Source organism: Crotalus tigris, unplaced genomic scaffold (genome assembly GCF_016545835.1).
Source record: "Crotalus tigris isolate CLP2741 ecotype Arizona unplaced genomic scaffold, ASM1654583v1 scf7180000018101.4720394464:4744507, whole genome shotgun sequence".
Lineage (NCBI taxonomy): Eukaryota > Metazoa > Chordata > Lepidosauria > Squamata > Viperidae > Crotalus > Crotalus tigris.
Genome location: NW_024096823.1, coordinates 3,939,190 through 4,181,773, shown reverse-complemented (window position 1 = coordinate 4,181,773; position 242,584 = coordinate 3,939,190). Strand labels below are relative to the sequence as shown.

At 39.8% G+C, this 242,584-nt stretch overlaps 1 protein-coding gene across 24 annotated transcripts; it reads right to left on the bottom strand.

The window, feature by feature from the left end:
• Positions 1-8,611: 8,611 nt before the first annotated feature.
• Positions 8,612-202,315, bottom strand: ELAVL2 (ELAV like RNA binding protein 2). Of its 24 annotated transcripts, none has more exons than XM_039347841.1 (10): positions 202,294-202,315; positions 148,305-148,420; positions 88,364-88,454; positions 85,417-85,660; positions 52,816-52,890; positions 41,923-42,026; positions 28,267-28,420; positions 21,278-21,503; positions 13,349-13,387; positions 8,612-11,383 (listed from the first exon to the last, which is right to left on the bottom strand). In XM_039347841.1, exons 3-10 carry the CDS (start codon positions 88,433-88,435, stop codon positions 11,053-11,055), a joined length of 1,245 nt encoding a protein of 414 aa, XP_039203775.1. In that variant the 5' UTR covers positions 88,436-88,454; positions 148,305-148,420; positions 202,294-202,315; the 3' UTR covers positions 8,612-11,052. The 24 variants fall into 24 exon arrangements, with proteins under 24 accessions (XP_039203775.1, XP_039203783.1, XP_039203771.1 ...); XM_039347849.1 differs by lacking the exon at positions 202,294-202,315 and adding an exon at positions 164,427-165,025 and having other exon boundaries at positions 85,417-85,657; XM_039347837.1 differs by lacking the exon at positions 202,294-202,315 and adding an exon at positions 164,427-165,023.
• Positions 202,316-242,584: the final 40,269 nt, after the last annotated feature.

Genomic DNA, 242,584 nt, shown 5'->3' with positions numbered 1-242,584 from the left:
AATAGTTCAGTATAAATAAGAATTGGAAATTTTGATTATGGTTTCCAAGATTTTAACCTGCTGGTACAGTACAGTATTCTTAATCCTGTTCAACTTAATGGGGTTAGATAGCTGACTCTTGAGAAGCTATTTGCCATCTGTGTTGAAAACTTTTTTTGTCTGACATACAAAGGTTGCAAGACGTGTGTTACTAAAAATCAACAGGATGTTGCCAAACATTGGTTGTGCAGTTTTCCCTCTGTTTTAGGTGGAAAAATCAGAATAAGGTGGGTTAACTTTTCATAGACTTATCACACTTCAAACTCCTCTCTTGCCAATATTAAATCATTTCCACCTGCTAAAAGTACTAAAATACCCAGAACAGTTGTATGCAACTAAACACTGGGGGGCAGTTTACACATATTTGCTTTTTTCCAAATTCATTTTAACCAGTCTTAAAATGAATTTAGAACATTATTAATAATGAGCCCAAACCAAAAGGAATAGTTTGCATATATATAGTATAGTGTATGGAGGACTGCAAATAATACACAGCTAAGGGGTCTTTTGAAGACCACTGCAAAATTTCTTATTTCACTTAGTTTTGAAAGCAAACCATTTAATTGTTTTACTATGGAGAAAATGAGAGCCAATTTAGTCTTGTGGTTAAGGCACCAAGCTAGAAACCAGGAGACGGTGAGTTCAAGTTCTGTCATAGCTATAAAAGATGGCTTGGTGACTTTGGGCCAGTCACTGTCTCTCAGCCCAATTATGGTTGTGGTAGTGGTGAAAATAGGAGAAAGAAGGTGTGCTGGATAAGTTTGCTGCCTTGAAATATTTGTAAATGTAATAAAGGTGGGGTATAAATAAATAAATGGCTAAACAAACACCAGCGTCATCTATTGACTTTTTTATCATATTGTAAGCTACCCAGAGTGTCTGTATTGGGAGATGGATGGCATGGGTGGAGAGACAGAAGATGAAGGGCATACAAATTTAATAAATACATAAATGGCTGCTCTTTTTTATTATTATTTCTTTTTTACTTACCTTACATTTATGTTCTAGTCTATCCTCTACTTGTAATCTGAGAAGGAGCAAGCTAGAGATTTAAAAATATAAGACGGGATATTCTTCTGGTAGAGAAAAATGACAACTGATTTTCATGCCTAATGAAAATAAGTTCCAGGTAGATGCCAGCTCAGTGATGGAATATCTATGCCAGTGATGGCGAACCTTTTAGAGACCAAGTGCCCAAACTGCCACCCAAAACCCACTTATGCATCATCGGGTGCTGGGTGGGTGTGGCCCATTGGATGGGCGTGGCTGCAGTGATAACAGCAGACTGGGTGGGACTAAAAAGTTCAATCAATCAATTCCAACTTTGCAAGATCTTTTTTTTTCCCCGCGAGGTTGAAATTGACTGATTGATTGAACCTTTTTTTTTTGTACATGGCGGCGGAGGCCTAAAGTGAAAAGGTTTTATAAAATCCAGTTGAAAGCCTAGGACTGAGGTGATGGCGCATGTGCCCATAGAGAGGGCTCTGAGTGTCGCCTCTGGCACCTGTGCCATAGGTTTGCCACCACTGCTCTATCGTGTATGTAGAAAGCCAGCAATCGCTGAATCTGCTATTCCCCATTCCACTGATTTTAGGAAGCTGCTGCCAAAAGAAAAAATCTGACAAGATAGGAACACAATATGATTCTATCCAAAACTCTCTCATATGTCACCTATCAAAAACAAACAAACAAACAAGAACCATAATTTCTATCAGCTGAGAGAATCCTTCAGTGGTACAATCCAAGAAGTGCTCTCCTCTTCTGGTACAGAAAAAGATTGCCAAATTCTTGTGTAGAAAAACTGTTTCCATGGCCTTCATTTAAACTTGGTTCTTTTAGGTAAGGTAAACTCTCACCAGTGAACCCAAAGGTGCTTTTTCACACGGTAACTGGGCTTCCTTGATTTTTTTTTTTTGAAGACGTTTTGCTTCTCAGCCCAGAGCTGAAGAAGCTTCTTGGCCGCGAAGAGAATCGTCTTCAAAGAGAAAAACAAGAAAGTCCATTTGCCTTGTGAAAAAGCACCTTTGAGATAACTGTGACCTGGATGACTGAGAATCTCCGTAGACTCTCACCATCTTTAGAAAAAGATGAGAAACTCTGTTCTAAGAGGATTAATAAAATACAGAAAAGGAGGGATGATAGCTCAAACATTAGATAAAGTTGATTATGGTCATAGACTAGCACAGTGGTGGCGAACCTATGGCATGAGTGCCAGAGGCGGCACTCGGAGCCCTCTCTGTGGGCACACGTGCCACTGCCCCAGCCTTGCCGCCCCCTGCGACACCCACTTCTCAAGCAGCCCCCCTGAAGGAGACTCGCCCTCGAGTGTGGCCCACATGGAGCAGCGCAGCCAAGGACATAGCAGCCAGGCAGCGTAGACAAGACTCTGCCCTCACACCCCATCATGCAGTTGATACTGCAGGACGTGGGCAGAGGGTGTGGCCGCCATAACACTGCTGGGCTGCCTGGGCGATCTGCGGCGAGCCCTGGAGGCAGTGAGTGGTCCTGTGAGCAGGTGGGGCGGGGGATGGGAGGGATGAACGGGGTGGGGCCACTTTTTGGGCACTCAGTCTCTAAAAGGTTCGCCATCACTGGACTAGCATCATTAGCTCAGTGGGAAAATCTTCTCTTTTGTACTCGGAAATTTCCTGTTACTAGGTAGAAGTCCCATTGCCAATTATAGGGGGCAGTGTTCATCTCCATTTCAAGGCCACTGAAATGTCCAAAGATATTTCCATGGTCATATGGCCATCATGACATCATGGAGTGTTATCTTCCCACCGAAGTGGTACCTATTTATCTACTTGCATTTAAAGCTTTTGAACTGCTAGGTTGGCAGGAGTTGGGGTGAGGATGGGAGTTCACCCTGTTGCATGGAGCTCGGGTCTTGAACCCGGGCTGCCAGCTTTGCAGCCGCCAAGCCCAGCGTCTTATCCACTGAGCCACTGTGCCATCCCAATAGATAGTGAAGGGAAGGGGAAAAAAAACCAATCTGAAACTCAGGAGAAATTGCATTTCTGTCAACTTTGTTAATAACCTAGATTTGGAATAAGGCACAATCGTATTTGACAGTTTATTTCCTTTTCTATTCAGTGTTTATGCCAAATGGATCCTTCTCCTGAAAGTTACAAAGAGTCAAGGTAAGAAACAGAAGTGCCACGAACACCTTCCATATTCTTGTACACTCCACTGGAGCTCATCTATCCGCCCTGACACAAAGCTTTGCATTGCAATCTGTACTGCGAATTAGGTCATTCCAGATCAAAGCTATAATGTGGGGTGAGGAAGAAAGAAGATGGCCTTTGTAACTCTCAAAGTTACAAGAAAGCAACATTAAGGCTTCTGGCATTGGCTGGAAGCCAAAAGTTGAAGTCCTCTACATCTAAGCCTTGTGGGGGGCTGCTTTTCATTTTGGCTGGCATGGAAATTGACAAGGAAAAAACGGAAAAGAAGAAAGAATGAAGGCAAGAAGATACACAACCTATTGTTTCCATGCTGTGTGTAATGAAGCCCTGCCATTTCTACATAGTTCTGTGTTGGGCAGGAATGGGGATTGGAAGGAGAGGGAATTGAAGAGACTGCAGGATATAGGCTATGTGTGTGTATGTTTATATACATACACACACACACACACACACACACACAGAGAGAGAGAGAGAGAGAGAGAGAGAGAGAGAGAGAGAGAGAGAGAGAGGGAGAGAGGGAGAGTGTGAGTGAGTAAACCAAACAAGCTACAGGCTCTGGGGACAATTGATTATGTAAATTACATCACTTGTTTGAATTGGTTGCTGATCTCTTCTAAATACTTCCCTACTTGATTCATGTTCAATGATCTTAGAACATTCCTATGTATGTTAAAATTATCTGTAATGTTTGCAAATTCTAATGTGATGGTCTCCTTTAGATCATCAGTTTGGCTTATAGGGTATGTCCTGTATACTGCTAATTTATTAAAAATCATCTTCTGTATAATTTCTTTTTACTTTCCTGTAGCTGCAGTAGAAAAACTGGCAATAGAAAAACACTTAATTTACAGGCTAATTAAAAGCCACCCCTACCCATTAATTAGGAAGATCTGAGATACTAACCTACTGATTAAATGTTAAAGTTCTTCTTATGCTTACGATAAATAAGCAATAGTGAGGAAGCTGTGTAGTTGCGTATGCATATGTGCACAGTTGATGCATATATAAATAAGGAGACAGAAAAACATTACAATTTAATCCGGTTTAGAAAGGAAATCCTTTTACAGTGTCAGAACCTAACACATTATTGTGAAATTCTTTCTTCATGAAAATGGAAAACCCACTGGCAGAACAAACTCGAGGCAGAGAGAGAGAGAGAGAAATTGCTAAATTCTCTTTTTTAAATTTCTAAGCCCATGAGCCAAGAAGAGTGCTAAATGTACCACCATCGCTTGAAGTGGCACATAAAACTTTGTTTTAATAAAGGACAAAAAGCTCAAATTGAAAGACGAGAGAGCTACATGAATAGTGTGAAGTTTGTTAAGTCTTAAGAAAGGAACAAACAAGCTGGCACTCAGTCAGCTGTTGATAGGATCTGCAGCTTGAACAATCCCAGCAGATTCCATATTTTACCTCACTTTGATAATCTTACATCAGAGCTGATATCCAGACCCCTATTCAGTTGAGGCTTCTAAAAGAAAATTCTAAAATCTGTTTAATATACAGTGTTCCCCTCATCAGAGGTAACATTTATTCAGCAGATTTAGAGCATTATACATAATGTGAATTGTCTATGCTTGTTAACAGTTAGAATTGTTAACCTACAATCAGAAATGGTTAACATTTCAAAAGTTATCATCAGCAATCGTACCAGGTTGTATTTAGTTGATTATGTCAGCAGCCACTGAGGAACTGACGATTCAGATGAAATATAATTTTCTCAATTAACGCTTAATGGACAACACCATGTACAATGACTGAAAACCTATATGGCTCATTGCAAATTCTCAAAATAGTGACATTTCCAAAATTCTAACTCGTAACAGTAACAATGATTTTCAATTCAATCAGATATCAAATGCTTTGCAAACCCTGCTTAAAAATTACCTGCTCAGCATAAACAACTGTGCACCTGAACTCCAATCTGAGGTAAAACCAAGGTGGGACACCTGAAACCTCCCTTGGCACCATATAAAGAGGATAATTCTGTATGTAAACTGTTTTTCTGGGGGGCACTGAGGAAATTTAAGGATAAAATTCAATAAAATCTTTAAGTTACTAGGCAGGATTTACTGAATTCCCATGCAAAACAGAAAGTATAACTGTGCCCCTAGGCTCTTTTATGACTCATGGACTTCAACTCCCAGAATTCCTGAGCCAGCCAAGTCCACAAGTCATAAAAGAGCCAAGGTTGCCTACCCCCGCCCTAGACTGAAAATAATGCCCAAACCTGGTTAAAGCTGATGAAGTCAACATGTAGAGTTTAAATTGGATGCTTACATCCATAGCTCATTTCCTTAAAAGTTGTGCGGTATTTTATCGCACGTCATTATAAAGTTACAGATTGCTTACTAAGTTTCTTATTGCAATTGGCAGCAGAAATTCAGTTGATTAGGTCCATGGGTTTGGTTCAGGGAATACCTGTGGTGGGAAAAACATTTGGGAAGTTACGTTAAGCAGCAAATTCATTACCAAGTAAGAATATAGCCAGATTTCCCTAGATTCATGCCAAGCCTTATGTTTCTGCCAATCCAGAATACAGTATAGAGAATGCAAGCCAAACTGTTAAGTCAGCCTTTGTCTAACAGTAGCTTGCAAACTGCTTTCATGGGATATATTCTGCCCAAATGTATTTTCCTCTGAAGGAAAGGAAACAAAAACTTTGATGCCAGGTTGTACATTTCCAGGAGCTCACAACTGTTGAGTGAGTTGTGCATATGGAGGTCTATGATGTAAGCATGAGTAGGATACTGAATCATTATGTAATAAATGAGATTCTACCATTAGAATTTACATCTCAGAGAGGAGAGAATGAAACCTGATCATCTGGAAGTAAATTTTCTCATTCACTCCATTGCTAAAATCTACCAGATGATTGATGTGAGTTGAGGTCTCTTAACCTTGTATTTCCTAAAAACAACTCTCTCAAATAAGAAATTTGGCTTGCTCTTCTGATCTTCAGAGAAAATCACTACGCATCCAAATTATATAGATGACATTAGATAAAAGTTGATCGTTTAAAGAAAAAACTTTCCCCAAACTTTTTGTCCTTTCATTGTTTTAAAAGCTTGCTTTTATACTTTTTGATCTTTACTCTGCAGACAATTGTTTTAGCTTTCATTCCATGGTTTTTAAGTTCCATTTGAGGAATTACCTCCCAACCTTTGGGGATTCAGCTACCTGTCAACCAAATATGTACAGAAATGCAAACTATGACATCAGTACTATTAATTTCATGGCATACGATGCTTCTCCTGTCCAATTCTAGGACAAGTGTGCGATAGAGGACACAGTGCTTATCTCCGTTTCTTGGCCGAGGGAGCCAGCAGTCCGAAGACAATTTCTGTGATCATGTGGCCAGCATGGCTATATGCCAAAGGCACATGGAAGCTGTTACCTTCCCATCGAAGTGCTATCTATTAATCTACTTGCATTTGCATTTGCTTTCAAAGTGCTAGGCGGCAGGAGCTGGAGCAAGTTAACAGGAGCTCATCCCATTGTGCGGAGCTCAAACCCAGGCTTGTCAGTTCTCCAGCTGACAAGCTCAGTGTCTTTAACCACTGAGCTATTGTGCTTCCGATTATCGTGATGCAATTTCATAGATGCTAGGTTATGTAACCTACCTGTAATTTATAGATTCCTGTACAAGACATCCTGGAATCTCATTGTAGTTTGTAACCTTTCTAGCTTTTTAAAATTCCACTATACACTGTCACTGCTAAAAGCAGTGGGGGAAAGTTTTTGGATTTTTGGGGGGATTCTTATGAGGTTAAGACACAATTTCACTTTTGGAATGAAAACACTGCTCCAAATCATGGAGAGGAGAATGCGCATGCAAAACCTATGTTAAGGCTTGCCTGTACCTGTTTTAAGTGAAAACCGACATCTTTAATTTTACAGATGTACTGAATGTACTACGTTGCACATTTCTGCAAAAACCCAGCTCGTGTCATGACTTCTATCACAATAGAAGAGATCACAATAGGAATTTACCTAGAACAAAATGGCTAGAAAGCAAGCTCCTTTACTCAAGTTCTTTTATCTCAATCCATCAAAGTTGAATTATGGTGCATTTTCACTTTGTATATACAAAATATCTGAGCATGAGGAATAGAAAATATTTCTGGGATAATTAATAATTATCCCTATCTCAAATGAATTTTGAACATAGCGAGTTCCGCTTTAAATTCAGTGCATATAAAGTTCTATTTCATATAACCCTTCATTAAGATAATTTATCCCTTAAAGTCTTTTCTCTCCATATGGAAAGATAATTTCTATGATTTTCATAATTAATTAAAAGTAAATACAGCTTGGAGTAAATCTAGGTTGCAGAAATAGGCAAATTCTGGATTCTAACATTTTCTCCATTGGCAGACTCTTTCCAGGTTGAGCTTTCTTATTCTTATCAGTGATATACAAACTTTTGTTTTTCTCACAAGGGTTAGAGTTACACAATCTATGTAAACCCATGCCATCTTCAAAAAAAGCTTAATTTCTTAGTGTCATCCATCAACACTGGATGCCAACCAATGAGCAGACAAGAATGCAGGTTGCGCCAATGTGCTCTTGGAATGAGGCGAATGTTGATCAGAAAATGAAAAATAAAAAGGATGTTTTACATTAGCTAAACAGTTGAGTTTAAGGTTGCTGTTTTTATTTTAACAGCTGCTAAAATGATACACTTCACAAACTTAATCAATTGACTTTTTCATTATAATTTCAAGAAGAGATCATAATATCTATTTTAAGTTAGTTCTTTTAGAATGGTATATATCGGGGTATCAAACTGACGGCCCGTGGGCTGGATGCGTCACGAGGAAACCGCACCCACCTCATTGCCGGCAATGGGGAAAAAGCTCCGATACGTCGCGTGACATCACGTGATGTCACAAGTTTGACATGTCTGGTATATATGTTTTAATGCAAATCTGGTGCAGGGCATCCAAAGCCATTTAGGAGTGGGTGACATATACATGGATAAAATGCGTATAAATTAGAGCTGTCTGCTGGATTCTATGACTTGATCTGATATCCCTTGAAATGTTACTCTTTCTTCATACAGCAGCCCCAAGTACTAATTCTTCACAAAATAATTCATCCTAGGAAAAAAAAGTGTTTTTTTAAAAAAATTTTCTTCTGCTATAGGATTACTGAATAGGAATACTGAGTAGAAAACTTACCCTGCATGTAGGTATTAAGATTTGATAGTGCATTAAGACACCAAGATGCTGTGGCATATCTAAGCCATTTAGATTTAGCTTTTGAGGGACGGCTCCTGCACTAGATAGTTTGAATTTAACTTAAAAACCTAGGGGGGAAAAATAAACCCAGGGAAGTACGTTCAAAAGAAACATGAACTATTAAAAGACCTCTGCACCACAGGATTCTTTCCCTTCAACTTTTGTTTATTGATGTACTGAACATGAAAAAGTACAAAGGATCCAAACACAAAAGAAAACATGTACAGCCTCTTTTAAATACTCAACAGAATATATTTTTCTACTCCAACAGATGTGAATTAAGTCATACTGTACAACTTCAAATAAATACCAGCCTTACATTTTATTAAGTGCTCTGTTAAACAGTGTAAAGTGAAACCTGATAGACATGCCTTCTCCCCAATGCCTTTTGTTCTTGCTACCCTAGAATATAGTAGCAGAGAGTATAGCTATGTTTTCCCCTCCCCACAATGGATCTCTTTATTGTTATTATTATTACTATTGTTCTTTTCCAAAGCAGAGTGTTTGTGTTAGTACAGAACAATTGCTCAACGCACCTCAAGTGAACGTCTTTCAGAAAGTCAATCAATTTGAACAGCATTGAATGGGGTCTAGCATGAACAGTCGCTTTCACTTTAGCACTCTTCTTCCAACAGTATTATGTATTGTACTATACTGAAAATTTATAACTACGATTTTTTTAAAAAAAGAAATAATCAAAAAAAGCAACTGCAAAGATCATGTACAAGTATGTTATGCATAGCACATTGCTTGTTCTAAGGGGAAGCATGTGAGCATCTCAGTTTATACAAAAAGCAGGACGTAACTATATAGTTGTCAGGGCATCCCGGTGAAGGCACAGCAGCCTTCAGCTTTTTAAAAATTTATTATAAGCTAGATGCTAATCAGAAAATATTTGTACTTTTTTGACCTTAAATTTCTTCCATACATGGTAAAGACTTTATTATTTCCCCAAATAAGTGATTTTAAGCATCATACAAAGTTAAATTTCAATAGCATACAGGTATTTATGATTCTGGTATGAAAAATGTAAGGAATTTGTTCAAAACCTATGGTTATACTCATTTTTTTACCACAAACATATTTATAAACAAAAAAGTAGCATCACCATAAACAGCTGAAGCTAGACTATCTACAGACAAAATTTGCAACGTATCTGATCCACTGTAAATTCAAGTCCTCAGGACAACAAAAATGAATAAGCAGACCTCAAGTAACAATCTTAATGCCATTTACAAAGAAAAAAAAATACAAAAACATTTGAACATCACTTGGCATGTTAAGTAAAGAAAATAAAAAACCAGAAGAAAACTCGAAGTATTTAGCTGAAAAGAGGTTCATCAACAAAAGATCTTATTTACATTACACAAAGCTCAGGTGTTAGCCTTGAACGTAACTTTCAAAATACCTTCAAATATATCCAATGCAAGACTGTTTCTTCCTGGTCTGCCACTATGCAAACCATGTGCAAACATCTTTTTTTTTTTTCTTTAAGACAAAACAATTCTTCAAACAATACTGCAAGTACATCACTAAACACCATGAGCTCTATCTGAAGGGAATTCTATAGGAAGAACAGATTTTTCCCCCATCTCAGTTAATTTAAATTTCTTGCCTGCTCTTATATACTTTTAAATTTTCTTCTGTTTCAAAATCACAAGTTTAATGTGAGCCATCTATCACATAGTAACCAGGATGTTCAGAGATTGCACCAACGATTATAAAACCAAAACCAGCAGTGCTTTCTCCCAGTGATTCCATTTCTTGAGTAACAAAGATCTCTTAAAGAATTTCTACATCATAAACCGCTCTAAAGTGTTTTCCCCCAACCACTGCAAATTTCCTGGTAAGTTTTAAAAGCTCACTAGGTGTCATATGAAGAGATTTCTCAAAGTATTCAAGTCAAAATATTTGTTCCAGGACCTGTAAAAAGTTTCTCCAAATTTTCTCTTTTTTATAAAAATAGATGCTTTGTTTTTTTTTTTTAAACCCACATCAAAGAGGCTCTTATCTCTTTGGCAAGGTACAGCTTTACGAAAAGTTCTCCATTAATCTTACAATAGGCTTTTATAATGCACCACCCCCCTTCCCCAACCCAAATCATAATTACAAAATAAATATTCTTAAACTTTATAAATAAAAATGTAAACTTCAAAACACTTCTTGAACAGACTAAACAGCAAGGCATTAAAGTGTAACTCAAACACAACATAAGGTTAACTAACTCAGGAATTTTAACACAAAGCCTCAATATCTACTCACAGGTTCAAGGCAGTCGTGTAAAAGAAAATTTCTTCCCTTAGCTCAAACATTTTTTAAAAGGTCCACCTTCTTCAAAGAAGGCAATAGAATGCATTGTGACAGGTAAAAACCCTGTACCTCTTGTCCATATTCAAACATAAGATATTTAAGAAGTTTAATTCAAATACTAGCAATAAAAAATCTCGCAATATTTCTTAGGATGCTAGTCTGTTATTCCCCCATCTCAACACTGACTTACAAAGACATTTACTAATGTATAAAGTTTCTTTTAACTTGCCTTTGTCGAATAGTTTTCAAATATAAATTGGGCTGAGGACACCTCATTAGGCTTTGTGCGTTTTGTTTGTTTTAAAGGAAACCTGCAAGACTCTGTCTCCAAGGCGGTATCCATTCAGGCTGGCTATTGCCATGGCGGCTTCGTCATAGTTTGTCATAGTCACAAATCCAAAACCTTTGCACTTGTTTGTGTTGAAGTCGCGGATAACCTTCACATTTGTCACGGCTCCGAAGGGTCCGAACATTTGCCACAGGATGCTCTCATCTGCATCAGGAGCTAAATTGTACACAAAAATGCACCATCCGGTTCCCGCATGTCCTGGGATATTTATCCCAGCCAAACTGGTCATTCCGTCAATGGTCATTGGAGAAAACCTGCTAATCAATGTAAAAGGGTAAAAAAAAAAAAAGACAAAATACTTTTTTTAGAAAAAAACTTTTTCAAGATTAGAACGAAACCTATTTTTATATATCAACATGCTTTAAGAAACTTAAACCAAGTGCCTTTCTGCCTACATTTTGTGGATCAATTGTTTCTTCCTTTAAGTATGCTTTTTTGTTACATTATTTACAGACATATACAAAGGCAGTCTGGCGTAATGGTTAAGATGCTGACCTAGAAACCAAGAGACTCCAAGTTCTAGTTCTGCCTTAGACATGAAAGCCAGGTGAGTGACTTTGAGCGAGTCTCCTTCAGCCCAACCCACCTCAGAGGACAGTTGTGTGGAAAACAGGAAGAAGAAGGATTATTAAGTCTGTTTGCTACCTTGAGTTATTTATGAAGAAATGAAGGCAGGATAAAAATATTTTTGTTTTTTAAAAAAGCACTTGATTAATGTTATAGTGCCATTTGAGCAAAGGTATGTGCTACTATGCAACTTGAAGAAAATACTAATTTACTGTGAATAATAAAATATAGTTCTCACGATGCCCTGTAGTAAGTCTTTCTCAAGTCAGATTATTCTGCTTTCTGCCTGGGCTAGGGGTAAGCTGACTAATTCAATTACTTTCAACGCTGACAGAAAAACAAATTATAGTCTGCTATTAGAAAGTCTAAGGAATATTTGTGATTGCCACGTTTGGAATGTGGTTGAATAAGGATCTTGAGAATTTGCTTTTTGTGCATTGAGAATAATGCAAACAAAAAGATTATATAAAAACCAAGCAATTTGATTTTAACAACTAGCTTTGTTCAAAACTCTAGATCTATTACCAGATGAGTGAATTTCTCCCCTCCCTCCCAGATGGTTCCAAATCCCAGTTCTCCAGAGCATGGGCTGCAGAGAGAGGCTCTGTTGAAAGAATCCATCTACTAAAAATTCATGTTGTGCTTTTAGACCAAACAGCGAGCCTGGCTGAGGAATTCTGCGAATTGAAGTCCACAAGTCATAAAAGGACCAAGTTTGAAGACTCCTATTTTAGACAGAACCAGACAGAAATCTCTATTGTTTTCACTAAGGATTGGCTAGTATTGTTTTCTTTTAAAAAGAGAAAGGAACAGTAAGATTTTTGCTTATACTGCTAGTATATTCAATTTCAGGAATCTTTTGTTTAGTTCCTTTAAAAAAAAAACTTAGTAAAATACTAACTCATCTTTGTGTAAAATATTTTTTTTCCAAAGGACAATTATATTAACAATGGTAAAAAAGTAAAAAGCACATTGTTGCCTTCAATTATTCACATTCAGTCTTTATTGTGTTGCTTCACCATGCTCAACATTGGATTTAGCAAATTATTTAACGCAACTGAACAGAAATTCAACAGGATTTGTTCAACAGGAAAAAAAAATAGCTTCAAGATTTATGATATTACATCTAGCTTTTGGTTTATGTTGTGTATCTCCCTGAGTCGTCTTTGGCAAATGGGTGGCTATATAAATTTGATAAGAGAAATAAATAAATCCTACATGAAACATACTTATAGAATTATTGTAACCCTTCTTAACCTTTTTAGGTAATTCAACATACTTGATATGGTATCTTTAATGTTGCTCCATATCTGTACCTGCTTGTTGTACAGAAAGGTGACAAAACAAAAAACAAAAACTGGTGGGGGCCTCTTAATTGTTAAAAGGTCCTTTAAGTATATAAGACCTCTGAATTCTTTCAAAGTGAAAGACAAATACAAAGAATTCCAAAATAAATCATTTAAATGGCAGGTACTGGATGCCCTAAACAAGGCTAGAAAGCTGATAAAGTGATAAATGGAAATGAATCATTGTTTAACCTCTGTACATGCAAAAATCACTCAAGATAAATCAAACACATGAAGTACAAATACTTTTAGTTCAAACAATAAGTTATTAGTAAAGTTAATTATGTATCTAACACAATTTGTCATTACCTCTTTACTCCGTAAGCCATATTGAGCAGATTGTCCAACCTGCAAAACACATTTAGCAAAGGTTTATTTAGCTTTTCAATATTTTACTTTGATTATGTTATGTTGCTAGATTTTCTGAACTATACTGCATGCAAAATTGTAGTTGTGCGATGATAATCCACTGGCATTGCTTGAATTTTGCTGAAGAGATACTGTCCACAAATTCTCATAAATACAGCTTCACTTCAGTTGACATTAGATAATTATGTAAAAAAAAGGCACTGAGGCTCAGCCTTTTAATTCTAGATGAGCAAGGCCATTAGGCATGTCTGAAGTGATACTATATACACATTAACATAGTTCAGATACTATATTTAATATAGTGATCCTTTTAGAAATATGAGCATCAAAGACTAAACAATTTTGTCAATATTTTCATGCCTTTCTTTGAAAACTCATTGGGATGAATGAATGAAAAGAATGTCTGTGTGTGCCAGAGACATTATTCTGCAGAAATTCTACTAGCAATTTTATTTCTCAAGATTTTAGATTATGATTGTATGATTACAAACTTATCTTGATGCTCTGTGCATTTTAAGCTGTTAAGATTTAGCCTTGGTTAAATGCTAACTGCCAGAAACTGCAGCTATGTTAGAAATCTATCATTTCAGCATAAAGGAACAAAGGAATCCCAATTTTCTTTTTCTTTTTTTTTTTTAGTCTTAACCTTTGATTCATCACAAAGTATGAGCTTCTTACAAACCAAATTGTTAGTTGTTTGCTCCAATGTAATGCAAATGATGCTTAAGGTAATGCTGGATTTAAATAATTGCTGAGAAATCAAAGCAAGTCAGGCTATAATATTAACTATATACTATGACATTAACTTTTATAATATTAACTATATTCCTCAGTTAATTAAGATGATTTTCTTTATGAGAAGAGAACATATGCGTATGCATTGCAAAACTGGCTCCCATACTGTCTTTTAAATTCACATCAAGAGACATTTTAGATGTGTCCTGGGTTCAGTATTTTTCCCACTTCCAGAAAAACTACAATGTGCAACTTACAAGAGAATGCAAATATATGCAGCCTTTCGGAACGAAAAGAGCATCTGGAGTTGCAGTGCTTGGTTAGACTAGACCAGCGGCTCCCAACCTTTGCTATACCACGGACCCCTAGAACGCTTCTGATATATTCTCGCACCCCTTACAAAAGTTCGAAATAACGGCAATGAATTATGCGCATACACTATAATTTTGAAAACCCAAGTTTTCGCACCCCCTGGAATACTATCTTGCACCTCCAGGGCGTTGGGAGCAGCCCCAGTTGGGAACCCTTGGAGTAGACTGTGGGCTGTTATATTTAAAGTTGCTGCTAATTTTTCTTTTGTCTAAACTTTGTATGCTTCAACTGTTATTGTCCTTTAAAACACCCTTATTGGGAGGGGTGTTACATCAGAAAGAAATATTGTAAGTTCAACGATCTGTCAGTATCCTGATTCTGAGAATCAGAAGCATAAGTAAGCAACCTAGTTTACGACAATCGAATGGGCAATGCCAAATTTTTATTATATAAACCGAAACCTTTCCGTCATGAACACTCACACGGATGCTGAGTCATTGCTTTCAAAACTAGAACAGCTTTAGCTATGACATAAAATGTGGTGACTTGAAATTCCTAGGATATTGGATATTAAAAAATATGGTATATACACTCAAACAATTCTCCTCATTTAGGAATCTTATCTTCATTTTTATTTCTGGCTACAGTCTTCCAAATGATAAAGAAATTGTATCAAGACTTCAAATATCCTGATACGGCATTATTCCACCCCAAGCTATGCTTTCTATGTGGTCATCACCATCTTCACCATTCCAGAAAAGAATTCACATATCTAAGAGATGTAAAATGATTTAAAATTTTGCTTCTGGCTTTGTTAACATGACTGGGGGGGGAGGGGGGAGGAAGAGATAATCTAATATTAAGATTGTTCCATATTACTTATCAACTGATATTCTTTAAACAAATTTCCTTTGTTTAAAGAATAATGGGGAGAAACAAATATGGAATATTTTAGCTTACTTTTCAGTCAACAATATATCACATGATTTTTGCAGTTAAACTTCCTAATAACAAATTCCAAATTTGGGTATAACTTCTGCAATCTTCAGATATTGATAATTAGGTATGATTTATTTTACTTAATTAGAGGCAAATATGCAGCCCAATAAAACACTGTCTTATTTTTATAACAGGCTATTTTGGTCGGTCATTAAAAGTCTTCCATTCCCTAAAACTAAAATATGTTGTTAACTATGAATTAACAATTGCATGAAAGGGAGAGAAGACCACTGATGATGGAGACGGTTTCTTTTCTTTTTTAAAGTTGACTGAAAAATATGTGAGAAGTACTGATATTTATAAATGGCCTGTGTGTTTTACAGATTTCCAAACCACGTTGTAAATTGATAGGGTTATTTAAAAATTCATGTTTCAGATAATACTTGCACATAAACCAGCTCAAAAAATATCCATAAGATGGACTCAAATTATTTATTGAATGCACCAGAAATATGTATTTTACCAGTTTAGGGTCAAAGATGCAAATTTTAACAATCAGGTAACTGGCAATATTTATGGTTTTAATGTAAATTCTAATAATTACCAATTTCACCTGGGATCGTTGGCATGTGAACTCAAGTCTTTCAACAAGTTGAATACAAAATATCACACATTTAGATTCCTCTAGAGTCTAGAGAATAAAGAATGGGAAGATGGAATACTGCTTTTGAATTACTATATTGTAATTCTTTTAAGACCAAGTCTTTACCTCTTACAATATTTTAGTGAGGATAGAGCATTATTTTGCTTTAACAATAGCACTGCTTCCATTTAATTACTTCCACTTTCATGAGCTTTATTGTAAAATATACAGCTTCTAACAAAACTGTCAATTTACATCCATTACCAAGTAGTTAAGAATTGTATAGAAGTTGCCATTAAAATAGTCTCCATCTATCTATCTTTGATTGTGAATAACAGTGGCCAATAATTTGAATCCAACCATCTCTATATCCTGGATGTTAAGCAAGTAGAAGTGATTGAACAGCAAACCAGCACAGATGAAATATGAATTAACATTAAAATAAAATATGTATAATATGTATAAAAGAGCCGAGGTGGCGCAGCAGTTAGAGTGCAGTACTGCAGGCCACTTTAGCTGACTGTGTTCAGCAGGTCAGCGGTTCAAATCTCACCGGCTCAAGGTTGACTCAGCCTTCCATCCTTCCGGGGTAGGTAAAATGAGGACCCAGATTGTTGGGGGCAATGTAAATATATATATACATTGCTTACTGGTGTACACCGCTTAGAGAGTGCTTGCACTTAAAGCGGTATATAAGTCTCATAAATAAATAAATAAATAAATAAGTAAGTAAGTAAATAAATAAAGGTAGTTCCATTAAAAAAATCACAGATTGACTTGCAGGTTTCAGTTGCTCCTGGATTTCCAAATCAGATCCAGGCACGAAAATGTACAGATTTAAAAAATAATAATAATTATGTTTGTACAAGTTTATATATTAATTTGTTTCCCAATGTGAAATAAGGAACATGAAAACAATAGCATTTTTCAATGTCATATGTTTAGAAGTGGAATCTAGTCAGACATTAAAATGCTGCTTTGGTTGTTGCACATAATTAGCCTGCTAAGATTAGCTGACATTTTGGCATCTTTATGCAGCTGCAGATAGATATGCAATGGCATGAGTTAAAACTTCTGATTTAATATTATTGGTTTCTGTAACTCAGAATGAGGTTTTCACAGGACTGGATTCAGGACTATCTATCTATCTATCTATCTATCTATCTATCTATCTATCTATCTATCTATCTATCTATCTATCTATCTATCTATCTATCTATCTATCTATCTATCTATCTATCTATTTAATTTTATTTATATGCCGCCCAATCCCAAAGGACTCAGGAGCTCTGCTCCTTCTCTTAAATTCCCTAGAAGGAACTTAACATTCTGACCAAAAAAAAAAAAGTGATGAAATTTCCTTGTCTTTTTGTCAGGAAGTAAAATAAATGTAATATAAAGCTCCAGTAATGAAATACTGGAAAATACCCCCAAAGCAGGGGCAATAACAAAAGAATAACAAATTTCAGCACTCTGCCCTCTGCTGACTGCCTTGCATTATTGCTCCCCTGTTCATTGTCATTCTCAATAGTAATTTCCCAAAAAACATCTCTGCCCACAAAAAAGGTTAGCTCTCCTGCCAAAGCTAACCTGAACCACAGCTTTATTAAACTATCAACACTCGCAATAGGAATCCTCTCCAAGGAATCATTTTCATTTACTAGAAGAGACCAACATATTCTATCAAGCATTTTAGTGATTGTTCTCACCATGCTGGTAGAAAACCTAGAAGGCCCAGAGTCTGAAATAGCAATAGCACTTAGATTTATATAGTGCTTTACAGCCCTCTCTAAGTGGTTTACAGAGTCAGCATATTGCCCTCAACAAACCGGGTCCTAATTTTACTGACCTCAGAAGGATGGAAGGCTCAGTCAACCCTGAGACAGTGAGAATCGAACTGCCAAACTGCTGGCAGCCAGCAGTCAGCCAAAGTAGCCTGCAGTACTGCATTCTAACCACTGCACCACCACGGCAATTTTGGGATGATATATGTATTTTAATAAGAAGGCTATCCATTAAAGCCTCTAGTACAGTGGTTCTCAACCTGTGAGTCGGGACCCCATTTGGGGTTGAATGACCATTTCACGGGGGTCGCCAAACAACGCAGTCCGCCATTTTTTTCCCCTTTTCCTTAGCTGTGCTACTCCCTTTTATTCTATTGGTTAGAATAGAATGGACTCCCTTGAATAGAGTCTAATTCTATTGGCTTTCAAAAGCCAACAGGAATTGTCCAGGCTGTCTCTGCCCTGCTGAGCCTGCCAAAAGTCCCATTCTGCAAACGGTGCTGCACCAGTTGAGTAGTCCTCGACTTACGACCGGTTGAGTAGTCCTCGACTTACGACCGGTTGGGGATCGCGGCATTAAAAAGGTTGAGAACCACTGCTCTAGTACAATTCACACACCTCTAATGAAAAGATGAAGCATACTTCCAAGCTTCAAACTCTGAGAAACTTTCTCTGCATTATCAAGCCCATACACTAAGATGACTATCCTTCAGGGAACAGAGACAGAAAAACTCATATTCTTCGACTCAGCTGTCTCACTTCAATACAAGACTTGAAAATTTCACCTTCTGTATGGCTTTATATTACTTGGGAAAGTGAAATTGAATTAAATCATAGAAAGTTTAATTGAAATAAGTATTCAAAGATATATTCACTCCTATGATTGGCTTTATGGTGCAATTCATCACTAAAGACTGTTTTCTGAAAAAAAATATCCAAATCAACACATTTATCTTGTGTGTACGGGTAGCCGTTGACTGACCAGTTTGTTTAGTGACTGTTTGAAGTTACAACAGCGCTGAAAAAAATGACTGTTTTTCACACTTATGATCTTTGCCGCATTCCCATGGTCACATGATCAAAATTCAGACAGTTGGCCACAGACTCATATTTATGAGAGTTGCAATGTCCCAGGGTCACCTTTTGTAAACTTCTTACAAGCAAAGTCAATTTGGAAGTTAGATTCATTTAACTGTGTTACTAAGTTAACAATTGCAGGATTCACTTAACAATTGTGGCAGGAAAGGTCGTTTAGCCATTGTCTCACCTAGCACCAGAAATTTTGTGCTCAATTGTGTTCGTAAGTCGAGGACTACCTGCAAAACCTTTGCGGTAACTTACGACTTGTGGAGATACTTTGGAGTGTTCTGAAGATCCAGACTTTACTTTTTAAAATGGCATTAAGAATACAATCTCCTAACAACAGTTGTGGACTCAAGCTAGAGTTGCTATTTTATGTGAGATTCTGCTTAAAGTTTGGTGCTTATCAGAGCCTGTGCTAAATAAAAAGAGATTTTCAAAGTATGCATATACTTTCCCAGCCTCTGAAGCTTACAAGTTTTCTTTAATTGCTTTTAAAACACTTTAACTAACAACAATAGTAGGAGTACAGCAATGGCAAGCATAATGTACTTGCATTACACCAGCACTGAATCTAAGTATCAGATACTCATCAAAGACAACTGCAAAGATAAGGTCTTTAAAACCTATTCAAACACATAAACACACACACTCGTCTACATTTTGTGTGTGCAACTGTGCCTTTCTAAATTTCACGGAGGAACCTGAACAATTCCTAAGTTGATATGAACTGAGCAAGCAACACCCTTCACGTTTGGAATACATGGCCCTTTTATTTGACAAAACACCACAGCAAAACAGATTAAAAACTCAAGCAATCCTTAATGCCCGATGTTAAAATTGCTCTGGACAACATGATTTAATGTGCTGTTTTAAGAAGAAAATGAAAAGAAATGCAGTTCAGTCTATTTTAATGGAATGGAAAGATATGGGCAAAAATGAATGGCAACCTTGGGATTCGTTCCTCCATTTCCAAACCTGTACGCACATTCCAGCATTCAGGGCCTAATCCCCCTTCAGAGTCATCTACCACCACTGCTGATATAATGAATATCCTTTAGAGATAAGCCGGCCCATGGCATTGTGAGAAAGATCTAGTCAGGTTTTTTTAAGGCCACTGGAGATTGCGTGCCCCAACCCTGGCACCAGCTATTTCTGCAAAAGTTCATTTACCTCTTTTTTTCATGTCAGTGCAGCAACAATTCCCCAGTGGCCTTACTTCAGGCACGAGGCAATCTGGAATTCTTCTTCTGACCATTTCTAACTCTGCCCTGGCACTCAGTTCTGGAGCAGGCAGTCTGCCTATGGAGAAAGGGCAAGTCTACTTTTATTCAATATTCAGCGGCTTCACAGAATATATATCCTTTGAACAACAAAAACAGAGCAGAAACTGAATACTCCAGAAATCCACTGAATACTGAATAAAAACATTTGAGGGGTTTTTTTTTTTCTCCCCTGCTCCAACAGAAGGGTTCGCTAGAATGGATGTTTTTCTGGGTGAACAAATTTAATAGCCCAACATGCAAAGAAGCTGTTTGGATTAAATTGTTTTGGTGAGATTGCCACTGGCCAGGTGTTTAAATAAGCACATTTTTTAAAAAAATTAAAGTCCCAAGGTTTCTTTAAAACAAAGTTTATCTGAGTTTTCTGCTACTTGATAAGCACAACTAATCTCTCTCTCTTACATTCCGGTAGGAAACTAGCATCAAGTTCAAAATAAGCCTGTTTATCCCCTCTCTTGATCTCCCCCTTTCTCACACACAAATCTTTCATAAAACAACATTAAAATAAAAGCCCCGAGCAGTTAGTGAATGTAGATTAATACAGTATTTGTTTCAATTCACGCCATCTGTCGTTTTTAGTACACTAAAATATCACAGAGAAAAACGTATGGCTGATAGCACTGTGTCTGTGTCATCAGAAGAGAGATCCATATAAAATAAGGGAAAACTACTGGGGGAAAAAAAAATCCATTTCTTCCCATTCCAAAAAGGATGCAGAGTAATTACAGAGACTCTAGCACAGAAAAAAAGACTTCTTTCAAAGAAGACTTGATACAGAAACAGGATTTAGACAGCTTTTCTACTTTGTAGAAATGTCTTAGTTTAACAGTTTAACAAATATCCCTAAAACCATCTTGCAAACTGAACAACAGATACTTTCCAGTTAAATATTACTACCTAGCTACATAAAACTCTCTTCTTTTTATACCTACCAACAGATGGCAGTACCTCAAAGTATTTTCTGCTGTATCTGTCAGATATTAAATTTAACAACCCAACAGTTTTCATGTGAGGAAAATATTTCTCCAGAGATACTGGTTGAAAAGAAAATCCAGACTGGTTGACATAAGAAACAACGTACAGTTCCACATACCTAAAACGTTGAGCCTGCTGAGCGAGGGGTCCTGGATACCTCCTATTTGGAGATTGGTACAGCTGGGAGAGGATGGCCTGATTTGTTTTTTGGCTTGGATTGTTGGCAAACTTTACGGTGATGGGTTCCGTGGCCCCGGGAGGTTTCTGCCCATTCAAACCCTTGATGGCTTCTTCAGCTTCAATCCGCTTGTCAAACCGGATAAACCCCACACCCCTTGAAACTCCTGAAAAAAAGCAGAAATGAATCCAGCAATTACTTCTAAGCATCAAAAGATCTCTAGGGGTTTTTCTTTCTTTTCAGGTATAAGTAAGCCAACAGAATCATAGAAAGCAAAGCACAAAAAATAAACCAGATTCGACAACCAAAGTGGATTTTTATAAGAAACAATATAAGATATAAAGCATTTGCGAATGAGGAGGAACACAAGAGATGGGAACCAACAGGTGGGTGAAACCACATCTATTTATAAGAGACACAGCAGAGTGAAACAAGGCATCAAAATACAGGCAAAAACGTTGTTATGCCCTCCCATGACCTCCAAGGTCCCTTCCAACTTTATTATTATTATTATGGATCATCGCATAGTCAGCCAGATATTCAGACTGGATTTGGCATTTTGTCTACCTATCGAGTCCTTACCCAGGACCTGGGATAGGCAGATGTGGATGTTTGATGGTATTACAGATATCGTCGCAGGATGGAAGCATTTCCTAGTAAGGCCGCCTTTTGCAATTGACTAATAGCGAATTTGTCAATGCCAATGGTGTTCAAGTGGTGCTCCAGTTGTTTTGGGATTGCACCCAAGGAGCCTATGACTATTGGTACTACCCTTGCTTGCTTTGCCACAGTCTTTCTATTTCTATTTGTAGGTCTTTGTATTTTGTTATCTTCTCCAGTTCTTTCTCGTCTATTCTGCTGTCTCCAGCCACTGCCACGTCCACTATCCAGACTTTTTTGTCTTTCTTATCGACAACTGTTAAGTCTGCAGGTGCTTGTCTGTTTGAATTCTGAAGTCCCAGAGCAGTTTAATTTTATCATTTTCTATGACTTCCTCTATTTTATGATCCCACCAGTTTTTGCTTCCAGGCAAATGATATTTTTTGCAGATCTTCCAATGCACCATTGTTGCTACTTTGTCATGCCGCTGCTTGTAGTCAGTTTGTGCAATCTTCTTGCAACAGCTTACCAGGTGGTCCACTGTTTCTTCAGCTTCTTTGCATAGGCGGCACTTACTGTCTGTTGCTGTCTTCTTAATTTTGACTTTATATGCATTTGTCCTTAAGGCTTGGTCTTGTGCAGCCAGAATTGGTCCCTCGTTCTCTTTCTTCAATTTTCCTGCTCTTGGCCATTGCCAGGTCTTGTTATTATCTGCTTTCCCAGCTATTTTTTTCATGTATTGGCCATGTAGTGCTTTGTCTTCCCATGCCTCTATTCTGTTCTTCATTTGGTCTTTCTTGTAGGCGAGTTTGGTCTCTCCAGTAATCAGTAAGCCTTCCTGATATACTAATTTCAGTGCATCTTCATCATTGTTCTTCAGATATTCTTCCAAAGCCATTTTTTTTTCTTCAACCATCTGATGTACTTGTAGCATTCCACGCCCACCTATTTGCCTTGGTAGATAAAGTCTGTCAATGTCACTGCGTGGATGAAGGGCATGATTCATTGTCATTATTTTTCTGGTCTTACTATCCATTGCTTTTAGTTCTGCTTGAGTGCAATCCACTATTCCGGCTGTGTACCTAATGACTGGAATTGCCCAGGTGTTGATTGCCTTTATGGTATTTCTTCCACTGAGTTTGGACTTTAAGATCTTCTTCATTCTCTTGATGTATTCACCTCTAATCTTTTTCTTGACTTCAGTGTGCTTGATGTTGTCAGCTTGAAGGATACCGAAGTATTTGTCGTAATCTTCCTCATCCAGACTCTTAATGTTATTTTCGTGGGGCTATTATTATTATTGATCATCGCACAGTCAGCCAGATGTTCAGACTGGATTTGGCATTTTGTCTACCTATCGAGTCCTTACCAGGACCTGGGATAGGCAGATGTGGATGTTTGATGGTATTACAGGTATCGTCGCAGGATGGAAGCAGTTCCTAATAAGGCCGCCTTTTGCAATTGACTAATAGCGAATTTGTCAATGCCAATTGTGTTCAAGTGGTGCTCCAGTTGTTTTGGGATATTATTATTATTATTATTATTATTATTATTATATTATTAAGCTTTTAAAAATAATGGCTTCTTACATGTGTGCATTTGATGATTATGACAACAATGGGTGATGCATCTGAGTCGGAATGAATCTGGCTGTTTGGTATTACATAATGCTAGATATTTTAATAATTACCATTAAGTTGAATTTATGCTGATAGTTCCTATTGTTCTTTACTATTTTTGACAAATTTTAATTATTTATTACAAGCTGCCTAGAATTGCCTGATTGAAACAGCAAAGAAACATCTATACTACCGCTGTAACAAATATAATATTTATTTGTTAATATTAAATCTGGTAATAAACATGGGTCAGGGTTTAGTGTAATATGACATATTCACATTAAGTTATTTATTTTAATTTAGAGTCCAAATAACTCTAGGAAGTTCACAAATAACTACATGAAAACCAACCAATGCAAACCAAAAACAAGATGGCATCCAGACACAAAATATAGACAAATAAAAATAACAAGGGGAGAACAACCAGGACTGCAAGGCTTTATGGAATGCGAACAGGCTTGGAGCCCAACATTTCAGGGGAATATCATTCCAAAGGATGGCTCCTACAACAGAGAAGGTGACTTCCTGAGTCTCAATAGCTGACATTGTTTAATTGAAGTGATCCAGTTCATGCCAACTCTGCCAGCATGTACCAGCCATACAGAAACCTTGAGAGTAGGCAGTCCCTTAAATAAACCTGGCCATATGCCATAAAGGGCTTTATAGGTAAATAACTGATACCTTTAATTGCAGCTAGAAGCAGACTGGTAACCAGTGCAGCTCATGGAATAGATATATCCTATAAGCATACTGAGGCATCACTTCACACATCACTGCATTCTGTGGTTGAAACTTCCAAGTGGTTTTCAAGGGTAGCCCATGCAGAGTGCACTGCAACTCAAGCCCTGAGGTGACTAGAGTTTGAGTGACCAAATGAAAAACCTCCTGAATTAGTGCACCATATGGAGATAAGCAAAGGCTCCCTTGGCTACAGATGCCACCTGCTCTTTGAGCAGGAGCTGCGAGTTCCACTAGGACCCTCAGACACCGTCCTTGATTGGAAAATGCTACTCCCATCCAAGAGTATGGATGAAAAGTCCTCCGACCCAGGAAGCTTTAACACAATCAGTAGAAGAGAATTCTTGTAGCAGATAGCAGGATGAGATATTTCTATTTTGCCATTCAATTTGCACAAGACATTTTACTACAGAAAAAAAAATCCATCAGGAAAATTAATGTTGTTGCAAACAACTATATGGAGACACACAGAACAGTGGGTTGAACTATATGTTCCTGTTGTATTTATTGTATATAACATGTTTAAATGTGTGTCATGTACGTGTACACTTTTGAGAGCAAACAACTAAATTTAATTTTAAATGACAATAAAGGTTATCTTATCTTATCTTATCTTATCTTATCTTATCTTATCTTACCTTACCCTCTCCTCTTACTTTGTGTAGCTATGCTTTAGAAGGAATTCTAATTTAATGAAAATTCCCTGAAATACTTCTTGAGTTCTCAGGAAAAAAAACCCTGGATACCATGTAATTAAAAAAAAAAAACCTATATACACGCACTTGTACCAAATATTGATCCAGATAAAAAGCCTATGGAAACGAAGATCAATGTATTGAAAACCAAGACATCTAGATATATTGTTGATTTGCATCTATGCTGTAAAATGGCAACTTCTCCCAAACCAGCAATAAACCTGAAGTGAGAGAACTGAAATGCAGTAAATAAATACACACATACATAATCAAAAGTGTAACTATAGGTGTATTTAAAATAATACAATTGTCAGTCCTGGAAAGCTTATGCTTTATAGTCATTGCTATTATTACCAGGGGAAAGACAGAGAAAATATTTAAACATCTAAGGGGGGGGGGGGAAGGAGAAAATATCTATTTTGATGACCACTTTAAAGTAGACTTTAAACAATTAACCTTATAACAACTACCTATAACAATCTGTCTTATGCTATCATCACATACTTGTGCCAGCCTGTCTCCTGCAGCAAAACACCTTTATTTCCAAGGTAAACAGATACTATCCTCAGAAGCCTGCAATCTCCAAACAACCAAATTTCTCTTTTTATTTCTCTGTCAAGGAATATGAAGGTTTGGATGTTTAATTTGGAATACAAGAAGGGAGCAAGGAAAAACAGATAGACCCACTTTTTTTTCCATACAAGGAGGATATGTGGCTTTTTCTATTCTTTTCTTGTTGCTTGTAAAGTGCTATTTGCTTTGTTCTGCTAACTTCTGATCTAATCTGGTGTTATTAGAGGAAACTATCCTTTATTAGATGGCATTTTGATCTAGTAACAGACCTTTTCATCTCTCCCTTGAAGTGATTATGATGAAGACAGCCTCCGAGAAACCCAGCACAGCAATCCTAGACTTCCTGATTTAGAAAATCAGTTCCTGCGTGAGATTTATTCCCACACATTACACACAAAATTTTATCCCCCCCAAAAAATAATACTTTGTGAAGTTACAATTCTATGTATATTTACCAGGGATCAATTCCACTGAATTCATTAGGATTTGGATAGAATTGTGCGATTAGATAGCTAAAAGGCATTATTCTGTTTATTTATGAATTATAACAAGTAGCAATTTTGTATTATGACAGAATTTATACTGCTCCGTTTAATTGAGAAATATTTACTACACTATGAAGTATTTTGCAAAAATTATTTTTTGTAAAAATGTCATTTCTTTCCCCAGAGCTTCAAAAGTTTGGAGATGTTTTTAAAGAGGCAGCTCATTTAAGTTCAGATAAATAGTTTTGAAATCTTGGCTGCAGCAACTTGTGATCCATTAATCACTTCTTTCTATCAACAGTGATGACTAAGAAAGAAATAATAAGATATAAGCAATATATATATGCAATATACTGTATATATATATATATATATATAAATGCATTATCATTCCCTAGGCTCTTGGTAAAATCTATTCCTTACAAGGGAAGCTCACAAATTCAACTTCTAATATATGAGGCAGGTTTAAGAAAATACTTATCTGAATCTATAGAAAAGAATATTTGTAGCTCAGGGTTGATGCATTTTGAGGTTGGTTGTTTTCTTGCAGACATTTCATTACCCAAACTAAGTAACATCATCAGTGCTCATCATCTGACAATGTTACCTAGTTTGACTAATGAAACATCTGCAAGAAAACAAGTTTAGAAAGCACCAAAAATTACTTATCTGAACCTGAACATCTGCCATTGGAACACAGGTATTTTTAGTGGGAGCAGAATTTGATTTGAAATTTAAAAATATAGTTGATAGGTATACTCTTTACAAATTTAATAATTGTCCATTTGCTTAAGCAAGTTTGCTTAAAAGCATGGTGGTACAATTCCAGTAAATACCACATTAACTCACATGTTCCAGAAATTCCAGATTGCAAATCTGAACTCTAAAATTATTGTATTTCAAATTTTAGCTTTTCATCTAAATTTCCTTTTTAAAAAAACTGTCTGTGTAGCTCAATTTTCTCAACTATTGTTTTTAGTTACTTACATACATTGTACATTATAAACAAACTGAATTTTATCTCTAGAAACTCTTGAAGCTCCTTTGGTTATAACTTTACATTTGAAGAACATTTGGCGATATATGCTCAGGTTTGCAACTAGGATAAATTTTGCTTAGGTTGGTTTTAAGGGAGAATTTAAGCAAGTGTCTTGATGCATAAGACTTTGCAAAATCCAATAAGCATACATGCAAGCAGCACATAGTACTTTGCTCACAATTCAAAAGCTGTTTAAAAAACCCCCAGTGGTTGATTTAACCCTATCAATTCAATGCCAAAAAGAAAAATAAATATTAAAATAAAAATCTAATTATACAATAATAGAAAACCTTGTTTTTTGAGAAGCAGATTTGTTTCATCATTCTTGTGGGAAACAAAATGTCACATGCTATTTTTGCACTAAATGGGACCCAAGTGTTATTGTAAAATCTCCTTATTTTATTAAAACAAGTCATACATGTACCCTTTTTTTGCTTGAAAGTTATTTCAAACTTTTGAAGGAACCCAATCAGATTGTTAAAATATAAGTTCGTACACAATCCTAATGAATATTTTCCTAATATTTTCTAATATCTATGAAAATAAAGCACTCAAATTCTTGTAGGGAGTATGTTCCATAGTATAATCTGCCCAGTGCATTGCATTGCTTCATTTATATCACATACAGAAAGATAACAAAACCAATGTATTCACTGAGCTGGCAATAACTGGAGAACAAAGATTGAATTTAATTAAAAAATGAACTCCTCAATATTTATGTATCAAATCAATCTTCCTTTTTTTAAATCCAGTGGTTTTTTTTTCTCATTATCCTAAGATGGAAAAATTAAATTGTAAGGTTTGTTTTGAAGCCTCAATAATTATGAGTTTGTATTTCACATTTTCTTCGTTTAAGGAAACTGCTAAGAAGTACAAGGCTTTACTTTTTTTTTCTTTTAAAATATACACTTTTTTTAACATTTTATAAGGAATATTTTCATTCAATGCTCGAAATTACAGCAACTATAAATTTATTACAAGGCATGAAACAGGCTTCAAATATGCAGCTTCAAGGTGGAAATGACTCAGCCTTGCCTGACTTCAAACCAGGAGTTATTTTTATCCATGCATATTTATGAACAATTCCAGCAGAAAATTGTATTTTCTGTCCCATATAAACTTTTTTATGTTCAATATTTTGAAGCCTGAGAAAGACAGAGCAGAGCAGCTTTCTACTTACCAGTGACTTGGTCAACAAGAATGCGGGAAGTAATAATACGTCCATATTGGGAAAACAGCTGTTCTAGTTCTTTCTGAGTCATAGTTTTGGGGAGACCGCTGACGTACAAGTTTGCATCTCTAATAGAAGCTGAGCTTGGCCGTGCATAAGAAACCTGCATAATAATAAAAAAAAACCTTGATCATGCAAATGACCGTATAATTGGACTAGAAGGTTGCTTACTTCTAAAAACACATGTGTAACTCTACTTTCAGATCATACATCCTTGGCCATTTGTATAGGAACCTAATGGGATTATATTAAACCACAAGGAGACCCAATTTGTTTGGGATCAGCACACTCTCTGTGGCTATTCTTCTTAGTTGCCCTCGAGCAGGGATGGGGAACTATGGCTCTTTTATGACTTGTGGACCTCAACTCCCAGAATTCCTGAGCCAGGACTTCTGGGAGTTGAAGTCCACAAGTCATAAAAGGACCGTGGTTCATCACCCTTGCTCTAGAGTTTCCTAGGGAAGTAAAAAAGGCAAAAGTGGACAAGGAATTTACCAAGCCACACATTAATGGTGGTACCAAATCCTACTGTGCCCCTGCAGGTTTTTTTTTTTTTTACCCTTTACCAAAAGTTAAAAACCAGGAAGTGAGAAGACAAATACAACCCTTGGACTTGGTAATGGCAGCAGAGAGGGCTAAAAAAAACTGATAACAAATATTCAGGATTATATCATCTAGAACAGGGATGTCAAACTCGCAATGTCACTTCACATGTCGCGATGTATTGCAACTTTTTTTCCATTGCCGGCAACGGGGTGAGCGGTTTCAGCATCTGGCCCATGGGCTGGCAGTTTGACACCCCTAATTTAGAATGTATTAATGCTCTTCAAATGTATATTGGCAATATGAACAACATCAAGGGACATTTATCATGCTTGATAAATAGATAAAAAGGTGAAAATTTTTGGATCCCAATATATACTTTGATATACAGAATTTTAAATATTAAATATTCAGTTGAAGGCAGAGCTTTATGATTAATGGACAAACAGTTAGAAAAAAAAGCTACGGAAGACTATTTCAATATATGATGCAGCCACTAAGGAGGAATAGTTGGTGAAGTTGACAGATTTTGCTGAAAAGGATAAATTAATTTATTTGATTAGAGAAAATCTACATTTTTATGTAGAGATTATCTACATTTATTGGTGAATGGAAGCCTCTTATGGACTTCTTGCATAAAAATGAAAAAAAAAACAAACTTGTGACTTAGGGTTTTGGCAATTAGAACAAGATAGATTGTAGAAAGAATAATATAAGGTAACTTTAAAAAGAGAGGTTAAAATATTTTGTATTTATAACTGCTGTGAAGAATACTGAAAGTTACCTCTTTATACCCTTTTCTTTCTTTTCTATTTTTTTTACCTTTTTTCTTTTCTCACATTTTTTGCTTTTACTTTTTCCCTGTTTACTACCTGTTACTTTGGATTTTATCTACCTGTTTAAAAGTCTTTTCTTTTTTAAAAAAAGGACAAAGAATGGAGAGACAGGGAAGCAGTGCAGCATACAGTAATATTTCAATTTGTTTTGTCATGTGCCACGCTGTCAGATCCCACCATAACTCCATTGCATAACCCCTTCCTTTACCTGCTGGTGTTCTGATGCTGCTACTGAGCAAGGCTAGGGTAATGATGTCATTGCATGCGCTCATATGCCATAAACGTCTTATTCCTTGCTTGCCAGGAAAAACAAAACAAAACCCCACCCCAGCCAGTTGGTTTTTTTCCTCATAATTGCCAATTACCAACAAATAGCAGATTATTTTTATTGGCAAGGAATAATTAAGGCATCTATTTTTGTTTCCTTCTACTTGGATTTTAAAAAAAAAGAATTCAGGAAATGAAGTTATGTCAATTGATTTCACTGGCTATACTGTGGATACCCTACTGATAAAACTACTATTAAGATATCATTAATTTCTGTCTTGTTATGAGTGAAGCTCAGGAAGCCAAAAATATTTTGTGTTTTAAGCTGAAAACTGAAGTATAAACATATTTCAGGAAAGCTGTAGTCCCCTGCCCCCTTATTTGCACTTTTCAATTATTATATTAGAGAACGTTGGCAGGAAAATTACATGTATATATGACAAATGCAAAAATATAAATAAGTGCTACCCCGTGTGTTAGCAATTGCATAAAATGTTCAATAGTTATTAATAAAAAGGGTGACTTTATTTAGAGAAGTTATTTCACACAGTTTAGAATACATTTTTTGAAAGTTAAAAAAGTGTAACCTAAACTTTGTGAAATTAGTGCCAGCTTGCAAAAAGGTGCTGTAACTAATAATCAATGTTACAGCACAATGGTTATGATAAACAGTAAACATAAGCAAATATATAAAACTGTTTTATCATACATTTTTCTTTGTAGGTCAGATTAACATTTTTAAACGTATTGCTTTTCAAATAAGGAGTTGCACTGACTTTTAGAAGTCCTTTGAGATTTTTATTGGTAAGATTTGATAAGATATCTTTTCAGTTATTTTAATCCAATTGAAATACATAATCCTTTTCACTGAAACCCTAATTTCAATTTAGAAGTACAGCCTGGAATTCCTTACGTTGTCTTAAAAGAGTCTTACTTCATCAAAATTTCATTTACAAAGTTATACAATACACTTAACATGCTTCGTTAAGACACACTAAATTGTCTAAAGAACATTATTTGCTTTGCAAAATTGCTTGGCACAATGCCAGCTAATTATTTTCCAAACAAATTGGTACTTTGGAGCCCTGGTGCACAAACACTTTTCACGAACTCAAAAAGATATTCTGGGGCTCTAAGTCAGAGCCCCAAATACAAAAGTATTTCAAAGAAGAACCACTGACCAAAATAGCATACTGTCTCTTGAGTATAAGGAGCCCTAAATAGGAAGCAGGTAGAAATTGTAGAAATTTCATTTTAGAAATTCATTCTGTGTGAATTCTGTAGCTATGTGGCCCAGTGGTTAGAATGCAGTATTACAGGCTAACTCTGCTGACTGTTAGCAGTTCAATCCTCACTGGCTCAAGGTTGTCTCAGCCTTCCATCCTTCTAAGGTCGATAAAACGAGGGGCCAGATTGTTGGGGGAAATATGCTGACTCTGCAAACCTCTTAGAGAGAGCTGTAAAGCACTATGAAGTGGAATATTAGTCTAAGTGTTATTGCAAGTGCTATTTTTATTTTACATTTTTAGACTTAATTACGAACTGAAATTTATTTACCAAAAATGTATACATTTTTGAAATTTCAATATTCAGAAATGGAAAAGATGAATTGGGGTTGGTCAGTACAGAAATCCGTATACCCATGAAAATAGTATTTGCAGAAACTGTGCCTAAAAAAAAAAATGCAAAATGTGCACCATAATGACCCAGTGTGAATTCAATTAATTCTTAAAAGATCAACCAATCTTATCTATCTCAAAACTGACTATGCTGAAACTGCTTAGGTCTGTTTACTCATAGCCTTGGGAGAGTCACAACACTATTCACAGGAAGTGATAAAAATCAATAATGAATCTGCCCTAAGTGCATCAGAAAAAGATATAAGTAAAAAATAACATATTTTTGAGAACATCTCTTCTATAAAAAAATGTTGCTTTTGAATGTTGGGGTAGGAGTCCCCTAAAAGAAAAAGGGAACAGCTGAGCTCTTGATAGCCAAATTAGTTTTATGGGTGTCCCTGCCTCAGTCCCGCATTTCAATATGTTGTCTTCCATTCTAACTAATCAATATCTGTTTGTGAAAGAAATATATTCCATTATATGCAGGTTACATAGCATCCAAGAAACAGAACAATTTATAATTTAATAATATTTAAAGTTCAACATCGTGTCATCATTTCAGAATTGCCAATTTAACGGCTTATTTTTAAAAATTGGTTTCATAATTTTGTTTGTTTGAAAACACATTTACACATAATCATAAATTGTTTCTATTTGAAAAATACACATCCTCCAATAAGATGTAATCGCCTTTGCACATTTCACTACACAAAATCTGAGTACATTTTGTGAAATAAGACTAATGCCACTGCATAAATAAATTTCAGTTATTAAAACAACATTCTGTTTGGCAGTTTCGATTTCTTTGTGGATTAACCAATATGCTATTGATCAGAAAATTTTCAATGAAAACTGAAAACCGTATGGATTCACACAAATACGTTTAATTGACTAGAAAATGTCCTGTTTGACATTTTTTTTGGAGGGGGGGAGAATCCACATTACTATTTATTTAAAAAAGAATCTATGTTAGAATAAGGATAGGATCCAGTCTGGATTGGTCACTGAGACCAGGTGTTTTGTCTTACAAGCTGGAGGATAATGTTGCAGGATCTAATCTGAGTTGGTCACCAGCGACTGTTGTAAGTCACTTTTTAAATGTTGACTGCGGTGTAAATACCACACATGGAACAATACACAGTCTGCTAGAGAGAAGTTCCCTGAAAATGGGTCCAGCACGAGTCCGAAAGCTCGGAAGACAAAATCTCTAGTCCTTGGGACCAACCCAGATTAAATCCTGCAACATTATCCTGGGATACATATATTTGCCTTCATTCATGAGAATAAGGATAATTGGATATAGATTTGAGTTTGTTTTAAACCAAATATATTATAAGTAAGTATGAAGACTTAAGTTTCATACTCACAACCAGCCATGTTTATGGAGATTCTCAGTCATGCAGGTCATGGTTATCAGAACTGAAGAAGCTTCTTTGATGAGAAGCAAAACATTTTCAAAAAAATGTTCAAAAAAACTAAGTCCAGTGCCTTTTGAAAAGCACCCTTGGGACACAATGTAATAGCCACGATGTAATTCCCAAGGTCAAAGTTGGGAAACTTTGCCTTTATGCATATTCTTACCTTTGAATTGGTTTGGTTGCTAAATTGGAAACATTTCCCCAAAATATAGAAATCATGGCACCTATTCATAATTAATAATATTAAGCCTAGAAATTAGCCAAAGCACCAATTGTCTGGCTTCATCTATGTAAAATTTCTGTTCACTTACTTGAGTTGTGAGCTTGGGTGAACGTGAACAAGAAGTTGGGATATAGGCTTTACCAATTTTAAATTTCCCCCAAAGATAAGCTGCCAGTGTAATATTCTCTATCTTAGTAAGTCTGCTAAGCTTTTGGGCATCAGGGACCGGTTCCATGGAAAGAGGTTTTTCCGCGACTGGTGGGTGCGTGATATTGTGTGCTGCCTGCATCCCCCGGATGGGGTTTTGCTTGTTTGTGTGGCCTGGTTGCTGGCATGCCATGGCCCAGTACTAGTCCACGGACTGGGGACTGGGACCCCTGTGCTAAGGCTATTCGGAATACAGGTTTACCAGTCTTTTGAAAGGCAACAGACCCGCGTCTAAAAGCAGACAAGCTGCTAGGTTGATGGGTGAAAGACAAGCATTCAACAGTCATATTTAAAGAATCTACGGCTCTACCTGAAGCATGAAATCAGCGAAAAAAAGCAACTAAATAAGATTTAAAATAACTGAAAAGCCAAATTCACAATTCCTAAACTTCTCCAACAAACGAGCTCACCAACTGGCTGCTTTAATTAAAAATCCTACAAAAAGCATGTGTTTTGTAAGATGGTGAGGACTTAAAGCCGCCCTTTGTATAATCTTTCAGTGCCTTGAACTCTAAGATAAGGCTGCTTAAAAATCTGCAATACTGTGCAAACCTAAGGGCAATTGAGGACTCTCTCATAGCTTCTCTAAGTTCCATACTGCCTCCTTACTTTTTTTTAATTTGGTGACTACGCATGACAACCATTCTAAGAAAGGACATCTCTCCCACACTCCATAATAGCTACACACCCACAAGTTCACGTAATTCAATATGTGCCTGCTGCCGAAACAATCTTGAAAAAAAAGGATTCACACATGGGCAATTGCACCACCACATCCTTCTATATATTCTTCTACAACTTAGTAGCAGGGTAGAGACTTGCAGTTTGGTGTAATTGGAACAATTAAAGACATTTTGTAAGCAGCAAGATCAATTTTTATGTGTTGCCAAAATCTAGCAAAAAGAAAAAGTCACTGCTTTGTGGGCATTACTAAGCTTAGTTCTACTCTGGTTATCTGGAGCAGAATGAGAGATCTCCAGGACTATGTCTATTAACCTAATTTTAATAGGTGTACAGTTAATATGGTATTTTTTTGTGCACCACACCACTTCAGTTCTTTTGAAATGGAAAAAAGTGTTATGTAAAAAACCAAGCATGTGCTGTACACTGAAGGAACCGAAGATATGGAAATATGGTACAGAAATTTTAATCAGCTTCTCAATGCAGGGAAAAAAATACAGATCCATTTTGAATCTCTTCTTCTCAGGACATAAAAGTAGTAAGCCTGTGATCACAATATCCTGAAATTTTACAAATTCCCCAGCAACTATACAGGTAGTCCAGTGGTTCTCAACCTTTTTAATGCCGCGATCCCAACCGGTCGTAAGTGGAGGATTACCCAACTGGTTGTAAGTCAAGGACTTTCCCTGCCTGGGAGTGCCGCGCATGCGTGGTGCCGCCCCCTGCGCCGGCCGAGGTGTAGCTGGCAAGGGGCAGCGACGGCGCAGGCCGACCACCGGCTGGGCCACCAGCTGGCCCAGCCCAAGGGAGGTAAGGCACCTGCCGGGCCCCCACGCGCGCCAGCAACCCTCCCTGTGCCCGCCGGCCTCCCACCTCCCACCTCTGGCCCTCTTTTACTTACATTTTAAGTAGTTGCTCAGCAGGGAGGGGTGGAAGCTTCCAGACAGCTCGCCTTCGCTGCAGACAACTTGCAGCACCGTTTGCAGAATGGGGCTTTTGGCAGGCTCAGCAGGGCAGAGAGAGCCTGGACAATTCCTACTGGCTTTTGAAAGCCAATAGAATTAGACTCTATTCAAGAGAGTCTATTCTATTGGCTTTCAAAAGCCAATAGAATAAAAGGGAGTAGCACAGCTAAGAAAAAGGGGACCCCCATGTTTGGCGACCCCCATGAAATGGTCGTTCGACCCCAAATGGGGTCACGACCCACAGGTTGAGAACCGCTGGAGTAGTCAATCTGACTGGAAAAATTATATCGAAGTATGCTTAATTTAGCTTTGTTCCCTCACAGTTCCTTGGTATCACACATGTAAGCTGCTACCAACAAAAGAATATCTTTATTTACTCTTTTCTAGATTAATTAAAGCTTTAGGGAAATGTGGCCATTTACATCTGGGAAATGACAGAGAAAAGGGATTATAAATCCCTTGCTCTTTTTACAACTGCATGCAAGTGCTCTGAAATTAAAAGACCTATAGGCACTTAGTTGCACAATATAAAGATTTTATCTAGTTATAGCACAAACCAAATTATTTTCTTGAAGTTTAACTGATATCTTTCCATAAAGATTTACTGGCAAAGCATGTTTCCTATCTATCAGCAATGGATTGATTAGATTAGACTACTTTTGTTAGCACTAACTATATAATCTATTTATTAGTGACAAAATCAAATTAATAATAAAATGTGTAGATGAAAATAGATTTGAACACGGTGCTAAGCAATGGCATTAAGAATATGGCTACCTTCCTTACCCCTATCTACTTGTTCTTTTTCCTTGCTGACATGAAGAGGAGACAGGAAGCCTTTCTTTCCATGTCAAATTACTTGCAATTTCCTTCCTGTTAGTACACATTATAGCAGGCATGTCCAATCTTTTGGCTCTCTGGGCTGCACTGAGTGAAGGGGCATTATCTTGGGCTGCATATAAAATATATGATATTTTAAATGTACAGTATACAAATGCACATAATATTGTTAAAAGTTTATGATCATATGGGGATGCTGTCCAGGGCCATATTTGGCCTGTTGGCCGAGGATGGGACACACCTTCATTACAGCACTAACATATAAAGCTTATTATGAAAGCATAAAGGAGGAATGTGTGCCTCTATTTTTTTCCTATAAACCTATATATTTATTCTTATACATTTCTGAGAAAAAGGTACTGTCAGCCATAATTCTGACAGAAGATCAGCAAACAAAACTCTGTAGTATTACTTCATCTATATTATTTTTAAAAAATACGAGAGCTTTCTTGTTTATACATACGAGGAACACAAATCTAAGCAAGCAACAATTTAAACCAAGCCTTGGATATATATTTCAAAACTGTCAAACCACTGTTTAGCATAAACAGCTTTAAAACTTGTAAGTATTTAACCAAGCAAATTTGTTCATGGTGCTACTTCTCTATGGCACCTACTTAAATCACTTGCTTTTCTGGACTGATTATATCCATACTACTTGTTGGAATCTCTTTTTGAACAAGACAAAGATCAACTAGAGCAGGGTCCCCAACCCCCGGTCTGTGGACTGGTACTGGGCCACGGCATGCCAGCAACCGGTCCGCACAAACAAGCAAAGCCCCATCCATGGGATGCAGGCTGCATGCAAAACTACACACTCTCTGGTCCACGGAAAAACCTCTCTCCATGTAACCGGTCCCTAATGCCCAAAAATTTGGGGACCTCTGAACTAGAGTACCTATTACTATTACTATCCCTGGAGGGAGTCTTTGCATTTAGTTTTTATTAGAGCATGCTCCTTGAAGTAAGCTGATGGGAGAAGGTGGTTGAATAAAATGATTCTTAAAAGGAAGACATGTTAGAAGTATATAAGAAATAGAAGAATCCATAAGAATCCTCTTTGTATCCTTGTTTTGCTCTGGACCATGGAAGCCTGTGTGTGTTTGTAGTAACTGTCTTTTTTTGTAATTGGAAAACATAAAAAAAATATTTTCTAACTTTTATTTTCAGGATCTATAGTAAGTGGAACTATACAAGAATTTAACATAAGTGATTAACGTTATTGTATAAGCACTTATGTTTGTGCCTTGCTAGGATGATACAAAATAGGCAAACACACAAAGTGTTTTCTGCTGGCAAATGATCACAATGGATGGTTATCAGTCCAGTCCACAGTACACGGAATTACTAAAAAAATTTCTGAAGAGGATCACAGGAGGATTTGGTCTTTTAGATAAATTAATTAAGCATCACCAATGGTTCAATGTATGCATTTGATGGTGTTTATTTCCTTATTTAAGTAAAATGATTATTGTTCTTCAGTTATACCATTGCTTTAATCATCCAATGTCTTGCTTAAAAAACACAATCAGCAAAGAAAGTATTCATCATTATTCACCCTGAAATAAGACTGAAAAAACAGTTACTTGGCAATGATATCCCAACAAACCTCATGCCAATGTCTCAATTGGTACCAATATCTCAGCCAACTTACACAGCCTTGCCAGGTTGGGATCAAAATAATAATTTGTAGCAATTCAAGCATACAAACAGATGACTCAGAACTTTTATAACAAAAAACAGAGAATGCTGAGTTACCTTCAACAACAACAAAGCTATTGTCCCGCCCCTGCCAGTCACACGGGGTTCAGCAAATATTTTTCGTTCTGACATTTCAAGTTGCTGGTTTGAACAATGAAAACTAAATATGAATTAAATGATTTATGGGGTGAATCATCATGCACTACCAGGTTTTGTGGTGCAAAGGTTTCTCAATTTTTGATGAGTGCCTAGTAGTTTTAGCATAAAAAAGAACGTTAAAATGTGCATTTAATTTGAAGAGATCACCATTCTTTGCAAGGGCATTTGAAGCAGGCATTCAATACATTTCCTACCTTAGCATTCCATAAATTCAATGCCACGCAGATGTGTTGGACAATGCACTGTTGACTATTTTAATTGCACAATGTAAGGAAGGTGGTTTTAGATCCTAATGAACTAGTAAGAATCACACTTCACAGAATAGATATCATAGTCTCCAGTTACCCACTCTTGTTTCTCTTGGGGAAAGACTATTGATCTCACATTCAAGATCTCCAGGCCAGAAGATGTAAATCATGCGACGTCACGTGATGTTGCGCAACGTATCAATGCTGGCATTGGGGTGGGCGCGGTTTCAGCGTGACGCATCCGGCCCATAGGCTGGCAGTTTGACATACCTGATGTAGACTTACTGTTCCTTAACAGATAGATCTGACTAAATCTGTGACTATAAAATCAGACAATGCTCCTTTCACAGTTAAGACAGCTTTTGAAGAGAATGTAAATCACATTGTGTGTCATGGCTACCTACATGAAGTCTTCAACTGACTTTAATGCATTACTAGACCTACACATTTCTATAGCCCTGTTAGGTAAAAGCTTCAGTGACTCAGAGGCATTCAAGATTCCAATTCCTGTTTTTCTGTTCATCAGATAATCTGCTGTTCTGTTCATCAGATTTTGTTTTTCTATGTCTGATTTATTTGCACTTGTCCCCTATTCAAGTCTGACTGGCCTATTCCAACAAATTCCGATATGCTAAATCTGACAACTCTAGCATTCTCTGTAAGCCTCATATAACGACAGAATATTCAACGATCAGGTTAACTAGGAAAATCAGAAGCAGACAATACTTAACCCTCCTACCTATTCCTGTAATGAATGTTCTTAAAAATTACGCAATTTTGGAGTTTGGACTGGTGAGGTTTAATATTGCTATGTTTTTCAAAAAGCTTGAGTTTAACATAGGGGTAGCTAACCCCCCCCATTTTAACTTACCCTGCATTCTGAAAGTCTTTTTATTTAAAAATTATTTTTATACTAGTATTTATGCAAACCCTTCAAAAATGCAAGCTGACAAAAATCAAGCAATTTGTATATAGAAAATAAATAACAAGCGGCCATTTTAAAAGTCTTCCTATACACTATTTAGGAAGGGGAAACACCTTCCTTTTGTCCCAATAAAAGAATCACATCTGCAAAAGGCTCTTCACTTTATCTTGAGAGTACAGTTCTGTGGTATTTAATTACCCTGTCAAGAGCACTAAATGATTTGGCACCAAGCCCTTTCACTCAATCTCTGCTGATTGATAGCATCAATAAAATTCACTCACTTTAATTAAACTTCCAAATAGGATCTCATTTTGCCACTTGCTAGGATCAATGTTCTATGATATGGAAAGAACAAAACACAAAAGATCTGAAGGTGCTTCTTCCTCACCTTCACACTTCATTTCCTTCAGATATTCTAAAGGGGTTTTTTATACAATACATACATATTTTACAGTTCTCTTGACACATTCGCTAATAAAAAAAATGCCATTAAAAGCTCTCATCTACCTAAGATTACGTGACACATATGAACACACACATGCATATATGCAAATATATACATATTAAGAGTATACTATTATTTTCTTGCAAAGCTGTCTTATTGTTCCTAGTCATAGTTCTATATTGAGCATTTTACTCACTGAAGAAGGGATGTGTACATTTAAAAATTTATAATAAACACAGAAGTCTATTCAACAGGATATGAAATGGGTATATTTATTCTGAAAGAACTGTTGTTGCAAGTGCTAGTAAAATAGACTGTATCATGTTGAAATTCATTAAGTCACAATATGCTTTTTAGGGTTTTTAGGCATGTATTGTGTTTGTCAATATATTTAACTGTCCTTAAAATAAAATCCACATTTTAAAGAATTAACTTCCAAAGAGGCAAATAACTGTTTAACTCTGATCATTGTGTACCTTTTTCCACAGAGAAAATAGTTGCAATGAAAACCCAACAAGAGAGAGTGGGATGAACTTTTCAAATTCCTCTTACTCACTCCTTCACAATAATGCATTTATAACTTTTAAATACCAGGAGATGGGAAGAAAACCTACTTAATTAATCTGATGAAAAATAACTATATTATTCTGACAGGTAATAATGTTACATAAACATTAATGGTGGTCATTTTTAAAATATTACATAAATAAAACTTGAAACAGAATTACCTGATCAGCCTTACCCCTATAGGAAATTAACATGCTTTATAGATTAAGGCAGGAATGTATAATTTATGGCCCTTAGACTAATTTTAAAAGTTGACTGCAAGAAATCAGTTCAAGATTTTGGCCAGAGCCATTTCTTTTTTTCTCTGGAACTTGGGAGATAGAGATGGAGGGAGCAAAAGCAAGAAAAAACTGTATCTGAAAAGAGAACATGTGTGTATATATATATGTGTGTGTTCAGAAAATTTTGGGGGCTGACAAAGAGTTAGTGGGAGACTAGTATAGCTATTTCAAGCTCTGAAATAGCTATACTAGTCTCCCACTAACTCTTTGTCAGCCACAAAAATTTTGAATTTACAGTGTTCACAATATGTGACATCTGCCTGCAAAACATGCTAGATTGGAGCGAAACGCAGAACAGACTGATTTATCCTATACTTGGTAGACCGGGTGCTCCAGCCAACACACATACACGTGTGTGTGTGTGTATCTATATCTATATGTACCCATTCCTTACATAAGTTCGACCCACCGCATGTACCCCTACAACCTGGCCCTGAGAAAATGCAGCACAGGTAGCCTTCAACTTACAACAGTTCATTTAGTGACCATTCAAAGTTACAACATCACTGAAAAAAGTTACTTATGATGGTTTTTCACACTTATGACCATTGCAGCATTCCCATGGTCATGTGATCAAAATTCAGACACTGACTCATGATGGTTGCAGTGTCCCAAGGCCCCCCTTTGCAACCTTCTGACAAGCAAAAAGCAACGGGAAGCCAGATTCACTTAACAACCGTGTTACTAACTTAACTGCAGTGAGCCACTTAAAAACTGTCGTAAAATAGGGCAAAATTCATTTAACAAGTGTTTCGCTTAGCAAGAGAAATGTTGGGCTCAATTGTTGTCGTAAGTCGAGGATTACTTGTAATTCCGGGGGTGGGGGGGAAGAGAAATGCCTTTTGATTATGGAATTTCACTGGTTGAGAAACATGTGTAAAATGTTATTTCAACAATTCTACATTACATGCTTTCTCTGTGACTTGATGGTGACTTGGCCCTCATGTTAGATTCCAATCTCCATTAGCCCCAGATAGGAAAGGTGATGAGTCAAAATATTGGCTTGCAAAAAGCAAGGACTCCAAACTCCAGATTTAAGGGAGGATATAGCCAGCTGTGATTTCAGATACCAATGAGAGGATGATCTAACTTTCCCCATACCTTTTTTCATTTAAAATCCACAGTATATCTCAAATGACAAGAAAATCAATGTATTGTTTTAGGAAAGAGGAGAACGATTGTGGCTCATAGGCTAGAAGTTTCCCCCAACCACCCCATTTGTCACCTCCAAACCTCTCTCACTGCAACAAGCAAATTTCAATGACTGCTCCAAAGACATAATCAGCCATGCCTCCTGCAGCCCTCAGGCAAGGCAAAAAAACTAATTTATTTGGAACTCTTCTGTCTATGAAAATCATGAGACAATGCACAAGGGAATTCAAAGAAGGAAAATTCAGCTGCTGGGAACATTTATCAGGAAAGTCTTAAATATAGTGCTTTATATTTTATATTATTATCGATATTAATACAGTATCGCATAACTGGATAGATACTGCAATTTTCTTTTGATATGATTACAAATAGATGCAAACTACCTGTGTAAGCTCCAGCGAACAAAGGCAATACCTTGTGAACAAATTATAATTAGTTCCCAAAATATATAGTTTCTGGAAATACATAGGACAGGTTACTCAAGCTATTTTATTCTAGCATTAATTTTACTCTCAAAGATTTACATACTTTTATAGTTTTGGTTTGAAGTCTCAATCCATTCAGAGTATTGATTGCCTTTTCAGCATCCTTAGGGTCAATGTAATTCACAAATCCATATCCCAAACTCTGTCCTGGAGATTAAGAAAAGATGAGAAAGGGGAAAAAAAGTTACATGAGTACGTGAAGAACTCACATTTGCACTTGGATTTTGTATTAATAAAAATCATTTAAAGGTACTATATGAGAAAAAAAAACAACTTCACAATTTGATAGCACACTCATTGAAACAGGAAAAATGATAACACATTTAAAAGATGGTAACGATGCTATAATCTTATATTTAACAATTAGTAAACAATTTTATGAACAAGTTAAGACATTGCTTATACTTCTATTCCTTATTCTTCCAATTCATCCCAAATCCACAATTTGCTGAAGCAGTAGCTATCAATAAACTATGAGGAGGACCAATCAAGACAAAAAGAGAACACCAGTTCACCTTCTGCCTATAATATGATTCTGAGGATTAGGAGCCCTTACAGCCATTAAAAAAAACAAATCAGGAATGTAGCTAGCATCTAAATTTTATGAGTAATGAATCACAATCCACCAGAAAAGGCAGATAAAATAATTTAATAGCAAGAGTCAGCAAACCTTTTCAGGCAGTGGGCAATATCACATTGTTTATTTTGTTTGCTGTAGGATCGAAGACCAAAAAATCAGGGTAAAATTAAAAAGCTTCTTGAAAGTAATTTGACAAAGAATAACAATCATAAAGCAATCACACTTCAAAGTCAGCATGTATGGCAAAAATTGCTTCTATATGGAGATCAAATCCATCATCTTCTGCAATTGCTGAAGTTGAACTGCAATCAACTGCAGTGGCGCAAAATCTCACTATTTTCACATGGATCACTTAGCAGGAAAGACATTCCAAAAATTACATAATTTCACATAATTTCATAGGGACAAAGAAACAACTTTAAAAATGATTTAATTTAAAATTTTAAAAATGCCCAGAATTTCATGGGATGGCAGGTGAAATCATGAACATCTTGATGAACTAGCTTCCTCATAAAGTTTTGGTCCTTTAAAAATAATGCAAACATGTAATTTATTGTTGGCTCTAATAAATTCTGCAATTTTGTGAACTTGCAAAGCATCCCATATGCCTTTTCCATCCCCCAAGAGAAAACATTAGTCATATCTGTCTCTCTGAAAAAGGACTGACTGACTGAAAAACTGCAGAAATTACTGAAAAAAGGCTATTTCATTTACGTATCATGAAGTTTGATAAAACATATGGTTTTTATATTTGCATTCTACATTTCCAACAAATGGTGGCAGACAAGAATAATACATTTAAATATAAATCAAAGGCAGAGTAAACTAAAACAAGCTAAGAAAAGATTCATGAAAGAAAAATCAGTCAACAAGCCCAGCTACAAACAAATTGCATTATATTTATGCATCATCTCAGGAAGTAAAGAGCTAGTCTGAGCATCACTGCATTGTATAGCTACTTAGGCCTTTCTTTCTTTTCTTTTTTTTTTTAATGAAGGATTCATCAACTCCTACTCAATGTTTTTAGAAGTTTAGTGAGGAATTTAAAAAAAAAAACCTCTTAAAGCTGTGTAGAACTTAATGGAGAAAATATAGCCAAAATCCACTGCTTGAATAAAATAGTATCTAATAAAGTTGTTGGGTGTTATATCCTTTTTAATAATCCCTGCTAATGGGGTGCAGTTTTCTAAATAACCTATATTCACACATAAGAGAATGCTAATACAGAATATGTTCTTCTTTTCAAAGTCTTTCTCATCTGGAAAGTTTTAGATGTGTGAACTCAACTTTCAATGTTCTCAATAATGGAAAATTATAGACCACCCAGGCACAAGAAAACTGTTAAATAATATTATCAGAAACCTGTAATTTCATTACATTTTGGTTCCATTTTGAACCATCTTCATCCACCTGCTTTTTAAAGGATAATACTTCAAGGATTTAACAAAACAGATTATAGTCAATGAAAGGCTTCCTCATAATAAATAAGCTAATCTTTAAAAGATCAGAGGAACTCTACTTTGGGGCAATGTACTACTATTCTCACTGCTGTGAAAGCTGTTTATAAGCAGACAGAATTAAGACATGTGATTCACATCTATAAATGAAAAAAAAAAATGGTACAATGGTAAGATGCAAGAATGATGTATAGAAAGCAGAAGCAAAAGATATACTCTAAAAAATAGCCAGCACATGCATTGTATAATAATAAATAATAGCAGAGATATAATATCTAAGAAAATAGTAGGTATTGTAAGCAGAATTCAATTGAGGAAACAACAAAGCAAGAATGCAATTCATAATACTAGAACCAGGAAGACATCAAAGCATCAACACAAGGAAGCTGTTGATACACCAAGATATCAGTGACACTTGAGGTTCTTGAAAGAATAAAATATTGGGCCCTTGGACTCCAGGATTTCATTATTCTCATGATTCAACCCTGGAAAATCAACAAGGGATAGATATTTTAGAAGCGAGTCAATTTTTGTGTGAACTGAACACATGCCATATTACTGAAACAGATCAAAATTAGCACTATGCTGACAGAAAACTGATATATTCTCCTCAGCAGCTTGCTTGCCAAGTTCCTAAAGAATCTATCCAAGTAGAAAAACCTTAAATAACCATTTCAACAGCTTGCTAAAAGCAAAGTAGAAACGGAAATGATTTAATAATTTACTGAACAGGATTTACATCCTGCACGAACTCATAGTGAAGGACCCCCTAATCCAACTTACGTATTCCAGCTAAACTAGTCCTCACCTTACCACTATAATTGAGTCCAACATTTCTGTTGTTAAGTGAGACAATCGTTAAGTGAATTTGCCCTGTTTTACAATTCTTCTTGCCACAGTTGTTAAGTGAATCACAAGTGGTAAGATGGTTGTTAAATGAATCTGGCTTCTCCATTGACTTTTCTTGTCAGAAGGTTGCAAAAAGGTGATCACATGACCCTGGGACACTGCAACTGTCATAAATGTGAGTCAGTTGTCAAGCATCTGAACTCTGATTATGTGACCATGGGGATGCTGCAACAGTTGTGTGAAAAATGGTCATACATTGTACACAGGGAGGCTTATTTCCCCCTACATTCATGCTGAAAAGAAAGATGTAGGACAAGTAGTACAGGTAGGATATACAGAGAGAGGAAGAAATAATTACAAAAGTAATGATAATTAAGTATGCCTCAGAAGAGATCCAAGAGACTGATGGAAAGAACTGATAACAAGCGGAACTAGGGAAATGCAGTGTGACTTTATTACAGGCAGGATGCCTGTATAGCTCTAGACTGCTTTGCTTTTCAGCAGGGAAATAGTTGAACATGTTAAAGAAAGCGTATGATAAAGTAAATAGGCTTGAGTTGTAAAATGCCTTGCATTATATGGAGTTTATGGATGCAAGAACAGCATTTGTGTTTAAGCAAATGGTTTGATTCTGAGCAGGGAATTAGATAAGAACGTAGGATAATTTCCTTGGTTCTTCAATGCATTTTTGATTACAAAGAACGAGGATCATATTGCAAACAAATGTACAAAGGAAGAGTGACTGGGTTGAAAGGAAAGGGGAGATGGAGACCATTGTAAGTGGATGGAAATAATAGATTTTCAAAAATACGCCTGTGAAATGAACAAAAAGCCAATATATGACGCAAGGTATGGATGTGGTAAAAATAATGGTGAGCTCCAAAAACATACAAAGATATCTTCTTGTATCTTTCTGATTTGGTAATCATGTAAGTCTAATAAACAGGCATTAAGAAATATACTAAAAGGTACTGATATAAATTAGATTTAGCTGCACTTTCTACTCTCCCACCTTCTGTCTCATGCTTTTAATTCTGTTTGCTTTCTATTTTTTACACTTTTCCTGTGCTTTGCATGATACTACTTATCCTGAAAGGGAGTGAAATGGCAGCTATGTAAGTAGGTCAAATCAATAGAAAATAAAAAAATACAGAGGTATACAGATTTATAAATCAGAAGAACATTAAAAATAATCCAACGTAGAAAGGAGAATACAAATACTTAATAGATTAATCTAATGTGAGATTAAAGAGTAGAACAGGTAAGACCTAGTATACTTTATTAAAAAGGCATTCACAGTTCTGTTAGCTTTCCTGAATTGGTCCTATTCTTTTTCCTGTAGAAGAAAAAGTCTTCATCAGGGTTCAGTCCAAGCCGGGAATAAACAACATGGTGACTGCTTTAGAAAGAAGGTTGTAGTTTACTGAAGAGGGGAGCCAGACAGAAAGATGGCTCTGGAAGAAAGAGAGCGAGCACATGTAGTGAGTGGGTTTTTATACTCTCTGGGGCTCTTGAGGTTGTTTCCTGTTCCTATTTGAAACTTTGTATTTCCTGTGTCATGTACTTTGATCTGAGTCTGAGTGTGCCCCTTTGGAATCTGTGGGTTAATCCTGTAATGTCCTGTCTTAGAGTTTGGGTGGAGTATGTAGATTTTAGGTGTCTTTGTCTTCCTAAATTTCTAGCTGGAGGGCTCCAAACTTCCTGAATGGATTATCAAATCTGCATTTCTATAGAGCTGGTTTCTGCTTGGGGGAGAGAGTCTTGGGGCTATTAACAAAAACTGGGCATGCTTTTCTGCCTCTTTAAGATCCTTTGAGGAAATATAATATTCTGTCCTTTTAATATTTCCTTCTCTGGGGGCGGCTGACTCCCCACATCCCCAAATAACATTGCCTCAAAACAGAGCAAAACAAGCCCTCAGTTGACCACGATAAAAGATGGACTTGTTCATGAAACACAAAACATAATGGGAAAACCACTTCTCCTGTCTGTCTATATGTCTCTGGAAAACTACTGCAGAGAGGAGCTGGTGCACTGCTTAGTCTGAGCAAATGAGGCGAAGTATAAGGCTATTAAATAAAACAGATTTACGGGAAGTATGGGAACCTGAAGGGAAATGATTTCTTCATCGTGTCAATAGACAAGATGGTCCGGCCCTTCCATAAAATGTTTTATTTAGAACAAAATCATCTTAATTGTAACATAGCTATTAGAAAACCAAGGTGGACCTGTGATGACCCTTTGGAAGTGCAGACAACTTTCTAAGAGTTGACACAAAATATTTGCAAGTCTTCAGAACACTGAAATATGCAATCTGAGCATGAAATGCCTCCCTTTAGATAAGGTTAAGATTTAAAAGTGCATCTAACAACCATTTTGTAATCTTGCATCAACTGAAACAAATAAAACAATAATGTGGCACAAATTCATCAACTGCTGACATCCTCAGTAAAATCTACCATCTCTCTAAAGCCATACAACAGCTTCCAAGACCACCCTTTTTACTTGCTCAAAAATATCCTAGTTGTATTTTTTATCAAATACATAATTTTCTTGATCCCAACCTAACTGCCTGTATTATATTTTTGGCCTGCAAGATGCAGTGTTTATTCTATTATCCAATCTCATGATTTAGATTCTAGATCTATCTTTCCTAATAAAACAATGTATTAAAATAGATTTGCCTATTTCACACTGACCAACAAATACTGTCGGTGAAGGGGATTAGCACTGTCCTTGATTAAGCTTTTCTAGATCCCATTGTTTAAATATGGCATCACTGATGAAAAATTTGAACTCCCCTGTTAAAACAGCAGTTTGAAACCATCTTACCCAATATGTTTACATTTTATTATTTCTATTACATTATTCCATTTCTATATTATCTATTAATAGGAGATTTCTTATTAGTCTTTCCTTTTTTCTGCAAGATGCATTTTATCAGAGTCTTGACTTTGCAATAACTCAGTTTGTATATCCTTTGCTTACATAAATTATTCAGCAAGGTGGTTCTCATATCAATTAAACAAAATATGATAGACAGTTAAATTATGGGTATTATACAAAATGGAATCTATTCCTATAGAGTTATACTAAAAGTTATAGTTGTGATCAAGTAATATGTAATAATGAAAGCTCAGAGGCTATTATGTCTACTATTTAAAATTGTGACATCACATAGCTACTAAATTTCAGAGGGTTTGGTAATTTTGAAGTCATAGACCAAAGATCAATGTATATTGCAACTGTAGTAAGTAATGCTGCTATAGATCAAAGCAATATCTTAATCATGTTATTTTAATAATAATAATAATAATAATAATAATAATAATAATAATAATAATAATAATAATAATAATAATAATAATAAAGTTGGAAGGGACCTTGGAGGTCATCTAGTCCAACCCCCTGCTCAGGCAGGAAACCCTATACCATTTCAGACAAATGGCTGTCCAGTCTCTTCTTAAAAACTTCCAGTGTTGGAGCATTCACCGCTTCTGGAGGCAGGTTGTTCCACTGGTTAATTGTTCTAACTTGTCAGGAAGTTTCTCCTTAGTTCTAGGTTGCTTCTCTCCTTGATTAGTTTCCATCCGTTGCTTCTTGTCCTGCCTTCAGGCACCTTGGAAAATAGCTTGACTCTCTCTTCTTTGTGGCAGCCCCTAAGATATTAGAGCACTGCTATCATGTCCCCTCTCGTCCTTCTCTTCATTAAACTAGACATACCCAATTCCAGCAGCCTTTCCTTATATGTTTTAGCCTCCAGTCCCCTAATCATCTTTGTTGCTCTTCTCTGTACTCTTTCTAGAGTCTCAACATCTTTTTTACATCGTGGTGACCAAAACTGGATGCAGTATTCCAAGTGTGGCCTTACCAAGGCATTGAAGAGTGGTATTAATACTTCACGTGATCTTGATTCTATCCCTCTGTTAATGCAGCCTAGCACTGTGTTGGCCTTTTTGGCAGCTGCAGCACACTGCTGGCTCACATTTAAGTGATTGTCCACTAGGACTCCGAGGTCCCTCTCACAGTTACTACTATTGAGCAAGGTACCCCCTATACTATACCTATACATTTGTTTTTTCTTGCCTAAATGTAGAACCTTACTTTTTTCATCACTGAATTTCACTGATTTCACATTGGAAATTCACCATTGAATTTCATTTCATTATATAGCTGCCCATCGTACAAAACAAATGAATTTGCGTTGTCTGCAATGAAGTTAAAGAAACAAAAGTTAGCAAATTATAGGAGACAAGAAGGCAGAGTTAGGGAAAGAGTTAAGTGCATCATCAATTTTAGAGTTGTTGATTCACACAAATGGCCTAAGTCCAACCCCTCTTGAATTCTGTTGACCCTTATTTGGCGCCAATTTAATCCTGAACTATAGTTGACTACATTGTGTTATAGGCTTTAGCAATAAATCTTCTGAACTGCAACTTAAATTATAGTCCTGATTCTTTGTGCCTGACACAAAATATCAACAATTATTATAATTATTAAAAACTATAAAACACAGCTAAATGATAACAATAGGCAAAGGGATGTTAATAATAATGGAATCATACTTTTGAGCAGCATCCTAATGTTTAGGAAATTTCACAGAACTGTTTACCGCTGTTCAACACAGTAAAAAATTGCCTAGATCGGAGGTCCCCAACCTTTTGGGCACCAGGGACTGCTTACATGGAGAGAGCTTTTCCTGTGGACTAGAGGGGGCGTGGTTGTATCTGCTGCCTGCATCCTGCGGATGGGGCTTGCTTGCTTGTTTGTTGCTGGCATGCTGTGACCCGATACCGGTCCTTGGACCAGGGGTTGGGGACCCTGGTTTAGATCAAGGGTCCTCAATCCCTGGGTCTGCAGCCTGGTGGGAACTGGTCCATGCAAGCAGTGGGTGAGAGTGTGAAGCTTCATTTACACATGCATGGAATAAGGTTGAGCATGGAAACCCTTCATCTCCCCCCTGCCACTGCTGGTCCGTGCAACCAAAAAGTTTGAGGACTGCTGGTCTAGATAAAATGGATACAAACATCCCTATGTTAAGAGAAGATTTGAATTAATGTCATTAACAGTTCCTTGTTCAGCATAGCAGCAGACATTACAGCTATTCCTACAAGCTAAACTCAAATTAAAAAATACATACGGTCATACTGAAGTTACTGTTATGATGTAGTTCAAATATTCCTGAAAGGGCTTTAGAAAATTGCTAAGGCCTGAAAATCAACCCTGGCAATGACAGGCAAATGCCATTAGTAAAAATCAATTTTATAATGTCAGATTAGTTTGCAAAAGAGTGCAACAAGCCAGGAAGGAAAAAAATAATGTATTCAGTTAATTTAAAAAATGCAGGATATGTAATCTACAAGGCACTAAGTAAATTACAAGACCGACCTCAAATCCAGCTTTCGCTATCCAAAACAAAAACAAAAACAAACAAACAACCACCAAAGAGAAAGAGAAAGCAACTGAGTAGAAGGTATTTCCACAAGGGATCAGATAATTCTATAGCAGTTTCACGCTGAGGACATTCAGTTTCTATTTTACAACACAAAAATGGAATAAGGATTTCCTGAAAAGACAAAAATCAGATGTCTCAAATTAGACCTGAATTACCTATGAAAATGCAGAAACCTTGTTTCTTCAGTTTCACATTTCAAGGACAGAAGGATAATTCAGCATCTCTGCTCACCAATACTAGAATTTCACTTCTTCTTTAAGAAAAAAAAAATGTACATGCACAAGTTATCTGAAATCATTCATTTGTGAATATGCACGCCACACAGTATACAACAACTTCGTGCCAATTATCTCAGAGTAATAATTATAAAAATATCAAACTTTGACAACTAAACGACAGGGGCATCATTCGGAATGTCAGCTGTCATGAATCAAACATGATTGCTGTACATCAGAATTTGAACGCAATATAAAAGTTCAGGCATGGCTAAAGTCACCATTGGCAAACTTTTTGAACTTCAATGCTGAATTGTCACCTACATAAAGGAGACAACAAAACTGAACTACTGAATCCAATGAAGTAACACACATCTTAGAACTACTCTTAGAATTGTGTTAAATGTCTAAGGCAGGTAAGGTGACCAACCATCCTCCTTTAGGGAGGACAGTCCTCCTTTTGTAAGTTCTGTCCTCCCTCAAAAAGTGTCCTCCTACATGTCCTCCTTTTTGATATTTGAAGACTAATCTGCAGGGCTTTTTTTCTCATAGAACGCTGAGAACGGCGTTCCGGCACCTTTTTTTGATGGGTTTTTTTCAACTTTTGCATGAGCTGTGCTACTCCCCCTATTGGCTTTCGAAAGCCAATAGGAATTGCTGCTGAGTGCGCCAAAACACCCGGCCGGCAAACTTTGCACATGCAAGTTGTCTGCAGCGAAGGCGAATTGGCAGGAACTTTGCTCCCCTCCCTGCTACCCAACTACACCATCTTCTAGTTAGTTCTGAAGATACCTGGAGGAGACTGGAGCGGTAAGTTTCTGTTGATCTTCAACTCTGCTAAGGCAATAATGGTTGTGGACACAAGAGGCAGGGGCAGCAGGGGTGCTGCAGGCGGGGGTGTGAAGGGCGGCAGCAGCTGGCTGCCCCCCGTTTGTGGGGACCTCTCTACACAGGGCTGCGCAGGGTGGGCAGTGGTGCTGGCAGGGCGGCTGCAGGTGGGGTGTGTCGACGGTGGGCTGCCCCCCAGAGCTGGCACGGCTGGTGCTTTGGGAGCCACGGGGACCCCTCTACACGGCAGGGTAGTGGTGCTGGCAGGGCGGCTTTGGGTGGGGGCATGGCGGGTGGTTGACCTTCCATGGGCCAGGCCAGCTTTTACGATATTTTTTTCTTCAATTTATTTGTGTCCTCCTTTTCATTGTAAAAAAGTTGGTCATCTTAAGACAGGGGTCCCCAACTGCCCAGTCCGTGGACCAGTACCAGGCCGCAACATGTCAGCAACCAGCCTGCACAAACAAGCAAAGCCCCATCCACGGGATACAGGCAGCACACAAAACCACGCACCCTCCGGTCCACGGAAAAACCTCTCTCCACGGAACCGGTCCCTGGTGCCCAAAAGGTTAGGGACCTCTGGTCTAAGGTAATGTATTTTTACACTAAGAATAAGCAGAGAACTATCTGGATTATGAGCTACAGATACACAAAATCAAGGCGTTAAAATCCTACAAGCAAGAAATAAGTTAGTAGGATGATCCAACTATCTTCCTGCTTCCATGCCAGACTTTTTCTATGAATAGATGACATTCCCAAAGGAAATGCAACTTAAGAAAATAACAGTGAAGGTAGTGAGGAAAAGAAAAAACTGATGTCACCACCAGTCATGTTTCTCAAATATCCAATGGTCAGTTCTGTCTTGAATCCTTTGTGTAAACTTCTTATGCTTCTTCTAAGCTTAGAAAGCAAAAGCTTTTCCTAGTAGAGACATAAAAGCCAAGCTAATCATACTCCTCTTTTCTATTTAAATTAAAAAGCATTCAAGTTTCTGACTTTAGTACATCCAACATGAAAAGTTATAGTCAGAAACCAAAATAACATTAAGAGTCTAACCAGTTTTTTTTTAAAAAAATGCTGAAAACAAATCTTCTTGTTCATTAATATCTTTAAGGATGAATGTTTAAAAATTAAAAACTTTGTTCTGTATTTCTTAGATATTTTTATATATTCTAGCCACAAAACTAACAATGCTAGTTAACATTAAGAACTTTTAGAAAAGGAGGAATTATACTATACCAAATCCACTCAGAAAATTATAATGCAAGACTATTATATGGTAAAAATCAATGAAGTCACTATTAATTTATTACCGAAGTTATTATATGGTGTTTGAACAAAGTAATGATCCTGTCTATCCAAATTCACTGAAATATTTTTTTTCATTGTACAATCACCATGCCTTGTTCATGAAATGTCAGGTATGATGAACCAGGATAACATGTTAAGTTTCAGTTAAGCCAATTTATTGCTCATGCCTATACAAAAAAATCTAGTCAACTTAGTTGGTGCTAGATAAGAGTTAATGGAATTCAAGAATGGTTGGATTTACTTCGCTTGTGGAAACATAACAGCTCCAGACTGATTCCTCTCTTGACTCCACCGCCAGGTTCTGCCTCTCCTTCTCCTACATGAAATTATATGGAAAGGGTAGGTTAAGTGGCTGCACTTTATTTTCTACTTCCAATGTTTTGCCACTGTTGATAAGCTTTGCATTACTATTTATAAGAAAAAATCAAGAAAAAAAATATGCACAGCTGGAACTATATTCTCATTAGTAACTTTATTAGCTATTTAAGCCTCCTTATATTTAAGAATAGCGTATGTACAGTATGTGTGTGTAAATTAAATCTGATATAATTTAAAAGTGAACCAAAGTGCATTGAATACAAATATAGTCTATATCAATGCTCCCCATGTATTTAATATTTTTCCTTTTTTGTACCATTAAAAATTACAACTCAGTAGCCAACTTTCTGAGGGTCTTTGGCTGCAGCCCTGAGAACTCCAATTGTGCATGATATGTATGACAATTTAGTCAATGATTGTTTCAAATGAGAAATACCACTTTCTAAAAATATTAGATGGAAGGCTGTTAAGAACTTTCTCAGTAGGCATTATATTAAGCCCAATATAAGTGTGTCTGGTTTGCAAGCTTGTTATATGATGCCTTAGCATTTCCCTCCTCTTTCTGGATTATTTTAACATTGTTTAGTGGATTGTTTTATGTTGCTGTTTGCAAATGGGTTCTTTGCAGTCTAGAATTAACTGTTTAAGATAGCTAGCGCATAAATGTTTGAAATAAATGAACTGATGTATGAATAGTCAAGAGCATCTTTCTCTCTCTTTCACTATAGATACGATATTTACTAAATTTGAAAGAATGTAGGGAAAAATGTACAGATTTTATAAAGTAACACCAATTGTTAAAAACTATTTTTACCACTATAAAGAGCATGAAACACTAATTTACAACTCAACAGTTGGTAGGGAAAAATAGGACTATGCCTTTAAATCTGTTACTATTCTGGTGACTGGGGATGAACATGAAGCTATTTAAGGAAAGCTGATATTTAAGTGTTCTCTGTTCTTGCTGGAACACTTATACCTGGGAATTGTTTGGGATGCTATTTTAAATATTTAAAAAGAAAAATATGTGTTTACTGAAGTTATCATCAAGTGACAAAAAGCTTAGTATTAAGACACGAAGGTTTTTAAGGGTCATCCAGCATTTCTGTTTTTAAATAGCTTATTCCCTGCTTTCCTATAATTAAAATCACTTAAACCACAGAAACTGTCATTCAATATTCATTTAAAAAAGAAGAAAAGTCAGCCGCCAAGTATATAAAAACTATTGGCAGCATTACAATATTTCCTTCCATCCTGTGCTACTGCAGTTTTTCCATTTTTTTTTTACCTTGGTTCAAATGTTTCCAGTTAGTAATGAAAAATTTAAGACACACCAACACTGTAGCAGACAATGAGAGCTTAGGTAATATAATATAGATATTATTCTGAAATTCAGCAGTTCTCAAACAGAGGTCTTCAAACTTGGTCCTTTTATGACTTGTAGACTTCAACTCCCAGGATTCCTCAGCCAGCATGCCTGGCTAAGGAATTCGGGGAGTTGAAATCCACAAGTCATAAAAGGGCCAAGTTTGAAGACCCCTGTCTTAAAATATGCTCTGGGGACCCTTGAGAATCCAAGACCATGTCAGGGCATCCATGAAATCAAATAATTTTTTTAAAATTTTTTTCTCAGATTTAATTATTGATAGGTACAATTTGATGTATTAATAGATACATATTGAGATCAAAATGTTTGAGAAGTATTGCTCTAGATCAGTGGTGGCGAACCTATGGCATAGGTGCCAGAGGCGGCACTCAGAGCCCTCTCTGTGGGCACGTATGCCGTCACCCCAGACCTAGGCCTTCAGCTGTGTTTTATAAAACCTTTTCGCTTTAGGCCTCCGCTGCTGTGTGCAAAAAAAAAAAAAAAAGATTCAATCAATCAGTCAATTTCAACTTCTCGTGGGGAAAAAAAAGATCTTGCAAAGTTGGAATTGATTGATTGAACTTTTTAGTCCCACCCAGTCTGCCGTTACCACCGCAGCCATGCCCACCCAATGGGCCACACCCATCCAATGGGCCACACCCACCCAGCACCCGACGATGCATAAGTGGGTTTTGGGTTGCAGTTTGGGCACTCGGTCTCTAAAAGGTTCGCCATCACTGCTCTAGATCAGTGTTTCCCAAACTTGACAATTTTAAGGCATGAGGACTTCAACTCCCAGAATTAAAATTGTCAAGTTTGGGAAACACTGCTCTAGATCAATGGTTCTCAAACTTTTCTTCACTACAGACTCCCTTTAAATACCTTTTGTGGCCACGGACCATGGCCACGGATCCCCAAGACTTAAGATTCAAATCATAACCCACTGCTTTAGGATGTTAACATGCAAACACATAAACTTATCTTGAACTAAATTAGTCTTCTCTATTAGATAAGGGATCATCCAAGGTTTCTCCAAGTTTCTCTTATCCCATCTCTTTTTTTAACTGAAATGACATATAGCAGACCTAGAATATATGCGACTGTGATTGTTCTGTCATTGTGTTATTTTCCCACCCCAAAAGCAGAAGGAACTAGATGTATTTTAAAAATCCAACTTCTTATGCTGACGGCATAAGGTACTTCATGAAAAATAGAAAGAACTACTCTGCCTTGTTTACTCCTAACTGCCGAACAAGGGTTAATGAGTCCAATGAGGGAAGCACAAAAATTAGTATGCATTAGAATAATGTAGGAGAATGGTCATGATTTTTAGTTCTTTGACTTTGCAATTTATGGCAAAAGATTTGCTTGGTAAATCTTTGGGGGAAGATCAATCACTCCCATCCTTCAATCAAGAAGATGTAGCATGGCCATTATTTTCAGATGATTAACCCCTAACCAGAACCCTTTGAAGAAAAGGGACAATTCTGCACATTACTTTATGCCATTGGTCTATCAATCTGCAGATGGACTACTGCTAATTAAGAGCTGATCTCCTAACTCTTTTAAACAGAGTTGGAAGGCTATAGTCAACTGAAGGGATTATCATACACCAAAATACTACATTCACACAACACGTGTAACTCATTAAACAGAACATCAATGATGATAATTTCTCTACAAAAAAAAAAAAAATCTAAAACAGGTACTTTCATAAAATGGAATGAAAACCAACAGGGGGAAAAGCAAAATAAGCTTTGGAGAGTTTAGCAACAACATCCTTCAACTATTCTAACCAAGGAAAAATTGAGCCATCAAGGCTGACTTGGATCTCTCAAAAGTACTGTTCTAGTAACCTCATGACTAAGAAGCCTGACCTTGCCAGTTGTTCTCTTCACTGAAATTCCTGATTTTTTCATACCATTCCTGATTTCTTCAACCAGCCTCATACAGATAACAAAATGACTGGACAGCAGTCTGTAGTTATAACTTATGAGATTAATGGAAGCAAAAGATTTTCCAGAAGAGAAAAATACTATAGAACAAGTAAAATAAGGCAAGATTGCAATATAAACTACTAAGAATTTGAAGAAGGAAGAGATGAAAGATGAACGCATATCCAAGTGAAGGGGGGAAAATTCTATTGGTATAAAGGGGCTTCAGTCCCAAAGACAGCAAGAAAAACAGGGATAGCTTATGGAATCATAGGCCTGATTTTAGAGGTCTTTTAGTCCACCTCCTGCTCATTTATTTAATAAATGTTTAATTTATTTATTTAATTTTAATTTATTTAATAAATGTTCATTGGACAAACACCTCTGCTCAAGCCAGGAGTTTCAAAATATCAGCACACCAGCAAGACTGCTCTTTTAAAATCGAGGTTGCTCTCTGTAGCTTTACCCTTCTAGAAATGTTTGAAAACAGAGTTATTCTGAGAGATCTCTGTGAATGACAAGACACCCGTATGTGCCTTTTATGTTTATGGATTTAGCCTCTATTGTACTTTAAAGGTGCATGGTTTAATTCTGAGTGCCTTGTCTGGTTGCTCTTGATTACCATAATCCACTGAGAACCCTCTTTGACTGCAGCAGGCATAAATGTGATAAACAAATAAGAGCAGTTACATTCTCCAAAAAAGAGGCAACCAATAGGTAGGAAAATAAGAATTTACTTCTCTGGGCTACGGGGAACGCTCAAGGTGAATCTATTTCCCTATTTAATGGAAGGTCATACAGACCTTTTCACTTGTACAATACTATCCTGACTGAATTAAGAAAAGATTCATTGTACAATACTATCCTGACTGAATTAAGAAAAGACTTGCCCTTAATAAATTCTAGATTTTCCAGGCCAGATTAAAACACAAGATACCTAATTTCTACCGAGACAGGATTGTACAACCACTGTTACGTTCACTCTTAGCCTTCTCTGTATTCCAGCTGAAAAAAAGCTAACATGTCAGTAAGCTGATGCTTCTCTTTTCCATCTTAATTCCAAATGTAATTCAATTTAAGACCTTCCAGAGAATCATGTAGGGAATCTCATGAAGCAAAGAAAGATCATGCTATTACATTTTGTTTTTAATTGGTCCTCCTTATCTCTGCAATTTGAAAACATTTTATGGACATATTAGATATTTTTGAGAGAAGCAGCAGCTAAGTGGAGTTAGGCCTATGCAATTAAGAGACCAAAGTCCAATCAGACCATTACTTTCACATGGAATCCCTAGCAATCCAAGGAGTTATAGTAATGTGTCCCTAATGAGCTAGTTACATTTCAAGATAGCTTATACCTTTGCCCATTAACCCATTGCTACAACGTCTTTAGTAAAAGCAAAATCAGGAAATGAATCTACCCGATATCTAGCACTATACATTAGCCTTTACCTGCTGAATCTCAGCCAATGGAACTCAGAAACTCCAACAACAAATAAGAAATATTAAGTGTTATTTGGATTTTCATCCATTTAAACCTATTATAATTATTCTATGGGATTTCGAGAGAGAAGAAATGGCACATTCCAGGGAGACATTCCTTAATTATACAGAAAGAACAAAAGTTGGTTTTGTAACAAAAACCTCCACTGAATAAACTTCTTCAATAAAGGAATAGATAAAAGGCATATAGGACATCACATAGCATCCTTGAGGCTCTGCTATTATATTGCCCAATGCTTATGAGTATTTTAGTAAGTGCCCAGTGTTTATATCAATATAGCATGGGCGTTTTGCAACAGAAAAAGCTGTAATATGCGTTTTTTGGTTTGTACTGGTTTTGTTTGGGGGATGTGTGTATATGCACGCAGACCTATATTCCCAGAACTCTTCCAATTTGGAATGTATAGCTAAGATCGGAATTATTTAGCAGATGTTAAGTTCTGAATAAACAGATGAATAACAAAAAAACTTGTTTGTTACCAGAACGAGCTTAATACTTTGTTCATCTTGTTGAAAGACTTGAAATGTATGACAGTCTTGATAACATTTTTATTTCAGATCATCAATAAAAATGGAAAAGAATGTGGAGTCATAACTGGAAGGTGCTTGAATTGCTTTCTTTAGAAAATACTCTAGTAAAATCTTATTTTTCTGAAATTGAAAAACTCAACACTTAAAAAAGTGAAGTTTATAATTTTGAGTTTTAACCTAACTCAAAGCCAATTTTATGTGCCACACAATTAAAACCAGAACAAAACCTGAAACATTTTTTAAAAATCAGAAAGAACATCATGTGGGAGGGAAAAACACATATTACAAACAAAGCTAACAGTGCACATCAAATGGGAATATCATCAATCCACACCATATCCCTTCTTGCTCCAAGTCTTCAGCTATAACGCAGTAAAAAGCAGGAAGGTTAAAAAAAAAAAAAGAGGTCAAGCCAAGCATCTGAAAAAGAAATGCTTCATAAAGTTCCTTTTCTGGAAGCACTAAAGCTTCACTTCTTATCTTGCAGCTTTAAAGCAACTGCATCCTCTGGAATGCTTACTGATTTGCTTCAAAGGCTGTCTGCAAGCACATACATTTGGTTACGCTTATTGTCCCAGCCCAATTTGCTGGGCATACCTGGTAGAAGAAGCTACTTTAATACTTAAAAGGGGGGGGCTGTTCCACTAGTACTAAAATGCTTGGTAAAGCACTTCTTTCAAATATTTTTCATGACCTCAGAAAAAAATAGTAGCTTGGATTCTTAAGAGATGCCACCTGATATAATCTCTCTGCTCATTCTGCTGCACAACCTTATTCTCCTATGAAACAAACAAACAATGCGACTGAACCTGCATATCTTCTAGAATAGAATCAGCCACGCCATATTCGCATGCATCATCCACAGAAAATTAATTATTATTGCCATCTATATCTAGTATGTGTAGACCAGAATGCTAAGTGGACAACTTTAACTATAAAGAAAATGAATGTGCTTTCAAATCATCTCTCAACAGACTACTTATTTTATCAAACTGAACTAGTAAAAATTAAACCACAAAGTTAAATGGGGTCTTAATTCTATCTGTTGGGGCAGAGCAGTCAAACCATTCTACTTAGTAACAGGGACTTCTGTATATGTCCCAAGGCCATTTCCAGTGCAAAATGGGATGGACTATCATGTTGCGACAGACTGCAGTTAATTTGTCCAGGTCCGCAAAACATGAACTACTTTGCTACATGATTGATGATATTTGTACAACTCCCAACAACTTATACTGAATTGTTGGGAATTGAGCAGCATAAAAAAAAAAAAAAAATCACATTCATGTTGATGCCAGAGATTCCTTTACAGCAGTGGTTCTCAACCTGTGGGTCGGGACCCCATTTGGGGTCGAATGACCATTTCATGGGGGTCGCCAAACAACACAGTCCGCCATTTTTTTCCCTTTTCCTTAGCTGTGCTACTCCCTTTTATTCTATTGGCTTTTGAAAGCCAATAGAATAGACTCTCTTGAATAGAGTCTAATTCTATTGGCTTTCAAAAGCCAATAGGAATTATCCAGGCTGTCTCTGCCCTGCTGAGCCCGCCAAAAGTCCCATTCTGCAAATGGTGCTGCAAGTTGTCTGCAGCGAAGGTGAGCTGTCTGGAAGCTTCCACCCCTCCCTGCTGAGCAACTACTAAAAATGTAAGTAAAAGAGGGCCAGGAGTGGGAGGTGGGAGGCCGGCGGGCACAGGGAGGGTTGCTGGCGCACGTGGGGCCTGGCGAGTGCCTTACCTCCCTTGGGCTGGGCCAGCTGGTGGCCCAGCCGGTGGTCAGCCTGCGCCGTCTCTGCCGCTTGCCAGCTACTCGACCGGCACAGGGGGCAGCACCACGCATGTGCGGCGCTCCCGGGCAGGGAAAGTCGACTTATGACTGGTTGGCTAGTCCTCGACTTACAACTGGTTGGGGGGGGGGGTCGCGGCATTAAAAAGGTTGAGAACCACTGCTTTACAGCCTAGTATAGTAAGATGCTAGTCGAATCCCTTGAGAATGCATCAGGCTTCAAAATCTGCTCTAGAAAACTCTTGAGAGAAGGCGCTGTATCAACCTTCTCAAGTCAGGTCTGAGCAAGAAGAAGAAACTAAATCTTTTCTGTAATTCAGGAAGGGTCACCATTACTGAATGCCATTGAATAGGTTGTAAGCAATCCTCTTTTCCCAGGCTGCCCCTAAGTAACAAAGCTTTGACTTCCCTTTTATTGTGCTCATTTACTGATGCATGGATACATTCTTTGCACTCCTGCTCTGAGAATGTTTTCTAATGGAATACTGTAATAAAGTCCATCTTGCAATTACATTGGATGGATCTCTGGCAATTTCCAGAATTTCATAGCCAACATGATAACAATAGCTGCGGCAGCAGACCCACTGCATGTTTCTGAATATATGAATGGTACACCACTGAAGAGTTTCTATATATGCAAATTAATTTGCTCAGTGCATAAAAGGCCAGGAGCCAGGATTCCACAAGCAACCAAGAAAGCATCAAGAAAAATCCCTAGAGTGACTGGTTTAGTAATAATACAGTAAATAATAAAAATGTACAGTACTTCCATTTTTCCACTCTTATAATAATAGCCAGCAGACAGTTAGGCTGAAGAAATGGGGGAGGTGGGAAACAGGGTGGTGTGCACGTGAGAAACAATCCCAAGCCTTCATGTTAGCTTTTAAATTTGTGGAAATTACTACATCACGTTTATAAGTCCAAACAACTGCTAGAAGACTGCCAGTCTTCGGTAGTGTACTCTTCACCATTACTAAATCAGCCTTGCAAAGACATATCCCATAGCTAATAATAACAGCGAACGGTGAAGAATTATCTAGTAGACCAGGGGTCCCCAACCCAGGGTCCATGGACCGGTACCGGGCTGCGGCATGCCAGCAACCGGTCCGCACAAACAAGCAAAGCCCCATCCTTGGGATGCAGGCAGCACACAAAATCACACCCCCTCCAGTCCATGGAAAAACCTCTCTCTATGGAACCAGACCCTGGTGCCCAAAAGGTTGGGGACCTCTGTAGTAGACAGTACGAAGCAAGTCTTACTATCATCAGTTTATCATCCAGAAGTCTGCTTTAGTTATGCTCTATGGCAGTGGTGGCGAACCTATGGCACGGGTGCCAGAGGCGGCACTCGGAGCCCTCTCTGTGGGCACACGTGCCGTTGCCCCAGCCTCGCCTCCCGCCGCAACCCCCTCCTCTCCAGCAGGCCCCCCTGAAGGAGAGTCGCCCCTGAGCGTGGCCCAAACGAAGCAGCACAACCAAGGACATGGCAGCCAGGCACAATAGATAAGACTCTGTCCTCTCACCCCATCGTACACAATTGATGCTGCAGGGCGCGGGCAGAAGGCGTGACCTCCATAGCGCTGTTGGGCTGCCTGGGTGATCAGCGGGCCCTGGAGGCGGTGAGTGGTCCTGCGGGCAGGTGGGGTGGGGGATGAGGAGGTGGAGCGGGGCAGGGCAGAGGGTGGAGCAGGGACGGGGCCAGTTTTTGGGCACTCAGTCTCTAAAAGGTTCGCCATCACTGCTCTATGGTTTGTTCAGAGTTATCTAACATGTCATATAAGAACTAAATCATATTCTCCACTAAGCTATGGTTTATTTCTAAGAAAAGGCATTGTTCAATGCTTAAAGGTCAATATACAAGTGTTTATAAGAACAGCATGGAGAAAGAAAAAAATTGATTATCCAATTTTTATCAATCCTCTGCATGACAAAAGCATGAGAAACAAAATTTTAGATGGCTATATACTTCATATTAGCAAAACAAAGTATTAGCAAAGTATTGATATCCTCTGTAGGGGGAAAAAAGATTTCACCCAAAATATATGGTACCAGAATTTGAAATCAAGAGAAAGAGTTGAGTTTCCCCTTGTCTTATTATTTACTTAAGTGTTGGTTGTGCCAATTTATTAACACTGCCATCAAATCAATCAATCAACAAATCCAAAACACAGTGAAAGTTTAATTCTTTTCCAGCAGATAACTATACTGGGTAGTAAATTAGTGCCCTCTAGTGGTTTATGTAAGTAACCCATTCAAAACAGAGATTGACACATTACTCTCTACAAAGAGATGGAAATTTCTTGTTACATAAAATTTAGACTCGTATTTTAGGGAAAATGTAAAAACATGTTTTACAAAGAGAAGTATGTTTTGAAACAATTTATAACACTTAGCTTATTTATAGCGCTCCATTCCCTTTATATCTTTTATAAATACAAAGATGTACTTATTTTACAAATCAGTGGTTTCTGACTATTCTAAGTCAGTGCTTCCTAAACTTTTTCCTTCATTATCCAAAGCCATTTTCTGGGTTCAGAAAACAGTCGTGTTCTTTATAAAGGTAAGACTGGAAAACCCTACTTCCACATGTAGATGTCTGCAAATAGCCCCCCCTCCCAGTTCCCACAGGATTTTCCTTGTGAATTGTTAATCAGAAATATTCCACATGGTTCTTCTTTTCTTCAAATAACCTTTTGCATTGATTCCTTATCCTAAGCTTGATCATTAACCTAAGCTTTGTAAAACCATTCATGGTTCGGGTGTTGTTACCTAAAGAAAAATCACTTTTACCCAATTCTGGGTCATTTATTTAGGTTTGGGAAGCACTGATCTAAAAAGTTTATAATATTTTTTAAAACTAGAAGAAAATAGAAGGAAGAGATCAGATTTAGAAAGTTAAGAATGTCTCAGGGACTGGACAGTATCTAAATGTATATAAACAAAATATCAACATGGACGTAAAGCTGTTTACATGGAACCAGAGATGTTTATCCATCATTTGAGTAAACATTTGAAAAAGACAAAGGCTGCCAAAATAAAGGCATGAAAGATAAGAAAAAGAGCTAAATCTGGTTTATGTGAGCAATATCTACAATAAAATTAAACCCTTTTATCTCTACCAACCATTCTTTTTTCCACCACATTTATATGCCACTTCATACAATGCCACCTTCCTTCCTTTTTTTCATTTTAAGAATCTCATCTAGGCACAATTTTTCCTCTTCCACATGACCCATTCATTCTTTCACATATTTGTTCACATATTTGTTTTGTGATTTGTGACATTCATTCTCTCTGTATGACTAAACCAGTTCAACTTTGCATTCAATCATATTCATTCAGCTTCCATTTGTGGCCCAATCAACACACTGCAATGCCACTACAAGCATTCCTTGTACACCGATGGGTAAATATGATGCATAATCTAGTAGACATCATTTATTTTTGTCTTATTGTTTGGTCAATGTTTAACTATTCCTTAAGCATTCTGCTTTTTCCCTTCTTGCATGTTTTACTTTCTTCATATCCTATCTTTCTCACATTTTTTCAAGTGCAATTTTCATAGAAAACACGTTACAGTACAAGTAGATTCACTGTTATCATATGCTTCCTCTACATCATTAAATGCACAATAAACTTGATTTCTCACATTCATACATTTCTCAATGACCTGCAGAAGAATAACATCTGGTCTCCACTTTTCTTCATTACTTTGCATCACTTTGCTATTCCATCTGGATAGCTCTCTTCACAAACTTTGAAAACAATAAATCATTCTGCATTTTCTTTCTGTCTTTTAATCTTCACAATTCCTTGATCTCTTTGATTACATTCTTTACTATTATCTTCTACAATACCACTCTAGAATGCAATCTTATCTTCCTTGTTAGATCATTGCCCATGCATCCCGTGCCACAGTTCCCATTAGCATAGCTTCCCACACCACGATTTTGCTTGATATTTCTTTCCACTGTGCGATTTTTTTCCACATCTTTTTTTTCTTATATCCACTTTCCATTCATTGTCCTCGGACACTGATGTATCTTTTAATATTTCTTCTATACAAAATTCACAAATTCTATTCCTTTAGTATTAGTCTTTTCATCTAGACTGTATATTCTTATTTTTACTTTTCTTCCATGCCCACTTTCCCAAGCTCCACTTTTGATACTAACAAAAAATGTTCTCTCTTACACTCACCTCATGTGTCCTTCACTACTTCCCTCCATTTTTATCATAAACAGTGAAATCAATATGCATTCAATTTTATATTCATTTCTTTACCTTTTATATGCATGAATAGCCTAATCCTTAAAATATACATTCAAAAACAAAGATACCTTTTTCTGTACATTCTCATTCATACTTGGATTTCTAAATGATTCAATAACTTTTTATGAACTATCTTACTTTATGTCATTTAACAGAATCCCTTTCCCCTCCCTAATCACATTATGTTGCATATTTTTCTCAAAAATGCATCTCTCATTCTTCCTTTAACAGCATTAAGTGGAATAGATCATGCATTTACTAACAATAATCAGATTTCTATTTTAAAATGCTCTCACAGTAATCTACATGATACCAAATTCATGTCTTCTAACAGACTTTTAACTCACTGATTCATAATTAAACTTAGCCCTTCAGTTCTATGCATATATTAACTCCACTCCATCTTCATTCAGAACTATTAAATCTTTCCCATTTCGGCTAATTTCAGAAATACAGCATAACTGGTTTTTTTCCTTAATTTATTTCCTACTCTTTATCATTTATTTCTCTTATATTTCACATCATAATCTTCTATATGATTATCATGAAATGTGCCTAGAATATTGACCTCCACCGCTAATACTTTCACTTTTTAGTAGGGGTAGAGTAGTTTACTAGCTGTAGTTGTACCTACGTTATGTCACATTTCTTGCTAAGAGAAAGGGTCAGTTATGGCACATTCTTACCACGATGCCACAAGTACAGCCAAAGCACAGTATTATTACAAGCGTGTTCATCCTATTCTTTGTAAGCAGTATCTCTAATCCTGTAATAGCATGTGTGAATGACTTTGGGAGATAGATTGAGACCCAACCAATGAAATAAAAGGCAACTTAGCTTGCAGGAGAAATATGGACAGGGCAAGAGACTCAGAAGAAAGTCTCCCTAGTTTCTTGGGCTATAAAGGGGACAGAGAAACTTTCAGACTTGCAAGATTATGTTAATATAACTTTATAATAAAGTAGAACTAGCTCATCTGGTCAAGTTTCCTGTCTGGCCTACATAGCAATAGCACTTAGACTTATATACCACTTCATTGTGCTTTACAGCACTCTCTAAGCCAGGGATCTTCAAACTTGGCCCTTTTATGACTTGTGGACTTCAACTCCCAGAATTCCACAGCCAGCGTGCTTGGCTGAGGAATTCTGGGAGTTGAAGTCCACAAGTCATAAAAGGGCCAAGTTTGAAGACCCCTGTTCTAAGCTGTTTTCAGCATTTTCCTCCAACAATCTGAGTCCTCATTTTGCCGACCTCAGAAGGATGACTCAACCTTGTGCCGGTGAAGATCAAATTCCTGGCTTTGGGCAGAGTCAGCTTGCAACACTGCATTCTAACCACTGCGCCACCATAAGGCTAACAAATCTAGATATTATTTTTCTAACCAGGACAGTGTGTCTTGCATCCCACTCACTTGGATATATACATAGTGGATTGATATAGTGAGAAAGCAGAGTTTTTCCTTTTATTAAATATTTCATCCAGAATTAAGTCTGACAATTCTATAAATACATGGCCCAAAATGTGACATTCATGAATAAGTTACTACTCATTGTAGCCTATTTGGCTATCTGAAGAATAAAAGATCAAACTCAGTATTTTAATAATCATACCAGAAAACATGATGCCACACTAAAAAGACTGAAGCCTAAGTTATGGTTATTAAATATTCTTCTGTTATGGACCCAGGATTATGAAACAGCCTGCCTGTAGATACGAGAGTTGCATACACTTTGACAGCCTTTCAGAAGCATTGAAAATCAAATTATTCCAGAGGGCCTTTGGTGTGTGAACGTTGTCTTGCTGGTGATTGCTATTGTAAGATTGATATAATTATGACTTATAATATATCCATTATATATATATAATGGATTCTATTTCTGTTATACTGAAAACATTTTTAACTGTTGCCCATAAGCCAATATGAATCTAAAAAAGCAGTGACATTTTTAAGAAGTTGGCATAGTATCCCTTCAGTCCCTCTGTGTAAATATACAAGAGACTAGCAGAAAATTAAATTACATTGTTACCCGTTTATCCCCTATTCAGAACACATTGTATTTACTTACATATTACTCCATTGCCCTGGTTATTAGTATGCAGCCCTTATGTAGTTATTTCTTACTAGCCGTGCTGGGTGGCCCAAAATCAAAACCGCTCACTTCCTACATTCAGACCTGAAATTTTCCAGAAATGTTGCCAAGATCTGCTCAATCCCCAGTGCTTTTTTTGTAAAAAAAAAATAAGGTGCCGGAACTCACACGTCATGCAGCCCGCCTTGCCTACCCTACAAGGTTCCATCCCAAAAAGGTGCCGGAACTCCGTTCTGGGTGTTCTATGACAAAAAAAGCCCTGTCAATCCCTATTAGCATTATTATTTACTTTAAGGAGTTTTACAGATAATCTCAACTACGCTGGCTCATTTTTCTTCAACTTTTCTTCATTAAATTGCTTCGCTATGCATTACATTTTATTTTGTTTCTTCCTTCTTAAAGGAAGCAGAAGTACACTATAAAATGAATCCTCCTTGCTAGAGACTAGTATCCATTATTCTGCCCCAATACAGGTAGTCCTTGACTTAAAACAATTAGTTTAATGACTATTCAAAGTTTCAATGGCACTGAAAAGAAGTGACTTATGGCTGTTCTTCACTTATGACCACTGAGGTATCCCCCTGGCCACATAATCAAAATTCAGACATTTGGCAACTGACTCATATTTATGACAACTGCCGTGACTCAGGGTCATGTGATCACCTTTTGCGACTTTCTGACAAGCAAAAACAACGGGGAATCCAGATTCATTTAACAACCTTGTTATTAAATTAACAACCGAAGTGCTTCACTTAACAAATAGGCAAGGAAGGTTGTAAAATGGGGCAAAACTCACTTAACAACAGACATTTTTGGTTCAATAGTGGTCATAAGTCGAGGATTACTTATACAACAAAGCCAATAAAGAGACCACACAGAAATTGGCAAACTAAAACTTATTTGTGTCTCAAATTCATTTTATAGCTCCCCAGAGGGTTTCTGGGGTGAGTACCCCCAGCTTGTTATTCAGAGATTGAGGAGCTATGGGGAAAAAAATTGATGCCCAAGAATACCCTCAACAATAGTCATTTTTCTCATTAAGAGGCTTTAAGAACAAGATGGAAGACTTGAGATTATACAAAAGAAATAGAATAAGGCTATGCAGATAACAACTCAATTATCCATAACAAGATCCCTATCTCAGGCCTTATTCTTCCTACTGATTTTCCTAGTTGCTAGGACTACAATATTCAGAAAACTGGTTGGAATTTCTGGAAGACAGAACCCAAAATATACAGAGGGTACCAGGTTAATGAAGGATATTTTAAAGCTCAGAGCAATTTCTAGGATTTGGATCCTGAAGTAAGATCTTTCAAGACAGGTGCTCTTCTACGATATTATGAAATACCCTTTTTCTGGAATTAAAAAATACTCATAATAAAGCAAATATGCTTAAGAACATTTCAGAGAGTCATAAAACAATTAATTATGCTGATCTTAATTACAAAAAACAAAAAGGTACCAAGCCAATTACATTAATTTTATTCCTATTCCTCTAGCTAATAAAAGTTTTTTTAACTAGACCAATTATTCCTTGAAGAGCTGTCAAACATTTTCTTGATTGAAAGTAGATATTTTGATCTCTGATTAATATTAATGTAACATATCATCCATTGTGTATTTTTTTTTAGGTTGAGAAGATTTTAAAATGAAGTATCGAGATAAAGTATCAAGCCTGGTTGACTTAGTAGAGTAAGATAATCACTCCGATTCTCAATCTTCCCATGCTATCAACTTCAATTTAGCTGCTAAAACAATTCTCTCCTACCAAAAAAAGGAGGGGGGAGTTTGTTTTGATTTTTAAGAAAAAAATCAGTTTGGGGATTAAACTTTGATGTCAGGCTAGAGGTAGACCAGATAGGAAACACGACCAGTGTTTTCAGCTTCTTGCTTCTAGATACTTCCAATTTGAAGCGGGAGAAAACCCAAATAACCAAAGACCTACAAATATAAGTGTGTGTGTATGTATGTATATATATGTATGTATGTATGTGTATGTATGTATGTGTATGTATGTATGTATATGTATATGTGTATGTGTATATGTGTGTGTGTATATATATATATATATATATATATATATATATATATATATATATATATATATATATATTCAAAAACAGATAAACGTGAATACCAGGGAAATTCTAAACTACAAAAGTTTAATACAAATGCCAAGCTTTCGTCGGGCCTGATTGAATAGGCTGTGTTCCGGTTGCAGTTCTTATATTAGCGGTTGTTCTTTTCCTGCATCTCGTCTGTGTGTGTGTGACATCGAACATTCTCCCTTTGCTGAGTTCAGAATCAGGCGGGATATTTCCCCCCCTTTTTTGTTTGGCTGTGTCTCTTATATCATTCAATTGCGTGTTTCTGTCATCTCCTCCCTTGCCTCTCTCAGATTGTTTAGGTGTAGTACACCCCCTCTTTTTTCTTTTTCCTCACAAATCCCACCCACACAGTCATGATCTCCGTGAGTATTATCCTGATCGGTTTTCACCATTTCCCCCCTTGTCCTTGGTGTCCTTTGCTCGTACGTTGTTATCTCGAAAGCTGTTTCATGTTTTCTGTTGGTATGGTCGAACCGGCACTGCAAGGTGGGGTGGGTGGGCCATTGCTGCCGGATGGGTCGGTGAGGACGTCCTCCCTTCTCCTGAGCGTGATCGGGTAACTATCGTTCTAAATCGTCCCCTCTCATCGTCTCTGATCCCCCCATGCCCCTGTATCCCAGTTTCAATCAGGTCACCTTGAATGTTCTCCGTGCGGCAGCCAGAAATCCCAATCCTCACTGCCCCCCCCTTCCATTTTTGGCACTCCCCGCTCGTGCGTCGTCATCTCGGGAGTCGTTCTGAATTTCCCGCTGATGCAACCGAACAAGCACTACAAAGTGGGGTGATCGAGTTACCACCAGGTGGACCGGCGAGGTCGTCCTCTCCTCTCTCGAGCATGACCGGGTGACTACCACTCCAAATCGTCCCCTCTTGTCATCTCCTATCTCCCTGTGTCTCCGCAACTCAGTCTCAATCAGGCCATCTTGAATATCCTCTATATGATGGTTAGAAATTTTGGCCAAGGGTATTCGCCGGTCCAGTCCAGGTGGCATCCCCCATTGGGGGATGTAACCCTTTCCGGATGTCTTGGGGGATATACAGAGGTCTCTGATGTACAGATTGCCAATCCTATGGCTCCCATCGATCTCCCAATCCTCTGAGAGTGCGTGTATGCTCCGGGGGCAGAAAAGTCCCTCGAATGCTGCTCGCACCTCTTACGGATGTCCACAAGTTGTTGAGGGGAGGATGATTCCTCCGTAGTCCTCTCTGCTGATGCATTCGATGCATTGTTGGACTGCTTCCAATGGGGTGGAGGATTGTCCATGCTCCATGCTCTTAGCATTAGATGTGCCGGACAAAGATCGATGTGCCGGGGATCAGGGGGGGAAATACCCCGCCTGATTCTGAACTCAGCAAAGGGAGAATGTACGATGTCACACACACAGACAAGAGATGCAGGAAAAGAACAACCGCTAATATAAGAACTGCGACCGGAACACAGCCTATTCAATTAGGCCCGATGACAAGGTCCAAGAGTCAGGTGCAGACCTTGATCAATCTATAAAAGGACTCTCCCACTGACCAGCATTTTAAGCACTGATGATGTCAGCAGTTGCCAACGAAAGCTTGGCATTTGTATTAAACTTTTGTAGTTTAGAATTTCCCTGGTGTTCACGTTTATCTGTTTTTGAATATGAATACACCCAGGATCGTATTTTTAATGTTATTATTAGTATGTATGTATGTACGTATTAGTATGTAGTATGTATGTATGTATGTATGTATGTATGAATTCCTCAGCCAGGCATGCTGGCTGAGGAATTCTGTGAGTTGAAGTCCACAAGTCATAAAAGGGCCAAGTTTGAAGACCTTTGCCCTACCCTATCCACATTCCTCCTGCAGGCTAAACTGCCTTTTATCTAAATGTTTTCATGATTGCCTTTCGTTGCCCTGATTCCGCAGGTAATTGCCAAGCACCATTACACATTTGGAACATCCTCTCTCCCCCCCCCCCAGGACTCCATTCTTTTAGCCTTCAAGACCTGCCTTTCTAAATCAGGCTCTGAGGTAAAGTGGTGGAACTTATGGACGGTTGTGTATGCATCCTAGGGAAATGACTTTGCCCTGGATTTTTGTTTCTCTGTTGTTGTTGTTGTTGTGAGACACCCAGAGTTGTACTGTAAGAAATGTGAACATGGAAATCTTTTAAATAAATGAATAAATATTATCATATATATTGGGAGGTAAGCTAAGGATTTTAAGGACAAAAATACACCACAAATATTGGATTTGGCTTATCCATAAATATACATACCTTAGATTTTTCTTCCCTCAGCTTTTAAAAATACTCGTATACCTCATATATATACTCAAGGATAAGCAACCCCCTAATAAGCCAACCCCCCAAATGTTCATATTTTAATTTTCACAAGTTTCCATATTTTAGTTAACATTTTGAACATTTTGCTTATCCGTGGTTGGGCTTATATACAAGTGTGTATGGTACCTTAAACTCCTGTAGGAAAAGCGGGATATAAATCTGACAAACAAGTAACTAAGACAATAGGAGAGTGGCTAATAAATTGCATATGAATAAGCTAAGAGGCAAAACATCAAGTACTTTGTGTCTCAATGTTACCCTGCAGTTGAGCAATAGAATAACAATAGCAATAGCAATAAAGGTAGCAACAAAAACTATATCCAAGGAACAAGGGAAAAAACAATCACTGAATTTAATGGGCAGCTCTGTAGGACTATGTTAAGAATGAAAGAGTCCTAGCGGGACAAGAGTAAAAAATTATTTGTCCAGCATTTTATTCCTACAATTCCCAACCAATGGAACCAATATGGAGAACCTTCCGACTTGTTCTAACAGGAGAGCAAACTACAATAAAAAAGATAATACATTTCAAATATTCTTTCCGATTCTTCTTTCCTTTAGAACCGAGCTTCAGAAAACTTTACAACCAGGGTGAATTAAAAAAAAAAACACAATTGAAATCAATTTTAATTTAATCAAGAAAATTAAAATTAATTAAAATAATAGGTATAATGAAATCCCTCCATAAATATTTAACACTAATAGTCATATAAAAACAAAATTAATGGCTGTATCACACATGCATATACTAAATTACCTATCAAATCCCTAAATACATCAGTTTTTCCATCTCATGAAAATGTGTTTTTTTTAATCTTGGTTGCCTGCTGTTGCTTCAACCAGACGTTCTGAGCTTTCCAAGCCTGCTAATCTGAGTATAGTTTACATGTGCAAAGATGGATTTTTTTTAAAAAAAAATAAAATTCTGTGTTTATGTGGGAGAGCAGCATGTAAAGCAAAGCAAGAGGGAAGAATCTTATGGCGCTGCATCTAGTGACAAATGGCTACTGGTATTCCTTCAATTTAAAAAATTATGCTTGAGTCCCACTTTAGTGAGAAATGTTTGCTCATTGTAAATTAATGTGGTTTTCATTATTAAACTTTCATCATGCAAAGAATGTCAGAAATGTGAACAAATCTCAGTGGCTCACTTTATTTAAGTCAGGAATAAGCAACCCATCGCCTGCAGGCATCAGTACATTACCAAGTATGTTGCTTGCTGCTAACCAGGTTCCTATCTCACGCAACCTTTTCTTAAAAGAAGTTTATTTTTTTTAAAAAATATACAGGAAACCACAATGCCCCCCCCCCTGAATCGTAACTATGAGGCAATACTTTGGGGCCTCCAGAAATCTCCCATTAGAATGAGAATGAACCAACTGGGGATGGGGGTTGAGGGAATAAGTTCCCTTCTATAAAATGGGTTAAATGTAGGTTAAACCCTTTATGCAAACACCTATCTAAAAACTGCATATAGCAGGGGTGTCAAACTGCCGGCCTACAGGCTGGATGCGTCATGTGGAAGCCACGCCCACCCCATTGCTGGCAATGGCAAAACCAGCCCAATACATTGCATGACATCATGTGACATCGCGAGTTTGACATGCCTGGCATACAGGTTGTCCTCTCTTAGCAACAACCCTCTGAAGTCAACACAAACCTTTGCCAGAGCTATTACAACCTGATTTCTAAGTTCTGACATTGTATCCCCTTCCACAGTCACACAACTGCATTTTGGACGCTTGGCAACCTGTTTGCATTTACACTCATTTATAACATGCCACCATCATGTGACTGTGATTTTCAGAAAATCTGCCAGTTTCTGGCATTTACTTCTGGTTTCCAACAAAATAAAATAAAATAATAATAATAATAATAATAAAAAATTAGCCATGGCTTTGTTTAATGACTTCTGCATTCATTTAATGACTACTGCAAAAAAAAGTGTAAAATCAGAAGTGGTCACTTGTTTAATGACCACTACAACTGTACTTCTGGATCAATTATGGTCATAAGTTGAAAACTATCTGTATAACGTTGCCCTAATACAAAATACACCCACTTACAAAGATGTAAACAAGATGTGTCTTGCTGTTGATATGCTTCAAACTCTATGGAATGCCATTCCAGGATTCCATTTTTTCTTCAGTGTCCACATGCCTAAAATTTCTAATAAACCCCCTCAACATTCCTTAATACACAGTGACGATATGATTCTGAAGGCAAGTTCTCAAGTTAGCCTCAGAAGGCTTCTCCTAAAACTATCGAACTATTGAGTTGTTAAAATATGACCAAGCTCACAATGGTAGTATAGGGCAAGAGGAATATGAAATATGCTTAGCATCTAGATAAAGACTCTACAAGTTACATCCTTTTTCATAGTTTGGTATGACTTCTACTGCCATGGGATCACAGGTAGGCATTAAACATTCTGGCATTCTGACTCTATACCAAAGATACATAACATCCCATTCTGCCCAGTACTTATTCAGAAACAGCTTTTTGTAAGATGTAACATAGAAACTGATAAAAACACTCCTGCTTCTGCATGTATTCTCTACAATGACAAGTCCTAATCAAAGCCTCTAATTATGAGTGGAAGAACTATCAATGGACCCCAAGTTATCCCAACTCTCACCAGAAGAACAGCTAAGCATATCTCTGTGCTGCACTTGAGTAAACCAGTTTTTTAAAGTTACGGCACTGCATGGGTCTTGTTCACATTCTTTTGTAGTTTCAACTGGAGAAGAGTCCAAGGAAATCTTCAAGCAGAGAGCCCTGAATGTCAATACTCAAACCCACACAGAGTTGCTTACAAATACTTAACTATGTGCTTGACCCAGGGCCAAAGAACAGTCTTTGCCAGGGCAAGATTTGATTGGCGGACTTTGTGAAAAAATATGACTGAGTCCAGAAAATAGGATGGGAAGAAAGGAAGTACCTATGTGGCACACCAGCAATGGAAGACCTTAATCACCGTTTGCGTGCCTTTGCATGGATCTTGTAACTAGATTCATTATTAGATAGAACAATTCACTGGGACTCTAACAACAGACTGCCCTATCTCCTTCAGGGGATAGATGTGCCAATGTATTATGAGTGTGATATAGTCCACTTACTAATCAATACTAATTTTTCTCCTCTTCCTCCTTTAGAAAATATGTGTTCTTCTAATTTGTCATGTAGGCAAACTTTACCAGAGCAATCTTAACCCTAACTCTCAACCTGTCATGACAATGATTCTGTGTGGTTAAAACAAACAAAATATAATACAAAACATAGAAACCTAAATAACTATTATTATTAATTTAAAAAAAAAACATTAAAATATGTCTGGGCCTAAAAATTCAATATTTACCAGTACAGACCAAGCAACATATTCACCAAGCAGATAGCATATACACCAACAGTGCCTGGGGAAACAGCCAGTCTTTAATGCCTTATAAAAACTACAAGGGTCATCTTACTCTCTGGGAGATGCTCTTCTGTAAGGCAGACAATATTGTTCCATAAAACATGGAACACCCATCAGATCTTGCAGGACAGGCAGAAACAATTGGGAGACAGGCAGTCCCACAGGTAACCAGCCAGGTAGGGCTTTAAAGTTCAGCAATAGTTAATTAGCTCTATGAACTGCCCTGGAAATGTATTAGAACACACTGCAGCTTGCAAAAAGCAATTTACATTGAGCATGAGGGTGTACTCATAATTATCCATGCTGCTGTTTTCTAGACAAATTAGAGCTTCAAGATGGTCTCCAAGGACAGTCCTATGTATGGCACACTGCAATAGTCTAAGTAGGAGATGGCTAAGGTATGAGTATGAATTATTTCAGATTGTTAAGATCAGGAAACAGGCTTCATCAGAAGACTGGAAGATTATTTATTAGTAGAATTTTGGAAGTCCATTTGTGTTTTTCCTTTCCTTCCTTTTATTTCACAGGTCTGGGAGAGCCAGTTTGTCCCTCATAGCATCTCCTTTCCCAAGACTTAAGAAAATTCCTTTCCTTTTTGTTTCTCTAACAGCTTCTGAATATTTTCCTCAAGGACATATCCATGGCTGTTGATGTGTGTAGATATCATGAAGTGCCCAAACTTGTCTAGGCTACTGCACTATAGGTCAGTTACAGTTTCCAAATGTTCTTCAAGGGTAGACGTATATACAGCACACTACAGTAATCCAGATAGGTGGTGACTAAGGCATGAGTAATCTTGAGGCCTCCCTGGTCCAGAAATGGGCACAATTGTACACAAGATGAACATGTTTGCCACATGTCCTTCAAGCAGGAGCTGTGAGTCCAGAAGTACTAAAAAAATGGCGCCAACTCTGGAATGTTAGAGATAAAGATGAAAACTCACTGGATGCAGTGGGTGGGTCAAATCTTAGATTGATCAAATCTTACCAAGGTTGAGTTGAAGCCTGTTCTTTCCCATCCAGATCCGTGCTGACTCCAGATACCTGGGCAGAACCTCAACAACATCATTTGGGTCAGTTTAGAGCAGAGATGTATATTTATGTATACTGATGATTTCTTGCCCCAGGTCAATGGATGACCTTCCTCACAGCTTTATATAGATGTTAAAGAGAAATAAGGAAAGAAAGAGACTTGAGGAACCTTGTAAAGCAGAGGCCTCAGGCATAATCCCTCCACACCAACCAATACTGATAAGAACCAGCTTTGAAGGAAAGAGGAAAACCACTATTGCACCATCTAACCTCCACTTAAACTTCTAAACTAGCCCAGAAGGAGACCATGATTGATGCAGAGAGGTCAAGAAAGACTAGAAGGGATGTGTACTTCTATCCTGCACCTGTCAAAGATCAACAAGTCAATCAGTGCCATCTCAGTGCTGTAACAATATCTCAAATCTGACAGAAAATAGTCTAGATAAAGGGATTTTATCAATGGTAGAGGCAATCTACCATTCAAGGTAGGGAAGCCATCCAAAGCAAAATAAAATATTACACCTTTGAAAAAAAAAAGGGATTTCAAAAGAACGATGTGCTACTCTTTCATTCTGCTGACCCAACCATTTCCCTATTTAAACAATCACTTAAGTGATTTCTATGCCCTGTTTTAGAATTTATTTCCAAAATAAAAGAACAATTAAGACCTCAACATGACTCTAAATGAAGTGAGAGAAAGCAAAGAAAATTGTGCATTTAAAGAACAAAATTACCTTTCTGTAAAAAAATAAAACAAAACTTAAATCACTGGTCTAAACTATTTTGCAGAGAGGAAGGGGAAAAAAAACCAGCCCATTTTAGAAGGTAAGGTCTAAGTAGGCAAGAAATAGGTGTATGTAGAAACAATCCAGCAATCCAGTGTTGATTTCAAAGTGCTCTTTTTTTTTTCCCCTGCCATGTTTGAGAAACAGATTTCTTTCCATCTTATACTTCACTGGCAAAGACGACAATGGTAATCTCATACTCTTGTCAAGAAAACAACCTGAATGTGTTCATATAATCGCCAGAAGCTGAGCTTGACCTGTCAGTCTTTACTTTCTCTTTAAAACTGTGAATAGCATTTAAAAAACAAAATAAAAAGGGGACAAGAAGAGATCTTAAAGACTAAAAATATATCAGATTCAGATCCTTAGATCCTTTTAGCCTTGCAAAATTTACCCAAAAAAACTCAAGTGCGGGGGACCTCTCTGAAAAATTAAACCAGACAGTATGTGGTCATGCAACATAGCGAACAGTTTGGCATAGAAATACTAAGCATAAAATATGGTAGCGAACGGTTTGACATAGAAATACTAAGCATAAAATATGGTATCTCTGAAATGACACTTTTTATACCTCACTATGGATTGCCTGCCTCTCATATATACAGGTGATTTCCATCCAAGATTGTGCAGATTTAAGCTGTAGCTTAGCCAGGCAAAAATAAAATAAACATTGAAATGAAAAATAAAGTTGACAGAGAAAGAAGTTTGTTCTAACCAATAGATGGCCAGATCAACCAGTCTTTATTAGGTTCTCATTCCATCTTTAGGTGTAACGCAGGGCAGTATACACGGCTAGCTAGAAAAATACATGGGAATTTCCTCAGTGAAAACCACGGGACAAGACAAAAGGTCAGGCAAATAAGGTATCAATACACCTCGTTCAAAATTACGAGTGACTGTTTTTCACACTTGCGACTGTTGTAGCATCCCTGTGGTCACATGATCTAAACTCAGGCATTTGGGAACTGGTTTGAACAGGATGTAGTGTCAGGTGATCACTTTTTGACAAGCCAAGTCAATGGGGAAGCCAGATTCACTTAACAACCATCTTAGTAACTTAACTGCAGCAATTCACTTAACTGTGGCAAGAAATGTCATAAAATTGGGGCACAACTCACTTTAACAACTGTCTCACTTAACAACGGAAATTTTGGCTCAATTATGATCATACATTGAGGACTACCTGTACATTCCATATAAAATGTGCAGCCAATATCTGATCATCTTACTCTAATTTGCTTTTTGTTACCTTACACTGGGCCCTGTGTATGATAGCAGTGTATCTGAAATACTTTTTCATCTGCTCTGGTATTTGAATGAGAACAGCATCTTATTTGGGGCATATTTTAAACATTTATGTCTTCACAGAATGCCTTCAACATTATGTCTTAGTTACGAATGAATCCACAGGAATGTGGAAGGTTAAATGTTTAAAGTGCTTCTAAACATTTAAAGCTTTACAGGTAAATCTATATCATACTAAAACTCTCGTGTTTATTTGTCACCTTCAACTGGAAGGTATAAAGAAAAAAGCCAGATATATAGAAACAAAATTAAATTACTCTGGGGGTTTTCTGCTCTATGTTACATATTGCTTGACTTCCTCTTTCGAGTGGGTAGCACAAGGTTGACATCATTATATTAAAAACTTTAATTATTAAAGAGAGAAACCCATATCATCGTATTAAAGCAAGGGACTTAGGCCAGAATGAAATGGAGTGGGGAAAATAGATTTGCATTATTTCTAGACTTAAAATACATTAAACAAAATGATGCTTTTAAAGCATCACTTAATTAGAAAAGCCACCAGTTTATTCAAGCCAGTTTTCAGTTATAAGTGTATGTCTTATGAAGTATTAGATTTTTGCAATCTATCAGATTCCTAGATTGACTCTTGAAGCTGAAATTTCAAGAGATTTGCCAAAAAAAAATAAAAAATAAAAAAATCAAAGTATTGTCTTGCCAAGATTCCAATGTGGAAACGTGTGAGAATAAATACTGGACAAAATGAAATGCAGTCCTAGAAGATGCCAAGAAAAGGGGCGTTGTCTTACCTGAACGCCTTTTCTCAGTACAGAGATGGAGAATCCACCAATGGGTTTTCTCTGTCTGCCTGCTCTTGAGACCAAGTAGCCAAACTTGACACGCCCCCTCTTGCTAGGAGATCCAGTCTTGACGAGGGCGAAAGTGGCTGATGCTGGACGAGGTGTTGGCTCTCAAACCCCTAATACCAGCCTAACTGACCTTAAGGGTGGGTGTGGATTCTCCATCTCCGTACTGAGAAAAGGTGTTCAGGTAAGACAATGCCCCTTCTCCAGTGCAGGAGATGGAGAATCCACCAATCGGACATAGCAAAGCCTTACTGTCCCGATGGGTGGGAAACTGATAAGGCCGGATCAATGTCCCCGGAGACCACCTGCTGGAGGACCCTCCGATCAAAGGAGGCGTTCGCAGAAACGAAGCGGTCAATCCTATAATGGCGTACAAATGGGGAGGGCGAGGACCATGTCGCAGCCCTGCAAATCTCCTCAATGGACGCCTGAGTGGCCCATGGCGCAGATGTTGCAGCGCTGCAAGTGGAATGGGCTGTGATATGACTTGGAGCCGGCAGGGAAGAAGACTGGTACGCCTCCACGATACAGGTTCTGATGCACCTGCCTATAGTGCCAGCGGACACCTTCTGTCCCAGGGAAGCTGGGCGGAAGGAAATAAAGAGGGCCTCAGATCTGCAAAAAGGCTCTGTGCGCTTGATGTAACGCTGCAGGGCCCTGCAGACATCCAGTGTGTGCCACTGCTACTCCAAGTCATGGGAAGGATTGGGACAAAAATTTGGCAAAATGACTTCCTGTGCCCTATGGAAGTGAGTTGACCTTGGGCACGAAGGCAGGATCCAACTGAAGGACTAGCCAGTCCCGGTGGAAGATGCAAAGATCGTTCCTGACCAAGAGAGCAGCCAGTTCGGAGATACGTGTGGCTGACGTGGTGGCAATTAAGAATGCAACCTTAAGAGATAAGGCCCGCAATGGTATAGTAGCAATGGGCTCAAAGGGCGGTTTCGTGAGTGCGCGAAGCACACGAGGCATCTCCCAAGAAGGATACCTGTGTACCAAGGGAGGCCTAGTGTTGCACACATCCTAGGATGATGAGCTAAAGAAACTGAATCCGCACAAGTGAGCAACATCGATAGGGCTGTCACCTGTCTACGAATGGTCGCAGGGGCCAGGCCTCTGTCCAGACGGTAGTCTACGATCTGAGGAATAGTTAATTTTAGACATCCAGTTGTTGCCTTCTGCACCAAAGGCAAAATTTTTTCCAGGTGGAATCACAAATGCGATTGGTCGACAGTCGACGAGAGGCCTGAATCATGGTAATTGCCTGTGGTGAGAATAACTCTTGCGTCATGATGCTGCACTCAAGCGCCAGATGATTAACTACAACCACTGCTCTGGGTGTTGGAGGACCCCTGGTGCAATGACACGCGATGCGGGGGAATCTTCCACGGAGGAGACCGGGAGATATTCATTAGGTCGGCAAACCAGGGCCTCTGTGGCCAGTATGGGGCCATGAGGATCACTTCCGCCTGCTCTTGGAGTAGTTTGTGGATGGTCGCGGGAATGAGCGGGAGGGGAGGGAAGGCATAAAGTAGACCTGAGGCCACGGAGTCCGCAGAGCGTCCGCCCCCTCCGCCCTGGAAGGTAATAACGAGAGAAGTACCTGGGGAGTTGGGCATTGTTCGACGACGCAAACAGGTTGAGGACCAGATGGCCGAACCTGTGGGAGATCTCGGAAAAAAGATCCGGATGTAATCCCCATTCAAAGGGGTCTATTGTAGAACGACTCAGGAAGTCTGCCTGTTGGTTCTTGACCCCGAGATAGGCCAGGTTGGACTCTGCCCAGGAACCTAGCAACCGTGCATCGGATATAAGGGACTTGGACCTGGTGCCCCCCTGCCGGTTCACATGTGCTTTGGACACCACATTGTCCATGAGGATCAATACGTGACGGCTCCTGATCCAGTGTCGGAATTGATGAAGAGCTAAGTGTACGGCCCTGAGTTCCAGCCAATTTATGTTGTGTCTCAAGTCTGTGTGGGACCAACGGCCCTGCGCAAACTGAGACTGTAGATGGGCTTCCCAACTGAATAGGCTGGCGTGCGCCATGATAGTGAGACGGTCCGGCTCCTTGAAAGGTGACCTCTTGGTTATTGCTTGTGAGAACCATCAGCATACAGACCTGAGGTTGTGGACCTGGAGCCTCACCTGGCGCTTGGATGCGCTGGCATTCAATCGTTGGTATGGCAGGAGGAACCATTGGAGAGCCCGCAAATGGAGTCTGGTCCAGGGAACTATGGCTATGCAGGAGAACATCTTTCCCAGAAGCTGGGAGAGTAAGACCAGTGGAACGGTGCAGTCCTTGTACACTCGGCGAGCCAGGTCCCTGATGCTGACCAACCGCTCCTGGGAGAGAAAGACCATGCAGTTTGTGGTGTCTATGATGGCTCCCAGGTGCAGAAGCCTGGATGAGGGAACCGTCTGGTTTTTTTGGGGGGGAAGTTCACTGAGAACCTGTGCTGTTGAAGGAACTGAATAGTTAGTTCCAGGTCCGACTGGGCTGTCCGGAAGGAGGACACTTGGATCAAGATGTTGTCCATGTAACACTGGACGCGTACTGGTACCTTCCGTAAATGGGCAGTTAGCACAACCAGGATCTTGGTGAACACCCTGGGTACCGAGGAGAGGCCAAACGGGAGGGCCTTGTACTGGAAGTGATGGCTCCTGTAACAGAACCCGAGGAACCGCCGGTGATCTGGATGGATGGGGATGTGGAGATACGCTTCTGTGAGGTCTATTGAAGTCTCTTTGTCTGGTGCCTCTCAGGATGAAGTGGAGTGATTGCCATTTGAACTTTTTGTATGTGATGTAATAGTTCAGACTCTTGAGGTCTAGAATTGCCCTCCATCCCCCCGAGGTCTTGGGGACCACAAAGAGGATGGAGTAGAATCACCTTCCCATGTGGTCCGGTGGTACCGGTTCTATGGCCTGAATCTCTAGAAGATGTTGAATGGCTTCCTGCATAAGTCCCTGTTTGAATGGATCCTGAGAAGTAGGGCAGGTGATGAAGTGACCCCGGGGACTGGCCAGAAACTCCAGGGACAGGCCAAACTGGATTGTTTGTAAGACCCAGGCATCCATGGATGTGAATTCCCACTGATGGAAGAAGTAGGCAAGCCTTCCCCCTATGGAAAGTGCGGTGTAAGAGTCACTTGGACCTCCTGTAGGGGTGTCCTGCCCCTCAAAATGGCCTCTTGGATTGGTTCTGCTGCCTGGGCCGAAAACCTGGTCTGTCATACGGACAGTCATATGGCCTGTCCTGCCTGGGTGTGTATGAACGGGAGGGCTGGGTGGCTGCCGAACCAGCTGCTGGCCAAAAGGACCGCCTGCAGAAACAGGGAGCGGGACGTTTGTAGGACCGTTTATTCAGATGAGCCATGACCTTTCGCTTGTCCTTGTTTTCTACAAGGTACGGAGCCAGGGCCTCCCCAAGAGATTATTGCCCAGATAGGAGGCAGTTGCGAGACGCCATTTGGCCTTGGCATCGTCCTGCCAGTGTTTCAGCCATAGCATCCTTCTGGCTGTAATGTTGGAAGCCAGAGACCTGGAAGCAAAGTTGGCCGACTGAAGCGTCGTGTCCGCGACATACTCAGTTGCCACCACCATTTTGCTTAGGTCCTGGTGAGTCTGAATGTCCTCAGAAGGGACTCTGGCCTGAAGCTGACGAAGCCTTAAGAGGGTGGTTCAGACAAAGAAGGACGCACAAGTGGCCCTTTTAATTGCCCATGCTGCTGATTGATGGGTCTTTCGGAAAGTTTGGTCCCATTTCCTGTCGTCCGCTTTAAGTGCCTCAGACATGTTCCCAGCGACCGCAGTCTGGAACACCAGAGGGGTCCAGGCCTCGTCAACCTTGGGGACCTCCAGGGCCTCAGTGAGGTCTGTGGAGGTGCTAAAAATCTTTTTATCTGTCCCGCTTACAGAAGGAAAGGAGGAAGGGGAGACCCATTGCTTTTTGATCCCTTTAAGAAATATAGAAGGACAGGGAACGTGGTGCTGGACTGCCACCGTTTCAAAAAATATCGGATTTGGACTGGAATCTGATGTGGCCTGCGGCTGAGGGAACCGATCGGACCTTATGTTTGCCGTTGAGGTGGTCTTGCGAAGCAAGGGGAGAAACAGAGTTGGATTGAACAGACCTCCCAATGGGGAGGGTTCAGAGGGAAGTTCCTCTTCCTCCGATAGATTGAAATTCAGCTGATCCTCACCTTGCAGAGATGAGTATCCGCTAATTGAGGAGAGTGCAGGAGATATGGGTTCCTGTAATAATGGGATCCCCGTGGGAGGGACATAAGGTGGCATAGCTGATGTGGAAACATGCTGCCCAGGTGGATGGAAGGACTGCTCTGCTAGAGCATGGTCCACGACCTCCAGGCGGCCGTCGGAGAAAATATCTCTGATGTCTGGTCCCCTGAGCCCTGCGGCCGTTGGTGTGAAGGTGGCCTCTGGAGCTGAACCCGAGGTAGTTGCTGTGTGCTGAACTAGCACAGAAGGGGAACGAAGTGTGGCGGGAGTCTCTGTCAGGGACCACAAGCCCTGAGCCAAGGTTGAAGGACCTAAAGGAAGGTCAAATTCAGGGGCCGCCATTTGATTCATTTCTAATCCGGCCTGCTGAGCAGGAGTCTAAGGCCTGAAAGGTTTGAGTAACTGAGCCACCAATGAAGAACAGAATTACTAGGGCAATGAAAACGCCGTTTGAATCCTCTTGCCTTTGGCAGCAACCCAAAATGACGGCCGCAACTTGTTCTCCACTGAGAACAGCCTCTGCAGGCCTCAAAGGCAAAATTTCTCGGTGCTGGGCTGATCGTGTTAGCAGCGCTACACACTGCGCCGGAAAGGTAACCAGCAAAACAGTCTCCGATTGGCAGGAAAAAACAAGGCTCTGAAGACTGAATTTAAGTTCGTTGCCTTCGGTGGCAACTAAAATGGTGCCCACGGTTGTCCCAGGCTGCCGGAGATGACTCCAGGGGCCTCAAACTCAAATGCTGAGTCACAGACCTGCAGCGTGAAATTCTGCCCGGTAGCTCAAACAAGGTGACAATGAAGAATATGTTCGAAGCAGCACTTATGCAGAAAAGCCCTAGGGAAAGGGAAAGCCCTGGGGAACGGGAAAGAAGAGAAAGCTGAAGTGGCCTCCCCCCACCCCTCAAATCGTCCGATTTGAGCCAGCGCTGATCCCAGTGCTGCAGGTGGATAGTAGGGAAGGATTCCCAATCTGTATTATTTAATTAAATTGTTGAGGGAAACTATTAGGGAAAGGAGAATTCACCAATGAATCTCTAACCTGCTATCTGCTGAGAGCTTGAGACCAAGTCAAGACTGGGTCTCCTAGCAAAAGGGGGCATGTCAAGTTTGGCTACTTGGTCTCAAGAGCAGGCAGACAGAGAAAACCCATTGGTGGATTCTCCATCTCCTGTACTGAAGAATTCTGCAAATTCAGTATTTTGAAACTAAGTCAAGAGAGACATCTACTCCCTTGTTACTCTAAAACACAACATTCAAAATTTGAGAAAATGACCCAGATGAACAGTACAACAATGGTAAACTACGGCCAACTGAAAACCACATAGGGAATTTGACAGAAAAAGATGTAGGATCTGGAAGTTTAATAATCCATGGATTTCACAATGTGAAATCACATGAAAAACCTATGCCTATGTCCAGAATAAAGTTAAAAGAGGAAGGAAGGAAGGAAGGAAGGAAGGAAGGAAGGAAGGAAGGAAGGAAGGAAGGAAGGAAGGAAGGAAGGCAGGCAACACAGATATTGCAGGAGGGGTACACAAAATATTTCAATCTTTCCAATGATGAAGTATTGACCATTCAGAGCTCAAATCAAAATGTGCAAACAAAACGTGGTTACTTTCAGTGATGTCCCTTACAGTATATTAGTGAGTATTACAGTATTGATTTGCAGCTTTTAACTAGATTGCTTTTCCTCCCATTTTTCCAGCTTAGCTATTACAGCAAAAGGAAACAGTCATGTTATAGATACTATTATCAGAAACTAATGGCACAATGTCGAAGGCATGGGACGTGTCTCAGATAGGCTCAAGGTACAGAAGAATCTTGACAATGTGAACACTGGGCCCTATCTAACAAAATAAAATTCAATGGGGGAAAAAGTAAGGTTCTACATTTAGGATAATAACAATGATGATGATGATGATGTAAAGGTATAGAATAGGTGATATCTGACTTCATAGTAGTAACTGTCAGAAGGAGCTTTGAGTCCTAGTGGACAATCACTTAAATATGAGGTAGCAGTCTGCTGCAGCTGCCAACACAATCCTAAACTGCATTAACAATGGGATATAATCAAGATCACATGAAGTGTTAGTACCACTTTATAAGGCCTTGGTAAGACCACATTTGGAATAGTGCATCCAATTTTGGTTGCCACAATATAAAAAAAGATGTTGAGACTCTAGAAAGAGTACAGAGAAGAGCAACAAAGATGATTAGGGGATTGGAGGCGAAAACATATGAAATGCAGCAATTGGTTATATCTAGTTTAATGAAAAGAAGGGCTATGGGGTGACATGATAACAGTGTTCCAATAGCTAAGGAGCTGGGAGCATCTGTTACTCCCAAATGCAACAACATTTCTGTAATGATATCATTACACAAATTATGTAATGTGTATCAATCTGCATAATGATTTCATTACACAAATGGAATGGGTTAACATAAATTTAACTATCTCATCAACTTCAAAGAAAATGGATTTATCCATCATTTGGGGGGGGTGGGAGGTCAGGGGAAGAGGATGTCTAAATTTTGTCTAGGTCTAAATTTCTCTATATTACAAGTTCAATTGATCTTTTTTTGTAGCAAATTTAATTTGACAACGCTGACAAAGATGGAAAATGATCAACCTTAACATTTAAAGCTACACAGAGTCACTTTGGATAGAAAGATGGGTGGTATGTAAATTTAATAAATGAAACATCTTGTTAACCGATTCACCTCAACTATATAGCAAATCATCAACATGTAAGGCAATTTTGTACTTCTTTATTTCCTATTCCTTTAAGAAGCAAACAAATAATGTGTTGTCTTCGCAACTAAGTAATTTTATGCAAAAGACCCTGTCAGCCCATACAACTATTTTTTGAACATGTTTTTAAGCTCATTTCTCATGTTGTAGCTCACAAGAGATATTAATCCATCTTCCAAGGGAATGTGACACTGTTTTGCCATTCACAAGTAATGCTATTAGAAATGTTCAACAGAGGACACATATTACGTACAATTGCAAAAGCCTGTTGTTTACATACCTGTGATTTTGTCCCTTACAAGTTTGCAGGATTCTATTTCACCAATGCTCCCAAACAGACTTTTGAGCTCTTCTTGTGTCATATTCTGAGGGAGATAGTTGACTATTAAATTGGTTTTGCTGTCCTCCGTGTTCCCAGAATCAACTGGTGATGAGCAGTTGTTGTTTATGGTAGTAGGGCCATTGGCTGTGTTATTGCAAGTTGGCCCATTAGACAGTTGTGTTTCCATGGCAGCAATTACCTGCTAAAAACAGAGAAAATAGGAACTGTCAGAATTCATATTTCATCATCTATTAGTGATTCTAGCTATGAATTTAAAGCTTTGACATTATGCAAGAGTGCCCAATTGTCAAGACTGCAATTATCGTTCTATAATAAAAACAAAGCTGTTGTAATTCTCTAGCAATAAAGACGATTTAGAAAAATTAAAGCTACAAAGGTTTATTGAAACATTTTTCTGAGCTAAAGCTAATTCAGTAAATCCCAAGAAATAACTGGTTAAGTATTAAATTCTGATAAAGTTTCAAAGTTGTTCAAATGAATTTCTCATAAAGCTTTCAATAATTATTGCAAATGATTTACTGACAATGACAATCAACAGTAGACTTCATAAAAGACATTATTAAAAACAAATGTACTGTTTTGGTTACTTTTCAAATATTAAAGTGGATTGGCCACATTAGTTATATTGCTGGCAAAATAAAAGTTTTCCCTTCCAAACTTTGTGATTGACAAGGATTAAGAAGTACCAAATGCTGGAATAACCACATGAACACTTCCTTGCTTCATCACCAATTATTATCAACTACTTTTGACCTCTATTACTTCTCACAGTGCCCCCCAAACAATTAATCCAAACCTGTATAACTATGTCTTCAGTTAAACTAAGCTAATCGAAAACTGAAGTTATTGACAGAGGAGTAAAAGATTTTGTCATTTGAAGCAAGAGCTTTTCTAAATATAGAAAAACTTTTTTATTTTAGGAATGCTACTGTAGAATACCTGTTAGCTATTATTTCCAGATAAGAATGGAATTTAAATTTTAATCAAATCTGAAAAGACAGAACTCAATTTAGAACTCAAGAACTAGTTTAGTGTGCCCGTAATACTGCTTCAAGAAGGAATTCAACCTCAGCTTTTCTGCTGGCCTTTTGATAACCCATTATTTTCAATCTCAGAAAGTTTATTTAATAAAGTCCGAATTATTATCTCAGTAAAAATGGAATGATGATACTTGTAAATTATAAATATAGCCCTTGAAAAAAGGGAAGGTAGGAGATTATGAGCTATCAACCCGAGAAGGGGCGTTGTCTTACCTGAACGCCTTTTCTCAGCATGATGAATGGAAAATCCACGAATGGGTTAAATGTGCTCTCCTGCCCAATTAGACCAAATCAGCCAAGTTGCCACGCCCAACAGGGCTGGGTCACACCCAGTTTCGAAAAGGGCAAAGCAAATGACTGTACGACGTGTTGGCTCCCAGATCCCTGACACTGGACCTGACTGCGGACAAGGGATGGGGGTGGATTCTCCTTTCATCATGCTGACAAAAGGCGTTCAGGTAAGACAACGCCCCTTTTCCAGTATGAAGAATGGAGAATCCACGAATGGGACTTACCAAAGTCCTCTAGTCCCTTATGGGTGGGAAGCAGACTGTGTCGTTGCCATCGGCACTACCTGCTGTAACACCCTTTGGCCAAAAGAGGCCACTGCAGAAGCAAACTTATCGAGCTTGTAATGCCGCACAAAAGGAGAAGGCGAGGACCACGTTGCCGCCCTGCAGATATCCTGTATGGAATAAATATCTACAACCTGCCTGCTTTTAATTTTGCTGGGAGCCAAGTTAATACGTCCTTCTTGGGCTGAGACAAATCAAAACTGGGGCGCGACCCAGCCCTGCTGGGTGTGGCAACTTGGCTGATTTGGTCTAATTGGGCAGGAGAATACATTTAACCCATTCGTGGATTCTCCATTCTTCATGCTAGAGAATGACCAATTCTGAGATAATGAGGCATGTCTTCAGTATTTGTTTTAAGAGGTCCAAATGTCTTCTAATGAACACTCCTTTCAATTCCTCTAACATATGCTCACTTATGAACCTCTTCCTCTGATTTCAAAACAGAACTGAATTGTTCGTGTACAAACTATCCAAGGATATTTTAAGCAGTTTGTTATTCAAATGTTCCTACTGTATCACACAGAACATATGGGCCACAATATTGCAGACTGAAGCTTTCTAGAAAGTTATTTTAAGCATTATTAAACTGATCTTTTCTTAAAGGATAACTAACCATCTTCACATATCTTCATATTTATTTTTGTGCTTAGATGGCAAGAATGAAATCCTAAAGCAACATTCAAATGAACAGCTGCAATAGCCTATATAATCTGAAATTACGGTGTCTCAGTTATAGAACCATCTGCTACTCAAAATAAAACCATACCAATATTTTATGTTTTAAAGAAATATATCCTATCCATAAATAAAGCCTTCACCTGTTGGAAAACAGGTTTTTCAGCAGCTTTGAATTTTTGCTTTTATTTCCAGCCAAGAAAATTTATGACTTAAATGGAATTCTATAATTTCTTTAGTAACCAAAAAAATACACAATGTAAGTCATTTCCACAGTTACGATTATTCAGCATTCAGACCATACCAAAGCAGCTTTTATGCAAACTCTGCTCTTTTTATTAGAAAATTGTACTGGAGCAAAACTCAAGTTGTTGTGAAGAAAGATAGTATTAGAGAAAGTTGTATCTATATTTACAAGTTTCAAGTATGCCATGAACCTTGCCCCAAGCCAGGATATAGTCTAATATCTATGTCAGAACTTAGAAGAGAGTGTACAAAATTAATTCAAATGTAATTTAAAGTGTTTGGTATGGCCTCAGCACTAGTGTAACATGTTAATAATAGCCTACAGAATTTAAGAAAAATCCCACAGACCCCAGTCCAAGGCTCTGCTGCCCACGAACCACTTCTAAGCAGAGAAGCCACATCACACAGTCTGACTGCCATGTTAGTTTGGAGTTGCCGTCTGCAATATGGACACAAAAAGTACCATATGTTAGATTAGCAAGATAATGCAACAAATCAGTTTGTACAAATTTACATTAATTGTATTGATATTCCCAGCACGTCCATGCAGTGTGGCTTAATAGAATTTCAGGCAATTCCAATCTAATCTTTTCAAATTCATTCAATGTCTTTTTTTTTTTTTGTTCTTTCAGGAATTAAGATATTTTTAGAAGCCGGGTTTAAAAGAGCAGAACAAACTAATTACTTTGCATCCATCTTTAAACCTATCTTAAATGCATATATAGCGACATATGGCTTACTCTATCTCAGCAAAACAAAGATCTGGTGCTGAAAAACAAATGGGTTGGGTGAGGTAGAAATGAGGGCAAAAATATACAGCCAATTTAATTTTTTTTGTGTTCCTAGATTGCTTTCATAGGAACCTTTTATGAAGTTTGTGAAATTACATCAGTTGCTGTCCAGCTCTGTAGACTAACCTGTTTGCACAGTTATGCCATAAATATCATTGCTAGTGTGAATTCAACGGATATTGCAACTGCAAGTTTAATTCAGTATTTATTTACAGAAAAAGTTTAAAGACTCAAGCAGTTTTACTGAAAGAGTTGAGCTGATAAACATATAGAAATGTCTTCAATCATATGCTGTCCCACACAAATTGTAAAACCAGAAATCTGAATCTTGCAGAGCTAGTATGCCATTTATAACATGTCATGATTTTAACATATCTTTGTAAGGTGGGTAACTAACACTGATATCTATATTAATTCCTTGAAGTTTCTGAGGCACCATTGTCCTGAAAACCAATCAATGGGCCACACCTTAAATACACATGGCTCATTTGCTGGTTTTATAAATGTATATGGTTATTTACATATGAAAAGAAGTTATTTACAGTAAGAAATAAAATGGCTGATTAAGACAGGCCTTCTTATGGATCCACCCCCCCCCCAAAATACCACCCATTTTCTTTGGCCAATACAAAATCTGCCAAATCCAAAGCTTGAATGTGTACTTTATTACAAATTTATTTTAAAATTAAAGCATTACTTGCATCAGTACTATACACTGATTCATTCAAGCAGTTAGATATTAGCAACAGAGGGGTTTTTTTCTTCTAAATGCAGAAATGCATACACACTACTGTAAAACAGCGAACCTCTAAGGACAGAAGCTACATGTAGAGTATGAATTAGATAAACTGATAAAAATCCAGCATGAAATGGAATACATTCCAACCAAAACTGAATTTATTAGTTGATTGTATAATACCCTGACAAACTCTAATAAAGCAGCGGTACAGGATACATTTTATGTTCTATTGTTGACCATATTATCTGGTCAATATATCTAACTTCTCTGTATCATCCAGTCCTCTCATTCCTCCTCCGAAGTAAAAGTTATTGCCAATTTTCTTTGCCAACATGGGTCTCAGTGTTACAACAAGAAAAGTTTAGATTTAGCACAGCAAAACAGTTCAAAGACATAAATGGGTAATCAATTGCAGAGTATTTTATCTCATTAGGAACGTCAACCAGAGTTTTATTTTGCTTTGTTCTGGGGGCTTTTCAAGTCAGTTTTTGATTCCTGGTGATTGCCTGGACAAGTCTCTGCATTTTTCTTGGCAAAGTTTTTTGGAAGTGATTTGCCATGGCCTCTTTTCCCAGGGCTGGAAGTGTGTGAACTGGTAAAAGGCCACCCAGCTGGCTTTGTGCCCAACACGGGGTTAGAACTCACAGTCTCTTAGTTTCTAGCATGGTGCCTGAAACATCACTTCAAATCAGGGTTACATAGATGTTACCCAGCTAAAATCCACTTGTAAAATTAACCTGGAAGGAGGAGGGCAGAGGGTTAAAAATAGTTCACACGATTCAATATGGAAGGAGAAAAAAAAAAGAGAAGAAAGTTGTTTTTAATTGAAAAAAAAATCATTTGGTAAGATTCTGCATTAGGCCAATTTGCAACATTTTCTGTTACTTTGTTGCCCTATAATTCTTTCCTATACTTCTACTAGAAAAACAACATACTTCTTTAGCATGCTCCCTTTTTTAAAGAAAGCCTAATCCTTGAAAAACTGCAGGGAAAGCTTTATAGAACAACAGAAGAGATATACTGTAATGCAAAAACTTCAATAGGCCTAATCTTAAATTCTGTCAATATGCATAGAAGCAACACTAGTTATAATTTAAGACTAAAGAAAATTCATCTGCTGCTTTCAAAAAAATACATTCTCTTTCACAAGTAATCATTACACAAACACACACACACACAAACATGCAACAAACTAAGAACTAAAGAGTTTGAATTTGTCTGTAATTACTGAACTGGAATATATAGTTGAGAGAGCATGGGAGTATATACCAAACATCTATACATGAACTAGATGAAAGGATAAAAATGACAACACCAAATAAAGATTTCTTCTTGAAATCAGCGTGACAGTTCCTTCTTACATCCCGGAAACTTCGATCACAAACTGTTAACTCTCTCTTTGAAATCTGATAAACATTTAGGAAACAAAGATACATTAGACCTTTAGTAGAAATACAATAACATGTTAGGCAAGCAAGGTCAAGAACTCTTAAAAAATCTAGTCTTATCAAAATGGTAGAAGTGGAGATTTGGTAGGATTTCCGAGAGAGAGAGAAAAAAAGCTGGCACTGCCCTTTGGATGCCATGTCTTAATATTTGAAAATACCAATAGTATCATCTTTCTCATCCTATTTACACTGTAAAGCTTCAGTACTGAAGAGAGAAGGATGGATTTTATCCAAATACAAATTTAGCTGGATAGGAAATTAATACAATAACCAACAGTATATCACCCTCATAATTAAAACAAAATTAAATATTTTGCAACTAGCATACAAGCTCAGGTTTTGGATTAGGAACAAGGACTCACTCTTGCCCAAACTAAAGAAGCTCTATGTAGGACAACTTGAACCCCTGGATATCAATCTAATAAATAAATAAACTAGATAATAACCTAGATCTTATGCAGTTTCTGACCATTTCATGTATTTGTGTATTTGCTTGAGGCACCTAAACAAAATTGATGTCATGTGTCTGATTAACGAAACACTTCAAAGAACTTTCTGGCATTTTTTTAACCTAAAAAGCCTTTATTAGTGTTACAGAGATGTCAGCATGGCATGGTGGAAATGCTAAGATCTGAATTTCTCTTCCTTTGCACATAACATTCCAGGCATTTCCCCTCCCCTATTTTGGGGTCATGGTTCACATCTTCCAATTAACTTGGAGGGCAAAGATTCACTTCCGTTTCTTTTTCCCAGGCTTTCCTTATATTCTCCTCCCCTTTCACTGTCACCTGATTTAACTCTAAAAATACCAGACAGTTCTGCATATATTGTCAAAGCAAGAATATTCAATATTAGCAGCGTTGACAATTAAATTCAAACTTAAAGGATCATTAATCTTTGAGTCAGCATTAAAAGACCAACTAGAGTCAAAGTTAATTTATGATTGGTAAGTCTTCAACTTATAATAAATTTCATTAATCTGCATTGTTGAAGCTCAGGGGTAAAGCACATACTTTCAGCAGAAAAATGTAATCCTTAATATGTGCAGAAGAGGTTAAAAAACAAATTATAAATCCAGGAAATCTGCTGTTGTCTAATATTTATAATACTAAGCAAGTTGGATCAAACGTGTCAGCCTTATAATGGCTATCAATAATGGCAAACTTATAATAGTTACCTAGAATATATATGTAGGACTACAAGAATGCCGAGTTCTATCACTATCATAATCACCATAAATCAGAAATGGAAAACAATGGCTAATTTCATATATAGGTGTGCATCATTAGACCAAACATTTCAGCACAACATTCTATCATAGATACAATGCCCAGTTGTAGGAAATTAATAGGCCACGAATATGCTGTGAAACAGCAATCTTTAGCATTACACTGTATTGGATATCTCCATATTTTAATATTTTTAGAAAGATGGCATTCATCCTGTGATAATAATTTTATTCACATTTCATTCATGTGTCATTTCACTTCCTGCCATTTTGTCCTCTAACTTAGAATCTCAAACACTGTAATCCAGGCATGTCAAACTCACGTCACATGACGTTGCGCGACATATCGGAACTTTTTCCCCCATTGCCGGCACTGGGGCGGGTGTGGTTTTGGCGTGACGCATCCGGCCCATGGGCCGGCAGTTTGACATGCCTGCTGTAATCCTTTTTAGCATGCAAAAGTGACTTACACACCTTAATAAATCTGATTCTCCATTTCAATATATTTTCCATCTCTACACTATCCTTTGAGGTATGATAGGAACATACTGCATTGCAAAGGTGGGTGTTATATGCATTTTAATGTAGATAACAGTTTCATTTGCAATAAATGACTTTTTATTTTTAATGACTCCCCATATAGAACTAAAATGTTTTCAGTCACTAACCACCAAGGGGCTGTTTCATAGAGATATGCTACAAAACACTTCATATCAGCCATCAGCAGCACTTACCATTAAGATTTGCTTTTCACATTAATAAACATCACTTTATATATATATGTCCTTGGAAAATTTGGAAAACTTTCAAAATCTTTGCTTTGTTTCTTTCCTTCTCTCTATATATTTGATGACATCAGCAGATTTGAACCCATTATTGCTCAACTTAACACAAAGTTATTTATCAGTTAAGTTACAAACAGCAATCCCAGTAACATGTTGCTGTTTATAAACTTCTATAAAACTGTATAGTTATTCCACCTTTACTTTCTTAAACAATTAGAAATCAGTTAAGAATACCTTCTCCTGTTGCCCTTGGCTACCAACATTTTTCACCAGTTCTTAAAGCAATAACTAAAGACCTTTTGAAAAATCCAAATAATAATGATACAGGACAGTATTTTTATTCACTGCATGCTGCCATATTCAAAGATTTTTTAAAAAATTACTTAAGCAAGACTTACATTTGCAGAAGAACATGTTACTTCTGCATTCTTTAACAAGACATGCTATACAGTATGTACTACAATTTGAAAAGCTAGCATTTTATAATACCTGCATATCTCCATTTTAAAATCAGCATTTATATAGGCCAATTCTCATTTTTTAACAGAAAACTTTCATTGCATTGGGTAGAAAGTTTTCTCTCTTTTTAATTAAGAAATTTCAGATGGGTACCATTAAGACTTCATGAATTGCAAACAACTTGTTAGCAAGATCTAGAAGAGCATCTCTTTTCATTATTACTACTACAGTTTAGTCCAATTCAATTCAGTATTTGCCTCAGGCTGTCTTCTTACTATCCTTTCCTACCTTGTAGGATTTGGAGTGAAAACGGAACCAGAGATCAACATTATTGCTTCATTTCCGTGCAGTGGATATATTTTAAGATTCTTGATGTTAATATTAGCAACTGCTTCTTTGCACTATTTTTGTTTTACTTTTTATATTCCCTGTGTTAAGGTCTATGTTGCTTTTTGTTCTCTGAAGAATATTTTATTTTTCTTCTAACAAAATCCTTGATACCACACAACTATAATATTGATGACTTCCTCAGTTTCTGTGCACTGTTTCCTGATTCATGTTTCCTGTATACATTATGATTAATAACCCATTGTTGAGCATTTCACCCTATTTTTCAACCAATCCCTCATCTGTGGCATTTCTTTTTCTTTGAGTTAAATGTGACTTTCTTGATCATGTTACCCATACTTAAATTTATCAGCATCACAGTTACATAACCAATCAGTTCCGGAGCAAACATCTTTCACAATGTGTTTTAAAACCATGAAAAGGCAACCTGAGATTTAACTCTGTTGAAATTTTGGATAGTTTACTGCTGGTAACAGACAGCATATTTTTCTGCATTTTGAAACATTAAATGTAAAAACTGTAATGTACAATCTTAGACATGCTTCATGATAGAAACAGTCTTCTTTAGGGGGAAAAAAATCTGAAAAAGCCCTACACATATACCCAGTAAGTAAGTGGCAACACTGCCCAACTCAGCCCCTACCCTGCCAAAGTAAGTCAGCTACTAAGAGACTACCGATTACTGATTTAGGACACCTAGAAATGTAATTCCTTTAACTGGGACCAGATTACATATTGGTAATTCATGGTTATATGTAATTCCATTGGTAATGTATGGTAATGGTAATTTAAGAAAAAAAAATTAATTCATTTTGTCCTTGTGATTTCTTAGTTGATTTTATTCACAATCTTAAATTCACGCTGAACATTCTGTCAGGATATCTATAGTGTATCCCCAGCATTAGCTTCTCTGTGAACCTAAGGTGTTATTTTTAAAAGAGTTATGTGGAGGAGTTTGTTTTTAAGCCTCTAGTTTATTATTATTATAATAGTTCTTAATGTACTTGATGACAAATGCTTTTTGTGCACTGTTACAAAAGCAATATCCAGAGATTATAACCCACTGTATCTTTTTATTCCACTGTTCTTGTATTATAGATTTATATGCTCATTCTCACATTTTATTCCACTGTCAATGGATGAATAATCCCAAAATAAGAATATGAAATTAAAAAAAAAAAAACAATTAATATACCATATGCTTACAACCATAAACCATGTTAAAGTTCTACAACACAGGACACCGGGAGGAAACGGAACAGAAGGCATAACAGCACAGACTTAACCACAGTTATGGGTGAACAGACAGATCATAAGCTGGCACCAAACATTCACAAGGTTTGATGCCAACTGAAACTAAACAGAGAAAAAAACTGTTTCACTTGGTGTTTCGACAAACATTACCTTCTGGCCACCACCCAAAGTCTGAAAAACTTAGTATGCTCAAGAAGGAATCTCCACTAGAATGTACTTGCAAATCCGGCACCACAGAGGAAATGTACATAATCCCAATCTCAAGTTGCATCATTTGAATATATCGTTACAAGGAGTTGGAGGCATTTTCCACTTTTAGGACATTACTCTAAATCTGTCATCTTGGAGCATTTCACCTGTAGTCTGTTTTGGCTTGGGGCTTTCTAACACTAACCCAAATAATTAAAACAATTTATTCCTTTCCAAAGTTTTTCGCCCTGTGTATTATCCTCCTTGAATCATCAACCTTGTTCTATACCCTACCTTCTTGGACAATCAAACACATTTCCTTGAATCCCTTTCAACTTAAACATGCTTATTAGTTTCGATCAGTATCTCCGGGATTCATTTTAAGAGTCTCCACTATTGTTTTGATGCAAAGGCCTACAGCAGTGATGGCGAACTTATGGCACGCGTGCCAGAGGCGGCACTCAGAGCCCTCTCTGTGGGCATGCGTGCTGTCACCCCAGCCCCGCCTCCCCCGTGGCCCCCTCCTCACCAGCAGCCGCCCTGGAGGAGAGTCGCCCCTGGGCATGCCTCAGGTGGAGCAGCACAGCCAAGGACATGGCAGCTGGGCAGCAGGGACAAGACTCTGCCCTTGCACTGCGCGCAGATGATGGTGTGTGGTGCAGGCAGAGGGCGTGGCCGCCATGGCACTGTTGGGCGGCCTGGGCAATCTGCTGCGGTGGGCCGTAGAGGCGGTGGCCCTGTGGGCGGGCGGGCAGAGAGGGAGGGTGGGGGCGGGGCAGCGGAGCATGGTCTGGGGCACTCGGTGTCTAAAAGGTTTGCCATCACTGGCCTACAATGTTGTTCAACAGTAAATTAAGTAGACACTTCTCTCTATAGTCCTGTGCCCAGTGACATACAAATCTAAGGCCTATAATCTCTCCTCCTTATACCAATCAAGCACTGGGCTTTTCATTTTCGTCTCTGCAAATGATCAAGCTGCATTGCAAAAATATTGTTTAATGACATTGAACAGTTGAATCGGTTATCTCTACTTCCAAGTTTTCAAAGGCTGACATCGAGACTGAGGGATAGTGACTTCCTTTCTCTCCTAAAAGATTTCATATATATGTTATAAATCTGGAAAAAGATTTGGGTGAGGAATGTCCAAAAATAAAGTTAGTCAAGGCTTATGAATCCCTATTAAAGTTGCTATTGATTTTGCAACTGAATATAGGAATGTGCATCTGCCTTATTTCAATGGGGTTTTTCGTGTATTATATATACCTTGCTAACACAAAAGTATCACTTAGCAAAACTTACATTTAAAATGTAAGAAAAATAGGAAAAGGGCAAGACTTAAAGCCTTCTATATTTTATAGAAGTCCAACTTAGAGAAAAAATATACATACGCATGCCCCATTTTATGACCTTTCTTGCCACAGTTCTTAAGTGAATTACTACGGTTGTTAAGTTAGTGATACAGTTTTAAGTGAATCTAGTTTTCCCATTGACTTTGCTTGTCAGAAAATCGCAAAGGGTGATCACATGACCCCAGGACACTGCAATCATCATAAATATGAATCAGTTGCCAAGCCTCTGAATTTTGGAAATACTGCAACAGTGTGAAAAATGGTCATAAGTCGTTTTTTTAGTGTCACCATAACTTTGAATGGTCACTAAATGTACTGTTGTAAGTCAAGGACTACAGGCAATACATAAATTGTATGTTCCACATGAGTGAATACTTTTCTAAAAACAAAAGACATGATCCATCAACAACTAAGAGGGATTTTTAGTGTTAATATGTTTCAATTTAAGACACCATGTTTCATGTGAAAAATGCCCCTTGTACAACTTGAAACAGCTATTTTGAATGCAAAACATGCTGTTTTAAGCATTTTAATAAGGTACTATGCTTAAAGTAGCTTGTTCCAAGTAGAGTACAGTATATTGTTTTGAGCTCAAAACACTTCCAAGATATTCAGAATACCCCATTTCCCACTCAAAACAACACTTTCAAAATAGGGCATTTTGTATTTAGGGCATTTTAAATGCAGAGTGACTCTACTTTAAATAATTCTGCACATAACCACTGGAAGCAATGATTTCTACAGTCTTGAGAACAGCCTGTGTTTTTATTCCAAGGAAATATATCTCCATCACAACTGAGACATAAAGGTCATTGAGATCCTATGAACGATGGCATCTCATAATTAGTACACCTCCAGAAAAGAGACAGATTTACATCAGTCATATCAGTACAATAACAAGCAGGATCTCAACATTAGCTTTGGATAAATAATTAAATTATTTCTGTGTTTTACATCTAAATTCTATCAATAAAATTTCTTCTCCAATTACACCAACGTGTACTATACTGTAACATTAAGATGGGGGAAGCGCAAAAGAACTTAGCTAAATTTAACTTACTGAATCACACCTAGCTTCTTGGCGAATTTCAGAAAACTACAGAAGAGAGAAAGTTAAAAAGAAATTGCTAAGAGATTACAAAATTTCAACAAACAACAAAATAAAATACAGCATCAAACCAGGGAAAATATTTGACTTACTCTTAGGAGAGGAACTGGAAAGTAAATTTTCTTTCATCAAATTAAACGAGAGAAGAACAAAAAAAAAATAATAATAATTTTTTAACAAAGGTATGTATGATACTGCTTCAATAACAGAACATGAAATGCCATAAATACACACAAGTTTTATTCTCCAGCCCAATTAAGCACCTGAGAAGTTAGTATTGCACCTTGCAGAATTCATACTGAGTTATGTTGAGATGGGCAGCCAAATAAATCTTTATTTAAAAAATAAAAATTATTAAAACTACATAGGGTTACAGTCCAAAAATAAATTGACACAGTTAGGCTAGGAGAAGCTGTTGTAATATAATTGAACTCTTTTTTTTTCTCCCTACACTGATTATATAACTGCACTGCGCTTTTGAAGTACCAAGCACTTCTCAGTTAGAACAGATTTTTAAATGCATCTCTAAAAAATATCAAGTCATCAAGCATTTCACATACAATGTGCTCTCTCAGCCTAATTATGAGAGAGAGGAAAAAAGTTCTTTCAAATTCTTCCTCTACTACCCCTTGTTATCTCCTCTGTTTAAGAGCCAGATCCAGTGTTTCCTATCTCCTTTTTGCAGATAGGTGCTGCATCTTTTTTTTTCCTTTTAAGCCAGAGTGCATCAATAAATAAAATGCCTTTGAATTGATAGAAACTAAAATGCAAACAGTTCGTAATAGAACTTATGAGCAACATTCACAATAAGATATTCTTTTAGCTTTCCAAAAAAAAGCCTTTTGACTGCTATGACAAATAGTTCAAAGCATCTGGCTGCTGGGAATAAAAGGTTTTCAAAAGCCTGACAGGATTCTGTTAATACTAAAATGAAACAACATAAGCCTCTGAAAGAACTGTCTCCCCAGCAGGAAAAAAAAATGCAAATTGCATCATTTTTCCACTGGGAATTCTTGCAACTAGTACATCAAATCACAAGCTTAGCAGGAAAAAAGGTCATTTGTCAAATACCTTGGAATACCTGACATGTTATTCTCCAAGCTCTGGGATAAGCAGCAAACAGTTCATAAAGGATTCAAATGGAGTGTTTCGAAGAGACCATTTTCTTTCTGAGATAACAGTAGGACACCTGTACAACTTTAAATTGGTGAGCAAAACTTAAAAGAATGCTAAACAGTGGCTGAAGATTAAAAAATAGGCAAGGTATTTTATCACTGAAAAGCTGCAATCTTCCTCCAATCTTTCCCCCCTAGCATTCCACTATTTAGAGACTAGTTGTATAAGCAATTAAATAAACCAGAACACACTAGCTGTTGTAATTATGCATCAATTCAGAGCCAAGAGAAACAAAAATATGAGGCCGACTCATCAGAAGGCAGGAGAGAAAAAACATGAAAATATATTGTGTGTTATTGTTTGGAGGAACTCACCAAAAAAGTTCCTAAATTACATTTAAAAATGTGAATTGTCACAACAAGTAATTAGTATTTCCAAAAGTATATCTGTAGATTTCATTTTATATACACAAGGAGCTTACTTGTAGCTGAAAAAAATCAGGAAGTATGTAAAGCTTTAACTTTATAAGGTATCAGTAGTTTAAGGATAATGTGCCAATCACAGCCTTCCTGATCCAAATTGTATGATTTGAGTTTGACAATGAAATGTTGACTAAAATGCAGAAAAACACTATGCTACTGAGAAACCATAATAGTTTCCAGATTTTTAAGACTACAGGTCTCATATGTTGCAGTGTTTAGAATGCAAGACCTATAAAAAAAAAAAGCTAACATAACCTAGATAAATGCAGAAATCAATAGGGTTTGGATTAATCAAATTTCCTTATTAAAAAATGGTACAAAACTACTTGAATATTCACTTGCAGAGTTGATTTAGTACAGGGGTGTCAAACTCAATTTCATTGAGGGCCGCATCAGCATTGCGGTTGCCCTTGGGGGGGCAGGTGGGTGTGACCAGGGTGGGTGCAGCCTACTGGGTGGGCGTGGATGGAGTGGGTTGGGCCTACTGGGTGGGCGTGGCCAGCTCTACATCATTCATGTCAAGGGTGCCTGTGGGGGCCTGGGCAGGAGTGGGACATATCTGAGGGTCTCTGGGAGAAGGGGGGGGGGACCAGGGCAAGTGCCAAGGCATGGTCCACTGGTGGAGACTCACTGTGAGGAGAGTGCCCCGCTGCCTGCCGAAACCCCTCCCTCAGAGCATATCAGGCCGGATATGTGAAGTAGGTGAGGGCCATTTGCTGGCCACTTCCAAGTGATGGTGCATTTCTTCATTCCTCACAAAGGGTGACACCTTCTCAGCATGCACCCAGGGGGTGGGGCTAATGCGGCAGGGGCTGGTTCCTCGCTGTTTCCAGACAGCCTTGTGGAGTTAAGACTGAATATGTTTCAGCAGAGATGGCCACCACAAAATTGGCTCCCGGCTGGCCTGAGCCAGGGCCAAGGCAGCGGGGGGCGTTCCCTCACTGTTTCCAGGATGGCTTCATGAGCCACATGAAACCACTTTGCGGGCCGCATCCAGCCCCCGGGCCTTGTGTTTGACATGTCTGATTTAGTATGTTCATCAGGAAAAAAGAAACATGGTAAAGTTTTCACTTGTAATTAAAAATTAGTGATTTATCAGGTATTTTGTTGAATATCTGAACAAAATTTAATAATCTAATACACAATCCCCCAAAAAGATCTACTGCAGAAAAACATGAATCAACATCAGTCAGACTCTCTATAGTTCCACAATTACATTCTTTGACACCTTTTGAGCTTTCAAGAACCACACATACGCACCCAATCAAGAAGGGACTATTTATACTATATGCAGATCATGTTTGAAATATTATTTATCTGTTCAAGATAGCAGGAGTTGTTAAGGTACCTGAAAGGGTTTCTCTCACATGTTTTAAAAAAACCATTACTTGGGTCAATCAAATTTCAGTATTTTTGTACAAATCACTTAGTCGCTATTTTCTAGTAGATGTCTTATGGTCTTTTGTATAAACAAGTACTGGTGTCGTGCATTACATTGAGTATCAACTTCATTTTACAAAATAAAGTGGACAGATTTCACACAACATAACTATTTTATAACTTGTGCCACTAATTGTAAACCGAGGCAAAAGCTACTTCAGTTTTTACTAGTTAAATGCAATAGTATAAATCTACTATTGTAACCAAAAACCTATTGGTTGGTTGAAATTGACCAGTGCCCCAAATTGCTAAGATGTTAATATAATGCATGAATGTATGTACTTAAAAGAAGGATGACAAATATTCCAAGCTAGTTGACAGAAAGAGTAGATGGCAGTGATGGAGAATCAATTAGACATATTAACAGAGATACAGAAAAACCCTATGGCAGAATACCCAAAAGTTTTGTTCTTCTGGGACATGAAATACTTATAACACTCCAAAGTAATTTTCTAAGTAGGGATTTTTGGTTCTTTTAGAACTTTTTGTTTTTTAAAAAAATCAAGCATACCCTTAGCAAATAGGATAGGGACATTATCCACTCTATAGAAGACTGGATACTGATTCTGCAAATCTTTGGAAAACTTTTCATAGGTACCCAGTACCGAAAATAAAAGCACAAATTACTTATATATTTTTGAGTTATTATTGCTATCAAAACTTAGGGCTGGATTTGGCAATCATTAAAATCATAAAAGAAGAAGAAGAAGGAGGAGGAGGAAGAGGAGAAGGAGGAGGAGAACACAGTCCAGGAATTGTAACTTCATGTCATTAACACCTTAATTATAGTCATAGTTTGTATCAATAAGGAAAAGTTTTGTATGGTTACTTGAAGCTGAATCTTAGCAACAGTAATATAAAACACTTATTTCATTTTTCTGCCTGAGTGAAGTCATGTATTTTACAGTAAGATTTCATCTGAGACAGAATGGATTCCTGTTGACTAATGTTTGAGATTTTTCAAAAAGCAATCAAGACTATATTTAATGCCCACCTTGGATTAAAGCCAAGTTCAAATGTGTTGAACGTCGGTATATGTGTATCTTAAATGTTATCTATTTGTATTCCATAACCAAATTCAAAACCCAACAAAGTAAGTTATAATATTCTCATGAGGTACTATAAAATGATCATTTCCCCAATCTTGCTAATGCTGTATTTTTTCAATAACTGGATGTTTGTTCTTGCAAGGGTTGACATTTGCCCTATTCATATCAACTTCCCATTGTTTGTTGTTTTTTGGGACAGGCACAGTAGACACTTGGAGGAGTGTAGTAGCATTCGTCATAGATTTGGTTGACTCATCCTATTTTTCAGAATTTTTGATCAAGGAGTTAGAGCATTATTCTATATTATCACTATCCTATTACCTATAGAGTTAACTTAGTTTTGTGTCTCTGTATGCTATTAAGTTGCTCTGTGGCCTGCAAAATCTCTCTGTACTATATGATTTTGTAGTATTTCAGCTTAGTTGTTTAAGCTGATTGTTTAGCATAATAAATTATCTGTCTATCAATCTGTTATCTAGTTTTTCACTGTAAGATTTTTCAAATTAAAGACAACTAAAAAAAAATCACAGAAGAAAATCTAAAAAAACCTTCAACAGAAGGACTTTGGGTGCTAAACGGAATTGATAGAAAAACTGTGATATGTTTTTTAAAAATTACATATGCCTCAAACATAGGAAACCAACAGGATTTCAAGCCAAGTTTGACTTCAACAGATATTTCTATTTTTTAAAAGTTATTTGAAAAAAAAAACCCATCCAGATAGTTTGATGGAAAAAAAAAATACAAGATCGCGAATATTGCTCTTGTTCAATTTGAAGCTTTTTTTGTGCCCAATTAAATATCAAGCAATAATTTTAATATGTTGTATACTTTTTTATTAAGGCATTATTTTACTTGCTTTAAAACATTAAGATAGATTACAACACAAATGTTGGTGGAGTGCAACATTAATAGAAAAGCAAAGGTTAAGCAAAATTTCCTTAGCCCAATATAAATAAATAAACAAGCTTGTCTTTAAAAACATATTTCAAAATAGAAGCAAACTAGTATTCTACATTTTTATAAGTCTTATTCTCATACTTATAAAAACTAAGTAATTTCATTTGGAAAAAATACATACTTGCTATTCTATGCATACTTTCATTATGCTCCATTTTGCTTGATATTCATCAGTTCTGAAATATTCACTAGAAGTTTAATATCAAGTAAAAAGCATTTTTTTGGGGGGGACTGAGGAAACTGTTAACACTTAACAAATCTGAAACACATTACTTTCATGCCGGCAGATATATTATATAAGTTCTATTACTGTATAGTTTGGTGTTATTCACAACTATATTGTTGCACAGATAAAAAGAATAAAACCTACTTGTTAAATAATGTCTGTATTAATACTGGAAGCTAAGTACAAAATAAATTAAAACTGAGTCCCAAAAAGAGGTACGATTCGAAGATATCATATATTGTTCTAAAATACAGCCCTAAATCTACAACAGCGGTTCTCAACCTATGGGTCGCGACCCCAGTTGGGGTCGATCGACCATTTTTCGGGGGTCGCCAAAGAAGGCGATCCGCCATTTTCTCCCCCCAGGGGGCGGGGCCACGCATGTGCGCTGCGCATGGGGGCGGGGCCACGCATGCGCAGAACATTTGTGTGACGGGGGTCGCCGTCACACAAACGTTGAGAACCACTGATCTACAATGATCAGAAATATTCACTCTATTGAGAGACATAGATATAAAAAAGACAGGACTGGCTTTTTTCTTTTTTTATATTTTTTTTCTCAATTTATTTTTCAACAGATACAGAGAAAACCTTTTACAGAGAGGTGAATGTTTTAACTAATGTATTCAAATAATATATTTCCAGTTCTCCTTCTGCATCCTTCCCTCAATTTAACTTTTAAAGGTAAGAATGATTGTCATTATGCTATCACTACACGAAAAGCCTGTCTATAGGGGCAGTTAGAGGAATTGTCCTTGGCTCCCAAACTAGAAGGCGCACCACTCAAAATATACCTGAAATGATCAGATATACCACATCTTTCATCTAAATAAAACTGATTAGTAAAAAAATAATGTGAAAAGTTATTTTAGTATTTTTTTCTGACATTCTCCCAACTGGCTTCAATAGATACAAATTAACAAAGGAAAATAATTAACAATTACGAGCCATGGTAGCACAGTAGTTAGAAGGCACTATTGCACGCTACTTCTGCTGACTGCTGGCTGCCAGCATTTCAAATCTCACCGGCTCCAGGTTGACTCAGCCTTCCATCCTTCCAAAGTTGGTAAAACAAGGACCCAGATTGTTGGGGGCAATATGCTGACTCTGTAAACTGCTTAGAGAGTGCTGTAAAGCCCTGTGAAGCAGTATATAAGTCTAAGTCTATATTGCTATTGCAGGGATTTCAGTCAGCAAGAGGAAGGGGGTGCTCATAATATTTTGCCCATCAATATCTGTCCTGTGTCAATCTGCTGGCCCATGGGCCAGACACGTCATGTGGAAGCTGCACCCACTCCATTGCCGGCAATGGCAAAACAATCCCGATACATCTTGCCATGTTACGTGATGTCACGAGTTTGACATGTCTGATTTATAGCCTAGGAATAAGCCAAAGAACAGAGATGCTTCTATCTTTTTGTCCATATTTCTATATTCTCAAGATATATAACCTTAATTTCACTCATTGCTGGAGTGGTTGATGGGGTAAGAAGATTTATTCCTGTGCCATCTGTTTCCTTGGTTCTAGTTTTTTGCCTAAGTTTATATAATTCCAATTTTTTCCTATTTATCTTTTTACTGTTCGTAAGCCACCCAGAATCACCTTATCGGTGAGATGGGCAGCATATAAATTTAATAAATAAATTCAGAATCAACAGCTGTGATACTTTTTTTTTTTAGAAAAGGGACATTGTCTTACCTGAATGGCTTTTCTCAGTATGGAGATGGAGAATCCACCAATGGGTTTTCTCTGTCTGCCTGCTCTTGAGACCAAGTAGCCAAACTTGACACGCCCTCTCTTGCTAGGAGATCCAGTCTTGAAGAGGGCGAAAGTGGCTGATGCTAGGACGAAGTGTTGGCTCTCTAACCCCTAATAACAGCCTAACTGACCTTAAGGGTGGGTGTAGATTCTCCATCTCCATACTGAGAAAAAGTATTCAGGTAAGACAACGGCCCTTCTCCAGTACAGGAGATAGAGAATCCACCAATGGGACATACCAAAGCCTCACTGTCCCGATGGGTGGGAAACAGATAAGGCCGGATCTACGTCCACAGAAACCACCTGTTGGAGGACCCTCTGACCAAAGGAGGCGTCCGCCGAAGCAAAGCAGTCAATCCTATAACGGCGTACAAATGGGGAGGGCGAAGACCATGTCGCAGCCCTGCAAATCTTCTCGATGGATGCCTGAGTGGCCCATGCTGCAGATGTCACAGCACTGTGAGTGGAATGGGCTGTGATATGACTTGGAGCCGGCAGTGAAGAAGACTGGTACGCCTCTGCAATACAAGCCCTGATCCACCTTCCTATAGTGCCAGCGGACACCTTCTGTCTCAGGGAAGCCGGACAGAAGGAAATAAAGACGGCCTCAGATCTGTGAAAGGGTTCCGTGCGCTTGATGTAACACTGCAGGGCCTTGTGGATGTCCAGTGTGTGCCACTGCCGCTCCAACTCATGGGAAGGATTAGGGCAAAAGTTAGGCAAAATGACTTCCTGTGCCCAATGAAAGAGTGAGTTAACCTTGGGCACGAAGGCGTGATCCAACCGAAGGACTACCCGGTCTTGATGGAAGATGCAAAGATAGTTCCTGACCGAGAGAGCAGCTAGATCGGAGATATGCCTGGCTGAGGTGATGGTGATTAAAAATGCGACCTTAAGAGATAAGGCCCACAATGGTATATTAGCTCAAAGGGTGGTTTCATGAGTATGCGAAGCACACGAGGCAGCTCCCAAGAAGGGTATCTATGTACCACGGGAGGCCTAGTGTTGCATGCACCCTTGATGAAAGCGCGTATCCTAGGATGGTGAGCTAGAGGAACTGAATCCGTGCAAGTAAGCAATGTCGATAGGGCCGCCACCTGCCTACAAATGGTCGCAGGGACCAGGCCTCTGTCCAGACTGTCCAGAAGGTAGTTTACGATCTGAGGAATAGTTAATTTGTAGACATCCAGTTGCCGCCTTCTGCACCAATGGCAAAAATTTTTCCAGGTGGAATCATAAATGCGATTGGTCGACGGCCTACAAGAGGCCTGAATCATGGTGATTACCTGTGGTGAGAATAACTGTTGTGTCATGATGCTGCGCTCAAGCGCCAGGCGGCTAACTGTAATCACTGAGGGTCCGGGTGTTCGAGGACCCCGTGGTGTAAGGATATGCGATGTGGGGGAATCTTCCACGGAGAAGAGTGGGAAAGATTCATTAGGTCGGCAAACCAGGGCGTCTGTGGCCAGTATGGGGCCATGAGGATCACTTCCGCCTGCTCCTGGAGCAGTTTGCGGATGGTCGCCGGAATGAGCGGGAGAGGAGGGAAGGCATAAAGTAGACCTTTCGGCCACGGAGTCCGCAGGGCATCCGTCCCCTCCGCCCCTGGGAGGTAATAACGGGAGAAGTACCTAGGGAGTCGGGCACTGCTAAATGACGCAAACAGGTTGAGGACCGGATGGCCGAACCTTAGGGATATCTCGGAAAAAAGATCTGGTTGTAGTCCCCATTCTGAGGGGTCTATCGTAGAGTGACTCAGAAAGTCTGCCTGCTGGTCCTTGACCCCCGAGATGTGTTTGGCCTTGAATGAGACCAGGTTGGACTCTGCCCAGGATCCCGGCAACTGGGCCTCAGACATAAGGGACTTGGACCTGGTGCCCCCCTGCCGGTTCACGTGGGCCTTGGATGCCACGTTGTCCGTGAGGATCAACATGTGGCGGCCCCTGATCCGGTGGCAGAATTGGCTAAGAGCTAAATGAGTGGCTCTGAGTTCCAGCCAATTGATGTTCTATCTCAAGTCTGTGTGGGACCAACGGCCCTGCGCAAACTGAGACTTTAGATGGGTTCCCTGCCAAATAGGCTGGTGTCTGTCGTGATGGTGAGGAGGTCTGGCTCCTTGAAAGGTGACCCCTTGGTTACCGCTTGTGAGAACCACCAGCATGGAGACCTGAGGGTATGGACCAGGAGCCTCACCTGCCGGCTGGATGCGCTGGCATTCAACCGCTGGAATTGTAGGAGGAACCATTAGAGCTCCCACAAGTGGAGTCTGGCCCAGGGGACAATGGCTATGCAGAAAACCATTTTTCCCAGAAGTTGGGAGAGTAGGACCAGTGGAACGGTGCAGTCCTTGTACCCCTGGAAAGCCAGGTCCCTGATGCTGACTAACTGCTACTGGGAGAGACAGACCATGCAGTTTGTGGTGTCTATGATGGCTCCCAGGTGCAGAAGCCTGGATGAGGGAACCGTCTGGCTTCTTTGGAAGTTCACCGAGAACCCATGCTGTTGGAGGACTGAATAGTTAGTTCCAGGTCCTACTGGGCAGCCCGGAAGAAGGACACTTGGATCAAGATGTCGTCCAGGTAACATTGGACGCATACCGGTACCTTCCGTAGATGGGCGGCTAGCACAGCCAGGATCTTGGTGAAAACCCTGGGCGTCGAGGAGAGACCGAACGGAAGGGCTTTCTATTGGAAGTGATGGCCTCTGTAACAGAACCTAAGGAACCGCCAGTGATCTGGATGGATGGGAATGTGGAGATACGCTTCCGTGAGGTCTATTGACGCCAGGAAGTCTCCCTGTCTGATGCCTCCCAGGATGGAGTGATTGAATTTTGAACTTTTTGTATGTGATGTAATAATTCAGACTCTTGAGGTCTAGAATTGCCCTCCATCTCCCCGAGGTCTTGGGAACCACAAAGAGGATGGAGTAGAATCCCTTTCCTTTGTGGTCCGGCGGTACCGGTTCTATGGCCTGAATCTCTAGTAGATATTGAATGGCCTCCTGCATAAGTCCCTTTTTGATTGGATCCCGTGAAGTGGAACAGGTGATGAAGCGACCCGGGGGACTGGCCAGAAACTCCAGGGACAGGCCAAACTGGATTGTTTGTAAGACTCAGGTGTCCGTGGATGTGAGTTCCCACTGATGGAAGAAGTGGGCAAGTCTTCTCCCTATGGGAAGTGTGGTATGAGAGTCACTTGGACCTCCTGTAGGGGCGTCTTGCCCCTCGAAATGGCCTCTTGTTTTGGTTCTGCTGCCTGGGTTGAAAGCCCGATCTGTCATATGGCCGGTCATATGGTCTGTCCTGCCTACGTGTGTATGGACGGGAGGGCTGGGTGGCTGAAAGGACTGCCTGCGGAAATAGGGAGTGGCATCTTTGTCGGCCCGTTTAAGATTAGCCATTACCTTCCGCTTGTCCTTGTTTTCCATAAGGTACAGAATCAGGACCTCCCCAAAGAGATTGTTGCCCAGGTAGGAGGCAGTTGCGAGACGCCATTTGGCCTTGGCCTGCCAATGTTTTAGCCATAGCATCCTTCTGGCTGTAATGTTGGAGGCTAGGGACCTGGAAGCAAAGTTGGCCGACTGTAGAGTCGCATCCGCAGCATACTCTGTTGCTGCCACCATTTTATTCAGGTCCTGGTGGGTCCGAATGTTCTCGGAAGGGACTCTGAACTGAAACTGACAAAGCCATAAGAGGGTGGTTCGGACAAAGAAGGATATGCAAGTGGCCATTTTAATTGCCCATCCCGCTGATTGATGGGTCTTTCGAAAGGTTAGGTCCCATTTCCTGTTCTCCACTTTAAGTGCCTCAGACACGTCCCCAGAGACAGCAGTCTGGGACACCAGAGGGGTCCAGGCTTCGTCTACCTTGGGGACCTCAAGGGCCTCAGTTAGGTCTGTAGAGGTACTAAAAATCTTTTTATCTGTCCCGCCTACAGAAGAAAATGAGGAAGGGGAGACCTATGGCTTTTTGATCCCTTTAAGGAATATAGGACAGGGAATGTGATGCTGGGCTGCCACCGTTTCAAAGAATATCGGATTTGGGCTGGAATCCAATGTGGCCTGTGGCTGAGGGAACTGATCGGACCCTATGTTTGCCGTTGAAGTGGCCTTGTGAAGTAAGGGGAGAAACAGAGCCGGATTGAAGAGGCCTCCCGATGGGGAGGGTTCAGACAGGTTGAAGTCCGGCTGATCATCACCCTGCGGAGATGAATATCCACTAATTGAGGAGTGTGCGGGAGAAGTTGGTTCCTGATATATAGGGATCCACATAGGAGGGGCATAAGGCGCCATAGCTGAAGTGGAAGCCTCCTGCCTGGGTGGGTGGAAGGACCGTTCTGCTAGTGCATGGTCCACAACCTTGGATACCAGGGCATCTAGGCAGCCATCGGAGAAAATGTCTACGAGGTCTGGTCCCCTCAGTCCGGCAGCCATTGGCGTGAAGGTGGCCTCAGGAACCGAACTTGAGGGGAGGGTCAGTAGAGTGGTTGCTGTGTGCTGAACTAGCGCAGAAGGGGGATAATGTATGGTAGGGGTTTCTGTCAGGGACCACACGCCCTGAGCCGAGGTTGAAGGACCTAAAGGAAGGTCGAACCCAGGGGCCACCAATTGATCCGTCTCAGATCCTGCCTCTCTCTGCGCTCTGCCTACGGTTGGCTTGCTTCTCCGCCAACTTGGAAGGCTTTTTCAGGGTGGCCTTAGCCTTGTTTTTGAGCTTGCCTGCTGCCTCCTGTTTGGAGGTTTTGTACTGGCCATAACTGGAAGACGGGGAGGCACAGCCCATGGGTTGAGGTACTGTGGAATCCTCCATCCTGGGTCGAGCTATCTAAGGAAACCTGAGGGGGAGCTCTGGCAGGCAAGCGGTTGACGGGAAGAGAAATTGGAGCAAGTAACGAGGACTGCTCCCTTGACCACCTGACCAGGTAATAAGTCTCTCTGGGCTCAGGTCACGGTTGTTAAAATAAGACTGAAGGTACGGTTGGGACCCGCTATGGGCTCTGCCCGAAGGCCTTAGGTGGCCAATCATTAAGCATCAGACGGCTTAATGAAGGGCACAGAGGGCCTGAAAGGAAGATATGGCAGAGGAAATGTGAGAGGAGGTTCAAAATGGTGGCTTTGATCAAAATGGCGGCCTGGGGCCTAGTCTGGGATTACTGGGACTAGAACTAATGGACGCAGGCTTATGAGGTCTGGAAGGGAACCCGCGTGGTGTGTCCAAAATGGCACACCACGCGGGTTCCCTTCCAGGCCTCATAAGGCAGCTGCGGGGACCTGCAGCGGTTGCTCGTATGGTCAGGGCTGTGCTGTAAAGGCAAGAGCCTAGTTACTTAAAGAAATAAGCAACTGAGCCACTAAATCCCCGAAGTGACAGGAAGGAGGAGAGATCCTTTGAATCTTCGTTGCATTTGGCGGCAACCAAAATGGGAGCTGCAAACTTCGGGTCCGTCTGGACGGCCGTCGGGCCTTCGGAGGCAAATGTCTTAACCGTACTGGCAATCGTAGCATTGTTCGCAGCGCGGAAAGCTGGTGATCAGAATGTCTCCAATCGCCCTAGAAAAATGTCTCCGTTCTTTTAAACTGCCATTCGTTGCCTTTTTTGGCAACCAAAATGGCACCCGCGATCATGCAGCTATGAAAAAACGTCTCTGAAGGATTCAGAAGGCAATTCCGAGGCAGTTATGGCAGCGCTGGCCTAACGAGGTAATGGCCAGTGAGGGAAGTTTTCCCCAGAGCCCTGGGGAAGAGAAATGGGGAAGCTGTAGCTGCCCCTTACCCCCACCCCTCTGGCCTCAAATCAGCTGATTTGAGGTAGTGCTGAACCCAGCGCTGCAGAGGGATAGTTGGGAAACAACCCAAAAATTTTCCAGTTGGGGAAAATTCCTAGATATATCTACTAACCTGACTGTGAAGGTATGAGGCAAGGAGAATTCACCAATGGTTTTTCTAACCTGCTAGATGTCTAATACCTGAGAGCCAGATCTGACACGTCTTCAAGAGCTTGAGACCAAGTCAAGACTGGGTCTCCTAGCACAGGGGGCGTGACAAGTTTGGCTATTTGGTCTCACGAGCAGGCAGAGAAAACCCATTGGTGGATTCTCCATCTCCTGTACTGGAGAATGTACTTGTTTACCAAATGTCAAGAAAACACAAACCGAACTTCCCCATCCAATTATAGTTTGCAATCAAAACAAAGATTGGAAACTAGGTAATGCTGGCCGTCCTCAATTTACGACCATAATGGAGCCTGTCCATTATGATCATAAGCCATGATATTCATAAAGTGGATCAGCCATGTGACTAACCAGATTCTACAACATTTGTCATGGCAGTTGTTAAGCAAACCCATTGTTTGCTATGGGGCATTTTTGCCCCAAACCAGAATAAATGTCAATTTTCAGGAAAAAAAAAATCATAAATCATGGTTACATGATTGTAGAACAATGCAAACAGTCATAAATGCAGGCCAGTTGCTAAGTGTCCGAAATGCAGACATTGGCAGGGGGAGGACGTGGAAACATCAGAACTTCAGACATGGATTATAAGAACTATCTTAAAATTGGTTGGGGGAATTTATCTATGCATATTGTTGGACATTGTACTGCAGAAGCTTCTCTTTACCCTAAACATCCATACCACTTATGAATTGCCTACACTGTTATCAACATGGCAGGTGCTGATTTAGGAGCAGATCATGATTCTTTTCAACAGAATCTGAAGTAAGTTGACAATGTGAAGGAAAGTTACATCTTTCAGTTCTGTTCATTTGGATAGTGATTTCAAAAGCAGCTTTCAATACATAGAAATGTTCAGGAAACACAACACTGCACAATATTCAGGCTGTATTTGAAAGAAATGACCACTTCAAAAAAAAATTTCACAATGCAAAATGTCTACGTACAAGAGGATGGATAGTAGACCTAGATAGTAACCTGTTTATACATGTAACTGCTGTGGGCATGAAATCTGCTCTATACAATCTATGTTGCTGCAGGCATTGTTCTTGGGAATTCTCAGGCAAGGATATAAGAAGGCCAAATTAAAACCAGGTTTGCTGTCATTCTTTCTGGAATACTTGCAAGCATGAGTATAGGAATGTGATCAAGAATTCAGAAAGGACACTTTTATTGAAAACTTTGCACTAGATCAGTGGTCCCCAACCTTTTGGGCACCAGTGACCGGTTCCATGGAGAGAGGCTTGTCCACAGGCCAGAGGAGGGCGTGGTTTTGTGTGCTGCCTGCATGCCACAGATGGGGCTTTTCTTGTTTGCACGGACCAGTTTTTGGCATGCCATGGACCGGTGCTGGTTCACAGATCGTTGGGGACCCCTGCACTAGATAATACAAAATATTACCACCATCACACCTAATGCAGAAAAATGTGCCTGGCCTCACATTTCTAGTTTAATTTAACATTTTAGCAAATTAAAAAAAAATAACAAATACTTTCCTGTCATATAAATACACATGTTTTTAATCATCTAATATTTAAACCATAAACATGTTATTTTTTCTAAGCATCACTGACATGACTGTGAGGTCCTCATCTTACTGTCTCTGCATACCTGTGCAATTTTGGAGGGAAGAGAAAGATTAAAACCAACTAAGTTGAAAACAGCAGCTGATGTTTAGCCATTGATGTATGTGCATTTGTATACATACATATATATTGTTAACAGGGATATGAGAATTGAAGCAACTCAAGTCATTTAAGATTTCTCTTTGCTAAATTAATTGTGAGATCTCTGCAAGGAACTACGCACAGATTACCCAGGCTGACTTGCCCCGAGGCCAACACATTTAATACATACACAAGCTATAAAGGTGCATAATAACTAGTGATTACTAATTACCTTTTAAGATGTTAACTGCAGCTGGTTGGAATACTTTCAGCATCAAAGTAAATTGTAAAGCACAGGATTTGAAAAAATGCTTTATCATTATTCAATGGAAAAATTTACTGGCATATATTCAAAGCATTTTACTATTTTAATGTTCTTACGGTGGACCAAGTTAATTTCTGGAAATTATGAAAAAAGCAAATACACAGATTAATCCACTTTCAGCTAAACCCTGCTCCTTCTTTTTGTGAAGGCACATCTATTTCCTGGCCAATTAGAATATGGTAAGATGTTATCAGCAATATTGAATGTACCCACTACTTAACTCTAACCCTATTGCTTTAAAATAAAAAATGGAGAGCTCTGATGATCTGATTTTCATTAGTTCTTTCACAATTTCCTGACTCTATATAGGGTATGATTAGCTGGACTTAATTATCTCGGAATATAAACAGCAAAACCACCTCAGCACAATTTATTCTATATTTATTTATAGGTCAATTTGTATGTTACTTTAATCACAAGCGCAGGCAGTTACGTGACAGGATTAAAATATAACCAAAAATAAGTAAAAATAAGAAAAGGATAAAAGCAACAGAAAAATGCATTGGGGAAAGACTAACCACACAAATATATTCCCAATCAATCCCTATTATGCAGCTGAACTCACACAGAGAGACAATTAGATTGCAAGATAATCCTTTGGGATAATCTTTTGATATTCTGAGTGTTAAAACCATTATGATCCTGCCATGAAAATTCTGGACAGAATTTGTTTATGATATCAACAAGGATTTGGGAATATAGGATTGTTCTTGTTAGTGGAAAACAAACCACAAGTTCTACCTTTTTCAATTATGAGACATCAATCAAAATACATCTGTTAGAATTGAATTCATATCTTAATTCATAGTGCGCTGATAATACCCCTCTCAGGACAAATAGAAATTCAGCCATAATGAGGGACTGCTATTTAATATACAAATTCATTGCCAGGAAGAATTCCAAATACAGATAGTCCTCAACTTATGAATACAATTGAGCCCAAAATTTCTGTTGTTAAGTGAGACATTTGTCCCATTTTATGACCTTTCTTGCCACAGTTGTTAAGTGAATCACTGCAGTTGATAAGTTAGTAACCCAATTGTTACGTGAATCTGGCTTCCTCATTGATTTTGCTTGTGAAAAGGTTGAAAAAGGGGATCATGTGACTTGTGGACACAGCAATGGTTGTAAGTATGAATCAGTTGCCAAACATCTGAATTTTGATCACATGGGGATGCTACAAAGATTGTAACTGTAAAAAATGATCATAAGTCCCTTTTTTAATGCCACTGTAACTTTGGACAGTCACTAAACGAACTGCTGTAAGTCTAGGACTACTTGTAATCTACAATAAATTAAAAAAAATAAAAGCATCTTTCTCTCTCAAGTAAAAGTCCTGAAGGAACAGAGCTTAGCTACATCAAATATTTCAGTTTTAGTTGTATTCAAAACAGTGCTGATCTGGAATGCTAAGCTAAATTCAGAGTCCCAATATTAAAATAGAAACACATGTACCAGCTCCTGAGGAGAAAAAAAAAACTGAATCCTTTTATTAACTTACCTAAAATAATAGTCTGCTTCAATTATTAATTTGTAGATCACACAGAATGAGGTAGGAAATAAATCCTCCAGGTGGGACATGTGATAACCTAACTAACTACAATCTTATTTCACCCTACTCTACTTGCATTTACAGGCACCAATTCAGCTCATATCAAAATAAGAAAGTTGCTGTAACTAATCCTAAACAATTCTACGTTTTTGCACCAGCAATTGCATTCACATCACATATCTCCTTTAGAGAAGGTCTTGTTCTCTAGCTAATAATTCCCCTATAAAAACTGTTAAAACACAAACAAAAAGAAAGATAGCAAAGGGTAGTTCAGAATGCCTGAAAAGTAGGTTTGAATGAAAACAGGATAGAAATATAAAGCTCAAAGAATACAAACCATATAGAAGTACACAGGGTTACAATATAAATGGTGAGGAAGTCCCACTGAATATAGTGTAGTATAGGTAGTCCTCGACTTACAACAGTTTGCTTAGTGATCATTCAAAGTTACAACGGCACTGAAAAAAGCGACTTATGACCATTTTTCATATTTGTGAAAACATTGCGGCATCCCCAGGGTTACGTGGTTTACTTTCAGATGCTTGACAACTGACTCACATTTATGATAGTTGCAGTGTCCCGGGGTCATGTGATCCCCTTTTGCAAACTTCTGACCAGCAAAGTCAATGAGGAAACCATTGACTTAACAACTCTATTACTATCTTAACAACTGCAGTGATTCACTTAACAAATGTGGCAAAAAAGTCAACAAATTTCTCCCTTAACAACATTAATTTTGAGTTCAACTGTGTTCGTATGTTGAGGACTATCTGTATATAATCAAGGAGAAAAGCAACCTAGAACTATGGAGAAACTTCCTGACAGAACAATTAACCATGGATCCACCTGCCTCCAGAAGTGGTGAATGCTCCAACACTGGAAGTTTTTAAGAAGGGACTGGACAACCATTTGTCCGAAATGGTATAGAGTTTCCTGCCTGAGCAGGGGGTTGGACTAGATGACCTCCAAGGTCCCTTCCATCATCATCATCACTGTAATTATTAGTATTATGTAACCAAATACAACATCCTTGGTGATCTCTGAGCTTGGTTGTTTTCTTGCAGACATTTCACTACCAGCTAGGTAACATCTGGCATTGGGATCCCATAGTTCAACCCTTCGGTACAAGTACCGTATTTTCCAGTGAATAGACGACTCAGCGTATAAGACAACCCCCGACTTCGGCGCCGATTTCCTTGCCTAGAAAGTCATCTTAAACACCAGAAATTACCGTAATTTCCGGCGTATAAGACGACCCCCGACTTTGGCGGCGATTTCCATGCTTTAGAAAGTCGTCTTATATGCCGGAAAATACGGTATTCTAAAAAATGTGCAGATCCTAAACTTAACCTTATTCCTCCTCATTTTTCTAAACAGTGTCAGAAACCACTGTTTAGTTTTGACTTGAAAGAGACGCTATTTTTTTTCTCTCCCACTGAGAGCCAAATAAGAGCAATTTAGATGCCTGCATCCACATTTACTTATTCATGACAAACCAACATTTTGTCTTATAGTAACTGTGAGCGGAAGATGGTGAAATGCAGGACTGGATCTGATGGATGTTAAAAATTAATGGTGAAATGAATTAGCACTGAAAGAACTAAGAAGCATTAGGACTATTTTCATAAATAATATATAATATATGTGCATTATGCTACATAAATAGCATAAACAAATATTAAATTATATTCAACCAGATATGAGATCAGTGTAGAATAAAAATGTCGTTTTAAGCTAAGGACACTTGGCTTAGACATAAGCCTGTGGTATTCATGAGAGTCTGGACACTTTCTTCTAAAATAATAATAATGTTAATAAATAATAACAACAGTCCCAGATTGTGAATTGAAGATTTAAGTAATAATCATAATACAGAAAACCAAACAGCATAGATTAAGTACTATGTAAAATATACAATGCCAGATCTAATGTGCTGGTTAAATTATAGTTATATCTGTGAATGGTTACATGATATGTTATATAGCATGGCTATATATATAAAAAAAACAATTAAGATAATTAAAGGCCTGGAGATTAAAATATATGAAGAACGGTTACAGGAATTAGGTATGCTTAGTCTAGAAAAAAGAAGGACTAGCGGTGACATGATATAAGTATTCCAGTACTTGAAGGTCTGTCACGAAGAAGAGGGAGTCAACTTATTTTCCAAAGCACCAGAAGGCAAGACAAGAAACAATGGATGGAAACTAATCAAGGAGAGAACCAACCTAGAACTAAGAAGAAATTTCCTAACAGTTAGAACAATTAACCAAAGGAACAGCTGGTCTTCAGAAGTTGTAGGTGTTCCATCACTGGAGGTTTTTAAGAAGAGACTGGAGAGCCACTTGTCTGGAATGGTATAGGGTCTCCTACTTGAGCAGGAGGTTGGACTAAAATATCTCCAAGGTCCCTTCCAGCTCTATTCTGATTAAATTAGATTAAGATACTAGCTATAGGCTAATTCCTGCTGGCTCAGGAATTCTGGAAGTTGAAGTCCGGGAGTCAAAAAAGAGTCAAGGTTGCCTACCCCTGAGGTAGACCACACACTTTCTGTATTAAAGATGGACATCACTGTTAGGGAAGCAGCATTTGACCAACTTGCCAATGCAGCCCTTTTGATACTGGACTTTTATATGTAAAATTGGCATAATGTCAGAAACATCTACTCGTTCTTCAATTTAATTTCTGGAAGAGAAATCTAATTTTCTCTCCTTTGATACTTTTCTTAAGACCCACTTGAAAATTAAAGTGGCTTTTTCACCAGCAGTCAAGCTCAGCTTGAAGCAGGCTTTATTTTCACCTATAACACTTTTCTAGTTCACATATAACTCTAGACTTTCTTTTAGCCTTTCAAAGCTCAGAGTGAAATAAACACACCCTTATCTATTCTGGAAGCAGCTTTGGGTGCCCAAATGGGGAAAAAATAGATTGATTAAGAAAAAGAAATATAGTTTAAATTCATGTTAAGAAAATTATCTGGCTAAGATATACATGCATATAAACAGCATAACGAGTCATGGGGGCGCAGTGGTTAAAGTGCAATGTTGCACGCTAACTCTGCTGACTGCCAGCAGTTTGATCCTGACCGGCTCAAGGTTACTCAGCTTCCCATTCTTCCAAGGCTGGTAAAAGGAGGATCCAGACTGCTGAGAGAAATATGCTGACTCTGTAAACCACTTAGAGAGGGCTGTAAAGCACTATGAAGTAGTATATAAGTCTAAGTGCTATTGCTATAATGCATGTTACACTCTCAGTGCGTTTTTGATTGAGGAGTTAACATAACTATTCTGTTTACTTTTCTGGCCCATCTTTCTCTTCTGCAAGAAAGGCTTTCATGTTCATCTAGGCTTAATAACCAATCTTTTTTTTTTTTTCTTGGCCCACTACAAAGATTCACTTCAATGAATCTAAAGGACACCCATGCACTATTCTGATCAAACACTTTTTCTTACATACACTCATCTTCCTGAGGCAGTTCTTCTGTGACAGTTTCTTTATCAGAAGGAGGCAGACATAACATATGTCTCTTCTGAAAAAAAATCTGACGTAGATTTTTATTACAGGTAACAGCAAAAGGATTCGGCAAAAATATCACTGTATCAGCAAAATTTCTCCTTTGTTAAATATGGCACTGTACAGGTAGTCCTTGACTTACAACCAAAATTGAGCCCAACATTTCTGTTGCTAACTGGGACATTTGTTAAGTGAATTTTGCCCCTTTTTATGACCTTGCCATCACTAAGTGAATCACTGCAGTTAGTAACATGGTTGTTAAGTGAATCTGGCTTCTACTTTGAATGTCAAAAGGGGAAGACATGATCCTGGGACACTGCAACGGTCATAAATATGAACCAGTTGCCAAACATCTGAATTTTGATTAGTTGACCCATGGGAATGCTGCAACAGTCTAAATGTGAAAATTGGTTATAAGTCACTTTCTTAGTGCTGTTGTAACTTTGAACAATCACTCAACTACCTCTTGTAAGTCAAGGAATACCTGTACTGCAGTGTTTCCCAAACTTGACAATTTTAAGGCATGTGGACTTCAACTCCCAGAATTCCACAGCCAGCAACGCTGGCTGAGGAATTCTGGGAGTTGAAGTCCACATGCCTTAAAATTGTCAAGTTTGGGAAACACTGCTGTACTGGGAGGGGAGATTACTTCTGGAGTTCTCTTCTACCTGAATATCTAGTATCAGGAGATCAGGAGATACAATGAATATCCCAAAATATAGAAGCAAAAAAGCAAATAGTTAGGGCTGGGAAAGTCAGAAAGGACAGACAAGTTTTATTTACAGATACAAAACATCCATTGAAAATGTTAAGTAAAAAAGATGCTCTGTAGGAAATCTGTTGGTTGACAGAAAATAGTAAATATTGCTTCTCCATGGAAAAAAACCATGGTGTTCCATTGCTCGCTCTACACTATGCACCATTACTGAACAAGATGAACTTTAGAAGGGACTCAGAAAATGTATCTTCCTTTAAGGAGGGCAATTATTCTCTTCTGGTCCATTCCACTCCTGAGATGACACTTGAATCTTACAAGGGGAGATGGTATAACAGGATCACCTGCAATTTTAAGCTGCCTTTTCAGGATTTGTATTTGCAGCCTTAAAAAGACTCATGTAGCTTCACTAATATTTCCAGATTCAATGTCCCAAACCAGCATTTCAACTTGGTGTAGACAGCTAGGTGTCTGTTTAGTTTCATCCCAGTTTCCTGGAACAGCTTTAAGCATTCCATATTTGTGAACTGTTTGCAAAACCTCTTACTCCATTTTCCTTTTCTTTCCAAACAATAATACTCACAACTCTGCCCTCTTCTACTTTTACTGCTGCACATATGACAGCAGCACAGGAACTCTTTGGGGACATCCTCTTCCCTTTGCTAATGAACCAAATAGAAAACAAAAGGCACTTTTCCTAAACACGTTAACAGAAGGCAGGAAAGTATATTAGGTAACCCAGATCTCATTAGCAGAGCTTCGGATAAAGTAAACTTAGGAAGCTAAAATAACAAATGAGCAAGTAAATAGCTAGCTCAGGGGTAGGCAACCCAAAACACTCAAAGAGCCACTTGGACACGTTTCCCACCGAAAACAAAACACTGGGAGCCGCAAAACCCTTTTGATATCTAAAATGAAGATAACACTGCATATATCCTTTTTTACCCTTAATGTGTGTGTGTGTGTGTGTGTGTGTGTGTGTGTGTGTGTGTGTGTGTATATATATATATATATATATATATATATATATAAAGGTAAAAAAAGGATATATGCACTGTTATCTTCATTTTAGATGTCAAAAGGGTCTCTCTGTCACTTTCCTCTCTTTCTCTTTCTTTCCTCTTTCTCTCTTTCCTCTAACTTTCTCTCTTTCTGTCTCTCTTTCCTTTCTTTCCTCTTTCTCTTCTTTCTTTCCTCTTTCCTCTCTTTCTCCTCTTTCTCTTTCCTTTCTCTTTTCTCAATCTTTTTTCTCTTTCCTCTCCCCCTTTCTTCTTATCTCTTTCCTCTCCCCCTTTCCTCTCTCTTTCCTGTTTCTTTCCTCTCTCTGTTCTCTTTCTTTTCTTTCTCTTTCCTTTCTCTTTCCTCTAACTTTCTCTTTCCTCTCTTTCTCTTCTCTTTCTATTTCCTCTCTTTCTCTTATTTCTCTTTCCTTTCTCTCTTTCCTCTAACTTTCTCTTTCCTCTCCCCTTCTTTCTCTTTTCTTTCCCTCTTTCTCTCTCCCTCTATACTCTTTTTCTCTTTCCTCTCCCCCCTTTCTCGTTCTTCCACTCTTTCCTCTCTCTCTTTCTCTTTCCTCTCTCCTTTCTTTCTTTCTTTCTTTCTTTCTTTCTTTCTTTCTTTCTTTCTCTCTCTCTCTCTCCCTCTCTCTCTCCCTCCAGGTGAAGAGAGAAAGTGAAAGGCAGACGGCGCCAAACAGATGGGGAGCAGGATGGGTGGCAGCAGCTCCTAGCTGCCCCCTCGCTGCATCCTCAGCCGAATAGGTGGGGAGGGGGAGCAGGATGAGAGGTAGCAGCTCCCAGCTGCCACCGCCGCGTCCTCAGCTGAACAGGCAGGGAGGGGGAGGACGGGAGGCAGCGGCTCTGGTGGTGGCGGCGGCAGCTCTGGCGGTGGCCACTGCAGTATGGTTGGGGTCCCTGCTGCCCCCGCCCTACCGCATCCTCAGCCACTTTGCCGTTGCAAGAGGAGGGGGCCAAGGCCGGGTGCACCATGGGCGGCCACGTCAGCAACGGGGAGTGCTGCCACGGGGACAAGGGGGGCTCCGATCGCCGCCAGCCCCGCCAGCCTCACAGCCCAAGGTCTCCTCCTGCAGCACTGACGGCAGTGGTGGTGGCAGCTCCCCAAAAGCTGCCAAGGAAGGCGCCATCAATGGGGCTGAGGTGGGGCTGGGTGGTGGAGAGCCCTGCGGCAGCCAGGCGAGCTTCATGCCTGACTGCTGCCCCGCCTGGCCTGGGGAGATATGTGGCCGGCTCAGCTTCCCAGGGAGCGATGCCTGCGCCGGCCGCTGCCCCAGCGATGACTGCCGCCCGGCCCGGCCTGGGGAGACATGTGGCCAGCTCGGCTTTCCAGGGAGCGCTGCCCCCGCTGGCCCAGCCATGACTGCCGCCCGGCCCGGCCAGACATGTGGCCAGCTCGGCTTCCCGGGAGCGATGCCAACGCCGGCCGCCGCACCAGCCATGACTGCCGCCCGGCCCAGGGAAACATATGGCTTGCTCGGCTGCCCAGAGAGCAGCCTGGGGATGGCCCAGGAACCGATGTCCCAGCCGAGACTGCCACCTGGAACAAGTAAGCAGGGGGACGCCCCTTGCCCTACGGCCACTTCGCAGCAGTGCTCCATGGACTCAGAGCCCTCTTCCTCCCCCCGCCACTGACCCTCTGTCTCCGGCTCTGCTGCTGCTTGGCCAACGGTCATGCTGGCTGGGCATCGGAGGGGCTGCTCTCCCTCGGGGCCACAGTTTGTGGAAGGGCTAGCCCACACAGTGGAGGCTCGGGCGGGCCGCTCCCAGCAGGGATCTTGAGGCTTCCCCACACAGCTCCCCAGCCACGTGCGCCTCAGACTGGGCCAGCTTGGGAAAGGGACTTCCTGGCCACCCTTCTCCCAGTGGGTGGGGCACCCGGGCCCAGGGCCAATCAGGAGCACTGCGAGGGGGCAAATCCACATGAAAGAGAGAGAGAAAGTGCCTCTCTCTCTCCTTGTCTCTCTCTGAAAATGGTGGGGGGAGGCTCCGGAGCTGCAGGGGATGGCTCAAAGAGCCGCATGCGGCTCCAGAGCCGCGGGTTGCCGACCCGTGAGCTAGCTAATGTTCTTGTATGCGTAAGGAAAAATATAGCCTATGAAATGGCAATCTATTTTATGATAAATATTTGAACAGAAATTTCCAAGTTGAAAATATAGTTTCTATACTATTAACAACATGAAGCTATTTTATAAAATGATGGCTAGTCTTTAGCACATTTTAGTAGATTGTTGTAAGATATACTAACTTGGAACAAGTTTAAAAGGCAAAAAAGAATGGGAATGGTATTTATTCCTCTCTCTGCATCTTGAAAAATACCCCTTAGAGCAGGCATGTCAAAATCGCGACATCACGTGACGTCGCGCGACGTATCGGAGTTTTTTCACCATTGCCGGCAATGGGGTGGGTGCGGATCCGGTATGATGAAACCGGCCCACGGGCCAGCAGTTTGACACCCCTGCCTTAGAGCAAGAATCTCAGATATTTCCAATATATCTCTCATTGTGGACTTTCCAACAAAATCTCTAAGATAAGCCTTTAAGTTACAGTTTACATTAGAACATGGGAGGAAATTGCTAAAAAGGAAAGTTGGAATATGATAACTTAATTATTCATTGTTGCTGCTTTTATTTGTCTTTCATTATTCATGTCACTTTGCAAAATGCAAGAGAACTTAATCTAAAATTGAAGACAAAAAAGATTGAAGAAAACAAGTAAAATCACAGGATAAACAAAAAAGCAGTATATGGCTATTTCAGATGTATGCTTGATCAGAGATATAGCTTCAATAAAAAAATAGAAAGCTTGATGGAAAATCTGAACATAAGACTTTAAAATAAAAGTTGAGTAAACGTAATTGCAGTACGCACCCCAATATTTTAGCAAGCAAGATAACATTAGCATTATTCAATTCAGATTTCCTACCAGTGTTTCAATCAAGTTTGTAACAGCTGAGGAGGTCTTATTTTTCTTTCAATTGTTTTTGAATTAACAATTAAGAGTTATTATCTTCACCAACTGGTGAGCCACTTTACACTATAGAGATCTCTAGATCTTGCTACTGATAACCTAGATGTATCTTTTTTTCCTAAAAACAACAAATCTATACAGACAGTGATGGCGAACCTTTTAGAGACCGAGTGCCCAAAAACTGCCCCCGCCCCTGCTCCACCCCCTATCCCTGCCCCCCATCCCCTGCCCCGTCTGCCCACCAGGACCACTCACAGCCTCCAGGGCCCACCACAGATTGCCTAGGCAGCCCAGCACTATGGCAGTCACGCCCTCTGCCCGCGCTCCGCAGCATCAACTGTATGGGATGGGGCGTGAGGGAAGAGTCTTGTCTACGCTTCCTGGCTGCCATGTCCTTGGCTGCACTGCTCCATGTAGCCCACGCTTGGAGGTCACTCTCCTTCAGGGAGGCTGCTGGAGAGGAGGGGGTCGCGGGGGGAGGCAAGCCTGGGGCAATGACACATGCGCCCACAGAGAGGGCTCCAAGTGCCCCCTCTGACACCCATGCCATAGGTTCGCCACCACTGATATAGACATTGGGTGAAAGTTGATACTCCCATCACGATCTTCATTTGTAGGGAAATAATGTAAGCATTCCATTCAATTCTATGAACTTTTGTAGTTATTGACTGACACTGCCTAATGTAGTTAAATACAGCAGATGGACAATGGAATTAAACTGAGCCGAGGTGGCGCAGCAGTTAGAGTGCAGTACTGCAGGCCACTTTAGCTGACTGTGTTCAGCAGGTCAGCGGTTCAAATCTCACCGGCTCAAGGTTGACTCAGCCTTCCATCCTTCCGGGGTAGGTAAAATGAGGACCCAGATTGTTGGGGGCAATGTAAATATATATATACATTGCTTACTGGTGTACACCGCTTAGAGAGTGCTTGCACTTAAAGCGGTATATAAGTCTCATAAATAAATAAATAAATAAATAAATAAATAAACTGTCTTCTTTCCTTGTTTTGGGGGTCCTTGAATCTCTTGTCTGCTGATTTTGAAGTGAATATGGAAAAAATCTCAGGACCCAAAATATTGAAAATAGCATACTTCATACTTGACCTACTATTAGAATATTTCTAGATCCACTTAGGCATTCCTATTTATATTCTTTTTTAAAAAATATGATCCTCAGAAATTGAAAGAATATTCCATTAGTCTGATGCATTAAGAATCTCTTGAAAGGAAACATTACATAATTGCCATGGCTACTGAGCACCAAAACCCACAGTGCTTAAGTCAGGGTTACCAAGTAATCAAATTTGCAAATAAGTCTTGAAGATGGATTTTCACTTTACATCATATGAATTTTTATTTATGGATTGAGTGATCTTAGCCTAAGCTTTTATCTCATTTATAATTTCCTAAATGAAATACAAAGTGCCAGCGATTGTTGTTGTAGCCTTAAATGGCTTAGATCATTTATAGGAAGTTTGACATGTATATTATCAATAACTGCTCTTCATGGTTTGAGGTTAGATATTTTCAGTTAGTACCTGAAAGTTTTGGAATCTGCTTTCTTTCTTTGGGAATTTGGACAGTTTAGAAAAGACTAGGAAAAGTATTCTCCATTTACAATAATTTTTTAAACAGGAAATTAGACTATTTTAAATGGTTTCACTGTCTTATTTACTTATAAAGTACAACTTCTTGAGAGATCTTTGGAAATTAGTTTAGAAATACTTCCAAGGATTGCTTATTAAATTTATATGCCACCTATCTGATTGTTGAAGCAACTCTGGGCAGCTCAGAAAATGATAAAAGTAATGAACAAGAATGAAATAGGAGCTAAAAGACAAGGGAATGGGCAACATGGGGTGAGATCTTCTTTCTACCCTGTCAGCCTTCTCCAGCATAGAGCATTGCCATTCCCAGGGCAGCCAGCAGAGCAAGTTTTAAGGCCTTTCTAGAAGGCCAAGAAGGTAGAAGTGGATCTCACCTCCAGCAACAGAGTATTCCAATGGGCAGAGGGCTACAACAGAAAAGACACTTCTCCTGCACCCATCAACTGAAATTCCTTTATACACAGGGTCCAGAGCAAGCCTCTTCTGCTGGGATGGGCCAATCTCACTGGGTCGAGAGAGATCCTTAGATACCCTCAACCTATGCCACACAGGCCCTTAAAGGTAATAACCAACACCTTGAACTGGATTCAGAAACAGAGTTTAAACGTAATAACCAACACCTTGAATTGGTTTCAGAAACAAACTGGCATTTTGTTTAGTCTAACTGTAAAATAATATGCAAAGGTAGACACATATGGTGAAAAGCTAGCCTTTCTTTTTGAAGGCTGTATTTTTTGTACCTTTGTTATTTAGAATCTTTTGTTCTCTCTGCAGCTTCCCACTAACACAGTGCTTCCCAAACTTTTTCCTTCATTACCCCAAAACCATCTGCCACAAAATCCTTTTTTACCCAATGAAGGAAAAACACTTTAAAAGTTCCTGTTCTAATTGGCTAATGGGGTTATGTCATTACCCCAAAGAAAAAAAATAATTCTGCCCAATTTTGGTAATTTATTTGGGTTTCGGAAGTGCTGCACTAACATTTCCTCCTCGACAATCTCCTAGAAGCCTGTACTACCATCAGGCTCCACTTCCATATGGCAAATGAAGGTTCATATGTTGGAATAGGGGCTACTACAGGATGGTTATTAACTGGTGATCTAACACTATAGCTCTCATACAACAACCTGTAATTTGGAAACAAGAATTTCTGGTGCACAATGAAAGGAGGTTTGAACAATGAAAATGGCCAAAGCTGTCCCATTCTACATTGTTCAAGAGTCAGTGGAAGAATAAACTTGTATCCAACTATTATAAACCAGTTTAAAAAGCAAAGCAGTGATTTCCTCAACTGTCCACAATCACTTGTGGAGGAGGTTCATAACATTAGCTGAGATACTAAGAAAACTGGAAGTTTGCCTGACCTTGCCTGGATCTGTTAATAGTTTGATATGGCTATAAAAGCCCCAACTACAGTTAATGGTTCTTTTGGATTTTTTAATAATGAGCACAAGTTCCGTTCCAGTATTAATTTTATCCCAGGGTAAATCAAATATGTATCTTCACTAGACAGTTACCTTTGAGGTAAGACTATAAACTGAATTTGGAGTCCAAGCCCGAATGACTTGGGTGACATCTGTGTTTTCCACAAGGCTGTATTTACTGACTCTGCAACCTTATGAAATGGGAATCTTTTGACTAGTAACATATAGAACACTAAACACTCCTTTACTTATTATTAATTTGTTTTATAGCCCACTATTTTTCAAGGTTTACATAGGAAACTCCCTTCCACAATAGCAAATCCTATGACGCAAGTTGGTCTGAGAATGATTTAAAATCACCCAGTAAACTACCATGGCTAATGGTGAACCAAAACCTGATTCTTCACATCTTACTACATCTTAACCAATATGCCATATAGGCTAACAATTGTTTCTGTTTTTACCAGGTTACATGGTCAACTAGAAACATGACTTTGTCTGAACCAAAAACAAAAGCTTGGGGAATAAAACAAGAAATCTAAAATACCAGGATTCAGATTACTAAGAAAAACCAGATATGATTTAAATAGTTTAAGAATTCCTAGTTTTTTTTCTAGACTGGATTAGTGTTATGCTTTGAAGAATTTTGATAAGTCCAGAAATAGTCCTTGCTATTTATTAGGATGAACATATCCAATTATATAATTTGTTTCATTTACACTGATTTCCAAATTCAAACCAAAGTTTCTGCCTTAAATGCTCCAAATAGTCTCATGCTAATAATATCTTACAATCATCTAAAAATTACTTATCATTATCATAGAACTTTTTTTCTACATTATGAACTACTTTCACCCATATTAAATCTGCTAAAACTTTATAATTCTTACTGAAGCCCTGTTCTGGACTTATCTTGAAGGACAGCAGGTCTACATAACAAATGTAAAAATAGTTAACAGTAGCCAATAAGATCAGGTGAGGAATCAGAAGCACAACAGTTCTTGAGGAGTAACTACCCCATTTTAGCCACAAACATTTCCAGATTAATTGGAGGAACTTCTTTAATAACTTCATCTGATTTATTCCATGATTTATACATGCTTTCTACAGTAACCATCATATACAATGAAGCATAAAACAAAGTTCTCATCCTACAAATCCTAAAAATGCAGCCCAAAACTTGATTCTACACTCAAAGCTACAAAATGATAAACTCATCTTAAACCTCTAAGTTATGTTACAGATATTTTAAAACTATACAAGTAGGCATTTGTACCATCTGTATTATCTTATCCTGAACATAGTCAACAGTCATAGTTGTCTGTCACCTGATATTTATCCCTTAAAGCCTACATTTTAAAAATGATTTCTGCTGTTATCTGGGCAAACTAGAACTGCATCTGCAAAGTCCTTAAAAAAAGATTTGAAGAACTTATTCCTGCTCCAGCCTAATCAGATTATTGAACCGCAGAGGCAACTTTTCACAACCTTTATTAAAGATATTCTATCACAACCATCACACTATCTCTGTAAGGTATATATTATCTCTGTAGGGCACATACGATATTTGATACTGAAAGCAAGTCTTTAATGAAAAGAAGAGACTATTTGACATCTATACTCTTGCTAGAGTGATCTAAGCTCTACTATTATAATAACAATCACCAGCTAATAAAGCTAATGAAGATGAATTTGAATCTGAACAATCTTACAGTGGAGTTGCATTAGTATAACTAAGCCCAAACAGCAGTAATTCTGGTGTTAATACGCTCTGTTTCAACAACATTTAATGGGGTCAGCACAGAGTTATATAGATAACCAGAATAATCAATAATAATTTACACAGATGCCACCAAGTGTTCTTAGTGGAGGAAGAAACAAAAACTCTAAGCTATTTGAGATTCTTTCTCCATAGCAAGAAGCCTGATCCTGAATTGGAATATTTAATACATTAGTTGTAGTTGTTTATATTCAAAGTTGTCATTCACCAAAGAGCTGCACAAACTAAGTGCTGTTCTTCCTGTAAGAGATTAATAAAAGTAAGTTGTACTTTTTAAGGTGTATATCTACATCTTAATCTTTATTTTAAACAAAGTATTCTATGTTCAATTGTATTATATCAACATTCTTCACCTAGTTTTGTATGTCCAAGCAAAAAGAACACAATTCATATTGCCCTTATTTCTTCAATCACACTTCAACTTTGCCAATCCATGACTAACTCAGATGTTCTAATGAGAAAGCTATAGAGAAAGACATAGCTTGTCTGTGAATATTCTGAGTCTACTATCAGAACAATTAATTCTTGTAACATCATTACTTTGCTCCAAGGTACAGTAAGAAGACACATCAAATCAAAGCAAATAAGGCAAAGCAACCCAAGGACTTTTCAATTAAAAAAAACCCCATTTCTCACAATGCAGTTATAATATATTTGCCATAGAGGCAGTGAAAGTCTTAACTTGCAATGCATGCAGAAAAGGGGCGTTCTCTTACCTGAACACCTTTTCTCAGCACGGAGATGGATAATCCACCAATGGGTTTAGACTGCGTTCCTGCCCAATCAGATCAAGTCAGCCAAACTTGCCACGCCTGTCCTGGACCAGGGTCTCCCAGTCTCGACGCGGGTGAAGCCATTGACTGACAGCAAGACGTGTTGGCTCATAACACTAACCCTAGGGCTAAAGGACCTGTGAAGGTGGGAGTGGATTCTCCATCTCCATACTGAGAAAAGGCGTTCAGATAAGACAACACCTCTTCTCCAGCACTGGAGATGGAGAATCCACCAATGGGACATACCTGAGGGAGGGAAGCAGACCTGTCCGGTGTGACACCTCGAGGTACGACCTGTTGGAGAACCCCCCTGCCAAAGGAGGCCTCTGCCGAGACGAACCTGTCGATCTTGTAATGGTGGATAAAGGGCGATGGTGAAGACCATGTGGCCGCCCTACAAACGTCCTCGATGGATGCCTGAGTGGCCCAAGCCGCAGAAGTAGCCGAGCTATGGGTTGAATGGGCCGCAACACATCGTGGAACCGGCAATGACTCAGACTGGTATGCCTCCGCAATGCACGCCCTGATCCACCTGCCAATTATGGATGAGGATACCTTCCGGCCCTTGGAGGAAGGATGGAAGGAAATAAAGAGGGCTTCGGAATTACGGAAGACAGCTGTCCATGAAACGTAGTAACGGAGTGCTCTACGAACATCTAGAAGGTGCCATTGCCGCTCCAGAGTGTGCAAAGGATTAGGGCAGAAATCTGGAAGCACAATTTCCTGAGCTCTATGAAACAAAGAATTGACCTTCGGAAGAAAGGTAGGGTCAAGACGAAGGACCACTCAGTCCTGATGAAAGATGCAGAGGTCATCCCTGGTAGAAAGTGCTGCTAATTCTGATATCTGTCGCGCCAAAGTAATAGCCACCAGGAAGGATACCTTGTTCGACAAGTATCGTAATTCACACCTCCTGAGAGGCTCAAAGGGCGGTTTGGTGAGAGCCCAGAGAACCAGCAGCAGTTCCCAAGAGGGGTACCTCTGCACTACAGGGGGCTTGATGTTTGTGGCACCCTTGATAAATGAACGAATCAACAGATGTTGACCAAGAGATACTGCGGTGTCACAGGTAAGTAGAGTGGAAACAGCAGCCACTTGTCTGTGTAACGTGTTCGGTGCCAAGCCCCTCTCAAGACCCTCCAGAAGATAGTCCAATATCTTTGGAATTGTTAAGTCAGACATGGATAAGCTATGGGTCGTGCACCACGAATAGAAATTCTTCCATGTGGTGTCGTAAATGCGGTTGGTAGAGGGCCTACAGGAGGTCTGGATCATGGTTATGACGCCTGGTGAGCAGGACTCCCAGGACAGGATCCTGCGTTCAAGTGCCAGGTGACTAACTGGAGCCATTGGGATCTGAATGAAGAAGGGTCCCTTGGCTGAATAAGACCCGATCCAGAGGAATCCTCCAAGGGGTTGTTATGGAAAGGTTTACGAAGTCGGCGAACCATGGTCTCCGCAGCCAGTACGGTGCCACCAGAATCTCCGCTCTCTCCAGAAGGAGCTTGCGGACAACTGCTGGAAGAAGATGAAGGGGGGTAACGTGTAAAGCAGCCTCTCCGGCCATGGACTCCGCAGAGCATCTGTCCGTTCTGCTCCTAGAGACGGGAAGCGGGAGAAGAACCTTGGAAGATGAGTATTTGCTGGAGAGGCAAAGAGGTCCAATATGGGCAAGCCGAAGCAGTCAGTGATCTCCCTGAACAGGCTTGGATGCAGACGCCATTCCGAGTGGTCCAGCGTGGAACTGCTCAGGAAGTCTGCTTGCCTGTTCGCCTCTCCTGATATGTGGTCGGCCTTGATGGAAGTGAGGTTGGTCTCTGCCCAGGAGCCCAGTAACTGGGCCTCGGTCATGAGGGCATGGGATCTGGTACCCCCCTGCCGGTTCACATGGGCTTTTGCCACCACGTTGTCCGTGAGGACTAGCACATGACGCCTCGCTACTCTGTTGCGAAAGTGACAGAGTGCCAGGTGTATTGCTCTGAACTCCAGCCAGTTTATGTTGTGCCGGAGGTCTGAGCAGGACCAACGGCCTTGGGCCCACTGTGACCGAAGGTGTGCTCCCCAACCGAACAGACTGGCATCTGTTGTGAGGGTGAGCCAGATGGGTTCCTTATAGGAGGACCCTCTGGCCATGGCTGGAGAGAGCCACTACTTGAGGGACCGTAAGATGTGATGAGGGACTCTCACACTTCGATTGGAGGAGCTGATGCTCAGCCTTTGGAAGGGGAGTAGGAACCACTGAAGGTTCCTGGAATGAAGCCTGGCCCAAGGAACGATCGCTATGGCTGAAATCATTTTTCCCAGCAATTGGGAGAGGCTGGCCAACGTCGCTGTTTGTTCCCTGCATATGTGGAGGATCAACTCTCAGATGCTGTCCCGGTGTTCCTGAGACCCAGCATTCTACCATGTCTATGACGGCCCCTAGATGTAATAGCCTGGTCGTGGGGACCGTATGGTTCTTGGAGAAATTTACTGAGAATCCGTGCCTCTCCAGTTCGAGGTCCGACTGAGCAGCCTGGACTGATGATGACTGGATTAGGATGTCGTCCAGGTAACACTGGACTCTGACAGGCATCATTCTCAGGTGAGCGGACAGAACCGCCAGGATCTTGGTAAAGACCCTCGGAACCGAAGATAGGCCGAAAGGGAGCGCCCTGTATTGGTAATGATGACCCCTGTAGGCAAACTGTAGAAAATGGCAGTGGTTGAGAGAGATGAAGATATGGAGGTACGCTTCTGTGAGGTTAATGGACGTCAGGGAGTTCCCCTGTCTTACACTTCCCAAGATGGAGTGGAGCATTTGCATCTTGATTTTTTTGTATACAAGATGATAGTTCAACCCTTTTAGGTCTAGAATAGCTCTCCATCTCCTTGAGGCCGACAAAGAAGATGGAGTAAAATCCCCGACCTCTCTGATCAAGCAGTACCGGTTCTATGGCCCTTATGCTTATGAGGTGTCGAATGGCCTCTTGCATTAGGCCTTTCTTTGTGGCATTTCTTAAGTGGGGACAAGATATGAAATGTCTCGGGGGACTGGAGATAAATTCCAGGGACAGACCATGGCGTATGGTGTCCAGAACCCAGGCATCCGTGGTGGTGGCCTCCCATTGGTGGGCAAAGAGGGACAATCTGCCCCCTATGGGAGGAGCCACCCGAGAGTCACTTGAACCGACGGAATGGGCGACCGCCCCCTCGAAAGGGCTGCTTGCCCTGAAATTGCTGTCTGGGTCGGGAAAATGATCTGTCAGGTGGCCTGTCCTGCCTGGCAGGGAAGGGACGGTTGGGCTGGGTATAGCTAGTATTAGCCCCCAATCGAAAGGACTGTCTCCGGGTGTAGGAGGTAGTCCGTCTGTCTGTTCGCTTTATGAGATGGTTGAGCACCTTACGTTTATCCTTATTTTCTGTCAGGAAAGGCGCTAAAGCCTCCCCAGTTTTCCCCCGATACGGAGCGGATGACAGGCGCCATTTGGATTTTGCATCAGCATGCCAGTTCTTTAACCAGAGCATGCGGCGTGCAGTTACATTTGATGCCATGGCTTTGGAAGAATATCTGGCGGCCTGCAACGTAGCGTCGGAAGAATAATCCACGGCCGCCACAAGTTTACTCAGGTCCTGATGTGTGCGGATATCCTCCGCAGGAATTCTGGCTTGGAGCTGCCGGAGCCAAAGGAGAGAGGACCTAGTAAAAAAGGAAGCAGAGGTGGCTGCTTTAACAGCCCACAGCGCCGCTTGATGGGTTCTGCGGAACGTCAGTTCCCATCTGCGATCCTCTGCCTTCAGGGCCTCCGATACATCCCCTGAAATAGCAGTAGGGAATACAAGGGGACCCAGGGGCTCATCTACCATGGGCATCTCCAGCGCATCAGCCAAATCTTGGGCAATGCTGAATAATTTTTTGTCGTTCCCACTGGGAAGGGGAAAAGTGCCCGGGGAGGCCCACTGTTTCCGGACTGCATTCAGGAAAAGAGGTGGGCAGGGCAAACAGTGTTGAGCAGTTACCGGTTCAGTGAAGACCAGGTCCGCCTCAAAGTCTAGTGCAGTTGTAGTTGCTGGCGCCAGGTGACCAGACCCTATATGGGCTGTGAAGCTGGCCTTGCGGAGCAAGGGAACAAAAAGAGAAGGGTTAAACAGAGCCCCCCGAAGATGGAGGTTCCGAGGGAGAAACCTCCTCATCCGACCATGGTGCATCTAGTTCTGGGTCATACTCATGAGAGGATGAGGCCCTGGAATATGAGGACTGGGACAGGCAAGAAGGCGCATAATATGCCGCAGGAGCTGATTGAGGGATCAGTAGTGGAGTAACCGAGCCAGTCCTGGGTACCTGTGTCCTGGCCTCGAGAGCTCGCTCAACTGCTTGAGCAATAAGCACCTGGAGGTGGTCCTCGGAGGGAAAGTTGGCTGGTTCGGTTGCCCTGAGTCCAGCGGCCGTGGGGGTGAAGGTGGCTTCGGGCACCAGGCGCTGAGATAGAGATTGAGAATCATCGCGATCTAACCCAGGTTCCTCAGGCAGCCAGACCCCCTGGGACCAAGTAGGGGGTAGGTCAAAGGGAAGGGCCTCTTCGGCCTCAACCCTGGCCTGCTTTTGTGCTCTGGAGAATTCTTTCTTCAGGGCCTGGTGTCTCCTGCTGGCCTGCTTCTCCGCCATTTTGGAGGTTTTCCCAGCTGAAAAGGCCTTGGCCGAGATCCTACCAGCTGCTTTCTGTTTGGAGGATCTATGCCTTTTCCGGTCCGAAGAGGAAGGCAAAGGGTCCTTGCTCATAGGAGTCGTATTGTCCTCCATTTTGGCGAGATAAACACAGGTGCATGATAGGGTACTCCTGGTTTATATGACAAAAACACAGGTGCACGAGAGGGTACCCCTGGTTTGTCTGAATCAACTCCAGGTGCACGAAAGGTACCCCTGGATCGTTGACAAGAGCAGGAGATGTACTGGTCTCCCTGCTCCCCTGGTCACCAGGCCAGTCCTGTTGAGAGGCCAGTCGTGTCTGAGGCTGGGCAGTATTACTTGGCCAGCTAGTTGAGAGATGGCAACGCAGCTTACATGACAGGCGGGCCTGTGAGACGGCTAAGTCTCTGCCCCCCCTGAGGTGACCAGGAGACACCTGGCTCAAAATCCCAAAAAATATAGTTGAAGAAATTGTAATCTGATGAGAAGAATAAGGCCTATCTGTGTAGTAATAGGGCCCTAAGGTCTTTCTGCTACAGAAAGAGGAGAAAGAGGAGAAAGCCACCCAAAATGGCAGCCGTGTTTCAGGGCCTGCACCTCAATATGACTGGAGAGGTGCTGTAACCCTCCTATATCTCCCCTTCCTATCACCCTTTTGCTGGTCAAAGTCAGAATAAAGATGTAGGGGTGGAGGAAGGAGCGCCCCCTCCAGATGCCTTCCTAGACTAAAGGGATCAGTCTGCCATGCGGTCCCCAAAAATGGCGGCCGCGTGAGGAAATTTTAGGTAGGCCTGAACTCTAAATTTAGCAAACGGGCCTCGGAAACATAGCCAGTCGAAAAAAAAACCAAAACTGGTGTTCAATCCACCAGGGGGCGTCCGCCACGTTTGGATGGCAAAATAAGCTTGTCCGAGTAACCTCAGACTGCACAGTAGAGATCCGGGGGACAAACGGCCCTCTCCGATCGTGCGCAAGCTGCAAGCAGCCGCTCTAGCTTGCACGCTCGTTAGGGCACTGGAGCAGCAGCCCCGAGGTCCTGTGAGCTGGAAAAACCTTGATAGTAAGGAAAAAGGCCTGCGGAATGCGTGCTGGCTCCCAATGGCTGTTTTCGGCCTGCACGCACGCCTGGGCACAGAGTTGCAGCCGCAGACTCCGGCAAGCAGAAGGAAAAGGCCTGAAAATTAGAACGGTCTTGCCGAACGCGCGCTGGCCTCAATCGGCCGTTATTTGTCTTCACATGCGCTCGGAAGCCAGATCTTCGGCCGGTGGCCTTAGAGAGAAGGGAAGGCTGAGCTAGGAAGCGGGAGAGAGACAGCACTGATCCCAGTGCTGCTCAAAGAAATAAAGTTGGTAGGCTGCAGAGGGGAGAAAGCTTCCCTCAGCTTCCAGTCGTTGTTAGAAAGGGAGGGGGGAGGAGGAACGAAAGCCTCCGCTCCTCCAAGAATGTAAATTTATGCTGTGGGGAAATGGACAGTCTAACTGAAAAACAGAGCTGATTACAGCTCTGCTCAGAAGACTGAGGGAAATTAGAAAATCCACCAATGGAGACTGTACCTGCCTAAGAGCCAAACTTGCACATTTGTTCTGGGCAAGATCAAGTCGAGACTGGGAGACCCTGGTCCAGGACAGGCGTGGCAAGTTTGGCTGACTTGATCTGATTGGGCAGGAACACAGTCTAAACCCATTGGTGGATTCTCCATCTCCAGTGCTGGAGAAATAAAGCTTTCTACCAAAAATATCTCTGAACTGTACTGTCACTATTCTAAATTGGTCAATAGCAAAATTACTCAAAATTCATTTGGTATTTTGGTATCTGGTAATCACTGTTCTCAAATGTTTAGATATTTTAAGTGGGGAATCCAAGGCAACCAAGAGATTCTATGCATACTGAAATAACCAGGTTACTTCGGATTTACTGAGGGGTTAAAACTAGAACTATAAAATTCCCAGAAATTTATTTTGAAGCAACATAGAAGATTTTGAAGATGGAGAACTGTAAAAACTTGAGAAAATTAAAATACAGTTAATATTTATTTTTAGAACATTTTATGGATATAAAATTACTATGTTAATTTAATATCTGGTTGATATCACTACTAACACGAGTGCCCAATGTTTATATAAATTATACTATTATTTGTTTGACCAAATTTATTATAAATGAAGCAAAAAGCTGCTGATCTAAGAAATATAACTTCTTTCAATTTTGCCTGTTTAGGAAAATCAAACAAAAAGATAACACTAAAACCAAAATAAACTTCCAAAACTGAACCCTGTTAGCAGTTATTAATGCTTCTGAATTATTTTAATAATTTACAGGGCATTCAAAAAAAATTAATTTTCATGAATAAAGATGACTTTAGCATGCTGTTCGTTTGTTAATTTAGTATGAGTATTTTTAATAGATTATGCTGTTTAATAGATTCTGCAATACTATTTCTTTTATTTTTTTATATTTAAAACATTGGAAATATTTAATAGATTTTTTCAACTTTAAAAAAAAAGGGGGGAAGGAATTCCTGCTTTTCTAGATGTTTCCATTTTCTCTAGAATTTTGACCCTACAGTTGTTAATATTAAGTGGAACAGCAAGCCCAACAGCAAAATCATTCTCTTTCCCAAAAATGTAATAGGTGCTAACTGCTTAACTTTCAAACCTTATCACTGAAACCTTTAATTTTTTCCTGAAGCCAGCTAAAATGCTATAATATGATTTTTATATAGCTATAAGGACGGTTCAAGTGCTAGAAAAAAGTACACCTGCTCTTATATTTGACTTCATTACATATCTCAGAAGACTTACATTCTTTTCCTTGTGTTTTTCCCACAGGTGAAGAGTGCACTTTTCAGATCAACCAAATGTTGAACCATTGGTTGTGACAGAAACAGACTGACCAGCTTGTTGCCTGAGCCTGATATTGTGAGCTGAGAGAGTGTGACTAGCCCAAGGTCACCCAGCTGGCTTTCATGCCTAAGATAGAACTAGAACTCACAGTCTCCTAGTTTCTAGCGTGGTGCCTTAACCACTAGACCAGGGTAGGCGACCTTCGCTCTTTTATGACTCGTGGACTTCAACTCCCAGAATTCCTGAGCCAGCATAGTCCACGAGTCATAAAAGAGCCAAGGTTGCCTACCCCTGCACTAGACCAATGGTTCTCTATTACAAAAGGCTTACATATTCTATGCATTGTTTAGTTTAACGGACACATAACAGAATTCTATTCATTTAGGCAGTGACTAAGTTAGTCCATTAAAGTGCTTGAGAAGTACATTTTAGTAATTAAAGCTTGCTTTCAAACAAATTAGTATGAATGCTTCATTGAAGCTTTTGTTTTATTGGGTGGTTAAAGCCTACAAGTACACCTATGACAATAAAAGTAGCCCAAATATAGTCACTGTTTAACTTCAATTCACCACTGAATAAACTGCTTATGCTAGAGCAAGTTGAGCATACAAAAAAAAGTGATATTGCCTGGGTTGTCAGCCAACCCAGAAGAGTGAAAACAACTGCATACACATCATAGCTTGGCTACATAAGCACTTATGTTGTCCCTTCCAATTCACTTCACAATGATGTAACAGAAATCAAAGCCTTCAGATAGTAGCAAAAAGAAAACATGAACTTTCCAATTTTCATACTGTTGCAATAATTAAGACCATTTTATAATAAGCAAGCCATTCCAGGCAAACATCTAACATGCCATCTCTTGGCATAGAGCAGTGATGGCAAACATTTTAGAGACTGAGTGCCCAAACTGCAACCCAAAACCCACTTATGCATCATCGAGTGCCAAGTGGGTGTGGCCCATTGGCTGGGTATGGCCAATTGGGTGCGCGTGGCCCATTGGCTGGGCGTGGCTGCGGTGGTAATAGCAGACTGGGTGGGAAAGTTCAATCAATCAATTCCAACTTTGCAAGATTTTTTTTCCTGTGAGAAGTTGAAATTGACTGAACCTTTTTTTGCACATGGCGGCGGAGGCTTAAAGCGAAAAGGTTTTATAAAACCCAGCTGAAGGCCTAGGACTGGGGCGACGGTGTGCGTGCCCACAGAGAGGGCTCTGAGTGCTGTCTCTGGCACCCCTGCCATAGGTTCGCCACCACTGGCATAGAGAATATGGATAGCCTTATTGTTTTGTTTTCTTTATTATTAACTTTTTAAGCCATCCATTTCCCCTACAAGGTGATTCTGGGTGGGTTTCACCTTTCTTTGCATAGACACAGTCAAATCCAAACAAGCAATATGTCAAGTTATAAAAGACTTGTGCAATCCATTCCAGGAGAATCTAAATTAGTTAATTATTAATTCTACAATAATACAGATCAGTATGATTGCCACCCTTCTTAATGATGGTGAGGTGAAGTAGTAGCTACACAAAGAGTAAACAGCAAATGGAGAAATAATCTAAACAACACTCTGAATTAGTACTCTTATTTGCTACACTAAAGTAGACCTGTTCTCAACTTTGCCTTCAATAACCAATGCTATATTTCATTCTGAAAGCAAGAGTTATAAATAGGTTTAAATAAATTGACACTCTCGAGAACAGTGATGGCGAACCTTTTAGAGACCGAGTGCCCAAACTACAACCCAAAACCCACTTATGCATCGTCAGGTGCCGGGTGGGTGTGGCCCATTGGGTAGGCGTGGCTGCGGTGGTAACAGCAGACTGGGTGGGACTAAAAAGTTTAATCAATCAATTCCAACTTTGCAAGATCTTTTTTTTCTCCACGAGAAGTTGAAATTGACTGATTGATTGAACCTTTTTTTTTTGACATGGTGGCAGAGGCCTAAAGCGAAAAGGTTTTATAAAACCCAGCTGAAGGCCTAGGTCTGGGGCGACGGTGCGCGTGCCCACAGAAAGGGTTCTGAGTGCTGCCTCTGGCACCCATGCCATTGGTTCGCCACCACTGCTCTAGAACCATCCAAATTATGGCTCAGGAGCGCCCCTGCCGTCAGTTCCAAAATAAAAATATACCTTAAATGACCAAAATTTGGGGGAGGATTGTCTTCTTGTACAAAATCTCACAATGTTTCAAATATGAATACCAACAGCTGAAAATAAATTTTGATGTTGCAATCTCAAAAATGCAATCTGGAGGATTGGTATTACAATAACACATACTCACACATCCCATATTAGCAACATAGCCTAAACAGGACACTGGAGTTGGGGTCCTTAAAAGCTTTTGATCATATTGAGGTCCACATTAAAAAAAAAAGGTTGGTAAATAGTGCTCTGAAACTTGAGCATGTGTGTAAATAAGGTATAATTGAAACTAAGCAACTCTAAAATACAGAATCATCACCTAGGTTAGTCACCAAAACTGTGCTGAAATCCTAAATGTATCAACTGGAATGTTGAATTCACATTTCACAAAAAGAGAAATGGTACACAAAAACATATTTAATCATGATTTTTAGAATAAACCACAATATCAGCTTTCACAAAATATATTATCAGCTATGGTTTTGAAGTGATAATGGCTGAGCTCACTAAAAACATGTTAATCCCCAAATACTTAACAAACAAACATGCTTTAGTGCAGTGTTTCTCAAACTTGGCCAGTTTAAGAGTTGAAGTCCACGTCTCCTAAACTTGCTAAGGTTGAAAAACACTGCTTGTTGATGAATCCAAAGCACTCCATGCAAACCCCAAAATGCTTTTTCATGAGGCAACTAGACTTTCTTGTTTTTCTTTGAAGACCTTTCACTTCTTATCCAAGAAGCTTCTTCAAGCTTTTTTTCTTGAAGAAGCTTCTTGGACGAGAAGCGAAATATCTTCGAAGAAAAACAAGAAAGTCCAGTTGCCTCATGAAAAAGCATCTTTGGGATAATTATGACTTGGGTGACTGAGAATCTCCATAGACACTCCAATGCAAACATCTGCAGAAATGCAGGGGACTTCAAATATGTGTGGTGGCATACGAAATCTCCCAATTTCATTTCAATTTTTGCATCCAAAGCATGCCAGCACGCCAAAGCCTGTTTCAGTCACATTATTCAATTTGAGAAGGCTGCATGTATTTTAAAATTCAATCATGTTCTCCTAAAAGTTGCAGAATCAGGAAAATTCAATGAACGCCTCCACTTACAGATTAACCACTTAAAACCAGTACACCAAGGGCTACATTTCGAGTGAGCCCACAATCAACTATCCATTGATGTGCCTGCCATTATGATTTGATTAGAAGATGCCTAAAAGCATTCAAAGGTTTGCCAAAAAGGCAAAATCAGCACATGAATATCAAACTGGAAAAAAGCGAGCTGGCTCAGGAATTCTGGGAGTTGAAGTCCACGAGTCATAAAAGAGCCAAGGTTGACTACCCCTGTTCTATTATATCTGGGTGTCCTACTACCCTCACGTGGTTAATATCAATCTTAAATGTCTAAAAATATATCTCTCTCCTGTCACCTTTCTAATCCAGCAAATTGGGGAGGATCCCCTTTGGGGATGTTTCTCATGCCCGTATTCCTGCTTCAGGGTAACCTACCCCTTACCTGACTGGCACCCTGGCTCTTCCCTGTTTCCCAAGGTCATTCGCACATGCTATTGCCACTTTTTACCAACACAAGTGGGTAGCCACATACACCTGAATTCAGCCATGCACACAATAATATAAACTGAAACAGCCAACAATTATGCCTCCATTCTCCTTCTGCATCAATAGGTATTAGTGGATGTAACAGAAAGGCTAATATTTAGATTGGAGGAAAAATTGTTTTCTCTTCTGATGACAGCAACTACTTAATATATTGGGCTGCCACAAAATCTGTGGAAATGCGTCCAACAGTTGTTATGACATAGAATGATTGTGTTATATCTGTAGGCAAAATTAGATTTTATTTTTGCGGATTATTTCTTCATGATAGAGAGGAAGTAAGTGTTTGTTACAAGTTGTTCTCAACTTCCGGACAAAATTGGGATCGCAACTTCTGTCACTAAGCCAGCGGTTCTCAACCTGTCGGTCGTGACCCCATTTGGGGTTGAACGACCATTTCATGGGGGTCGCCAAACAACGCAGTCCGCCATTTTTCCCCCTTTTGCTTAGCTGTGCTACTCCCTCTTAGTCTGTTGGCTTTTGAAAGCCAATAGAATAGACTCTATTCAAGAGACTCTATTCTATTGGCATTCGAAAGCCAATAGAATCTATTGGCTTTCGAAAGCCAATAGAATAGACCCGTGGTGGTGAACCTATGGCACGCATGCCATAGGTGGCACGCAGAGCCGTTCCTGCCTTCCTTCTCTTCGCGCATGCGCAGCTTTTTTCTATATAAACTAAGGACGCTTTGGTTTCGGAGCACGTAGCAGAAAGCGAGACAGAGAACAAGCGCAGAAAGCGAGAGAGAACAAGCAGCAGAAAGCAAGAGAGAGAACAAGCAAAAGCAGTAAGTTTCATCTCTGGCCTGCCGCTGAGCTTCCTCTGCTTGGCCACCGGACACCCCAGCGGCCCCAGAACACCCTGCCCGCATTTCCTGCAATTTCACAGCCGGCCCAGCGGCTAAAAAACACCACGCCGCCACTTCTCGTAATTTTGCAGCCGGCCTCCCCTCGTACAGCCTGCCCCACGCCCTCTCCACCTGCCACTGATCGCAGTGGACAAGCCGGGGGCCACTGGGGAAGGCCGAGGCCAAAGAGCCTGACCCAGCGGCTAGAAAACACCCCGTAAATTTGCAGCCGGCTTCCCCTCGTGCAGCCCACCCCGCGCCCTCTCCGCCTGCCTCATACTGGCCCAAATCTTCAGAGATCGCTCTCAAACCATCCTGACCTGCCAGGAACAATACTAGGGGGAGGGAGAGAGCGATCTGATGAGCGGACAAACACGCACATGCGTTCCCAGGCCCACATACTTTCCATGGCCAAGTTCTTCCATTCCTATCCCTACCAAGGCACAACCTGCTCCAGGCACCTGTCGCCCTTAGAGCGCAGGCTCCTCCCCAGTCGACTGGCTCAGCCTCCTCCAGTCCGTCCTTCCTCACCTTTCCCGCGGGTCGACCCAGCTGGTGGTTTTGGTGGCGTGGTCGATGTCATAGTTGCGAGCTTCCTCCCAGCCTTTGGGCAAAGGCAGCTCCTGCCGGGGCATTTTTCCCAGCAGCAGGCGCAGCAGCGGAGAGATGGACCGAGGCCGGAGGCGGCGGGGGCCACCCCATGCAAAGGGTTCAGCAACCCCCAGCCCAGCAGCTGGCACGGCGGGCTGGGGCGAGGTGTCGTGGCGAACAAGGAAACCAGAGCCAGGCAGCCGACCAGGCGGCAGTCTTGCATCCTCAGCCGTGCAGGGAGTAAGGAGAAGCGGCGTGTGTGGGGGAAGAAGAGCTTTTTGAATGTTGCAGGCAACACGCGACAGCCCAGGCGAGCCGGGCTGGTTGCCTGCTGCTCTTCCGATAAGCAAGCCAGTCGCCTCTCCACCGCTTCTCTCTCTCTCTCTTCAGCAAGAGACCTCCAAAGCCAGAGAAGGGGGCAGAGCTACGTTGCCATGGAGCCTGGTGCCTAGAGAGGTCGAGCCCACTTATTTTCCCGTGCTTTTGCTTCCAGCGTAGAACCGTCAGCTTAGCCAAGGCTCCGGTGCCAAGCGCTACCCACCTGCTCCTGGTTGAGGCGGGAAAGGGGAAAGGAGGAGGAGCCGCTGCAGCTTTTGACCATGGGTTAGGCAGGTTAAGAGAAGCCAACCTGATAGCGGAGGGTGGACTCCCATGTGCTATTAACTTTGTTAGCAAATGGGAGGGTCAGGGGCGTTGATCAAAGTTGCTTCATTTATTCATTCATTTATTGCACAATAAAATTATTTGAAACCAACATTTTGTGCTATTCTAATGCACAACTGCACAAATATGCATGTAATCTCTGAGGAGGCTATCACATCTGGGCTACAAAAATTTGGTTAAAGCATTCGTGTTTGCTGATATTTATTTCCTTTTATAAACTGCTTTGATTCTTCCATTTATTGTTTAAAGTGGTGTAATACTTCCATTTATTTCCTTTTATTCCCTTAAAACTAGTTTGAATCTTCCATTTGTTGCCATTTATTCTCTTAAAACTGATTTAATTGTTTTGCTTATTTTTGATCCACGAAACCTATAACCTCCATGCCATTTCTCACTCTTCTTATTCCTTTCTACTTGCTTTTTATTCCCTCTCTTTCATATACTTTCTTTCATCTTCACTGAAAGAAAATCCCTCCAGGTCCCCACTATAATCTATGGTTCAAATGAAAGCAGTCTGTTCTTATTTATTATTTACTAACTTTCGGTAAATTTTGGTCCCACATTTAAAGGCAGGGTAAACATGCATTAAAATACATGCAGCGGCAGCACAGCATTAATGGTGGCCGGGGCTGTCTTTCTTGCCACACCCCTTTGGTGGCCACGCCCATTTGGCCACACCCACTTGGCCACACCCCCAGCACCTGGCGATGTAGAAACGAAAATAATTTTATGGTTGGGGGTTACCACAATATGAGGAACTGTATTATGGGGTCGCGGCATTAGAAAGGTTGAGAACCACTGCATTAAGCAATGGGGTCATGAAGTAAATCGTATGGCGCTTCAGTAAATCTGGCTTTTCCCTGCCATCCCAATGACTTTGCTAGTCAGAAACCCCCTGAGAAAGTCACAAATAATGATCACTTAATTTGGGACTTTGCAACCGTCATAAATACAGTCTAGTTGCCAAATTCCAAATCACGGTCATGTGACTGCTGAGATGCTGCAAAGGTGAGTCACTTTTTCTGGGACCCTTGTAACTTTGAACAGTCACTAAACAAAGGGTCACAAACTCAGGGCTAACTGCATTTTAATTTTTTGTTATTGTTATTCTAAGCAAACTATGGTTAATATTATGTAAGATTCATTGAAGCAAGCTAACAGTAACAATACTAGAATTTATTTCAGTAAGCCACCATTAACACTGATTTGTCCGGTTCAAAGCCAACAGAAAATCAGACTTGCCAACAAAAGGGTTTCTTTGCAACTGTGCCAGAGGAGAAAAGACAAGGAAATATAAGCTAATTAATGTAATACTAAACCCATCTTTTTCAAACCACTTGCCTTCTAAATCTACTTAAGCACACCCATCATAACCATGAATCATTTTTGCTGAGGTTGATAGCAATTGTAGTCTAATGACTCTGGAAAGAACGAATTTTGGAGAGACCATACTAATTATGGTTTTAATATTAGAAAGAGTACAGAAAGGGACCGTGAACAAAGGCTCTGTCAGCTTCTCTATAAGGAGAGCCTATAGCAGTGATGGCGAACCTTTTACAGACCGAATGCCCAAAAACTGGCCCTGCCCCTGCTCCACCCCCTGCCCCACTCCCGCCCCCACCCTATCCCCTGCCCTGCCTGTCCGGAGGACCTCACCAGGGCCCGCCACAGATCGCCCAGCAGCACCATGGGTCGCCATGCCCTCTGCCCGCGCCCCGCAGCATCAACTGTGCACGATGGGGTGTGAGGGCAGAGACTTGTCCATGCTGCCTGGCTGCCATATCCTTGGCTGCACTGCTCCGCATGGGCCATGCTCGGGGGCGACTCTCCTCCTGGGGGGCTGCTGATGAGGAGGGGGTCATGGGGGAAGGTAAGGCTGAGGCAACAGCATGTGTGCCGACAGAGAGGGCTCCAAGTGCCACCTCTGGCAGGCGTGCCATAGGTTCGCCACCATTGGCCTATAGTAACCGGGGTTCTTTAGCTTAGAATGAAGAAGAGTAAAGGAAACATGATAAAGGCCCATAAAATTATGTACCATTCCATAACGAAGAACCTTTACTTGCTCTCTCTCACAATGCTAGAACTTGAGGCCATCCACTGCAACTAAATGCAGGGAGATTCAGGACTAAGAAGTATTGTTTCACATAGCTTATACTATGGAGTTTGCTGCCAGCAGCTATGGTAAAAATAGAGAATTGCAATAGGCTTAAACTGGTTTGTCCAAATTAATGAAAGATCAAGCAATCCAAAGCTATTACGGCAGAGAAGGGTTTACTGTCCAGGGGGAAACCAGATTCACTTAACTGTTGTATTACTAACTTTAATTGCAGTAACTCATTTAATAACTGTGGCAAGAAAAGTTGTAAAATGACGCAAAACTCATTTAACTGTCTTGCTTAGCAAATGGAAATTTTGGGCTCAATTGTGGTCGTTAAGTCGAGGACTACATGTATTGTCGTAGAAAATACGGCATGGAAAATATGATAATCCGGCCTTTAAAGGAAATAGTTACATGTTTTTACTACAAACACAGCTTGGAAACCTGCTTAAAGATACAGAAATAACTTTGTGATAGCAAGCATTAAAACAAAACCACAACTTAAGATGCTGAATTAAGACACAGGAGACTCAAGTTCAACTCCATCTGCAGCCATGAAAACTTGGCATGTGACTTTATGACAATCATTCTGCCTTAGCAGAATTCTCTGTCATGACAACAGTGGGAGAATGTAAAAGAAAGAGTTTAATAGCAAGCTCCTTCTTTTACATTCTCCCACTATTCTCATGACCAATACTGGATTCAAATGCCATTAAACTTTTTCAATGGGGCTGCTGAGAATTGCAATCTCAATGGTTAGAAAAACAGCAAAATAGCTCGGGGAACTCTAAGACCGGGGTCACCAACCCCTGGTTTGTGGACTGGCACTAATCTGCGCATGCCAAAACCCAGGCCACATTAACAAGCGAAGCCCCATCTGTGGGGTGTAGGCAGCATACGAAACCATGTCCCCTACGGTGTGCTGAAAAACCTCTCTTCACGTAACTGGTCCCTGGTGCCCAAAAGGTTGAGGGGGGCGCTGCTCTAGGAAACAGAATCCCACAAAGCAACATTACAGAAAATATTTTATTTCTACAACCTGCAAAGTAAATATTTTAACAGCACATTAATATTTATTGGGTTTCTACACAGAATACAAAGTTAAACCCACAAGTCAAGTTTAGCTCTTAATGAGTCGAAGGAGTTTTCTTGATGGTCATTATGGAACTGACTTGTCACTATCTTCTTTTCTGGGATATTTTTTTCTAACTTTCCAAGCTAGTCTAGACCTTTAACATTCCAGATGACCCAAGTACAAAGCAAGATGATATTGCCCACTATCAAACTTGCACAAGTCTGCAAATCAATCACTCAATTTTTTCTTATTTTACACCACCTTTCATCGACTGAGGGGTCTTCTTTCAACATTTAGATTGGATTGCAAATAGTCAACCTAATCTGGGGGATAAGGAGATAAAAGAGTTTATTCCAGAATTTTAAAAAATGGCAAAAATTTAAAAAAAAAAACCTTGGGGAAGACAACTCACTTTTGATGGTGCCTGAACAGACTAGGGAACAATACAATCATGGACACAAAATACCAACCTCAAGCACAGTGATGTGTCATATTCTATGCTGGAGATAAATAGGCAAGAGAGTGATATATATTTGGATAAAATCTTTTTGATACTGGTTGTTATATTTTTATTCTCCCATTTAAAATACTGTATAGTACTTTTCCTACATCTCAGAAAAGGTGGAATTGCAAAAGATACATGTTACTACTAAGATAATCCAAAAGTAGAATGTCCTCTGTAAACAAAGATAGTATTTAGGCCTTTTCAATTTAGAAAAAAAATGCAATATTAATGAAATAGATTTTGTCTCCTCTACCAATCAGACTTACTCAAAGAAGTTAGATAATAGGCAAGAATAAAGATGCACTAGTGTATTTTAGACACTTTTATTTAACATTTGGAATTTACTAAATAAAAATGAATTGATTTGCTGATTTTTGATGATCAGTCTAAATTTGATGATTAGCAAGTAACCACAACACTTTCACTTTAATGTGTCTCAACAAAGAGAATTTAACACTTCTAAGCAGACCAACCAAAAATGCAATAAACATGTTAATTTTTAAAATGCCACTTGATTATGAGTCAGAAGCAGGCAGCTCTGGGGGAGAAGGTGACATAACTTGGAATTACAAAGACAGGTAAGCACACTTATCCAATATTTTAAAGACAGATTGGCTGCCACAATCAGCACATTGGGATATAAGACATCGCCTTAATAGAAGTTAAACTTGGCCCCTGCCATCGCTTTCTTCTACCATACTGGATTAATTTGTGGGGGCCAAACTCCATGTTGCAAATGAAGGCTAGACATTAGTGCTCTATTGAATGCCACTTCTCAGTTTATTTTTATTACAGGAATATTTTAAAAATGTTGGGGAAAGAGCTGGTGAGCATCAAGCAAAGTTTCTTGCTTTTCTCTCACATTTCTGAGACATTACTTTACTTTACTATAGACAACAAAAGAGCAAGACATAACCATAAATTTGCATGCTCTTTTCAATAGACTTATCTTATAGACCAGTGGTGGCGAACCTATGGCACGCATTCCAGAGGTGGCACTCAGAATCCTCTCTGTGGGCATGCACGCCATGCCCCAGAGATGGCAACCGTCTCTCTTCAACCAGCCACCGCTAACTCGCCGAGGTCCCACATGGCTGGATGCATCCCAGTACCCATGCGCTCGCTGGCCTCTGTGTACAGGGGCTGATGGTGTCAGGCAATAGCCGCCCCGGCTTCATCTTGCCCTGTGACAATGGCACCCCCTCCCTGCCTCACCTTGCCTCGCCTCTCCCCGCAGGATGAGCCTCCTGCCCACCACCCCACCTGCCAGAGATCCCCTGGATCTCCCCCAACCCTGCCCGGCCCCCACAGGCATCCCTCCCCATGAGCAACATTGAGGTGATCACGCTCACCTTGGCCACACCCACCCAATCTGCCATGACCACCCACCCAATCTGCCATGACCACCACCACCATGGCACCCGGCAATAAATAAGTGGGTTTTGGGTTGCAGTTTGGGCACTTGGTCTCTAAAAGGTTCGCCATCACTGTTATAGACCAACTTCAAAACCAACTTATTTCTTTAAAACTATAATGCCAAAGTCTAGAATATTATGCAAGCACATCTAAAGTACGGTAGTTCTATTTTCAACATTAAAAAAAATTACTGAAAATTAATTGCAATTTAGGATCCAAAGGTGATGCTGGATGACAGCTAATAAATATAGCACTTATAATCTCTCCCCAGATATGCTAGAAGGTTGGTGAAGTAAGAGAAATATATTTGAGCTTTGCAAAGGCATGTTCATTTTTCTAATCAATAGTTTGCCATTTCTGAATGTGTTTCCTACACTTAAATATAAAAGCTCCAAAATAAAATCCATCAACCAATGACTAGCTTCTCCAATGGAGTCCAAGAAAAGCAATGTATGAGGGGTCCTTGGTGACCTCTTAACTTGTTTTCTTGCAGACGTTTCATTACCCAAGCTTGGTAACATCATTAGTGATAGTGATGTTGTCTAGCACTGATGTTACCTGGTTTGGGTAATGAAACGTCTGCAAGAAAACAACCACACTCAGAGAGCAAAAAGGACCCCTCATTTTAACCCTGAGCTACAAATATGCTCCTTTATTGAAAGCAATACATAATACAGAACTTATTTTTCCTTGCAAAAAAGTAATGGATTTTTCAACTGGACATTTGTCATTACCATATATATATAAAGTGTAAATTAGTTACACTAGAAAGCCAAATCAGTTTCTCTAACATTCTCAACGTGAGGCAATCATATTTGTAATGTGTTTGTTTTTTTTCAAAAAAAACCAAATACACTGAAGCCAAAGTGTTGACAAGTTTGTAGTATTCTATGGCCTATATAATATCCAAACTCTTCTATCCATAAACACACTTCCACAAAGCAGCAATTTCAAGCTAATCTATCTAATAGAAACTCAGCCTGCACTATGATTCAGCCTGAGCTTTATGATCTTCATTAAGGCCCTTTTATATGCCCTGCCAATAATCCAAATATATTTCATGGAAATATAACAGGAATCCTCCCAGAGCTGTATGTTGGCTATACAATTTGCAGAAAAACATTTACCAAGTTCTTAGCAGGGTGGTAGCATATTTTCTGTTTACCTTGTCTGCATATACAACATTTTAACCATAATGCCTACTGCGTTTGTTTTACTTTACATGTTAAAGCAATACCAACAATAAAGGTCAATAAAAGCCAGTATCAATAATACATTTAGGATGAAAACAACCTACCTTTCCAGAACTGTAACAAACTGATTTTGGAGTGATTTTCCAAAAAACAGTTAAGTATGATGCTAAAAGAAATTTAGAGGCTTGTGATATGAATAAGAGTATTTCAGTTTTATTATGGGCTTGGTTATACTATACTGAATTGCATTTTTAATTTACACAACACACTTGTCAGGCATATTTAATAATTTCTTTTAATATAGACAGGTTATAAAACAATACCTGTAACTTCTTTTCATGTTTCTCAGATCATAAATATTGTTATTTATTGTAGGAAAGCAGAGAGACCTTTAGAATGTCTAATGGATGTTTTTAGACATGCGGTCTATGCCACTAATTAGTAGAGCATCCAAAATAGCACTTCCTATCATTGGGGTTCAAGAAAATAGCAAAGGAATATATTTCATATAATACTTGCAAATGAATAGCAGATATAAACTATTAATTTGATCCAACTGTGATTTTAAGACTCAAGGAAAACAAACTAGTTACAGAAATGATAACAGTGCTTGCCTCCTACCTTTTAATTGGTTATGTTTGCAGATTCAAGATTGGAAGTGAGTGGTACATACAGAAATGCAAGTCAGTCTCAAATATCCTGCTCAGAGTTGTAACTGGAGCATATGGAACGTTCTGCTATTAAATGAACAAACAAATCAGATTATTAGTCTAGTTTGTTTTTTAAAAGAAAATTATTAATACAGGGGCCACACTGGTTACAGTAAAGTAAACCCTCTGCAAATACACACAGCAAGCAGTTCTTCTGTAAAACCACCATATGGTACACAATTCAACTGCAACATCAATTAATTCTACAATTCTTAAGTTTGGGAGTCAAGTTCAACCAAACTTAGCTCCCAAGAAAATGTAAGATTCCTGACCAAAGCACACATTTTGATCCAACTATTAATTTCTCATTTATTTTCTTAGCCAGAATTTCAGTTTGTCTTTTATGTTTTCTTCTTTTTATTAGAGTTGAGCAAGAAACCAAACAACATCCAACACAGCAATACAGAGCTTTATTACACTGAAATCTAAAGCTTTCAAAGTTCAAGTATATTGATGAGCATCTGAATGATTTCTTGAGAATAGCATGAAAACATTTATGTACAGAACAGAACAGGAGGTGCTACTCAAACTGATTTAAAAGTCACAAAATAGAATTTTAACATTCTACATATTAAAATACTTCTCTCCAAGCATGTACATATAAGAATGCAACTTTACTGAAGCAAACTTTTGGGCCTAAGCTATTCTTATTTCAGAAAAAGAGCTGTTTTAAACCATGACACTGATGTTCATGGCTGTGTGGCTTCTTGGGAGGGGAGCAAAATTGAAGTAAAAAGGTAGTTTGAACAGTTCAGTTGACCACAGACTTTGGTAGGAAGTAAGGTGTATTTAGAATATTTTTTTTTTACTAGAGTTCGGTGATAGATTTGAAAGCACCAGATGTCATACATGACTTAGACAAATGTGAATCTAATATTCCATCATTTGGGATGCAACTGAGAAGCTATATAAAATAAGTATATAATTTAAACTTGAGTATGTATGACAATTTAAAAGTTAAAATCATTCGTCTACTAAAAAATCTCCAGTTAAGTTTGATTAAATTCAGAAATAAAACATTTTGGAAGCAAACATTAGCACTTTACAAAATCCTCACATACATCAATCTTTGAGATGTTATAGATGCCTTCCCCAACTTGTCACAATCCAGATGTACAGGGATTACACTCCCAAAATTACCTGCCAAAGCAGCTATTTGTAAAAGACAGAACTTCATTTATACAGATGTTTTTAGAACAGGCATCTTTCAGCCTTTCCCATTATATTCACTGATATACCTTTTCACAATAACACCTAGCATAATACTATGTGGGATTCTGCAATACTTCTTAACACGTTTAATCTTAACACCAATTATAACTTTCACAAGCTCAAGTGTTAAACTGCTTTTAACACCTCTACAATGCTGTACTTGATATGACAAGGGAAAGGAGACAGCAGTGGAATGAGGGGTTATCTTGGTATTTAAGAAAAAAATACCATCTTGGAAAAAACCAAGCAACATACAGAAATACCTTTTAATCATCTAGCCCAGTGGTACTCAACCTTTTTAATGCCACGACCCCCAACCGGTCGTAAGTCAAGGACTACTCAACTGGTCGTAAGTTGGGGACTACTCAACTGGTGCAGCACCATTTGCAGAATGGGACTTTTGGCGGGCTCAGCAGGGCAGAGACAGCCTGGACAATTCCTATTAGCTTTTGAAAGCCAATAGAATTAGACTCTATTCAAGAGAGTCTATTCTATTGGCTTTCAAAAGCCAATAGAATAAAAGGAAGTAGCACAGCTAAGGAAAAGGGGGAAAAAATGGTGGACTGTGTTGTTTGGCAACCCCCGTGAAATGGTCGTTCGACCCCAAATGGGGTCCCAACCCACAGGTTGAGAACCACTGATCTAGCCACTTCTAGAACTACTTCAGTTTCATATCAGATACATAAGCTTCCATGATCCATCTAAAGTTGCTCACCCAACAGACCCTACAACATTACGAAAAGGTAAAAAGGACCATCCCAATTTCTGGAAAGGTAAACATTATATCTATGACTTTTATAAGTTTTAAGAATGCCCACAAACAAGGATTTAGGTGTCAGCAGAGATATTTACTTACACCTCCCAAAATAATGTACTCTTTTTAAAAAGTCCCCCAGCAAATATTCCAGAGAAATTTTAACAGTAATGGAATAAGTGCACAGCTAAAATACAGGAAACATAGGCTCTAAAAAGCATCTGTACATGGACTGATGTTAATTTGCTCATAAATGGCCTATACCAGAAGAGTATAAGTTTTCCAGTGACATCCTATTATTTAAAGTAGTTAAAAACAAAGGGGGGGGGAGCACAGAAGAGCTATAAAATGTTCTTTACAAATGGAGGAATGCCAGTAAAATTATAGTTCAAGGAAAGAGAGGAAACACATCAGGTAAAAAAATGTAACACTTCACACATGATTTGATGGGTTCCAAGCTTCTATTGATAAGCAACAGAAGGAACATTAGAAGGATGGATTCAGAAAGTTAAAATACTCAGTTAAAATCTTAAATAGTGGTGTTAATTGCTAAGTAATGAATTAAAAAGTTTGTGGCAACTGGCTGTTACAAAAACCGATTTTTAAAGTGTTCTTACAATTGTCAGCTCAATACTAGTTTTATCTACTTTTGATCACATCCCTAGAAAAATAAAACTCTGTAAGTCTCTATTCCAAGTCTCAAAGATTTTAGCTAGGTACAATAAACCAAATTTTCTGCCATTATGATGATATTAGCAATTGCCATGTGAACTTGAAAAGCATTTTTGATGGTTATTAAAAAAACAAAGGTGGTATTCCCAAATGGTTCAACTAGAAAGAAATTCTAAATACTGTAAAAATGGATTGTGGTCTTAGTAGGAACACACCACCTAGAAAAAAACAGAAACCAAAGCATCAGAGTCGGGATAATTTTCTTCTTTCCCCATCTTCCACCATGTAAACTAACTATAATCTGTTTAGACAGAGACCTATTTACATCAGCAAAACACCATCCACCTTTACTGAGTACTAAGTAATAATCACCTCTTTAGTAGGCCTGCAAAACTAAGTTCTAAAACAGTGGTTGTCAACCTGTGGGTCGGGACCCCATTTGGGGTCGAACGACCATTTCATGGGCGTTGCCAAACAACGCAGTCCACCATTTTTCCCCCCTTTTCCTTAGCTGTGCTACTCCCTTTTATGCTATTGGCTTTTGAAAGCCAATAGAATAGACTCTCTTGAATAGAGTCTAATTCTATTGACTTTCAAAAGCCAATAGGAATTGTCCAGGCTGTCTCTGCCCTGCTGAGCCCGCCAAAAGTCCCATTCTACAAATGGTGCTGCACCAGTTGAGTAGTCCTCGACTTACGACCGGTTGAGTAATCCTCAACTTACGACCGGTTGGGGGGTCGCGGCATTAAAAAGGTTGAGAACCACTGTTCTAAAATGTAACAAACTGTATTACTTATGATCAAAACACCTTTTTAAATCTATATTTATCTACATTAGTCCTATAAAAGACTAGTAGTTCTCTTTAGCAAGATTTTGATTGCAAAGTGGAAAAGCTTCCACTAAGCCAGCTTATATTATCTTAATTATATTCTTCTTTAAAGAGAAGGACTTCAATAACATTTCTGCAGGTCCTATAAACCAATTTGACCAATTGCTAACAGTTATAATCCCTCTGCTGGAATTAGTTTCAATGTGATTATTTGCAATTAAATACAACATATGCAGAACTGTTTTCAAGCATTTTTTAACCTACAAATAAGAGAACATGTTTGGAATCCCCAAAATATTTGTAATGCTTCATGGCTCACCAGCTCCCCCACCATTCCTGGGCTGACAGTGCAATTCTAATCATGTTTACCAAGAATAAAGTCCTGCTGAGTTCAATGGGGCTTATTCCAAATATGCATTCTTCAAATTGCAGTCCAAATCTCAGCAGCCCTTGCTAAAAATCAGCCGAATCAAGCAAGGCAACTCTATGTCTACAGTTGCTTTCTATGTGTATAATTTGGCACATAATATAGAAACACAGCTCTAGTTGTAATCCATTAGATGTTGGAATCCCCACAATTTGACAACAAAGCCTGCTGAGCTAGTAACATAGGCTGATCTTCAAATACTGGCAGCATTTTCAAGTTCTTTTCTCTACAGAAAAAGGATAAAATCCACCTGCTGCATTCTTTCACATCCCTTTTATTTGGTATTTTATTTCACACACTCAGTTACTTTTTTAAGAAAAAAATTTAAGAGAGGCTTATGCTTTCTAAAAAGTGTTTCCTATTCTTCTTTGAAATAATGTCATCAGAGTCACAAGTTTTAACTTAAAGTAATGTGGAACATAATCCATCCAGTGCATGGAACACTATAATCTAGATATTAACTTTCAAAAACCAAATTCAAAATGCATATTTTGAGATTATATTCCTTCATATATACATAATTAAACCCAAAAAGGAAGATTCAGTACCTAGACATTTAAGCAACAAGCATTAAAAAAAAACCTGCTAGAGATATAATCTTCACATTTAAAAGATTGAAATATTTAGCTCAAACTAAAATACTGAGAAATTCCATTTATGTGCATTAACATGAAAGCAAGACTATCAAATATACTTTCTCCCACCAGCACAGATCAGCAAAGAGTGAAAAAATCAGCAGCAGATAAGCAGCGAAGCATCATTTTATCTGCATGCTTTATTTTAGCAAAGTGATGGATAGTACAGAATGTGTGGCTAACTGCTGGGAATAATTGCTCTGAGAAGAAACCACATCTAAATAAAATATAAACAAAACTATCATTAGCTGATGGCTTGGTAAGCATTTAGGTGTGACAAAAAGCCTTTGACTTATCAGTCAACATACAGTATTCTTGCTCAGAGCCAAACATTAGCAAGAAAACAGACAAATAAGAAAGAAAGGAATCTCACAATTCATCTGGTAATTAAATGTTGGGGGGCTATACTTCACTGCAAAGAAATGGAATGAATGTTCATCCAGAAACCACAACCTAATAATAAATATATATAGAATGTAAAACGTGACATATTTTTTTTCAGTCACTACAAGGGATACAGTGGGCAAAAAAGTATTTAGTCAACCACCAATTGTGCAAGTTCTCCCACTTAAAAAGATGAGAGAGGCCTGTAATTGTCATCATAGGTAGACCTCAACTATGAGAGACAAAATGAGAAAACAAATCCAGACAATCACATTGTTTGATTTGGAAAGAATTTATTTGCAAATTATGGTGGAAAATAAGTATGTGGTCACCTACAAACAAGCAAGATTTCTGGCTCTCACAGACCTGTAACTTCTTCTTTAAGAGGCTCCTCTGTCCTCCACTCATTACCTGTATTAATGGCACCTGTTTGAACTTATCAGTATAAAAAACACCTGTCCACAACCTCAAACAGTCACACTCCAAACTCCACTATGGTGAAGACCAAAGAGCTGTCAAAGAACACCAGAAACAAAATTGTAAACCTGCACCAGGCTGGGGAGACTGAATCTGCAATAGGCAAGCAGCTTGGTGTGAAGAAATCAACTGTGGGAGCAATAATTAGAAAATGGAAGACATACAAGACCACTGATAATCTCCCTCAATCTGGGGCTCCACGCAAGATCTCACCCCGTGGGATCAACATGATCACAAGAACGGTGAGCAAAAATCCCAGAACCACACGGGGGGACCTAGTGAATGACCTGCAGAGAGCTGGGACCAACGTAACAAAGGCAACCATCAGTAACACACTACACCGCCAGGGACTCAGATCCTGCAGTGCCAGACGTGTTCCCCTGCTTAAGCTAGTACATGTCCGAGCCTGTCTGAAGAGAGCATCTGGATGATCCAGAAGAGGATTGGGAGAATGTCATATGGTCAGATGAAACCAAAGTAGAACTGTTTGGTAGAAACACAACTCGTCCTGTTTGGAGGAGAGAGAATGCTGAGTTGCATCCAAAGAACACCATACCTACTGTGAAGCATGGGGGTGGCAACATCATGCTTTGGGGCTGTTTCTCTGCAAAGGGACCAGGACGACTGATCCGTGTACAGGAAAGAATGAATGGGGCCATTTATCGTGAGATTTTGAGTGCAAATCTCCTTCCACCAAGAAGGGCATTGAAGATGAAACGTGGCTGGGTCTTTCAGCATGACAATGATCCCAAACACACCACCCGGGCAACGAAGGAGTGGCTTCATAAGAAGCATTTCAAGGTCCTGGAGTGGCCTAGCCAGTCTCCAGATCTCAACCCCATAGAAAACCTTTGGAGGGAGTTGAAAGTCCGTGTTGCCCAGCGATAGCCCCAAAACATCACTGCTCTAGAAGAGATCTGCATAGAGGAATGGGCCAACAAACCAACAACAGTGTGTGCCAACCTTGTGAAGACTTACAGAAAACGTTTGACTCTGTCATTGCCAACAAAGGATATATAACAAAGTATTGAGATGAACTTTTAATATTGACCACATACTTATTTTCCATCATAATTTGCAAATAAATTCTTTCCAAATCAAACAATGTGATTGTCTGGATTTGTTTTCTCATTTTGTCTCTCATAGTTGAGGTCTACCTATGATGACAATTACAGGCCTCTCTCATCTTTTTAAGTGGGAGAACTTGCACAATTGGTGGCTGACTAAATACTTTTTTGCCCCACTGTAAATTCTGTAGAGGGGAACAAGCAACTGGGCCCACTTTTCCACTGCTTAAGGACTATTCCCAAAATGCTGCCTGACTTAAAAGTGTAATAATTAAAGTATTTCAGTTTATTCTAATTGGAAGCCCAAGCCAGTATTCTTCATCTGATGGTCTGTAACAAAAATGGACCTAATAAAAACTATCCTTTTCAAAGGCAGCTCTATTTTTACAAGGCAATTTCCATCTTTGCTCACCATCAATGCAATAAACTGCCTTCTGCGATTCATTTCTCTAAACCAAGGCTATAGGAGCATTTGAAAGTAATGACTCGGTATATATTAAGCAAGTTTAAGTCAATAGGCAAAAGATGGTTTTTTTCTTTCTTCAGATAAAGATTTTTCTTTTTTGGTTTGCAATTTAGAGTTATTACATACATGCATGTTCATTCTCATGTTCAGTTTGGAATTCTAATTTCATACAAACATTCATGAGGTTCTGCTTAAGCAATTTTTAATCATAACATTTAGCATTTCTTGTGCTACACTTAAGACAGTCCAGATGGCTTGTTTCTTATAACCTTTTACAATTTTAAAACCTCTACAATTTTTGCTATCTCAAACTAAATGTAAACCAATAACTTTATTATTGTAGCTTTTCAGATGAATGTCCACTTCAGCTCCAGAATCAACCATTTCTACCACACTAATAACTATATTTTGCTTGTACATCACAAGTAATACAGGTTCAATGTTGAATATAGTGAACTCTGTTTGGAAGTATACCTTTACAATGCTCAGCAAAACATGAAATTTTAAGATTAATTAAAGAGCAATAATTACTATAATTACCAGTTCAGGAAGTAGGACAGGGAATCTAATCTTGTGCTGAAATTTTATTTAAGGATGCACAAGGTACAGAGGTCTCAGCTTTCCCTGAGCCCCAAAATAGGTCAGTGAGTTAAAGAAAAAGGGACTAATGAGAGAATACTTTTTACTAAAAACAGCTAGAAATGATGACAGGGAAGCAAAAAAAATATCATAATAAAAGCAATTTTCAGTTATTAGTTTGCATAGAACATTGTTTTAAATAAGCACTGCAGAGCAAGTGGCCCGATCCAGCTTTTGCCGTTCATTTAATGAGATGAAAACATCTCTGCCAATTCGAATCAGAAGGCCTTAGATTTTTTTTTTCAAATTTTATTTCTAATACAGTTAAAAAGAAACAAACATTGGATTTAACGTGACATTCCAGTATATACATTCTTATCAGATTATTCCACTTTTTACAGTCAATTCTTCATCTCTACATATATATCTAAGTTTTATATACAATACTTATTCTAAAATAACATATGTTTCTATCTTAACATTCATCTTTAATCCCAACCATCCTCTTCGAATTCCTCCAGCGGTAAAATTTATCCCAGGTTTCATAATAAACTGATCCACATTTGTCTTTTAATATCATTGTGAGCCTGTCCATTTCTGCACATGCTAATATTTTATGTATTAACTCTTCCTCTGTGGGAATTTCCTTGCTCTTCCATTTTTGCGCAAAAGCAAGCCTAGCTGCAGTCAGGATGTGTAGCAGCAGGTAGATTGTTCTCTTGTCGTATTTTTCTGTCATTATTCCCAACAAGAAGAGTTCAGGTTTTAACTCTAAGTCCAGTGTTAATATATCCCTCAACCAGTTTTGTGCCCTGTTCCAATATTCACGAGTCTTTGGGCATTCCCACCATATATGGTAATATAATCCTATTGTTTTACATTTCCAGCATAGGGGTGAGAAGATGTTTGAAGCCATTTTGGCTAGCCTTACGGGTGGGAAATGCAGAAGGCCTTAGATTTAACCATAATTTATATTTACCTAATTTATAAAATGCAATGGTGTCAATGCGTTTAGTATCTATGTGTGCACTACAGATTTCTGAGATGCTTGCATGTATATATATATATATGCACCTAGATACCTATGCATACAGATCATACACATCAATAATTGTTGGTTCCTTACTGTATTTTAATTTGCTGCATCTGCATTTAGCTTTCAATTACACTGAATGCTATTATACTTCACTGAGAGTAATTGCCTCTGTATCTGATCCACCAAGTTGAGAAATTCCCTTCCAGCCCACTTATAAGAAGAACTCATGGTCCCAGACTTTCACTACTTTCAACTAGTCATTTTTTTCCCCTCCTGAAAAATGCAGCAAGACTCATAAACTCCATTTTTGGCCTTCAGCAACTCAGATCCCTTTGAGCATCAATTTGGTTAGAAAACCAATTTGGATTCTACAGTAATTTAGCAAAATGGTACATAGGGAATAAAATAGCTCACACTTGTATTCCCAAAAGTAATTGTGAATACTCCATAAGAACCCCTCCGGGGTATTATCTCAGGGGCTGCTTTGGTCCTCTACAACTCTTTCTCCGAGGTTCAATTTTTATTTAAGAAAAGAATCACTAACTGAACCATCAGAATTCTATTCAAGTTTCCCAGCAAGATTTAATCCAGGTTTGTTTCCAATATTTCAACTAACAAATATAAACATAACCAGTGACTATAAAGGTATCAATTTTAAAAAGCTTCACTTAACTACATGGCGTTTACTCCAACACAAGACTGCAATGGTTTGCAGTTTTAAGGTCATTATAGTCAGCATACTAATATATAGAGTACTTTAACTGGAAGTGCTACATCCACAATTGCACTACCTGATCAAAGAACTGCTTTGAAACCTGTCTGGCTCCCCCAAATCTATCAGGTCTCCTCGACTCTAGAATATCCTTAACTCTGCTCAGTACTTTTCCAGAAACTCTTTCATTTCCTTTTTTCTAGAGCAGTGTTTCCCAACCTTGGCAATTTTAAGACTCTGTGGACTTCAACTCCCATTAATCCCCAGCCACCTTTGCTGGGAATTTTGGAAACTGAAGTCCACACAGCTTGAAAGCTTGAGTAGCCAAGATTGAGAAGCACCGCTTTACAACTTGTCTCATTCCAACCTTCCTTATTTGGTAGACCCAAAATCCATTGTATCCCAGTTCCTAGCAGCCCTCAAGTTGTGCAGCTGCTAGTCAAACTAACTATGGCCTGAGAGAGTTACTAACTGGAAAGCCCTAGATTGAAGAAGGCAATTTTGCTACAATACAAACAAGCATTTTTTTTTCAAATGCAACAGGAGGCATAGCTGTGTATATGGCTACCTATAACCCCACACCCAAATAATCCTTGCTTTAGCACAACATAAATCCCTTAGATTTACCCACACCCACCTACATTTTTAAGTACTTTTTACCGGAACCCTGGAAAAGAAAATGTCAAATTATATTGCGGTTAAAAGGGCACAGCAAGAAAATGAAAAACCGTCTGAATTCCTATCTTGGCTAATTCATAGCCTATCCCAAGGCGGTGGCAAACCGGTCTCACAAGCCTTCCCCCCCCCATACACACACACACACACCACCCTGACAAGACTCTAACCTGATAAAGCCCAAAGCTTGAAACTCGGCAGAGTCCAGACGCTACAAGCCTACCTACAAGCGAGTTAGGCAAAGCAGCCACTCCCGCGCACGCCTTTTCACTCCACTCTAATGTCCGGCAATCACGCCACACCTGCGCGCCACGGCGGCAGGGAATTAGAAGCACGCGGCCATCCCGCACACCTGGCTGGGCGCTCGCTCGGCTTCCCCTCCCACGCGGAACCCCCTGCTGGTCGCGCGCCAGCCGGGCAAGCGCTCCGCCAGGTGCAACTGAACGCGGCTTGCAACGAGCCGGCCTTTTGCCGAATAAGCCATCTGGGGATTTTTTTTGTTGTTGTTTTAAGCAAAGCGCTCTTGGGTTTTTTTTTTTGCAAGCCCTTCAAAAGCCTCCCGGGATTTTTATACAGCTCAAGGGAAACCAGGTCTACTACTCGGGGGTGAGCGCTGCTGGGTGCAAACCACGTATCCATCCATCCCTGCCTCCCACTCACAAACACCCACACACCCCTAACGCCGAAGCAACTCTGGGGGTTTCCTACACGATTGTTCAGATTACTCCCGCACCCCGAATAGCTAGCTGCGCTTCTGGGGCACCGTCCTTAGGCTGCCATTGCAACGATGTGACCTTTATGCAATTCAGGGGTTAGTGCAGCTTTTGAAGCTCATAAAACGATCGCGCGTTTGGCTGAGAAAGCCTGCCTGTGAATTTCTAATTGAGCTAAAGGAAAACCGCCGGTTAGGAGACACTTGGTTTAAACTTTAGTTTGCCCTACCCGGTGGAAGGTATCGTAGCACCGCGCCTAATAAATCACCGATAGTCCCCAACTTTGCCGCCGTCCAGGGCAATCCCCGATAGGTTCAATGGTAATTCTAAATGATAACGTTAAACCTCTGTCTTATACCTAGTATGTGAATTACTCAGAGTATTGTAACGGAGAGCAAGTACCAGGACGTATCATCTTTAAAAAAAAATCCCTTGAAATGCCGAGCACCTTTTTTGGCATATCTATAAATGAATTGCAAAGGACCTTGTCTGTATTTTTAAGGGGGTGGAGGGAGAGAAAATGCCAATATTATATACTGCTGACCAAAGAAACGCATCTTTTTTTAAAAAAAAAAAAATCACGGGTGAGTTTGCACCACCTTTGTAACAGCCGCGTATGGCTAAATATCCAATTCTGCCCGCCCTTCCCCTTGCAGAAAAATAATATCTGACCTCTTTTTTTTCAATATTCAGTGCAAAAAATTACTCTTGGCGTAGCCTTTTGCAAAAAAAAAAACGATATGCGGGCACTGGCGGGAAAAAAAAAACGGCCCCTCCAACTCTTCGCCAAAAGGTGGCACCCCTGAAATGCGCCTGCGCCGAGATGGCGGAGTCGACCAAAAAAAAAAACCCACTCAAACCTCCCCATCAACTCCACCTGCTTCGGTGATTTCTTTGCATCCTACGGTAATAAATTTTAAATCCCAAAAGTCTTAAGCTTTCAATCTCCGTTAAAAAAAAAAAAAACATCTCCGTAAAAGGCTTTACTACCCAATGAGATTTCCTCAAACACTGATATGCGCGAAGCCTTCATTTATATTGTTGCTGCTTATTTTTCTAACTACGTTTGTGCAAATGCACTTTACTTTGGATATTAGGCATGCGAATCTTTGCAACGAGTAATTCCTTCGAATCCATGGTTTTAAATGCCTCTTATTGGGGAGGGAGGCATCCCTTCTCTTTGTAGTAAATCCAAAAAGTGATCAAAGGAGCAGTTAACTTCCAAATCTAAACCGTTGGAAGGCCACGCATATTATGGGTACTTCTTAAGAAGCAAAAAAAGAAGCAAAATCAACTCTATTTAAATTAATGGGGTTAATTCGGCCTTTAGAGTAGTTTTCGACCACAATAAAGTCCCTCGTTTTCACCAGAATTTCTTCTGAATGGAACAGGAGCGACCAGTTTTGCCAATAGGTCCAGGTCAAACATAGGATTTATCTCCTAATTAGAAGCAGGATGTTTGAGGCAGGCTTAAGTCACAGGTCTTTCTCTTAAGTATTTTCTTGGACTGCAGAATTATAGCAGGCTTTAGTTATGCTGCCTAGGATCACTTCTACAAACCAAAGTGCATGCTTACTAAGAAGTTAATCCTAGTAAGTTAACCCTTTTGCACGAAATGGGCATGCAAGCTCAATCCTAACACTGCACAGCCGTGAGGACACATATTTGGGAGTAGATCCCTTTCAGCTCAGTAGCCCCTTCATATACTTAATGAGTAGAATGGAGCTGTGCGTTGATGTTTACCAAAGAATTTCAATGTCATTTACATTTAAAAAGGGGGCCCTGTGTGCAGTGAAAAGTCCCTGTTGTGTTCCCCACTTACTTCAAAGTAACCTTAGAAAGTGAGCAAGCAGATCAGGCTGTAATCTACTTTAAAATAATTCTACGGGTCAGCTGGATGACTATGGAATAAAGTCTTTCGAATTAGCAATTTTTTGGCTGTAATCCATAAAGCCTCTTAACTCTGCAGCGCATATCGTTAAAGATTAATGTTCGGCTATGGAGCTCCGTGAGGGAAATCATTTGTGGCTCCCATCCATAAAGCACTTAAGCCGTCATGCCAAGGGTAATGGTGGTGGTGGTGTTCAGATTTGAACAGAAAGTCCTGTTCTCTAAATGAACAAGGAGGAGAGAGCTTGTTGGCTAAAAATCCCATTGGATCCAAACCGACTTAAATGTTTTCCAGATAGCTGTACTTTTGGTTGTGGAGGATCAGGGCTGGTTTTGTTCCCGGCAACGTTTAAGGAGTTGGGGAATGCACTTATGGTATTTTTCCATAGGAGCTCAGTCTTGTGTCCAGTCTCTGGCATCTCTCAAATCCTGAAAAGCACAATTGCAGCCTGTCCATCTTGATGCCCTTCACCAATTCACCAGATGAACTGAGATTACAACTTCCCCAAATCTGAGAGTCATAGCCCCACCAATTGGAAATGGCTCGAACGCTCATTCTTTCTGCAGGAAGTCCCACTGATCTGAGTAGGGCTTACAGCTAGGTAAAGATTGCTGGCATGCCTCATCATTCCATATGCTGGCATGGCTCCTTGTAGCTAAAGGGGCCTAAAGCCCTTGGAAAGGGAACATGTCTGGGTAGAAGTGGCTTTGGGACCATGGTTTTCCAGCCAGCTAGGTGAGATTTGCAACCCTTCACTCCCAAAACAGGGAGATAAGGAAAGCCGTAAAGAATGCAATCTTAAACTGAGGGCTTGGGGGATCGTCTGTAAAGGGGAAAGAGAGCTCAACATCTATCCTCAAACTTCCTCATCTGAGCCCTGTCCATGAGATAGCTTTAAATCCTATCATCCACAGCCCCCTTTTCTGTTCTGGCTCTTGGCTAAGATACCCTACCGGTGACCTTCACCAGATCAATCTGGAGGCATTGTTCTCCGCTTCCCCAAAGTCTGTCACTAGGAAGCTCTTTGCGGGCAACCGCTTTGTTGAGTAGGGAGGACAAACAAGGTCAGGCCACTGATAAGGCATATTTATTATGGCTTATGATATTGTGAGACTAACAATATTTGACAGAACCCATTGGATATTTCCCTCCCCACCTATAATAATAGAGGTGCCTAACCCTCTTCAGAGGCCAACTGTTTGGGGTTACACCCCTTTCACAAACAGCTGTATTGGCTTGCTGCACTCCTCAATACTCGCCATATGAAATACACTAGGCTGTAAGTGTGCAGGTTGAGTTTGCTGCTTCTCTTTTAAGTGGGCCCTCCACTGAGAGAGTAGCTTAACTTTCCAGCATTTAATCGCCTGACCTCCCCTGGTTGACAACATGGCCTGGAAAAGCCAAAATTTCAAATAATTCCTACCTAATAAGCCTGTAAAGATGGAAACCAAGCCACTTTCCCACTCATTTAGCTAAAGGCTCATTAAGTAGCACCACCACGTGCAAAGTGAAAATGGGCTTGGCTCTTGAAGGTTGTGTGTGTGTGTTTATATGAAGATGAAATAAATCCTTGCCCTTCAGAGGATCCCACAAACACCTCTCCCACCCTATAGGTGCCTTTTATATACTTGAACGAAGCTGGATGGTTGAACTTATTAAGATGGGGGTCCTATTTTACTCACACCTGCACATGCACTTTGGGTACGAGGGATGCTTTACTATAAAGGGATCATCAAGTCCTCAGATGTCTAACGTTCAGTCTAGTTCTGAATATGTGGGTTGTGCTGGTAAGCCACCTGCCCCCAGCCAATTGAAAACTTACATAGTTAATTCAATTGCAACTACAATGCTCCCTCTTATTTTCTTGAAGAAACTCAAGAGGAATACCAGCTAAGGGCCCAGACTAAGCACTGGCAACGGAGACCTTGCTCTTTCTGCGAAAGGAGACAGTTGTATGCATTGCACAGTAACGTGCTGGGCATAAATTAAGCGACAACAGCATAGCCTGAGGCTGGTCCTTGATAGAACCGCAACCTCCTTAATTTCAGCCACAAGAGACGGCAGATCTCTTCCTTTCAAGCCATCTTGTTCAAATGCCCAGCTGCTACCTAGCCAGATCGCCGTCTTCCTCCGCCACCAACTTCTTTTCTACGAAAGCCAACCATGTCGGAGTCAGGAGCGGGGTGAGGGGGGGGGGAAGAGACAGAGAAGGTTTGTGTGACATCTTTCTTTATTAAACGAGATGCTTTTCTCCCGAGATGCTGACACCAGGCGAAATGAAAGCAGGATTTGGAACCGGGAACGCCTCTCACCCTCTCCGGCATGGTGTCAATTTCACAACCGAAGCATTCACGGATCGGCATTGGGCTGACTCTACGGACTTTCGCTTTTATTATTATTATTATTATTATTATTATTATTATTATTATTATTATTATTATTATTATTATTATTATTATTATTATTATTATTATTATTATTCCCAGGGAATGCTTTTGTTATTTCCAGGCTAGAATGCTTTTGTTATTTCCCGGCCGCACCCCCTCCTCAATCAGGACCAAGGACAGCGGCTTGAAGAAATGGCTTGCCGGCACCTAATGAGGAATACACCAGCAGAGCTCCCTAGCAAAACGCCTTTCGGCTGTATCCAGAACTGAAGCGGGTCTGTCTCTCTCTCCCCCCCCCCCCCCACACCTTCTTCAGAACAAAGAAAATCGTGGCTCCCGGATATAAAAGCTGAACCCTCCCTACAGAGCGCTGTAATTGGCATTAGAAGGGTTTTAAAGAGGCTGGTTCTCCCATCCAGTCCCTTTATACCCACACATGCATATATATTTCACATGCGCGCACACACACACGCACACACAGCTTGGCATATCTCGAGGCACCCGCTTTGACAGCCAACACACCAAGGTCTGCAGATTTTTTCCCCTTTCAAGTCCCTGTTCCACGCATCCTTTCTCCGCTCTCCCCCCTTCCCAGCTAAGCAAATGCTATTCGGCTAATACAATTAGAGTTGGAAGCTTAATCCCGTCTGATCTGCAAACGCCGGTTTAAGCTCTTCACAGCGATACTCCTTCCTTCCATTCATTCAGTCAGTCAGTCAGTCACTTACTCACACCCCAGCCGAGCGTTGAGCACTTTCCGCTGATCCATTGCGAAGGTCAGCGTTCTGTTTTGAGGCAACTTCACACCTCCAAGCTAGCGAGCTACAGTTTCTGCGTGCGAGTTCCTAAATGTATGCATACGATACAAAATGTAACCCAAGATGTGCATCGTCTACCCTCTTGCCACTCTAAATGATATGGAGTAGCTAACCCTGTTCAACTGATGCTGCTGAAGCTGCTAGAAACCAAGCGGAAGCGTGTGAGCAATAAACTTAATTGGATCTCATGCACTTTTATCCTCTCTCAAGGCAGCCTAGCCAACCCTGACATCTCCAAAACTTAAAATCATCACTATCTGACAATAATAATAATGTGAATAAAATAAAGCACAACTTACCTTTTTTCGCTTCAGTTTTTTAAAAAAGGTAATACTGTATGGTCTCCCAATTAAAAAAAAAAATCAAATGGGTAGGTCTCAAGACAACACCCAAAACCTAAATTGCGGACAGTTGCAAACAGAAGATTTTTAAAAATGGAGGATTTTTTTTTAAAAAAATCAAAGCTTCTTTTTTCCACTCCCAGAACACGAAAAGAAATTGGGAGGGGGGGTTAAAAAAAAAGAAAGGGGGAACTTAAAAAAAAAGGAGCGTGGCAAAATTGAACGGTCTCCTGTTACAACACAACTAAACAAAAAAGGGGGGAGGGGAGGATAAATAAAAGGTAAGAACAAAGGAAAGAAGGGATGAAAGGAGGATTTCTTAAAATACAGCCTCCCTCTCTCTTCCTCCTTCTTTCTAGCAGCTCCCAATCGAAGTAAGCTGCTGCATCTCTTATCTGAGAACAGGCATAAGGGGGGAGGTCGCCTTAAATGGGAGGTGGACTACAGCAGATTTATAGGAACCGTATCACCCGGCGCTCCTCTGCTTCCGCACGAGTGTGCGCGTGTATGTGTCTCTGCAGCCGTGCCAGGCTCTCCCACCTATCCCGAGTGCCACGCGCGGAAGTATACGCCGAATCCAGAGACAACGGAACTTGCTCGCAGAGTATCTTTCGCCTCCGATTGGTCTAAGCGGCTGCATCTGGCGCCGCCCCCGGCCAGTAGCCGATCTGATTGGCTATCGCTCGGTGCCACTCCGACGGGCTCGATGGAGTCCCGTTTCAAGGTGCGTTGTACTGAGCGATACCCTGCTCAGCATAGGGCGAACGGGCGGAGACCGGCGGCAAGCAATCGAACGTTTGCGTTTGTCCTTCTCGCTCTTTCCCCCCCCCCATTTTCCTTTTCCCCCACCTTTTCCTCCCTTGAACTAGACAATTACAAGCCCGAGAAATCCTTGCACAACCTCTCCCACCCACCCGCCCCCCCCCCTTTTTTTTTTTTGCTTGATATGTTTCGACCCTGAACGGCTCCGCTAGGATGTTTCACAGCTTCGGGCACACAAACCTGTTGTCACAAGCGTTCCAAGTGCGCTACAAGAGTGCTGAGATCTCACTGAAAGAAAGAAGTCGCGCGTGCAGATACACACCCCTAGCCCTTTTCTTCCTTCCCTGCCTGTTAAAGTACAGAGCTGCCAGGGGTTGAGGCAAGAAAACTTTAAGAAGCAAAAAAAAGAAAGAATCGGGGGTGGCTCTACTTCCTTCTCCGATTTTGTCCACGAAAAGGAGCCACATCCGATAAAAAATGGCAACTTTTCAAGGAAAAGAAAAATAAAAGCTGGGCCTGCTTCTCCCCTTGTTGAAAAAGATCGTAGGGGCGGCGGGGGGGGGTTGATCACTTACTAACTTTGTAGCCATACCACCGATCTGCCTGCCACAAGTGCCCGATTCCCCCTGAACTTGCCTCAAAATCCTTGCACGTTTCGCTACTTAAACTTTGAAGAGTGTTAAAAGAGCTAGGGTTGGGGGGGGGGAGACAATGCTTTCACTTACCCCCCCCCCCTACATACAGAGGGAGAGAGAGCTGTCCCCCTCTACTTAAGCACATTCTCCCCATTATTTACAGTTAATTCTCATAGAGGATTTTGTTTCTTTGGTGACCATCAACCAAGCAGAGGATATTTTCACGCCTCTGCCCTTCCACGTCCTTCTCCCGAAGTCAACCTGTTTCCTTTCCAAGAGGAACAGCTTTCTAGATAGCCCACATCTGCTGAGAGAAAGATAGCGACGGGCGGGGTGGGGGTGGGCTGACTGCTTAGCGTACTTAGAATTGCATGGATCAAGCACCGCGTGTGCTTTGGAGAGTGTCCTTTGGAGAGTGATCCTCAACACACACACACACATACACACACACACACACACACACACTTCCTTTATCTCTTTAGTCCAACTGAAACGTTTGCATGGAAGAGATTTAAGGAAAGACTGGGAAGAGCGGTGCAACGCAAGTTAGTGTTCCGTGAAAGCATGTCCTTGAATGTTCAGCAGAGAGGAATGCCACGCATGAGAGCTTGTGAGGACCCGACTGTTGGGCCGACACACTCTGAAGAGAAGGAAGCTTTGTTTTTTTTTTTGTTTGTTTGTTTGTTTTTACTTCAAATAGCAACATACAGATGAAACCAAAGCGATCCTTCCCATCCATGTCAGGCTCCCCGAATGCTGGCTCCACAACGAACTCCTTGAAAGTTGAATCCTAGTGGGAAGCCACAGCAGCAGAGTTTACGTCAGAGGAAAATTGACCCCCCAAATTAGAGCAATCGAAGATCAGGGACATCACTTTCCTAAGAAGTCCTGCAGTACTTTAAAACAAACATCCACCTTAAGGAAAGGTGTGGGTTAGATTTCCAACCTTGATACCCTAAGTGTATTGGAGGGGTGGGGTGGAGATGGTGCTTTCTTTTATTTATTCTGCTTGAAACTTTGATGTTGGGAAAGCATGAAAAAAAAAAATACCCACAGCTATCCTTCCGGATTCAGTCATGCCCAACAATGCCAACATTTGAAGAAAAGCACAGCAACTTTTGTTTGTGGGTTGTTGTTTTTTTTTTGGAACACTGTATCCTTGCATAAAGACACGCCCCTCGTTCCTTATTGTCTCTTTGATGAAGCCCGACCATTGTCTGGGAAAGTCGGCATTTGAAGAATAAGTTAGAAGAGAAGAGAAGGTAAGAGGCTACTCACCCTGAGCTATCAATAGACAAAATCAAGGCAAAGTACCTGGCTAGTTCTTCTAACCTGAAGTCAGGACTCCGGAGATATATTAACAAAAGTGCCAATGCTATAGAAGCAGTAAAAGGGATGTAGCTGTCTGTAATGCTAGCAACGATTAGAATGCTTACTAAGCTGATATTTTATCTTCAGTTCAGACTATGAAAAAAATCTGAATAGCAACACTTCGCTAAGTTTTCAAAATCAAGTTTGGGAAGCTGCAGAAGCATCTCCTCCTCCTCCCCCCTCCCCCTCCTCCTCTCCTTCTTTTCTTCTCCCACCTGCCCATCCCCGCCCCATCGCATCTCTTCTCATTTTATTTAAGAAATGAGATTCCTCTAGGATTAAATGAGGGTTATAGAAGAAGGTGCCTCAACCCATATACAGGACAAGTGCTATGATACTGACTTTTGCCAATTAGATGGATCAATTTTTTCCTTTATATACAGAAAACTTTTCAGTATGTATGAACTTGATATTGCAGCAAATAATATTAAGCAGGAATAAAAATGATAGAAAGACCAGCACCACTCTAGGTATTTATTCCCTCTTTTTTCATCTTTTAATGTGTACTTGGCCTTGTCCAAAAATCACCTTCCAAAAGAAATTATCTTTCTAACATCAAATCTTCACACATACAAATGAAGGAAAAGCCTAATTCACACACTAGCTGGAGCTCAAAATGCACACACCCACACACACACACACACACACTTTCCTGTACTTCTTCTTAACAAACAACAATGTCTTCTGATCATGGGCATCTTTGTTTAAAGTAGAATCTTTCCTTTCTTCTTGGATATATGCAAACAGGTATAAGCATCATTTGGACAGCCATAATAACATAACTGAACCCAAGAACAGTGTGGTGGGAAAACAAAACAAGCTCGCTACCACAACTGTGAAAGATTTAGCAGCAAAACAATATACTACCGGTATGGACTGGATGAGAATGGAGGGGAATCTCAGTGTCAGCTTCCAAATGCTTTCCCATCTCAAACTTCGGGAATTTTTTTTTTCAGGACCATGGAGAGCGGTGCCGCGTGGCTTAATTCCTCGCTAAACCGCAACGTTCACGTCTGCCACGAGCGGTGCAGAAGGGATTCAAAGAAGAAGAGTAATAATTTTCAAAGGTGCTAGGAGTCAAAAGCAACGCGGTTGCTTGTGGGGTTTTTTTGTTTGTTTCTTGTTTTGTTTTTTAAGCTTCTTTTTGGAGAGGCATTTGTTCTGCACAAGTCGTGATGTACGCTTGTTCTTGATTAAATCAAGGAGAGTGTGCGTGTGTGTGTGTGTGTGTGTGAGAGAGAGAGAGAGATGGAGAGAAATAAATAATTTCAATTAAAAATATCTTTAGTGTCTAAGAATATATTATACTTAAGGCCAAGTTATCACAGAAAGTGTGTGGATGCGCGCAGAAACAGAGATTACTTTATTTTTCAATGGGGGCTCTCTTCACGTTTACCATCAGGAGAGACCCAAGCACATCCAGAAAGGCTGCAATTCTAAGCGTTGCGTCGTGCAACACCCCACCTACCACAACTTTTCAACTTTCTCCTTCTCTTTCCTGCCCTGCTTTTGATTTTATGGCGTATCCTTCTTAAGTGGCTCTCGCCGCAGAAGCATCCTGCAGTTCCCAAGGAATACATTTAGGAGTAATTACAACAGCCGGACTTCAAGGGACGTTGCAATGGAAGAAAAGCCTTCTTAAAATAAACTAAAGCCTCTCGCTCAAGGACCGGGTCTGAATGAACTCCGAAGAAGGTTCCTTCCGCCGAAACAATGCCCAGGATTCGCTGCACGTGTTGAACTCAAACTGAGAGGTTGCGGGTTGCAGGAGTTACTTCTTTCCTTTCTCTCCCCCACGCATACATGGGCGTTCTCACGCGCGCACGCACACACACACACACACACACTTTACAAGCAAGGGCGCGCGCAAATTCAAGGCAACCGTAACAGTAACAAGTCTCTCTCTTTTTTTTTCTCGCATCGGCGAAGAAACTACAACGAAGAATATGTGTGTTTCTGTGTGAACTGGGAGTGGGAGGAATTAAAATTATTCGTTCCAGGCAAGGACACCAGCAACCCTTTTAACTTCTTGAAAGGTAAGATAAATGGTGGTTATTTGGATTCAGCTTGGAGGAAGCCATCTGCTTGCATTCAGTGCGAGAGAAGCGCGTTACGTCTCTTCCAGCTGCTGGAAATAAAAGGAGAAGGAAGCAAACGCCGGGGCTTTGAGCTAAAACTGTTTAGATGTTCTAGGTCTTCCTTTCCCGTGGCTATGTCATTTGGGTGCAATGCATGTTGAGGAGGAGAAGGAGGAGGAGGAAGAGGAGGAGGTGGAGGCCATGACTATCAACCAGACGATCAGCCCCACAGCCACCTCCCCTCCCCACCCCCTTTTGTGCTCGGATCAAACGCCTGCACAACAGAGAAAGTGACAGCACCAGGCCATAGTAACAAAGCCACAGTTTGTACCGAAAGACAGACCGAGGCCCAGGGAGACACAGCGGCAGAGAAGCAGCTGCCTTATCAGTAGGCTGCAGAGATGAGGATGGGTCCAGAGGTCTTCGATAGATAATCACTTTAATATGGGGGTGGGAGGGGTGGGGGAAGCTTTGCAATCAGCCAAACTTTAGCTTCAATAAAAACCACCAGACGTGGAAGCAACCAGACGTGTATCCATCTCTGCTGTTCTTCTTTTCTTCTTCTTTTTTGAAATAACCATTGCTGTTGTTTTGATTGTAATTCTCAGAGTTGCACTGAAGTCTGCAAAGCTTTGAAAAGCTTTTGAATTTTTTTTTAGGCTGGATGCTTAATGCTGTCTATCTTAGGGCTTTCTAAGTATGGGTAGGGAAGAAATGATTTGTATGGGTATAAAGTAAAAACTTCAACGCCAGGCTGAGTTTTATGATTTTGGCAACAATACTTGCCCCTACCTTCTTCCAACCTTATCTAGACTTAGAAGCTAACAGAATCCAGCCTGTTAATTGTGGAAGGGAGTCTACCATATAGCAGAGCAGGAAGCTATAAGCTCTTGGTTGGGGGGGGGGGAATCTCAGAAGGAGAGAATGGCAAATCACTTCTGTAGTGTTTCAAAACAAGCTACACGGATACATCTTTGAGTTGAGCTCAAATATTACCTGACCTCTCCATGTGTACATATGTAAATATGTCTGTGTGGGGGAGGGAAGAGAAAGAGAGAGACCGAAGCAGAGATTCTGTCCCTTAGGGATCATAAATTAGCAAAGTCATTTCTGAAAGGGGAAGAGGGAGCCAGACTAATGAGTTTTGGAAGAATGAATGGGTATACAAAAAAAAAAAAAAAAATGAGCCATATGTTTGTGTAAGCAACAAATCCTGCTTAAAAGGCTAATGGTGTCAGGGGCTGGGATCGTATCTCCTTCAATAAGAAACTGGCTCTGGTGGAAATCAGATTTTGTTTTATTTAGCTGAAGACAACAGTTTGTGGAAAATTTCTCAGACCTTTTAAAGTATATGCATATCCCTTGTGGTTCTAAACCAGATTCTACAAGCTTGGCAACATGCACAGTCAATGTTTATTCATTTAACATATATTTATATACTGCCTTTTTCCCCCAAACATCTCAAAGTAGCAACTAACAGAGGTTAAAGTGATTAGGATAAGAGATAATGACTTAAATTTTCACAAAACAACAAAAGGTACAAATGTGTATCAAAGGCAATTGAAACTAGCAACAAATATAGGTTAATATATCTAATATTTGAAAGCATTTTAAATCAGCAATTCAAAACATTCACTGAATCAGAATACTTGTGAATAGAAAGACAAGCATCCTTCAAGTGAGCGTTTTAACTTGAAATGGCCAGTTCATTGATCCTGAGAAGGCCATTTTATTGATGTAATCAACATTTTCGGGCTTTAGAAATAAATGAATCTGACATGGGTCATGTAACTTCTGGTTTTGTAACTATGGTTTACTGGCACATAGGATCTGAAAGCTAGCTATCAAAATATGGATTTCATAATGGTTATTGGCATCAGCTGACTGCAGGCTTATGCTCAGACAATTACCCTGTTTCCTACCATCTGATTCACCATTGCAGTTAGTACTCAGCATTGTGGAGAGTGGTATAGAAATAAAGTAAATTAAAATGTCACTCTGGATCACAATTTAGAACAGGGGTCTTCAAACTTGTCCCTTTTATGACTTGTGGACTTCAACTCCCAGAATTCCTCAGCCAGGCACACTGGCTGGGGAATTCTGAAGTTGAAGTCCACAAGTCATAAAAGGGCCATGTTTGAAGACCCCTGATCTAGAACAATATTGGAGGTAGCCATTATCTATAGCTATTATCTCTGTATATATAGCCATAGCTCTTTTTCTTGTTGGAGTTGCATGTCCTCTACATATTGTTCCCATCATCTCAGACCATTAGCCATGGTGACTGGACTTGATAAAAGTTGTGGCTCAAAATACCTGAGGAATACCAGATTGGATCACTAACTGCAGAAGGATAAGAAGAACGATAATAATCCATCACTTTGAACATAAGCATTTGTAATATCAATACTTGTTTAGAATGGGCCAATAGTACCAAATAACATTAAATCATTTGCTTTCTTGTTCATTTGATATTTGCCTTTTGCTATTAACTCATTTGTATCCCAAGAGTGATATAGTTGGGCTGGGTCTTCATAAGGCTGTTGTCTTATGGAGGAGGCGTACATCCTGGACTTAAGAGTAATCCTTAAATAGTAACAGACTTCTGAACTTTGGAGAAACTGCAGCTTATTTTTGTTCATCAGAGAGCCATAACTTTTTTGGGATAGGAGAGAAAGCCTGAACCCACATGGGTTGCATTTCAGCTGCATATGTGATAAGGACTAGGTAGGAGAAAAACTAAATTGGATTCAGAAGTGAAAGACAATTCACCTTATGGCATGCATTTGCTAAGATACTTCTCTATGCATTTAAATACTTCCCCTTTTTATTACATTCAATATAGCAGCAGTTTATGAAGTTAGTGGGCTCAGCTCAAAGCTTTTAGAAGCTGAATATAGTCCTGGAGTCTTAGATTGGGCATGCTTACTGCACAGGCAGTGCAATTATTTAATACCAGTGCAGCTCTCTGACTCCCCCCCCCCCCTTTTTTCCTGACTTTCGTCACTTCCATGAAGCATCCTTTCTACTTTCCAATCTTGTCAAAGTATTTTGAAGTCAGCCTTACAATTACCTTCACTCCTGCTGACCTTGAAAAGCTGAAAGCAGGCAGGAGCACCTTGAGCAATCAGTGTGTTCTCCAACTAATTAACAGAAAAATGCAAACAAAAAAAAAAATTCCCATGCAAATCCTACCCCTTTTGGCATAACAAATCCTCATTGCTCAAATACTACACATTAAAGGGGGAAATGACTGGCTCCTACCCAAATTTTTTCAATGCATTGTTACCTGCATTTTGCAAAAACCAAAAAACAAACAAACAAACCCCAAAACCTGAACTATTGGTACAGGGGGAAAGCCATCTGGCTGTCATTCTTAATTCATAATGGATGACACTGGTTTTGCAGCCAGGCACTTCTCCGGCACTCTCAACTACAGTTGAGAATCATTACAGGTAGGTCTGTGTGGGGTTCACACAGAAAGGCTCCTTTGAGTCCAGGGCTGAGAAGTGGGTGAGGTAAAAGAGCGAGATCTAGCTAAGCCTGCTACTTATTATAAACAGGGACTAGTAAGACTGGCAGTTTTTTTAGAAGTATATCTATTATACAGTATACTGCTTGTCATTTTATGAAAATGACTAGAAACCGAATAGAAGGATAAAATCTGGCTCCTTGATAAATCTACCAGGTAGTTTTAAATTCAGGTGGTTAGGAAGAAGAAGGAGGCAAGAGTTCTCAAGAAGGGGAAAATGAAAAACTCCAAATCCTGTCAGCTTTCAGTTTGAGCTGTACCTTATAAAATGAGTTTCAGTTGCCCAAGTTAGGTAGGAAAACACAATGGCACCACTGAGGTGGGATGCAAATGCCAGACATGGAAGGACTTTGAGAAAACAGGATGTGTGTAATTATATATAGCTAACTATGACATAAGCAGCTCTACACACACATACATACAAACGCACACCTATGACAAGCAGTATATAATAGATACTAACTAGGGACTATATTTACCATTTCTGAATATATCTATACATACATAAGGTACGTACATTTGAAAACTGCAAATATATTCCCTAGTTAATAATGCATGTCAAGCGTTCTTAGTACTTTAAGAGAATGTCAGGTAAATTCCTTGCAAGCTCACTTTAGGTATTCCAACAAGTAAGATCTACGTACTGTATCTTAACTGCTTTTATGAACTTTGAAAAGCTCCTTTGAGAAGAAGGAAATGCCAGCTAATTTAATGATGAGTGTGCACCTACTGTATGACAAGTTAAAATAAGCTACAAATGAATTCTGCTTTCAGGAACAGGGGTTTTATGTTTTCATGCAATTAGCTAAGGCAGGGGCAAAAAAACGGATGCATTGCACTGACTAAAATATCTTTCTTCTACAGTAATTGTTCTGCTAATGATATAGTGCTGTAAAATAATGGCTATTGCCCATTACTAGTTACTACCTTTTTTTTAAAAAAAAAGGGGGGGGTTCTATATTCTTGATGGTTAGAGTACTATATAATTAGATCTTGAGATAATAAGATCACATGCACAAGAGACAGATTTGTACCATGGATGGAGGCATATTTAAAACACATCCGAAGTAATGTGAGGAGCTGACTAAACTAATGGTCTTGCATTCTGATACGAGGAAAGACAGCCTTAGAATCCAGTGGTACTTACTCCCCAGTGTTAAATCCAGGGCTACAACCGGTTTCATTTATGATGACAACATATGACATTTATATTATTTTATTATCCCTTCTGTTCTGTCTGAAAATGTAGGTTCACTGTGATTATAGCAGTAAAGTACTTGTGTAGCAGCTATATGACCTTTTGGAAGCAAATATCCTTGTCTGGGTAAATATACAATATACAAACACTAGCAATACCTGCTATTTACTGATGCATGTATAATGTTCAGTGTGTTTCACACATGTTATCTCTGTTATTTTTACAAAACGTTGGTAAAATAGACTGCTGTCCTCGTTTTTTTGTTTAGCAGCATGCATAGTCTCAGGCTGAGAAAGCCTTAGTTACATCCCCAAGAGTTCCCCTGAATACATTATCTAAGATGATTTTTAATTAGGCACAATGGAAGAATGATTAAATACATCGGGAGTACTTAAGTATTATCAGTAGTTAATAATTTAAATGTAAAGTTAAATCAAATTTCATTTTTGTCCAGGCCATGCCTATTTTTAGAATAAGCTTTCTCTCTTTTGCATCATTCAATTAAACCAGTCTGCTAATCCACTCATCGGGGCCAATGCTGAAGGTGATGTTCATTTATTTGGGAGTAAGTCCCACTGAATTTAAAGCAGTTTAATTCTTAGTAGTCACATATAGGATTGTACCAATAATGTAAGGTATAAATCTGTGCCTGTCTGTAGGGTTTCTTTTAAAAAAAATGATGCACACTACTATTTATTAATATGCCACCTGATCCTACATTTATTTACTCAGCATGAAGCTGCCTTGCATTTTGTAAAAAAAAATCACCTCTGGATTTGCAAAGAGCAGTTGAAATCCAGAGACTGTAGTGCAAACTCCGTTAATTAAAAAGGGTTATGATTGTGTTAAGGCCCCTTTTGCAATCATTATGTGCTTGTTTCCTTTTGCTTTTCTCCCCACTGATTGCTGTGATTAGGCAAATCTATTTAATTCTAAGAATGCCATAGGAAATATTGTGTTTTCTCTTATGCAGCTTTCATTGTTAACTCCAGCCCAAACCCCATCAAAAGTGGAGGACTCCAAAAATAGAATGAGACATATCTGCTTAATTCTCAATATAGCTTTGACAACAAATAGTTGAGAAATTTATGGCTATTTATTAGACTGTTAGCCACATTTGAAGAAACATTTCTAGATCAAATTGCCCTATTTGCAATGATGATTCTTTCTGAACATAAAGTCTACCCATAACATCGTGGTCGTTAAAGCCCAGATGTTGCTGATTGACATAAAGTCGATAATGTCTTAGTGAAAATGTTTGGGGGTGCCATTTCTCTAAAAAGTCTATTTTTGTAATTACACGTTTCATCATATTGCTTTAGTGAACTGAATGTTGGCATGGAAAACCTGACCCCAAGACCGACAATTTTGTCTCTAGCTCAGCAGTGCAATAAGGGATCTAAATATTTAATGAGATCCACAAGAAGGTCTTGCTTTGACTAAGTTACTCATTGTTATTGAATATCTTTGTAGATGGAGAGCAGCACACCTGGCACTTTATAGATGAAACTTCCTAAAAGCAGCATCAATAAACTTCTTAAGGATAAGTTTCAGATTTTCCTTTCTGGGAAACAACATTCCATTGTCTGATAATAAGACATGAATCCATTGTCATTTCTATAGCATCTTTGAAAAATCTAAGCCAATCTTGCAAATCTTCTAAGGACAGCATAATCAAAAAGATCTTTTTTCCAACCCAGTATCATTTATATTCACAGCGTCCTACTACATTTGTGTATGTGCGTGTATGTGTGAGTGTAACCAAAATAAGACACTATTTTCTTAATCATCAGTAAGCCAAGGTTAGTGACTTCACATGACAAAATAAACCACCATTTATCACTTACATATTATGTTCGCCAGCAACAGTAGTTGGGTTCATAAAGTGTGCTAGACCAAAATTAAACAAACCACTACATTATGTGAACTTGGCCAACATAAGCAGGAAAGATATGGAGCTGTAGGAGAAGTCCTCTAGAGCAGGTGGGTTCAACTTTGGCAACTTTAAGTCTTGTGGACTTCAACTCACAGAATTCCATGCTGGCTGGAGAATTCTGGGAGTTGAAATCCAAACATCTTAACGTTGCCAGGGGTGGAGAACCCTACTCTAGAACTTAGACATCTATGCAAAACATTCAATAATATCTTCCACATCTTTTTCTCTCTTTCTGCTACCTATGAATAGGTACTTGACACTTTTCAGATGTCTGGGATTTCGATTTCATAACCTCCAGTCAGCATGATCCCTGGCAATAAATTATGGAAATTATATTTCAAAAGAGCTGGAGGGCACCATGTTGTCTATTTGATTTGGCTTGAAAATTAATTTCTAGTAAGTATAGCTCAGGCCTGTTACCCTAGAATCTTCTGTGTTAATCTATGGGCAGGGTTTTATACATTCCAGTAAGCTAAAATGTGGGGTTTTTTTAAAGCTTTGGCTTAACATGTGATTTGAACCAAGCTATTGTAGATTATATATCATGGTTGTGTCTTAGTGTCTTCTATGAACTAAGACAAATATGGTTTATTCCATAACTATGGATTAACGCAAGGTAAGAATCCAATTTATTTTTCCATTTAATATTGGTGCTATCTATTCTGATTTGCAGTGATCCCCAAAATTTCACATAGGGGTCTTCTAAATGGTCTGCTATCTTGAGATTTTAACAATGGAATGTTCGACCTTTTATCTTTCTGGATTTTTTTCTTATCTATTTCTACCACTTCTCAATATCTTTAGAGGAAAAGCTCTCCCATCGCCACTATTTAATCCATCTGAAGCATATCTGTCATCACACAATGTTAAATGTCAGTTGGGGCATGGGAAAGGAAAAGGGAAGGAAATATGCCAGCTTTCAGAAAGACCTGGCTAGTTGGAACAAGCACTGAACAGAGGCATGTTGATTTCCTACATGGTGATTTGTTGGCTTGCTCTGTTGTGTGAATTCAGCCACTGAAGTCTGTAGAACGTGTTTTATGACAGTCTAATAAGTGACGAAACATAATCCTGGCTTTGTGTGAAATGAGAACCATGCCCAGTGCTCAGAACTTCTAATGGTATGTGGGAATGACCTTGGGAGACAGGTGGAAGAGCCACAGACTAGACAATAGTCAGACAAGTCACAGCTGAGCCTGCAGAAGGAATCCTGGCACGGCAAACATCTCAGAAAGGACCCTCCCTGGTTTCTTGGACTGTAAAGACCTCGGAGGAAAAAAAAAAATCTACTTTCAGACTTGCAAGATTCTGTTAATCAAGCAGTGTTTCTCAACCTTGACAACTTTAAGGCATGTGGACTTCAACTCCCAGAATTCCACAGCCAGCATTGCTGGCTGTGGAATTCTGGCAGTTGAAGTCCACATGCCTTAAAATTGTCAAGGTTGAGAAACACTGTGAATGTAATCTTACAACAAACGTAGACCTACTATTTCTAAGAGTGCTTCTTATCTGGACCACCTTACAAGGTTGACAGAACTTGTGAGCTTACCAAAGCCAAAGAGACCAAAGAAATATAGAATCAGAACCCACCGAGAGGGCGGAAATGATCCATTCTCCTTCATCTAAATGGCACTCTTGTACCAAATTGTTGACCAACTATCTCGTCTTGTAAAACTCATGCCTTTTGCCCAACTCGACAGGTCAATTTTTGTATGGATATTGCCATGCAAGAGAATAAATCCTTCCTTGACAAAATGGGAAAGCAGCCTTGTCACACAACTAATACAGCTTGTCTCCCAGAAAAATCCGCTGACAGCCCTACTTTTATAATCTCCTTGACAGGCAATCTTGGACTTATGAAAAGGTAATGCAGCATTAGCCAGCCTGAAGGAGGAAGATGTAAGATAAATGGCAGTATTGGTATAACTGATCTAAAGGATAGGAGGAGGCGGTGTAAAGAGCCATAGGGGCTTTGCATATTAGCAAAGAGTGACCCAAAACTGTGGTTGTTTTAAATACAATGTAGAGCAAACATGGGAAAAGCTGCAGCGTTCCCAAAGGTGTCCAGGCCTCTGCTGCCACGTACTTATTCAATTAACATCATGCAATTATTTTAAGACTTTTATTCCATAAGGCCAAAATATGAATGCCCGGTAGATGGTTGTACTGATAGTCCTTGTTTAATGATGCTAATTGGGATCAGAAATTCCATAGTTAAGTGACTTGGTCATAAGTAAAAAAAAAAAAAATCATTTGACCACACGGCTTAGTGACAGCAATTCTAGCAGTCCTGATTGCTGTTGTTAAGTGAAGACTATGTGGGTCATTAAGCAAGGGCTTCCAACTTTCAGCTGGCTTCCCTATTGACTTTGCTTGTGGGAAGGAGGCAGGCAAAGATGCAAATCGCAATGGGATATTGCAACAGATGGAAGTATGAGGACTTGTCATAACTACCACTCATTCAATATTGTCATTAAGTGTAAATGGACACTAAATAAATGGTAATTAAATGAGGACCTCTCTAAAAAGAGCTCTAGTTTTTTGCTGGATTTTTACAATGCAGCTCGGATAGCTCCAACTATTCCCAATCTGCTTGCAGATGATAGCTGTTCCAGCCTCACACACCTGGAGGCAATCCCATTAGGAAAGACTGCCCTGTTTTCTTTCAGCCTTTATTTCCAGTATAAGCCATGTAGCCTAGAAGCTCAAAAGCAGGTATTATAAAAGCAAAGTAGCCAGGCATAATAAACTCAAACAGCCAAAAAGTTACCAGTGGTATAACCTAATGAGCAATGGGTTGATGCTCTATAACAGGGGTCTTCAAACTTGGCCCTTTTATGGCTTGTGGACTTCAACTCCCAGAATTCCTCAGCCGGGCGTGCCTGGCTGAGGAATTCGGGGAGTTGAAGTCCACAAGTCATGAAAGGGCCAAGTTTGAAGACCCCTGCTCTATAAACTGAAGGACAAGAGAGGTGCTGGTCTGTATTCAAATACAACTGGAAGCCCATCATTCACTATTTGCCTTGCTGGCCAAAACTGTTGGGAGATGTAAGCCAACATTTCTGTGGGGAGACCAACCCTGGTAGAGGCTGACAGATAGGATTGCAGATTTAACTTTTTAAACAAAAGTGTAACATCTAGTGTGAAAGTTTGCTGGAACAGTACAGATGTGTGCTGGTCTCAGTGGGATTTCCTGTGGCAACAGCAATTTATCATCCTGCTCTCTGAGGTCGCTAAGCTACAAAAGATGCCAGGTTTTTGTATATAGGTGGAATATGCTCTAACTTCCACCATGGAAATACGTTCCATTGAGTTCCACTGATCTGGAGCCCCAGTAGCGTCAGCATTTCATAGCCTAAAGCAATGGCTTTGATTGCAGCAGGACACAGAGGCATTTTCACCAGTCCTCAGGCCCTTGGTCCAGGCATTAGCAGCTCACTCTTAAAAGTGGTTATCTGGGGGAGGCGAGGTCACTTAAAGCAGATTCCAAAGTTCTATCCTTGGAGTTTGGGGGCACGGATTTGATAATTTGCCTGTGCTTACGGATGGGATTAAGCTAGGAAAGCCTTGTTTTGCAGTGGTTCCAGCCTTTAGACCGTGGCGGGATTCAAATATGTGAACAACTGGTTCTCTGTCTGGATGCCATTTCCAGAAATCCATTCTGGGCCTGGGCAACCAAAAATTAGCTACTGGTTCTGCTGAAGTGGTGCAAACCGGCTGAATCCCAACACTGCTTTACCCTTAAAGTTTGTCCACAAGGTGGTGTTGGGGATTTCTGCTTGACATCTAGGTCATTGACCTATGACTTCCCATGGAGTTCTTTGTTGTACTCTAGGCCAGGGGTCCCCGACCTTTCTGGCTTGGTGGCCTGGCTGGAGGGGGAGGAAGGGGATGGTTTCATGTGAACTGCAGGCATGCATGCTTATGCACGCAGTTCCATTTGTGCAAGCATCAGACAAGTGCGCAGCCACCACTCGCACAAATGGAGCTGCGTACATGAGCTTTGCCTGCGCGGGGGTTGGGGATCCCTGCTTCTTGCGATTTCACATCAGTATGAAGCTGATGGAGGTCGATTTCCTGATGGCATACAGTTCTATTGTACCTTATCATCCAACTTGAAATAAGCAACTTGAAATTTTGCTTAATTTCACTAGCAGGCTAGATACGAGAGAACAAATTGGAATTAAATCCAGACCAGACTGACGTATTATTCAAGAGGAGAACTTCAGGATTCAAGTAAAATCTGCTTTGAATGGGATTGTATCCCCAGAAAGAGCAAGTTCATAACTTAAGAATGCTCTTTGACCCTCCCATGGATTCATAGGCAGCAGCTGTAGCAAGAAGTGCTATAGCTAATGCATCAAATCTTTGCAAATGGCTCAGGTTTGATGGCAGTTATTTATGCTTTAGTTGCAACCCATCGCAACTACCGCAATGTACTCTGTGTTATGCTACCTTTGAAAAGTGTCCAGAAATTGCAATGGGTACAAAATGTGGTACTCGGGCTTCTAAACAGTACATTGCATGCCTGCAATGAAAGATATACACTAGCTGTCAATTGCCTACTGGATACAATTTAAGGTGTTTACGTTGACCTTTAAAACCTTCAACAGCTTAGGGCCTGGCTAGCTGAGAGTCTGCCTCTCCTGTAGTGAATCTGCCCCGTTACTTAAATCAGCAGGAGAGACCCATTTAAAGACACCGCCCTGCAGGTAAAAATATAAATGGTTCTTTTCGCTGTTATTATTTTTTTCTTAAAAAAAAAATACAGCAAATTCACGACAGAGGAAAGCAGAAGAACAGAGAATGTTTCTCTTCCACGTTATAGAAATTAAGAGCAAAAGACACAATGCCTATCGTTTGAAAAAGGAGTTCGGTTTGCTGACTTCAGCTCTGTTTCCCCTTCTTCACCCTGCCCCCCTCCATAAATCTTTGGAAGACATATTGAAAAGATGGATGAAGCTGGCTTTGTCTTCCACTTCCCCCTTGCCCCTCTTTGCCAGCATCCTTATCCCATATTTCCTCTAATTACCACCATGAGTAGTTTTCTGTAGTATTCATTTCCAACAGAATGGATATGTTGGAAAATAACTGTCAGATTGCCATTATGAAAATGTTTAGCAGAATGGTCTTCTCTTCCCTTTCCTTCCCCAGAGAGGCTGAAATTGCAATTACCCTGCAGTAGAGGTAGTCCTCAAAATACAACCACAACTCAGCCCAAAATTTATGTTGCTAAATGATAAATTTATCATGTTAGGTTTTGCCCCATTTTATGACTTTTCTGGCCACATTTGCTAAGTGAATGACTGCAGTTGTTAAATTAGTAGCACGACTGCTTAAGTGAATCTGGTTTCCCCATTGGCTTTGCTTGTCAGAAGGACGCAAAAGGGGATCACGTGACCACAGGAACACTGCAAGCCATCATAAATGTGAGTCCGTTGTCCAAGCATCCAAATGTAAGGTCATGTGACCCTGGGGATGCTGCAACGGTCACATGCATGTGAAAAACGGTCATAAGTCACTTTTTTTCTGTGCCGTTGTAACTTTGAACGGTCACTAAATGAACTGTTGGAAGTCAAGGACTTTCTGTATTCACAACTGGCCTACATTGCTTGCTTGTTTGGGATTTCTGGCTCTCCCAGAGGAATGGTAAATAGGGTATCACCTAGGCCAGGGGTAGGCAACCGTGGCTCTTTTATGACTCGTGGACTTCAGCTCCCAGAATTCCTGAGCCAGCATGGCTCAGCTTGGAAACTATCCCTTTCCCCTCAGCATGGCTGGCTCAGGAATTCTGGGAGTTGAAGTCCAAGAGTCATAAAAGAGCCAAGGTTGCCTACCCCTGGCCTAGGCGTTCCACCTTCTGAATAATGTTAACACTCCCCCACCTTTAACACCGTCTGTTAGATCAATAAAAGCAGTGTTTAAATAACCAAGCTGCCTTCAGTGAACCGTACATGCCACTCCTCATCCCACCCCTTCTTAGCAAAATAAAATAGGGATAATTATGAAGAGGATGAGCAGGTTTAATGAAAGCCAGTTTCTTTTGGGTGTATTCCTGAAGCAGCAATCATCATCTGTTTGGCTTTTGAAGAGCAACAATTATAATCACTTAAAAACTGCGAGGGGAACAAAAATAGAATTTAGATTAGCATATAAAATATACAGCTGGATTGGGCAAGCCTGTTTAAAAAAAAACCAAAAAAAAAAAAAACACCTGGGAAGATCATTCTCATTTGAGCGCTATTCAATAGCATACAAACAAAACAAGTTCAACAGTACTGGATATGTTTATTTCTCCTTTTTAATAATAATTTTAAAAGGACATAACATTTTGAAGGATCTTCTTTCTTTTTTTTTTTTTAAAAAGCAGACAATAACCAGGTGATAGTGGGGGGGGGGGATATCCGAAGGCTTAAGCAGCCTAGCAAAATGACACATATTTGGATGCAGAAAGATCCTGGATCTGACCTCCATTATAATCAGTAAAATATTTTCTTTCAAACTTGTTTTGTCAGTTTTGGCCAAGATGGTCCCTCAGGTATGGCTGTTGCAGGTAGTATGGTAAAGGTGATGGAAACGACAGTGCCACAATATGAGGTTACCCAGATAGTGTTTTGTGATCAGGGATGGAATTCAGTTCTGTGGCTTCTACCTTACAAATATATAGAGAAAAAAAATGGTCTCCAGATACAGACTTAGACTGAAATGCTTTCAAGTCTGGAAAAAGATCTCGATACCATCTGGATCAGTGACGGCGAACCTTTTAGAGATGGAGTGCCCAAACTGCAACCCAAAACCCATTTATGCATCGTCGGGTGCCGGGTGGGTGTGGCCATTGGGTGGGCGTGGCCCATTGGGTGGGCGTGGCTGCAGTGGTAACGGCAGATTGGGTGGGATTAAAAAGTTCAATCAATCAATTCCAACTTTGTAAGATCTTTTTTTTTTCCAAGAGAAGTTGAAATTGACTGATTGATTGAGCCTTTTTTTTTTTTTTGCACACGGCGGCGGAGGCCTAAAGCAAAAAGGTTTTATAAAACCCAGCTGAAGGCCTAGCACTGGGGTGACAGCGGGCCTGCCCACAGAGAGGACTCTGAGTGCTGCCTCTGGCACCCGTGCCATAGGTTCGCCACCACGGATCTGGATTAAAATTCCAACTTGCACTATTTTTGACTGTCCCTCATATTGGTTCTGCCTATGGAGAGTTGTAGCCCAGAACGTGCAGATGCCATAAGCTAGTGGAAGTTGGTATAGACCAGGGGTAGGCAACCTTGGCTCTTTTATGACTCGTAGACTTCAACTCCCAGAATTCCTGAGCCAGCCATGCTGGCTCAGGAATGCTGGGAGTTGAAGTCCACGAGTTATAAAAGAGCCAAAGTTGCCTACCCCTGGTATAGACCATGGCCAAAGTGACACTGAATTTAAAGGAAAAGATACACAAGCAGATGTGACACTATATTAACTCATGATGTGGTTTGGTTGGTTGTGGTTTCAAGGGTTCTGTGATGTCAACCGCTGTCATTTGTAAAACATATGCCACAGCCCAGCGTTATCTCTGAACCCAGCCACTGGGCCTTTACAATAGTTATTAAAGCATGGCTTAGCACAGCTGTGAAGTCAGCAAGTGTATGCAATTTGTTGTAGGAGTATATCACAAAAGTGCTGGGTCTTTTGAATTAGAAAGAATGTGCATATTCCTTTTTTTTATTGTTGTATTTTTTTTTTTTGACTCAGCATCAACTCCTGGTGACTACCTGGTCAGGTCCGTATCGTTTTCTTGGCAAGATTTTCTGGTTGTGTTTGCAATTGTGTCCTTCTTAGGGCTGCAAGAGAGTGACTGGCCTAAGTTCACCCTACTGGCTCTGTGCCTAAGGTGGGACAAGAAACCTTCCACTTTCTAGCCAGGTGCCTTAACTACTTCAAGTGGCTCTCTAGTACAAAGCTTTTCAATCTTTTCAGAGATTGTACCTCTTTTAGGATATGGCAATATTCAAGTGCCACCATTCGCCTAGCAGGTGGGCATGGCCTGCTCAGCGCCACTCACTGGACATAGCTGACTCGAGACAGCTGGGTCGGAATGGAACAAGTCGGAACGGCTAACTTGATGTGGGGACAACTCGGTGCCCCACAAACTCACCTCCCCCAACTGCTAGCAGCCAAGCACATGCACACGCACACACCGCATTCTAGGTTTGGGGACTTTCATCCACAGAGGAAGGCAGTGGTGGGTTTCAAATAATTTAACAACCGGTTCTCTGCCTCACCTTCCCTCTGCCTTGGTCGGGGTGGGCTGCTCGGGGGTCAGCTGCGGTGGGGGCAGGAGGTGCCAGTGGGATTGGGGGCAGGAGCTCCCAGTTGCGGAATTGCTGGAGGTCCCAGGTGGGGGGCAGGAGGGTACAGTTGGGAGGCCTGCAAGATCTCAGACTGAGATGGATGCAGGAAGGTAGGGGAATCAGCAGGTCCCAGCTGGGGGAAGGTGAGAGGGTCTGGCTAGGGAGGCAGGAGGGCCAGGACACCTCTGCGGAGGAAAGCCACCCCCCCTGCCAGCCGAGCCTCTCATCCATGCCATGGTCATGAAGGATTGTGTAGAAGGGGCGCCAGCCAGGGGGCTGGAGGATGGCTGGCGGGGGGGGGGGAGAATCAGAGCTGCCTTCCACATTGCAGCCCCATCGGCACAGGGACGGCCAGAAGGGGGACCTGGCCCAGCCTGGGCCCCGTCAGCTCAGTGGCTCTGATGCAGGAGGTTTTACAGCAGGTGCCGCCAGGCCTGCAAACGCAGTGCTGATAGTCCACTTTCAAACCACAGAATTCCAGAGTAAAGTTGGGCAACTTTTGAGTGCCCCTGACAAGCTGCAAATCGGACATAGCCTTGGCCGCTGCCCCCCTCCTTGGCAGGGCAAGATTGGAGCTCTTGGCCTATAGTTGGGGCTGCCGAAATAGGGGTGGCTGGGAGCACTGGATGAGCGTTTTTGCAGGACGAAGTGGATGGAGGTACTTGCAAGTCCCGCCCCAGCTAAAGCAAGGAGCAGCAACTGTGTCTGTACCCTGGGGCCAAGGAGAAGGAACCAGAGGGGTGCGGTGGCTGGACTGCCTTCTGGCCTGCTAGATTTGGGTTTTTCCTTTGATTGCAGGCTGGGGTGGGCCGGCTCCTAGGCGGTGGGAGCCAATCCTCACTCTCTCCAGGGCGGCCCGGGCCAAATGTACACACCTCATGGCCATGTCTATTTTATATCCTCTCCTCTCTCCCCCTCCTCCTCCTTTTGTCTTCGGTGTAGCTGCAACCGACTCCTTTCCCCAGACTGTGCTCAGCTTCTGGAAGCACCAGTCAGCTGGAGCCTGGCGCATATCCTGGGGCTCAGTAGAGCCCCGGCAGCACTGTGGCTCCAGCTGAGTCTCCCACAGGCCTGTTCTGCATTGCCGCCACTTTGGTTCATCCCCATGCTACACTTTTACACTTCTTTTGCACATTTTTTTACAGTGCTTTTCAACCCATCATAAGTGTACCACCTGCCAGGTGCCGATGTACCACCAGTGGTAGGCCTACCACTGGTTAAAAAGCCTTGCTCTAGTACGGTGTCAAAATGACAGTTCTTCTGAATTACAAAAGACATGATGTGTACATTCCTAGTCAGCAACAAATTCTGCCCCAGAGTTAATTTTGTAAGAAAAGGGGATACATTGACCAAATTGATGTACTTAGTCTTCCAACAGAGAGATCCATTACCTAATTTGTTGTCAGGTGGGTCACCTGGATTTGGAGGGGATAAAATGTTACCAATCCAAGAGCTTTGGATAATTTGATTTTCTAAGAATCAGCCAATCTCTCCAGGGCGGCCCGGGCCAAATGTACACACCTCATGGCCATGTCTATTTTATATCCTCTCCTCTCCTCCCCCTCCTCCTCCTTTTGTCTTCGGTGTAGCTGCAACCGACTCCTTTTCCCAGACTGTGCTCAGCTTCTGGAAGCACCAGTCAGCTGGAGCCTGGCGCATATCCTGGGGCTCAGTAGAGCCCCGGCAGCACTGTGGCTCCAGCTGAGTCTCCCACAGGCCTGTTCTGCATTGCCGCCACTTTGGTTCATCCCCATGCTACACTTTTACACTTCTTTTGCACATTTTTTTACAGTGCTTTTCAACCCATCATAAGTGTACCACCTGCCAGGTGCCGATGTACCACCAGTGGTAGGCCTACCACTGGTTAAAAAGCCTTGCTCTAGTACGGTGTCAAAATGACAGTTCTTCTGAATTACAAAAGACATGATGTGTACATTCCTAGTCAGCAACAAATTCTGCCCCAGAGTTAATTTTGTAAGAAAAGGGGATACATTGACCAAATTGATGTACTTAGTCTTCCAACAGAGAGATCCATTACCTAATTTGTTGTCAGAAATCAACACTGCCTTTGTGGTCACCTGGATTTGGAGGGGATAAAATGTTACCAATCCAAGAGCTTTGGATAATTTGATTTTCTAAGAATCAGCCAATGATTGTTTTAAGAAGATTTCTGGGAAGCCATGCAGGATTCTCTGCTTGCATGTCTACGTATCCTAAACATACGATAATTCCCTGTTTCCTAAGGCATCAATATTTTATTGGACGATAACATTAAATGTTGTTTATTAAACAAAGCATACATGCAAAGGCGAAGCTATTTTAAATGTGGCAAATATTGAAACATATTTCTGAGCTATCTTCATGCAAATCTGTTGAATGCAAAACCAACTCTACATGCTTTCTGCTTATTGTCTCTGAATAGATACAGAACTTGTCTATCACAATTAAGATGGCTTTGGACTTCCCCAGAATTTTTATACTATGGTCAAATTTCTCAGTGATCCCCTTGATAACTATTGCACTGTTTCACACTGAAAAGAAAGTGATGGACTGGCTGGCTGAGGAATTCTGGGAGTTGAAGTCCACAAATCTTAAAGTTGCCAAATTTGAAAACCCCTGGCCTAGATGATCTACCAGCTTTCTTCTATTTTGAAATTCTATTACAGAGGCATCTTGATATTCATCATTAATTGGTTCCAGGAATCATGACAAGAACCAAAAACAATGAGTACCAAACAAATTTTTCCCATAAGGAATAATGTAGTGAGTCACAAGGCAACCAACACCGACAAGTTCTGGCTTGTGTGTTGAATACCAAACAAATGGTGAGCAATGTATTTTGCATCAAAATACATTGAGTACCAATTCAATGAGTTTCAAAGCAGTTGAGTACCAAGGTACCACTGTATAATCTTCTCCTTGATTTATATATAACCATATGAAAACTATACTTAACCACAATTGGTTCAGTAAACCACAACTGGATGAGTTTCGCTAAAATCATGTACATTAGAGTTTTACCCAATGCATTAATTAAATGCACTCGCCTTTAGTTATTATCCCCCCCCCACTGAGAATTTATTTTATATATTCTTTGGATCTTAGCTGGGGGACATTTATCCTTAACAGAAAGCAGCAGTTGTTGTATGTTGTCCACCGTACTAGTCCTGGTTCTTATATCTTTTCTATTTAACAGGGTTTGTTTTCTCCTTAGCTTGCAAATCACACTTGAGATGAATGGAAGCTCTGCATATAATCCTTCTTTGGACATTCTGCTATTTCACTTCCCATAGTTATATCATTTGTAATGTACAGGTGATTAATTTCCTTCGGTGCACTATTTGCATTACTTATTTTCTCAGCGCTGTACATCAATGATTTAATAAACTTTTTTTTATTATTGAGGATGCAGCACTGAAATAAGTCTGCATGTGATCTCCTTCCTGTATACTTCCTGGTTTAGATGTCTCTCATTACATCATTTCATTATAATGTCCAAGAATGGAAATCTATTCTTATTTTTAAAGAATTTTGTAGTCTCATGTTGTCCATGTTTACAAATTTCAACAGCTCTTTTCCATGGTGCCAGACAATATAAGCGCGTTAATATATCTAAGCCAACATAGATATAGAGCTGTGTCTGCTTAGAGTTTTCTAGAATAATATTGGTAACAACTGTTAACAGCAATGATTACCTAGCTGTCTCAGATTTATGTTTATAATGTTCTCTTTTCTAAAGGAAATGAGAAATTTTATCAGGTATGTAATATCTTTAGGGAATCCTTCTGATACTCGGCTGATTGTGGACCTTGATTCTTCTAGTGATACATTGGTAAAAAATGATGTAGCATCAAACCTCACCTAGATATCATCCTCTACCTCCAAGTTTTAAAGTTTTTAATTTTTAATAAAATGATTTGAGTCTCTGTTTTTCTTCTATTAAGGAATCTGTGTGTTTAATCTAAAAATAAAGCTAGATCTGGGCAACAGCACTTTCTCCCCTATATTTGAGGATTAAAGGTAAAGGTTTTCCTTGTCCAGTTGCGTCCGACTCTAAGGGATGGTGCTCATTTCCAATTTTTTTTTTGGCAACGAAGCCAGTGTTGTTCCTACACACTTCTGTGGTCATGTGGTCAGCATGACTATACACCAAAGGGGCATAGAATGCTGTTATCTTTCCACCAAAGTGGTACCTATTAAACTACTTGCATTTGCATGCTTTCAAATGCTATGTTGGCAGGAGCTGGAGCAAGAATGGATGCTCACCCTGTCACTGGTTACCTGGGTCTCAAACTGCCAACTTTCTGGTTGACAAGCCCAGCATCTTAACCACTAGGCCACCACACCCCCAACTGAGGATTAATCATTGTTTTTGTTTGCTTATTAATCCAAGGACTTCTCTGGCCATTCACATTTATTCTGACTCTTTTTTTGGAGGGATGAGGAAGTTTTCCTCTTTTTCATCCTTTGCTTCTGCCAGATCCACCTTCTCCAGCCTGCTATTTGCAGGTGTGTTGGGATAACTCCCAGTCCTTCTCATTCTGCTACCTGGAAATTTTGCGATTTCTCAACGATCTTAAAGGATGAGGATGACAAAGGCTGGTACAACCTAAGAAGGTTCCCTGATGTTTTCTGGAGTCAGAACAGGAGAAAATCAAACCCAAAACAAAAGGGATGCTTAGAAAATCAACATGTTGCTGCTACTGCAGTATTTTTAAGAGAATTAGTATGAAAGACACACAGAAAAGTTGGCTAATGTATCATTGTAAGAACTAGAAGCCTTGAAATTAAGACATAGATTCTTAAGTTTTGTACAAATGAAGCTCTTGAGATCATGAGTTGTTAAGAACTGGTGAAGATTATTATCAGTGTCTTAAATGAATTGGGTTCAGGGAAGGATGTCTTCCATTGTAACTGGCCCAGATACAGACAACAAAATGCACAATATATTTAAACCATGCTGTGTAACTGTCCTTGAATTCTTCTAGAGCAAAAATGCAGCAATCCAATAGATATCTCGACCATCAGTCACTTGGAGTGTCTCCAGGTTTCGTGTTTGGAAAAATCCATTCCTGTCCCCTAAGTATGAACAGTTGGTTATTGTTTTTTTTAATCCATTGTTATAAATAGTTGAAATCAAAAAGCCACTGAATTGAATTAAAGGATCTGGGAGAAATAATGAACCTGCCTTCACCCATGTGCAACAATCCAAATTTGTGTGGTGTCACTACTTCTAACTCTATGGGAAATAAAAGAAACGGGCAGCTGCCAAATTCATATCAAACATGACTGTGTCTAACTTTGGAAATAATTTAGAAAGATGCACTGGAACACACAGGAACATGAAAACACTTCTGTCTGGAATGCCTTAAAGCAGCCATAAGGTTGCCCTCTGCATCTGCCATATGATCTCAATAAAATGCCAACTGTTTTTGAGAGTTGTACACATGTGCCATGTCTAAAATTTGGGGTTTTTTTCCTTCTGGAATTAAAACCAAAGCAGTGCATGGTCCTATCATTAAATGTATCATGCTGATAACCAGTGTGGTGCAGTAGTTAAAATATTGGGCTAGGAGGAGAGAAAACAGCTTTGATTCTGGGCCACCTTCCACCCTTTCTATAGGCAGCTTTTCAATGGCCAAGGATCCCACTGAATAGTTTGGGAAAAGGCAAAAGCAAACAAAACAAAACAAAAACAGTGGATGGCATGAAGTTGGAGGAGACATATCCCTCTTGTGAATGAAGCTAAGATTTTCCATTCCCCCCCCCACCCCCACATGTTGGGAATTAAACATATTTTATGAGTTTCCCCTGACATAACTGGAAACCTGATCGGTTATCTTCAGAAACCAGGATTTCAGGGAAAAAAAACCTCCCCCTAAAAAGAGGAGGATTCTATGACTTGAGCTGTCCATCTATGGCTTGGTATATTGCTACATTAGAGGAGAGCAAGTTTTCAGCCATTAGTACAGAGTTCCCCAACGTTTCTGGCTTTGTGGACCGGCAGGGTGGGGGGTGGGGTGGGGTGTAGAGAGGGGATGGTTCTGCGCAAGCAGCCAGCAAGGACAAGCATGCATGCTTTTGTGCAAGTGTCGTGCACGTGCACCTGCTGCTCATTTAAATGGAGTGCTCTTGCGCTCTCGTCCGGTGCTTGCGCAAGTGAGGATGCCTGGGCGCTCATTGGCTGTTTCTGCAGCCCAGTTGCAAACCCTCGCAGCCCACCAGTGGGCTCAGGCCCACAGGTTTGGGGACCCCTGCATTAGTAGACACACTGGGATAAACCACTGGCAAGGCAAGCTACTGTATAGAAACAGCAAGCACTCACTATTACTGATGATGTTACCTAGTTGGAGAAATGCAACAATAAGCAACTAACCCAGCTCAGAGAGCACCAAGGACCCCACAGTTCAACCCTGAGCTACTACATATATTCTCTTCTATTGGAAATGCAAGATGACATTTGACAACATTTGAAGATCTGTGAAAAGTCCAACTTTCAGCTTGCATTTCATTTTTTTATCCACTTCAGTGTTGTTTTTTAATTCCAAAGGTTATACAGGCAGTCCTCAACTTACAACAGTTCACTTAGTGACTGTTCAAAGTTACAATGGCACTGAAAAAAAGTGGCCTTTGACCCGTTTTTCACACTTACGACCCTTAAAAGCATCCCCATGGTCATGTGATCAAAATTCAGATGCTTGGCAAATGATTCATATTTATGACGATCACAGGGTCCCGGGGTCATGTGATCCGCTTTTGCAACCTTCTCACAAGCAAAGTTAATGGGGGAAACCAGTTTCACTTAACAACCATGCTACTGCAGTGTTTCACTTAACCACTGTGCCAATAAAGGTTGTAAAATGGGGCAAAATTCATTTAACAAAATGTCTCACTTAGTAAAAGAAATGTTGGTGCGAACTGTGGACACAAATCGAAAGCTATCCATATATTCAGAAGGAAAAGCCCAAATTGTATCAGTCAGAAAAATACTCCAAAGTTCCTCCAGAGAGATTAATTTTGATACTCCCCATGTAAAATTTGAAGTCTTCTTTTTTAAAATTTCTGAAAATACCGTATAAGAAAAAGAAAAAGAAAAACCATTATGCCTGGGTCTCCAAGTCTTTCTTTAAAAGCATTTAGCTGCTGGTTGATATTACCAGATTGTAACCTTGGCAGCTATTTGTATTTTATTTTATTTTTTTATTTTGTGCTATAACTGTTTTAATTGTTTTTTATGATTGTGCGCAGCCCGGGGTTGTTGGTTTGAGATGGGCAGCTCTACAAATTGAACAAATAAATAACTATAATTAAGGTCACATTTGGAAGGACACTGCAGGTTCCCTGTTGTTCATCCTTCCCCCCCCCCCTCTTTTGCTGGTCTCCCCAGCCATCTGCTTCCTACTTGCCTGCCCTAAACAAGACAATGGACTCTAGCATACACAACTCCATCCATGGTCGTTCAGGGCTTTGTAAAATTTAATTGGCTGCTTGCTTAGAAACAAAGAAAGGGGGGGGAGGAACAACATTAATGGCTGGAATGAGAAGTGAGGGTAGACAGCAAGATCAAGCTTACTCTAGAAAAATATCTTCAAGTAGACCAAAGCAACACTGGTATCTAAACAACGTTCCTAGCACTGATGCCTCCGCCTTGTGTTTAATATGCCTTAAAGATACAGTGGCATTCTTAGAATGCACCTACTGGGAAGTTAAGAGTGGAGCCTATTTTTAGAAGGTAATGCTTGACTTGCTAACAAATGGCAGTCGAAAATAGATTCCCTCCACCCCTCCCTCCTTTCAAATTAGCCTTGCACTCTCTTCCTGGCAGTTCCTGCTTCAGAAGATCCTGCTTTGCAGATGGGCCTCTTCTGCATGATGGGGACCCTGAGCAAAGGCCAAAAGCAATCAGCTTCCTGTAACAGTGTAACTTTAAGTCTTATGCAGAAGGCAGCATTGAAAGAGCTTTGAGAACTGGAAGGTGGAGCAGGAAAAAACAAAACAAACAAGCATGTTGGCTGCAATGTTTCTTTTCACTGCACAGATGTGAAAGACATGGGGACATCCTTTGCAGGTAAATCTTCAGCTTAACAACCATTTGTTTAGTGACTTTTCAAATGCACTGAAAAGTGACTTTACAACCAGGTCTCATGCATATGACCCTCACAGCGTCCCTATTACTCATGCGATCAAAATTTGGGCATCTGGTAATCAGTATGTACTTAGGACAGTTGCAGCATCCAGGAGGGAAGCTGGATTCCCTTAACGACGGCATAATTCCCTTTACAACTGTAGTAATTTATTTAGCAACTGTGGCAGAAAAGGTCGTAAAATTGGGCACAACTCAATTAACCACGCCCTGGCTTAGCAAGAGAAATTCCTGTCCCAATTGTGGTTGTAAATTGAGACTACCTGTCCTCTCTCCTTTGGACCAATGTAACATTTATGCGGAGCACTTTTCTTGATAGACAAGTTCATAATGTGTTCAACAAGGATGACCTCGAGGAGGCAGATAGCATCTGGAATTTTAAAATGTTTGTTCATTGAAGGAGCATTAATCAAATCACCCTCCTCCTCCTCCTCCTCCTCCTCCTCATCCTCATCATCATCATCATCCCACTTTCTAAACAGAACTTTCTGGGACATTCACATAATAATAATAATAGAATAGAATAGAATTGAAGGGATCTTGGAGGTCTTCTAGTCCAGCCCCCTGCTTCACCAAGATACCATCTCAGACAAGTGACTGTCTAGCCTCTTTTTAAAAATCTCCAGTGATGGAGCACCCACAATTTCTGGAGGCAAGCTGTTCCACTGGTTAATTGTCCTCACTGTCAGGAAGTTTCTCCTTAATTCCAGGTTGCTTCTCTCTTTGATCAGTTTCCAACCATTGTTTCTTGTCCTACCCTCTGGTGCTTTGGAGAATAATGTGGCAGCCCCTCAAACACTGGAATATTGCTATCATCACCCATTTCCTCTTTTCTTTTGACTAGCCAGACCCAAGTCCTGCAGCTGTTCTTCGTATGTTTTAGTCTCCAGGGCTTTGATCATCTTAGTTGCTCTTCTCTAAATTTTTGATTATCCAGTAATTCAGAGGTACTTTTGTTCTTTTCATTTTCCTAGAGCAGGGGTAGGCAACCCAAAACACTCAAAGAGCCACTTGGACCCGTTTCCCACCAAAAACAAAACACCGGGAGCCGCAAAATCCTTTTGATATCTAAAATGAAGATAACACTGCATATATCCTTTTTTACCTTTATTATAGGTGTGTGTGTGTTTGTGTGTGTGTATATATGTGTGTGTGTGTGTATGTATACACACACACACACATATATATACACGTACATACACATACACATACAGGTAAAAAAAGGATATATGCAGTGTTATCTTCATTTTAGATGTCAAAAGGGTCTCTCTCTCTCTCTCTCTCTCTCTATCTGTCTCTCTCTCTCCCTCCCTCTCTATCTGCCCTTGGTCTGCCTGCCACTCCTCTTCCCCCACTCTCTTTCTTTCTCTCTCTCTCTTTTCTCTCTCTCTCTCTCTCTCCCTCCCTCCCTCTCTCTCTCTCTCTTTCTCTCTCTCTCTCCTATCTGCTGCTCACCTGGCAAGCTTCAAGCTGTTGTCCAACAAGCTCAGGGTAAGCAACCTCGTCTCTTTTATGACTCATGGACTTCAACTCCCAGAATTCCTGAGTCAGCCTAGCTGGGCTAGCTAGCTCTCTCCTGCCCTTCCTGCTTCCTGCTTCCTGCAGAGACGCAGCAAAGGGAGGAGCTCCGTCCAGAAAGCTTTTCAGCTCCTCGGAGAACACTGTGAGTGCAATCTTTTACACACACAGAGAGAGAGAGAGAGAAAGAGAGAGAGAGAAGGAAGCAGGGAAGCGCAATTGCCTCTCTCTGTCTCTGTCTCTCTCTGCAAAGGCAGAGGAGGCTGGGAGCCACCGGGGAAGGCTCAAAGAGCCGCATGCGGCTCCGGAGCCGCAGGTTGCCGACCTGTGTCCTAGAGAATGTTGACATTCCCTGTGACCAAGGAAGAAGTAAGCTTGAGGTTCAGCCATTGTTTAAAGGCACAGTTGCACAGATACACACATTCAGAAGTCTCACTGATGCCTACAGTAGGAGCCTGATGGTCCTTATCTATGGGTGCCTTTGTTTGACCTTGTTCTCAGCAGCATGAAAGAATGGGTCAATTTAGGCACAAACACTGGGATGGATAGGGGACACTCTTTTCTGCAAACCCCTTCAGTTATCACTTGGATGAACAGTGCTTGGAAATCATTATCCGAGGCTTTATCCAATGACATAATTGTGTGTCTCCTAACAATCCCTTTGACCTTCCACTCTGGGTACTCATACGTTGAATGACCATTGTCATAGGCTGGAATAGTCCATTTTTAAATGACTCGTTAAAACTCTGGTGGGAAAGAAGAGGCATGGTTTTTTTTTTTTTTTGCTGGTACGTGTGAAAGATGGTCATAAGTCACTTTTTTGGTGCCGTTGTAATTTTGAAGGATCACTAAACAAACTGTTGTAAGTCGAGGACCACTTGTACTGCCCTATTTGTGGGCATCTGCCTAGGCCAGGGGTAGGCAACCTTGGCTCTTTTATGACTCGTGGACTTCAACTCCCAGAATTCCTGAGCCAGCATGGCTCAGCTTGGAAACTCTCCATTTCTCCTCAGCATGGCTGGCTCAGGAATTCTGGGAGTTGAAGTTCACGAATCATAAAAGAGCCAAGGTTGCCTACCCCTGGCCTAGGGGGAAAAAAAATCACATTCACCTGATCAACAATACGAAAGGCAGCATCTTCACAATTAGTTCATTTCCAACTTTGAAAAGTGCCGCCGTAAATCATTTATACTTCTTACATTTGGATGGTACATTCTGAGAGGCTGGAGAACTTCAAAGGAGGAGGAGGAGGAGGAGGAAGAGAGTAGTAGTGGTGGTGATGCTGGTGATCCCTGCTTAGAGGGATTGAAATTTGACCAGAAGAGCACCGCTAAAGGAGGGGACAGTCCATCATCCCTCATAATATTCTCAACCTGTATCATACATGCACCCCAGGGCATTAGCCCTGAAATAGGATAAAGAAATTAAGGTATGAGATAGACATCTGTATGTATTTTCTCCACTCTGGGGATAAGAAGACTTCATGGGATGAAAAATGGCCTGAGCCAGAGAAAGTAAACAGTGGACCCCCAACCATCGCTGCTCTCATGAAAACTAGAATGCTACATTTTAAATGGTTGATTTTCAAGACCAAGCATCCCATCATTGACCTCTCACACTGTGTAATTTGTCCCCAAGATGTGTACATACATAATGCACGGTGATGGCCCTAATCTATGGTTTCCTTTCACCATGATTTGTTAAACCACCTCTAGTTCTCAGCCTCTACTTCGCACAGAGCGCTTACTCACAAACCAGGATGTATAAACCGCCAAACGTGGCTTCACCATCATGAGTTAATCCACTAACAATGAAATCAACAGGATGAAGTTTTGGGGTAGAGTCAGTCCCGTATTCCTATCCTGAAGGTTAAGAACAAAGGAACATAGGGTATTGGATTTCACCATCACTTGTAGCCAGTCACTTACTCTCGGTGTTGATATACATTCCCAAAATCTGTGTTTCTCTTGCTCTATCTCAAAACCTCAATAATAATAATTCAAGAAGTTTGCTTAACAATTTGTTTCTCACAGATTATTTACTTTACACCACATTTGCTCCTATTTTGCTCCTATTTTATCAAGGCACATAAGAAATTAGGGGGAATAAGAGGTCTCTCTCTCTCTCTCTCTCTCTTTCTCCTCCCTCCCTCCCTCCCTCCCTCCCTCCCTCCCTCCCTCCCTCCTCCCTCTGTCTCTCTTCCCCCACCTTCTCCTTTTCTATATAGATGTGGAAGAAGTCATTTTCAGTATGAGAACACCCTAGTCACATCTTTCTCTGCCCAGAGTCTCCCAGATGTGTTAATGACAATATTCATTATTCCCAGTCAATGCAGAATAGCTACACAAATTGAGGATGATTGCGGGAGGGGAAGCAATGCAATATAAAAAAACAGGTTGGCAAAGACTATTCTAAGTCATCACAAAACTTGGGCTCACACAACACACTAAGCTGGAAGTTATAGTGCATGCTTGACTTTCAGAAAACATGCCAGGAGCCTGCTTTCCCAAGGGAGTGAGTAGGAACAGAACAATTAAAATGGATTTTATTTACATTTGCTTTTAATGAAAATTAAAGATAGGGAATACAATTAATTTCCAGCCGTATGTGTATCCGATTTTCATTAATGTCCTTAGCAGATCTGGGAATTTCATCCGAGGTTTTCAAAGAACTTGGATTATGAACAGTATATACATAATGTGTATATACACATATATACATATATATACAGTATATACATAATGTCATAATGTGTTCTTAAACGTGTTGTACGAAACTAGCTGTTGTTTGGAAACCATGATTTATGGTTTAGCACAGTGTCTGAACTCAGCTAATTGTCAGTCATTAAAGAAAACACAAGTAAGCAAACCATGGCTTAGTATGATATAGGAATCAGCTTCTTAAATCTATACTTCCTCTCCTGTCTCTCCCCTAATCTAAATAAGCTTTTGTAGTAGATTAGCTATTCGGATAACTGGCTCTCCTGCTCATATGTTATACATGTGGTTTGTACAGGCTGCAGTCAGTGCCATTGGGGTGTTCACTAATAGCTATTTGTCTGCAGAATTTGGTCTAGAGGAAAAGGAATCCTTCAGAATCCTGCAGTATTGTTACCAATAAAATTCTCTGCTGGATTCTCTTGTCAACATTATTTTCCCTGGCAACATTACCTATTGTTCCATTAGATTCGAGCAACAATCCTGGAGCAAATTATGTCTTCTGCTTTTGTTAGTAGATGCGAACAAGAAAGGAAGATATTTCCAGTGGAGTCCTTTGACTGTGGCATTCACACTTATTACCTGGTTAAGAAAGTGGTTTGTAAGTTGAGAAACTACTGTAATACATTTTCCATACTGGGGGGGGGAGGCCTTGTCTGACAGATGGGGATAATTCAATCTACGCAAAGATGAGCTTAAATACAGTTTGTGCAGAAAGTCCTCCACCACAACAGAAAATCTGACTCATTTGTAGCCTTTTCCAGGCCCAGTTTGGTTGAATGACCAGATGCCAAATGAGTTCTTGAAAATAGAAAATCCAAATCCATTTCTGGCATCCCAATAAACTTTGGGTTACTTCCACTGAGGGAAAGTAAATTACTTTTTTTCCCCTTCTCTAAAACGGAATCAACATCATAAAGTTTGCCAGTCATGTTACTAATTAGCAGGCTTTGGCATTTTAGACCTATTTCTGATGCAAGCAACTAAATCTGAACAGAGATTTCTCAAGCACAGCTAATTATATTAGAGTATATGGGGGGGACCCCAGAGTTTCAATTCACTAGGCAAGGATAGGTCTAGATAGAGTTCATGAAATAGGTCCTAAATGCAGCAGAAACTAAGATTCATTTCCAGCATTGTCCGGGCCAATTTTGCTGACAATATGAAATCAATTATTATTGGACATAAAATGGTAAAGCAGCTAGGAGTTTCATCCTTGAGTTTCTGAACAGTAAATTTGCTGGTAGAACTTGTGTATTTTCTATTTTGCTATTGACTCCTGGATTCTGCCTTCTTGCAAATCCATTGAATTGTAGACAAGACAAACTGTTAAAATCTAACGTCTTATGAAGCCAAAATCCCTTTTTGTGTTTGTTCATTCAGCATGAAACAAACCTTTCCTTAAAGTTGTTGTCTTGCCAAAGGACCAAATTTCTCCTCCATTCTCAACTTGTCCTGCCTTAGGTTTGTTTTCTTTTAATCAACCTTCTTCCAACAGAGTGTGCAGTATTTATCAGAAGGTAAACACAATGTTCCTCCCCAGTGCTTTTGAAAAGGAGCACTTGTATAAGGAGCTGAACCTGTTGGATTCCTGCCTTTTACCAGGTTTAAAGATACAGACGTACTGATGGGAAAAGAAGTTCTAATTTTATATCTACCTTGCTTCCTTATTTAACAATAGCTTAGATGTTTAATCAACAGATCAGACAATTCAGGCAATCCTATCAATAAGATAGTAGCTTCAATTAAGACTTTAGGCGACAAATATGGATTTAGCAGAAGTTTAATTTTGGGCTTAGCATAGATTCACTGTAATGCATTATTTGTTGAAATTAAGCTTATGTAGCTATTCTTATAATAGTAACTAAATGTGCGGAAATTAGGGAGTAAAGCTTCCCCCTAGCCTACTTTTGTAAACCAAAGTAATTGTTAAAATGCAGGGTCAGATCGGGACACTTTTTACCAACTGACAGTCCAGGCTTAAAATAATTTTGAAAATTGTGTTTGCTTACAAAGTTACAATCCACAGCCAAAATAGCGTATGGTTTTAGTATAATGGGAAAATCTGAAACTGTAGATGGCATATGCCAGATATTGACCCTTCAAAGCTTTGCATTTTTAATTCAACGATCTCTTCCTTAAAAAGCTGTTTTCAAGAGTGGCTGAGAAAAAACAGACAAGCTATTATTTTATTACAACTTATTTGTTCTGCGAGTTTTTCTTCCCAGTGTACTTCCCCTTCATTTCAACAAGACTGAAGCCAGCTGAGTAGCTGAAGTTCTGCCTGCATGGTGCTCAGTAGCACTAATGATTAGAACGGAGGTGGATGGCAATTAGTGGCATTCCATTAAAAATAATTAGGTTTATTAACAGCAAATTATAGGGACCCCTGACATTTGTAGAAACAACAGTTCAGGATTTTTCCGGTTGTTTTGCTGGTCCTACAAATCAGAGCCAAACAGTAGGTTAAACAGAATTGTCAAATGCTCATTCCACTGCACAAGTGACAGGAAATATTATTTCCACTGCATAAGTAATAATAATAATAATAATAATAATAATAATAATAATAATAATAATAATAATAAATGATTAGATGGGCGCAGAATTTTGGTGAGCCAGTTCCATTGGACACCTGGGAAACTATTTGGGTGAGAAATGTCAAATTTACACAAGCACAGAATTTAAGGGAGAATTTCTATAAAATGTTTTATAGATGGCACCTTGATCCACAAAAAATGTCTTTTATGTACCCTGACCTACAACCTAAATGTTGGAGATGTGGGTGTATGGATGCTACTTATTATCATATTTGGTGGTCGTGTAGAGAGATAAAAGCATTTTGGATTAAGATATGGTGGAATATCCAGAAAATTTTTAAAAGGAGGGTAAAATTTACTCCGCAATTATTTCTGTTGGGTATAGTTATTGATTGTGATACAAAGGAGGTTATATTGATGTTAAATTTGATTACAGCCGCGAGGCTGTTAGTTGGACAATATTGGAAGAAGGAATCTTTGCCTACATTGCAGGAATGGTTTCTTAAAGTGTCTTATTTGGCGGAAATGGCAAAGATTTCGGCTTTCTTAAAGCAACAAACGCAAGAGAAATTTCTTGCTGTTTGGGATAAATGGATAAAATTTATACAGTTTAAAATGGATATTAAAAATATTATATAGCTTTTTCTTAATTTTTATTTTTATATATATACATATATATTTTAAAATATAATTTTTTTGATTGTTTTTTAATTAAGCCTATATTCTGCTCTGGGAAGCTGGGGGGGGGGAGAAGGGGGGGTGTTTGGGGGAGGTTGGGGAAGGGAGGGTTTGTTGTGTAATGTTTAGTTTTTTTCTTTGTATATGTTTTTTGTCTTTGTATTGTTTTGTTTTTTTCTTTTTCTTTTGTAAAACTTATAAAACTTTTAATAATAAATAATAATAATAATAATAAATGTAATCTTCAATTTGATTCAAAGTAAAAACTGGTAAAAACTTAACAGTTCAAGTCTTAACCAAGGACCTAAGACGTAAGGTGGGTTTTTTTGCAAATTATTATTATTAATATTATTATTTTATAAACAATGCAGACTTCTTTAAAAGGCAGCATTGCATCTGGGCAGAATGACATTTATCACCTGCACTAGAAATAAGTCCCACTGAACTCCTGCCTAGGATCATTCTGGAAATTGAAAGAGGAGGATGGAATATATATGCTTGTTGGGGAAAAAAGATTGCCAATAATTATAGTGACTCACCACTATATTTCATGGCTGGTATGTTTGTGTTATATAGCTAGCAACTATAAAGATCTGTTCTCTATATGAAAATAATTAGGAACAGAATGCCAAGACTTAGTGGTACTTTGTGCATGTGTGTATACACACACACACATTTATACACACACATATCAATGCTAATTACTAGCCAACAACAACAAAAAGTCTTGGCCAATCTGCTCACTATTTATCCAATAGTCAGTTATAGCACAAAATCCTGACAACCCCAAAGCTGATAGATACTCATTTGTGGAGTTCTCAGTTTGTTGAATCATTATGTGTAATATAACTATAAAATGTAAAGCAGCTCTTTTAAATTGGAACCCCAATTCTTCAAATACTATGGGAAACTATGTTTCCTAGAAGGAAACCAGGATGTTACCACAACAGTATACCACCCTATCCAGTGCCTTATTCTACAATGGCATCCTCTTGTCACTCTTTTCCCAATCTCCAATATTGCAGAAATTGTATCTAAGAGAAACACCCAGATGTGTTTCCTTACCGTAGAAGACAAGAATCTAGAGTTAGGAGGTAACTCTCACCTCTGTGAAAGTAGGCTAAACCAGCCAGACAATTTATGATTTCCCCACCTGATTTGTTGGACTGCAGTCCCCATCACTCCCATTCAGGAAGTCCTTGTCCATCTAAAGGACAAGGGAGGCTGAATTTGGAGAACTGGAAACTGCTAATCTCTCAATCTCTCTCTCAATATATATATATATATATATATATATATATATATATATATATATAGAGAGAGAGGCGCAGAGCGGCAGAAGAGCAGAGAGAGTAGAGAGAGAGAGAGAGAGAGAGAGAGAGAGAGGAAAGATGTGGTCTATAAGCTTGCTAAATGTCTATGGAGATTCTCAGTCATCCAGGTCATGGTCACGCCAAAGATGCTTTTTCAAAAGGCAATTGGACTCTCTTTTTCCCTGAAGACCAACAGAACAAGCTTCTTTTTTTCCTCTTGAAGGGAAAACAACAACAACAGTTTTGCCTTTTGAAAAAGCACCTTTGGCACAAACTTGCCAATTGAGCAGAAATACAATTAGCTTGTCTGGTTCCTCCAGCAGCGTGTGGAGTGTGTATGGAGTACGGGCAGAAATCAAGATTGTTAAACAATAGCCCTTCTTTCCCATCGTTCCTACGAAGACAGCTGGGGTCAACTGGTTAACCGTTCCTCGCGTAAAGTCGGGTAGCCTATCGGTAATTAAGGGACGGACGAGATAAAGGCAACCCAAAGCCAACGCGAAGTGGAGATGGATCTCCGAAGAAGGCGCAGAGCGGCAAAGGCAGCCTGACGCCGTCCGTAGAATTCGTGGGAAAAAACTTGACTGCGAGCGCCGGAGCGATTAACAGACGGGAAGGTGAAGAGGCGCACGCACGCACGGCGCCAGGCGAGAAGACGCGGCGAGTTTGTTTGAATGGAAGGCGAGTTCCATTGTTCTTGGGCGGCGCTAAGAGATCGGGACCCCCCCACCCCCCCGCTCGCTCTTCTTTGGCACCATTCAGAGCGCGACCCGTTAAGTTGCATCTCGGATTCCCGAAAGTAGCTTCCGGCAATAATAAGAATAGTTACGGAAATCAGCACCACAACACAATCTTACTACAAACCCAATCTTTCCACATAGCTTGAAGTTTGCCCGGGCATCTTAACGCACACTTTTAATGGGGGGGGAGGAGGGGGGAATTGCTTCGAAATACTGTCACCCGCAAAGCCTCTTTCTCTCAACAACTCTCCCTCCCTCCCAAAGTCTCTCCCGCGGTGGGGGGGGGGGGGAGGGACGGAGGGAGGGAACCAGTAATATTAAAAAAGGCACTTACCATTGCAAAGGCATAATGTCTGGCCACAGGCTTTGCATAAAAGGAAGCTTTACGCCTCTTCAGAAGGATTGATGCGGGTTGTGCGCACGTACCATTTAAGGATAAGGAGAGAGAGAGAGAGAGAGAGAGAAAGAGCAGCATTTGAAAGTCAATTCTGTAATCATCTCCAAAACAAAAGGAGCGATGGTTGACCAATCAGAACGGAAAGAGAAGACCACCCCTCTTCTTTCTCCTCCCCCCACCAAAAAAAAAATCTAGTCTGATCGCATTCGAGAGATTGAGCCAAGCTGATTGAACTAATTATCATAGCTTTGAAGATTTTTTTAAAAAATAAGGATCACCTCAACATAACCCCACTATAAAGATGCATTGCACATTCACTTGTTTTGAAAGGAGGTGGGGGTGTCTGGGGTGGGGAGGTGTCTTGACTAAAAGATAGTCCACCTCTTGCTCCACTGACTCTGGTAGGGCTTTCCAGTGATGGATAATTTTCCTTCAATAAAACTGAAGCAGTCAGGCAGAAAGTAGAGCTCGCCGCCCCCCCCCCCCCTTTTCTCTCAATAAATAAAAACACTATTGGCATTCTGACATTGTGCCCTTGGTTGCTATTCTTTCTTTTTTTTAAGCGTCAACACAGCCCCCAGATTGCCATATATAAATAAGAGAAAATCAAGATCGTTTCAGATTCGAATCTGGTTAGCAGTACATACTATTGGGTTTCCTTTGATGTGTATGACATCTCAGGGACCTTGCTTTTCACATGCAGTTTGCCAGCATCCTCAGTTATCTTGGCTGGTTTGGACATGCTTGCAAGTTAATTGAAATTTATGAGCTTGATTGCCACTTGCTTGATAATTGGTAGCTGGGACCAAATCTGAAGTGATTGCATTTCAGGCAACATAGGAAGGTCCCTTTCTATGCTGCTCTACCCCCCAGGCAATACTAGAAATATCTGTGTACAAATCACACATGTTTACATATTTATTTCTTCAATTTCTATCTCACCTTTCCTCCCCAAACTCCAGGCAGCCTATATTTGGGAACTGGCAATCTATGCATTTGCCAGCAAATAAATGCAATGCATGGTCCATTGAATAAAATCCCCATTTTTCTCAAAAATTTCCAGGACTCATATCTGACTGTAAATTGTGCATCCAGGAAGCAATTGCTGATTTCAAAATATGTGGTATACAGCAATCAACTATAAAGAGAATTACAGTTTAGGTTACATCATAAATGCACATTTGTTGCTCAGCTGAATCAAAAGGTAGGTGATCTTCATGTGTGAATGGGTTACTGGAACAAGTAGTTATACAGTAAACCCACTGAGAAACAGGCAAGTAAAATAAATGTCAAGAACCTGATCTAAGACATATTTGAAAAACAGAAGTGATCAATGAAAAGAACTACATGTCTCCAAATATACATTATTTTTTCAATCGCATTATTTCACATTTCACAGTTTTCCCTTCAACTTATAAAAATGGAATACTTGTGGAGACAGTCCACAGTCTATTATAATAGCACAATGGTGAAGAAAAAAAATGATAGTCTCATTTTGGGCAAATTACTTATTTAATCTATTACTGTATTATACTGTATTTAATTCAGAGGTCTCTAATCCAACCTCAGGCTCTGAAGGAAAACATATAATTGTAAGCCTATACTAGGCTTGGTTCAGACAGGAAGTCCTTTTGACATTAGAATTACTGAAATGTTCCTGAGGTTAGCAGAATAAGACCCCACTATCTATCTGAAAGCTTTCAGATATTTGAAGAAAGCTTATCCTATTGGTAATCTGCATTTTTGTACAACTATCTTTAAAATAAAAAGTTAAAGATCATGAACAATAGTTGTATCACCTGGTTCCTATCACACTCTTTGAGTTAGATGATCCTATAACACAATGGTTCTCAACCTGTGGGTCGGGACCCCATTTGGGGTTGAACGACCATTTCACGGGGGTCGCCAAACAACACAGTCTGCCATTTTTTCCCCCTTTTCCTTAGCTGTGCTACTCCCTTTTATTCTATTGGCTTTTGAAAGCCAATAGAATAGACTCTCTTGAATAGAGTCTAATTCTATTGGCTTTCAAAAGCCAATAGGAATTGTCCAGGCTGTCTCTGCCCTGCTGAGCCTGCCAAAAGTCCCATTCTGCAAACAGTGCTGCACCAGTTGAGTAGTCCTCGACTTACGACCGGTTGGGGTCGCGGCATTAAAAAGTTTGAGAACCACTGCTATAACAGAATAACGGAGTTGGAAAGGACCTTGGAGATCTTCTAGTCCAACCTACTGCTTAGTCAGGAGACCCTATACTATTTCAGACAAATGGTTGTCCACTCTTCTTAAAAATTTCCAGTATTGGAGCATTCACAACTTCTGGAGGCAGGTTGTTCCACTGATTAATTGTTCTAACTATCAGGAAATTTTTCCTTAGTTCTAGGTTGCTTCTCTCCTTGATTAGTTTCCATCCATTACTTCTTGTCCTACTTTCAGGTGCTTTGGAGAATAGCTTGACTCCCTCTTCTTTGTGGCAGCCCCTGAGATATTGGAACACTGCTATCATGTCATCCCTAGTTCTTTTCATTAAACTAGGCATACCCAATTTCTGCAACTGTTCTTCATATGTTTTAGCCTTCAGTTCTCTAATTATCTTTATGGTTCTTTTCTGTATTCATAGTCCATAGATGAATAAATGTACACAGAGAAAAGGGGAGATAATGCTTTCTCTTTGCTTTGGATTCTTTTTTCTGCTCAGAAATGCAGCTCAGGCATACAAATTGGCATTCCTTAGCATGTGTTGACTTCACCCAGCACATGTTCACAAAGCTGGCATTTGTCCGTGGAGCATTCCTAGTGAAATTGCTGAGAGGCCTAAGCCATTGCAGCTGGTGTTAAGGAGCTAGTGCAAAATGACTAAACATATGCTGTTACTCAGAGAATAAAGACAAACTTCTTAGTTCTTGAGAGGAGAGACGGAGCATCACAAGCTGTGCCAGGAGTGCCATCTATTTGATTGACATAAGAATTTAATTTTTCTGAATCCAGTCAAAGTTCCCCTCCCTCCGGAGCTTGGCCATCAAGAGGTCATTTGAAGCTCATAGGCATTGGGTGAAGTTTTCTCACCATAAATACATCATCATCATCATCATCATCATCACCATCATCAACCTCAAAGCACAACATCACCTCAAGCAGCCAGTTTCATCTCAGTTAAGGGACATGATGGCTTCCTTAACAAACCATGGCAAAATAAACCATGGCATTAGCACAATGTGTGTATCCAACCTCTCCATAAATAGGCCAGAAACTTTGCAGTCCCATGTTGTTGCAACCAGTGAATTCATGGGCAGTCACTTGTTCAGTATCCAACTCTTAGATGTATCAACAGAAATGTTAGTGGTTCTTTCGTCTGCCCCATAATAAGTATTCTGTTTGGAAGCTACTTCTGTTCTCTGAAATCTGAAAATGGTTTTAAAAAGTGGTATTTATCATCTTCTAAAATGGACTTCTTTGATATTCTGTTACTATTCCTCTTGAAAGTGACTTATTTTATTTTTTCCCCCGCAGCATATTTATATTATACTATTATGGAGAAGGATATTTGCAGATGTGTTGAATTACTTTGATCTAATCAAGAAAAACTAGTCAACCTTTTGATTTAAAAAGAGAAAACTAAGGCTACCAAACCTGAGCTCAAAAAACAGTAAGTATTAAATGGTAGGCATAGAGCAGTTTGTTATATCAGATTCTAAAGAGGGTTGAATAACATTAGGTGTGTCCATCCCACGCCCCATGTTTTTCAATGTCTCCTCTACAGATTTATTTTTAAGAAAGCCTCTCCAATACCTGACAGTTGCAGTTCTATGCTGCTCAAACAATTAACAGGTAACTAACTGAAATGATTAAAAAAAAAATTGGAAGAGAAATTTGGCTAAGCTTTGCTTCCTGCTTCCTTTGTACTGTTTTTCCCATGCTAATACATTGCAGCAAAGATTGATATGGCAGAATTATTGCCTGTGACGTCCATGGAGCTGTGATGCTGTTCTCCCCATAGGATTACTCAGAGCAGGAAGCTGCTAATGGCAGGAACAGATAAGAAAACTTGTCCTGCCTCTGTTAACTACAGAGAAAAAGGATGGAAATAACAGGTGATGTTGTACCACATACATCACAATCTAAATGTGATACTGAATATGTAGAGAAAATAGTTTTCTGTTAGCTTTCTATTAGCTGTATTCATGAGGAATGGAAAAGGGAAGGAGAAAAGGAAGGTGGAAGAGAAAGAGAGAGGGGGGGAGAGAGAGAGAGAGGGAGAGAGAGAGAGAGAAGGTTTGAGGTTAATTTTTTAGGGAAAAATATGCAAAACGTTTCTGTGGAGATTCTCAATCTTCCAGGTCGTGGTTGTGCCAAAGGTGCTTTTCCAAAAGGCAACTGGAAATTCTTGGTTGTTTTTTTTTTCTTGATAACATTTTGCCTCTCATCCAAGAAGCTTCTTCATTCTTCTGAAGAAGTTAAAATGGAAGAACTGTCTAGACCATGGGTAGGCAACCTTGGCTCTTTTATGACTCGTGGACTTCAACTCCCAGAATTCCTGAGCCAGCATGGTTCAGCTTGGAAACCTCTCCCTTTCTCTTCAGCATGGCTGGCTCAGGAATTCTGGGAGTTGAAGTCCACGAGTCATAAAAGAGCCCAGGTTGCCTACCCCTGCTCTAGACTCTAGGATGAGAAGCGAAACTTTTTCAAGGAAAAAAACAAGAAGAAAGTCCAGTTGCCTTTTGGAGAAGTCCCACTGGGATATGTAAAAAGTTATACCTATTGCCAGATATAGATGAAGTTTCTTACAGATTTCAGTGGGAAACTGTACATGGATATTAGGAGAGCTGGACTGCAAACAAAGCATACTAGCCCCAATTTAAATGTTGAAAATGTGCGTCTTTGACTGTTTCTTTGAGATCTTTTATTGTTGTTTATATTTGAGATTTGGGAACACTTCCCATATCAGCTTCCCATCTTTTTTTTTATTTCTTTTTGTTTAAATAACATGATTCTCTCCTCAACACACACACACACACACACACACATTCCTACGTTTCTTCTTTAGAATCACAGAAAGCATTCGCTTGCAAACTTTTTAATAAGGCTATTACATGCTGATAACGATTATATCTTGTGGCAGTACAATAGATTTTTGTAAAAAAAATATCAGAATATTTTCTGATATTTCTCTGTCACCAGACAGAAACTCTGAATAGCAATGTGACAAGTCTATTCAGGAGGTGACAATATGAATACTCTTAATTACACTCCCTTGTGTGCTACAAACTGTCACTTCATTTTTGTATGTGCTTGTTTTGGGGGGAAAAGGAGAAAGAAACTACTATTTAGAGTTTCAAAAAGTACAGCTGAAGCAAATTATATAAATATAAGCAGGAAAAGCAAATGCTGAGTTCTTCTTCAGTTTTTCTACCCTCCATACAGCTCAGCTGCTAACCAAAACCCCATTATCGATCAAAATATAAACGATGTAAGTTTGGCTGGTTAACACTGATATTGTGTATGTAAGGGGGTGGGTGACATTATGTGCATTATGACATCATCATAAAAATGGTGTAAATCACTGGTGTCGAACTCAATTGCGTCACGTGACATATGGTGACATAGAGCCACATTTCTTGCCTTTGCACAGCTGGGGTAGGTGTGGCTTGTGCGTGATGTATCCGGCCCACAGACCATCAGTTTGCCCACCCCCCCCCGCTGTAAATGGTCTCCATTATATTAGCCATGGCATGCCACAAATTAAATAAGCCGTATCATTTTCAAAATGATGTGATGATGCATGTGACATCATTGTGTTTGATATTGGACCAGCAGCATCAGAGGATGAATGCAGAATACTAAGGAGGCAGAATGATGGAATTAGCATCATGCCATTGCAATACACACCTCCCCCCCCCCCGCCACCCCATTTGTACATCTGTTGTGACCTTATATATATATAAACAGTTTGAGTTACAAAAGTGTAATGCGACTTTTATCATTTGGATGAATGCTAAAAGATCCTGCAGATGTCTATGTATTGATCTTCAACTAGCCATTTTTCATTGTTCTTGAAAACTGATAGCAAAATTCCCTATCATTGAAAAATCAATCCCCACCCAAACTCTTTCTCTATATTATATCTTCATCTCCACTCTGAGCTCATTTTTGTTCTTTTAACCTACTTGCATTGTATTAGTTGCATTTGGTTGTGTTGTTCCTGGGATTAAGCTAACATTGGACAAGTTCACATATCATACTGAGTTATAAACTCTACAGGTTCTATCAAAACTGAACAAACCACGTTGGGACTTAGCCATTATGTGTTTCTCCAAAAAGAAGAATTTTGGAGAATTTAGTATTAGACCCCCTTTACAAATGGTAGCTTTAGTGGGTTTATTTATAGTTAAGGAACAATAAACATAATTTTGCCTTTGTTTTGATATGATAGACAACTTGGTATAGTAGTGAAGATGTTGAAATGGAAGCAAGGAGTTCTAGGTTCACTTTCAACCACAAGCTCTAAAGTATAAAGCTCTTTTCTTTTTATAGTGCTGCCAGCCTGCATAGAAGCTTTCTTACAGTCAGTGGGATTTGATCCAAGGGAAATATATCTAAAAATGCAGTCTTGTTAAACATTTTGATTTTTTTAAAAAAGAGGCAAAAACTAAGTGCATATGTGATGGATCCATTGAATCCAGTAGGTCAGAGGTCCTCAACCCCCAGTCCGTGGCCCAGTGCCATTCAGAACTGGGCCATGTAAGTGATGAGTAAGAACACCACTGCCATGGACTCATCTGCCAGTCTGCCGAGCTGGAAAGGTGGGAGATTGCTGCCATAGATGGCAAGCTATAAAACCTCTCCAGAAAGAAAGACTGAATGTGATAAAAGAAAGCAAGCGGAAAAGCTCTGTCCTTCACTCCCTCCCATCTTGTTAGCATATGAGCCTGGACTGAGTTTTGGATCTCCCTGTTCTGACTGATAGAATTGATCTGTTTGTTCATCTCTTTATCTAGCCATGTACTGGAAGGCTTGGAATCAATATAGTTTACTTATTTATTTAGAACATTTATTTCCAGCATTTCATTAAAAGAAGAAGCCCAAAGTGGGTTTCACAAAGAAGATGAAACAACAAAACCATGCAAAATGGCCACTTGTTAATAGTGCAATGCCTAACATAAACAAACATCCAATGAAAATTATGCTTAAATCTTCTTAACATGAGCCCTATGTTCAGTTTAAAGAAAAAAAGGAAGAGATGCAGAAATTCAGTCCAGTGGGCTGCTTTTACTACAGGTGCCCATTGCATTACAAAGTTATCTCAATCATTTGGCATGATGGATCAATAAGTAGGGCCTGCTATTAGAATATAAGTAGGGCCTGCTATTAGAATATATAAGATGCCACTGTTGCATACATTGCTATTAATATTGAGCCTACTTATGTGAGTATCCAGATCTATGACTAATACTTACATGGAAAAATATCTGTGGTGAAATGTAGCCTGGATTCCTGGGAGGGAGTGGCTACTTTCCAGAAGACAAAGAGACAGTAGAGGTTGGAAAAATTTGGTTGGAAGGAAAAGGGCTAAAATGGCTCCTCCCTAGCAGTTCCCAGAGTATATCTACAGTTATGCAGATAGTTGCTTGATTTAGGCAAGATTTTGTCTATAGGTAAAGCGCAATAAAGGAAAATACTCAGAAGTAACTCCCCATGTCATTCTCGGTTTTTGGAGCCTCACATCAATCTTGCCAGATTAAGCAACTATCTGCATAACTATAGATATACTGTAAGGATCCACTTCAACTAACCATCCAAGAAAGCAGAACTCTTGAAACAGGCATTGTCTCAAAAGGATACTTTTATTAGGGGTCAGTGACAGTAGGGAAGTCAAGGCGAGATCTGGGGGAAATCCCGCGCAAACGGTACAGTTAAGCAAGCAATATTCCTCCTCTCACCAAAGTCATAATGTCCATTTGAAATTCAGCCAATCCACAGGTGGTATGATGTGCGGGTAACTGGCACAGTTGGCGCCCATCTCAAGGTCTTCTCCAGCTTTCCTTTCTCTGTAACCGTCTCCCTGATAAGGGAGACACATTCATTTCTCATGGATGGAGGCAGGAAAGGTAAAGTAGAAAGCGAAAGTTATCCCAATATCCCCCTCCCCCCAGCAGAATGGTAGGCCCCAAAAGTAGAATATATGCAAAGGAAAACACAGAGGTTTTGGGGATCTGACATATACTCTGGAACTGCCAGAGAGAAGTTGTTTTAACCCTCTTCCTTCTGATGAAACTTTATAAGCTCCACTGCTTCTTTGTCCTCTGGAAAACAAGCCTTCCATCCTGTGAATCCAGTCTACATTCCACCACAATAGCACTCCTTTCCATTGCTTTCCTTTTATTTCTAAATAATCATATACTGTAAATAGTTGCAGCATGGCATATGGGCAAAGACAATCTTCAGAGTTGGTGAAAGCACTCTGGTTGATGATTAATACAATTAAAAACTCAAATAATGGTTTCCATTGCAAATATGAAGCTTGCATGTGAAAAAAAGCACTTACTTTTATTGTATAGATCTCACAAACTTCACGATGACTTGTCAAATTGTATTAGACTGTCTACTCTACCCATTTGGGACAACAAGAAATCTTTTTTGTGTCACTTAAGTTTTCTTTAGATAAATGTTTCTCCCTCCCCTTCCTATTCTTTGTAAAAGTCTTACAAATCGATGTCTGTGGGTTGCACATCAATATGCTTGAAACTGCTGAGAGGGCTGGCCTAGGTAGCATAAGCACACACATGATGCATCATTAATGTTGCTTGCAAGGTAGCACCAATCATTATAATTTTGATGCTGAAGCCAGGCAATTCCAAGAATACTTTCTAAAACCAATTTAAAATGGGTGTCGTACTGGGTAATACCTCCTTCTGTTTGAAGAGTTATCACTCTGACCAGCACAGATGAGAAGGGACTATAAAAACTGGCACAAATAATAGAATGAGTATTGCAGATGTGATTTTTTTAAAAAAAGAAGAATAGATGTATTTTCATGACTAGAAGCAGATCCATTAATTTGGTTTCAGTCCAAATCAAAACAAGCTTTTTCCAAGTTTCATAATCACACAGCCTTGCTTTGAATGTTCACCTTATCATAGCTGATAGAAGTTACCATATGCAGTCTCTCCTACTACCTAACAAAGAAACACATATATAATGAATGAGGACAGTTTTCTATCCTATAGTGGAAATACTGGGCTAACTACAATAATATTTTCTGTCCTAATACCTGGTTGCCAATCGAAATTGATAACTCCTATTAAAAACCAGTCATATACAGTTGTTTTTGATTATGGAAAAGGGATGTATTGATGGAAAAATTCTTACTAGTAATGAGCTTTCTTCTAAACTTTTACTATCAAGGCCATATTCTGAAAAGTGAGAGGAAGGTCTTTCTTAGCAGCAGGAGATCTTCTGGTTCCATTAAAGCAGGCATAAAATTTATTTCTTTATAGTGAATTTTTACAATAGGCGGTTGCTGATGTCTCTGATCATCAAACAGGTCACATAAGAATGGTCACAATCACATTGTCTCCCAGTAGAATGGAGGACCTTTGGGTGAGACAATGGCAGAGTAAGATGTCTCCAAAACAACAGGAACAACACTGCAGTAGAGACCAATGGTTAGGCAACAAGCCTAACAGGCAAACAGAGCCACCTTGAACAAGGTGAGGCCAAGAGACCACCATCTTGTGCTTTGGACAGTTGCTCCTTGTGCGCAGATTGCAGGAATGTGGTTAACTTGTGAGTTTGATTGCCAGAAGCCACAGTAAAGTCAACAAGCTCACAGCCACAGCGAAGCCTGATTCACTGAAACCCTAATTTCCTGAATAGACCTGGATTATAATTCTTTTATAGCTAAAAGAGTAAAAAAATTGCACCCGGTGAATGATAATTCCAGCTTAAAGTTTAAGGAAAAGAATAAAATAATACAGTATAAAGAATTTAAGACCAACAGCAATAAACTTGACAAGAATTTAACTTAAGAATGTTATAACAGACTAAGGAATCAGTCTAATTAGAAACATTATATTAAATTTTAAGTGTTTAGGATTTTAAAATGTTTACATTTTTGTTAAAATGTTTTCAAATAATTAAATAAATAAAACAATTGTCATCTTTATCAGGTAGACCAAACAGGAAACGCAACAGGATAAGCTAATTCTACTTTGTTGTAAAGCTACATTAACAGAATCTTGCAAGTCTGAAAGTACAATTCTCCCACTGTTGCCATTACAGCCTGAGAACTTAGGAAGATTCCCTTTGGAGCTTTTTGCTCCACTCATTATGCAGTTGCAGGCTATGCTCTCTCTTATCTGGTCATTTCCAAGGCAGCATCTCTTTGTCCTGTCCCCCTACATCAGACATGTTAAACACAAGGCTGCAGCTGCATCCAGCTTGCGATTGGCTGATATTTGGCCCGTGGGGATGTCCCAGAGACGGTGAGGGACTGGTCCCCACCGCCCTGGTTCCAGCCATGCCCATCCCGATGGCTCCCAAGGCACACACACAGGAGGCAGTGAGCACACGGGGGCCAACATCGTCCAGCAGCAGGGAATGCATAGCCCGCTGTGAATACCAGGCTGGCCCTCCAGCAGCAGTGCTGTAGTGGCACTTGCAGCACATGGAGTCGGGGCACAAGATATGGACCGCCGGACATACCTACTCCATCCCATCTTTTTTGGGTTGAAGACCAGGTCACCACTGGTCATCTCCTCAGTCCCCTCATGGGTCTTGCCCCTGGCCCATGGGTAGATGCATTCCCCTCAATGCACCTCGGTACCTGCTACAGCCATGGCTGCCAGCTGCTGGCAGCTCCAGCTCGAGGTGGGTCCAAGGTGTGTCAGGTGCATGAGGGAAACAGGCTCCATGCACAGGCCAAGGGCAAGATCTGCAAGGGAGCCGAGGAGATGACCAGCAGCGACTTGCTCTCCAACTGCAAGCAAAAACAGATGGGGCAGAGTAGACAGGTCCGGCAGTCTGCATCACATGCCACCCCCTCACCTCCCCTACTCTGCCTGCTGCTGTAGAGCTGGCCCGGTATTTGCAGAAAGGGGCTGGCAAGCTGTGATTGCTGATGGACACCATCATTCCCCATGTGCTTGCTGTATGTGGGGGCTGATGGTGTCAGGCAGCAGCTGCCCCAGACCCTGTCTCATCTTGCCTTGCCCCATGGCAATGGCACCCTCACCCTGCCCCTACCTCACCTCACCTCACCCCACAGGACGAGCCTCCTGTTCACCGGCCCATCCACCAGAGACCCCCTGGATCTCCCCCAACCCTGCCTGGCCCCACAGGCATTTCCCCCATCAAGCAATGTTGAGGTGCCATGCCCACCCAGTGACCACTGCAGCCACATCCACCCAATGGGCCACAACCACCCTGCCTCCCTGAAGGCACCAAAAGCTGATGTGGCTCTCAATGAAATTGAGTTTGACACCCCTGCTCTACATCATTTCAACTTACCATTACATAGAAGAATAGAAGAGATCTGAAGAATTTCACTGAGATCTGAATTTAACTCTTATCTGGTGAGATTGTAGATGGACATGTACATATGCATACACATATCCCCTTTTAAAGCAGGGGTCCCCAACTGCCAGTCTGTGCAGCATGTCACAAACAAGCAAAGTACCATCCACAGGATGCAGGCAGCACACAAACCCACACCCCTTCTGGGCAGCAGAACAACTTCTCTCCACAGAACCGATTCCTGGTGCCCAAAATGTTGGGGGCTGCTATTTTAAAACATATTCCCTCTCAATATAAATTTGCTACAGATCACTATGCATTCAAAATATTTTTTTCTTTAATACTTAAATGAGTCTTTAGGGAAGTGTTTTAAATTTCATGGTTAACAGACTTAAATTGTGCCCATGACATCTCTCAAACTTCCAAAATAGGTTCATGATAACCACAAACGACTGCCTACTCCTGTTAGAAAACAAAACTGAAGTTTCAATAATGTACTTGGTCATAGTAAATGGCACAATCAATCCAATAATAGGACTTTTGAAAAATATTATTTCACAGAAGGGAAGCTATCAAATGCCAATTTGTATTTTTTAAAGTAGGTAAAGGGGTATATAGCGCATCTATCTCTACTATTCAGCATTAAATCAGCGTGCTGCTATGCAATGATAAAATGTAATTAAGGTAAGGAATTAGTTGAAGTAATTTACTGCAGATGACCTCCAGTTTCGGTGTTAGGTTTATAACTCTCAAAATTAGGTCAGAATCATACTAAGGAATGATCTTATCCATTTAAGTTTCCAACAAATTCAAACAACTGTTTCCAACAAGCAATATTTTAACACCTCTTTTACTACTGATTTATGGTGAGGAGATAATGCAGAATAAATGTTGCTCCATCTATAAAAATATGTGGACAATTTCTGCCCACCGGTCTGAAAAGTTGTTGAACAAACAAAACACAATTAGAATATTTGCTTATTGTCAAACTTCTCAGTGAAGGTCTAGTTATTTCTGTGGGTTGCAGGAAGAAAAGCCCAGGAGTGGAGATGAGTTGATTTCTTGTTGTTCCCTTAAAGACACATAATGATAATTATTATACTAAAGTACCAGTGATCCATCTTAATATGGAAAGAAGCCTGTGGCAGATTCTGAGCAGCCAGAAAAATTTAGTAAATTGTTTCTGAATAGTTGCTGCTATTCTTGTAAGATGAAACATCCAGGATCTTCCAGATGTTATGAAAATATCTCTCTGCAGTCCATGCCAACATGATCTCTGTGTAGCCCAGAGCTATTAATGACACCTCTCAGCATCTTCCACATTGGTCATGCTTGCTTGGGTTGAAGAGAGATAGTAGTTGAGTAACATTTGGAGGTTCTCAGATGACTTAGGTAAGAAAGTCCAAACTGAAAGACAGCAAGCTAGATTCTTAAACATCATCATAATCAGCATAGCAATCATCCTCATGAGGTCAGGGTGAAATATGCAGATTCTTTTGCAAGAAAAGAAAAAAGCCTGAAAGGAGAAACAACCCCAAAGAAGTGTTGTGATTCTGTGCCAGCCTGTGATCCCAGTAGTTGAGTCTGGGGGATCAGAGGAGGAGGAGGAGGGGTCTGGAGTGCCATCAGAGGAGGAGGGAGGCTCTGATGAGCTCCAGAACTTACAAACTGATTGTCTACTAGGACCTCGGAGTCCTGGTAGACAATCACCTAAATATGAGCCAGCAGTGTGGTGCAGCTGCCAAAAAGACCAACACAGTGCTAGGCTGCATTAACAGAGGGATAGAATCAAGATCATGTGAAGTATTAATACCACTCTACAATGACTTGGGAAGGCCACACTTGGAATACTGCATCCAGTTTTGGTCACCACGATGTAAAAAAGTTGTTGAGACTCTAGAAAGAGTACAGAGAAGAGCAACAAAGATGATTAGGGGACTGGAGGCTAAAACATATAAGGAACGGTTGCTAGAATTAGGTATGTCTAGTTTAACGAAGAGAAGGACAAGGGGGGACATGATAGCAATATCTCAGGGGCTGCCATAAAGAAGAGGGAATCAAGCTATTTTCCAAAGCACCTGAAGGCAGGACAAGAAGCAATGGGTGGAAACTAATCAAGGAGAGAAGTAACCTAGATCTAAGGAGAAACTTCCTGACAGTGAGAACAATTAACCAGTGGAACAACTTGCTTCCAGAAGCAGTAAATGCTCCAACATTGGAAGTTTTTAAGAAGAGACTGGACAGCCATTTGTCCAAAATAGTGTAGGGTTTCCTGCATGAGCAGGGGGTTGGACTAGATGACCTCCAAGGACCCTTCCAACTTTACTACTACTACTTTTATTATTATTAAACTAATGAAGAGACTGGTCTTTCCACTCATGATCAAGCTGAGAGCCAGATGTGCTGGGAAACTGAGTCGGACTCGGAGGAAGCACATCTGGAAGACCTCAGAGACGCTCGTAAATGTAGACAGGTCACACAAGTAGGACAAAGAGAGGCAATGGGGCAACTCCAGGGGAGGAGGAGAAAGCAGTGAGAAGCCACACCTTGGGGGCTGTGTAACAAAAAGGGAATGTGTGTCAGGGCTGGTTGCTGGAAGCAACAGTTTGCAAAGAACTTCAGAGTCAAGAGATCATGGTCTGTTTATTTTGTCTGTGAGTTACTCCCTGTTTGACTTAGGCTCCGTTTTGCTTTTGGACAAGATCTCCATTGGAAAAGTATTCTGTTGCTTTGTTTTTTTGGGACAATTATCAGGTCTGTAACGCAAATAAAAAGGGTTTATTTTCCAGTCTACTATTAAAAGAGGGGTTGTCTTTGTGAAGTAACAAGGACGTACGTAGGCTGGGACAGAACAAGAAGAAAGTATTGCTGGAGCACAAAGAAGAAGTACCAAATGGATGGAATAAAAAAAAAAACAATTGGCTAAGTTGTATATGCAAAGATGCAAAATAAGCGCATAAAAGGAAAGGGGCCTTCTGTCCCAGAGCATGGGCTGCAGTGGTGCAAATAAAAGGAGATGGGAACAGAAAGGAACTGAGAAGTTCAGGATGAGAACCTGAATTCTTCTAACACCCCAAGACTCTTATCTGGGCAAGAGCAACTGTAGGGGAGGACATAGCAATATAGCACTTAGATTTATATACCGCTTCACGGTGCTTCACAGCCCTCTCTAAGCAGTTTACAGAGTCAGCCTATTGCCCCCAACAATCTGGGTCCTCATTTTACAGACCTCGGAAGGATGGAAAGCTGAGTCAATCCTTGAGCCAGTCAGAATTGAATTCCTGGCAGTCGGCAGAGTTAGCCTGCAATCTGTGAGTGTCTTTGAGGAATATAACTTTGTTTTGCTTTAACAGAGAAATTCTTAATTATTGGTATTCATTAGGAACCTTAACATCAGAGGAGCATTTTGCATAGAAACCTAGGTGCGTTCTGAATCTGAGAATGTATGTTTTACAGTAAATAAATCTGAGTGTTTTTCCTACTCTTTTGGTGTGAAATCCTCAGAATGAGAAAATATCTCTACAGTCAGTAAATGATGTGAGCATGAGTGGGACAGAAAAATATCCATAACCAGGAGCCCTGGTGGCACAGTGGTTAGAATGTAGTATTGCAGGCTAACTTGCCCACATACCAGGAGTTCGATCTTGACCGGTTCAAGGTTGACTCAGCCTCCCATCCTTCTGAAGTCAGTAAAATGAGGCTCTAGATTGTTGGAGGCAACTGGTCTGCACAAACAAGCAAAGCCCCATCTGTGGGATGCAGGCAGCACACAAAACCATGCCCCTTCCAGTCCGCAGAAAAACCTGTCTCCACACAACCGGTCCCTGGTGCCCAAAAGGCTGGGGACCTCTGCTGTACAGCACTATGGGGTAGTATATAAATCTAGGTGCTACTGCTATTGCTTTGGCACTCACCTCTACCTTACTCTGAAGAAATTAGGGTTATAGAAAATACAGCATTGGGAGGAGACAGGGATGGGGTATTTCCTCTTTTTTCCTAGTATTTTATTTTTAGGGAACGTCCCAGGGGGAAATAATTCAGGAGGGTAGGGAAAAAAAAATAACTTCTGTTCACACCCACCTTTAATAATAATAATTGCACTCCTGTTTGTAAGCATTGGGATATATTTTTAGCACTAGTAAGATAATGACCAAGATCTGAAAACTAAAAAGGTTCAAGGATAGTTTCTCCCCCCCCCACATACTTTTTTTTTCATAAGTTCAATGTATCTTCAATCTTCCAGAAGGAAAAAATGAATGTGCTTTTGTTTTTGTTGTTGTTATGGAAGCTTTTTGCTCATTTTAAATAAGTAAAGCTGGATGCTAGGAAATGGGAGCACAGTCTTTATGTCTGATCTCAGCTCCACATATTAGAGCGTTTGTTTAAAAACTTATAAATATTTAATATAATCAATGGAGCTTCAAAAGGAAAGCAATTGCGTGCGGAGGAAGGCTGTCTGTCCATCCTATTAGCCTACCTAGTGCAATAACCCTTAAATGTCAAAAAAAGCTCCTTGCTTTTGTATTTTTCCAATACTGGAACCTGCACTTACCACCGCAGTAAAGGCCAACCTTGCCCAAAAGGGAAAAAACGGGAAATTACTTTCTTCCTTTTATAGTGGTTAATAATAACTGGGGTAATAAATAATAAAAGTTAAGATTAGTTATCAGATGTGCAGCAAGCTCAGTCTCTCCCTCTGTCTTTTATAAATCGCTTTCCATGTTTGGATAAATAACGGCTGTAATTTATTGGGACTCAGAGTAAACAAAATAGTTCTATGATCTCCGAATTAATCCTTTCTGGATTAATGAAGGTAAAGCTAGAATTCATTATCCTTCCTATTAACAAATAAAAACGGCTAAATATCATAGGACTGTGAGTCTGTTGTGCAATGGTGAACTTGATCACCAGCTTTTTTTTTTAAAAAAAAACCGAGGTCCAGATATCTAGGAAAGAACCAGTGTTGTAGAGTCATTTTAGTTTATAGGCCTTTTTAAAAATTATCTGCTCAGTTTCCCTGGAGACCTATGACATAAGATGGCGTCTGGGGAGAGAATTTGTTTTGTCATTGCTTGAAGGGGAGATAAAGTAGAAATGTCAGAATAAATATGGGGAACCGAGTTAAAATCCTAGGATTCCTAGAACAGAATCACAAGATAGGTTATTTCCTTCTTATGAAATCAGAGACAGGCTGCGACTTCAGAGAGAGGGAACGTGAGAACCAACCTCCATGAATTTTCAAGTTCCAGAAGAGCTATTTTCTAATGGCTTCCCCATTGACTCTGCCTGTCAGAAGTTTGCAAAAGCTGGTCACATGACCCCGGAACACTGCAACCGTCATAAATATGAACCAGTTGCCAAGTCTCTAAATTTTGATCATATGACCCCGGGTACACTGCAACAGTTGTAAGTGTGCAAAATGGTCATAACTCCCCTTTTTAGTGCCATTGTAACTTTGAACGGTCATTAAATGAAAGGTTGTAAGTCAAGGTCTGCCTGTATTTGATTCTGGTTTAGAAAAAGATCATATGGACTGCCAACAACAGAGATCTTCTCATTCTATTTTCTGCAGGCAAGACGGCAAAGGTTTTAAGACCCCTGAATACAGTGATGTTGGCATGCTCCAATTTTCAGAAGCATTGCTCTGAATGGGCTATTGTAGATTTCCCCAACCTTCCGGAGTTGGTGGCCCGGAGCTGGGGGAGGGGGGAAAGAAAGGATAGTCTTGTGGGAGGGCTAAATCCTGTTATATTAATTGAGTTTAATAAAGTAAATCTGCGTGAAAATCCAAGCAGTATCACATACTGTTTAGATTGCTTCACTTCCTTCAATGTGGCACTAAGAATGTAGACTGCTATGTATAATAATAATAATAATAATAATAATAATAAAGAAATAATAAATAATAATAATGCCAGAGTCGAAGAAAAAGAACTGGAAAAAATTACAAAATATCATGACCTGGCCATCAAAACTGTGTGATTATGGATGAAACGTGTAACAGTAATAACCATTGTCAACGGGGCATTGGGAACTATGTCCAAAAATTTGCAAAATACATCAAGAAACTGCAGCTTCCTGCAATAACTCCAGGAATGTTACAAAAAAACTGCGCTACTTGGAACATCTTACATTTTAAGGAGGTACCTGGTTGACACCTAGGATGCTGGTAGCAACCCGTGTCAACCATCAGCGCCAGCCAATTTGAGTGTTCAGTTGATTGAGGTTCATATCTAATGAATAAAAGATGACAACAACAAGAACAACAACAACAATAATAATAAAGTTGGAAGGGACCTTGGAGGTCATCTAGTCCAACTCCTGCTCAGGCAGGAAACCGTATACCATTTCAGACAAATGGCTGTCTAGCCTCTTCTTAAAAACCTCCAGTGTTGGAGCATTCACAGCTTCTGGAGGCAGGTTATTCCACTGATTAATTGTTCTAATTTTAACCAGAGTGCCCTAATTTTTTGCCCTAATCGAGTGAAAGAAAGTACAAAAACCTGGATAGTTAAGGTGTCTAATTTAGCAGAAATGGCAAAAATCTCCGCCTATTTGAAGGACCATTCACAAGAAAAAATATATTCCGGTTTGGAGAAGATGGATTGATTATATTCAACAGAAATATGAGACTGAAAAGTATTATCTTGCTTATGAGTAGATTTTAGATTATTTTTAATAGTTCAATATGGTTGAATTTATATTATTTTTAGTATTATGGTTTAATTATATTATTATTTTTGTTTTTAATTTGTTAATACTTGTTTTGAAAAGGAGTTAAAGTGTGTTATGGATTTGATTGATAGTATAGTCGGGTTATGTTAGTTAGATTATGTTTGTTTATTTTTTACCCTGTAATCAGCTCTGGGAAGTGGGGGAGGAGGGGAAGGGGTGGGAGGAGTTTGGGTTATAATGTATTAAATTTGTAAAACTTTTAATAAAAAGAAAGAAAAAAGAAAGTATAAAAACCACACGTTTTAATTTTCATTGTTGGAAGAGGGAATGATTCTCATTTCTTTCAGTTTGGATCCCATTACTGTAATATTAATTACAGGTAGTCCTCGACTTACGATCACAACTGAGCCCAAAATTTATGTGGCTAAATGAGACAGTTGTTAAGTGGGTTTTGCCCCATTTTATGACTTTCCTTGCCCGATTTGTAAAGTGAACCACTGCAGTTGTTAAATCAGTAACATGGCTGTTAAGTGAATCTGGCTTCCCCATTGACTTTGCTTGTCAGAAGGTTGCAAAAGATGATCACATGACCCCAGGGACGCTGCAACCGTCTTAAATATGAACCATTATGAACCGTCTTAAATAGGTCAAGCATCTGAATGTAAATCATGTGACCATGGGGAAGCTGCAATGTAAGTGTGAAAAATGGTCGTAAGTCACTTTGTTTCAGTGCTGTTGTAATTTTGAACTGTTGTAACTAAGTGAACTGTTGTAAGCCGAGAATTACCTTTACTTTTCAGATATTTCTCATCACTAATCTTATACCAGTCTTTCTCATCAGGGTTAAATTTCCCTTACCTCTATCCAAAAAAATAAGCATTTGAAAATTCATAGGATAATTTCAGGGCATCTGTCACTTTCTGAAACAATGAAGTCTGTGATTTAATGAAGATTTTTTTACGTCTTCTAACACAGCAATATCCATACGTGTTCTACAGTCAGCCAGAAGCTCAGGCAGATAACTATAGACAGCCTACTAATAAAGATATTGTAAATAGTCTTCAAAGCGTCTTAAGAGCAACGAAATACAATTTATTAAAATGTGATTCGTCATAGCACCATTTTTATATGCTCAGTGTTGGAAAGGTCTTACAGTAGAAGAATGGTTAATAAAGATGACAAAGGTAGCAATGATGGCTAAGTTAAGGATCCTCGTGAAAAAAAATTCATTTATAATTGGAAACCGTTTCTGGACTTTTTGCTGGAGATGGAGAAAAATTAAATTTTCACCTATAATGTAGATTTGATGATTGTTAAAATTTAAAAAGGGAAAAGAAGATTTTTTTTTAAATTTCCTGTTTACTTATTGGACATTTTATTTATTTATTTATCTTAAACAAAAAGTCAAGTGTAAGTGTTCTTTACGTACTTGGAAGAAGAAGTCAGATGTCATTCTTTATATATATTTGTGTATTCCTTTCTTTTTCTTTATATCATGTCAAATTTTTATCCCTGTTCCCTTTTTTTACGCTTCATCTTTTCTAGTGATTGTTAGTTCATGCTGTTTTATATGTGGATGCTTTGCAAAATGTGATAAAATTATTTGAGAAAGAGAGAGGGAGATGGAGATAGTTTGAACAAAGGAGTCAAGGAAAGCCTTTGTCTGATTCTGATTTCCTAACATCCCCTTTTTTACGACCTTCTGACAAGCCAAGTCAATGGGGAAGCCAGATTCACTTAACAAATGTGTTAGTACGTGTCACTGTGTTAACATCTGTAGTGATTCAATTAACAACTGTGGCAAGAAAGATCCTAGAATGGTGCAAAATTCACTTAGCAACCGTCTCACTTAGCAACAGAAATTTTGGGCTCAATTGTGGTCGTAAGGCGAGGGCTATCTCTACATCCCGTGTCCTGCAAGATGGCCGTTGTCTTGGTGGGATGTGCCATTGTCCCAGGCCTTTGCTTTTGCTACTAATAGAGGGAAACTAAAAACCCAAACTTCTTCCACCAAGTTCTATTCAGAGGCAGTAGCCTTGGAGATCCATTCAGGATTTATCCTAGCTTGATGGTTTTTTTTCTGGCTTGGATCAGAAGAGGCAGATAGCAGACAAGCTAAATAGCTTACATGGCTATAAAGATGATAAATGGGTTACAATCTAAATCGAGTCTAGCTTAAATTGAAATGAAACCATTTTACCCTTTTGCCTCCCCCCCCCAGATCAAGGATTGAACTTGATATAATACAACAGCAGTCCATGTGAGAAAACATTTATGCAAGCTTCAGCTTTCTGAAGCCTTAAAGTAACAACGTTCAAGATGCACAGGACTATTACTGAATACACATACAGGAAATATGTCCTTCCTCAAAATGAGAAATTAATGTGTAATTCAATTTCGTTACAAACAAGGAACATTATTACCTGCTTTTCAAGACTCTGAACTAAGACCCACACACCCCAAATTACTTTTGGATAATAAGATTTTATAGATAGGTACAAAAATGCAGACTATATATAACCTATTAGCAATTGTTTCGCCTGACTGGTGAACTGCATTTAAGTGCAAAATAATAATAATAATAATTAATAAAGTGTACTCTTTACAAATACAGATTGGAAGTGAAAATGCAGGCTAGAAAGTGAAAATAATATTAAACCATTTTAACAGTATTGGTTGTTTGATTTTAGTATACTGAACCACATTGCTAAAGCTTAACCATCAATCATAGGTTTTGTATCTGCATTTTACTCAGGTTCTGGCTTATCTGGTTAATTTAAATAATGTTCTTAATCAATGGAAAATCCTATTTCAACTCTCTTTTTGTGGCCTAATAACTAAGCAAAGGATGGCAAGTGATTAAAAACATAGAAAATAGAACACAGAATAATAGAGTTGGAAGGGATCTTGGAAGTCTTCTAGTCCAACTCCCTGCTCAAGTAGGAAATCCTATACCATTTCAGAAAAATGGTTGTCCAATCTCTTTTTCAAAGCTTCCAAAACTTCTGAAGGCAAGTCATTCCACTGATTGATTGTTCTCACTGTTAGGAAGTTTCTCCTTAGTTCTAAGTTGCTTCTCTCCTTGGTTAGTTTCCATCCATTGTTTCTTGTCTTGCCTTTTTACTGCTTTGGAAAATAGCTTGACTCCCTGGTCTTGGTAGGAACCCCTCAAATATTGGAACATTGCTATCATATCTCCCCTAGTCCTTCTTTCATTAGACTAGATATACCCAAGTCCTGTAATGTTCTTTGTATGTTTTAGCCTCCAGCCCCTAATCATTCTTGTTGTTCTTCTCTGCACTCTTTCTAGACTGTCAACATCTTTTCTATACTGTGGTGATGAGCAATTAAGACATAGAAGATTAAAAACTGATATTGATGATACTGATATTGATTGAAGTAGAGATAGAGATAGGTGGCTAGGGCATCAGAAACTGGGAGACCATGAGTATTAGTTCCACCTTGGACATGAAGCCAACTGGTTGACCTTAGGATAGGAAGGATAGAAGGATAGAAGCAGGCAGGAAGCAGCCAATTCTGAAAAACCTTGTCAAGAAGGCTGCAGGAACTAGCTTAGGTAGTCAGCAAGCTGTCTTGAACACACAGTCACACAGACAGAGACACAGACAGAGACACGCAGACACCAACACACATTCAGGGAGAAATATACACAAAGGCGCACACACACCTGAATTAAATAGTTTTGTGACTGGTTCATTTCCTAGTATTTATTAGTTCAGTAGAAATTCAGTGCTTGCAATATTTTTGCTTTAGTGGAAATGGATCTCCATTCATCTTAATTAATAAGAGTTCTGAGCAAGTTAAACTGTATGCACTGCATTGTGACTCATAGTTTGGACCAGGCTTCTCAGAAGGGAAAGTAGCATTAATTACTGAATTTTTGTGAGACTCAATTTTGCATGTGAAAACTATTATTTCTTGTTTTGGGGGTTGTTTGCCTGTTAATAGATGAGGCTTCCACTACTTTTGCAACAGGTTCCTTTCCACCTTGTAAGGACTTACACAGAGTGTGATCTTGGAGAATCAGCAATCACATTATAACCAAGACATTTCTGGTGGGAAATAAGACTTTTCTGTTGCTTTAACTCTATGTGTGTGGAAAGGAGGGGAATTAGTATGAACTATTATTCCTAGTTGTTTAGAAATATAATCTATAGGTAGTCCTTGAGTTATAACCATTCATTTTGTGACTGCTCAAAGTAACACCAGCCCTGAAAAAATTGACTTATGACTGGTTTTGACCTTTACAAGTATTGCAGCATCTCCATGGTCATATGATCAAAATTCAGGCACTTGGCAACTGGCAGGTATATATGACAGTTGCACTCCTGGGGTCATTTGATCACTATTTGTAATCTTCCTAGCTGGCTTCCGACAAACCAAGCCAATGGAGGAAGCCAGATTCACTTAACAAACTGCAGTGATTTGCTTAACAACTGACAAAAAGGTCATAAAATCGGGCACAACTCACTTAACAACAGTCTTGTTTAGCAACAGAAACTTTGGATTCAATTGTGGTCATATTTCGAGGACTCCCTGTACTGAGTTCCATGCAAATTACTCCAGTGTGAATTGATGCATCTTGGCCCACTTATTCTGAGAAGGTGGATAGGATCAGGCTATAAGCCTCAGTTTCTCATTCAGAAAAGTTTCATTACTCTCATTTTTTCTCCAGATGCTTTCTGATTCCAGCTGCAGTTTAAGACAGCTAAATATTATCAGCCAGACTTCATAAATCATCAGTTTATTATTTATAATGTGGGCTATTTGTTTTTCAGAATTGTGGCTTCAGGATGTTATCATGCCATATCTCTTTGGTACTGCAGATTATTGGTTTGAATAATTTGGCTTTCTATTCCTTTTTTATTTAAAACATTTATAGCCCACCAAAAGCTATCAAAGCCCCAATTGAGCTTACAGATCAATTAAAAAACATACACCCTGCTCTCAAGTCTAACTTCAGGTTCACAATTTGAAAAAATAACAATTCATGCCACATTCTAAAATAATGAAATAAAAATAAAATCTTAGGGGAAAATTAAAGCAAGAACATTCAGGCATGATGTTATCCAGTCCTTAATGTTATAGAAAGCAGCTATAATAGAAATATAAAGTTGTGCTGCAGCTTAAGGGTGTTGGTCATCTTTAGCTTTGTTATTTCAAACATTAAAAGCCACTTAACTTTTAGCTTTCACTAAACTGAAATTTCTTATTGCATGTTAAATGTTTAGCAGATATATGTTTAGTTGTAGTATCACATGCAACTTTGGGTGCTAATACTTAATGGAATTAAGTAAAGAAAGTAACATACTGTAGTATTATAGTACTATAATAATATTCCTCCCCTACTCCCAGCTTTTTCCTACTTGACTGAATAAGAAAGTTTTATTTATTCATTCTTCATCATGCAAATGTCTTGTTTCTATAGTTTATCAAGAGCATTTCTGCAAACACAATCTGAGCCCAATGATAACATAAAAAAAGATCCAAACCCACAGTTAGATCATAACCTCAAACGTGTCATTTAAAAAGTTCATACATACTAACCTCTTTTGTATAAACTTATCACTATGGAGGTTCTGTCAACCTCTAATAAAATAAGTTGATTTTATGAGCCATGTTAATTGCATATCCTATTCCAGTTCAAAAATTTCAGTGCTTTTTATTGCTTTCCAATGTTGTACAATACTTATTTTAACGGCTGCTAGTAAACAGAATGCAAATTCTAAATCTTTGGAGTTAATCCAGTCTTTTATGTAGCACTTGAGAATAAGTATATGATTCAGTGGTAAGCAATGATCTGCCATTTGGGCAAGGTTACATAATGCAGAATTATATAATGTCTCCGGCACCCTGATTATTGTCATCATGGTACATTTGACTAAATTTGCCTGGTGTCAGATATGAATGGGACTTTGTTTTGAAGAGTTAGTCCGTTTATTTATATGACGGATGTATATGCCACCCATTCAGTGCATATTTGTGATAAAAGACCTTTTTCTGCTTCAGCTGTTATGGGACTAACCATTATCTATACTGGTTTTAGAAGGATTCCTAAACTGCATTTATGATCACTGAGTGAGAATGCATCTATTCTACAACAGTCTATCTATGAAAGACTGAAACTCAAATCTTTTACAGTTCTGTTTTAACTGGGTTTAGCTTCGATTTATTCAGCCCTTTTTGAACCATAGAGAGGGGTTCACTCTGGAAACATCCAATTCTGAGCTCATAAGAGTATCATTAACATACAGGTAGCTGTTGACATACTGTACAACTGTAATGGAAGCTTATGGCTGTATGTTGTTAACAATCACAAAACGGGTTGATGATGTGAAGCAATGCCTTTTTTTTTTTTTTGGCAAAACTATTGTACAATGCAGTCACATGAATGTGGGACACTGTAAACGGCTGTGAATGTGGCCATGTTACCAAGCTCCTGAAAGTCAGTCATGTACCCTGATTTTGAATCCAAGTCAAACGTTCCCTTTTTCAGGTCAGTCTTAGCCTTGAACAGTTGCTGAGCAACCGATCGTAGGTTGGGACCAGTGGTGGGATTCAAATATGTGAACAACCGGTTCTCTGTGTGGATGCCACTTCCGGATGTCCATTCTGGGCCTGGGCAACAAAAAATTAGCTACTGGTTCTGCTGAACCGGTGCGAACTGGCTGAATCCCACCACTAGTTGGGACTAGCTGTAATGAAAACATGCCAATGATTCTTCTTTTGGTTTCCTATACATTTAAATACAGGGAACAAAGGGAGCTTCTGAGATACTCCAGGTCAATTCTCAAAGATTTAGCAGAAGTTTTCAAATGCCATATTCTGATACTGTAGCACTCAGTATATAGAATAACCAAGTTGGAAGGGACCTTGGAGGTCTTCTAGTCCAACCTCCTGCTCAAGCAAGAGACCCAATATCATGAGCCGAGGTGGCGCAGCAGTTAGAGTGCAGTACTGCAGGCCACTTTAGCTGACTGTGTTCAGCAGGTCAGCGGTTCAAATCTCACCGGCTCAAGGTTGACTCAGCCTTCCATCCTTCCGGGGTAGGTAAAATGAGGACCCAGATTGTTGGGGGCAATGTAAATATATATATACATTGCTTACTGGTGTACACCGCTTAGAGAGTGCTTGCACTTAAAGCGATATATAAGTCTCATAAATAAATAAATAAATAAATAAATAAATAAATAAATAAATAAAATTCCATACAAGTGGCTTCCAGTCTCTTCTTAAAAGCCTCCAGTGATGGAGCACCCACAATCTCTTAAGGCAAGCCATTCCATTGGTTAATTGTTCTCACTATTTGGAAATTTCTCCTTAGTTCTAGGTTGCTTCTCTTTTTGATTAGTTTCCATCCATTGCTCCTTGTCTTGCCTTTTGCTGCTTTGGAAAATAGGTTATCCCCCTCCTCTCTGTGATAGCCCCTCAAATATTGGAACACTGCTATCATGTCACCCTTGGTCCTTCTCTTCACTAGGCTAGCCATGCCCAGTTCTTGAAACCGTTCTTCATATGTTTTAGCTTCCAACTTTCTAATCATCTTTGTTGCTCTTTTCTGCACTCTTTCCAGACTCAGGGAGTCAGGAGTGTAATGGTGCCACTTTGTAGTAGCCCCCACTTTCTCCAAAACTCCGGGAAGATATGGTAGTCAATGGAACTTAGAAAACAATCTCCTCAAAGACTTAAGACTATCAATAATGTTGTATTCCTGGTATCTCTCTCTTAGTACAGAGCATCCATCTCAACAAAGCATGCCAAAGCAAGTCTGAATCAGACTGGAAGGAACCAAGATCATACATTTTATCTGAGAGCTCTTATTACTGTAGCACTGTCACCCACTTTACAACATGATTGTGAGATGGGCGGCTATATACCTATGATGAATAAATAAATATATATCAATTGATAATTGTTAAAGTAAAAGTAAAGTAAGTACAAAATTACTTATTAAGCAAGAGCTTCACCACTTTATGTAGCAGGAAACTCTGTCTGCAAAGAAGAAAGATTAATGATCTGAATGATGGTTGCCAAGGTGGTGTTCTTAGAGCACCTGATTAGTCAAGTAGAGAGGATGTAGCAAGCAAGTTGTAGGGCAAGCAGTTTGCACAATATATAGGGTAGAAGTTGGCAGGACCATATATCTGTTGAAAGTTGATTTGAATAGGCCAATGAATAGTCATATGCAGTCTCATGGCTCCATTTTGGCAACTCCTAGAGGTAATCTTCTTCAAGACATGCTGCCAATCATTAGTGACAAAATGTATGTGGACATGGGGGGGGGGAATCATGGGGGAGAGAACCATGCAAAAGTGGGCCAGTAAGCTTCCACAGGATTTTTAAGATTTCTCTTTCCCTCCAACACGCCAGCTTCCAGAGAGCAGAATTTGGATCCTATCCTCTCCTGGATATCATGGCCAGCTAGGTTCAACCTTCAAAGTCTGTTTACAAATTATTATTGTTATTATGTGCAACCAAACCAACAACAAAAACTTCATCTCTTGGCTTAAAATATTGCTTACCCTGATGCAGAAGGAGCCCATGACCATCAGCCTCTGACTTTCCAGTTTTTTTTTTCCCTTTCTGTGGCTCTGCATCATTTATCTCATCCTCAAGCCCAGAGGGAGACATGAGCTCTTCCTAATTGGATCCTGAAAAATAAAGCCAAGATATCAAAAATCTATTTTCTGCTTTACAGTGTTCACAGCTTCGCCATTCTGCTTTTTTTTAAAAAAACAACTTGCTAATATCAGGAAAGAAAGAGCATCATATACATTTCTCTGAAACAAAATAAGGTATTTTGAGGAAAAGCCAAACCAAAGCAAAGCAAAACAAAACTGATCAATAAAGCTAGTCACTTTAAACCAAAATGATTGATGGTACATTTTAGCATTTTAGCATTCTTCCTGTTTGATACCCTATTTTCCTTCTTACTGAAATCTACCCAACACTTTTCCTCCCTCCCTCCCTCCCTCCCTCCCTCCCTTCCTTCCTCCCTTCCTCCCTCCCTCCCTCCCTCCCTCCCTCCCTCCCTCCCTGGTAAAGGTATTAAAGCTCAAAAGTACCTTATATATTCATATATCACATAACATTTTCTGTAAAATCTTTGATTTTAGCCTACAAAGAGCTAATTTCATTTCATCCACTATTTATCTTTCTATGTATTTTTAAACAGCTAATAAACAGCTAATAACCACAGTTCTCTTAACGCTGCAAAAATTGATTAAAAAAAGCAAAGAAATGGATTCAATTCAGCTTCATTGTAAAAGACAAGAAAAAAGCAATATAAAACAGACAAAACAGTTCTATTTTGTATTCTTTCTTTCTTTCTTTCTTTCAAATTAATAACATTTAAAATTATTTTTTAAAAAAACAAAACAGCAGCTACCCACTAAAAGCATCGTGTACCAAAGAAAGCAATATAAAACAAAACAAGAAGTCAATAATATTTATAACAATAAATGCAACCCTAATATTATAATAAAGGCAACACTAAAGCAGGCTGAAGTGTGAACAATACTAAAATAGTTTTAAAATAGTATTTAAAAATATTCATGTGCAACTAAAAGATGATTAAAATAGGCATTGGCAATAGCTTGGTGAGAAGAATATTTCACAAACATTACCAGATGGATAAAGAGGTTAGTTGTTTCATCTTGTTTGCTGGGATGTTTTTTTTTTTTGGGGGGGGGAGAAATATAGGTAGTGCTTAACTTACAACCATTCATTTAGTGACAATTTGAAGTTACAACAGCACAGAGAAAAGTGATTTATGACTGTTTTCCACACTTACAATCTTTGAAGGATCCCCATCATCACATGATCAAAACTTTGGCACTTGGCAACTGGCCAAGTATTTATGAGAGTTGCATTGTTGTGGGATCATGTGATCACCATTTGTAACCTTCCCAGATGGTTTCTGACAAGCAAAGTCAATAGCAGGGGTCATCAAACTTGGCCCTTTTGTGACTTGTGGACTTTAAGTCCCAGAATTCCTCAGCTAGGCTGAGGAATTCTGGGACTTGAAGTCCACAAGTCATAAAAGGGCCAAGTTTGAAGACCTCTGATCTAGAACAATATTGGAAGTAGCCATTATCTAGAACTATTATCTATAAAGAGCCATAGCTCTTTTTATTGTTGGAATTGCATGTTCTCTATATATTGCTGGCTGAGGAATTCTGGGACTTGAAGTTCACAAGTCATAAAAGGGCCAAGTTTGAAGACCCCTGGTCAATAGGAAAAATCAGATTTGCTTAATGACTGCATGGTTCACTTAACAACTGTAAGGATTTTCTTAACAACTGTAGCAAAAAAAGTTGTAAAATGGGGCAAAACTCACTTAACAGCTGCCTTGCTTAGCTACAATTTTTTTTTGGCTCAGTTGTGATTATAAGACAAGGACTACCTATACCTTGGATGAAGATTTTATGGTCTGGTAGAAGTTTTCTTCTAATTGTTTAAAAGAAGAGGCGGATGAGGAGGAAGACCCAAACCAGAACTTTAGACTACCTCAGTTCATCATCGCTTAACATAAAAAGCAAAGTAAGACAAAAAGAACAAACCAAGATAGAAAGAACATTCTGAAGTTAGAATTTTTGGGCATATACTTAATTCCACAGGAGCCATACTGCACTACTGCAGGACTCAACAAATTCAAAAATATTCCAATATGCATTTCCCACCTCTGTATTTCCATTGTTTTAAGATAACATTTATTGTCATTTTTTACTGCGGGCACATTGGCACACCTTAAAAAGGAAATTCTGTTGCCTGCTCTCAAAAGTGTACACATACATAACTCACATATAAACATGCTATATGCAACATACATATGTAGCTAGAGCCTTAATAGAAATACATATAAATATTAATCCATCTTGAATACATAGCGAAAAGAGGAAGCTTGAGAGTTCACAAGGTTAATACTGTATGGAACAAAACTGTGAATGGATGTTCTGCTTCGGGTACCACGAAGGTAACAAGGAAAACCAGGTTGTGAAGAAGATGTGTAGTGTCCCAGATAAGTCTGTGGATTAAGTTTACATATGTCTGTTTTGAAATTTATCGTGAGCATCTTCTGACGTATGGTCATTCAAGCTGTCTCATCTATGTTTTTTAAAAAATGAAAAATGGCTTATCATTTTGATATCAGAAGTTATTGAAGTCACTCATGGACTAGAATCCTGGAAACAAAAATAAATACAATATGAAGGAAGATGAAGTCTCTAACTCTTCACTGAATTACTATATGTGCATGAACATCCATTTAAAGCAGTGGTTCACAACCTTTTTTGGCACTGGGGACTGGTTTTGTGGAAGACAAATTTTCCATGAACTGGGTGTGGGGGGGGGGAAGGAGGAGCATACAACCTAGATCCTTCACATGAAGAGTTTATCGTAGGGTTTGTGCTCCTATGAGAATCTAGTGTCTAATGCTCTGAGGTGCAGCTAGCACTGGGTAGCAGCTGCAAATACAGGTGAAGCTTTGCTTGCTCACCCACTGCTCACCTCCAGCTGTGTGCGCCAATTCCTAACAGGCCCTTGTTAGGACTGGTACTAGTCCATAGCCCAGGGACTGGGGACCTCTGATATAAAGCTTTGTGATGTAATGAAATACTCAAGGCTCAGTATCTTTAACATTAACACATTAACACAGCCTCTTGCAGAATGTATACCAGCGGAAGCAACTCTTTCCTTCTCTGAATTCTCCTTCCCCCTCCCTCTTTCTGTCACTTCTCTTTTTCTCACTTGTCTCGTCCTTCCCTTGTTTGTCTCTCAAAGCAACCTCTTCCCCAGCAATGACAAATGACTTTCACCAAATCATTTCAACTGATTGCTTGCAAAGGGCATATAAAAGTAGGCTTTCTGCCAACTGTCTATACTGTGTGTGGAAGAATACAGTTGTGACTCAAAAGGCAAAACGCCGAGTAACATGTAGCATCAGAATAAAAGGGTTCCTTTCCTATAGTTTACTAGCTTAATACCATAGGCTACTCTTTTGACTAAAGCTGGATAGATGTCTCTGCCAAAAATAATATTATGCTTCTCAGCAGAGAAGTTGAAGAGTGAGGTATATTTCCTTACTGTATCTGAGGATCATTTCAGTTAAATGGGATAAAGAACCTGGTTGAATCTGGCGTTTTGGAAAAGCATGTCATTTGAGGTTACCCCCACATCATGCATCAAATTAAGTTAACATGGCTGGGTATGGTACAGAAAACCAATTGTGGCCTGAACCAGACAAAATAGCAGTAGCATTTAGGCTTATATACCACCACACAGCTTTCTACAGCAATCTCTAGGGCAGAGGTGTCAAACTCACCACATCACATGATGAGTCACAATGTATCGTGACTTTTTTCCCATTGCCGGCAATGGGGTGGGCACGGTTTTGCCATGACACATCCAGATCGCAGGCCGGCAGTTTGACACCCCTGCTCTTGGGGGGTTTACAATGTCAGCATATTTCCCCTCAATAATCTGGGACCTCATTTTACTGGCCTCAGAAGGCTGGAAGGCTGAGTCAACCTTGAGCTCCATCAGGATCAAAGCTTGGGCTGTGGGCAGAGTTTTCCTGCAATACTGCACTTTAACCATTGCGCCACCAGGGCTCCCCCAAGATTCTGCAGAATGAGGAGGAAAAAAAATATTTAGAACACCTATAATGTTTCAGCAGAGACCAAGGGCCAGATAAGACTCCATTTAAAGGAATTACCGGTAGCATATGCAGTTTCTAATGCAAAACTCTGTAGGGCTTGTGATGATGATGATGATGATGATGATGATGATGATGATAATAATAATAATAATAATAATAATAATAATAATAGCAATAGTAATAGTAATAATAAAGTTGGAAGGGACCTTGGAGATCATCAAGTCCAACCCCCTGCTCAGGCAGGAAACCCTATACCATTTCGGACAAATGGCTGTCCAGTCTCTTCTTAAAAACTTCCAGTGTTGGAGCATTCACTGCTTCTGGAGACAGGTTGTTCCACTGGCTAATTGTTCTAACTGTCAGGAAGTTACTCCTTAGTTCTAGGTTGCTTCTCTCTTTGGTTAGTTTCTATCCGTTGCTTCTTGTTCTGCCTTCAGTCGCTTTGGAAAATAGCTTGACTCCCTCTTCTTTATGGCAGCCCCTGAGATATTGGAATACTGCTATCATGTCCCCCCTTGTCCTTCTCTTCATTAAACTAGACATACCCAATTCCAGCAACCGTTCCTTATATGTTTTAGCCTCCAGTCTCCCAATCATCTTTGTTGCTCTTCTCTGTACTCTTTCTAGAGTCTCAATATCTTTTTTACATCATGGTGACCAAAACTGGATGCAGTATTCCAGGTGTGGCCTTACCAAAGCATTGCAAAGTGATATTAACACTTCACGTGATCTTGATTCTATCCTTCTGTTAATGCAGCCTAGCACTGTGTTGGCTTTTTTGGCAGCTGCAGCACACTGCTGGCTCATATTTAGGTGATTGTCCACTAGGACTCCGAGATCGCTCTCACAGTTACTACTATTGAGCAAGGTACCCTCTATACTATACCTGTACATTTGTTTTTTCTTGCCTAAGTGTAGAACCTTACTGATATGGATTGATGTCTCGGCAGGGGTGAATAAGAAGGCTTTTGTTCTTTACCACACTATTTTATGTGCATAAACATCCATACAAAGCTTCAATTCTGGACTTCAATTCCCAGAATTTGCCTAGGCAGCCATGCTGGCTGAGGAATTCTGGGAGTTGAAGTCCACAAGTCATAAAAGGGCCAAGTTTGAAGACCCCTGACCTAGCTAGAGAAATGGAACAATTTGCTTCCTGTCAGATGAAAGTTTTGTTCTTAACTACACCCACCCTGGCAGCTTCTTTATGGAAAGACAAGCACCAGGGACAGTTTTATGAGACTATTAAAACTCCCCTTCAAATTTTTGCTAAGCAGCACAACTTCATCCTATATACTCAGAGCCAAAACCAGAGATTAGACTAACCAACCTGCAAGGCATTTCATTCACAGTTGGAAACTTCTAAGCAGCAGAAGCTTAGGGAGAAAACACTCTTGGGAATGAATGAAAATTTTATTCTGCAAAACTCAAGCCTCATAATAATAAGTTGTGCCTGGTGAGCTCTATGTCTGGAGTATAGCTCACTCGGGAGTCTGGTTTGTTTTCTAAACTACTTCTCAGAATTCCTTTCCCAAGCTGTCCTGTGTAGAAGATAAGAGGGCTAGGATGTACCCAAGAACTTTGGTTAAACTTATTTGAACACACTTTTAATTTGTATGGGTTTCTTATCCAAGTAGGCTAACCCCCAACGCACATTAGTTACGAATGCTGCTAGGAACAAACATTGGTGGCAATTATTCAGTGATCATATGGATGTTTCAGTTGAAGTGACTGATTTATTACCCTACCTTAGATATATTATGAAAATACTTCTCTGGAAAAGTCTCTAAAACTAGGTTGTTAACAGTTGGAAATGACTTGATGGCATATACTCAACCAATCAATCATAATCAAAAGTAGTTTATTCCCAGAAACTAAGTTATGGCAACTATGTATAATTAAACTATGGCATTTGCTGCTTTCTGATATGATGAAAGCTAGTTTACATAATGTCTGGGTAAATTCATGGAGAATTGGGCTACAGGATAATATAAAAAAACACATCAATGACATGATAGCCATCTATTATTTCCTGAATCAAAACCAATACACTTTGTAAACTACAGTTAGTACTCTAAAATTAGTTCATTTAGATAGTTATGTCTGCAGTGAAGTTACTACTCTGCTACAATTATAGTGCTGCATTAGACCAAGCTCCTAATCCTGTTAACAAATGCCCAATTAAGGCTTAAGTATCTTAGGAATCCCCCCCTTTTTTTTCTGGCTAACTTTCCTACAAGAATTTATAAGTTTGCAAGTATTAGTTTCACTGCTGTCTCTTGTTTTAATATTCAAAGTTTATTCATAAGATAAGGTTATCGTAGGCAGCATTGATGGTTCTTTTATTAGCAGCCCTGCACCAAGAATGTTCTGCCCTTCTATCTGCCATCACTCCTTTTTTTAGCTTTAAAAATGAATTTGACATTTTAGAAACTGTAAGATCTTGATTTAACTGCAAGGTAAGTCTTTGGCTACACACGAGCATCTTTTCAAATGTAATTAATTTTTTTCCCTGACATTTTTCTCATCGTAAAGTAAATTTGTTTGTTGCGCTTAACCTTTAAGAATGATATCTGCTTCCTCAGGAGTCATGCAGTGGTCAAAAGCACTAGGATGCAACTTGTGAACTCTCTGCTAGCTTCGTTCTCTGGAGACGAATAGAGTGTTTCTTCTTACTCCTGAATTGTTCATCACCATTGCCCTTTCTGGGAACTAATTCTGGAGCAAAGGGTAGTTGTCTGCTTATTCATCCCAGGGAAAGAGAGCTCATCTATAGCTGAGCTGATTTTGGTGACTGCCTTTTGACAGCCACCATTTTATTTTTCTGGAGACCTTGGGCATCATAGTATGCTTGATGCTTTCCAGAAAAAAGATATCTGCCATAAAAAAGAATAGAGTTCCCCGCTGTGGAATCACATATTTTCAGCAAAACAAAAGTAAATAAGTGGCTATATATGAAAGCTGTATAGTAGTACATGATACTTAGAAGTTGCTTTTATTCCAATAAATTATAGTCAGCCATGCAGTAGTCCTAGATGGTTCAATCATCCGGATGCCTGTTATGGTCTGAAGACAGACGGACAGGTAAAAGTAGAGCAGAACAGAACAGAACAGAATGGAATGGAACGGAACGGAATGGAATAGTTTATTGGCCAAGTGTGATTGGACATACAAGTAATTTGTCTCCAGTTCATAAGCTCTCAGTGTACATAAAAACAACAACAAAGTGATAAATCATAGATCATAAAACATAATATATAATCATAAATTATAAGATACAAACAACAATTGATAAATAATAATATACCAATAGGCGAATGTAGTAGAAAAGATGAGAGGTGAGAAAGATGAGAAGATGGAAAGATAAGAAGATAAGAAGGGTAATAGCAGTATAGCCCTACTACAAGAGTAAATATCTTTAGGCATAAGACAATGCTGTGGGAGTTAGGTGTTTAGCAAAGTGATGGCATGGGGAAAGAAATTATCTTTGTGTCTAGTTGTTTTGCCATGCAATACTCTATAGCAGTGTCTTGAGGGGAGAAGTTGAAACAGCTAAATCCCAGCAAGATGGAAAGTCTATAAGTTTAAAAGCCCTCTGATATTAGAGATTTTCCCTGTTTGAGTCTGGATAGAGTTATTCTGCCTGGTGTAGAAATGGCTTGTAACCTTGGAGTCCTCTCAAACTCACAGCAGGTGACAATTATGGCTAAGAGCATATAATATAACAGTTATGACTTTTCTGGATTGGGAAGCTCTGCTCACAATCATTCATACCTTAGTCACCAATTATTTGAACTACTGAAAAGTTTTCTACATGAATCTGCTCCTGTAGACTACCCAGAAGCTTCAACTGGTCCAGAATGGTTATAGATGGAACCTCAAGGCTTTCTCTCTGATTCAAGTGCTGCATTGATTACTGGTTTCCATCGGGTAAAATTTAAGGTGTAGGTTGTCACTCTTAAAGCCCTACATAAGTATAGGATGATTTTTTTTTATTGTGGCTTCTGCCTGTTCAGTAAAATCTGGAAGGATGGGCTACTTATGGGATTCTCCCCCAGGAAGGGTGATTCTTCAGAAAGCATGGAGACAAGCCTTTTCAGTTGTGGCCCCAGTTCACCAGAACAGCATTTCCCCTGAGATTAAGCTATCTCCACTTTATTAATTTTACCAAAGGCCATTAAAATGTAGCTATTCCAGAAAGCTTTGGGAATGGATATATTACGAATGGGACTCTCCTGTTATAGATGTATATATTGTTGGCTATTTCTTGCAGTTGCTGTTCATTCTTATTGTTTATTGTTTTTAATTTTCTTTTGTGCAGAAATGTATGTAAGCTGCTCAGAGACCTATTAGGTTAGAAGAGTATATAAGCTGCAGCAAGTAGTTAAGCAATCAGTAAATAAAACCCAGAAACAAGCAAGGAAAATTTCAGGGCATGACCATGGGTATCAGGAATGAAGACCAAGATCTAGAGTTGGATTTTACCCATTGACAGGTTTTTCCCATTGACCATTGATTTTACACGTTGGTGTTGGTCAACGGGCAACTATGTACATAGACAGAAGAAACACTGTATTTAAGTAACACCAACATTTACTTAATTAGATAACAATGGTCAAGAAAAAAACGACCCTTTCTTTCAGAAAGCACTAGGATGATAATTGGCATGTGACTAGATCAGGGGTTTTCAAACTTGGCCCTTTTATGACTTGTGAACTTCAACTCCCAGAATTCCTCAGCCAGTGTGCCTAACTTAGGAATTCTGGGAATTGAAGTCTACAAGTCATAAAAGGGCCAAGTTTGAAGACCCCTGGACTAGAGAATGGAGGAATAAAGTAGTTCTCACAGTCGACTTAAATAGGGAAGGCTAACCAAGGGAGGATTTAACACAACCATATTATGGCATCATGCTGAACCCAGCCAATGTATTATCCCTGGGCTGACTGAAGAAATAATAATAATAATAATAATAATAATAATAATAATAATAATAATAATAATAATAACAACAACAACAACAACAACAACAACAACAACAACAACAACAACAATATTTGCCTGTAAGTAAAAACTGGTGGGATCATAAAATAGAGAAAGTCATAGAAAATGATAAAATTAAACTGCTCTGGGACTTCAGAATTCAAACAGACAAGCACCTGCAACATAACACTCCAGACTTAACAATTGTCGATAAGAAAGACAAAAAAGTCTGGATAGTGGACATGGCAGTGCCTGTAGACAGCAGAATAGACAAGAAAGAACTGGAGAAGATAACAAAATACAAAGACCTACAAATAGAAATAGAAAGACTGTGGCAAAAGCAAGCAAGGGTAGTACCAATAGTAATAGGCTCCTTGGGTGCAATCCCAAAACAACTGGAGCACCACTTGAACACAATTGGCATTGACAAATTCACTATTAGTCAATTGCAAAAGGCGGCTTACTAGGAACTGCTTCCATCCTGCGACGATACCTGTAATTCCATCAAACATCCACATCTGCCTATCCCAGGTCCTGGGTAAGGACTCGATAGGTAGACAAAATGCCAAATCCAGTCTAAACATCTGGCTGACTGTGCAATGATCCATCATCATCATCATCATCATCATCATCATCATCAAAAAAACCTGGAGCCCAGCTGGATCATTTTTTTCAAGCACCTCTAGCAAAAGTTTGAGAATTACTGGTGTGCAGAGCCACAAATGAAATAAAATCCCAGATAATCTTTCTGAATGTGTTTGCAGAATCTTTTTCATAATTTTGTGTTCAAAATAAAGCTTGAGAAGGGAGCAAGTTCAATGGAAACATTGTGATAGGGAAGTTACCTCTTTTCTGCAAGGTAAAAATGATCACTACTATGGTGTAATAGTGCAGTTATTGGTCAGTTCATGAGCTGGGAAGTCCTTTGTTTAGATCTTACTTCAGCCATTTGAACTACAGTAATTTTAGGGAAATAACTGTTCTCTCAATTTCAGCAGAACCCCAAAGATTCCAGAGTTAAATCTTCAACCCCAAAATTCACAACTTGGAGATTTTATGACTTTTATAACTTTGGAATCTAATGAAGTCTATATAGCCATTTTGTTCTCTATTTTAATATTTACCGAGCCTTGAGTAATAAGAATGACCTGGGTGAGATACCTGTTTTTCTCCCTTGACTAAATGAAAGTCACATCTCTCAGTGAGTTTTACAGTTATATAAAGATCTAGTCTTTCCAAAATAAGGAAGTTGGCTTCCCATTCCTCCTACTGGGCTATTTGGATACTGTATGTCAAATTCATTCAACAATGAAGTGCAATATCCATTCATTCATTTAATGTATATGGCTGCCAATCTTGCAAATGTGACTCTGGGTGACTAACAACACATTAAAAACAATGCAAACAAAATGAAAACCAAATTCGAAGTATTAACAAAACATAAAAACCTACAATGGTCTCTGAGAACAACGCCAATAAGCACTTTGCAGAACAATAACATCTCACAATGCTATAAACAATGATTATATTGTTGTTATTAGGCATATACAAGCTTCAGTTCACACCACTTCCTTAATAATCAACCCTGTAAAGTAGCAACATCTATATTACACGAGAGACGAAAATCCTCTTTCTTTCTAGGTATGTCTATTGCCTTCTTATTGAGTGTTTTGAGCAACTCTTCTTTCAAAAAAAGGGGAACCAGTCTCCTTTTTACTGAGTCATCTGCCTACTAAACTTTCAAATCACCTTGACAAAGCCTGTTTTATTTTTATTGAACTGATTTCATAAAATAAATATTTTGTGTAATAAAATATCAGTGCACTGGGGAAAAAGTTTGAGTCATTTCTTATTTTCTCTTTTTTCTGGTACCTGGCACACGTTATCTATATGGAACAAAAAACAACTACATTATACATGCAAGGAATTGCATTTTGCTATTATTTATAGCAGCGCAACACTACAGAAATAGTGGCGAATATATAGGAGGGTATAGGAGGAGGGTGAAGGTTCGTTCTCTGAGTTTGTGGGTTGGTTTCCGAACGTTACCGAGCCTGGTAAATAACTGTACGAAAACCAACTCACAAGCTCGGAGAATGAACCTTTACCCTCACACTGCAGAAATAATTTGGAAAAGTTGTTTCAGAGTGGGTGGGAATGCAAAGACAGGGCTGTTCGCAGCTCTTTAAAGCAGCCCTACCTTTTCCTGGGATGATCCTGCTGCTCTTTGTATCTACAACATTAATCCGGGAGGGGGGGGGGAATGAAAGTGCTTTTTAAATCAGCCATTTAAAGAGTTGCATATATTTCAGAGGCATGGGTCCATATAGGGTTCAACCACTCTTTTTGGAATTAAATCTGAACCATTGCACAAGTCTTAATGACATTATTTTTAAAGCCCTCAATGCTAGGGGTTAAATTTGTGAATGTGTATATATCACATTGGGTCAAAGATGGGCAATCTGTGATTTGTGGCTTCATATGGCCCCCAAAACTATCTGGAATTTCCTGGAGTCTCACTGACTATGAATCACCTCACAACTGGATAGTTAAAAATTGTTTTATGAAAGGCCCTCTTGAAGGTTATTCCAAAACTTATAAATGGTACAGCATGCACCACCAAAGATATAACATCTTCCCACATTTTAGCATTGCACATTGCACCTATCCACAGAAAAACATTTACTCCAGCAAATATAAAGTCATATAACCACTGTTCCTTCTTTTTCTGGCTTTTTTCTTGCACACAAATATAAACACACACTCTCATGTAAGCAAGCGTAATTCTCCCTTTTTTGCATCACTATTCTTCCCATCATAACTATGATTTCTGTGAGCTGTGAGCTGATCTTAGGAGCATAACTTATATCAGGGCAATGGTGCTTGGGAAGAGTCATCCCTGTATATCATTCTCCCCACAAAGGCACATGCTTGTCATCTTTATAGAATAAGATACACTTCTGGGAGTGCAGTTTTCAGCAGAAATAAAATCCAGCTTGGGCATCTGTGTCAGTTGCGCTGAAGATTTATGAAGGTCATATGCAAGCTGAAGTTTGCAGGTTGCCCACTGTGATGTTCAAAGCTCAACAGACACAGCATTATGCTCTGGGTTTTTCCATGTTTTATCCAGATGTTCTAATTTTAGGCACTGGAGTGTAGAATGTAGGCCAAGAGGCCTCCTGGTAAGTTTTTCTAGATTTCTCCAACAGTTTGATTAGATCAAGTTAAGGATATAAAATCTTGAAGTGAAGTCCACAAGCGTTTCATGGTGAGGTGAACATCAGCTGGGAGAAGAAAAAAAATCTGATTCATTGTTGAAAATGTGCAAGATGGCTGTTGATTTTTTTTCTTTCTTTTGAATGCAAAAGTCCCCCACTCTCAGGATAGTGTAAGACTTTTATTTTCAATTCTACCTGAATAACGATTGCTCCATTCAGTTGTTAAATCCATTGGATATGAGTATTTTTGAGAAGTCAACTTACATCAGGGGTAGTGAACCTTGGCTTTTTTATGACTTGTGGACTTCAACCCCCAGAATTCCTGAGCCAGCTGGAATTCTGGGAATTGAAGTCCACGAGTCATAAAAGAGCCAAGGTTGACTACCCCTGACTTACACCATTGCTCAAATGGAGCTTGCAGACAAATTCATATATGCAATTAAAACACACTGGTTTCCAAATATTATCAGAGTTCTGTTTTGTGTCACAGTCAACATTCTTACAGTTTTACCCATAAAGCCTTTTTTTCATGTAGACATTTATGATGAATGCCAACTTGTCCTTGGAGCTCCCACCAGCAAGAGCAGAAATTATATGGAATACTCAAGATTTATTAATTTGTGAGTAGGGTTAATGTGATTGCATATGGTCACATGATCATTACAAGAAGTATTGCAAAAGTTAAGTAGAGGCCAAAAGGGGCACAGAGGCCAAGTGCTTAAGATGCTGGGCTGTCAACCAAAAGGTTGGCAGTTTGAGACCCAAGTACCGTGCAACAGAGTGAGCTCCTACTCTTGCCTCAGATCCTGCCAGCCTAGTAGTTCAAAAGAATGTAAATGCAGGTAGATAAATAGGTACCACTTCAATGGGAAGGTAACAGCATTCCTTGCAGTTCGGCATACAGTCGTGCTGGCCACATGACCATGGAATCTGGGTCTCTCAGCTAAGAAACAGAGATGAACACCAACCCCTAGAGTCAGACATGACCAGAAAGGGGAAACCTTTACTTTTTAGGTTGAGGCCAAGGAGAATTAGTGAGCTGCTTTTGCTGTGAAAACAAAAGGCTAGTACTCCAGATCACTACGTGTGTGTATTTTTTAAAAGTAAAATCTCCCTCTGCTTCCAAGTACCGTAAATGCCGGCGTACAAGGCGACCCGGCGTATAAGA

Coding starts and splice junctions, on each gene's coding strand:
- ELAVL2 (XM_039347841.1), bottom strand. CDS start 88,435: ATGGCAGTCAGACTGTGTGATGTGGCTTCTCTGCTTAGAAGTGGTTCG. Junction 85,661..88,363: donor CAGCAGAGCCTTGGACTGGG/GTCTGTGGGATT, acceptor CTCTGTTTTTAG/CAGGTAATTGCTGCCATGGA. Junction 13,388..21,277: donor CAGCAGGCTCAACGTTTTAG/GTATGTGGAACT, acceptor TGTGTTTTGCAG/GTTGGACAATCTGCTCAATA.